Raw genomic sequence first — 274,628 nt, 5'->3', positions numbered from 1 at the left:
TTCTCTTTACTTTTTAGAAAAATCAACATTAAAAATGATCAATTTCACTGTTTCTATGTGCAGCACATTGTAGAGCAGTCAAGACAGGTAATGAGCATGCCTGACTATAAATATAATCCTTTGTAGTTTTAGCCACGCCCTATAACGCGGAATGCTTCACGCAAAAATTTCGTAAAAATTTTGTTTCCAATCCTAGCCTCGATCCCAGGCCGAGTTTTCGCTTTTATAACGGTAGGCAAACCCTTATAAAAGAGAAAACTCGGTCAGGGATCGAGGCCCCTTTCTTTTGTATCTCTGGCCAAAGGGAACTCAGACCACGAAAATAAAATCTGCGAAATCCTTTGTAATGGTCCATCCGCGAAAATTTATACCCTCGAAATATACCCGCTATACGGTATGTGCTAGAGCTGGCAGAGGTCATGAAAGTAAACATACCAGCTGCAGGTGAACTTTGTCCACACACTAGTAGGAGCTGAGCAGCTCCAGTCAAATATCAACCAAGATACACAATCATTTAACTTCTTCATGTTATCTTCATGCATGCATGCACATGCATTCATTGGTTTTGTTGACTTTATTATGATGACAACAGGACTTTGAATTGAAATTTCCACACATCAAAACTGCATGAGTGTACATGCACCCACGTACACAGAAAATGAATACACATACAATACTGTACAGCTGCTAGTTCAGTTACTAACGGTCCCTATCCACATGGAATGCAGGGTATCTAAGCATTGTCTCCAGTTAAGGGTTGTGTTTCTCCATCGTGTTGGTGGCATAGTACAGAACTAAACTGAGCCAAATTCGAATGGTGATGCAAATCCGTACCTCCCAGCAGGGTCTCTGTACACGGGGATCCTCTTGAACCTGCCTCCATCTCTGCACGGAGAAATAAGAGGAAAGTGATCAAAAATCACATAATCTGATACATACATGCATCCGTGTCAATGCACCAAAACAAATTATTGACAACAAGTGGGTTTCAAAACAGCATGAATGTACAGTACTAATTTAGGCTCATTGTCAAGTTACAGATAATTATGTACTTGTAATTTTCTCAGACAAGGCGGGAGGGCACGCTGGGGGGAGAATAGGTTAATGTAGTGTAAGATTGAAGTATGCTATAATTAATCATTGAAACACAATGCACACTGGCTATATTAAAATTCCGGTAAGGGGACATAGTTTCGTTTCTCAGAGGGGGTGGTCTAGTTTCTACACATTCATTTTTGTCTGGCTGCATCCAGAGGCCCCTGAGAGTGGCCAGTGGTGAATCAGGATGACAACTACGTACCTCTAATCTTGGGACGTGTATAAATGACATGGCCTGGAATCGAGGCTATCAGTATAAGTTGCGGCTTTTTATTGAAAGATGGATCTACTGATTTTCGCGGATTGACCTCAAACCTTGTATTTAGTGCCTCTAAAATTTTGAAATCATGGTTTACTTTCAGTATTTAAATCCTCGTATTGAAAGACCTCTCTACTGTAGGGGTGTGGTCATTCAAAATAAAAAATGTAGTGCCTCGAAAATAACCCTCTATAAGGTAACACAGTCCTCCGCGGCATGACCTCGAGAATCCACAACTATTTTAATGATATTGCCATGCAAAATAAAATGCAATAATTGTACGTGCACATAGTCGACAGTTGCATAATGATTACAGGAGGTTGGGTATTTCATAAGCTTGTGGGCTGTGGGATCCCGATAAAATTAATTATGCTCGGAATACTTTTAGCATAATTATTAGTAAAACCAGTAGGTTTTACATAGGATTGGCAGTGGGTTTGCCCGTGTTTAGCAATATTTCAATTATTTTGACTCATGTTCAAACTGTTCTATCTCTGCAGGGAAAGGCCACATCAAGAAACTGGCTGAACAGATAGTTTATTTAGCCTTTTCTCTCTTTGTATCTCTCATTTCATAATCCATAAACATTTTAATGAATGAATATTTTCATTTTAAAAATTGCACTATTTCGACGTTTCACCGCTCTTTGTCTGACTGACTAAGTAAGTAAGTAAGTAAGTAAGTGAGTAAGTAAGTAAGTTTCTTGCCCAGCATTTACTCCAAGTACAGCCATCTCCAGGACATTCTGCACAGGGTTTCCAAACGACTACAACCTGGATTACAAAGCGCTTCTTCAGATTTGCGATTGCTTCCACAAGGCAGATGACCTCTCAGTCTCTATTTCTCTTACCTAGACAATTCCGCCATCTTTAATGACTCAGCAATTGCGTTGTGGCCAATAATAATAGATAGGCGTGGCTAATAAACCGTGTGCCTAAAATCAGTGCAGCAGTGCTTTTCCAGAGCCTGAGGTGTTCCTTTTCTTCACACTGTTCAGCTCTAGCTCCCTTTCTCTGACAGGCATGCTATATGCACTGGCTAGATATCATGCTCTTAAAATGGCTGTCATTTAATAATGATTCGCAAATTCAACATAATTATCAAGCAATAAATTATTACTCATACTATAATTATTAGTCCAGAGATATTCGAGAAGATATCTGATTAGTCCTGTCTTCTCTTCTTGTACTGCCTCTTGACGTTCCACTTATGCATGTCATGATACGTAAACTGTACTGAAAAAGAAAGGGAATCCGACTAGAAAAACATTTGCAATGTGAAAAATTGCTAGGATTGGCCAGGGGAACCACAAAAAAGCGTGGGAACAAGAAATCAGACGAGAGCATAACTCCAATCCGTTACAACGTCATGAACATGTACAATACATAGTATATTAAATAATAGACTGTGTTCCAGATCCACCTATCAGCTTCCATCCACCACATCATTCCATGCAGTCACCAGTACGGTCCGTGCATGTTACTACGCATGGATGGACTGTGTGTACCTGTGCTCTACACTGCATGTATTAGGAACATCAATTCATCACAAATCATCATGATTATGTGCACCACATTCTAAAATGGATGTATAATAAATATATATAGGGATTGGTCATCACTCCACCAGTAAAAATTGCGTGGCATATTGGCTGGGAAAACATGGGAAAACTACCAGTATACATGTGATTGACGTTGTAACGGATTGGAGTTATGCTCTCGTCTGATTTCTTGTTCCCACGCTTTTTTGTGGTTCCCCTGGCCAATCCTAGCAATTTTTCACATTGCAAATGTTTTTCTAGTCGGATTTAATAATAGGTGTCTGGGAATGATAATTATAGGCAACAACGTCCATTTTTCATTACATTTAGTTTTGTATAACGCTGTTCAAAAAATGTCTGAAAGTGAATAAATTATTATAGCAATGTGAAAACATCAATGCACAGAAACACACCGACAGCAAACATTCGTACATACTAGAACCGACCCACTACATTCCCCATGTTCCATTAGCCCGGCAAAAAATGTCCAGATAGTTCTACTACTATACTTTCTACTTTCCTCAACGGGTTGCAAATAATATCACCTCTAAAGATCTTGCTACATCATCTATCATCTATACAATATCTAAACATTAGCTGTTGCTACATCGTCTATACACAATGTTTTGTTCTAAACATGCGTATCATCATTCACTCATATAGGGTCAGTGGAACCTTCGGTATTCTTGCAACCTGTACATAGAAGTGTATAGTGATGTGGAACTTGGTGTAATCACACACAAAACTTACCCAGTGGTACCAGCTCACTCCACCTCCCCTCTGCAACTGATGTTTTTGCTCTCACCTGAACAATATACATTGCATTGCTAAAATACAATGTATATAGTCATACCTGCACCATGGCGTTATCAGTACTGATGAGCCCGGTATCATCTCCAATGGCGTGGAAAAGTTCTTTTCTTCCTTTGGACACCACCAAATCTGAACCAGACCCTTGAGGAATGAACCTGACGTCATAGCCAGTGATCCTCCCATACGACCTTGTGGGCTCGATCCAAACCACAACGGTGCAGAAACCGATCACCAGGGAGGGGGCATTAGACCCTTGAGGGCAAGGTAGAAATATTAATCAATCACAATAATTTTCAATTGTACAACTAACTACACATGCAATAATTATCTAAACAGAATGGTTTCAAAAATGCGAGTCCACTCACTTGTATCCCCAGTCATGGTTACCACATCACAGCTCCTGTTCTGCCCTTCGTCCTCCTGATCACTCACTCCATTCTCAGGGATCACTCGGATGGTGTAGGTGGTGAGTGGCCGCAGACCAGACACTGAGTAGTCCACCAGGGAGTCTTGTTTGACGTACGGCCTGCTGTTGTGTTGAGTGAAGGTCTGGTTGTCCTCAGAGTAGAATATGTTGTAATAGAAGTCGTCTCTCCCAGTGATCTTGGGCCTCTCCCAACGCACAGTGATTGTGTTACCTCGAGTTCTCTCAGTAACTACTTGGAAACTCTTACAGCTAACCGGAGGGGCTATATGAACATTTTAATTGTCAATATGTATTGTACAATTCAAATACTGAACAACACCCGCTTGCACACATACATGCATGCCTTGCAGAGTGCAATTCTTACATGAACATGGAAAGTTTGGTCCTTCTAGTTTTGTCCTGTAGTAGCCGCGAAAACAGGTACACTCCACACTATTTTCAACAATGCTGAAGGTGTTTCTAGGGCAAGACACACACACACTCTCTCCAGTTGACAACTCTTCGTGATAGGTTCCCACTGGGCATATATGCTCTAACAAACAACATAGCACAACAGGACTAAACTTTTGAATGCAAACAGTAATTAATGTATTAAAGCACACACCTCTGCATTCTGGTGGTCTGCTCCAGGTTGCATTTGCCTGACAAGTACTTGTAGCAATCCCAAAGAGTGTATAGTCATCATTACAGCTGTAGGTCACGGTCCCTGTGAATGTTGTGGTTGTTGGTATCCCAGGAGATCCATTGGTAGTAGGCCGAGGAGTCCCACAGTCCACAGCTATGTTGCGTGTACATTATCATGTGATACGATAATGCAATAATAGAACGTACGTGGACATTGAGGAGCAGCACCATCCCACTGACCACTAGGAGTACTACTATCACCAGTACAGGTCCTCTCACTGTCTCCAGTTGTTAACATGTGCCCAAGGTTGCATTGATAAGTAGCTGTTGTTCCATAGTCATATGGTGCAGTAGTACCACTAGAGTAACTAATGGACCCATTAATAACATTAATGAGAGCAGAACATGTGATACCTGCCGACAATACAATTATTATTGGAGTTGCTTGTGTTCCATAGGAGAAAAGGGAACTGGTACGAGGAAGGTAAGATATTGAAGTGTGGGTAGGAACAAGGAGACGAGGACAAATAAGGGCTGTGATAATTAATTGTATATGACCAAACACATGCATGTTCGTGTTTGTATAGTACCTACACACTTTCACTGATAACTTACGGACACAGCTTGGCTCTTGACCACTCCACACTCCAATGGTGTCTATTCCATCATCATCCATACACACTCGTACCTCATTACCCTCAACATAGAATCCAGCCTCACAAGTGTAGGTTGCCTCAGTTCCCAGGTCATGGTCAGGGGTGACATCAGGAGAGTAGGAGATCATGCCATTGGTAATGATCGGTAGAGGAAGACACATAATGGCTGTAGGAATAAGCTCAGGAGTCACGGTACATGTACTACCACTCAGCTAATAATTATGACCTTCACATGTTGGAGATGACCCACTCCACATTCCATCATTCCCACAAGTCTTAGTAGCGTCTTCATTGAGAGTGTAGCCAGTGTTACAGCTGAAGATGGCCACAGTGCCCACTGGTCTGTTGTTAGTGGATCCACCAAGGTAGAAGATCATCCCATTGGTCAGTAAGGGTAAGTCAAAGCAGATACCTGTAGAGAAGAGGGTACACTTAAAAAAATAATGTCCATATTCCATTCCACTTACACTGACACACTGGATCTAACCCACTCCATATTCTATCATTCCCACAAGTCTTAGTAGCGTCTTCATTGAGAGTGTAGCCAGTGTTACAGCTGAAGACGGCCACAGTTCCCACTGGTCTGTTGTTAGTGGATCCACCAAGGTAGGAGATCATCCCATTGGTCAGTAAGGGTAAGTCAGAGCAGATACCTGTAGAGAAGCATGCGGGTACACTCAATAAAAATGTCTACATTCCATTCCACTTACGCTGACACACTGGATTTGACCCACTCCACACTCCATCACTCCCACAAGTCCTGGTGGTGCCTCCATTGAGAGTGTAGCCAGTGTCGCAGGTGTAGATGGCCACAGTATTCAGACCCAGTGTTAAGTGGCTGTATGAGACTATTCCATTGGTCAGAGGTGGGAGAGACGGGCACACAACTGGAAACAGAATCAGATTGTGGATGGAATCCAAGATTAAAGAACCACTCACCCAGGTTGGCACAGAAGATCATCTCTCCTCCAGTAGTTGGTATAGTACAGCAGTAGGAACCAGTTGGACTCAGGGGAGGGGGGTTAACACTCTCTCTACGAACCAGTTTAATGGATTGAACATTTCTCAATGACACAAACGGTCGAGATGCTGAGTTGGATCCTGATCCACCAGGAACATGAGTCCCATTTGGATAGCGCCAATTTCCAATACCTTTTGCCATAATTGTCTCACTGGGTGTACAACAGGCCACAAGGTCAGATGAGAGAGGGACGACCAATCCCAACATCATCTCCAATGCCAGTGATGAGGATCTCAGTGTTGTTAGTGGTGATGCTGGTTGATCCCAGAGACAAGTACACTCCTGTATGCATATATGTACACAGTCATTTAGCAGGTAAGTTAAACATACCCTCTCCACACACTAGTAGGAGCTGAGCAGCTCCAGTTAAAAGGACCAGCCAAGAGACACAGTCACCTTGTAGCTTTTTCATGCTGTCTTCTTGCATGCAGTCATTGGTAATTCTATAGTGTAGAATCTACATGTAGATCTACATATTATTCACTTTAATTAATGACAACAGGAAGTATAAAATGTACATGCACCCACATGCATGTATTATAAGAGTACTCTTGAGCACATAGACACAGAAAGAAAATCATTTAGACTCTGTATCATATCATACAACAAGCTATTGGCATCAATTTTCAAAGCAGTATAAAGCATAGAACTGTACAATACCAATTTAAGCTCTATTGACCAGTACAAAATATAGTCTACATACTTGCAGATCAATTTTTCATGTATAACTAATGGCCTCTCTCTATAGACACAGTCACTACAGCAATGCACTGCTCTTCCCTTTAACTTACAATGTCGATGGTGTGTGTGTAACAAGGCATAGTTGAGGACTCCTCCACATTATCCTTGGGTCAAACCAGGAAAGGTTTACCATGCCAGTGAGCATGTCTCGAGAACCATCTCCTGAGGTGGGGTGGGTGGTTATAATTATGACTTCAAAACAAAGTAGTATACATGATTGCACAATATAGTATACAGGTAGTCTATATGTTATAGTTATATCCCGTTGCTATGTTGTTGCCAAGTGCAATATGAAGCATATTGCACTGCTGAAAAGTCATATTGCACTGCTGAAAAGTCATATTGCACTGACCACAAAACGCCCCTCTGGCATAATTAAATTAAATATTTTATCATGAGAAATAACAAGTATCAAAGTAAGTCCAGCCATGCAGGAATGTTCAGCACTGCTGGAGTTTCTTCTTTACAAGCATGCAGGTTTTTAAATCGTCCCAGGCTCATTTTGTGAAGATTCTGTGTTCCTAGACCTAGTCCTCCACTTTGATGCACGGTCAATTCTGGCTTCACCATATAGCACTAGAAGCGGCTCTTTTTGCAGGGGGCTTGAGCTGTTTTGCAGCAGTGTAGAGGCGAACTTCTTTGGCTTGGTTGTGATGCCGAGGATAGTGGAGGGGGCTGTTCGAGCAGCAGTTACACTGAGTAGTATAGTGGGGTGGGGCTGTTTCTTCGCAGCAGTAAATGGGGTGGGGCTGTTTCTTTCCAGCAGTAGCGAGCGTGGTGGGGCTGTTTTGCAGCACCAGAAGTGGGGTGGGGCTGTTTTGCAGTGGTTTCAGCGTTGGAACTCCAACAATTTTGTGTCAAGCCATTCGTCGGTCATGCCACTTATACGCTGCATATACTGGCGTCTAGGAGGAGAGAGAAGAGATGGAGCTGTGTCTAGAGCTGTCTTTGTCATCTTTTTGTGCAGTTTATATTGTGTTACTAAGACAGTGTTATGTTGCTATGCCCTCGGGATATAAACTAGTTATTACACGTGCACTCGGGATGCATGGAATATATTGCACTCAGCCCTCGGGGCTTACGCCCTCGTGCTTCAGTGCAATATATTCCATACATCCCTTGTGCCCGTGTTATAACTATAACTTATAGACTAATCACAAGGTTTGTATGGAATATACAGTGCATGATGCCCGAGGGCTTTGCCCGAGGTTTGAATGCACTGTATATCCATACAAACCGTGTGATTGGTCAATAACTGTTTTCTTGCATGTTGCTATTGACAGCAATTTTGAATTTATTATTACATGTAGCTATTAGCCATACAAAGAGCAAGTAGAGTAGAGAATGAGTTCTACTAGACTAGGTGTAGGCTACTCAATGGACCTTAAACTTAATGTTGCCCCTGAAGGGTGGTTCTCTGATGAAGAGGGTCCTTTGACAGGTCCTTTGACAAAGAAACAAAAACTTCAACTTGAATCTCGATTTAAAACTGCCACTGAAGAAGACCTAGACAGCTACACAGAAAAACAAGCACCAAAAAATTGAGAGCAATCAAGGAGCAAGCAGCTCTGGAGCAATCTCGAACAATGTGTTTCAAAACTGCAATGTGCATGTGTACCAAGCTCCAGTGAATTATGTACAACTTTCTATACAACCACCACAAACAGTAGTAGCTGTTAATGCAGAGCTAGACTCTCTGCTTGATTTCGTTGCTGAAGACGTGCTTCCTTTTTAATCATTAATTTATGGTATGCACATACTGCTTATTATTTTAACCATTTTCTTTGTTTATTTTCCTTATCACACAATCATGTTAAGTATGTATTTAAACACGTGAAAAACACCCAATCATTCCTATGTAATAGCAGGTTCTGTATCACAGTTATAAACCATTGTATACCTTAGCAACCACATAGCAACGGGCAAGAAATACGTGAGATGCTCCATGGAGCAAAAGCAACATGCAACATTTGCTGGAATTCTATCTGATCACAGCCCTAGGTATTAAGAGGTGCAAAATCATTGTCTCAGGGCAACACAACAAGCAATGCTCACAATAAACACTAAAGCACTCTATATCATATTGAAAGCAAGCACACGCCACTCCCTCTAAGCACACAACTGAATGTCAAAGCTATCTTCTCTCATGAATACCAATGTATCAATTAATATACACACTGTGGTGGGAATGGTTATGCAGTGAGGATACCTCGTCATATTCATATTCACGAAGGACTGGTGATGACATTACCCATGCAAGAACGTGTAAATGAAAATGCAGACCAAAGAATTTTGAACATAAATTTGTAATAGCCAAAAAAAGGCCCATGCATGCAAATACAAGCAAATGAATGTATCATTAAATTAATTGCTAGAGCAGTCAACACAATTTCTATCAGTTTGCAGTTTCATGTTTATATAGTTCACAAGCTTGTGGGCTGTGGGGGGCGACTGTGGGTGGTCGTGTTGTAAGCAACACACTCTGTAAACTCAATATCATTTCCATCAGGCTTAGTCACTTGTGAGGGTTGTGGTGTGGGTGGAGTGGGCAGTAGCGACTCAGTCTTTACAGGAGTCTTGCTCTCGGAGCCAGTTGTATGTGAGGGTGCTCCAATGATGTCATACTCTCCACCGACGGCTTGTTGGAACTTGGACACTTCCTCGTATTCATGACCCATTTCAATCATCTCGTATGGTTGTGTCTCACCAGTACTGACCACACCCTTTAGCGATACTGGTGGTGGTAGGTCATGCCTGGGGGGAGGAATGTAAGATTATTAGTACAACCAGTAGGTTGTACATAGGATTGACAGTGCAGTTGTGTGTGTTTTCAATTATTGCATAAATTTTGACTCGTGTTTAGACTGCTGTATTTCTGCAGGGAAGGGCCACAGCAAGAAACTGAGTTGACAGATAGCTTAGTTAGCCTTTTATCTGTCTAAATGTGTGATATTATACTCTATGAATATTCTATGCATTACTATTGATATTTGAAAAATTGCACTATTTTCATATTTCACTGCGTTTCGTCTGACTGACTAAGTAAGTAAGTAGATCTAAGTAAGTAAGTAAGTAAGTAAGTAACATTCTTGGAAAGCATTTCCTCCTTGTACAGACATGTTCAGAAGATTCTAGATACAGCCTCTAGTCGACTAGAATCCGGACCATGGGCGTTTTTCTCAGAATTGCGTCCGCTTCCAAGAGGCAGATGACCTCTCAGGCTCCACTTCTCTTACCTATGCAATTCCGCCATCTTTAAATGACTGCCACAGCAACGCACATGGCAACTTATGAGGTGGGCGTGGCTGTGACATCGATAAACATAAAACCTCCTAGATCCTTTCTTCAGCTCAGCTCTCCATTCACTCACTTCAGGTATGCTATTTATCCTAGATGCATGCACTGACTGGATCTACCGTAGGCCTTCATGCTTTTGCACTTAGAAGTACATCTACAGTATAAACATGGCTGCCATTATTTTTATCATAGATAAATGACTGAATAAAATACTGAATACTGTTTCTTCCAGTCCTGTCTTCTCTTCTTGAACTTCTCTTGCTTCTTGATGTTCCTCATAGGTATTTCACTTTCATTATTGAAAAAGAAGGCCGGTGAAGGAGGCTAACTCCTCAATTCCCTGAGTGAAGTGCAGCCTGGGATCGAGGCTATTGAGGAGTATAATATACCAACAACCACTTATATATCATCTTAAACAAGATTACAGGACGATGACAAGTTAATCAACGTCACATTAATTTTATCTTATCATTAATGTACTACTGTATGAAAAAAGAAAGGGAATCAAAACTAAAAAACATTTGCAATGTGAACGTTGCTAGGATTGCCAGGAAAAGAAAAGCGCGAAAAAGCGAAGAAACAAGAAATTCGGCGAGTGCATAACTCCAATCCGTTACAACGTCATGAACATGTACAGTCGAGTTGCCTACTGTTGATAAGGAATTTTAAAATCGAAATATAGATTGGATAAACACACAGTTATTGGTCTGTAACGGATTGGAGTTATGCACTCGCCGAATTTCTTGTTTCTTCGCTTTTTCGCGCTTTTCTTTTCCTGGCAATCCTAGCAACGTTCACATTGCAAATGTTTTTTTAGTTTTGATTGTATGTAGAATTCAGAATCTTTTTACAGTAGAGTAACAAAAAATTTAAATTTATTGACTCACTTTGTTCTACTGTGGACGGTCAGCTTTGAATTCTCTCTCCTGCTTTTGAACAACAATACAGCAATCACTATGATGACAACGCCCACCACAACCACAATGACCACTCCCACCACTCCACCGACCACAGCGGCTATGTCACTGCTCCCTGCAGCTGTAGGCTGATTGGTGCACTCTGTGTCTGCAAGGCTTGCTATCTGCACCAGACAAGACTTGTCCACTTCAATCAGTACATTATGAATGGGAATGAATCCATTGGTTTGAATCCAGTCCTGTATGGGAGTGAGGAGCCTGGAATCGGTTAGAGTGGCTCGGAATGTGACAGCTCTGTCCGACCCAGGGAAGCAGCGGAAGAGAGGGGCAGTCATGACCATGCTTGAGAAACCACACCCACAGTAACTCTCCACCTCGGCAGCAAATGTGCTCATCACAGCTTCTATCCTCCCATCCTGGTCCTGTAGAGAGAGAAATAGTACTGTTTGCTTTAGGAAATTCTTAGCACTCACCACCCAGTCAGGACAGTTGTTGATGTTGGTGAGCCTGAGTTGGAACAACACTGAGCGTACAGGAGGGGGGACGACTGGGGAACAAGAACCAGCCTTCAATCAATATTACGCATGGTCACGCGGAGATATATAGGACCAGTAATGTATACTTATAGCTAATATAGTGGAAAATATTCCCTTGCATGATATAGCTTACAGATACAGCTTGGCTCCTGACCACTCCACACTCCAATAGTGTCCATTCCATCATCATCCATACACACTCGTACCTCATTACCCTCAAGATAGAACCCAGCCTCACAAGTGTAGGTTGCCTTAGTTCCCAGGTCATGGTCAGGGGTGACATCAGGAGAGTAGGAGATTGTGCCATTGGTAATGGTCGGTAGAGGAGGACACTCAATGGCTGTATATATGAGAAAACAACTTGTTAATTTGTTTGCTCAACACAGCAGTGGCGAATGCAGGAAAAAGGAAAGGAAGGTTTCAAACTAACAAGCCCCCAGCGCAACATTTTTTGAGGTCACGCCCACTTTCAGTCACACGGTATGCAGTAAGACTAGGGAAAATCCCATTCTTAGCAGGGGAAGTCATGATAGGCTTAATTGCGTAGAGCTATAGCTAGCTGCTACGAACAGTCAACTAGCTAGCCTAGGCTAACATTGACTTTAAATACTCTTTTTGCAGTTGATACAACAGGTGCAATCATTGAATCAAATTACACTAAATAGCTAGCTGGTAGCTGTACTAAAGCCATAATAGCTAGACTGAAAGAGGAGATCCGTGGCACCCTGGGGTCTCCCCCTGGATCCGCCACTGGGCAGTGACACGCTTGTAAATGTACTGCCACCAACCTTCACATGCTGGATCCGATCCACTCCATATCCCTCCACTCCCACAAGTCCTGGTGCTGCCTCCAGTGAGAGTGTATCCAGTGTTACAGGTGAATGTGGCCACAGTGTCCACTGGTCTGTTTTCAATGCTCTTTATATCGTAAGTGATATTTCCATTGGCTAGAACCATCAGATCAGTACAGGCCATTGCAGTTACAGTGGCTGTAGTATAATTATATGTACAATCAGTTAGTACTGAAGATACTGTAGAAAAACTGATTGAAAATAACCAGCTATAGTATTACGGTATATTAATAATTATACCAGAACATGATGCTCTGTCACTGTCCAGCACATATCCTGCCTCACATCCACAGGTGAACGATCCCTCAGTGTTGTTACACACTTGTTGGCAGATGTTGGGTCCAGCACACTCATCAATATCATCACCTGTATAGGCAGACATAGTGCTAATAATTACCCAAAATCAAAATTGGAGAAACCTGAATAAACTTACACCCTCTTCCATCAGCAGCAAGTAGATATCCTGAGTTGCAGTCACAGGTGTATGATCCAGGAGTGTTGGTACAGATATGATTACAGCTATGAGTATTGCCAGAGCATTCATCAATGTCTATACATGTGTGTAGTTGTATAAGATCTCAATTACCTGGAGAAAAACACTCTGCTACTTAAAGAACGTGTGACATGGATATGCCACTAAGTGGACAATGAAAAGCAGTATATCGTTGATAACTACATGAATACACTCATGGTACATTGCCAACCTGCACAGATGGGAGCAGTTCCTGTCCACATCCCCACAGTACTATGTCCATTACCAAAACAAATCCTCAAATCATCTCCTCCTCTCCTCTCCTCTCCAGGAGGGCATGGAACAGTGTATGTTGCTTGTGTTCCAAATAAGTATGGGGAAGTGTTTGGAGAGTAGGATATTGGGCCATAGGGAGAGTAGGCAAGAGGTGGACAGATGATGGCTATAAATAAACAAAGTAAAAACATTACAGATCTTACCCACCAGTTTACCATTGCATGTAACAATTTCTCCACTCCATGTTCTGTCCGACTGACACATTCTCTCACGTTCACCAAAGAGAACATAACCACTATTACAGTTGTGAGTGGCCACAGTTCCTTCCAGTCTTGGAGAAGAGGTTGGGTCATAGATCACCATTCCATTGGTGAGGGTGATGTCATCACAGAGAGCTAGTAAACGATACGTTAGGTTTGGAGAAATGAAATTTATAAGTTTATACCAGAACATGATGATCTGTCACTGTCTAGCAAATATCCTGCCTCACATCCACAGGTGAACGATCCCTCAGTGTTGTTACACACTTGTTGGCAGATGTTGGGTCCAGCACACTCATCAATATCATCACCTGTATAGGCAGACATAGTGCTAATAATTACCCAAAATCAAAATTGGAGAAACCTGAATAAACTTACACCCTCTTCCATCAGCAGCAAGTAGATATCCTGAGTTGCAGTCACAGGTGTATGATCCAGGAGTGTTGGTACAGATATGATTACAGCTATGAGTATTGCCAGAGCATTCATCAATGTCTATACATGTGTGTAGTTGTATAAGATCTCAATTACCTGGAAAAAAACACTCTGCTACTTAAAGAACGTGTGACATATGGATATACCACTAAGTGGACAATGAAAAGCAGTATATCGTTGATAACTACATGAATACACTCATGGTACATTGCCAACCTGCACAGATGGGAGCAGTTCCTGTCCACATCCCCACAATACTATGTCCATTACCAAAACAAATCCTCAAATCATCTCCTCCTCTCCTCTCCTCTCCAGGAGGGCATGGAACAGTGTATGTTGCTTGTGTTCCAAATAAGTATGGGGAAGTGTTTGGAGAGTAGGATATTGGGCCATAGGGAGAGTAGGCAAGAGGTGGACAGATGATGGCTATAAATAAACAAAGTAAAAACATTACAGATCTTACCCACCAGTTTACCATTGCATGTAACAATTTCTCCACTCCATGTTCTGTCCGACTGACACATTCTCTCACGTTCACCAAAGAGAACATAACCACTATTACAGTTGTGAGTGGCCACAGTTCCTTCCAGTCTTGGAGAAGAGGTTGGGTCATAGATCACCATTCCATTGGTGAGGGTGATGTCATCACAGAGAGCTAGTAAACGATACGTTAGGTTTGGAGAAATGAAATTTATAAGTTTATACCAGAACATGATGATCTGTCACTGTCTAGCAAATATCCTGCCTCACATCCACAGGTGAATGATCCCTCAGTATTGACACACACTTGCTGGCAGTTGTTGGGTCCAGTACTACACTCATTAATATCATCACCTGTGTAGGCAGAAATAGTACGCAGAAATAGTGCTAATGTTGTAGTGCAAGAAATATAGGCCCCAGCATAACATTGTGTTTTGTACAATTTTGATTTTCCGAAATTTTGATTGTACATGCAGCAACTAAATGCTGATTATTTAGTAATACAAAAAAATGTGACAATATACCGTATAGCGGGTAATTTTCGGGGGACAAAATATTCGTGGTTCAGCAATATTGAGACATTTCGTGGGTCGCGGTTGGAGCTTGCACTGTAGGCAAGGTCACTTCCATCATGGGTAAAATATTTGTGGTCAGACCTTCAACCACGAAAAACCATGAATATTTTGCCCCACAAAAATTCTCTATACGGTAGTTGCTCGCAGGCATAAATATCATTGCACATAAATTTCTAGCACTACAGTGTTGGTGAACCCTAACCCTAGCATAATATTGATATATAGTCAACTAACATCCTCTTCCATCAGCAGCAAGTTGGTATCCAGAGTTGCAGACACAAGTGTATGATCCAGGAGTGTTGGTGCAGATCTGATCACAGCTATGAGCAGTACCAGAGCATTCATCAATGTCTACACATGCGTATGTGTGTGTAGTGTATAATATCTCAATTGCATGTAGCTTGCAGTATAGACGTCTAGGCACTACATTTAGTACCTGAACAAAGTGCCGCAGTTTCATTCCACTCTACCATTGGACCATCACCAACATCACCAGTGCAGGTCCTTTCACTGTCTCCACTTGTTATCTCATACCCAGTGTCACACTCATACGTAGCTATTGTTCCATAGTCATAAGGTGGAGTAGTGTCACTGGAATAGATAACCGTTCCATTCTCAATGGTAGGGACAGCAGAGCAGGTGATTGCTGTGAGGAAGGGAATGCATGTGGAACAGGTGTAACGATACATGTATGGGAAACTGTAAGTGGGTGTGTAGATGATAGCACTATTGGCAGGCGGGTTGAGGTATTGGCTGGAAACTAACAAGTAAAAAATACACGCTAAGATTATCGTAATAACAAAAATGTGGTTACAAATTTGTTTTAGGGTATATTATTATTGTTGCTTTCATTATGCCTTAAATTAGAAGGCATAAGGTCAGTGTAGTTCAATTATCCACAATATCTTCAGGGCTAGCATAAGGTCGTCTAATAGTCATCAATAAATCACATAAATACACTTTTTTAGATATAACTGAGTCAGCATTTAAATCCTCATTTATCTCTCTTGTATTATATCTCCTATTGGTTATGAGTCGTAATAGCTTAACACTATGATTGCTATACCTGTTATAATTACAAAAAGGGAAGTGCAGTATAATTATAACCAACTACTAGTAGCGCTCAGGGCCACCGTACTATATACACACATGATTATGATATTATTTTTTTGCAGAGGCTATATTAGTATCGCAGGGAAACTCAATGAGTGGGAAATGATCGACCATGATTGTTGCTAAAAAGGATGTCAAAAGTACAAAGTCTAAATTTAATGGCTGCTGGATCAGCCTTGTGCAGCTATATAGCTCTCTTCTCACTCTTGCAGAGTGTAGCCAGGATTGCAGCTGTAGAAAGCTACAGTGTTCACCGGTCTGTTGTCAGGGGATCCATCACCACCATAGGTAACGTCTCCATTTGTGATAGTGAGGTCAGTACAAATCAGTAGTTCTATTTGGGAATCAATACATATTACAAAATCCATTCCACTTACGCTGACACACTGGAGGTGACCCACTCCACATCCCATCACTCCCACAGACCCTGGTGCTGCCTCCATTGAGAGTGTAGCCAAGGTTACAGGTGTAGGTGGCCACGTTAGGGGATCCACCATTGTAGGAGATCATCCCATTGGTCAGTGAGGGTAAGTCAAAGCAGATACCTGTAGAGAAGCATGCAGGTACACTCAACAAAAGAATGTCCACATTCCATTCCACTTACGCTGACACACTGGATCTGACCCACTCCACATTCCATCATTCCCACAAGTCTTAGTAGCGTCTTCATTGAGAGTGTATCCAATGTCACAGCTGAAGATGGCCACAGTGCCCACTGGTCTGATGTTAGTGGATGCAGCATCATTGTAGGAGATCATCCCATTGGTCAGTGGGGGTAAGTCAAAGCAAATACCTGTAGAGAAGAGGGTACACTCAATAAAGAATGTCCACATTCCATTCCACTTACCCTGACACACCGGAGCTGATCCACTCCACCACATTCCATCACTCTCACAAGTCCTAGTGGTGCCTCCGATGAGAGTGTAACCAGTGTCACATGTGTAGGTGGCCACAGTATACAGACCCAGTGTTGAGTCGTTGTATGAGACTATTCCATTGTTCAGGGCAGGGAGAGACGGGCACACAACTGGAAGGGGATTGTGGATGGAATTGAGTGTGAATTTGCCCAACCACTCACCCAGGTTAGCACAGAAGGTAACCGTAACTCTTTCATTAGTTAGTATAATACAACAGTAGGAACCAGTTGGACTCAGGGGAGGGGGGGTAAAATATTCTCTACGAGCCAGTTCAATGGATTGAACATTTCTCAATGTCACAAATGGTTGAGATGCTGAGTTAGATCCTGATGCACCAGGAACACGAGCCCCATTTGGATAGTGCCAAAGTCCAATTCCTCTTGCCATTGTCTCACTGGGTCTACAACAAGCCACTAGGTCAGTGTGACAGATGAGAGAGGGACGACCAATCCCAACATCATCTCCAATGCCAGTGATGAGGATCTCAGTGTTGTTAGTGGTGATGCTGGTTGATCCCAGAGATAAGTACACTCCTGTATGCATATGTACACAGTCATTTAGCAGGTAAGTTAAACATACCCTCTCCACACACTAGTAGGAGCTGAGCAGCTCCAGTCAAAAGGAACAGCCAAGAGACACATTCACCTTGTAACTTCTTCATGCTATCTTCATGCATATTAAACCAGAGATATAGGAGGGAAGACTTCAGAATAATCACTCATGTTATCACTAACGTACTTCCCTTCCTATATCTTTGATTAAACATGCCTCCAAATGAATTGGTGATGACAACAGGAAGTAAATTCATATCAAAAGTGCATGCCACAATAAGTCCCATATGCACCACATAATATTATACACAGAAAGAGTACATGCATACAATTAATACTGTACAGCTGCTAGTTCAGTTACTAACGGCCCCTGTCCACATGGAATGCAGGGTATCTAAGCATTGTCTCTAGTTCATGAATCAGGGTTTTCTCCATCGTGTTGGTGGCATAGTACTTTCAAATTCGAATGGCGATGCTAATCCGTACCCTCCAGCAGGGTCTCTGTACACGGGGATCCTCTTGAACCTGCCTCCATCTCTGTATGGGGAATACCATGACTGATGTAAATATAGTCACCCACATAGAGTCTATAATTACAATGTGATGCATTTCAATGCAAGAACACAATAAGCTATTGGTATCAAATGGTAGGTTTAAAAACATTACAGCATTGTACAGTACCAATTTAGACTATTGACAAGTACAGATGTACTTGTAATGAGCTATAGCCTCAATGACAGACACTACAGCTATAGTTTATATAGTGTGTCAGTGACAATTAAGGCCAACGCTGGGTCGAATCAGGAAGGTCCCGTTGTGAGCGACATGTCTTGAGAACCATCTTTCCTGAGAGTGGGTTGGGTTGGGTTAATACAAAATTGCACTGGCTCGGGTGGGTTAATACAAAATCATTGCAACATCACTCTATGTCATCACTAACTAGTAAGGTACTTCACACACAGTGAACAGATTGACTATTAAATGAAACAAAGGCAACATGCACCATTTGCTAGAGTTCCTAAACTATCACAGCCGAAAGGTGGACAAACATTGTCTTAGGACAACACAACAGGCAATGCTCACAATAAACACTGAAAGCAAGCACACACACACACACACACACACACACATCCCTACAAGTAAACAGCTGTATGTCTACAGTGGTTGGAATAGTAAACCAATGTGGGCACCTGCCCTAAGAAATAGTACATGTATTCAGTGGTAGTATTAAATGGGGTGGAAGTTGAGCTGACAGGGAATACTCAGTATACCTACAATACACACTCCATGCAAAGATCCCTAGGAGGGACACAGTTTCATATTATTACATCTCAATGATCCTATCGGCTAGATTCATACTCGCGAGTTGGATAGTCACAAGGTCAAAGTTAAAATCTGCTTTCAGAGGACATTTTAATTGCATTCCTATCATCTAATCTTTCTTTAAGTACCTCCCCCCTTGTAAACTTCCCTGTGATTGGAGGTAACAAAGAAAGAGTAGATGATCGAAATGCAAGTCCTCTGGAAGCAGATTTAATTGATATACTGATATCTTCCTCTGCCACCAGGTCACACATTTACTTTTTAATTTGTCACCAGAACGGCTTTTCAAATGCTAGATGAAATATATGGCCTGGAATAGAGGTCAGGCTGCTATGAGTTTTAATAACAACCACATTCAACGACATGGCATGATAATCCAGGGTGGAGTCCAAATAGCAAGGATGCGTAAAATTGATGACAATGCCATGCAAAATTAAATGAAATGCATGCAAGCAATACATTAGACAAGATTATACAATATGCAAATAGTCAACAGTAGCATACAGGGGGTTGGGTATTAGTTCATAAGCTGGTGGGATGTGGGGGGCGACTGTGGGTGGTCGTGCACTGCTGTAAGCAACACACTCTGTAAACTCAGTATCATTTCCAGTAAGCTTAGTCGCTTGTGAGGGTTGTGGTGTGGGTGGAGTGGGTGGAGTGGGTGGTGATGGCTCAGTTTTATAACATACTTGCTTTCGGAGCCAGTTGTATGTAAGGGTAGTGTTCCACCAACGGCTCGTTGGAACTTGGACACTTCCTCGTATTCGTGACCCATTTCCATTATCTCATATGATTGTATCTCACCAGTACTGACCACACCCTTTAGCGACACTGGTGGTAGGTCATGTCTGGGGAGGGGAAATGTAGATATAGTTAATTTGTACAAATTCAGAGATACAAAATTAACCCGAGGTGCGCCGCGGCGCCACGGGTTTTATAGTATATAGTCGGTCAGTCAGTCTGTCTGTCGTTGTGTGTATACTCAGATAGCACTGTTTTTACAAGGTAAAGTTGGCTAGCTATGTTTTGATGTTTCGTTTTCATAAAAGCGAGTAAGCTGCATGCGGCCTATGTACATGTATGTACACACGGCTTTGATTCGAGGCTGTAGACTACATCAAATCACAAATTACCGCCGAGGGTTTGCACTTCAATGCTCTAGTAAAATTATTGATTCACCCACTTTGTTGTTCTGTGGACGATAATCTTCTGTCTCCTACTCTTCAACAACAGTACAGCAATCACTATGACAACAACGCCCACCAGAAGGATCAACCCCACCGCTCCTCCCACCACTCCACCAACCACAGTGGCTAGGTCAATGATCGCTGCAGCTACAGGCTGGTTGGTGGTGCACTCTGTATCTGCAAGGCTCGATATCTGCACCTGACAAGACTGTCCACCTTAATCAGTATATTCTGAATGGGAATGAATCCATTGGTTTGTATCCAGTCTTGTATGGGAGTGAGGAGCTTGGAATCGGTTAGAGTGGCTCGGAATGTGACAGTTCTGTCCGACCCAGGGAAGCAGCGGAAGTGGGGAGCAGTCATGACCATGCTTGAGAAACCACACCCACAGTGACTCTCTACCTCGGCAGCAAACGCATTCGTTACAGTTTCTAACCTCCCATCCTGGTCCTGTAGAGAGAGAAGTAATTGTTAGTTTGCTTTAGCTTTAGGACATTCTTGGCACTCACCACCCAGTCAGGACAGTTGTTGATGTTGGTGAGTCTGAGTTGGAACAACATTGGACGTACAGGAGGAGGGGTGACTGGGGAAATGATACAGTTCATGAATATAGGTCTTGCCAATAAACAATCAGAGATCTAGGTGCACAGTACTATACGTATGCCATTACAGTAAACTAACATAGTGGCAAATGTTCTGTAGCAAAACACACACTACAATTGCTAAACTTACGGACACAGCTTGGCTCCTGACCACTCCACACTCCAATGGTGTCCATTCCATCATCACCCATACACACTCGTACCTCATTACCCTCAAGATAGAACCCAGCATCACAAGTGTAGGTTGCATTAGTTCCCAGGTCATAGTCAGGGGTGATATCAGGAGAGTAGGAGATCATAGTACCATTGATAATGGCCGGTAGAGAGGAGGACACTCAATGGCTGTAAGAGATTAATACACTTGAAATATTAATATTGCTCAACACAGAGTGCATGACTGTAAACGTATTGCCTCCAACCTTCACACGTTGGATCCGATCCCCACACTCCATCGCAGCTAAAAACGACCCTACCATTAGCTAACACAATTAGCTAACACAAAACTAACACAAAACTAGGCCCACACACGAATATTTTTATTGATGCATGGGTGTTGGCTTTAAAAAGGTGAATCTAAAGTTTTTACTTCCACATAGTCTAAAAAGGAAGTTTAAACTCAATACTTTCAAGATAGCAAATTACTTTCACACAATCCCAAAAGGAAGTTTTCAAAATAGTGTCTCTGTGCAATGTTTGTATATGGGGGATTGATGATTTTTTGGCATTGAAACGAAAACTGCGAAAATTTATTCTGAGGGCTCTTGAGTCATATGGCAAAAACGTTCACCCGCGAAAATTTCCCACTATACGGCACCACAATTATGTTTCACAGACCTGAGCAAGTTGGTTTTGTGCTCCAACTCCCACTAGCCTCACAAGTTACAGTGGCTGATCCTGACATACGGTATCTATCGTTGCATGTGTAAGACACTGTCCCTCCAAATGTTGTGCTGGTTCGTGTCCCAGGAGATCCATTGAAAATAGTGGGAGGCGGGCCACAGTCCACAACTGTATGCATGCATTTATCACTATATATTATACCATACGCGAAAGGTGATCAATTCGCAACAATAAAATAGCAAAACCTAAATTTGTATACTGGTAAATATATACAATCCTTGGCAGAACGCAATAGTTAGATGGCAAAAGGTAATTTTGTTTTTCACCAGAAAAATAATTATTACTGTATATTATACATATTGTCGCATATGCACATGTATCCATCATGCATGCACTGCATGTACTATAGCTGTACTAGCTCACTCACCCAGGTTAATATTGGCACAGAGGGTCATTTCTCCTCCAGTAGTTGGTATGGTACAGCAGTAGGACCCGGTTGGACTCAGGGGATTGTTAGACTGTCTACGAGCCAGTCTGATGAGTTGTGGAGCATTCCTCACAATGTAGAACTGATGTCCAGCAGCCATTGACCCAGCATTGTTCAGTATCACACTCCCATCAGGATACGTCCCCACTGTCCCAGTCCTCCATTACCATTGTTCTCAGCGTGACTTCTACAGCAGGCGGTGAGGTCAGTCTGACAGATGAGAGAGGGCAGACCACCCACAGCATCCTCTCCAATATCAGTGATGGGGATCTCAGTGTTGTTAGTGGTGATGTTGTTTGATCCATGAGATAAGTACACTTCTGCATGCATCCAATTAACATTTATTACACTATGCATGCTAGAGCTGGCAGAGGTCATGAAAGTAAACATACCAGCTGCAGGTGAACTTTGTCCACACACTAGTAGGAGCTGAGCAGCTCCAGTCAAATACCAACCAAGATATACACAATCACCTAACTTCTTCATGTTATCTTCATGCATGCATGCACATGCATTCATTGGTTTTGTTGACTTTATTATAAATGATGACAACAGGAATTTGAATTGAAATTTCCACACATCAAAACTGCATGAGTGTACATCCACCCACGTACACAGAAAATGAATACACATACAATACTGTACAGCTGCTAGTTCAGTTACTAATGGTCCCTATATCCACATGGAATGCAGGGTATCTAAGCATTGTCTCCAGTTCAGGGTTGTGTTTCTCTATCGTGTTGGTGGCATAGTACAGAACTAAACTGAGCCAAATTCGAATGGTGATGCAAATCCGTACCTCCCAGCAGGGTCTCTGTACACGGGGATCCTCTTGAACCTGCCTTCATCTCTGCACAGGGAAATAAGAGGAAAGTGATCAAAAATCACATAATCTGATACATACATGCATCCGTGTCAATGCACCAAAACAAATACCTCTCTACTGTAGGGGTGTGGTCATTCAAAATAAAAAATGTAGTGCCTCGAAAATAACCCTCTATAAGGTAACACATTCCTCCGCGGCATGACCTCGAGAGAATCCACAACTATTTTAATGATATTGCCATGCAAAATAAAATGCAATAATTATACGTGCACATAATTCTTGGTAATAGGATGACTCAGAAATGAGGCAACTACTTATTCTCCTATTGGTGGAATAGTAGTGGTCTCTGGTCTGGCCCCTCCCACTCTCCAAGGGTCGTTCTATCTCAGATCAGAGGTGGTCTTAGTCTCTGTACACTTTGTCTTCTAGTAGGGTAATGAAACAGCTTCAGTGTTTACCTAGGGGAAAGGTCATCTTAAGAACTATTAAATTGCTACTCTGTTGTAGCCTGGAGTACATGATTTAACGAGAATCCACACCACATATATTAAAAAGATCACAAACTAATGTGCAAATCTATAAGGATAAAATTATGCGTCACAGTTTTACAGTCAATTTGCATACAGGGCCAGGACAGGGCCAGGGGGGTATTTCAGTGCTCATAAACTTGTGGACTGTGGGGGGCGAATGTGGGTGGTCGTGCTGTAGGCAACGCACTCTGTAAACTCAATATCATTTCCGGCAGGCTTAGTTGCTTGTGAGGGTTGTGGTGTGGGTGGAGTGGGTTGTGGAGTGGGTGGTGATAACTCAGTCTTTATAGGAGCCTTGCCCTCGGAGCCAGTTGTCTGTGAGGGTGCTCCAATGATCTCATACTCTCCATCGACGGCTTGTTGGAACTTGGACACTTCCTCGTATTCGTGACCCATTTCCATCATCTCGTATGGTTGTATCTCACCAGTACTGACCACACCCTTTAGCGACACTGGTGTTACTTCATTTCTAGGGGGGGGAGACAATAATTCAGTTAAACTGTAGCAGACATAATGAGCATGATTAATAAACGCACTTTCTGGTTCTGTGGACAGTTAGCTTCTCTCTCCTGCTCTTAAACAACAGTACAGCAATTACTACAACAACAAAACCGACCACAAGGACCACCCCGACCACTCCACCAACCACAGTGGCTATGTCACTGCTCCCTGCAGCTGTAGGCTGATTGGTGCACTCTGTGTCTGCAAGGCTCGATATCTGCACAGGACAAGACTTGTCCACCTCAATCAGTACATTCTGAATGGGAATGAATCCATCGGTTTGTATCCAGTCCTGTATGGGCGTGAGAAGCTTGGAATTGGTTAGAGTGGCTCGGAATGTGACAACTCTTTCCGACCCAGGGAAGCAGCGGAAGAGAGGGGCAGTAATGACCGTGCTTGAGAAACCACACCCACAGTGACTCTCCACCTCGGTAGCAAACGAACTCATCACAGCTTCAATCCTCCCATTCTGGTCCTGCATGTACAGAGAGCAATATTACATTTTCTTCGGGTAACGTTAAAATATATAAGCAGCATTGCACTCACGACCCAGTCAGGACAGTTGTTGATGTTGGTGAGTCTGAGCTGGAACAAAACTGAGTGTACAGGAGGATGGATGACTGGGGAAACAGTGGCAAACAGCTCATGAATAATTTTTCTGGCTGACCATGTTAAGTATTTACGTATGATGACTATAGGGAGATAGTGACAGTACGTACTATAACTAACATACGATAATTATAGTGGTAAATTTTCTCTTGCAAAACACACACAAAACGTACAGACACAACTTGGCTCCTGACCACTCCACAATCCAATGACGTCCATTCCATCATCATCCATACACACTCGTACCTCATTACCCTCAAGATAGAACCCAGCCTCACAAGTGTAGGTTGCTATAGTTCCCAGGTCATAGTCAGAGGTGACATCAGGAGAGTAGGAGATGGTGCCATTGGTAATGGTCGGTAGAGGAGGACACATAATGACTGTATATATATATAGGAGAAAACAACTGTTAATTTGTTTGCTCAACACAGTGACACGATTGTAAACGTATTGCCACCAACCTTTACACGTTGGATCCGATCCACTCCATCTCTCTCCACTCCCACAAGTCCTGGTGGTACCTCCATTGAGAGTGTAGCCAGGGTCACAGGTGTAGGTGGCCACAGTGCTCACTGGTATGTTGTCAATGCTCTTCATAGTGTAAACAATACTTCCATTGACTAGATCCATCAGATCAGTACAGGCCAGTGCAGTTACAGTGGCTGTAATAATTATGTACAATCACTAAAGAGACTGCATGTAGAGAAACGTTAATTAATTAACTGAGAACCACAATAATTATATTCCATAGAGCTTATTAGTCAGCGGCATAAATTATATTGTTTTGTACCTGTATAACACATTTTTATGAATGTGCACACTACACATGTACCTCTGCATTCTGGTGGTCTGCTCCAGGTTGCATTTGCCTGACAAGTACTTGTAGCAATCCCAAAGAGTGCATAGCCATCATTACAGTTGTAGGTCACTGTCCCTGTGAATGTTGAGGTTGTTGGTGTCCTATGAGATCCATTGATAATAGACGGAGGAGTCCCACAGTCCACAGCTGTGTGTGTATATTATCATGTGACACAGTGCGACCAATTGCAATAGTAGAACATACGTGAACATTGAGGAGCAGCACCATTCCACTCTCCCACTGTGCTCCTATCATCACCAGTACAGGTCCTCTCACTGTCTCCACTCGCTATACTATATCCATAGTTGCATTGATACGTAGCTGTTGTTCCATAGTCAGTTGTGCCGCCACGGGAGTAGACAATCATCCCATGTTGAATAGCAGGAAGAGCAGAGCAGGTGATTGCTGTAATTTGTATAAGCATATAATTACAGTACATGGTACCGGATGGGCGGATGGTATTCTCTCACCTATACAAGATGGTGTGGTGCCACTAAATGTTCCCTGTTCAGTCTCACATGTTCTAGTTGAGGTGCCATCAAGACTAAAACCAGTAGAGCATGAGAAGGTGGCCACAGTTCCAAAAACGTAACTGCCATCTTCCACTGGACTAGAGTATGAGACCATCCCATTAGTGGGAGCCATCAACGAGTCAGAGGGACATCGAATGGTGTCGGCTGTTATAAAACAGTTATAAAAATGTTCTGAAGTATGTTTACAATAAACTCACCTGTAAGATTAGCACAAACACTCACTACATCACCACGGCGATTAGGTATTCTACAACAGTAACGTCCCAATGGAGACTGGATATCACCTTGACGATACAGTCTGAGTACTTGATAGTATCTGCTCCAATAGAACCCATCACCAGTGATACTGTTCTGGGTAATACGCTCTCCATTAGGAAACAACCACTCTCCTGAATTTCCTTGTGGATTGTCCATACAGCAGGTTGAGTCAGTGTGACAGGTCAAGGCAGACTCCCGTGTGGTTCCAATTCTGGTCACTAGAATATTACTGTTGTTAGTAGAATACGCTATTCCTTGAAGTGACAGAAAGACAGGTTGACCTGGATTATAATTGAGATGCATACATGGCATAATAATTATATTGATGCAATACATACCTGCACAAACGGGAGCAGTTCCATTCCACACACCCACAGTGCTATGACCATCACCAGTACAATTCCTTAAATAATTTCCTCCTCTTTTCTGTGTATCCTCAGGACAAGATATGGTCGAGTATCGTGCTTGTGTTCCAAAGGGGTAAGGTGGTCCAGAAGAAAAGTGGAGTACTGAGCCATGGGGGTGAGTGAGAGGTGGACATGTGATAGCTGTATAACAAGTGCATGTGGAAATATGAAATTTGATTGTGAGCATTATATTTCAGAAAAAATGTCTTCTCACATTGGCAAGTGATGTCCTCTCCACTCCATGTCATATCAGGTTGACATATTCTTGTTGTCACGCTAGGAGACAGTCCGTACCCCTCATCACAGCTGTGTGTAGCCACAGATCCCTCTAGTTTAATAGTTGGACTATAGCTAATCTCTCCATGGGCGAGGGTGAGATCATTACAGATAGCTGCATGATTGGAAATATACATACAAAGGGAATTGAGATCGCTATTTGTTTTCGTACCTATACAGCTCAGCATTGATCCAGTCCACGCACCACCATTTCCTCTGCGACCGTCCACACAGATCCTAGTGCTCAGACCAGACAGCTGGTAACCAGACACACATGAGTACAAGGCAATGGCTCCCTCTGTTCTCGGTGTGGTATCAGGATTGTAGATGATGTCACCATTTACAATCTCGTTGACGTCTTCGCACATGGCTATGAATGCATTGCACACCTTTATATCTTATAGGCAGTTAACAGCAATTATTCACCTGAGCAAGTTGGTTTTGTGCTCCAACTCCCACTAGCCTCACAAGTCACAGTGGCTAATCCTGACATGTGATATTTATCATTGCACGTGTAAGACACTGTCCCTCCAAATGTTGTCCCAAGTGTTGGTGTCCCAGGAGATCCATTGGTAACAGTCGGAGGAAAGCCACAGTCCAAAACTGCACGTATATCAGTGGCATTTCTAGAGATTGAAGCAGGGGGGTGCTTAAGAGCACAGAAAACATGGGGCCGATGTTACGCCCCCGCATTTATTGCGGCGCGTCTTTTACGTGCATAGCGTGATAATAAGACATAATTTAATATGCATGAGTTAGTCATCTTGTAGGATCTCCATGCACTATTCTCCTGGGGTACACCCTAGCAAACTGGTCAATCACTGCAATGGGGATGTCCTCAGTCTAGCTCTCAGTGGAGCAAGAGTAGTTGGGCGGAGTCCGACCGCCCCTGACGGGAGGTAGGGTTTCAAACCTATGTCAGGATTTGTCTTTGCTGCAATATAGTTGCAGCCCAATCAGATTGCAGCATTTCTACTGTGGTCTGTGTCACGTCCGGTTGCGCAACCTAAAGCAAGGTAAAATTGGTTAACACCCACTTCAGAATAATATTATTCACAGATTATTCATAGCTGCTTATCAGCGTGTTACATAATTCAGCAAGACAAATCCTGACATAGGCTTGAGAAACCCGACCTCCCAACTAGAGCAAGAGGTGACTGGGAGAGTGCAGAGGATCTTGATCAGCTATTATGCATTATATAACAACATTAGAATGGCAATGCTGATTGCGCATGCTCAATTGGGCGTGGCCATGACTTGTAATTGTTGTCAATGAGTACCTCTGGAGCTGCACAGTACCGTAAACGTTCTGAACTAGTAAAAAATAATAGAAACAATGTACAAAAAAATGATTTTATATGGTAGTATATGGGCGTTATATAAAAGAGGGCGCCCTAACCGAGGCTGGTTCTATAATTGGAACGCTTACGGTAATAGCTAGCTAGCTACTGAGTGATAGGATTAGTTTTAAGATTGTCTGGGAGGACAGGGGGTGCTCAAGCCCCCCATTGTACACGCCACTGTACATACAAAATTCATTTAACCATACTTGTACCATGATGTGCTCTGACACTAAGGAATATCCATTGAAACTCTCAGGATACTCCAGGGTACAAATCCCATGCATGTACCCTGCTACTCCAGGGTGTACATGCATGTACCCTATTATAAGATACATTGGCTGTGGTCAGCCTAAAAGTCCTCTCTTTTATAGAACACTACTGTGACACACTTGGATCACATTGTGAAGATAAATTCTTCACTATCCAATCACATTCACTAAAACTACAGACCGCATTGGAACTGGGTTGTCTGAAGTTGTAAATGTGGTTTGTCAAGTGCAAGCACAAGCACACAAAATGTGCACAGTGCATGCACACAGGGATCAAAGAATGTTTACTACTACTCAGATGTAAATGGGTTGAAGAACAGCTTCTAATTGCTTCTAATCAATAGGTGTTCATAGTACAAGCTACCTGTACAATGGATATCTGCTTATTGTACTTCTGAGGGCAGTTGTATGTATTCCCTGGGTGAGAACAATGTACACACCGGTTACAATTTACATACGTTGACAAGTTGGTAGAGGTCCCCAGGTCCTGTCAGCCATACAGGTAGTCGTTGCTGTGGTGACTCCACGATGGATCCAGTATCCACTGTCACAGGTGTATGTCACTGTCCCTTGATACAATGTGCCATGTGTGGGTGCACCAGGAGATGCATTGAGAGTGGTGGGAGGAGAGCCACAGGAAACAGCTATTACATAGCATTTTGCATGGATTTCCCAATGTACATCACTATACCTGAACAGGTAGGTATGGTTCCGTTCCAAATGCCTTCTGAATTCAAACCAGATTTAGTACACATTCTCTTTTTGTCTCCACTTGTTATCTCATACCCAGTGTAACACTCATACGTAGCTGTTGTTCCATAGTCATAAGGTGGAGTTGTGTCGCTAGAGTAAACAATCACCCCATTGGCAATAGTGGAGACATCAGAACAGGTGATTGCTGTGACAATTTTATAAAGTAAACAAAAATAACACTATATAAAATTTAAATACCTGAACAAGTTGTTCTATCACTGCCCAGCACATATCCTGCGTCACATCCACAGGTGAATGATCCCTCAGTGTTGGTACACACTTGCTGGCAGATGTTGGGTCCAGTACACTCATCAATATCATCACCTGTATAGGCAGAAAGTCAATAATGGTGACCCAAATATCTTAGTACATACGAGTAATGATGTCATTCACTAAATTTAAACTTACATCCTCTTCCATCAGCAGTAAGTAGATATCCAGAGTTGCAGTCACAGGTGTATGATCCAGGAGTGTTGGTGCAGATATGATCACAGCCATGAGCAGTACCAGAACATTCACCAATGTCTATACATGCATGTGTGTTTGTAAATGATCAATTACCTATGGAAAAACACTCTGCTACTTGATATGCAACTATGAAGAGCAGTATATTGTACATGAATACACTCATGGTGCATTACCAACCTGCACAGATGGGAGCAGTTCCACTCCACACCCCCACAGCAGTTTGTCCATCTCCCAAGCAAATCCTCACATCATTTCCTCCTCTCCTCTCATGTCCAGGAGGGCATGTGATAGTTTACGTTGCTTGTGTTCCAATTAAGTGTGGGAAAGTATCAGGTGAGTAGGATATTGAGCCATAGGGTGAGTCAACAAGAGGTGGGCATTTGATCGCTATAAGGAAATAAATTAAAAACACTTACGGATCATTAATTTACCGTTGCAAGTAACAATTTCTCCACTCCACGTTCTGTCTGACTGACACATTCTCTCACATTCACCAGAGAGAACATAACTACTATTACATATGTGAGTGGCCGTAGTTCTTTCCAGTCTTGGAGAGGTTGGGTCAAAGGTCACCATTCCATTTGCAAGGGTGATGTCATCACAGAGAGCTAGCAAATGATATGAGGTTTTCTAAATCAGGGCCTTTGGGCTTTTAAATCCCCTAGACCTGCACCTCCAAAACAGTGTCTAACTAAGGTTACTATTAAAAAGGATCGATGCCAAAAGTCCAAGTCTAAGGTAAATCCACAAATTAAATCTATGACTAGAAGCCTCTTACTTGCACTTATTATTTATTATTATTATTATATTAAGACTTTACAGCCTGTAACGTGAATGATATAAAAACAAGTGATTGTTGTAGCAAAGACTATAGCTGACAGACTGTGCCGCATTGAGCGACACAGCTGGATAATTTAATGATTACATGTGAAGCTAGCTATAATTACGTGTGTAGCATCTGTTGCATGGGCACATTAAGTGGTAGGTACATGGGATGTCAGAGACAAAGTTTTGTTTGAAGTGCTCCCAGAAGTAATGGTGGAGTGTATTCTTTGTTGAAGTTAGTGGTGCTCTGATATCCATCAGCATAGTGGGCATCAAGTTCCATAACCTTGTGATACGATTGAGGTAGAAGTGTCTGCTTGCGCTGTAGTGATTGGCTTGTACAGTGAGTTTGTTGTTGCAACTGAAGCGGGTGCGACCAGTAACGAATTTGATGTGATCTCTTATGTTGAAGTTGTCCGAGGGTTCCTTTAGTGACTTTACTAGAAACATTATGTCCTGTATTTCAAACCAGTACATTAGAGGTAGTAGCTTCAAATCGGACAGCCTTGATCTGTATGAGCTTGAGTAATCATTGAGTATGAATTTGGTGGCTCTCCTCTGGATTCTTTCTAGTTTTTGAATGTCTTTGATCAAATTTGGTCTCCAGACTTGGGAGCAGTAGGTGACCTGGGATCTAACTAGGGTTATATATAACGATTTTTTTGTGCTGGTTTCTGATTTCATTGAAATCGTCCGTCAGATGAGGTTAAGAGCTCGGTAGGCCTTAGACGATATGAGGTTATAATGCAGTGACCAGGAGAGGTTGTTGGCTATGCACAAGCCTAGGTCTTTTTCTTTTGTAGCAAAGTTAAGGTGAGAATTGTGGATTGAGTAGAGTGTATTAGGGTTGTCTTCGTGCCAGCTAGGATGAGTTATGCGCAGCACATTACATTTTCCTTCATTGAGTTGCATGTTCCAAGTAGTGCACCAGGATGACAACTGGTTGATGTCTGTTTGTAATTCCAATTGGTCTTCCGTAGAAGTGATGCACTTTACTAGCTTTGTGTCGTCCGCAAATAGAAATGGATTGGCAGATGAGATGCACTCCGGTAGGTCATTGATAAAAATAATAAATAACAGTGGGCCTAGGATGCTTCCTTGCGGAACTCCTGACATAACTGGTAAGTAGTTGGATGGAGTATTAATAACACTTGTGAAGTGTATCCTGTCATGTAGGTACGATTTAAACCACAGCCAAAGAGGGCCTGTGATGCCTGTCTTTCAAAGCTTTAGCAACAGCTCATTGTGTGGGACCGTGTCGAAAGCTTTCTTAAAATCTAGGTAGATGACATCTGTAGGTTTTCGGTTTTCTATGTTGTCAAAAACTTGGGAAAAGAATAGGATTAATTGAGAAAGACATGATCGGTTTCTTAGGAACCCGAATTGTTGGCATGTTATCTTTGGTCTCACGAATGTAATAATTTTCTTGTAGATGATAGTTTCAAAGACTTTGGATATAATTGGGAGAAGAGAGATGGGCCGAAAGTTTTCTACAAGATGGGGGTCGCCCTTCTTTGGGATTGGGCAGATTTTGTGGACCTTCCAGTGGGGTGGGAAAGTATGTGAAGATAGGCTAGAATTGAAAATGTGTATGACTGATCTTGTGAGAGCGGTAGCACAGCATTTGAGGGTTGACGCATTTATATTATCGTGGCCTGGTGACTTTGTTGTGTCTAGTGAGGTGAGGGTTTCGTACACCTCAGACTCTTCTATAGAGATAGAGCTCACTCAGGTATATTAAGGACTGGGACCTTCAATTATTGCTGAATCAGCTAAAACGCAGCCACGCCCACGATTTTTAATATGTTTTGTGTGTAAAAATTTTGTGCAGCTACTTATCTTTTTTAGTTCTAAAAACGGTGTTCTAAACCTTCCTTTTAGCTCTTAATTCTTAGTGTAGTAGGTAGTTCAAAGGCTTAAGCAGACATATCCGCTGGGAGAGAGCATCATGTTCTATTTAGAGTAAGTTATTAGCCTATAAAAATTAAAATGTCACTTATTGTCAGCTGTAAGACTAAGTTTTGTGCAAAATCTCACCTTTGGCCAAAGAAGTAGCTCTCTCCCAGCAGATATGTCTGCTTAAGCCTTTGAACTACCTACTACACTAAGAATTAAGAGCTAAAAGGAAGGTTTAGAACACCGTTTTTAGAACTAAAAAAGATCAGTAGCTGCACAAAATTTTTACACACAAAACATATTAAAAATCGTGGGCGTGGCTGCGTTTTAGCTGATTCAGCAATAATTGAAGGTCCCAGTCCTTAATATACCTGAGCAGTTGATAAGTGGGGGAGGGCATTTTGTCCCATGGAGGAAGTGTATAGTCACTTCTTGTGAATGTCGAGTTAAAGTATTTGTTGAAAATTTCAGCAATCTGTCCAGTCTCTGTGATGATGGAGCCGTTGTGGATTATTGTTCTAGTTTGTGGACTTTTCTTACTTAGGTCGCGCAGATGACGGAATAGTTTACTTGGGTTGAACTTAAAGCACATACAGATCCTTGAGCAGCTGTAGCAGTCTACACACACACATGCAGACACACACACACACACAAACACAAACACACTATACCGTATACCTCACTTGCCCATGCACACCGAGGCATTAACAAGGATCATTAAACATCGCTATAACACCTAAATAACTGCAAACTTACAAAAACACGCTGCCCACTAAGGCCCGCTAAGGCACTAACTCCAACATCTCTATTAGACAATTTTCCCTAAAAAAGCATGGGAACCAGACCCATAAAAACATTTGCAATGTGAAAAATTGCTAGATTGGCCAGAGGAAACACCAAAAAGCATAGAAACAAGAAAGCGGGTGAGAGCATAACCCTAATCCGTTACAACGTCATGAACATGATTGTACCAGCTAGTGGTATCGTACATTATATTAGCATTACAAACCTATATCTTGTAATCGAGATTGTACACACTGTAATCTATCTACCACATCATTACTTCCATATGCATGTCAACACAATGGATGGGCTGTGCATGTATAATTATTATGCCTAACACTCAACACATTCACTTATATATACCTTGCGCAAAACGCAAAATTATGTCCCACAAAATTTCCCCCGAAATGCATGTATTGGTAAAACCTACTGTTTTACCATAAAGTAGAGAGGGATTGGTGATTCACGTGATGCTTTACAATGAAGTCTACGTTAGTGGCTCTGGGACCATCCTTGTATCTCTTTATAACTCCCGCAAAAGCCCGGGGATCTTATTGTGTCCAATGCATACATCTCAGAGCTGCTACCCCCATTACTGAATCACATGCCCCCTGATAGTAGGTATCAATTGGAAACGAAGAAATATAATCTCGATTGTCGTGAAGTAGCTAGAGGTACACAGAGCGCTTTTTCATGCTTGTGTTCCTATAGTACCTTTGATCATAGATTGAAAAGGAAGGGGATTGGAAACGAAAATGTTTGCGTGAAACACTCCGCGTTATAGGGTGTGGCTAAAACTACAAAAGATTATGTTTATAGTCAGCATGCTCATTACCTGTCTTGCTGCCATACAATGTGTTGTACATAGAAATGGTGAAATTGATCACTTTTAATGTTGATTATTCTAAAAAGTAAAGAGAATCTAGCTCTAAAAGGTAGACTAAGCAACGCAGCCACTATCACTAAACAAATAAATGCTATACAAGAAGGAATAGCTCTTACTATGAAGTCGTGGGAGGTCAAGGCCCGTGGTGTCTCTAAAAGTACACTAAAGCAGTTTGAAGGACTATACTGCCAACGTTTATGAACAGTACAGCTTATCCATAGCATGAAACCATCCTATATAGCACTTAGATACATAATAACCAAGTCAAGCAATGTCCTTTGCTGTTTCGGCTTCACAGCAGGGAAAGAGAAAAGTTGACATGGAGTATTTCAAGCTAAACTCAACAAAAAGTAAAAACAGAGTAAAGACAAGGGACTTAGAGCTTGTCAGTGGTGTAAACTTACTTCTCTAGAGTACCTCCCAGCTTCTGAGTGATCGATAGTGAATAGGAGAGCTAGAAACAGTTGAAATACAACCTGAGTACGGTAAAAACTAAAATATTCACGAGCGCGAAATCATAACGCGGAGTGTTTCACCCGTTGACACAGGGTGGCCTGGTCGTTTCCAATCCCTTCCTTTTCAATATATATATATATATATTATATATTATATATTTGATATAGCTAAGGCTGTGTAACTAAATAGTGTCCTGTGTCCCAAATGGCCTCAAGCATGAGATGAAAGTTGATGTTTAGCAGCAGAACTGCTCGTGGACTTCTTACATTGATGCAGAGAGCAAAACAATTCTTCATGTTTAGCCCTCATGTTAAAAAGTAAGCACCGCGGAGATACACGGATGGTACTTCGAGGGTACCTCTGTTTCCAATCCCTCTCTATACTCTATCTGTGGTTTTACATCGGATTGGCAGTGGGTTTGCCTGTGTTAGCAACAATTCACATATTTTGACTCATGTTCAAAGTTTAAACTGTTCTATCTCTGCAGGGAAAGGCCTTCTCAAGAAACTGGCTGAACAGATAGTTATGCCTCGGTGCGCATGCGCAAGCGAGGTATACGGTAGTGTGTTTGTGTGTGTGTGTAGACTGCTATAGCTGCTCAAGGATCAATGAAGTGCAAGCAAGAGTTTCTATAGGCTTCAAGTCATGTTTTCTTGGATTTTAGTTTGTGGATTTGCAAAACAATGCTTCGTTCTCGAGTTATGCCTAGTTTTGCTTACTTGGAATGCATTGCATTGCAGCCTTTTCAGAAGAGCACGTAGCCAAACTTCTTTACCGAGTGTTGCTACTCTACTTAGTAGTTAGCTCTGCACTAGAACGCTAGCTATTGGTAGCTGCAAGAGTGAGAAGAGAGCTGCAATTAAAAGGCTCTGCTGATGCCATTAATTTTAGACTTGAACTTTTGGCATCAATCGTTTTAACAACAACAATAATGGTCTATCATTACCCATTCTTTGAGTTTGCATGCAAAAATTAATGTTCATCATGAGCTGACTGTGTATAAAAGCATTTTAATGAATGAATATTGTCATTTTGAAAATTGCACTGTTCCAACGTTTCATTGCTCTTTGTCTGACTGACTAGTAGATCTAAGTTTCTTGGGGAGCATTTTTTAATTCCAAGTATACAGCCACATCCAGGACATTCTGCACAGAGTTAGGCGTTGCTAAGAAACCGTGCGCCTTTTGAAAATCTGAGTGCAGTGCTTTTCCAGAGGTGGTGTTTTTCTTCACACGTTCAGCTCTAGCTCCCTTTCTCTGACAGATATGCTATATGAACTGGCTAAATAAAGATATCATAGGCATAGCAGGGGCATAGCCAGGATTTTGGAGAAAGGGGTGATATCATAGACGAAAGAGGGCCGAAATGTGCTTGACCGGAAGCCACACCTTTTTATACAGAATAGCTCACAGTTTAGAGACTGAATCGTTTTCCTTGCTATACTAGCTAGCTAACAGCCTAACTGCAGCAAGATCTGGAAGAGAAGGGGTGCTCAGCTGGATAATCAGATACATTTCTCTGCACGTGATTTGTATACTTGACTCAGGCTGGTTGGGGGTGCTTGAGCACCCCTAGCACCCCCCTGGCTATGCCCCTGCATAGGCCTCCATGCTCTTGAAATACTGCACAGAAAATGGCTGTCATTTAATACTGACTCACAAATTTAATCAGTTAGAGCAATATTACTCTGTTTTCTCTTCTTGAGCTTCTGTACTGCTTCTTGTGACGTTCCACTTATACATGTCATGATACGTAAATTTATACTTCTGTACTGAATGGGAAAATCCGACTAGAAAAACATTTGCAATATGTGAAAAATTGCTAAGATTGGCTGGGGGAACCACCAAAAAGCGTGGAAACAAGAACTCAGACGAGAGCATAACTCCAATCCGTTACAACGTCATGAACATGTATATGACTGCCAGATCCATCTACCAGCTTCAATCCACCACATCATTCCATGCATGTCACTACGCATGGATGGACTGTGTATACCTGTGCTCAACACTGCATGTATTAGGAATATCAATTCATCGCAAATCATCATGATTATATACCCGCACATTCCAAAATGGATGTATATATACGGATCGGTCATCATCCCACCAGTAAAATTGCTTGGATTGGCTGGGACAAACATGGAAAACTACCAGCGAAAAAAGTACATGTGAATGACGTTGTAATAGAATCTCGTCTGATTTCTTGTTACCATGCTTTTGGTGGTTCCCCTGGCCAATCCTAGCAATATTTCATATTGCAAATGTTTTTCTAGCCGGATGTATATACATGTAGGAAAGAGAACACCACCTATATATACCAGCAATGAGTTAAGCATGGTATAATAAAAACTACCACCAACAAATTTTACATACATATGAATGACGTTGTAACGGATTGGACTTATGCTCTCGCCCGCTTTCTTGTTTTCTACACTTTTGGTGTTTCCTCTGGCCAATCCTAGCAATTATAATGTTTTTATGGGTCTTGTAAGTATAAGGTTGAGTTTGGATCAGATACAGAAGGGCTATAGCTTGCTTAGCATACCCTTAAAAACACAGAACATTTTTATTTTTATTTTTATGATATTCATAAATGCGTTTTTAGCGGACTTAATTTAGCGTTACTACAAATTCGCTAAAATTCACTAAAATTAGTACCGTTTATAATAGTAACATTAAGGGATATATAAAACTCACCTTGACAAGTTACAGTTGACCCATCCCAGCTCCCTCCACTCATACATATCCTGAACAAGCTCCCTCCAGTGAGAGTGTAGTCAGGATTGCAGCTGTAGAAAGCTAAAGAGAGTTGATAGGTCTGTAGTCAGAGAATCCATCAGTGTAGACAATGTCTCCATTTGTGATGAGAGGAAGGTCAGAACAGGGTGCTATCACAGTATGGAAATTGAAACACGTACACAAACAGTACAAAATCCATTCCACTTACGCTCACAAGATGGAGGTAACCCACTCCACACTCCATCCCTCTCACAAGTCCTGGTAGTGTGACTGTCTACAGAGATAGTATAGCCAGTGTCACAGGTGTAGGTGGCCACAGTGTTCAGACCCAGTATTAAGTTGTTGTATGAGACTATTCCATTGTTCAGGGCAGGAAGAGATGGGCATACAACTGGAAGAGAGATTGTGGAAGGAATCCAGTAGTGAATATTGCTGGCAGAGGTCATGCATAAGTAAAACATACCCTCTCCACACACTAGTAGGAGCTGAGCAGCTCCAGTCAAAAGGACCAGCCAAGAGACACAGCCACCTTGTAACTTCTTCATGCTGTCTTCATGCATGCATATACTCCAAATTAGTTGATTCCAGAATTTAATATAGTGATGACAACAGGAAGTCTGAAATTATCATTACAATAAATTAACTTCCACACATCAAAGTGTACATGCACCCACATATACATATACAGCACAATATTGTACAGCAATGACCCCTGTCCACATGGAATGCAGGGTATCTAAGCATTGTCCTCCAGTTCAGGGTTGTGTTTCTCCATTGTGCTGGTGGCATAATACAAAGCTAAACTGAGCAGAGAGTCAAATTATAATGGTGATGCAAATCCGTACCCCCCAGCAGGGTCTCTGTACACGGGATCCTCTTGAATCTGCCTCCATCTCTGCATGGGAGAATGACCAATGTAAATAAGTTATAGTTACCCAAATATATAATCTAATGCATTTAAGACTTTGTATGCATGTACACAATAAGCTATTGGCGTCAAATGGTTGCTTTGAAAACAGTATGCATGCAGCATTGTACTGTACCAATTTAGGGCTATTGACAAGTATACAGAGAGTTGACTTGTAATGGCCATGTTGCTAGCCTCTATGAAGACAGACATTACAGCTACAGTAACATGTATGAACCACTTTTCCCTATACTTACACAGTCGATGGTGTGTGTGTGTGACAATTAAGGCAGCGCTGGATCGAACCAGGAAGGTCCCATTAATTATCAGTGAGCATGTATCGAGAACCATCTCTCCATAGGAGAGAGTGGGGGAGCTGTACATTCACTTGGAAATCACTCAAGACATTCCATTATCCATACCACAAGTACCACTGAACTATCAAAAGAAACAGCTACCACAGCCTTACTCGAGAGCACAAGCAACACAGTCGAAAGATACCAATGTTTCGAAGTAAGGTCATTTTTTAGCAGCAAATGTCCATATGCTTACTGTTAGGCTTTCAGAAACATTCAACAACTGGCAACAACTACACCATATGCAATGAGTAGTGCTTACACAGTTATCTCAATACAAGCATGTATAGCAACAAGCTGAAGGCATTTGTTGTACAGGGTTTTGTAAAATCCTTGCAACAGGGCTAAACAGACACTGCAATGACTTCCATATATGGAAGTCAACTGCTGACAATAATATTTTGAGTACATGTACATGTATATGCAGCATACAGGGATATATGATTATCCCCCTCTGGCTCCAATTCCTCCCTCCCCCCTAAAATTTGCATTCAGGTACTCAGTCGTACGACTGAGTGTCCATAGCCTGCAGGGTACTGAAAAAACTGTTGACCTTTTTTTAAATGTTCTGGTGACTTTTCAAAATCCCATCTAATTTAAAATCATGTATGACACCACCCTGCATGGTATGTGTATAATTATTTGAATTCAAAGATGTCCAGAGAGCATCAGCTTATATTCATAAGGTTGTGAGAACTGTTGCTCTTTTCAATGATATCGGAACAGTTGATAAACGAAACACCCTCAAAATAGTGGTATTGGCTGATATTGATAAGCTTGAAGACAGAAGGCTTGCCCCTTAGGCCTTATATTGTAACCAAATCTCCTCTGGCAATTTCTTCTGTCAGCTCCTGTCTCATCAACATTTCACGATGATCATTGAAAATTTACATGTCTTGAAGGTATGCTCCTCTCACTTCTTTGCTTTGCAACAAGAACTATCTTCTGTCTGGTTATATTTTGAAGAATACAACTAAAAGCAACTGATAATGATCAGTCAATAACACAGCTATGCCAACAGTTCTGCACACACCAACTTCACAACAATATTTGCCTTGCATTTCCACCTGGTGCACCATCCATCACCTTAATTAAATCTTGTGAATAAGCTGATGCTCTTCTAGGCTCACAGGACATCTTTCAATTCAAATAATTATATACATATACATGTACCTCCATGGACATGTACACTATTATTATTATACAGTTGACTTCCATATATGGAAGTTATTGCTGTGTCTTAAGCCCTGTTGCAAGAATTCTACAAAACCCTGTATATAGGGACAAGGGAAAGTACAAGTTTACCTTGCAACTGAACGCATCTATACATGCAGCGCACATGCAACATGGAGTACATGCACAATTGCTTTCATCAACATAATTCTATACGTGCAATGTCATATATAGCTCACCTTAATTAAAATATAGATTGTTCAATTTCGATCAATCTTTGTTCAGTGTTGGGGGTAGTGTGTGTGTGTATATGTACTAAAGCATTACCGTGAATTGTCAATAAGCGTTATGGCATGCTAAACAGTAACACATACATTGTAGCAGGTAAATGTATTGGATGGGTTATGAATTCAAACCAAAGTGCGTTAATTATTGTACAATATTATACAATAATGATAACATCACTCTATATAATTATGTCATCACTAAGGTGAACAAATTGATGAAACAAAGTCAACACCATCATTTGCTAGAGTTCCTAAACTATCACAGCCCTAGGCTATTGAAAAGTGCACAAACATTGCCTTAGGGCAACACAACAGGCAATGCTCACAATAAACACTGAGCACTCATCAGATTGAAAGCAAGCACACGCACATATACCCACAAGTAAACAGCTGTATATGTCTACAGTGGTTGGAATGGTAAACCAATGTGGGCACCTGCCCTACATGTATTGGTAGTAATGGGGTGGACGTTGGGCTGACAGGGATACTCAGTATAGCCGACTATACACTCAAGAGAGATGTTGGTTGACTCACAATAAGTATGTTTGGGTTCAACTACAGTATAAGCTTGTAGTGTGCTAGCTACATTATTGTGTTTTCTAATACCGTATAGCGGCAAATTTTCACTATTTGACTTTAGAGCCCTCAGCAGAAATTTTCGTGGGTTCTGCGGTTCAATGCCAGGAAACCACACCCACCAATAGCTTTACATGTGAAATACCGTTCTGCGGTTCAATGCCAGGAAACCACACCCACCAATAGCTTTACATGTGAAATACCGGTGCGTGGGAGATTATCCCAGTTTTAATTTTCGCGTTAACTTATACTCTGCCCTCGAAAAACGTGAAATTTTGCACCCACGAAAATTTCCCGCTATACTGTAGTCATAATTATGGTATGAAACTCATTAAAATACACACTTCATGCAAAGATTCCTAGGAGGGACACAGTTTCATATTATTATACGGTCACAATGAGTCTATCGGCTAGATTCATACTCGCAAGTTGGATAGTCACAAGGTCAAAGTTGAAATCTGCTTTCGGAGGACATTTTAATTGCATTCCTATCATCTAATCTTTCTTTAGTACCTCCCCCTTGTAAACTCACTGTGATTGGAGGTAAAAAAGAAAGAGTAGACGATCGAAATGCAATTTTAATGGAAGCAGATTTAATTGACACTGACTATCTTCCTCTGCCACCAGGCCACACATTTACTTTTTAATTTGTCACCAGAACGGCTTTTCAAATGCTAGATGAAATATGGCCTGGAATAGAGGCTGCTATGAGTTTTTAGCGGCTAATAACAACCATATTCAACGACATGGCATGATAATCCACAGTTGTTGGGTGGAGTCCAAATAACAAGGATGCGTAAAATTTATGAGAATTGCCATGCAAAATGAAATGCATGCAAGCAATAACATTAGACAAGATTATACAGTATGCAAAATAGTCAAACAGTAGCATACAGGGGGTTGGGTTAGTTCATAAGCTGGTGGGATGTGGAGGGCAACTGTGGGTGGCCGTGCACTTGCTGTAAGCAATGCACTCTGTAAACTCAGTATCATTTTTAGTAGCCTTAGACGCTTGTGAGGTTTGTGGTGTTGGTGGTGTGGGTAGAGTGGGTGGTGATGGCTCAGTCTTTATAACATACTTGCTTTCGGAGCCACTTGTATGTAAGGGTGGTGTTCCACCAACGGCTCGTTGGAACTTGGACACTTCCTCGTATTCGTGACCCATTTCCATTATCTCGTATGATTGTATCTCACCAGTACTGACCACACCCTTTAGCGACACTGGTGGTAGGTCATGTCTGGGGAGGGGAAATGTAGATATAGTTAATTTGTACAAATTCAAAACAGTAGAGAGATACATAATTAACCAGAGATGCGCCGCGGGCGCCACGAGTTTTATAGTATATAGTCGGTCAGTCAGTCTGTCTGTCGTTCTGTGTAAACTGAGATAGCACTGTTTTTATCCCAACACAACAAGGTAAAGTTGGCTAGCTATTTTTTGATGTTTCGTTTTCGAATAAAAGTGAGTAAGCTGCATGTGGCCTATGTATATATGTATGTTCACGCGGCTTTGATTCGAGGCTGTAGACTACATCAAATCACAAATTAACGCCGAGGGTTTGCACTTCAATGCTCCAGTAAAATTATTGATTCACTCACTTTGTTGTTCTGTGGACGATCATCTTCTGTCTCCTACTCTTCAACAACAGTACAGCAATCACTATGACAACAACGCCCACCAGAAGGATCAACCCCACCGCTCCTCCCACCACTCCACCAACCACAGTGGCTAGGTCAATGATCGCTGCAGCTACAGGTTGGTGGTGCACTCTATATCTGCAAGGCTCGATATCTGCACCTGACAAGACTTGTCCACCTCAATCAGTATATTCTGAATGGGAATGAATCCGTATCCAGGCTTGTATGGGAGTGAGGAGCTTGGAATCGGTTAGAGTGGCTTGGAATGTGACAGCTCTGTCCGACCCAGGGAAGCAGCGGAAGAGAGGGGCAGTCATGACCGTGCTTGAGAAACCACACCCACAATGACTCTCCACCTCGGCAGCAAACGCATTCGTTACAATTTCTAACCTCCCATCCTGGTCCTGTATAGAGAGATAAGTAATTGTTAGTTTGCTTTAGCTTTAGGACATTCTTAGCACTCACCACCCAGTCAGGACAGTTGTTGATGTTGGTAAGTCTGAGTTGGAACAACACTGGACGTACAGGAGGAGGGGCGACTGGGGAAATAATACAGTTCCTAAACTTACGGACACAGCTTGGCTCCTGACCACTCCACACTCCAATGGCGTCCATTCCATCATCATCCATACACACTCGTACCTCATTACCCTCAAGATAGAACCCAGCCTCACAAGTGTAGGTTGCCTCAGTTCCCAGGTCATAGTCAGGGGGGACATCAGGAGAGTAGGAGATTATGCCATTGGTAATGGCCGGTAGAGGAGGACACATAAGAACTATAGGAGAAACAACACTTGTTACTACACAGTGTAAACGTTTTCCACCAACCTTCACACGTTAGATCCGATCCACTCCACAATTCATCACTCCCACAAGTCCTAGTGCTGTCTCCAATGAGAGTGTAGCCAGTGTTACAGGTGTAGGTGGCCACAGTGTTCACTGGTCTGTTATCTTTGGTCTCCATATCATAAGCAATACTTCCATTGACTAGATCCATCAGATCAGGACAGACTAATAAATGTACAGTGCCTGTAATGTGTACAATCAGTTAATAGAAACTGTAAGGGCCGGCTCACAGTCAACCGCTATATATAATCAGTTGCAGCTACTATATTAAATACAAGCCATGCTTATATACCAGGTAAATTTTTGTATTGCATAGCCAGTATATATGTTCGTGGTTTTCGCTGATTAAGCATACCGCGAACATTTATATCCAATATTGCATGCATGCATAATGCTTCATAAATGCTGCTATTCCGCGAAAATTAAATCTGCGAAAACATTTCTAAAGGCATTTCCGCGAAAGTTGATAACCTGGAAATATACCTGCTATACGGTAGTGTATGGTACATGTAATATGCACATATAAACAATGAATGTGCACATATACCTTTGCATTCATGGTGGTCTGCTCCAAGTTGCATTTGCCTGACAAGTACTTGTAGCAATCCCAAAGAGTGCATAGCCATCATTACAGCTGTAGGTCACTGTCCCTGTGAATGTTGTGGTTGTTGGTATCCCAGGAGATCCATTGATAATAGACGGAGGAGTACTACAGTCCACAGCTGTTTGTGTACATTATCATGTAATCCGATAATGCAATAATATAGCATACATGGACATTGAGGAGCAGCACCATCCCACAGACCACTACCACTAGGAGTGCTACCATCACCAGTACAAGTCCTCTCACTGTCTCCACTTGTTAACACATGTCCATAGTTGCATTGATAAGTAGTTGTTGTTCCAAAGTCATATGGTGCAGTAGTACCTCTAAGGTAATTGATGGTCCCATTCATAATATCAGGGAGAGCAGAACATGTGATACCTGCGGACAATACAATTATTATTGGAGTAGATTGCTTGTGTTCCATAGGGGAAAAGTGAACTAGTGCGAGGAGGGTAAGATATTGAAGTGTTGGTACGAACAAGGAGATGAGGACAATTAAGTGATGGCTGTGATAAGTTAATTGCATATGACCAAACAATATACACATATTCGGGTTTGTACAGTACCAGTGACCTACACACTTTCACTGATAACTTACGGACACATCTTGGCACTCCACACTCCAATGGCGTCCATTCCATCATCATCCATACACATTCGTACCTCATTACCCTCAAGATAGAACCCAGCCTCACAAGTGTAGGTTGCCTCAGTTCCCAGGTCATAGTCAGGCATGACATCAGGAGAGTAGGAGATCATGGCATTGGTAATGGCCCATAGAGGAAGACATATAATGGCTGTAGGAATAAGCTGGAGTCACGGTGCATGTACTACCACTTAACTAATAATTATGACCTTCACATGTTGGAGATGACCCACTCCACATTCCACCATTTCCACAAGTCTTAGTAGCGTCTTCATTGAGAGTGTATCCAGTGTTACATCTGAAGATGGCCACAGTGTCCACTGGTCTCTTGTTAGTGGATCCACCAATCATCCCATTGGTCAGTAAGGGTAAGTCAGAGCAGATACCTGTAGAGAAGCATGCAGGTACACTCAATAAAAATGTCCACATTCCATTCCACTTACGCTGACACACTGGAGGTGACCCATTCCACACTCCATCACTCCCACAAGTCCTGGTGGTGACTCCATTGAGAGTGTAGCCAGTGACACAGGTGTAGGTGGCCACAGTGTCCACTGGTCTTGGACTAGCAGTCCCCATATTGTAAGCAGTCATTCCATTGGTCGGATTAGTCAGGTCAGAGCACGTTGTGGGTGGAGCAACAGTCGATCTTGTGTCTATACATAATTATTTGAAATACAAACTGTGTACGAGTTACAGAACTCACCTTGACAAGTTGGAGGTGACCCACTCCAGATCCTTCCACTCACACAGGTCCTGGTGGGTGGTGCTCCCTCCTGTGATAGTGTAGCCAAGATTGCAGCTGTAGGTAGCTCTAGAGCCGATAGGTCTGTTGTCAGGGGATCCATCAGTGTAGACAATGTCTCCATTGGTGAGAGTGAGGTCAGAACAGGCTGCTATCTCAGTATGAAACACAAAAAAACATTCAAACAGCACAAAAGTGAATATTCACTTACGAAGACAAGATGGATCTGACCCACTCCACACTCCATCACTTTCGCAAGTCCTGGTGGTGCCTCCATTGAGAGTGTAGCCGGTGTTGCAGGTGTAGATGGCCACAGTGTTCAGACCCAGTGTTAAGTGGCTGTATGAGACTATTCCATTGTTCAGGGCAGGGAGAGACAGGCACACAACTGGAAACAGAATCAGATTTGTGGATGGAATCCAAGATTACAGAACCACTCACCCAGGTTGGCACAGAAGATCATCTCTCCTCCAGTAGTTGGTATAGTACAACAGTAGGAACCAGTTGGACTCAGGGGAGGGGGGTTAACACTGTCTCTACGTGCCAGTTTAATGGATTGAACATTTCTTAATGACACATACGGACGAGATGCTCCTGATCCACCAGGAACACGAGTCCCATTTGGATAGCGCCAAAGTCCAATACCTTTTGCCATTGTCTCACTGGGTGTACAACAGGCCACAAGGTCAGTGTGACAGATGAGAGAAGGACGACCATCCCGAACATCATCTCCAACATCAGTGATGAGGATCTCAGTGTTGTTAGTGGTGATGTTGGTTGATCCCAGAGACAGGTACACTCTTGTATGCATATCATTATGTACAGTCTATGTTCATTTATAGCAGGTCAGTTAAAACATACCCTCTCCACACACTAGTAGGAGCTGAGCAACTCCAGTGAAAAGGACCAGCCAAGAGACACAGTCACCTTGTAGCTTTTTCATGCTGTCTTCTTGCATGCAGTTATTGGTAATTCTAGTGTAGATCTATTAGAATCTACATGTAGACTACATGTATTCACTTTAATTAATGACAACAGGAAGTATAAAATGTACATGCACCCACATGCATGCATAAGAGGACTCTTGAGCACATAGACACAGAAAGAAAATCATTTAGACTCTGTATCATATCATACAACAAGCTATTGGCATCAATTTTCAAAGCAATATAAGGCATAGAACTGTACAGTACCAATTGAAGCTCTATTGACCAGTACAAGATACATACTTGTAGTCAATCAATTTTTCATATGGCCTCTCTCTATAGACACAGTCACTACAGCAATGCAATTAATGCACTGCTCTTCCCTTTAACTTACAATGTCGGTGGTATGTGTGTATGACAAGGCATGGTTGAGGACTCCTCCACATTATCCTTGGGTCGAACCAGGAAAGGTTTACCATGCCAGTGAGCATGTCTCGAGAATCATCTCCTCCTGAGGTGGGGTGCATGGGTGGTTATAATTATGAAAATATATGATTGGCCAACACAATAATTATAGTATACAGGTAGTCTATATATATATGAGATCTACATGGTATATAGTATCAGCAGATTGACTAGGATGGAGCAATAGCAATATGCACCATTTGCTGGAGTTCTATATCTTATCACAGCCCTGGCTATTGAGAGGTGCAAAATCATTGCCTCAAGGCAACACAACAAGCAATGCTCACAATAAACACTTAGAGCACTCTATAATTATCATATTGAAAGCAAGCACAAACCACTCCTTCTGCTTAAGCACACAACTGATTGTCAAAAAACTATCTTCTCACAAATACCAATGTGTCTAGACACACAGTGGTGGGAATGGCTACTACAATGAGGAAACCTTGTCATATTCATATTCATGAAGGACTGGTGATGACATTACCCATGCAAGAACGTGTAAATGCAAATGCAGACCAAAGATCTTTGAACATAAGTTTGTAATAGCCAAAAAAAAGGCCTATGCATGCAAATACAAGCTGTATCATTAAATTGCTAGAGCAGTCAACACAATTTCTATCAGTTTGCAGTTTCATGTTATAGTTCATAAGCCTGTAGGGTGTGGGGGGCAACTGTGGGTGGTCGTGCACTGCTGTAAGCAATGCACTCTGTAAAGTCAGTATCATTTCTGGCAGGCTTAGTCGCTTGTGAGGGTTGTGGTGTGGGTGGAGTGGGTGGTGATAGCTCGGTCTTTATAAGAGTTTTGCTCTCGGAGCCAGTTGTCTGTGAGGGTGCTCCAATGATCTCATATTCTCCACCGATGGCTCGTTGGAACTTGGACACTTCCTCGTATTCGTGACCCATTTCCATCATCTCGTACGATTGTATCTCACCAGTGTTGACCACACCCTTTAGTGACACTGGTGGTAGATCAGGTCTGAGAGGGAATGGCAGGATAGTAAATTGCAGAATGGCATAACCTTTGTAACACAATAAACTATAAGTATAGAGAAATGAATGATAAAATGTTTGATTGACACACTTCGTTGTTTTGTTGACGGTCAGCTTCTCTCTCCTGCTTTTGAACACCAGTACAGCAATCACTATGACAACAATACCAACCACAATGATGAGGACAATGACCACTCCTACAACTCCTTCCACTACTCCCCCAACCACAGCGGCTATGTCACTGCTCCCTGCAGCTGTAGGCTGGTTGGTGCACTCTGTGTCTGTAAAGCTGGATACCTGCACCGGACAAGACTTGTCCACCTCAATCAGTACATTCTGAATGGGAATGAATCCATTGGTTTGTATCCAGTCCTGTATGGGAGTGAGGAGCCTGGAATCGGTTAGAGTGGCTCGGAATGTGACAGCTTTGTCCGACCCAGGGAAGCAGCGGAAGAGAGGGGCAGTCATGACCATGCTTAAGAAACCACACCCACAGTGACTCTCCACCTCGGTAGCAAACTCACTCATTACAGCTTCTATCCTCCCATCCTGGTCCTGCATAAATTATAAAGAAAAATATTACTGTTGCTTTAGGAAATTCTTAGCACTCACCACCCAGTCAGGACAGTTGTTGATGTTTGTGAGTCTGAGTTGGAACAACACTGAGCGTACAGGAGGGGGAACGGCTGAGAAAATTACAAACAGCTCATGAATCACTTGACTGGAAAGTACTAGATAGCGATAATATTACCATGCGAAACGTAAAGATACTAGATAGCTAGGTAAAAATATTGCGAAACACACAATGCAATTGCTAAACGGCTTAGGCTGATATCTTACAGACACAGCTTGGCTCCTGACCACTCCACACTCCAATGGTGCTTGGCTCCTGACCACTCCACACTCCAATGGTGCCCATTCCATCATTGTCCAAACAGACCCTAAATTCATCTCCTTCAGAAACATCCAGGAAGAACCCAGCGGTACAGCTGTAGGTGGCCACAGCTCCCAGGGCTAAGCTATCCAAATTGTCAGATTCGTAGGATACCATGCCATTTGTAATATCCGGTAAAGAAGGACATTCAATGGCTGTACAAAGTGGATATTAACAGTAAAATAATCACCAATTAAAAATAAAGATATGAATGAAATACAAAAACTTTTTTAGACTACCTTAATGTTACTATTATAGACGGGTAGTAATTTTTCAAATTTTTCTCTGTTTTTAGGGTACAAGTACAGTAGACTCTCGTTAATCCGGTGACCATGCAGCTTGGCCGGAATAGCGAGGTGGCTGTAGCTCAGGAAATAGCCGCGGCTTAAAAACGACCTTACCTCGAATCTAATAACTATTTTTGCGGTTCTTGTCTCGAGGATAATGTAGGATAATGAATCATTTTGTTCTCTATTTAAGTGTAATTCAATTTTATTTGCTAAACCACACCCAAAACGTCATATCCGGCCGTAATACACGTATAAAATTACATTGAAAACCTTGTTTGGCACTGGCCGGTATATAACCGGAATAGCGAGTGGCCGTACTTCAGGGTGAGTTTTGTGCAGTAAACATATAGCTAGCATTCCGTGCCAAGGCAAATGGCCGGTATATCGAGGTGGCCGTACTTCAGGGAGCCGGAATAGCGAGAGTCTACTGTATGAGTTTTAAGGTTGAATGGAAAGTTTGGAGTCAGATACAGATGAAAAAAAGCTAGCTTTCCATTACATTACATTATTGTAAGGGAAAAACATTTTTTTTAAATGAGATTCATAATTTTTTAATTGCGTTTTATTAAACGTACTTAATTTAGCGTTAAATACAAATTCGCTAAAATTAGTACCCGTTTATAATCAATAAGGTAGCTAATGACTTAGCTTACGGGCACATATTGGAGCCAGTCTATCAAAAATTCCAATAGCATCCAGTCCATTATCAACACAAGTTCTCATCTCAGATCCTCCCAGGGAGAGGTCCAGAACAAACCCAGCGTCACAGGCATAAGTGGCCACAATACCCAGACCATAGGCAGGTGTGTTGCCGGGAGCGTAGGTGATAACTCCATTAGTAACGGTCAGTAGAGGAGGACATTCAATAGCTGCATGATCAATTTAGTTCAAGGGGAGGACACTGAATGGCTGTGTGTAGTGAGAATAATGCTTACACTAGCTAGTGCACCAGTGAATGCTTGAATTAGAGTACCAGGCAGTTACTTAGGCTCTGCAAATACATGCTGCATGTTACAGTTGGTTCAAGCGGATGACTTACGGACACAGCTTGGCTCCCGACCACTCCACATTCCATCATCATCCATACACACTCGTACCTCATTACCCTCAAGATAGAACCCAGCCTCACAAGTGATGGTTGCATTAGTTCCCAGGTCATAGTCAGGGGTGACATCAGGAGAGTAGGAGATCATACCATTGGTAATGGTTGGTAGAGGAGGACACACAATGTCTGCAGGAGAAAATGACTTATGCATACCATAGGCAAACGATTTGTATAAGCGGCACTCGTTGTAAGCATAAGTGCAGCTCCAGTCTCTTAAGGCACTCTTCAATTTTAAGATAACGAGAAATAGAAACTCTTACTTGAACTTCATTAATCCTTGAGTAGCTGTAGCAGTCTACAGACACACAGACACAAACACACTACCGTATACCTCACTAGCGCATGCGCACCGAGGAATAATTATTATTTTGTAAGGGCTCCCTGTCAACAGCTAACTATAATTATGTGTACATGTACACATGTAATCAATGCTAAATTTCACACCAGACAGTTGGTAACCAGACACACACGAGTACGCAGCAATGGTTCCCTCCGTTTTCGGTGTGGTATTAGGAGCATAGTCGATGTAACCATTTTCAATTTGATTATCATTGCAGATGGCTATTAACAATCATGTCACCACTAAATTATTATAATTATATTTCACAGACCTGAGCAAGTTGGTCTTGTGCTCCAACTCCCACTAGCCTCACAAGTCACAGTGGCTGATCCCGACATGTAATATCTATTGTTGCATGTGTAAGACACTGTCCCTTCAAATGTTGTGCTGGTTGGTGTCCCAGGAGATCCATTGATAATGGTGGGAGGAAGGCCACAGTCCACAACTGTATGTATATAATTACAATTCTGAAGTTAGAAGAATCCCTGAACCATACTTGTACAAGTTGGTAGAGGTCTCCAGTTTCCGTTATCCTGACAGGTAGCCGTTGCTTTGGTGACTCCATTGGAGACTTTATATCTACTGTCACAGGTGTAGGTCACTGTCCCTTGGTAGGTTGTTCTGGTGGGTGTTCCAGGAGATGCATTGAGAACAGTGGGAGGAGAGCCACAATCCAAAACTATGTGGGTGAGAACAATGTCAATGCAGAAGTTTGGTAGAAATTTCACATACGTTGACAAGTTGGTAGAGGTCCCCAGGTCCTATTAGCCATACAGGTAGCCGTTGCTGTGGTGACTCCTGGAGAGATCCAATATCCAGTGACACAGCTGTAGGTCACTGTCCCTGTGAATGTTGTGGTTGTTGGTATCCCACGAGATCCATTAGTAATAGACAGAGGAGCCCCACAGTCCACAGCTGTGTGTATACAACATTAAGTTATAGTTATATAACACTGGCATGAGGGATATATGCCATGCATCCCGAGTGCACGTGTTATAACTATAGTTTATATTCCGAGGGCATAGCAACATAACACTATCTTAGTAACACTGCACAAAAAGATGACAGAGACAATTAACTCTAGACATGCACAGCTCCATCTCTTTTCTCTTCTAGACGCCAGTATCTGCAGCGTACAAGATTGGCATGACCGACGAATGGCTTGACACAAAATTGTTGGAGTTCCAACGCTGAAACCACTGCAAAACAGCCCCACCTCACTATACTGCTGCAAAGAAACAGTCCCACCCCACTTACTACTGCTGCGAAGAGACAGCCCCACCCCACTACTCAGTGTAACTGCTGCTCGAGCAGCCCTCCACGGTGGTCTATACCCTCGGCCTTACAACCAAGCCAAAGAAGCTCGCCTCTACACTGCTGCAAAACAGCTCAAGCCCCCAGCAAAAAGAGCCGCTTCTATAGTGCTATGGTGAAGCAGAATTGACATGCATCACGAGGTCGAGGACTAGGTCTAGGAACGCAGAATCTTCGAACTTTGAAACCTGCATGGTTGCAAAGAAGAAACTCCAGCAGTGCTGAACATTCCTGCATGGCTGGACTTACTTTGATACTTGTTATTTCTCATGATTATTTAATTTAATTGTCTGTCTAATTAATGCCAGAGAGGCGTTTTGTGGTTAGTACATTTTGACTTTCAGCAGTGCATTATGCTGCATGTTGCACTTAGCAACAACGTAGCAATGGGATATAAAATTATATGAACAAATAATCTAGAACATACGTGGACATTGAGGAGCAGTTCCATTCCACCGACCACTACGACTGCTACCATCACCAGTACAGGTCCTCACTCTGTCTCTTCCACTTGTTAACATATGTCCATAGTTGCATTGATAAGTAGCTGTTGTTCCATAGTCATACGGTGCAGTAGTACCACTAGAGTAATCAATGGTCCAATTTGTAACATTAAGGAGAGCAGCGCACATGATACCTGTGGACAATACACACAAGTGTATCATCTATATGATATACCCAATATTTACGTTGGCAAGTGATGTTCTCTCCACTCCATGTCCTGTCAGGCTGACATGTTTTTGCTCTCATGCTAGGAGACAGTCCGTACCCCTCACCACAGCTGTGTATAGCCACACCTCCCTCTAGTCTGGGAGTAGTAGATGGACTATAGCTGATCACTCCATGGGCGAGGGTGATGCTATCACAGATTGCTGCATGATTGGAAATGTACAATTAAGTAACATAATACGGAATGGATATTGCTACTTAATAAATTATTGTTTTCATACCTATACAACTTGGTATTGATCCAGTCCACGCACCACCCATTCCTCTGTGACTGTCCACACAGATCCTAGTGCTCACACCTGACAGCTGGTAACCAGACATACACGAGTACACAGCAATGGCTCCCTCTGATCTCGGTGTGGTATCATGATTGTAGATGATGTTACCATTTTCAATTTGTTGGTCATTGCAGATGGCTATCAACAAATATAATGTTAAAACATACCACTATGAGTATCAATCATATTTCAGTTACTTCATGCAGAGCCACTCACCTGAGCAAGTTGGTCTTTTGCTCCAACTCCCACTAGCCTCACAAGTCACAGTGGCTGATCCTGATATGAGAAATCTTACGTTACACGTGTAATACACTGTCCCTCCAAATGTTGTGATGGTTGGTGTCTCAGGAGATCCATTGGGAATAGTGAGAGGTTCACCACAGTCCACAACTGTATATGTAGTAGATAAAATTGTGAAGTAACAAATTCCCTGAACCATACTTGTACAAGTTGGTAGAGGTTCCCAATCGCCAGTAGTCTCACAGGTAGCTGTTGCTGTGGTGACTCCATTAGAGACCTCATACCCACTGTCACAGGTGTAGAGGACTGTCACTTGGTAGATTGTTCTGATCGGAGCCACAGGAAAGACATTGATACCAGGGGGAGGAGAGCCACAATCCACAACTGAGTGCAATGTCAATGCAGTATAATATAACAATTTCACATACGTTTACAAGTTGGTAGAGGTCCCCAGGTATTGTCAGCCTTACAGGTGGCAATTGCTGTGGTGACTCCACGAGAGATCCAGTATCCACTGACACAGCTGTAGGTCACTGTCCCTGTGAATGTTGTGGTTGTTGGTGTCCCAGGAGATCCATTGGTAATAGGCGGAGGAGTCCCACAATGCACAGCTGTGTACATTATCATGTGACACAGTGCGACCAATTGCAATAATAGAACATACGTGGACAGTGAGGAGCAGCACCATCCCACTTCCCTCCACTTACACAGACCCTGGTGGTGCTGCCTCCATTGAGAGTGTATCCAGTGCCACAGGTGTAGGTGGCCACAGTGTACACTGGTCTTGAACTAGCAGTCCCCATATCATAGCCGATCGTTCCATTGGTCGGATTAATCAGGTCAGAGCAGGTAATGGGTGGAGCAGTAGTGAGCCCTATGTCTATACACGAAATGCAAACTGTGTACGAGTTACAGAACTCACATTGACAAGTTGGAGGTGACCCACTCCAAATCCCTCCACTCACACAGGTCCTGGTGGTGCTCCCTCCAATGAGAGTGTAGCCAGGATTGCACGTGTAGGTAGCTCCAGAATAGAGAGATCTGTTGTCAGGGAATCCAGCAGTGTAGACAATATCTCCATTGGTGAGAGTGAGGTCAGAACAGATCAGTATCTCTGTATGGAAATCCATGCATACCATGAAAAAAAGAAAATCCATTCCACAAGCTAGTACTTACGCTGACAAACTGGACTTGATCCACTCCAAATTCCATCACTCCTACAAGTCCTGGTAGTGTCTCCATTGAGAGTGTATCCAGTGTCACAGGTGTAGGTGGCCACCGTGTACACTGGTCTTGAACTAGCAGTCCCCATATCATAGCCGATCATTCCATTGGTCGGATTAATCAGGTCAGAGCAGGTGATGGGTGGAGCAGTAGTGAGCCCTATGTCTATACACGAAATGCAAACTGTGTACGAGTTACAGAACTCACATTGACAAGTTGGAGGTGACCCACTCCAGATCCCTCCACTTACACAGGTCCTGGTGGTGCTCCCTCCAATGAGAGTGTAGCCAGGATTGCACGTGTAGGTAGCTCCAGAATAGAGAGATCTGTTGTCAGGGAATCCAGCAGTGTAGAAAACGTCTCCATTAGTGACGAGAGGGAGGTCGGAACAGATCAGTATCTCTGTATGGAAATCCATGCATACCATGAAAAAAAGAAAATCCATTCCACAAGCTAGTACTTACGCTGACAAACTGGACTTGATCCACTCCAAATTCCATCACTCCTACAAGTCCTGGTAGTGTCTCCATTGAGAGTGTATCCAGTGTCACAGGTGTAGGTGGCCACCGTGTACACTGGTCTTGAACTAGCAGTCCCCATATCATAGCCGATCGTTCCATTGGTCGGATTAATCAGGTCAGAGCAGGTGATGGGTGGAGCAGTAGTGAGCCCTATGTCTATATACGAAATGCAAACTGTGTACGAGTTACAAAACTCACATTGACAAGTTGGAGGTGACCCACTCCATCTCCCTCCACTCACACAGGTCCTGGTGGTGCTCCCTCCAATGAGAGTGTAGCCAGGATTGCACGTGTAGGTAGCTCCAGAATAGAGAGATCTGTTGTCAGGGAATCCAGCAGTGTAGAAAACGTCTCCATTAGTGACGAGAGGGAGGTCGGAACAGATCAGTATCTCTGTATGGAAATCCATGCATACCATGAAAAAAAGAAAATCCATTCCACAAGCTAGTACTTACGCTGACAAACTGGACTTGATCCACTCCAAATTCCATCACTCCTACAAGTCCTGGTAGTGTCTCCATTGAGAGTGTATCCAGTGTCACAGGTGTAGGTGGCCACCGTGTACACTGGTCTTGAACTAGCAGTCCCCATATCATAGCCGATCGTTCCATTGGTCGGATTAATCAGGTCAGAGCAGGTGATGGGTGGAGCAGTAGTGAGCCCTATGTCTATACACGAAATGCAAACTGTGTACGAGTTACAAAACTCACATTGACAAGTTGGAGGTGACCCACTCCATCTCCCTCCACTCACACAGGTCCTGGTGGTGCTCCCTCCAATGAGAGTGTAGCCAGGATTGCACGTGTAGGTAGCTCCAGAATAGAGAGATCTGTTGTCAGGGAATCCAGCAGTGTAGAAAACGTCTCCATTAGTGACGAGAGGGAGGTCGGAACAGATCAGTATCTCTGTATGGAAATCCATGCATACCATGAAAAAAAGAAAATCCATTCCACAAGCTAGTACTTACGCTGACAAACTGGACTTGATCCACTCCAAATTCCATCACTCCTACAAGTCCTGGTAGTGTCTCCATTGAGAGTGTATCCAGTGTCACAGGTGTAGGTGGCCACCGTGTACACTGGTCTTGAACTAGCAGTCCCCATATCATAGCCGATCGTTCCATTGGTCGGATTAATCAGGTCAGAGCAGGTGATGGGTGGAGCAGTAGTGAGCCCTATGTCTATACACGAAATGCAAACTGTGTACGAGTTACAGAACTCACATTGACAAGTTGGAGGTGACCCACTCCAGATCCCTCCACTTACACAGGTCCTGGTGGTGCTCCCTCCAATGAGAGTGTAGCCAGGATTGCACGTGTAGGTAGCTCCAGAATAGAGAGATCTGTTGTCAGGGAATCCAGCAGTGTAGAAAACGTATCCATTAGTGACGAGAGGGAGGTCGGAACAGATCAGTATCTCTGTATGGAAATCCATGCATACCATGAAAAAAAGAAAATCCATTCCACAAGCTAGTACTTACGCTGACAAACTGGACTTGATCCACTCCAAATTCCATCACTCCTACAAGTCCTGGTAGTGTCTCCATTGAGAGTGTATCCAGTGTCACAGGTGTAGGTGGCCACCGTGTACACTAGTCTTGAACTAGCAGTCCCCATATCATAGCCGATCGTTCCATTGGTCGGATTAATCAGGTCAGAGCAGGTGATGGGTGGAGCAGTAGTGAGCCCTATGTCTATATACGAAATGCAAACTGTGTACGAGTTACAAAACTCACATTGACAAGTTGGAGGTGACCCACTCCATCTCCCTCCACTCACACAGGTCCTGGTGGTGCTCCCTCCAATGAGAGTGTAGCCAGGATTGCACGTGTAGGTAGCTCCAGAATAGAGAGATCTGTTGTCAGGGAATCCAGCAGTGTAGAAAACGTCTCCATTAGTGACGAGAGGGAGGTCGGAACAGATCAGTATCTCTGTATGGAAATCCATGCATACCATGAAAAAAAGAAAATCCATTCCACAAGCTAGTACTTACGCTGACAAACTGGACTTGATCCACTCCAAATTCCATCACTCCTACAAGTCCTGGTAGTGTCTCCATTGAGAGTGTATCCAGTGTCACAGGTGTAGGTGGCCACCGTGTACACTGGTCTTGAACTAGCAGTCCCCATATCATAGCCGATCGTTCCATTGGTCGGATTAATCAGGTCAGAGCAGGTGATGGGTGGAGCAGTAGTGAGCCCTATGTCTATACACGAAATGCAAACTGTGTACGAATTACAAAACTCACATTGACAAGTTGGAGGTGACCCACTCCATCTCCCTCCACTCACACAGGTCCTGGTGGTGCTCCCTCCAATGAGAGTGTAGCCAGGATTGCACGTGTAGGTAGCTCCAGAATAAAGAGATCTGTTGTCAGGGAATCCAGCAGTGTAGAAAACGTCTCCATTAGTGACGAGAGGGAGGTCGGAACAGATCAGTATCTCTGTATGGAAATTGAAAACATATACAAACAGTACAATATCCATTCCACTTACGCTCACAAAATGGAGCTAACCCACTCCACACTCCATCCCTCTCACAAGTCCTGGTAATGTTTCCTTCGAGAGTGTAGCCTGTGTCACAGGTGTAGATGGCCAGAGTGTCCAGACCCAGTGTTGAGTCGTTGTATGAGACTATTCCATTTTTCAGGGCAGGGAGAGACAGGCACACAACTGGAAAATAGATTATGGATTTATAGTGAATATTGTCGAACCACTCACCCAGGTTAGCACAGAAGGTCATCTCTCCACCAATAGTTGGTATAATACAACAATAGGAACCAGTTGGACTCAGGGGAGGAGGGGTAAAATATTCGCTACGAATCAGTTGAATAGATCGAACATTTCTAAATGACACAAACGGTCGATATGCTGAGTTGGGTCCTGATATACCAGGAACACGAGCCCCATTTGGATAGCGCCAGAGTCCAAATCCTCTTGCCATCATTGTCTCATAGGGTGTACAACATGCCACGAGGTCAGTGTGACAGATGAGAGAGGGACAACCATTTCCAAAATAATCTCCAATATCAGTGATGGGGATCTCAGTGTTGTTAGTGGTGATGTTGGTTGATCCAAGAGATAGGTACACTCCTGCACACAATCACATAACATTTATATACTGAGTGGCTGGAGATGTCACGAAAGACATACCCTCTCCACACACTAGTAAGAGCTGAGCAGCTCCAGTCAAAAAGACCAGCCAAACTACACAATCACCTTGTAACTTCTTCATGCTGTCTTCATGTATGCATAGATCTACTCCAAATTATAATTTACCAATGACTTTAATCAGATGACAACAGGAAGTCTGAAATTGTGATTGCAACTTCCACACATCAAATGTGTACATGCACCCACATATATACATACATACACAGAAAAATAATCCTACACATACACATACAATACTGTACAGCTGCTAGTTCAGTTACTAACGGCCCCTGTCCACATGGAATGCAGGGTATCTAAGCATTGTCTCCAGTTCAGGGTTGTGTTTCTCCATCGTGTTGGTGGCATAGTACAGCACTAAACTGAGCAGAGAGTCAAATTCGAATGGTGATGCAAATCCGTACCCACCAGCAGGGTCTCTGTACATGGGAATCCTCTTGAACCTGCCTCCATCTACACGGGGGGATAAGAGATATGTAAATGCAAAGAGTGATCGAAAATCATCTAATGCATAATTCATTTGGCTTTGCATGTAAACCATATACAATGGACAAAACAAGAAAAGGGCATCAAGTGGTTAAGGAGAATATAGATCTAGCATATATAACTGCATGGGCTCTATATTCTACTGTCGATCCTTGTAATGGAATTAATTCTCATGTGGCTAATGGCCTCTCTATATAGACACAACACGGCAGCTATGAACTACTCTACTTACAATGGTGTGTGTGTGTGAAAAAAAGGCATAGATCTAGCTATAGTTGAGTAGATCTACTCCTCCTTGGGTCAAACCAGGAAGGTCACCAGTGAGCATGTCTCGAGAACCATCTCTGAAGGGAAGGGTGTTCATTATTATAATCATGACTTCAGTGATTGCACTATAGAAGTATAGTTTAAAATGAGATGCATGACACTATAGATCTACATGCTATAGTATCAGCTATCAAACACAGATTGATATTGGAGCAAAGGCAACATGCACCATTTGCTAGAGTTCCTAAACTATCATAGCCCTATAGGCTATTAAGAAGTGACAATCATTGCCTCAGGACAAGACAACAAGCAATACTCACAATAAACACTGAAGCACTCTATATCATATTGAAAGCAAGCACACACCACTCCTTCTAAGCACACAACTGAATGTCAAAACTATCGTCTCATGATACCAATGTGTCGATATACACACAGCGGTGGGAATGGCTACTAGACAATGTGTTCATATTCACGAAGGACTGGTGATGACATTACCCATGCAAGAACGTGTAAATGCAAATATATGCAGACCAAAGACCTTTGAACATAAAAGTTTAATAGCCAAGAAAGGCCCATGCATGCAAATACAAGCAAATAAACGTATCATTAATAATTGCTATAGAGCAGTCAACAGTATTACTATCAGTTTGCAGTTTCATGTTATAGTTCATAAGCCTGTAGGCTGTGGGGGGCGACTGTGGGTGGTCGTGCTGTAAGCAACACACTCTGTAAACTCAATATCATTTCCGGCAGCCTTAGTCACTTGTGAGGGTTGTGGTGTGGGTGGAGTGGGTGGAGTGGGTGGTGATGACTCAGTCTTTATAGCAGCCTTGCTCTCGGAGCCAGTTGTCTGTGAGGGTGCTCTAATGATCTCGTACTCTCCACCGACGGCTTGTTGGAACTTCGACACTTCCTCGTATTCGTGACCCATTTCCATCATCTCGTATGGTTGTATTTCACTAGTATTGACCACACCCTTTAGTGACACTGGTGGTAGGTTAGGTCTGGAGGGAGAGGGAGGTATAGTAAATTGCAAAATCACATAATCTTTGTAATACAACTATTGACTCACTTAGCTGTTTTGTTGACGGTTAGCTTCTCTCTCTTGTTCTTGAACACAAAATAAGCGATCACTATCACAACAATGCCAACTACAATGATAAGAACAATGACAACTCCTCCCACCACTCCACCTACTACAGCGGCTATGTCACTGCTCCCTGCAGCTGTAGGCTGATTGGTGCACTCTGTGTCTGCAAGGCTGGATATCTGCACCGGACAAGACTTGTCCACCTCAATCAGTACATTCTGAATGGGAATGAATCCATTGGTTTGTATCCATCCTGTATGGGAGTGAGGAGCCTGGAATCGGTTAGAAAGGCTCGGAATGTGACAGCTCTGTCCGACCCAGGGAAGCAGCGGAAGAAAGGGGTAGTCATGACCATGCTTGAGAAACCACACCCACAGTGACTCTCCACCTCGGCAGCAAACACACTCATCACAGCTTCTATCCTCCCATCCTGATCCTGTAGAGAGAGAAATAATTATAAATTTACAGATAACGTTAATTGTTAAATATAATAGCAATAGCAGATGAGGGGATCTTATTGCGGATTCACTATCGTCTTATATCTTTGTTTGTAATGTGCTAAGTGCTATGTACATGTGCGGCTGATAACGCGTTTTGATCTAACAATAGTGTAATGTTAGCAGCACTTAGCGGTTTGACATAATTATATGGCATAATTTGTACATAGCTAGATATAAAGAATCTGCGTAGTAAGACGCTCCATCCCCTCATCTGCTCCTGCATGATTGAACTCACCACCCAGTCAGGACAGTTGTTAATGTTGGTGAGTCTGAGTTGGAACAACACTGAGCGTACAGGAGGAGGGACGACTGGGGAAACAAGAAATAGCTCATGAATCACTTGACTGGCATTTTGCAAATTACCTCACTCTATGATCAGGGAGATAGGGACAGTACTAGATAGCTAGCTACATAATTATAGTGGAAATTTCCAAACACACAATGCAGTTGCTTAGGCTGATATCTTACAGACACAGCTTGGCTCCTGACCACTCCACATTCCAATGGTGTCCATTCCATCATCGTCTAAACAGGTCCTAACTTCATCTCCTTCAGACACATCCAGGAAGAACCCAGCGGTACAGCTGTAGGTGGCCACAGTTCTCAGGGCTAAGTTATCCGAATTGTCAGATTCGTAGGATACCATACCATTTGTAATATCCGGTAAAGAAGGACACTCAATGGCTGTACAAAGTAGATGTTAATATAATTACCACACATGTTACAGAAGCGGATAACTTATACTGACACAGCTTGGCTCCTGACCACTCCACACTCCAATGGCGTCCATTCCATCATCATCCATACACACTCGTACCTCATTACCCTCAAGATAGAATCCAGCCTCACAAGTGTAGGTTGCCTCAGTTCCCAGGTCATAGTCAGGGGTGACATCAGGAGAGTAGGAGATGGTGCCATTGGTAATGGTCAGTAGAGGAGGACACATAATGACTGTAGGAGAAAACGACCTGTTAATATTGCTCAACACAGTAGTTTTTTTTTTAGTTTTTTTTATAATAATTCAGCATATAGCATAGGTTTTACACAATTAGCTAGTAGCTAGATGTAAAGTGCATCCTAAACAGAAAATATTTAAACACACTGACAGTAACAATATCTTCTATATTGTGTATAGGATTCTCAACTGGCTCTGACAGGAGTTCTAGCTGACTGCTACTCTAATACTTCACTAAACACTTTCACTTCACTTTGTTAATAATCATCCATGTGGCAGACTGAGTCACCAGACGTGCACAAGATATGTTGTACAAATAGATAGTAAAATGATAGTCAGTGGTGACGTAATTATAATGATATACATAGCTAATCAATAAATTCCATACATATTGTACTTACTAACAAGTTTGTTCCATAAAGTTACAGCGTGTGGGAAGAATGAGTATTGGTACATTGATGGTACCATGATTGTAACGTACTGTGCATACCATAGGCAAACATTATTAGGCGCTATTTGTTGATATAAGCGGCACTCACCGTTATAAGAATAGGTCCAGCTCCAATCTCTTAGGCCATAAATAAAACAGTAACAGGGATTAGAAACAAAATGTGCACGTGAAACACTCCGCGTTAGCTATAGGGTGTGGCTAAAACTATTAGAAGGATTATATTTATTGTCAGCATGCTCATGTACCTGTCTAACTCTTGACTGCCATACATAGAAATTGAACAGTGCAATGTTGATTATGCTAAAGAGTAAAGATAATCTAACTCTAAATGGTCGACTAGGACTATATATAATATTGTACTGAAAACGTTTATGAACAGTACAGCTGATCTATAGCATGAAGCCATTCTACTTAGATATCGTCCTATGCTGTTTTGTTTTGGCTTCACAGCAGGGAAAGAGAAAAAGTGACATAGAGTGGTTCAACAAAAATAGTAAAGAAAACAGACTCAGTGGTGTAAACCTAGAGTACCTGAGTCTCCCAGCCCCTGAGTGATCACTAGTGGATATGGTGGATAGGAGAGCTAGAAAAACAGTTAAAATGCAACCACAGAATAATCAACCACGAAAATATTCGTGATTGCTAAATCACAACGCGGAGTGTTTTAACTGTTTACAGGGAGGTCGGGTAATTTCCAATCCCTATCCTGTTCTAGGCGCTCTTCAATTTAAACGCTTATATCCTTCCTGTGGCTGGCCCGGATTATAGGTGCCGCCGCTTAACAACGCGTGCCTATGGTACTACAACTAGACCACCAACCTTCACACTTTGGAGGTGACCCACTCCACACTCCATCACTCCCACAAGTACTGGTACTGCCTCCAATGAGAGTGTAGCCAGTATTACAGGTGTAGGTGGCCACAGTGTCCACTGGTCTGTTATTAATGGTCTCCATATCGTAAGTGATACCTCCATTGACTAGATCCATCAGATCAGTACAGGCCAGTGCAGTTACATTGGCTGCAATAAGTATGTAATATAGGGGCTCACAGTCAACAACTAAGTTTATGTAGTGTACATCTATTAATCATGCATTAGTGTATAATATTATCATGTAGTACAAACACTGAATGTGCACATGTACCTCTGCATTCTGGTGGTCTGCTCCAGGTTGTATTTGCCTGACAAGTACTTGTAGCAATCCCAAAGAGTGCATAGCCATCATTACAGCTGTAGGTCACTGTTCCTGTGAATGTTGTGGTTGTTGGTATCCCTGCAGGAGATCCATTGGTAATAGACGGAGGGGTCCCACAGTCTACAGCTGTGTGTGTACATTATCATGTGATACGACCAATACAATATACATACGTGGACATTGAGGAGCAGTACTATCCCACTGACCAGTAGGACTGCTACCATCACCAGAAGAGGTCCTCACTCTGTTTCCATTTGTTAACACATGTCCACGGTTGCATTGATACGTAGCTGTTGTTTCATAGTCATATGGTGCAGTAGTACCACTAGGAAAACTGATGGTTCCATTCATAACACTACGGAGAGCAGAGCACCTGATACCTGTGGGCAATACACAAATTAGTGCAGTATCTATGATAAACCTTATAGCGGGTATATTTCAAGGGTATAAACTTTCACGGATTGACCGTTAAAAAGATTTTCGCGGATTAGTAGCCTTTCTGTAGCATGCATGCATGCGATATTAAATTCGTGGTACATGCTTGATCAGCGAAAACCGTGAACATTTATACCCTCGAAATATACCTGCTATACGGTACCCAATGTTTACGTTGGCAAGTGATTTCCTCTCCACTCCACGTCCTGTCGGGCTGACATGTTCTTGTTCTCACGCTAGGAGACAGTCCGTATCCCTCATCACAGTTGTGTGTAGCCACACCTCCCTCCAGTCTGGGAGTAGTAGGTGGACTATAGCTAATCACTCCGTGGTTGGGGGTGAGACTATCACAGATTGCTGCATCATTGGAAATATACATACAATAGCGAATAATGGAGATTGCTACTTTTTTCACCTATACAACTTGGCATTAATCCAGTCCACTCTCCACCCATTCCACTTTTACTGTCAACACAGGTCGTCAATATTACACCAGACAGCTGGTAACCAGATACACATGAGTACAAGGCAATGGTTTCCTCTGTTCTCGGTGTCATATCAGGATGATAGTCGATGTCACCATTCTCAATTTGATGGTCATTGCAGATGGCTATTACAATCATGTAACCACACAAATTATACTGTAATTATGTTTCACAGACCTGAGCAAGTTGGTCTTGTGCTCCAACTCCCACTAGCCTCACAGGTCACAGTGGCTGATCCTGACATATGGTATCTATCGCTATTGCACATGTAAAACATTGTTCCTCCAAATGTTGTCCCAAATGTTGGTGTCCCAGGAGATCCATTGGTAACAGTCGGAGGAAAGCCACAGTCCAAAACTGCACGTATATCAGTGGCATTTCTAGAGATTGAAGCAGGGGGGTGCTCAAGAGCACAGAAAACATGGGGCCGATTTTATGCCCCCGCATTTATTGCGGCGCGTCTTTTACGTGCATAGCGTGATAATAAGAGTATCAAGACATAATTTAATATGCATGAGTCAGTTATCTTGTAGGATCTCCATGCACTATTCTCCTGGGGTACATCCTAGCAAACTGGTCAATCACTGCAATGGGGATGTCCAGTCAGTCTAGTGTTAGTCATTGCTTCATAGATCTCTCAGTGGAGCAAGAGGTGACTGGGAGAGTGCAGAGGATCTTGATCAGCTATTATGCATTACATAACAACATTGGAATGGCAAAGCTGATTGCGCATGCTCAATTGGGCGTGGCCATGACTTGTGTAATTGAGTACCTCTCAGAGGAGGTATGACATGCAGGAGCAATTAGATGTAATTGGCAATTTTTGCTGAGTCAGCAAATACGGTCAGATACAGAAAACTCAGCATTGTAGAGTCCTATGGCTAATAAAAACTACAGGCAGCAATTGTAAGATCGCTTCTATGTAGCTAGCCTGTTAGTTCTCAGGTATAAGGTCACTGCATTGAGCATCAACGTAGCCACACATATTTTGCTGACTTAACAATATTCGTAGCACGTGATTGTTATGTAATAGTAATTGCCCTACATGTCGAGCCAGCAAATATGTGCATTTTGCATGGATTTCCCACAATGTACATCACTATACCTGAACAGGTACTAGAGAAACCTTTTCCTGCAAGGAGTTCTCAGCTTTGCCCTGAAAATGAGTAGGTATTCACCACTGTCCACCCCATCTTGACGGATGGGATGTACCAGAGGTCCCAGGGGGGATCTGACTCGATAAACTCTACAAGCTTCCTTAAGACCCTCGTCAGCCACAATAATAACACAGGGTTTCGTAAAGAAAAAAATTAGCAATCGTGAAAATGTATCTTATGTGGAGCAAAAAAGCCAGGGAAAACCTCAGGAGACATAATCATGTTGTCACTCCCGGGGTTTTGTCTTGAGCGGGAAAGGGTCGTCTGTAGAAATACAGCATTACTAATTTTCATTTTTAGTGTATTCATGTATGGATCTTTACCGTAGACTAAGTTACTCTGACTACTACCAGAGGAGGGCAGAGCCTCTGACTACTTAGTAGTCTACATTCGAATGTGGCCCACGCAGTTGCATGTCTGCTTTATAATGGTGATAGCTCCAGCCCAGGAACATCAGCATGCAGCAGCAGGATGATACATGTATAGATTCCAGCTCATCTATAAAACAAGGCAGCCCTTCTTGATCTGCTCTAACCCCAAAGTTGCATCCAATGATGAGATACTTAGATCATAGCCATATATTGCACTGCATGGAAAAACATTAATGCCCAGGGCCGCCTGCAATAACTAACTTGTTGCCCAATGACGTTAAACTCTTTTGATGGTAAATTTTTTGTAAAAAAAGACATGTGTTTTGAATGGTGAGTTTCAACCACAAAAACCACGAATATTTTGCCCCACGAAAAATTATCCTCTATATACGGTATAACAGAGCACTGGATTGCTTTGATCTGCCCACTCACTGGGCAACAAGAGTGTATTATCTAGATTCGACATTTTATCTGGCATCAGCTCTAGCGCAAGTATATGTATAGGCATTAGCGCTGCCGCATACACCTAGTACATTGTAGTTTAGGGAGTCAGTATAAATGGCAGATGTGCAATCAATTTACAGTACCAAAACCCACATAATAGTCAAGTGGTTAGTGCACAGATGGCAGATCTATAGATGGTATTAATTGATTGTAGCGGATGTTGTCCAGATGTCAGTGGTATGATTTGTTTGATGTTTCAAGCTGTGCGGAAAATAAACATGTCGTTTTTGACAATGGGTGTACTTGTAACCTTGTAGAGAACATTTACTGGTGGTTTACCAATGTGATTGTGGTGCAATAATTAAATATATGTTTTGGTTAGGCTTACTATAAACAAAAGAATACTCACCTTTGTATAAAACAGATTAATCTAAAGACATTTCCTTGTCTCAGCTGCATGCTATTATAACTGATGATGGTGGAAAAAGGACAAAGTATTATTTTTGGTTTGTTTTTGCTTCTATTCTTTGTTGTCGGCTGTCAGATTTATGTTCTCATTGATACCAAGAACGATTTGGCGAGCACCAAAACTAAATTAGACGCCTTGAAAAATCAACGTTTGATAGATGTACAGCAAAATTATGAAATTCATAAGAGAAGCTCTAGACAAGCTGTAAAAAGTAAATTTTATGAAGTCATGTCTAAATGTCTTAATACCTCTGAAAGTGATGAAGAAGAAATTGTATCCGCTTCAATGTTAATGGAAAATGCTGTCAAGCAAGTTGTTGTTGACAAAATACAAATTGGTTTCGAATGCAACTTTTCAAAAGGACAATTCACTGAATGTGAAACTCTTAGTGGACGCACTGGACAAAAAGGAGATCAAGGCAATCGTGGGCAAAGAGGAAAAAAAGGAAACAAAGGTAAAGCTGGAGATGATGGAAACCCTGGACTCAGTGGTCCCCCAGGAATGCCTGGAATTCCAGGCTCCCAAGGAATATCTGGATTGCCTGGATCCCCTGGAACACCAGGAGGTAGTGGTATGCAAGGATTACCTGGAGAAGATGGAGATCCTGGAGTGGACGGACAGACTGGTTTGAAAGGCGAATCTGGACCAAAAGGAGAGAAGGGCTGTTCTGGTGAAGCAGGATTGAATGGAACAATGGGTGACCCTGGCCAAAGAGGAAAGAAAGGAATTAAAGGAGACCTGGGCATTCATGGACCAAAAGGACAGAAAGGAGAATACGGGGCGAGAGGACTCACTGGGTCTGTAGGACAAAAAGGAGAATATGGGTTGACTGGCTCTGCGGGACAGAAAGGACAGAAAGGAGTAAGGGGAATTATGGGATCCCCTGGACAAAAAGGTGATTGATGAATTGTGCGGTCCCATGCATGCATGTTATGATTACGTATAATTATGCAGGAACCGTGCCGACTCAGCGTCCGAGTCCCCGGTGACTGTACAGACACTGTGGACTCCGCGATTCCCGGGCTCCCAACCGGATTTGGTGTCCTATAGATTTATAGTTTGTATAATTATGTAGGATAGCTATTTGATTTGCAGTACACATGTAACAATGGTTAATTAAATCATCTTGTATGATCTGTTTGTACACAACCTCTGCTATAAGAAACCATGTGTGTGAGGAATATATAGGAGTGATTATCGAGTACGTATAGAGTCATGGGGCAAATATTCGTGGTTTTCGTGGTTGAAGCCACTAATATTTTACCCACGAATGAAGCGACCTCGACCTTACCTATCTTTACAGCTGTTTGCATACATGTAGACCTTGCAAAACACTAAATCATTCACTGCATTACCACAAACCACCATACAATGTTGCTATGCAAACAAATAGTATAAATATATGTACATGCATCAGCATGCATGTAGTATTAAAAAGAGCAATGATGGCTTCTAGAACTAGACTATGGAAACTAATAGAACCGGGGAGGATTTGAAGTGGAGAATGGTCTATTAACACCTTGTGCTGAGTCTTGCATGCTGAACGAAAAACTGTTACGCTAAGGAACCTGCAGATGGCTGACTCGCTCACTGCGGTATATCGGTTTGACCAACAAGTTCGAACATATTTCACATTTCTCGTATAAGCAGCAGGCTTAAACTGTGATCTGTCAGTGTTTGAGGTTCTTTTAGTAGCTACATGTATATCATATCTGCTGGTATATGCAAGCTAGTCCCAGCCCGTTCTCCACTTCAGATCCTCACCATAATTTGTATGTGAGTTTCCATACCACCAAGAGTAGATCGTGAGAGCATTTACTTGATACCACCTTATAGCGGGTAATTTTCGAGGGTCTCGCAGATTAGCCATTTTTGTAGCCCTCAAAAAGTACCCATTTAATATACATGTAGAAGTGCTAGAAGCAGGACTACATGTTGTTTGCATAGCAACATTGTTGGTGATTTTGTGGTTTTGTGGTAATGCAGTGAGCTGATTGCATGCAGTGCAAGCAGCAACCACGAAAATAAAAAACCACGAATGGCTAAATATTGCTAAACCACGAATATTTTGACCCCCGAAAATTACCTGCTATACAGCGGTTTTCAGAGTCCTTGCATTTGCACTGTCTAGAGTGGAAGTATCTATCACCTGACCATTACGTAACAAGAGCCGATTTTTCTCCAGAACATCAACCTTGGAAAGAGCTTTGCGTATGGCTTTGCACATCCATAGATCTATGTTTTGCACCAGTGCTGAAGCTATCCTTGAGATTGTAAGCAGTTCCAATAGTTTTGTGATCTACTATTACGATGTATGGAGCTATATATTAAAAGAGAGATTCTACTGTTATGACTAGAGTCAAATGCATGTCTATGTATATATAGCCTCGATCCCAGGCCGAGTTTTCGCTTTTATAACGGTTAGGCGAACAACTAGGCCTGGTACTAGTTGTCTGCGCATGCGTCAATCGTTGGTCAGATTCTGACGAATGGATATTCTCGTTCACTTTCGTGACATTTATATTCGTGTACTATCGTGTACTAGAAGTCAGTTCCCGTTTTATCATTATTGGAATCGATTGGAATGGCTCTTAGCTGAAGCTTCTCTCTTCTCTGAAGCTTAGAAAACATTATTCTGAAGACTGAACAGCAAGGGAAGAGGTATAAAGCTTTGTCAAGCTTGTTAAGGTCAGATATTTTTGTGTGGGCCCTATGCTATCAAGTCTTGTTTATGTTTGGTATTAAAGATCTAGATAGACTATAGTATCATCATTAATATGGTGGATCAAGTGAAGAGTGTGAGCTAGAGAACTTGGTGCTGCCATCATCAGCTCGTCGACAATGACACTATAACCTGTTTAATACAAGAAATTAGATCTACACGTATTTTGAATGTCTACTTCTCTGTACACAGAGCAATGGCTACTATCCAGCTATCCCAACATTGTTCCTTTTGGCTATACTAACAGACGAGACTGGACAGTTTGAGGTAAGGGTTTAACCGTGTTTGGTTTCTTTTAATATTGTCCTATACTTACAGGACTGGAGTATGACCTGCTCGTTTGAGCGTTGCTGGGTAGCTCAGAGGCATCAAGAGAATCTACATTTTCTCAAGCAAAGTTTAACTGAGTTACGAGTTGGGGCCTAGAATCAGAGAAGTCCAGCAGCCTGCTAAATCGTTTTGAAACGTAATTTGAAGGCATTCAATCATCTTGAAGTTGCCCTGGGTCACTGTAATCGTGCTGCAGCACAACTGGCAACTCCCCAGGCCCTTGTGAAGCAGCTCCCTATGTGCATCTTTTGTGTACTCACTCTGTGCATTTTCTGTGTATAAATTTCGATTATTGATTTATTAAATATTTTGCCGACCACAAATACAATGAAAATTTGACGCGTGCGCAGACAACTAGTACCAGGCCTAGTTGTTCGCCTAACCGTTATAAAAGCGAAAACTCGGCCTGGGATCGAGGCTAGTCTATGTAAAAATTTGCTTGACTCAGCAATATTTGTGCTCACGTGATGTTGTCAAGCCTCATATAGACAGGAGCACATAAAGGGAAGGAGCATCTAACCATAGATTGAAAAGGAAGGGGATTGGAAACGAAAATTTTTGCGTGAAACACTCCGCGTTATAGGGCGTGGCTAAAACTACAAAGGGATTATTTTATAGTCAGCATGCTCATTACCTGTCTTGGCTGCCATACAATGTGCTGTACATAGAAATGGTGAAATTGATCACTTTATAATGGTGATAGCTCCAGTCCAGGAACATCAGCATGTAGGATGATACATGTATATTCCAGCTCATCTAACAAGGCAGGCTTTCTAATCTTGGAGACTGCATGCAGTGCTGATATTACATCCTGTGACTCTGAGCCTATTCTTGTTTTCGTTATTAGTTTTTGTTATTATTGTTATTGTAATTGTATATTACTGTCTCAGTGTCTGCTGCATTTCAACTTTACCTGCTTTGAGATTGGCATTACAACACTTGGTCTCTTCCTGTTTAAACTCTTCTCCTCATTTCGTTACTCTAATATTAATCATAGAGCTAGAACTAGAGAGCTAGCTAGCTAGTCGAGTCTGGTCTAATGACCAAATGGATAAGGGAAATCCCCATCTCTGTTCAGGGAGCTTCCCTCAATTTTGCTGCTATTGCTATTTGCGAAGATCCAGTTGAGAAAGAAGAAGCTGCCACTAGCTGGGTTTAGCTAGCTTCTGTTCCTTCTAGAGTTGACTGCATGCAGGTATTGACCTTAGTACATCTGTAGAATAGGTAAAATATGACTGTAAATGACTGTAGATTGCTAAAAATCAATTCTAATATTCTGAGCAAAAGGGGGGTTCCTTTGCTCCCTTGGATCTCCCCCTGGATCCGCCACTGGACCGTAGGTATGGTTCCGTTCCAAATGCCTTCTGAATTCAAACCAGATTTAGTACACATTCTCTTTTTGTCTCATACAGACATACAGCTAACAGGGTGTCATACAGGATTTTGAAGTAGAGGGGGGAAATAAGAAAAGTAACTAGAAAATGTTGCTAAAAAAAGGTTGACTGTTTATTTCAATACCCTGTTAGTATGTAAACTTGCCAGCTATGGACCCCAACTAGTACCTGAATGCAAATTATATAGGGGAGGGGAAATTGGAGCTATATACCCCCTTTCCCCCTGTGTGACACCCTGGCTAATGATTACCCAAATATCTTAGCACATACGAGTAATGATGTCATTAACTAAATAAATAAGCTTACATCCTCTTCTATCATCAGCAAGTTGATATATCAGGTGTATGATCCAGGAGTGTTAATTGGTGCAGATATAATCACAGCCATGAGCAGTACCAGAGCATTCACACATGTATATATGTGTGTATAGTTATGCCTCGGTGTGCATGCACAAGCGAGGTATACAGTAATGTGTTTGTGTATGTGGGTGTGTCTGTGTAGACTGCTACAGCTGCTCAAGGATAAATAAATGTAATAAGGCTTCTAGTCATGTTTTCTTGGAGTTTAATTCGTGGATTTGCAAAATAATGCTTCGTTCTCGAGTTATGCCTAGTTTAGCTTACTTGGAATGCCATTGCAACCTTTTCAGAAGAGTGCGTAGAAAAACTTATCCATGGAGTGTTGCTACTCTACTTAGTAGTTAGCTCTGCACTAGAATGCTAGCTATTGGTAGCTGCAAGAGTGAGAAGAGAGCTGCAAGCAGGGGCGTAACTACAAATTATACGGGAAGGAGGCAACTCCCCGCAAAATACTTAACCAGAAATCACACCCACTAATTATTGTGTATGCGAGCAGGTAAATTGCAGTAACTGCTATTTTTTACCTGCTTTTCTTCTCTTTTTTCATCAACAAGAGTGATAGAATTCATTTTCTGCTCATTCTATAATTATACCTAGTTGGCTAGTTATCCAGAAGTTAGCTAGCCAGTGAGTCACATGACACTTGATATTCAGGAGGCAAGCACCTCCTCTGCCTCATTGCTAGTTACGCCCTGGCAAGGCTTGGTCACCGGCCAGCATTCAGTGCCTTTGGGCTTCTAACTCATAGATACCTCCAAAAACAGTGTCTATAATTAATAGAACTCACCTTGACAAGTTGGAGCTGACCCACTCCAGATCCCTCCACTCACACAGACCCTCGGGCTATCTCCAGCGAGAGTGTAGCCAGGATTGCACGTGTGAGGTAGCTCCAGAAAAGATAGGTCTGTTGTCAGGAGATCCAGCAGTGTAGACAATGTTTCCATTGGTGAGATTGAGATCAAAACAGATTGCTATCTCTGTATGGAAGAGAGATTGTGATGGAATCCAATAGTGAATATTGCTGGCAGAGATCATGCACAAGTAAAACATACCCTCTCCACACACTAGCAGGAGCTGAGCAGCTCCAGTCAAATAGACCAGCCAAGAGACACAGTTACCTTGTAACTTCTTCATGCTGTCTTCATGCATGCATGCTCCAAATTATTAGTGATCATAATTATGATCAGTGACAACAGGAAGTCTGAATTATCAATTTCCACAATCAAAAAATGTACATGCACCCAGCATGCACCCACATTGATCCACATACATGCACCACATACACAGAAAGAGAATCCTACACTATACACATACAATACTGTACAGCTGCTAGTTCAGTTACTAACGGCCCCTGTCCACATGGAATGCAGGGCATTGTCTCTAGTTCAGGGTTGTGTTTCTCCATCGTGTTGGTGGTATAGTACAGAACTAAACTGAGCAGAGAGTCAAATTCGAATGGTGATGCAAATCCGTACCCCCAGCAGGGTCTCTGTACACGGGGATCTTCTTGAACCTGCCTCCATCTCTGCACGGGGGAATACCATGACCGATGTAAATGTGGTCACCCATATATAATTATAAATCTGATGCATTTCTCACTGCAAGACTTTGTATGTGCACAATAAGCTATTGGCGTCAAATGGTAGGCTGAACAGCGTACAGCATTGCATGTACAGTACCAATTTAGACTATTGACAAGTACAGATATGTTTGTAATGAACATGTTGCTAGCCTCTATGAAGACAGACACTACAGCTACAGTAACATGTATGAACCACACTAAGGTATTTCACACACAGTGAACATGCAGATTGACAATTAAATGAACAAAGGCAACGCGCACCATTTGCTAGAGTTCCTAAATTATCACAGCCCTATAGGCTATGTGCACAAACATTGCCTCAGGCACAACACAACAGGCAATGCTCACAATAAACACACTCAGCACTCTATCAGATTGAAAGCAAGCAAGCACACACACACACACATACCCACAAGTAAACAGCTGTATGTCTACAGTGGTTGGAATGGTAAACCAATGTGGGCACCTGCCCTAAGAAATAGTACATGTATTGGTAGTAATGGGGTGGAAGTTGGGCTGACAGGGATATACTCAGTATAGCCGACTATACACTCAAGAGCTAGAGATGTTGGTTGACTCATGATAAGTATGTTTGGGTTAATCTACAGTATAAGCTTGTAGTATGCTAGCTACATTATTGTGTTTTCTAATACCGTTTATATATAGCGGGAAATGTTCGCTATTTGACTTTAGAGCCCTCAGTAAAATTTTTCGTGTGGGAGTTTATCCCAGTTTTAATTTTCGTGTTAACTTACTCTGCCCTCGAAAAATACGAAATGTTGCACCCCACAAAAATGTCTCACTATACTGTAGTCATAATGGTATGAAACTCATTACAATACCCACTCCGTGCAAAGATCCCTAGGAGGGACACAGTTTTATATTATTATACGTTCTCAATGATCCTATCGGCTAGATTCATACTCGCGAGTTGGATAGTCACAAGGTCAAAGTTAAAATCTGCTTTCGGAGGACATTTTAATTGCATTCCTATCATCTAATCTTTCTTTAGTACCTCCCCCTTGTAAACTTCACTGTGATTGGAGGTAATAAAGAAAGAGTAGACGATCGAAATGCAATTTTAAAGTCCTCTGGAAGCAGATTTAATTGACACTTATTACTGACTATCTTCCTCTGCCACCAGACCACACATTTACTTTAATTTGTCACCAGAACGGCTTTTCAAATGCTAGATGAAATATGGCCTGGAATAGAGGCTGCTATGAGTTTTTAGCGGCTAATAACAACCACATTCAACGACATGGTATGATAATCCACAGTTGTTGGGTGGAGTCCAAATAGCAAGGATGCGTAAAATTGATGACAATGCCATACAAAATGAAATGCATGCAAGCAATAACATTAGACAAGATTATACAGTATGCAAATAGTCAACAGTAGCATACAGGGGGTTGGGTATTAGTTCATAAGCTTGTGGGATGTGGGGGGTGACTGTGGGTGGTCGTGCACTGCTGTAAGCAACGCACTCTGTAAACTCAATATCATTTCCGGCAGCCTTAGTCGCTTGTGAGGGTTGTGGAGTGGGTGGAGTGGGTGGTGATGACTCAGTCTTTATAACATACTTGCTTTCGGAGCCAGTTGTATGTAAGGGTGGTGTTCCACCAATGGCTCGTTGGAACTTGGACACTTCCTCGTATTCGTGACCCATTTCCATTACCTTGTATGATTGTATCTCACCAGTACTGACCACACCCTTTAGCGACACTGGTGGTAGGTCATGTCTGGGGAGTAGATATAGTTAATTTGTACAAATTCAGAACAGTAGAGAGATACATAATTAACCAGAGGTGCGCCGCGGCGTCACGGGTTTATAGTATATAGTCGGTCATTCAGTCTGTCTGTCGTTCTGTGTATACTCAGATAGCACTGTTTTTATCCCAACACAACAAGGTAAAGTTGGCTAGCTATTTTTTGATGTTTCGTTTTCGAATAAAAGTGAGTAAGCTGCATGTGGCCTATGTACATGTATGTACACACGGCTTTGATTCGAGGCTGTAGACTACATCAAATCACAAATTAACGTCGAGGGTTTGCACTTCAATGCTCTAGTAAAATTATTGATTCACTTACTTTGTTGTTCTGTGGACGATCATCTTCTGTCTCCTACTCTTCAACAACAGTACAGCAATCACTATGACAACAACACCCACCAGAAGGATCAACCCCACCGCTCCTCCCACCACTCCACCAACCACAGTGGCTAGGTCAATGATCGCTGCAGCTACAGGCTGGTTGGTGGTGCACTCTGTGTCTGCAAGGCTTGATACCTGCACCTGACAAGACTTTTCCACCTCAACCAGTATATTCTGAATGGGAATGAATCCATTGGTTTGTATCCAGTCCTGTATGGGAGTCAGGAGCCTGGAATCGGTTAGAGTGGCTCGGAATGTGACAGCTCTGTCCGACCCAGGGAAGCAGCGGAAGCGGGGGGCAGTAATGACCGTGCTTGAGAAACCACACCCACAGTGACTCTCCACCTCGGCAGCAAACGCATTCGTTACAATTTCTAACCTCCCGTCCTGGTCCTTATATATATAGAGAGAAGTAATTGTTAGTTTGCTTTAGCTTTAGGACATTCTTAGCACTCACCACCCAGTCAGGACAGTTGTTGATGTTGGTGAGTCTGAGTTGGAAAAACACTGAGCGTACAGGAGGAGGGATGGCTGGGGAAACAAGAAATAGCTCATGCATAAATTGTTCTGGTCTTTGCCAATAATTATTACACAATCAGAGATAGCTGACAGTAAGTACTATACGTATAATTATGTATAATATTTTAGTGGACAAATGTTCTGTTGCAAAACATAAAACATACACTACAATATTGATAACTTACGGACACAGCTTGGCTCCTGATCACTCCACACTCCAATGGCGTCCATTCCATCATCGTCCATACACACTCGTACACCATTACCCTTAAGATGGAACCCAGCCTCACAAGTGTAGGTTGCATTAGTTCCCAGGTCATAGTCCGGGGTGACATCAGGAGAGTAGGAGATCATAGTACCATTGATAATGGCCGATAGAGGAGGACACTCAATGGCTGTAAGAGATTAATACTTGAAATATTAATACTGCTCAACACAGAGTGCATGACTGTAAACGTGTTGCCTCCAACCTTCACACGTTGGATCCGATCCACTCCACACTCCATCACTTCCACAAGTCCTGGTAGTGCTGCTTCCATTGAGAGTGTAGCCAGTGTCACAGGTGTAGGTGGCCACAGTGTTCACTGGTCTGTTATCATTGGTCTCCATATCATAAACAATACCTCCATTGACTAGGTCCATCAGATCAGTACAGACCATTGCAGTTACAGCAGCTGTAATAACGAATAGTTCAAGTTTGCACACACAGTGATGAATTGAGTATAATTGATAGGAAATGAATGACTGTGAAACGGATGCTAAAAGTAAAATAACAGCACGCGGTAGACTATAAGTTGGCATGTACTATGTGCAGCATTGCATGATGCAATAACTTGATGCAACGGATATTGCAAGGCAGTGTAACTTTTGCTTTACTGCATGCAGAAACAACTACTATCCTATAAATTAACAGATATTGCTACGCAAGAGTCTAAACTGAGCGACTTCAATGGCCTCCAAGTAAGCAAAACTAAAGCCGAAAGAAGCTTTAGTTTTACAAATTATAATCCAAATGGACATGGCTAGAAGCCTATCAAAACTGTACATGTTAGTTTTCGTCGCATTAGTAAACAGTTGAGCAGTTACAGCTAGAATACACACACACACACACACAGACACACACAGTCAGCTTTACCCTACGGCATAATTATAGTTCTGTAATCCGTTATCACTACCAACGTTTTTGTTTGATCTGTTTTTCCATTTCTTATGATTTGTGAAAGAGTAGTTATTAGTGGACTCTCGTTAATCCGGCCACCCTTGAGAAGTGCAGCTTGGTCGGAATAGTGAGGTGGCCGCATATAAAAAATAGCTGCAGCTAAAAACGACCCTACCATTAGCTAACATGCACCATTAGCTAACACAAAACTAGGAGAAACTCCCATGTACGGATATTTTATTGATGCATGGGTGTTGGCTTTAAAAAGGTGAATCGAAAGTTTTTACTTCCATATAGTCCAAAAAGGAAGTTTGAACTCAATACTTTCAAGATAGCAAATTACTTTCACACAGTCTCAAAAGGAAGTTTTCAAAATAGTGTCTCTGTGCAATGCTTGTATATTATAATATTATTGATATGATTGTATTGATGGTTTTTTGGCATTGATGGTTTTTTGGCATTGAAACGAAAATGGCGAAAATTTATTCTGAGGGCTCTTGAGCCATATGGCAAAAACGTTCACCCGCGAAAATTTCCCACTATACGGCACCACAATTATGTTTCACAGACCTGAGCAAGTTGGTTTTGTGCTCCAACTCCCACTAGCCTCACAAGTTACAGTGGCTGATCCTGACATACGGTATCTATTGTTGCACGTGTAAGACACTGTCCCTTCAAATGTTGTGCTGGTTGGTGTCCCAGGAGATCCATTGGGAATAGTGGGAGGCGGGCCACAGTCTACAACTGCATGCATGCATGTATCATAATTATTATACCATATACGCGAACTTTGCGAGGTGATCAATTCGCAACAATAAAATCGCAAAACCTAAATTTGTGCATGTACTGGTAAATACATACAATCCTTGGCAGAACGCAATAGCTAGATGGCGAAAGGTCATTTGTTTTCAGAAAAATAATTATTGCGGTATATACATAATTATTGTCGCATACGCACATGTATCCATCATGCATGCACTGCATGTACTAGCATGTACTAGCTCACTCACCCAGGTTGGCACAGAGGGTCATTTCTCCTCCAGTAGTTGGTATGGTACAGCAGTAGGACCCAGTTGGACTCAGAGGGTTGTTAGACTGTCTACGAGCCAGTCTGATCAGTTGTGGAGCATTCCTCACAATGTAGAACTGCTCACCAACAGTCGTTGAGCCAGCATTGTTCAGTATCACTCTCCCATCAGGATACGTCCACTGTCCTAAACCTCCGTTACCATTGTTCTCAGCATTACTTCTACAGCAGGTAGCGTAGACAGTGTTACAGATGAGAGAAGGCAGACCACCCACAGCATCCTCTCCAATATCAGTGATGGGGATCTCAGTGTTGTTAGTGGTGATGTTGGTTGATCCCAGAGATAAGTACACTTCTGCATGCATGCAACATTTATACACTATATATGCTGGCAGAGGTCATGAAAGTAAACATACCAGCTGCAGGTAAACTTTGTCCACACACAAGCAAGAGCTGAGCAGCTCCAGTCAAAAATACCAGCCAAAATACACAGCCACAGCCACCTTGTAACTTGTTCATGCTGTCCTCATGCATGCATTCAATTATTGGTTGACTTTATTATATTATGATGACAACAGGAAGTTTAAATTGAAATTTCCACACATCAAAAAAGTGTACATGCACCCACAGAAAAAGAATCCTACACTATACACATACAATACTGTACAGCTGCTAGTTCAGTTACTAACGGCCCCTGTCCACATGGAATGCAGGGTATTTAAGCATTGTCTCCAGTTCAGGGTTGTGTTTCTCCATCGTGTTGGTGGCATAGTACAGAACTAAACTGAGCAGAGAGTCAAATTCGAATGGTGATGCAAATCCGTACCCCCCAGCAGGGTCTCTGTACACAGGGATCCTCTTGAACCTGCCTCCATCTCTGCACAGGGGAGAAAGAGGAAAGTGATCAAAAATCACATAATCTGATACAAGCAACCATGTATACAATGTACAAAAACAAACTATTGGTGTAATAAGTGGGTTTCAGAGCAACATGCATGTACAGTGTACAGTTACCGATTAAGGCTCATTGTCAAGTTACAAATAAATTAATTGTGATTTTCATCTAGCTAATGGCCTCTCTCTCTATATATATATAGAAACCACACTGGCACAGCAATGAACTATGTCTCTCCTTTACTTACACAATGTCGATGGTGTGTGTGTGACAAGGCATGGTTGAGGACTCCTCCACATTACCCTTAGGTCGAACCAGGAAGGTCCCGTTGGATTTACCAGTGAGCATGTCTCGAGAACCATCTCTCCTGAGGGAGGAGAGGGGGGGGGGGTGACTTCAAAATAAGGTACATTATTGTACAAGTAAATGGTACCAACAATCACTCCATGCCACCACTATACGGTATGAAAGGTGCCCAAACATCGCCTCAACAAGCAATGCTCAAAATGAACACATAGCTACAATGTGATATACCGTACAGCACGGAATTTTCGCAGATTTCGTGGGTCACAAAAATTAAGTCCACGAAAAATTAATTGTTAAATTACCTGCTATAACGTGCAAAGATTTAAGGCGTGGCTTCCGGTAAGCAGCCATCCCACAAACATTGTGCAACGAAATGGCTTTTAGAGGCCAATCCACGAAACATAAGTGCCTCGAAAATTTTGCGCTATACGGTAATTTAACACTGGATATGTGGAAGCTAGCAACCACACACCACTAAGTAAAAACACCTGGAACAGCTGAATGTCTTCTCGTACAAGCCAATGGGGTAGGCTAACTAGATTATGGTCTACACAGTGGTTGGATGGTACATACATGTGGGCTACTGTACTTGGAAATACATAGCAAATGTGCACATGCATTGCACATGTATATTTGGGGATCATTACTGACAGGGATACTCAGTATAGCTATAACTGCACCAAGAGATATTGGTTGACTCACGAGATGCTTGGGTTCATCCAGGCTGACTCTAAAAAGTGCGGCAGGTCACGTGACACCTTCAGATCCTTGTAGCTGATCAGCTGTTGAGACTGCAAGGAAGGAGACATACACGTACACAAGGCAGCACTGTACACTCTCTATCAAACTAATGAACAACTATAGACATTCAAGCAATGATTTAAGGCAAGCAGTTTAGGGTATATTCAACCAATGAGGACAGAACACTAATAGAGCACACCGTTGTACACAGCATCATTTAGACTACTACTGGCCATTCATACAGTTATGTGTGTGCTAGTGACTCACATTGAAGTGAGGGTAGTCGACGACCCTGGGTGGTGGTAACTGTGCAACTGTGGCCACCCTCGGTCTCATGGCAGGGGGCTTCTCACTCGGACCAGGGGGGAGGGCACGCTGGGGGGTGGGGGGGGGGGAAGAATACAAGTGTAACTTGTAGCATTCATTGTGTTTATATAGTAATACAAAAATGTGATTAGAATTTACACTCTTAGTCTACAACCTTTTTCACCTCACTTAAAATATCAGTTTAAAAACAAAAAGAAACTACCACTAATTGACCTCAGGTATGTGTACATATAGTAATGGTCAGAGCTGGGCATGCTCACAGTTTCATATTGTAAATGAATGATTGGTTGTGCAAGACCTACATCTATTTTTAGAGCGTTGTACAGTGGTTTTCCATACCTTTGCAGGCTATACTCCAAGAGCACTGCAACCACAATGTAGTGATTACCTGTCTGTGTTATTTTAGTCCACCCACATCACAAAAATCAATTGGGTTAAATACTGGCTATTGCAGACTTTTCACACAGCTCAAGGGGTTACTACTCTACTTTCACAGCACTCCTTCTATATAATGCTTGAGGTCAACAAGCTGCTTTCGGAAATATCCAATTTTGAGCCTAGTAAATACAGGCCCTCCACTCCCTATAGCAAGTTTATACAAGTTTTAGCTCATATCATTTTGCCACAATGAACCAAGCAACAAGTTAGCTGAGCTACCATCAGAGCTACCATCACTTCAGTCAGACAAAATATGAGACACCTGGAACATTTAGTGGCTATTATAATTATTTGGCGAGTGAGCTATTAGAATTTGATTAATTTGACGTCTTAGGCTACTACAGCAATTAGGTCCACTAATTTGGCAGTTTTGAAATTGCCAAATTAAAACCAGTTACAGTTTGCATTTTGCAGGCCATAATAATAGCAAGTAATTTTGTTGGCTTGTTACTAACAGAAGCCAACCAAAATACTATATTTACTACATTGTGGTTGCAGTGCTCTTGCAGTATAGCCTGCAAAGGTAAGGAAAACCACTGTATTGATGTGTTTAGCCTTCTTTAAGTGAATCCTAGGCGTTTAAGTCGACAGCATAATGTGGCAGCACTTTAGATCTACCAGTAATCTGAACTTCTGAAGCAATTGGGTCTGAATTTTAGGTAGTCGGCTTTTCACAAATTATTTCAATTCATCGTGAGATCATCTAGACAGTGCTCCCTTGGGCTGGCTTTATAAGCAGCGACACATCTCCAGTGAATTGAAATCTATCAACAACCCTCGGGCCAAACATGTAGTAGCTTCAGCAACAAACAATCTATCTGCTGCTTCCCGATGGTACAGCAATTGACAAGCTTTTGCCATACCATTCTCCACCTCAGATACAAATGATTATAGGATTTTGTACAGCCAGGTTCCCCCATTATTACTTGCAATCATTCATTTACTGTGAGCATGCCCAGCTCTGACCATTACTATATGTACACATACCTGAGGTCAATTAGTGGTACATTCTTTTTTTGTTTTTAAAATGTACATTTCAAGTGAGGTGAAAAAGGTTGTTATTATGTATGTTAGTTAAGTTCCTAGGAAGGACAAAGTTACATACAAATTCTTCTCATTGCTCCTACCGGTGGGGTAGTGATGGTGGTCTCTGGTCTGGCCCCTCCCACTCTCCGAGGGTCGTCCTCTCTCAGAGGGGGTGGTCTCTTCCCACCACGCTCTCTCAGCTCCTGGGATATCCGCTGGTAGTCGGACCTGGAGGTGAAGTGAAACACACATATTATGTAAAAGTCAAAAAGTGATGGAGCAAAAACAGCACTAGCATTCCGTATTTTCTTGATTAGTGGCCGCTCTTGTATAAAGGCCGCACTCAAATAGTAGCCTCCTTACAGCCCATTTTTAGTGCAATAGAAGACGCTCTCAATTAGTAGTGAACTTTGACCCTATCTGCTGCACGTGGCAACATTGACTGGTATCTATCACTCCGTGGTAAATAGCAGCTTGTTAGTACTTTAGTAAGACTTTCTCATGGCAGAGTTTAGAGTTCAGGTGAAAATAACTGAATTTGCTGGGGTGCCAGTAGGCCTAATAAACACCTCTCTCGAATTGCAGCCTCCTCTGCCAGCAAAATGAAACATTTAGCCTCTGATCGCGTAAATATGGGAAATAATTAGTGAATAGCAATAAAATCAATGTCTTACCTACAAATACCCACCTCCCCTATAAACACGAGAGCCTGTTTCCACTAATCAATAATTTTAAGGCTTCGAGATAACCAGTTGTACACTGTACCCAGTCCCTCCTCCCCCACTCACTCATTGCGATAGGTGTGCAGCATGGCGTAGGTGGCGTAGAGTCCCTCGTCCTCCTCCACTCCACTAGAGTCAGCCTCAATACGCTCAATACGAGCATTGATCTCATCGTTACGCCAACCACGCTGCTGGAGAAACCTACAAGGGGAGGGGATGGGATGAGATACATGACGTATATTCATAGATTGTAACTTATTGAACACATCCAACTAACTCCTACCATGCACCCTGTGAAATTTCGGGTTTCAAGTGGGATTGTCTTGCTTCTTTTCTATATTTCTAGGCCCGCCCCTGAAGGGTGCCCTGGAAAGCTGCCCCCTCATACCTCCCACAGAGTGACACAACCGCCCCCTCATACCCCACACAGAGTGACACACCCACCTGAGTATCGTGCCCTTTTCGGCCTGTGATCTCTTGAGGCTAGGCTTGAGGTTGTTGAGCTCCATGTCCAGATAGTTCTTGGTGAGCTCCGAGCGGCGTAGCCTCTGGTTGAGATCATCGTGACTGTCTCTCTGGATACGGTAACGTCGGCGGAGGAGGTCAAAATTCGCTAATAACCTGTCAAATGTGTGGTACAGAGATAAAGATTAGAGGAGGAGAAGATACAAGTCTATATAATAATTTATTATTAGCCACAAGTATTTAATTATCTCAGAAACATTTTCTGTAGTGAAAGGATAATTTTAAACGCATCATTGAGCTCCCTGAGAGCTACAAAATGAATGTTTTTGTTTTGAAATTGGACACTCTAGACTCAAGTTATGGGCACTCAAAGTAAACAATTGTTTTGCTCCCACAAGCAGCCATGCAGACTCTGACTCACGATGCTTTCTGTGTCTGGCTGCACTGTGCGTGGTGTCTCTCATGCTCCTGTAGCCCATCCTCCATGATCGTGATGATCTCTTTCTGAGCAGCAATGTCGATACGCATGTTGCGGATCTCCTGTGTATGTGTGGGTGGGTGGGAGGGGTGGAGTGAAAAAATACTCGCCATAAGACATGCAATTACATGTATAAAGAAAGTCAGAGATACTGGCTAGCTATTAGTAAAAGCAGGACTCCTGGTAAAAGGAAAAGCATAAATACCGTATACTTACTGCCCAACCAAAGTAAAGGTCAAGCTATCAACGAGGGTAGCCTAATATCAAGGGAAGACTTGCTCATGGAATTAGCAAACCAAGAATGTCACAGAAACAACCTCTCAACCCACACAAGTACTAGTGTGTTTAGTTGAAGCACAAGCGGGTCGCCATGGAAAGGCTTCTGTTGATCTACCAACTCAAGGAAATTGCAACACACGAAAATCGAATTAAGAAAACAACATGCAGTAGCACATGTATCTAAGGTCAACCGTATCTAGTTATAAACTAAACAAAAAAAAAATTATCATAAAATGTACAATTTTCGAGTTCTACAACTAGTAAGGGATCATTATTCGGTACTCCCATAACCATGGTGATGTGTAACTGACCTCATTGGTCGCCTCGAACTGCTGCTTGAGTGAGTTGTACTTTGTACTCATCTCCTTCAACTCTATCTCCAGGTTACGCAATGTCTCCATCATCCTCTCAACCGTCACCTCAGACTAAAGGGGTCAGGGAGGGGGGAGGTATGGGTGAAGTCACTAAATTCTTGTTTGTCGCCTATAAATGCAGCCTAGTACTACTGTCGACAAGCTTTCTACCAAAAACTGAATGCTCCATGTACATTGTAAGAGGCTGAAAATGATCTGAAACAATTGCGACAGATTGTCAGTATTCAACCCACACCCACCCACACACCCACACACACACACACACACAGACCTCTCTCCCGCCGTCTTCCCCTACGCCCCCTACACACACACACACACACACACACACACAGACCTCTCTCCCGCCGTCTTCCCCTACGCCCCCTACACACACACACACACACACACACACAACACTCACCTCTCTCCCACCGTTCTCCCCCACGTCTGGCATCTTCGCCTGTAACCACACGTCCTTAGACACAGCAATCCCCAGAGTAATATCCAACTTTGGACTATACGGGGCGAGCGTGTGCGTGCGATAGTAGTCTATGAGTGCCATGACTGACGGGAACTCTAGGGGCTCGGCGAAACCATAGTGACCGTCACGGTGCATGATTCTGATGAGTCTATTCACGCCGCTCTTGCGTAGTGTGAGAGTGTAGTAGCCAGGTACCCGTGCAGCGTCTCGTACCAGGAAGGCTCCGTCAGGCATGTCCTTCATGATCTCCGTCACCTCCTCTCTGTGGGGGGGGTGGGGTGGGTGGAAGTGTGTGCGTGTGGAAGTAAAAGTGTGCGTGTGTGGGGGTGGAAGTGTGTGTGGGGGGTGGAAGTGTGTGTGTGGGGGGTGGAAGTGTGTGTGTGTGTGTGTGTGTGGGGCTCAATGATACATGCAGCTACTATACTCGATACAGTGTGTGTGTATGTATGTACACGTTGTATGTATGTGAAAGTCTGCCTTAATGATACAGTAATTATATACATGCAAGGCAGTGTTTACACAGTGTTTGTGTATGTGTGTGTGAGGGGATATAATAGTTGTTCTATAACAAACACACACTCAGCATACACACAAACCAGCATGGCATAAAAGTCTAGAGGCTATAACATGGTGGCCAAAACTAAAGGTATACAAACTTGATAAACTTAATAGTGAAGCACAGACTCACTTAGAGATGTCTGGCCAGTACCAGTCCTGTGTCTGCATGGGTGCGGCCTGCACACCCCCCACAGAGGGGGAGGGGGTGGGGTGGTACGAGTTGGGGGCAAACTGATCCGTAGTCACGTACATATCCCTGAAAATGAATAAAGAACTCAGTCAACTGAATATCTACTCAGTCTACTACGTGTATACTACACATGCTGTACATGTAACGATAGAGAGAAATTTGTCTATTCTTTGGTCACCCTATGACAGACAGATTCATGGTAAAAATGGAGGCATACAAATCGACTTATATAGCTACATAATTATAGTGATTCCATTGTTGGACTACTATCAAATAGTGTCTTGTGCCACAATCATTCAGGACACACACTTAATTACCAGTACACTCGCTCAAAATAAAACAAAATTTGGCCTTTGGAAACTAAAAAAATTCTTTTGAGAGAGCAATGGCACTCCACACCCCCCCTCACCCACCCACACCCCCCCCCGCACACACACTCTACACTCACTGTTCCGGATGCACTACTGGGCCAGACAATGACCCTCTAGCGAAGGGTGTGCCGATACTCGTCTTGCGAGGAGTGGCCATGGGGCGACTGGGAGTGGGCGGGGCAGATCCTCCCATAGAGGGGTGTGGTGGAGTCATCGGAGAGTTCCTATTGTGATGACCATAGCCAATCTCATCGTCCACTGTCAGAGCTCGACTTATCACTGTGTGTGTGTGTGGGTGTGTGAGGAGGAGGTGGGGGTTATAATTATCATTAGGAGAACTGGCACATGTACAGAGAGAAAATGATTTTACCAAGAAAACAGAATGACGGCTATTGCATACAGTGTACATTCCATTGTATTAAGAAGCTTGGTATACCGTATTACTAGAATGTTCTACATATGCGAACTTTGTGAGGGTTGAATTGATCAATTTGCAACAATAAAATCGTAAAACCTAAATTAGTACTGGTAAATACACACCTTGCCAGAACACAGTAGTTAGATCGCAAAGGGTCACTTTTTCTACTGATTTGCAAATCACTCACAAAGGTTTTTCACTCGCAAAATATTCTAGTAATACGGTAATTATATACAGAAATCTTGGTTTCTAGTTCATGCCTCTTCCCAAGCATACTTGCAGAGTATCAACCTAAGATACAACATCAATCAGTGTTAATTTCCCGAGCAAGTGTGCCAACTTGGCAGTGTGGTAGCACTCCTCCTCATGACCACAAGATGTAGTGATGATAGTATGCCTAGTAACACACACACCACTACTAGTACAGGTAGTACTAGTACACCAATAATTCTTGCTATATTACATAGGAAAATCAACACTGAAAATGAAGAGCGATCGAGGCCACCCCACATACATAATTACGACATCCTCTATAATACATACAGCCGTGTTAAGAAGCCTAGCATACTATATGCTTCAACCTGTGTTAGCAGACCACCTCTACATTACAGCCACTGCTAGTTGTTAGTCTGCCCAAGGTCACTACAGTACCTACTACACACACACACATGCTGTTATGGTAATCATACTCCAAATGTTTGTAATTCTACACCTAACAATAGTACAGGTCCATGTGTAGTGCAAATACACTGTTTTCTTATCCACAGTAAGTGACAAATATTCGACTGTAAGCTGACCCCCTGATGGATACCACCCACACTAGAGGTCACCCTCACCTGGTCTGTTGGAGGACAGTCGTGGTGGAGTGGGGACGTCCGAGGCTCTACGAGGGGCCACTCGAGGGGGGAGGGGTGGGCAGCTGCTTAGCGACAGGCCGGGATGACGAGGGGGTGGGGCTACAGGTAGGGAAACAATAACAGTCAAACACTACCATAGTTAGAAACAAGAGTAGCTACGAATTATGACTAATAAAAACAGCATGGAAAGAATTGCTATGGATTCAATATTTTTCCTAAAGTCCTTAGAGCTCGAATAGTGAATACATGTATCAAACTTGAGTGTGAGTGTGTGTGTGGGTGGTGAGTGTGTGTGTGTGTGGTGTGAGGAACAATTAGTGAATGGAATTTGTGACAATATGCTAACAATGGCAAGTGTTTGCACATGAATTAAGTAGTTGTTACATACTCAACACCACACAACACACCTCACACACACCAGCTAACACCTCTACACCAGCTAACACCTCACACACACCAGCTAACACCTCACACACACCAGCTAACACCTCACACACACACCACACCTCACACTAACTCTCTACTAGTGCTTCACTTGAGAGATAGGCAAAGCTTTGTAGATACTGAAATGGTCTCAATAAGGACAACAATAAACACACACACTGATAGGGGAGCATACTGATAGAGAGAGCACACTGATAGAGGAGCATACTGATAGAGAGAGCACACTGATAGAGGAGCATACTGATAGAGAGAGCACACTGATAGAGAGAGCACACTGATAGATAGGGCACACTGATAGAGAGAGCATATTGATAGAGGAGCATACTGATAGAGAGAGCACACTGATAGAGGAGCACACTGATAGAGAGAGCACACTGATAGAGAGAGCACACTGACAGAGAGAGCACACTGATAGAGGAGCATACTGATAGAGAGCACACTGATAGTGAGAGCACACTGATAGTGAGAGCACACTGATAGAGAGGTAACTCTGTACAGTACACTACAGGCAATTTGATTGCTTTCCAAGCAGCTGTACATGTATGACACCTACAGTACATTCATGATTACCTAGATAAGACACCAGGTTTCCCAGTCAGGATATAACCCAGCCAGGATATAAAAATGAACTCACCAGGACGAGAAGCTACTCAAGCAGGGTCTAAAGTAATGATATAATAGTTCCTAGTGTGAGTTGTACTTTAATACTCCCTGCCACATTGTGAGATAATTCTAAAACAAGGCATGTTACTATGTATATGCAAGGCAGCAAACAGTGTGAGTCATTGAAAGTAAGGTGGTGTGAAGTTACATCATCACGGTGAGGTGTTTACATCTGTGCTTGTATTCAGTTGCTAAGATCAACACGGTCAATGAGTAACACATCTCCCTAACAAAACACTCAGTAATCAATTTTCCCATTGGGATGATAAAACACACTGAAAAAATACACTTTCAACTTCAAGCCAATTGATAATTATTCACATGTGGACCTGGCAGTTATTGCAAGGAGGACATTATTTATAATACTAATGAAAACACAATGCTTGCACAAATCGGTGATACATGTAACAAGTTAGCTGTCATTGCATTATGTACAGATAATCGCGATAGGAACACACAAACCGCTATCAATAGATTAATCTAATCGTGTACAGGGTTCACGAACTGGTAAGCATTAAAATTGACGGAAGTCACGTATTAAGTACAGAAACAGAGGAGGAGGGGTCACTGTAGTGGGGGTGCAGAGATGGGACCATACAAGCACCACAATGATAGTAGTAACATATATCACACACTGACATAGCTATAGAGGAAGTTACAATGCCTAAAAGGTAATCCACAAAGCAATGAAAGTCCTATAATTATGTGAGTCTAGTGACAGATTGTACCGTATTACAATGTATGGACTGTACACTGTCAATGAGAGAGAAACACAACACCTTTTAATTGCTCGTTAGCGGGCAGAAGCTTCAACCACAAGAATTATAATGGAATGCGACAGAAAGTGACAGCATACACTCAACAAGCGTCTATTATGTACCAAGACAGCACACAACTAAAATTATACTAACAGGTTGTTTACATAGCGACAGCAAAACATGTAGAGCTGAGTGAAATACTAGTGAGCTTCCCACACGTCTACTAAAGACACGATTATCAATATCCATGCATATGCTAGCTGCTCATAACCTCAACATTATAGGTAGCTCACCTGGAGGGCCATGGCCCCGGGGGCTAACGGTGGAGGAGAGATCAGACATTCCAGGACAATATTGAGCAGGGTTTGACCCTTTGCACCTCCAAAGAGCTTCCTCTACAAAATCAGTGGAGCTTTATTGATAGATCCAACACTTCAGAGTAGGCTTTATAGGTTGTTTGAAGCAGCTATAAGCTTAGTTCCTTGCTGCCCTCATTGCCTTGCCTTGTTTTTGATTTCCTACATTAAAATAACACGTGACAGCTTCTTAGTTCTGGATGCTGTCGCTCCACCTACTGCACGTGAAGTAGTAGTCTAGCTTTCTCCCTTTTGAGTTTCTAAAAGTCAAGTCTAAAAGCTGCGCAATGGCGAGCAGGACTCGATCATCGGGGCAAGCAAGCGGCTCTAGTGGTTCCCCAGCACAAAGTAAGCATCTCTAAACAATCTTATAGGAGCTTGTAAACATTCTGTAAACTTACAAGCAAAACTACAAGAAGCGACGAGCCCCGCCCCCAAATTACTGCAGATTTTATCTTTACAGGTAGGAACAGTAGGGAAATGATTGCCCAGTACACCACTGGGAAGAAGTTTAAAGTGAAGGTAAGCACTCGCTACCTCTGTTGTCACTGTCAAAGAAGTGAAGTTATTTTAGTCATCTTTCACTCCCACTGGTTTTGTGTTATATAAAAAAGGTGCTTAACTGTTAATAGCATTCAATGAACTAGAACGTGAACAATTGGTGCTTTGAGAATTCAAAGACATGCTCTTAGTGTACAATGACCCATAGAAGACTACATACTCAAGATATAGATGTGATTGTAAACTCAGTGACCCGCTGTATCGATTGCATTCAATTACTGATTCTAGGAAAAAGACTAAGACTTATTATAAACCGTGACCAACTTAGAAAACACTGCACAGTTATTACTGTGCGTATGACGTTGTTATTTTGAACAGTTGTTAATATTGTACCTACATTTTTGGTTTCAGTGTCTTGGCAACCAGGAGATGTACGAGTTTAGACCAGGTGATCCGGCAGCCAAGGAGATTATCAGGAAACTGAGACAAGACAGCTCTCGACTGAAGAACAAAGTCAAGGCAACCATCACTATACAACTCAGGGAACTAACTGTCTATGATGAGAAAGTTAAGGTTAGTTTTTGAACCATTAATTACCTACATGTAGTATAGCGGGTAATTTTCGTCGGTGAAAATGTTCGTATGAGCCACCAAGTTTAATATTTTGTATTCTAAATATCCATGCATTGTATGACGTAGAACCTATTGTACCGTTAATAATTTCTCCGTTGTCTGTTTTAATTTTCGGATTTAGATCATACGATAAAAACCCACTATATATATACGGTATCATCATTTCTGGTCTACCGGTTGTTTAGGCCTATAGTCATTAGCTTGCAGTGTTGGAGATGATAATAGGTTATTGTGACAGTACTGAGGATGCACATGATTGGCATGTACGGCAGCGTTGTCATGACTATGTATTAGTCGCCTCGCCCATGTACTAGTCATTGCAACTATAATTATCAGCCCCATTATAAGTATTGTAGCCAAAATTGTTGAGCATCATAACACGTACTTATTCTATCTGTAGGCCATATCCCTCTCTGTGCCGATCAGGAAGGTCAAGTTTGTGTGTCATGATCACCAAGACTACTCAGTGTTTGCGATTATCGTACAATTTGAGAGGCCTGACTCAGTAGGATACAAGCTCTACTGCTACCAGGCTGAGCAGAAAGTGGTAGGTCTCACAGATTGTTTCAGTCCACCTCGTAATTATCCCTACATCTATAAACTGAATCAGATTGAATCGTAGGAGATCTAGCTGTACTATAATAATGCGTGTGGAGGAGTTTACTGTACTGCATAGAAGGCTACATGTGTGTGATTTTATAGTTGTACTTTCTGCTTGTTGATTTGCAGTCAGTGAATTTTGTTCGATCGTTGAACGAGGTGTTCCAACTCGTCCATAAGATCATGCAAGCCAAGAGACAGAAAACTCAGGCTGCTCAGGGATCTGCCAGCAGGCAGGACAGCACCTCTAGTCAGCCAGGCCGTAAAGGTATACACTCAACTAGCTATACTATAATGTAGAGAATCCTTCACCTGTCAATTACCCAACTTTTAGTTATTTTGTAGGTGGGCACTTGTGTAATCGAGCAGTATCATGTAGCTGCTGTTTGAAATACCACACTCATTCTCAACTATATCTATTACAGAATCCAAGGATGAGAGTGAGAGTCCTCCACCTGAAGATCCACCCGTCCTCCTTGGTTTTGGGATACCCGCTCCCCCTCCCTCATACAAGGCTGCCATATCACACAAGAATAATGACAAATACCGGGTATGTGATACCATGCAGAGTATATTGAATCACTAAAGCATCCTGCTCGGTATAATACCCCTGCATGTACATTTATAGTTTCTGTGTATAATATTAAATAATGTTCATAACATAATGCTATTATTTTGTCTCTAGAAACCAGAGGGCGTGCAAGCAGCACCAGTGGTTCTTGCACCTCCACCTAAATCTTCACCCACAGCCAGTGGCAGGAGCAGGCCTCAACCCACGGCTCGTCAGCAAACCACACCCTCTCTTCCCAGCCTTGGACCACCCCCTGGCTCTCGTCCAGTGCCTAGACCAAGAGGATCAGTACGACAGGCTAGCCAAGAGCAGATAACTACCTCACCAGCTCAAGCTACTGCACAACCTACTGCACAAGCTTGGCCAACAGCAACCCAGCCAGCTCAGTCGATTCAAGCTACTTCACAACCTACTGCACAAGCTTGGCCAACAGCAACCCAGCCAGCTCAGTCGATTCAAGCTACTGCACAACCTACTGCACAAGCTTGGCCAACAGCAACCCAGCCAGCTCAGTCGATTCAAGCTACTGCACAACCTACTGCACAAGCTTGGCCAACAGCAACCCAGCCAGCTCAGTCGATTCAAGCTACTTCACAACCTACTGCACAAGCTTGGCCAACAGCAACCCAGCCAGCTCAGTCGGTTCAACCTTCTACACAGCCACAGTCACCTGCTAACACTGAGGGAGCAGGAGCAACTGGGGTGGAGTCTGCTCTACCAACACAGGTGGGTAATTTTGTGGTGATTGTATACGCTAAGTTTTATGTATGTATATAGTTAGCACAGATGTGCTTGCTGTGTAAGTACATTCACTGGAATACTTTTACTATTGTTGATGACATTCATACGTCGTGTTCACAAGCTTTTCAATGAATGTCCATCAAAGCATTCCTCCCATTCCTTGTTTGGCACTGTCTCTATCTAAGAGCATTATTATTGATATTTAATTGATACTATTCATTGCTTTGTATAGGGCACGGCAGACGTGTGGGGAGAGTGGAGATCATTGGAAGGAGAATTGCAGAGTTTGGCACAGGTAAATTATCTACATGAATAAATTATCGTACAATACAAAAGAGCTACATTTCCATGTACATACATGTAGTATAATTATGTACAAAGTATAATTATAATTTTCTGTTAGTTGAGGATTTATGCATTTATTTTCTGTAGGAGGTTGGTGTTGATATGAACTCCAATGCTGGAAATTCGTTCGATGGACAAGTGAGCTTTTCACCTGGATTTAACGAAGATCCTTTTGCCGATAATTTCTTCCAAACGTCCTTCGGCTTATCCAACACGACTCCTGTAAACCAAGAAAACTCGGGAAACGTTGATATTTTCGCTTCATTTGCTGAGACCCCACAACCAGCTCAAACTGACCCATTCTCAAGCCCCGTTACAACATCAGCTTCTTCATCGTCTGTGAACAATAGTCAACCATCACAATTGGCAGCATTCGAAGATCCTTTCGGCAGTCCTATTATTACTGGCTCCACCCAAATTGCTCCACCTACTTTTCCAACAGCGGAATCTGACCTGTTTACAGCAAACTCCGCAAGTACTGCAACTGTGACACCATCAACAGAAGACCCGTTCAGTAGTATCACAACGTCCACCGCTAACGCATCAGGAACAACATTTGTGGGCAACAATGACTTTGGATCAAATTTTGCAACCACTGAAACTCCTTTGTCTGCAGTTTTATTCGAGTCAAACTTTTCCGAATCTCCAGTGCCCGCCACCTCTGGTCCACCACCAGAACTACCTCCCCCACCTCTTCCAAGAGAGCAGCCACCCCCGCCTCCCCCAAGAGAGCGGTCACTCCCACCCCCACCTCCCTCAAGACAGCGGCCATCAAGCAGATCCTCTGGTTCCAACGTTTCTGCGTTGTCAATTACAGCGAGTTCATTTGATGCTGCAAGTTTCTCCGAACTTTCAATACCTATGCCCACATCAACTCCGATACTTGAAGCACCCGTACTGTCCCCTCCCTCAAATGTTAAGTCGTCCATCAGTTCAAGTGTAGCCCCATCACAAGTGCAAGCAACCCCAGTGCCATTTGAGTCAGTCTTCTCAGAGCTGCCGAAAGACCCGTACACTTCATCACCTTTGGCTCCCAGCACAGCTCCCACACTGGAATCAGCTACATTGTTTGAAGCAGATTTTTTCCAACCACCAGCGAATGTACCCACTGCTACAGCAGCACCAGCTAAGCCAGGACCGCTGTTGGCAGGCCCCCCTTCAAATCCACGCTCTCGATCTCGTGGCAAAGTTAGCGACTCTGTTACCAATACAACGGTACCACAGCAAAGTTCGTTCCAAAGTCCAAGCAATAGCATAAACTCGGATTTATTCTCTCTACAGACCACAAACAGTGTTTTTCAACCAGAAGCACCAGCTCCTAATGCTACTGCATTTACTGCCACTCAGGCCATTGGGGCACAGCCTCCTAACTTTCCTGTTGATTTGAATTGGGGTGTGAGTGACCTTCAGTCCCCGGCTGCTATTTTTCAAGCAGGACCTGTACAGCCTGAAATGGCTTCTCATTTCCCTGGTAATCAAAGCTTGGGATATATCGATCCAGCTCAACAAAGTTTTCCAGTAGATCCAGGCTGGGGTGGTAACAACTATCAGCAGCAAGCAGCCTTTCCTCCCGCTGTAGCTCCACAGCAACAGCAATCCTTCCCGGCTCAAGGCTACGGACAGGGGGACATGTTTCAACAAGACAATGCACAGGCAATGTATCAACTCCCGGTACAAGAACCACCAGTAATGCGTGCACATCCTCCCCAAATGGACTCTGGAATCTACTCTCCACCGCAAACAAACTCCTTCATGAGCGATCAAGCTGTAGACATGTCGTTGAATCCCTTTGCCGGAGAATTTAGCTCACCCCCATATGCTATTCACTCGAGTACACCCCAAACACCAGGCATGAACGGTTACGCTCAGCACCCAGCCTCTCCCCCCGCCCCACCCCCTAGGGCAGTGATAAATGGACCGGATCCATTTGCAGAGCTACTTCCGTTAGCACTAAGTCCGAGCAAAGACACAAGCAAGAAGATTGAAGAACCACAAGCACCTCCTGTTACCACTAACGAAACTCCTAAGACCACACAGCCAAAACTACAACCCAAAAGACCGTCTCTAAACGATTTGTACAAGGAGAAACATAGTTTCAAAGCGCTTAGTGTGGACACTGCAGAGACAGATTCTATCCACAAAGAACCAGGCGATGATAACTCCAACTCGTCGTCACCGTGGATAGCATTCTAAGTAGTATATCGTTAATAGGTGTCAAGTACCTTAAAGTATTGTTTTTATACGCATTTATATTGCACGTTTTTAGCATTGTTAGCACATTATTGTAATGTAGAATTTATATATACATCATGTAGTCTGTCTTTCATATTTAGAATTTGTAGAATTATGTACAATGTTTCATATTTATCGTATCTATTCTATTTTTATGAGTTCGCTGTTGAAGCGTGATAAATGAGATTCATTTGGTTGGAGTGTGCGAGTGTAGTCCAGCATTCTTCTATAGGGTTGATGGGATGTGGCACTCAGACGTTCTGCAGTAAAGTAATTATATAACTTAGTACCTATACAACAGACTTAGTTACTGACCTCTTCCTTGCAGAAAGTAACTGACATGTCCTTTCCAGTTCTCCCCACTCCCATAAATCTTGCCATTCTGTGATAGTATATACAATAATTATGAAGCTGCAAAAATTGTACCTTTACCTGAATAATCACAGCTCTATTTTTCATGTCCAGTTGCCATGGTGGTACATACCTCTTTGGGAGCAAGGGGTGGTAATTGGAGAACCTTAGTCCTCTCTGCTCGGCCCCCTTACCTTTGTTGGATGCTGTGCTTCTCTGTGACATGGCTCCGCTAAAATGTTGCTAAAAAATGCGTGGGAGGACGAATTGTTATTCTAGCCCCACCCCCCTTTTGCTAATTCTATGCGCATGTGCTGGTAGATGAAGCTCTGCCAATGCCAATGGACATGACTATGCAAGAATCTCAGTAACTCTATAGAGGTAATACTTAACAGTACATGTTTCTATGTTTGGGTGGACAGAAACTATTATATGAACTGCTATGAACTATGAGTGTTTGTATAAAGAAACAAAAATAACAGTAACATGCTCTACAGATGTTGAATACTATATGCTAATCCCTTCCATCAATAGTTAGAGAATTCGTTGTTCAATCCTTCGCTTATTGTAAAGAGATTACTTTTTTAGATGTTGTAATGATGGTTTCTAGAGTTTTAGCTACTTCACCAGCAATAACTCCAACAGTAACAACAGAAGTTGTGGCTATAAGTACTAGTACAATGATGCCAAGTAACTTTACAACAGTGACAACAAGAGCTACTAACTCACCAACAACAACTCCAGCAGTAACAACAGTAGCTACTAACTCACCAACAATAACTCCAGCAGTAACAACAGTAGCTACTAACTCACCAACAATAACTCCAGCAGTAACAACAGTAGCTACTAACTCACCAACAATAACTCCAGCAGTAACAACAGTAGCTACTAACTCACCAACAATAACTCCAGCAGTAACAACAGTAGCTACTAACTCACCAACAATAACTCCAGCAGTAACAACAGTAGCTACTAACTCACCAACGGCAACTCCAGCAGTAACAACAGGAGCTACTAACTCATCAACAACCTTGGTCCTCTCTCCTGGATGCTGCATGTGCTTCTCTGTGACATGGCTCTGTTATGATTAGCTAAAAATGCGTGGGAGAGTAACTCTTTGTTGTAGCCCCACCCCTCTTTTGCAAGGTATATTTATGTGCATGTGCAAAATGCATGCAGCAGCAGCAGCAGTGGTTCCTTGTGGGGTAAGCTCTGCCAATGGACACGACTCTGCAAGAACCTCAGTATCTCTATATGGAAGAGGAGGAGGTAGTATATTATATTTACAATACATATAGATTATATGCAGGTGCATTCTTATACGTTTCAGTGAACAAAAACTATGAGTGTTTATACAAACAACAATAACATATTTCTACAGATGGTGAATGTTATATAATTATACTAATCCTCTAGCTTGCCTATAGAGAATTTGTTGATCAAGCGTTTGACTATTGTAAAGAGAGATGCTTTCGATTAGTTTGTTAGCCGTTGTAATGATGTCTTCTATTAGAGTAATTGCTACTACCGGTAGTGGTGATGGTACAACACTTGGTCCAGAAACTACTACATCACTACCGATGTCAACAGCAGATAATTCTTTGAGTGTCCTGATTGGTGGAGTTCTTGGTGGCATACTTGCTGTTAGCTTACCAATCATTATCATTGGAATAATTGTTGTTATCCTCTTATTGAAGCTGTTATATACTCGCACAACACCGAGCAAAAGGTAGGTTTCTAGTGATTCTTGTATGCATCTAATAAAAAGCTTGTGCATTAATTTTTCTTACACATGCAGGCAGAGGGCGCAGTTGATGTTTGATGAAGTTGAGAAAGAAGGCTCCTCGAAAACCATGAGTGATTCAGAGAGCAGCCCCCCACCACCTGCTACTTGGCGTAAAGTCACCATACGCAAAACAGTTAAGCAAACAGAGGAAATGGAACTGAAAGTTGTGGGAGGAGAGTTTGATCAACAATATAAAGAAAGCACACAAGCAAACATTGATCAGGATAGTTCTAAAGTGCAGGTAGAGATGTCTGAGCAAGTTGAGAACAAGAAGACCGAGACAGCTGAGGGCCAAGCTGCTGGAGACCAGAGTGGAGAAGCCAAGGCTACAAATCAAAATGAGGTCGAGACTCAAAGTGAAGCCAAAGTTGATAGTGGGGAGACAAAAACCGAAGATCAAGTAGAAAAGAAAGCTGACAAACCACTAGAAGTGAAAACTGAAGATCAAACCGATGATCCAAAAGGGGAAGATCAACCAGCTACCAAGAGTGATGCTGAACAAGCAGAACCAGATGCCGAAAAGAAGACAGACGATCAAGCAGTGGCCGTGGATGCAAATGCCGAGCAGCCAAAAGAAGAGCCCAGCAAACCTCTAGAGGAGAAATCAGAAACTGACGAGAAAAAAGATGCCCCAACCGAGAGCTGTGAGTCAGACAAGACAAAGGAGCTGCAACCAGAGAGCACTGAAAAAACTGACAAAGATGCCCCAACCGAGAGCTGTGAGTCAGACAAGACAAAGGAGCCGCAACCAGAGAGCACTGAACAAACTGACAAAGATGCCTCAACCGAGAGCTGTGATTCAGACAAGGCAAAGGAGCCGCAACCAGAGAGCACTGAACAAGCTGACAAAGATACCCCAAAAGAGGAGACTAAAGCTGAAGACAAGACTTCGGAGGTGCCCAAAGATTCTAGTGGAGACGAGGTAAAGAAACCAGAGGAGCCAACTGGTGGTGATAAAGAAAGCGAGAAATCAACTGAGACGACTGGAGAAGTGGAAAAGAAAGAAGAGAAAGCTCAAGTAGAGGAAGTTGCAAGCGAAGTAACAAAAGACAATAAATCAGAAGATAGTAGCAAGTAAGATATGTCTTGAGACAATACATAGCTAGTTAGTAGCAAGAAATCTCTCATATTTATTGGCTCATGTGCCCATGCAGTTGTGTGTTTATGAACAGGCTAGCTTAGTTTATCATTTCTGTTATTCTACCATGTTAGTTTTCCTGATGGCAGATGTTTTCATGTTTACTGAGTATGTCAAAACATCAGCACAGAAGGTAGCACAAGCCAAAGATATGCACAAGCCAGTTACTAATAGCAGAGATGCTAATAGCTAGCTAGCTTAGTTGTTGTAATTGTGTGGGTGTAGTGGGAAAGGAGCCCCTCCCCTCTATGTCGAGCAAGGGGACTCCCAGAACTCAGCCATGTGCATCATGCAGGTGGACCAGAGAAGAGATGTCTTTTGGCTATCTTGGTCTTGCTAGAGCGCTAGCTAGCTTTGGCTCTGCCCTGTATGAATGTGTATATATGCACAAGCCACAGAGACAACTGAAGGTGATATCTGGAGCCTAGCAAGTCCACCATGCCTAGATACCTGGCCTTAGACTATCTCTCCAAGGTGAATGGCTGCATGCTTTGGGCATGGGAGGTTGCAGTTATATTTTCAAGTTCCTTGCTTAATTTTTTAGGCAGTGGGTGATCGCCGGTGCCAACTGGAGGGGATGCTGATCACCACACCTCGTCACATGGAGATAGTGGACTCGTACATTCATCAGGGACAGCTGCCGGCCTCGTCATTGCTATGGCAACCATGGAAAAATAATCGTGAGAGATGGGGTGGTCTTGTCGTAGTCCGAAAATGAGATTAGAAGCGTCTGTTGTTGTGAAAATACCAATGTGCTTTTATTTACTTAGTGATGAATATGAATGCAATGTACTCATTTTCAATATAATAATAATTTTGGTTTGCAAATACAGGTGGTCTTTGTGTATCCATCGATTGGTTGCTTGCTTCCTATGCAGAGCCGCCAGTGGATGTGGTCATCTCGTGCTCCACTGAGACCATGGGTAAGGAGATGGCCATCCTCGTCAACTGCTACTCTCACCACTGTAATGGAGGGGGGGAGCTGGAGATGTTCAATACATCAAGGTATAATTATAGTAACTGATTTTGTAGGCTAACAGTTTCAAAAACAAAACAGTAGCCATTAATTGCAGGGTTTGGAATGATGCTAAGACTCATTAAGTTGAAGTAGAGTTACCAGTGTACAATTACAATCAGTCTTTTCAAGCCATTGCAAAAAATAGTTTGAGTCACTCTTTGTTAGCGTATCATGGAGTAGAGGTGTTTTAGTAGTACATGTCAGGTGGTATGTTGGAACCTACTCTCCTCCTTGTAGTGATTTTGATGATGTTGGCTCTGAGGTGGACCTGTTCTCTCAAGACATAGCCAGGGCCATGGGTGAGCTGGGGACGGGGAAGGACTATCCAGTGGAGACCCTCGGCAACTGGGACCTCATACTGCCTCAAGGTATATGAGGGGGTGGGGTTGGGTGGACACTTAAACTGCTTGAATGTGGTGTACTAGCAATTGAAAATGGAAATTTATAGACTGTTGATATAAAAGCAATTGTACACAATCACAATACCCTGTACAGGGGAAGAGACTTAGTCACCAGTGAGCACATCACTTACTGCCCCTCCCCTGTAGTAGTCTGCACTATACCCATAAGCCCTTGATAATACACTGTACTGGTTTCCACTACAGTTTTGTAGCATGCAAACATTTTTGCTCCATCCACACACTTCTACTAGATACAGCCTAATGTACATACCTGAGAGACACAGCTCACCATTAAACCACCACCCCCCCATAGACTCTATAGGTGTGTGTCTGATTGAGTGTCCAGAGTCCCCCAACACGACTGACACACTCCTCTCACTGCTACCAGGAGTGGAGGATCTAGCCAGAAGACTCAAGCCCAAGCTCTTACAAGACCCATTCCTTGATCAGCAGGGTCAGGCCTACTGTTATGAGAGGCTCACCAGGTGAGGGCTGTTGTGTTGTACACAGAGCACTTAGTTCTCGACCTCGTGTTTATATTTATACTGAATGTGTACAGTTATAAACAAACCCCGTATAGCAGGTTGTTTTCATATGGTGTACGTTGTATAGCATCATCCGAAAATATTCATGCGCAATAGGTTGTATGTTTGAGCTGTACGAGTATTTAGAACACTTGTTAGTTTATACGAAAATTTGCACCAACGAAAATTACCCACTGTAATATTATTAAGGTATCACTACTATTATATTTCTCTACTATTAGGTCTGACTTATCACTAGACCACTTTGAACCTGATGACCTTTCAGTGCACTCTGAACCTGGTGACCCTCCGGTGCACTCTGAACCTGATGACCCTCTAGTGGTAGTATCCCTCTCGTCCATTAGAGAGAGGTTCTCCCCCGAGTCCCTGCCAGAGAGTGTGGACACCACGGACCTTGACCCTCTGTTTGCACTGCCCCTGCCTAACGAGGGGGAGCCCCTCTTGTTACAGGCTAACGAGGTAGAGCTGCCACTCATGGAGGAGCTTGTCGACAATGAAGAGATGAAAGATGACTCTAAAGGTATTGTATTGAAGCCATATGCACACAATGGAAATTATTTTGTTATTTTTATATTTAAAAGTAAGATTGCATTTCTGTATTTATAAACTTCACTGTGTTGCTGCATAGCCACACTCACTGTGTATATGACTAGCTGTGTGCTCATACTTCCGTCCACAGACTTACTGCTGCTCATGGAGGAGATGTCTAAGAAGTCCCTCACTAAACTGCCCAGTGAGGTTGTTCCTGACCTCAGCCCTGTGACTGAGACCAGGAGTAAAGTACTGGACTTCCCCACATTCAACAACCAAGGTGAGGGCTCGTTAGCTGGCATGAGCACATGTGTCCACCTAGCTTGGAGTATGAAGTTTTGTGTAATCTCTCTAATCTCTCTGATTCAGGCACATTATTATTATTGTACGTAGCTACGTATTAGTTTTAAATGGTCCAAACTAACCCTCTTGTTCACTGTCAGATGTGAGCATTGATTCTGATGACTCTGGTATTGGCCACGCCCTCCTGGAGTCCCCCCTCCTCCCCCACAGACCACACACCCTCTCACCACTCATCAACAAGCAGCTGGCACGTCTTGAACCCATGCCCACCTCTCCAGACAGAGAAATGTGAGTATGAAAATTCTACTAATTTTCGTGTGTGGTACAATAATTATACCCACATAAAAGTATCGTGAGTCTTTTAGACCTTTGTACACCCAAATCAGTACACACTTTAGGAGAAGAATGGTTTTGTTCCCACTACATGTGTGTTTTTTTCATTGCGGTTTCCCTCCCACCCCTTTACCCCCCCCCTGTGTTGATGCATGATGCAGTGTGTTCCTGAGCCCGGGTACTGAGCTGAGGCTGAGGAGGGAAGTGTGGGAGAGGGAGACTGTGTTTGACACCATTCTGGCTCACAGAATATCCTGTGAGTTCAGCCACTAACAACAATCTGAGCATTATGTGGTACATGTAATTTAAGTTATACTTCCATCAGTAACTGTAATGTAGCTACCTTGATTACTCAGCCTCTAGATGTGTTCCATGCAACCATTACAACATTTATACTTTAGTCAGTAACCGGTTAATAAAATGTAATGTATATGATTGAATTAATTGCTCAGCCTCTAAGACTAGATGTGTTCCCAGTCCCAGCTATAAGTATTATCAGGAGTACATTAAGATCCTTATTTTAATTCTTAATGTACTCCTGGTATTATGTGTACTATCATCAGCCTCTGAGACTAGATGTGTTCCAACCATTACCAGTCCCAGGTGCAAGTATTATGTGTCAATGTGTACTATGATTGTGCTCACTGCAGGCCCAGACACAGGTGGTGGTGTAGTGGAGCGTGGGTTAGAGGTCAGTGCAGTGTCAGAGCTCATCTCGCTGCTGGAGGTCACAGAGGTCAAGATGAGTGGAGAGTGAGTCACTAGCACTAACACTGAACGTACATATGATTGCAGAGCTCTCTAACTAACTTCCTAGCAACACAACTAATAATAATACCTAGCTTTGAATTGAATGGCTTATCACTTGTAAAGATTTCAACACAATTGCAAGCTTGTACATTTTTAGTCTGACTTGTCCTTAGTCTGGGAGTCTTCTAGTAACTGCTCTGAAAAGTAGTATTGATTCTTCTATACGTATAATTCATCTTGATGCAGTAGTGAGCTTGAGTTGGACTGGGACCCTCTCTTCCAGTCCTACCATCTGATGGAGCTGGCAGAGAAGAGTCTCGTTTCCCGACATCCCCACTCTTCACACTCCCCACACACCCTCACACCTCACACACGCCCTCAAGGGAGAGAGGAGTTCTCGAAACACGTACTCAATGAAGAAGTTGCTATTGAGATACCGTTAAGTCTATCGACTGCACAAGACAGCAGTTGGAGGAACTTGGATGTGCTTGAGAGTGCGTGAGAGATTCAGAACAATTACCGTATTACTAGAATATTTTACAGATGAAAAAGAGCCAAATCAGCAGAAAAATAGACCCTTTGCGATCTAACTATTGCATTATGGCAAGGATTGTATTTATTTACCAGTACTAAGTAATTTTAATGTTGCGAATTGATCAATCCTCGCATATGTTTGATGCTCGCAAAAATTCTAGTAGCACGGTATAATTAATATTTTAATTCTGTTATTTTTGTCTTCCATAGGTCAATCGATGGATTCTCGTGTTATTGAGGAAACCCGATTGTCTCAACCATTGGCAAGTGTCCATCCAAAGGACGCAGCTTGGAACTTGCTGCTACAGTCAGCCTCCACTCGTATGAGGGAACCGTCCAATCAGATCACTCGCAGCAACAACCCACCAGCCAATACTGTTTCTAGAAGAATGTCCGATGATGTCACCAGATCAACGTCCAATGGGATCTCCCGAAAGAGCGTCCCCTCAGTGATGGACAAGTGTGATGGATTGGAAGCATTCTTAATGCTACGCTCCAAAATGACCATGTCCACTGGGGTCAAAAGGTCACTGAACGAAGAGACAGAGGGTGCTCCACATAGAAAGAAAAGTGAGAATAATTACATATAATCTGCACAGCTACATCATGATCCACTGGTACCCTTAGTTACGATTCTACATGCTATTATTAGTACCACCTTCTGTAACAAGTACAAGTATGTGTTTTGTGTTAGCTAGCAAATACTAGTGTGTAAAGTGTGACTTACAAGCTCACAAAACTTATTGTCTTGAGGAGACGATATTTTGTTTTTTTGCACTTTCACTCCACATGTGTACGTACTGTCCCACTTGTTATTTGTCCTGATTGTATCACTGTATTGTCTGTCTGTTGCCACTAGTTGTGGAGGAGCTGGGTGATGACTCTCTGATGGAACTGGAGCTCATCGAGAGAACTGCCACATCAGCATTCCTGGACGTCTGTCTGTCAGGTACAGTATATATATACTGACTACCAGAGCTCATATATTTGGCCGTGCAAGTATTAAAAGTGCTCGATTGCAACTGCTAGTGATTTGTCTGTGTAATTACTCAATGAAATGAATGTAATTATAGTTGGTCAAAAGTAATTGATAGGTACTTGCGTACATCCACAGAAGTCATAGTACATTGTGTATTGCTCTTGAATACAGGGTCTTACCTCTCCACTGTGACAAAGCTGGATGGATTGATGCGTGACCTCCGAGGGGAGCTCACCAGAGGGGGTCTTCGAGTGCCCACCAGTGGGGGGTCTCTAGACTCCCTCAAGTTCCTACTCAAGCAGCAACAGAAAGCTCTTCAGGACAACACCAACCCCTCTAAGACAGGTATACAGGATAAATTTACCCACCAGCCGTCTACCCCACTGAGCTATTGTACGTACATGTATATACAATGTATGCTTGGGCAATATTAAAGCTGTGGTAGTTGCACAATTTTTGCTATTTCTGTATTCCCATCACATGCACGTGTAATTATGTCTTCCTCCATGTGTTCAGACTACTACGTGCGTTCCTGTCAGCTGACTGCCACCCTCTACCTCACGGCCTCGGTGTACAATGCACTCGTCCATTGCAGTCTGGGAGTGGCCCTAGGTGAGGCACATCATGGCAATCTAATGCTAGAAATCAATGCTTGATAACTACTGCTATTTATGCTAGTGGCAGTCATATCGCATATACTTTTTAAATTCGAGGCCTGTACAATCTCCATTTAATCGAGGAAATAATTAAGTTAATTGCTCAAATGTATACGCATAACGTTTTCAGAGCCTTAAAACCTGCTCCAATATATTTCTAGTACATTATGAGCTACAGTGATCATTCCATCATCACCCCTCCTCTGCAGCCAAGGTGACGTCTCTGTGTGACAAGTACCAGCACGTGTTGCGTGATGGTGCTGGGGCAGTCAAGAGGGAACTGTTGGAACTGCCGCTAGTCTGTCAGACCACCCACCCCAAACTATTGGAGTTGGTTAGACTGTTGAGTGGGTGGAGGAGAGAGGGGGGCAGAGGGGAGAAGGTACGTAGGAGACTATAGTAGCAAGCTATGTGTATACAAGGATATACTGTGGGAGCATATTATACTATAGTGGCCAGTATTTTGTAACGATCGAGTACTTTCAATACCGTAAACGTTGAAATTTTCGACGCATCAAAATTTTGCACTTTCTGCACTAGGCCCACAATTCTTAAATTTCGTGCGCATAAATTTTCGTCCGTTATATTAACGTAGGTGTGGCTACCACGTACACGTACACCCACGTATATATTTAATTTCGTGCATTGAGTCCAAGGACGAAAAAAACGAAATTAAACACCCGTCGAAAATTTCAACGTTTACGGTATATAGAAGCTGATTTATACAACTGTGTTGTGGGGCACTTGTGCTTTGTGTGTGTGTTATAGGCTGTGATAGTGGTGGAGACAGAGTTCCCAACTCTCTCAGTGGAGATCCTCGATATACTGCAATCTGTGCCAGGTGAGATTCCGTGCAATATTCAGTCATAGAAACATATCTCTACTTCAATGTGACTGTGCATTCAAAGTGATTGGCTCTGGTAAAATCTCATAATAATAATAATAATGCTTTCATTTGAGCAAAGCTCCTATTATCTCCTTTCTCCACACACACGCACACACCCACACACACACACACACACACACACACACACACACACACACACACACCCACACACACACACACACTCAGATATGAAGGCGTGTGTGTTCTCAATGTTACCAGAATCCTCCCAGCTTTATCAGAGGACAGTGGAGGAAGTATTCCAGACCCACCACTGTCTGGTGGTCCCGGTGGCCAGCTTGTGCGGGGGAGAGAGCTTCCCCTGGGAAAGGGTGCGGCTACTAGTCGAGTATGAGGAACTCACAAGACCTCTGTTTGACACCTCAGCACATCAGAAGGGTGGGTATGGTTGTGGGCATACAATGTAAACGTGTAATTTTTGTGATTGTGGGGCTTTGTTACTCATTCTGAAATGAGATCCTTGGCAAAATCCCATTATTTTCATGAGGTCTTGGAAAGCCATAAAATACTACATACAAATCTACCAGGCATACAACTCTTTTCTCCATAGCACTCTTAGTAATACATTTGATAGTTGCTGCATGCTTTAACTCACTTGGTAAAATACTTTTGACTCAGATTCATTAGCTGTATGTTTCCCCACGGCACATGCAGGTGATCGTGGACCTACGGTAGCGGACAGACTCAACCTGAAGAAGTACGTCACTCTGAGAACAGTGGGAGACCTCTCGTCCAGTCTCCACCTCACAGGTGAACACTCGTTAGTGGCGGAGATTCCAGTGATTAAAGATACATCTGTGTAATGTGTGGGGGGGTTGTTCGTTAGGTAACTCTCAGGACAACCTTTCAATGATTATGTTTAGTTACAAGTTCTTATATATACATGTAGCTCATCATTTTGTGTGGATAGAGTCTTTGAGTTGTTATTTGAGAGCTCAAGTTAGTCATTCTGTTTTCACTTTCAATACTATCACACTGTGGTGTATTTGCAGAGGGTGGATATGAGGAGCTTAGTTCAGTGCAGTACACTCTGATTGCCTCGGAGAGAATTGTGACACACACACAACTACTACAGCTGCTGGAGACAAGGTGTGGACATGTACATGTAATAATCAATTCATTGATGTTGAACAGCTCTTGCAAGTGTATTCATTCTTTATTACATGTTATGTGTTTTAGTTATGTGGCAGTCAACATTCAATGGTTTTGAAAAGCTCTTTAGATTGTATGCTTAGATCACAAATGTCATCAAGACATGATCATTTTATGGCTGTTCAAAGATGCCTTACTAACAATCCCTCCTGCCCCCACACTCAGATATAACACTGTGATAATCGAGCGTGACTATTCCCCGTTGCGTCAACGCCATCGACAGCACTCGTACGCTGACCTCTTGGTTGACCCCTCCACTGGCCTCCTACTGAGACCACTCTCCAGTCTAGCCAGTGAGGCTGGGATGAGGGCCACTATCAACACTCTCACTGCCCTCTCCTTCCAACTCACCACCTGCTGGCTACTCCTCTACACTGAAGACTCTAACAGGTGGACAGGAGCATGAATAACTATCTGTAGCTGAGCTTTGATAATTCCTGGCCTTTTAATTGCGTATTAATAATGTGCTAGAAGCCTGTTACGTACATGTAGGTGTCTTGACTGTTGTTTTATTTATTCAGTGAACAGAAGATTTGTTATATATAACTAACTACAAGTGTTTCATTAACCGTTTCACTTTATAGGCTGTGGTCTCTAATTATGTACTAGTTGTGTTAGAAGGTTACTTGTATATAGGCCAGGTGACTTGGCTGTTGTCTTAGTCTTCCCCCTGCCTATGCAGCTATGCGTACGGAGGAGCCATACCGTCCAACCTGGCTCGTGTGCATGCTTCAGTGGCTCACTATTGCCCCAAGCTAGACGCCTACTCTGTACGCATCATCACGACCCCCTCCACTGACCAGCTGGCTGCCTGGGTCCGTAGGGTGGCCGAGAAGACTCATCTTAACAACACGGTATGTAGTGTACCTACTAATGTACACCTCCTCTTACATATTACAATCAAAACACTAACTAAGTCTGAAGCATAATATACAAAAAAGTCATGTAAAATGTGATTCCTCCGATAAATAAGTCATTTCCATAGGCCCTAAGCTGTCCACATTTCGAGGTTCCATTGTAGCCTTGCATACATGCAGGGATTAACCATAGGATGCCGAACCAGGACCTATATACACGTATAGACTAACTGTGTTGTGTGTGTCTAACCTATTATTTGAGCATAGGAGTGAAATACGTATGCTAGCAGGTTCTTGCTTTTGTTATGCACAATGTCAATAATTAGGCATGCATAATTATTATGTGGGTGTATGTACTGTTGTATGGCCTCATTGAATGCTGACTCAGTGGTTTTGCTAGCATGAGATGTTGTAGGTGGAAGAGTTGTCTCCTGTACCTGTTCATTTTGCTAGCCTTTGCTGTACTGGTGTACCTAGATAGTGAGGTTACCTGGAGACTCGACTCGGCAACTAATCACCGGTCGAATCAACCAATCAAGGATATCATAGGACCATCCCAACCATCTGTACTGGACAAGAGAAAATGGGAACGGTTTGAGAAATTCTCGGTGACAAAACGAAATCCTATATCACTGGAAACCGCTACTACCTTGCAAAATGACTCTAACTATCAGCATATATCCGAGAATGTTGAAATCTGTTTCAAGATGTCAGAACTGACAACGAATGTGTCCTTTCTCACGGCAGCGAAGCACAACGCACTGAAACAGTTTAATGAATATCGAAAGGTTATCCCAAGGCAATCATTACCGAGTCATGTGAGTCACTGTTGGCATGCCGATTATCAGATTTCCCGCGGCCGTGCGAGCGATAAAGTTCAAGGTCATATCGATGGATTGGAATTCAGCGATACATTACCTCAGGAGTGGTATACAGAATCAGCACTTGATATTCTAAAGAGGCAAACATTTTCAACAAGCACTGTGTGTGTACCTAACCTCTACATTATTGGTGTGCCGAAATGTGGGACAACTTTTCTTTGGTGTTTCATAAATAAAGTTTTGCGGTTCAAACTTCGAACTACAGCTGATGCAGATTACGAAAAAGAGCCTCACTTTTGGACACCTTATCAGTATGATCCCTCCCCACCAAATGCAACTAGAATAGCTAGTAGATATTTATTGAACTTTATACGCCGTAAATCTAATTTGATAGAGAAGGATATTTTGATCGATGGCAGTCCCAATATGGTCCTCGAGTGGCCGAGGTTTAGCAAGCAAGAATCTGACTTGACTAACTACTGTCTACTACCAACCACAATGTCAGAATTAATGCCAAACTCGAAATTTATAATCATTCTTAGAAATCCAGTGGACGCTCTGTACTCTGCTTTCTGGTGGTCGCTAAATTTTCTCCCCCCCAAGAATATGTCTATCGCTGTAAGACGCAAATACAAAGCACCTGAAATCTTCCACAAACGAACACTAGACAAGATAGACAAATTCAACTTGTGTATGACTGATGTCAGACATCCTGATGCGTGTGGTTTGTCAGCTGGCAATGGAGTGTCGACGTACTCCGACTGCATGGAAGGAAGAATGTATTTATTGAGCAATTGTGTGTACCACATCACTGTCCACAGGGAACCGTACCAAACTGTGCTGCATAAGACTATCTACTATCCTCATGTTGTGAAATGGTTGTCTGTTCTGCCTAGAGAGAGGCTACTGGTACTGTCCATGGAGAAACTTTTGGAACACCCATTAAAAACGGCCAAAGAAATCGTGAACTTTGTGAAACTTTCACACGATGATTCATCCCCAAAACTTGAACAGAATGTTATCGAGAATATCATGGAATCCTGTACTTCTAATCCACAACTGAATATAGACTACAAACAAAATAAACGTTTGAGAATCAGAGAAGACACAGTGGCAGTGTTGCGTGAATTCTTTAGACCGTTCAATCGCAGATTAGCCGAGTTATTGCTGGACAATCAGTTTGTGTGGTTTTAATGCATTTATTACTCTCTCTTGTAGCCTTGGTGATTTTCCCGAATGAGCCTGTTTTGATAGCTACTTTGAGTACATAACTTGAGCTACATGTAGGATTTAGCGTTTTCGCAATTAAAAGGTACACATTTTGTAGCCCTTTGAATGGCCTACCGTATAGCGGGTGTATTTCGAGAGGGTATAAACTTTTGCGGAAAGACCGTTAGAAAGGTTTTCGCAAAATAATTGTTCGCGGAATAGCAGCCTTTTTGCAGCATGCATGCATCGATAATAAATTCGTGGGTATAAATAGTCGTGGTACAGCCAAAACCACGAATGTTTATACCCTCGAAATATCCATATTTAATGAGAATAGGGTGATTGGCTTCTTAGCAGGCTTCTGTTTACTGTGCACATGTGTTCTGTGTGAAACTTAATATTTTGATATTTACTGCCAATTTTCAACAGGTGCAAGACTCAAGAGAGTGGGTGGACAGGGATTGGATTGATCCTGAAATGACAAAGGTAAGTGAAGAGTAATCTGCTTTATGCATACACCACTACACAGGTGGCTGGCATTAATTTACCACACCTGTATGTGCAGTGCCGCATAAATCACTTATATTCAATAGTGCGTGACATAAACAACTGTCTATTTTGCAGCAAGAGATGGTGCTGATTTCATTTCCCTGTCTCAACTCTTTCAGGTAAGTTTTCCATTAAAAGTTAATTATTCACCCCCTCCCCCAGTGCCCAGTGTCTGTTGAGGGTGGTGTGTCTGGGTGACCTTATCCGAATGTCTCTAGAGCAGCTCCAATATCAGTTCCCATGGTTATCGCACAAGGTTGCCAAAGTGAGCATTACGTAGGAACAACTTCTAACAAGTTCTTACTGTACCAATTAGTTAATTAGTTAGTTAGTGTACTAAGTGTACTAAGTGTACTAAGTGTACTAAGTGTACTAGGTGTGCATATATGCATAGTGATAATTGTGTGTGTTTATGTTTTTGTTTTTACAGATGTTTCACAAAATGTGCAACTCTAACGAGATCGCAGAGATAGTGGAACCTGACTCAGCATTTCTACCCAGTATGGAAGCGGCTACGGATGATGATGACGTAGTACAAGTGAATTCTTCGTATTATCCCCCTCAAACTGAAGTGGAACATTTCGAACGGAACACTCCTCTCTTAAACCATCAAGGTGACAATGACACCAGACAATTTTCTCACGATCTCGCCTTCATGGATTGTGTGGCTAATGATGAGAGGTCACTCCCACCACAGGGCAGCGATACTGTCGTTTTGAACGACTCTTTAGAAGAAGTTGAGATGGCAACTTGTGATAACAACGATAAAATATCTATATTTGGAGTCCCTAACCACGAGAGCTACACTATCAATAGGACATTTTTGAAACAGGACAACTCTTCTCAAAATAGCGAGGTTATTGACCTCACCTCTCCAGATATAAAACTTGAACACGACTCCATGAGACATAATCAATCGATTGTGGAACCTGGATACCATTTTGACTTCTCGTTTAGTGAAGGTGACCATAACACAAGTATACACAGCGAAGAAACTGGTTTGTTCTCAGATTACTTTAAACAAGAAGCACCAAAACCTCCTCATAGCAGGCCACCTGTCACAGCCGCTAACCAATCCTCTGCTGTTCGTTTGCTCTCCTCCAGCCGACAAATGCCCTCACAAAAACAGATAAAGAAATCGGTCTTAAGCAGTATTTTTAAACCATCGACTTACAGAGGTGGCCCCTCAACAAGTAGCTACAACTCTCAGTTAGGTTATGTGTCCAGCTCGATCGTGACGAATAAGGCAAGCAGTCAATTACGTACGCCTGTGAAATCTCTCGATTTGGGGTTTAGAGAACAAAATCGTTCTAAAGTGTTACTGCAATGCAACGATCGTACTATTGGGTCCAATGTAGAGAGACAGGCTGAGACTAGAGCTACCAATCGAATACAAGACGGCACTACCCTGAGCTTGTTTGGGACGGAGCCAAGCAGAAGTTTTGTCAGACATGATTCACTAGTCCCCTCCTCACACACAACCATATCTCCGCAATACAAGAGTGAGTCCCCTGATTGTGCAATACAGTACATTGCACAGCTAGTATGTATGTATGTAGTGCTATTGTTGTTAGGAGAAGATATTTGTTCTTTGTTTTTTGTTCTGGCTGACTATTTTGTAAGCACTTAACTGTGTTTGGGCCTATAGAAATGTAAATATTGTGACGTGGGGAAGATCCTTGTTCCTTGTCCTGACTGTATGTTGTAAGCACTTCACTGCATGTAATATTATTGTGTTAGGGCCTATAGCAATATAAACATTGATGTAAACACTTCCGTATGCTTTGACTAACTCTATAGTATTTAGTACTGCCACTGCTAGACTATTGTTCCTATCACTGTATGTACACAGACACCTCTTTGTTTGACTCCCCTCGAGGAAGTGTGAAGCTGAGCCCTGCTAAGAAGAAGCTGCAGCTCACGTGCCAAAGGGACCCAACTAGAACTGATGGACAGACTAAACTAGTCTTATTCTGAACTTATTATTATCATATTATCATGACTGAACAATTCCATTCATTATGGACTGTTATAGTATTATAAATGCAATTTTTAACATTTCAAACCCATGTTACTATACAATGTTCTCATTCTATATAAAGTATAATATTATAGTAGTCTAGTATGTATTGTCACTATAATTATTATAAAAAGACCCCGATTCATACATAATTGAAGTCCTTAATAAGTAATTCTTCAATGGTAATACAATAAGGCAAAAGTAAATGATATATTGTACAAACACAATTAAGATAATTATACTACAACACAATTTTACTAATTGTACGTGAGAAGATCACAAGGTTCTCATTGTAACCATATATGCAGTTCAATTAATTCACAACTACAGTCGAATTTTCCGAAGGCTCATCGAAAACACAATCATCAGGATTTGAAACAGGACTTACACTTTGCTTCACGTTCGGTGAATTTGATCCTTCCCTTTGCGACTGAGTGGACGACTCCAAAATATGATACAAATGTCCTTGCTCACTGATATAATTTTCTTCTGTACTCACAATAGCAAATGTATAGTCACTCCCTTTCGACTGAGTGGGCTGAACCGGAGTGTAAGTGTGAGAATCATAGCTAAGTTTGCGACTGATCTCGTTTTTGCCTGTGAATTCACTCAATATCTGTTTATAGTCGTTTCCATCGGTTTCCAAATGGTTGTGCTCTTCTTGAGGTGCTGATAGCGATACTAGCACTTTTGAATGTTTCTTTGTTGTAGGAGGAGATGAGTCTATAATGTCATACTTAGGATCATCAAAAACACCATCACTTGTGTCCAGTACGGGGGGCAAATTGGGCATGCTTGAATTTGAAGGTCGTTGGCCACTTCTGCCATGTTCGAATGTGTCTGGTGTAACTGTTTCGTAATAGCCACTCGGGGGAGAGGTCACGGGTGGACGAAGCGCTAGCTGCACTGACATGTCTACATATTGACCAGATCCAGGGGATAACGGCATCATGTGATCATCTCTCGTCATTGTATTGGACGTACTAGAGCTTATGAGGAGGGGGTTAGGTATCCCTAATCTGATCAGACTGCCAGGCACTGCAGCTGGTATCTCTGCGTACAGTGGTTCCAAGTTGGCCTCTGTTTTCTTGTCCAATTGACCATCAATGTCCCTATATAGAATACGAAGGTGCACATGATTCTACATGCATCTGTAATGTCTAACCCTTATAAGCTTAATCGTTCTAAGGCCGTTTTCAGTCAACAAGTCCTGTCCTAATGGCACAGTTAAGTAATCAAGTGCATGACATTTGAGAGCCATGTGTAGTCTACTACAATGGGTGTATTAGATTTGGGCTGCCCTCAGACACAAACATTGTCAACTGTGAGCAGAACTTCTATTATTACAGACATACACTTCCTTGATGTTGTGGCACACACCACACACACATGTTTAATTCCCTAGAATGATGCAGTCTGACCACCAATTATCATTTGTCACTGTTGTCAACAATGTGGCTTGCCAAGACACAAAGAAGCTCAATAATCAGTATTAATTAACTGCAATAGTTCTAGTATAAGCTAACACACTATTGTTGGCCTAATGGCGAGCATTGTTTGCTGGGCGCTTGGCTAGCTTGTTGATTCGATAAATAACAACATGGGATTTGACGAAACAGACAACAGCTGCATGCAAGTGTCCGGGATTCAACCCATTTAAGGAAGCTTTGATACAGCTTCTATAACAATTGTTTGAGAGAGGGGAATTATACTCCATATCGGTGGTACAGGATATATCCATTTCAGTATATTAGGGCATTTCTAGTCTTTATACGAAATGCCACATAGAGCGTCCAGTATACGCACCTCAAACAGTATTTCCCTTTTAGTGTTTCATGGATCATGACTTTTTATGGCACTACTATAATTATTATGATAAAAATGATTATACTACCTGTCAGCAGCCACAACACCTTTGAAGGTGTTCTAAAATTGTAACCTCACTATAATTATTATACCTCAAAACTGTGCACACACACAAACACTCACCTCAGGGCAATGGCAGATTCAGCACTGGTGGGTGAGGTGACACCTGCATGCAAGCAAACCACACAGTAAGGTAAGGGTTTGAGGTATACAATGTCAGCCAAATATAGTCAATAGGGACAACTTATCGCACAATATGCTTCCTGGCAAATGACTATGGAGATATATTGACAAGGGTATTGATACGGTGTTAGCCTGCATGTACCTTTAATTCTTCTCTTCTTGCACTGCAGTGCAGCAATGACAGCTAGGAGAATGAAGACACCCACAAGTAGAAAAGCCAGGACAATGCCAATAGCCAGCCATATAATATCAGTAGGTAGGCTCCCCCCACCCTGGGAAGTTCCGTCACCCCTCTCTATGGTAGTCGCTGTTGAGGCAATGGTCTCCATGTTGGATGTTTCTTGCATAGTAAAGATGTCACTGTCAGTAGCAGGCTGCGTTGTCTGAGCGTTAGAAGGCTTGTCTTCGGTAGTCGTTAATTCTGTAATACTTTTATCTTCAAGAGTAGTCGTCAATTCTGTATTACTTTTATCTTCAACAGTGGTTGTCAACTCTGTAATACTTTTATCTTCAACAGTAGTTGTTTCTGGAGTGCTTTTATCTTCAGTGGATGGTAGTGGGGTTGAGTCTGTTTTAGGAGCGGGGGTCGAAATGGAATCACATTGGAGATCTTGAGCATTCACAATTGAGATATTTTGATTTGAAACGTTAGCACATCGATTTGAGCCCTGCGATAGAAGAGGTATAATTGGCGAGTTGCATGAGTTGATTGCTGAGGTGCTACACTGTTGCTCAATGTGGACCACTTGGCTTGGAGTAGAGTGACCTCTAATACTGCACCAGTAGTAACCAACAGTAGAATTATTCACCTTGGAAATGGTGAAATTATCACGACGAATATTCACATTGTTTTCAACGATTTGATATGTAGTTTGGACGCTATATAGTGAGTTTGGTATACTGATGTAAGTGCTTTGGTTTGTCACACCAATTACAGAAGGGTCAGAAGAAAAGTGCCACTGAATATGCACAAATGAATCTCCTTCAACGTAACAGGTTATATTAACTCCAGACCCGATAATGTTGCAGCTCTGTGTGGTGGGTCCAGGCTCATTTATGTAGCGGAATCTGCAATCACCTGTAGAAAATGTGCAGTGAACAGTTAGTTATTGTACTGACCATCCCAATAGCTACATCTGCATCAGAATAACTGGGAATACCTGCTGCTATAGCCTCACCTTGCATGAGCACTGTCCCATAGAGAGCTTGAATGGTGGCTAGCACCATGAGGAGATGCATGCAAGAGCACTTCATCATCACCATGCAGATGTTAGCAAATAGCTTAGTCAATATCTTTACACTGCTTTACATCCATCTGGCACAGCTAGTGGTCATATTAACATCCTGATAATAATAGGAAATGGGGAAGTTTATTGTGAGATCAGACTTGCAAGCCACTCCCTTTTCTCACCAACAAGTCAACACCAGAGTCAACCTCTGAGTCAACACTGCCAATACTATAGATCTATACTACTGGTTAATGCCGGAGAAACATTAGTATACTAAGCTGTAGTACAGTCTAGTCATGAGAAGTATTAATAGTAAGATATTCTTAACATTTGTTGCAATTAATACATGTGTAAGTTTTGTTCTGATCTTTCAGTACACAAGTTTTGCTAACAACAGGGGTACACTGATGAAGAAGTTTTCCTCTTTTGAACTATTACACCCTCCTAGTAGAACTATTTCTAAAGAATCCGAAAAACACTCAGCACCAGTTTTTACTAGCCCAATTGTGACTGACTTAATCTCTACAGCTTCCGAGTCTCAGTCAAGCAGTGTGCACGTTTCTCAATCTGCCATCCTTAAAGAAGACAGTTCTCCTCACCACAATTTGACAAATCAAGACACGGATCTGGAATATCATAAACTCCCCAATATTGAATCATCTAGACTGATCACAACTCGATGGACCTCACTCATTGGCAGTGGAAAACATGAACACCATTTTTTCTCTGCTTATTTCGATGGAAGATCATTTACACAACTGCCAAGACCAGCTGTGAATGTGATGGGATATGTGAACAAAAATTCATTGGAACAGACATTTTATTGCTTGTTTAGGTACTCGAATGCTTCCAGCACATGTTCCACCAAGCCAGCCGTTCATAGACATGTACCTGAATGTTGGCATGTGGGTCATGAGGCAACACCCTTTCAATACTTGTGTGAGGTGGAAAGTGGAATACCTGTAACAGTGCGATTGAGTACCTCACAGAATTGCCAGTTGGAGATGAGCTCAGCTGAAATCCAAGTTGGGAACAGAGACGTTGAAATGAGGGAGAGAGCTCCTCCTAAAAAGTTTGGAATATGTATTGGAGGCCCGTTGATTCAAGAAGACAAACACTTTTTGGAGGATGTTATTGAATTTGTTGAAATGAGTAAAGTGATGGGAGCTGAACAAATAGTGTTTTATGTGAATGAGACTCAAGTGGATAAAGAAGTGTTAGAATATCTGTGGAAATATTATCCAGAAACTGTTAAGACAATTGGTTGGAGAAAGTTTAAGAAATCGGAACCATTACACTATTACGGACAACATATAATACAGAGCGATTGTTTCTACAGGTTTATGTATGAAGTGGAGTACATAGCTATGATCGATTTGGACGAGATGATTCTACCAATACAGCAAAACAGTTGGACAGACATGATTGACGCTTTCAAGATCCCAAAAAGTGTATCTGAATTCAAGTTTCAAAATAATTTCTTCTTGCCTTCCGAAAACACACGGAAATTACAAAACTGCTCGAACAAACCTGTACCAAAATACTTCACAAGAACACAACGAATCACATGCTTCCCGGGTTATAGTTACAGAACAAAGCTCATGTCTCGACCAAGATTCATCCTTGAGCCTTGTGTGCATAGGAACTGTGCGAAGGTAGCTGGTCACGACAAGACCTATAATGTTCCTCTAGAACAGGGTATGCTAGCCCACTATAGACCAACTATCCTAGAAGATTGTCAACATAAACCAAAGCATTCTGATGAACGAGCCAAAAGATTTGAAAGTCAAGTAGTTAAAGCAATTTGTACATAATAACTGTGTAAACCTGTGTAACATTAGATGGATTGTCAATTATATCAAAATCAATAGTTCTCATAGTGCTGTTGCTATGAAGTAAACCTTTAAAGTGTGTACATAATTATGTAATAGTTGTATACCACCATGGGTGTATTGGATTTGTACTACTACCAGGGCAGAGGCAGTACAATAACAATACACACGCAGATATCCATGTAGCCTCGATTCCAGCTAGCAATTAGTAATCCATTTACAACCCATTTACAACTTGCACTTGATAAACCACATTTACAACTTCAGACAACCCAGTTTAATGGGGTCGGGTAGTTTTAGTGAATCTGATTGGATACTGAAGAATTGATCTTCATAATGTGATCCAAGTGTGTCCCATAAAAGAGAGGCCCCTTTCAGGGTGGAGGGTGGACTTTAGGCTGACCACAAGCCAATGTACTCTAGGGTACATGAATGTACACCCTAGCAGGGTACATGGGATTTGTACTCTGGAGTATCCTGAGAGTTTCAATGGATATTCCTTAGTGTCAGAGCACATCATGGTACAAGCATGCATGCATGTAACAAGTGGAATATTTAATTGACAACAAGAAATGAAAACCGCAAAATAATGAACTCACTATAGGTAAACATTAATGGTGGCTTGGGTTTGACGTAAATTCTTAAGAAGGTCACAAAAGAACGTCCTCTACATTTTGTCCCAAAATATTCTACCTGGCCAAAAACACTTGAGCTATTCCTGATGGGTACGGTTTTGCTTGTCTGCTCTTATATGCAGGCTTACTCGCTTGAGCAAATTTGCAGAAGCACTTGTAAAATGAAAGCATGCTGATGTCTCAGTGGAGGTGTCAATAGCTATTTAAGCAATAGCTTATACACGTACATATCATTATTTTAAAAATGTTCATCATGCATGTATACCTGTAATGATATCGGTATCTATAATTATCATGATGAACATTTGCTTTACTGCATGCAGGCAGAATCGCTCCTAGCCGGCCTTGGATAGTGTGAGTACCAGAGTGCATGAGTACCTGATGATAGTGCGGTCGGGATCGAGACTAGAATCACAGATTCACAGGTAGGGGTTGGTAGATTATGCTCAAGATATTACCTATTATGCTATTCTTTTATCAAGTAAACAGCCTATTATTCTTCAAATCGCCTATTATTCCCACATTATTCCTCCAAAGCACAACATAGGCCCCATGTCGTCACACAAGTAACATCAAACTATAAATAATTGCCATGTGACTCTATCTACTATAATAGAATTTCAAGGAGATACTTAAACCAATGTTTATACTATATATGACTCGTACTGACCTGTATTTCTGTGAAACCTGCCTATTATTCTACCTATTATGCCAGCATAATTCTCACCAAAAAATGTATACCTATTATGCTCAAAATTATGCTAGCATAATTTTCCAACGATGAACCCCTATTCACAGAGAGTGGAAAATATCGACCATGCATGATTGTTGTAATGCCAAAGTCACCAAAGTCCAGTATGCACACACACACGCACACACATACACACAAACACACTGCCGTACCTTGCTTGCGCACCGAGGCATAACAAATACAACGGTTCCATGCATACTCAACTCTCGGAGTGGTACAACATTACGCTCTAGACAAAACTTGAAGGGCTTTGCCACCCAAAATTAGCCCAATACTGATAACATATCTCCTTTCTTCTACCATCATCATGCACTACACCAAAGGGACCCCCAACAGCTTTATAATAGGAAGATGGTGTTTTCATTTCACTATACCTTTCTTACTCAGTCTGGCATTTATGAATTGAGATTAACTTAATTCGAAAAATGTAATGACTTTTGCCGAGTGCCCTATACAGTTTTAGCTATTCTACAACAATACACACACTAGATTACTCGCACTAAACTTCTACTACTGTTTTTCTGTTTCAGATCATGCATAACTAGACTATGCATGTAAAAGTTGTTGGCACAGGCTTTGCTTTACTTTAATATCTTCTTTTATATTCACACTGCAGCATTTTCCACCTACGATCTCTGCATGTGGTGGAATGATAACGTGTTATGTTACAAATTCATAAATTGATGCTTACTCTTGATGGTTGTCATGGAAGCTGAAGGCACCCACAAACACCTTGTTACGGGGAGCTATATAGTTAAAGTGTGATCTATAAACATTGATGAAATCGGTCAACTCGCATTCCTTGTACTGTAGTGACAAGTCTTGCAACACTTAAACCTCCACTCTCTATCTTCTCTACCATTATGATGGACACTCTTCACTCCGGACATCACGTAGTTAGCAGGGCACTGGAAAAGAAGAGGCTCATCAAAATCATTAACATTATCGGTCCAGAAGCACTTAGAGAAATCCTTTGACACAGTTTTTCGGCAATTGAACTGAAATTGTCGATCCCTAGCGCTCGTACTATAGACGCTCCTGATTTCAGAAAGAGCGGTTTTTGATTTACACTCGAAATTCAGTGGCTGGTCAACGTCATTCTGGTACACCTCAGCAGAGAACACCGAGACGAAAAGCAGCAGTCCAACAAAGGCTTGTCTGTACCTAAAATGAATGCAAGAGCATGGGTGCATGGTGTAAACCTGCATTAATTGATGCTCACATTGTCAAAAAATTTTCTTCTCTTCTTGTGATCAGCTCCGCAATGCTCCTTGTTGCTTAATATGAAGTAAGTGACATCTCGTCTTTCTTTTATACAATTAGGACCATATTGACTGAATACAGAAAAGTTCCAAGTATTTCGTCGTATCACTTGTTGAAAGTTCCTGCTATGCAATGATAATATTTCAGACACTTACGTATTATGTCTTCAAATTCAGTGAAAACAGTGCAAAATAGGTCCAAGTATATAGTGTTTTTGTTTAGTGTATCACTTGTTGAAAGTTCCTGCTATATATGCAAATGCAGTGATAATCTTTCAGACATAAGTATAGTGCATATGAAAACAGTGCAGAGTAGTTCCAAGTAGTATTTTGTTTTGCTATGTAACAGAGCTAGTTTGTGAAAGTTCCTGCCGCCATGAAGTTATCATCTTTCTGATATTTGTGAATTGAGACACCAGCTTAGTTTTTATTTCAACAGCCATAACAATTTTCAGGATTTTCTGAAAGCTTAGATCTTTCAATGCTTTCGTATGAATATTGTCGGGGCCATTAATTTGTCCCATTTTTCGGCCTTGGGACCATAATTATTATCATGTGGCTAAACTCTTGAACTTCGATGACACCATTTGAAAGGTGTTTTTCTAAGCTTTCAGAAAATCATATCGAAATTGTTGAAATTGGATTCCACGAAATTTAAGTTATGGCAGCTGCAAAAGTCCCCAGAACCATTGATTAAACAGGGCCCATTTGACGGGTGCCAATTAATTAAATGGGGGGGGGTCAGTTCCAAATATAATCTAGTTAGTGTATGGTCCATGCAAATTAATAGTTATAAATTATTTGTTTCACTATAATTATGTGAAAGTTCCTGCTATCAGTGCTATATATGCTAACCCTAACCCTATAACCCAACCTGCATGCATGCAGTGATCGATCATCTTTCTAACAATGAACTGTCACTATGTACATGTCTTAGAATTTAATATACTATACATACTGCCCATGTCACTATAAAGTTTCATTGAATACAGGCATGCATTGGGATTGGACCTCTTACAAAAATGAAGCCGAGACACGATAATTTATGAAGTGCTCATGTTTGGTTTGGTATCAATTGAGACTAAGGTATAGTTAGCTGGTATAGTATAGACTTCGATCATCGTCATCATGCTGGAAAAATTATAGATATAGCTCTATTCTATTACGACATGCATCAATCTGGCATTGAGGTTTAGTGACAATTATATTTTTCTGATAACACAAGGAAATCAGTTTTGTCTGAGAGTGCCCAACAGTTTCAGCTATACAGTATACACACTTGTCTATACTAAACTAAACTAAATTATCAGTTCACGTGTAAAAGACTACATATAAAAGTTGTTGGCACTGGCTTTGCTTTACTCGTCTTTCTTATATTCACACTGCAGCATCTTCCACCTACGATCTCTGTGTGATGGAATGATAACGTGTGTTCTCATGTTACAACGCATAAAGTGAGATACTTACTCTTGTCCGTTGTCATGGTAGCTGAAGGCACTCACAAACACTTTGTTAGCGGGAGCATTATAGTTAATGAGTCCTCTCCAGTTATTGATCAGTGAATTTGGACAACTCACAACTCTTCGTTTGATGACAAGAAGCCTTGCAACACTTAAACTGCCACAATCTATCCTCTCTGTGATTGTTATGGATACTCTTCACTCCGGACATCATGTAGTCAGTAGGACAAAGAGGAAAGGCTGGTCCCATACCGTATAGCGGGACATTTTTGTGGGGTGCAAAATTTCGCGTTTTTCGAGGGCAGAGCAATTAACGCGAAAATTAAAACTCCCACACACCGGTATTTCACATGCAAAGCTATTGGTGGGTGTGGTTTCCTAGCATTTAAACTCAGAACCCACGAAAATTTCTGTTGAGCAAATAGCGAAAATTTGCACCCGTGAAAATTTCCTGCTATACGGTACCCAGACATAATTACAAAGGAATTGAAAACGTCTATCTCTGTGGTGATTATCCTGACTCGATTCAGAAAGAGCCTTTTTTGATACAATTGACGTGCAGTGGCTGGACGAAGTTATTCTGGTACCCCTCAGCAGAGAACACCGATACGAAAAGCAACATTCCAACAAAGGTTTGCCAGTTCCTACAATTAATGCAAAGGTGGTGAAAATTGCCCATTCGAGTACGGTAATTGACTCACATTGTCCAAGAATTTCTTTTCTTTTTCTTCTTGTGATCAGCTCCGCAATGCTCCTTTGTTGCTTATATGAAGTAAATGATATCTTGTCTTTCTTTTATTAGCAATAGGATCACGATCATGCAGTGTTTTGGTTTAGCTACAGTCTATAGAGAGTAGAATACCAAAATAGGTGAGTAGTTGTACTTCAATGTATCTCAAGATCGGAACATTTCTAAGAAATTGTGCTGATACCATTGTATAGGTGAATGAATAAGCTACAACATTATTCAAAAATATTTCCCCAAAAGTTGTTGTAGTGGGAAATCATTTTAGGTGAAAATGGGGGTGATCGTAAAAAAAAATGTGTGTAACATAAATTATCGGTTCCGGAACTAAAATATTTCTGGACACATTTTTCTTATCAAAAATTAGACAATTTATTCAAGCTAACTCGGTGAAATTTTGGACCTTAGCTGTAAGATTTTCTTTAAATCTCTCCCTAACCGAAACGGCACTAAAAACTAGCAATTTTGAGCACTGCGGTGGATGTGTAGATATTTAAGCAATATCGAACCTTTCAAACTATCTATAGATGTTGTAACAAATTTCCAAACCTTAGCCGGAAACCGTTGGCCTTTTCTCTCCCTAACCGATTACCCACTATAACAATTGGGTACTGTTTTATTAGTCACCACAAACCCACCACCTTATGTTGTCATGGAAACATTTTGGATTATGTTGTTGCTTATTCATTCACTTACGTGACAATGGTATCAGCAGATTTTCTTACCATCATAAGATATTTACATTTAAGTACAACTACTCACTCTTTTGTGGTATTCTACTCTAGACTGAATGCACTGTATGTAACTGTTTGGGAAAGTTCTTGCCGTGAAGTAATTATTATACGTGCATTTTGTGCCATAAAAACTGCCTAATTGTGCCTAACAAGGAACAAATTAGAGATATCTGACATTCCATTACTACTGATCTATGAAATCAAACATTTCTTCATGATTACTGTGTGGACAGACTAGTCTTAGCAATATATACTAGACTATCTATATTCAGTTTCACTACATGTCATTGATTTTAGATCCACTTAGCTTGCTCTCTAATTTCTGGTAGTCACACTCCAGAATCTTCTATGCACATGCACAGACAATTTCTGTAAACAGGAGAGTCACAAGTCATGCGCATTTCATTCACCTTGATCAGATACTAATGTAATTACTCACTCTCTGCCATTGTCATGGTAGATAGAACACCAGCTATAGTAAAGACGGTAGAAGAACGAAAATTCATATGCGTATCCCATTTATTGATGTAAACAGTTAATCGGAAATTCTTGGCTTTGTATAGCCACTATGCATGCATGGGGATTGGGTCTCTTAAAAACGAAGCCAAGAGACATGATAACTTATTAGCTTTGTTTCAGTGGTTTGTCCAGGCTCATTAATGTGACAGCTCTGGGAAAACCAGACTATTGGAGCAGGCTAAAATTTTGGTGATTAATGTACCAAATGATAGAGTAGAGCATCGCCTACACACAATGATATGCATGTTTAGTGTTCACATACCTATAGTTTCATACCAGAGTTATGCGCGTTAGAAACTTGAAGCCGTAAAATGAGTAAAAAACGCCTCTCAAAAATTGCTCAATTAGGAAAAATAAGGTAGAAAAAATAATAGCGAAGTTTGGACGTCGATGGAAAAAATTGGATTTAGAGTATCAGATTTTACTGAGAGGTAGTAGAAGGACTGCAGAATAACATTTTTTTAGATTTTATACTGTAGGTATAAATTTAGCTGTAGCTCAATACTAAATTCTGCTCCAATAGTCTGGTTTTCCCAGAGCCTGTCACAATTTATTATGTATCAATTGAGACCTTTTAATGAGGTATAACTGGAGGTAGATAGACTTCATCCTCACCATGCTGGCAAAATTATAGATCTATAGCTTATACATGTCAATCAGGCATTGAGGTTTATATAATAATAGTGGTGACAAGTCATTTTACGTTCCTGCATGATAACACAAGGAAATCATTTTTGCCTGAGAGTGCCCAACAGCTCCAGCTACTATAATGTTTGTACTACTAACTTTAAGCTATATATTTCTGTTCAGTTCATGTGTAAAAGACCATGCATGCAACATTAAGATGAATCGACACCATGCATGTATAAAAATTGTTGGCACAGGCTCTGCTTTATACTATATTCACATGCACTGCAGCATCTTCCACTGACGGTCTATGTGATGGAATGATACGTGTTCTCAAGTTACAAAACGCATAAATTGATACTTATATACTCTTTTCCATTAATTGTCATGGTAGCTGAAGGCACCCACAAACACCTTGTATATAGCGGGAGCTGTATATAGCTAATGAGTCCTCTCCAGTTATTGATAAAGTTAGACAATTAACTCACAACTTTTTGTTTGATGACTTACAACACTTAAACTGCCACAATCCTCTTTGCCATTGTCATGGACACTCTTCACTCCGGACATCACATGGTTAGTAGGACACTGGAAGAGCAGAGGCTGGTCCCATTGATTCTCATACCCGGTCCAGAGAAATCGTAAGACGTAATGCTTTCAATTGGCAAAGGAATTGAAAAACGTCTATTCCTGTGGGGCCTATTATAGACTCCTGACTCCAGAAAGAGCGGTTTTGAATTGACAATCGACGCTCACTAGCTGTCAGTGGCTGGTCAAAGTTATTCTGGTACCCTCAGCAGAGAACACTGAGACGAAAAGCGGCAGTCCAACAATTGATGCAAGGGGGTGAAAATTGCATTTGAGTAATTTTAACACTCACATTGTCAAAGAAATTTCTACTTTCTTCTTGTGATCAGCTCCGCAATCCTCCTAATTGTTGTTTAGTGTGCATGCAGTGAGTGCATGACATATCGTATGTCTTCTTATACCAATAGAATCGCGCAGCCTGAGCGCTAAAGGTTCGATTAGTGTTTTGGTGTTTAGCTATGTAAAGCTCTAGCCTCGATCCCAGGCCGAGTTTTCGCTTTTATAACGGTTAGGCGAACAACTGGGCCTGGTACTAGTTGTCTGCGCATGCGTCAATCGTTGGTCAGATTCTGACGAATGGATATTCTCGTTCACTTTCGTGACATTTATATTCGTGTACTATCGTGTACTAGAAGTCAGTTCCCGTTTTATCATTATTGGAATCGATTGGAATGGCTCTTAGCTGAAGCTTCTCTCTTCTCTGAAGCTTATTCTGAAGACTGAACAACAAGGGAAGAGGTATAAAGCTTTGTCAAGCTTGTTAAGGTCAGATATTTTTGTGTGGGCCCTATGGCCGGCTATGCTATCAAGTCTTGTTCATGTTTGGCAAGAATGTAGGTAGACTATAGTTTCATCATTAATATGGTGGATCAAGTGAAGAGTGTGAGCTAGAGAACTTGGTGCTGCCATCATTAGCTCGTCGACAATGACACTATAACCGAGAAATTTAATATGTATAGATCTACACGTATTTAAAATGTCTACTTCTCTGTACAGGAGCAATGGCTAATATCCAGCTATCCCAACAGTGCTCCTCTTGGCTATACTAACGGACGAGACTGGACAGTTTGAGGTAAGGGTTTAACCGTCTTTGGTTTCTTTTAATATTGTCCTATACTCACAGACACAGGACTGGAGTATGACCTGCTCATTCGAGCGTTGCTGGGTAGCTCAGAGACATCAAGAGAATCTACATTTTCTCAAGCAATGAGTTACGAGTTGGGGCCTAGAATCAGAGAAGTCCAGCAGCCTGCTAAATCTTTTTGAAACGTAATTTGAAGGCATTCAATCATCCTGAAGTTGCCCTGGGTCACTGTAATTGTGCTGCAGCACAACTGGCAACTCCCCAGGCCTTTGTGAAGCAGCTCCCTATGTGCATCTTTTGTGTACTCACTCTGTGCATTTTCTGTGTACAAATTTTGATTATTGATTTATTAAATATTTTTGCCGACCACAAATATACAATGAAAATTTGACGCATGCGCAGACAACTAGTACCAGGCCCAGTTGTTCGCCTAACCGTTATAAAAGCGAAAACTCGGCCTGGGATCGAGGCTATGTAAAGCTCCTGCACATACAGTAATTATCTCAGTTGTGCCTAACAAGGAGATCTCGCATTCCAGATTATAATACACTTTTCATCAGTAATACTGTGTGTGGACAGACTGAGCAATACTATATAATTTATGCTATCTATATAATTATAATTATAATTATAATTATAGTGCTAAACTTATTGTTGAGTTTCACTACATGTTCATGTTTTTAGATCCACACTTCCTTTAGCTTGCATGCATGCTCTCTCACTTTGGTAGTCACATACTAGAATCTTCCAGCGACGATCTCTGTTAAAAAACAAGTCACATTTCGTGCACCTTGATTCTATAATTTTACTTACTCTCTTTTGTTGCTGTGGTAGCTAACAGCACCAACAAAGACGGAGTGAGAAGAATAGTAATTCATACGCCCATCCCAGTTGTTGATGTAATTGTCAGTCAAATGACACTTCTTGGTTTTGTAGCCACTAGCTATAGCCTTGCAACACCTGAAGCTCCACCGACGATCCTCATGACGATTGCTATGGTAACTCTTCACTCCTGTCATCACATGGTTGACTGGACACCTGAAGTGGAGGGGTTGGTCCCAGTTATTCACGTATCTTGTCCAAATGCAACGGGATAATGAAGAAAGTGCAACTTTCTTGCACATAAAGTGCCAACGGCGATCCTCATGACGATTGCTGTGATAACTTTGAACGCCAACAATAGCCTGTTTGTCGGAGCATTGGACATTTAGATTCCCATCCCAATCATTCTGCCACCGAATTCCAGCTACAGCATAGAATGCTGAGACCAGCACCAGGAAACCAGCACAGACTTTCCAATACCTGCATGTGAATTAAGCCATGACAAAAAACTAAAGCCTCTATATGGGACACTCACATTCTTTTCTCTTTTTCCACAGAGTTAAACTCAGAGATGAGTGTGACAGATAGTTCTGATCTCTGCCCTTTTATAGATACCTCGTCTTTCTTTTATACCGTGCAATAGGATCACATAGTCTGTGCGTTAAAGGTTCAGATTAGTGTTTTGGTTTAGCTATGTAACTGTTTGTGAAAGTTCCTGCTAGGCAGTAATATATATACGTACTTTTGTGCCATGGAAATATGACTGCCTAATTGTACCTAACAAGGAACAAATTAGAGATCTGACATTCCATTTACTTATGTACTAGACTAGTCATGAGATAATAAATAATACGTGTACATGCACTTATATAATATACAGGGTTTTGCAACATTGAGGGTTGAGCGTTACATATAGAAGGAACGCTCAACTGAGCAATACTATATATATCCATTCAGTTTTTCACCACTTAATTGCATGTTTATTGATTTACCACACTTTACATAATTTATTACTTGCTCTCACTTCTTGTAGTCACACTCAAGAACCTTCCACAGACGATCTCATGCAATAGGATCACATTACGTAGTCTGAGGGGGCTAAAGGTTCCGATTAGTGTTTTGATTTAGCTATGTAACTGTTTGTGAAAGTTCCTGCCATGCAGTAAAATTATGTACTTTTGTGCAATGAAAAATTGACTGCCTAACAAGGAACAAATTAGAGATCTGACATTCCATTTACATGTATTGTATTGTATGTACTAGTCGATGAGTACACTTAAAATAATATACAGGATTTTGCAGAATCTCAAAAAATGTTGAGATTGAGCGTTCAACCTTCAACACTATTGTTGATGTTGCAAAGATTTGCAGACCGAGAATACCATATATAGACTATATCCATTCAGTTTTTCACTACTTAATTGTTCATTGATTACTAAATATCCACTTTTTTTGTTACTTGCTCTCACTTCTGGTATAGCCTTCCACAGGCGATCTCATGCAACAGGATCACGTTACGTAATCTGAGCGCAGAAGGTTCCGATTAGTGTTTTGGTTTAGCTATGTAACTGTTTGTGAAAGTTCCTGCCATGCTACTTTGTGGCAATGAAAACTGGAACTGCCTAACAAGGAACAAATTAGAGATATGACATTCCATTACATGTGATCATCTTTCTGACAATGAACTGTCACTGTGTATACACATGTCTTAGAATTGAATATATTAGACCCACAAAAACATTTGCTATGCGAAAAATTGTTAGGATTGCCCAGGGGAAAAGCATAGAAACAAGAAAGCAGATGAGAGCATAACTCCAATCTGTTACAACGTCATTCAATTTTTTCGCTGCTATTGTGGTTTTCCCGGCCAATCCTATACATAGCATAGTTTACTTCCCTATATGGTGTGGGGACACAATCATAATCATTGACCGTGCATTTGTGCAAGGTATGAGTTTAGGCATACACACATCCATGCATGCATGTTGACATGCATGTGGAAGTATGATGATGTGGTTGATGGAGTCTTTACATATCTTAAACAATTCCTTTAAATGACAGTGTCTAATGTCAATTGCATGTGATGCTAATAATATAATGTAACTCATAATATAATGTACCTCAACACTAGCTGTATACTTGCATATGAGAATGATGTTGTAACGGGTTATGCTCTCGTCCGCTTTCTTGTTTTTATGCTTTTTTGGCGCTTTTCCCTTGGCCAATGCTAGCAATTTTTCACATTGCAAATGTTTTTGTGGCTCTTGTTCCCATGAGTCAGATCGTTGAATAGAGATGTTGGAGTTAGTCGTGGGCAGTATGCCTTCGTAAGTTTGCAGTTATTCAGGTGTTATAGTGATGTTTAATAATACTGTGTATGTCGGTTTCATTGAATACATGCATGCATTGGGATTATTGGGTCTCTTACAAAAATGAAGCCGAGACACGATAATTTATGAAGAGCTCATGTTTGGTTTGTCCTATAGCTAGCTGGTAGTAGACTTCATCATCACCATGCTGGCAAATTTATATATAGATCTAGCTCTATTCTATTCCACACCTGTGAACCACCTCAGTCACGTAAATTCCACTAAAAAAGCACAAAAGCCAAAGCAACCAAAGCACCCTCCAGTGATCTTGTAAACACACATCAATCTGGCATTGGTTTAGGACATTTATATTATACTGAAAACACAAGCAGTTTTGTCTGAGAGTGCCCAACAGTTTCAGCTATACAGTATATACACTTAAATTATCTATACTGTTTGTACGAAATTATCTATCTGTTCAGTTCATGTGTAAAAGACTACATATAAAAGTTGTTGGCACAGCTAGGCTTTGCTTTACTTGTCTTTCTTATATTCACACTGCAGCATCTTCCACCTACGATCTCTGCATGTGATGGAATGATAACGTGTATTCTCATGTTACAACGCATAAAGTGATACTTACTCTTGTCCGTTGTCATGGTAGCTGAAGGCACCCACAAACACCTTATTAGCAGGAGCATTATAGTTAATGAGTCCTCTCCAGTTATTGATGAACTTGGACAACTCACAACTCTTCGTTTGATGGCAAGGAGCCTTGCAACACTTAAACTGCCACAATCTATCCTCTTTGCCATTGTTATGGATACTCTTCACTCCGGACATCACATGGTCAGTAGGACACTGGAAGAGGAGAGGCTGGTCCCATTGATTCTCATACCCGGTCCAGAAGCATTTAGAGAAAGCGTAAGACGTAATGCTTTTGCAAAGGAATTGAAAACGTCTATCCTGTAGTGATTATGATAGATGCTCCTGACTCCAGAAAGAGCCTTTTTTGATTGACAATTGACGTGCAGTGGCTGGTCGAAGTTATTCTGGTCCCTCAGCAGAGAACACTGAGACGAAAAGCAACAGTCCAACAAAGGCTTGCCAGTTCCTATACAATTAATGAAAAGGTGTGAAAATTGCGCATGCATTCGAGTAATAATTATATTGACTCACATTGTCAAAGAATTTCTTTTCGTTTTTTCTTCTTGTGATCAGCTCCACAATGCTCCTTGTTGCTTAGTATAATTATGAAGTGAGTGATATCTTTTATACTAATAGGATTACGTAGTCTGCATGAGCGCAAAAGGTTCTGATTAGTGTTTTGGTTTAGCTATGTAACTGTTAGTGAAAGTTCCTGCCGTGAAGTAATTATCATACGTACTTTTGTACCATAAAAACTATGACTGCCTAATTGCATGTGCCTAACAAGGAACAAATTAATATCTGACATTCCATTATGTAGTGTACAATGTGTACATTGATGAGACTTCTTCATTATATATACTGTGTGGACAGACTGAGCAGACTCAATTTTAGGCTATCTATACGTATACTGACTAAACTTATTAGTTTTACTACACATGTTCATTGAATATATAGATCCACACTTTTTCTCTCAGTTCTTCCTCACTTTTTGTAGTCACACTCCAAAATCTTCCAGAGACGATCTCTGCCAAAAAAAAATAGTCACACCTTGATACTATAACTAAATGTGTGTAAATTACTTACTCCTTGCGATTGGAATGGTGACTATAAGCACCAACAAAGACGGAGTGAGAATGGTAGTTCATATACCCATCCCAGTTGTTGATATAGCCAGTCAATCGGCAATTCTTGGTTTTGTAGCCACTAGCACTACAACACTTGAACCTCAATAACTGTCCTCCCACACAGTACTTGGAGCGCATTTACCAGGAACATAATCTGTTATGAACAGTATACCGGTAGTACAGTACAGTGCAGTAGAGTCAGCCTTCATGATACCTTTAGTCAGTAGAGGAAGTATGAAAGACTAGAGTAGAGTAGACTATACTGCTGTAATAATTATATCTACTATTCAAGTGGGTCTGTTCTGAACTCAGGAAAAAAAACTGAGCTAAATTTAGATATTAATTAGTCTCTTTAGTCTTTACTAGGTAAGCCCTCGTCTACGGTATCTCCACGCTTGATTCTGGCTTACTATCTACGATGCTAACAGCTTTTATTTAGAGTTTGCAATGCGTAGGCATGCTGTAGCTTTTTGCTCTGTCAGGCTCCACCCAGCTAGTGATTGCCCACGTTCATTTTCACTCGTCTACCACTCGTCTACCGTCACGCGACTTAGCAAGGCAGGCTCTCCTTTTTCTTAGTCTCTTCCTTCTTTCTTTCTTTGTTCCTCCAATTAGTCCCGTATTTTATCTTATTGAACTACAGTGACAAAGAACAGAAAAAGGAGAGGCTGCGAAGGAGGCTACTTTTTTCACCCATTACTGACACAGTTTTTCGGCAATTGAACTGAAATTGTCGATCCCTAGCGCTCGTACTATAGATGCTCTTGATTCAGTGGCTGCATGGTCAACGTCATTCTGGTACACCTCAGCAGAGAGCACCGAGACGAAAAGCAACAGTCCAACAAAGGCTTGTCTGTACCTAAAATGAATGCAAGAGCATGGGTGCATGGTGTAAACCTGCATTAATTTTGATGCTCACATTGTCAAAGAATTTTCTTCTCTTCTTGTGATCAGCTCCACAATGCTCCTTGTTGCCTAATATGAAGTGAGTGACATCTCGTCTTTCTTTTATACAATTAGGACTATATTAAAGCATAGAAACAAGGATGCGGAAAAAACATAACTCCAATCCGTTACGTACAATGTCATTCAATTTTTTCGCTGGTAGTTTTCCCACGATATTTTGTGGTTTTCCCGGCCAATCCTATAGCAGTATATATATACATCAATACAGACATGCGTTTTGCGTGTGGGACACAATGATCATGCATTAATTTAGCCTCGGTCCCAGGCCGATTTTTTTTTAATAGAACGAAGTTGAAAAATAGGCAACCTAGCGTTAAATTGGAGACGGATCGGCCTGGGATCGAGGCTAGCATTAATTGTGCATTTATGCAAGGTATGCGTTAGGCATATATACAATTATTAGCCTCGATTGAATTGAGAGCGGCCTGGAATCGAGGCTACAATTATATATGCATGCATTCCACTGTATATGCTCCCACATGCAGTATATTTTTTAGTTATTTTTATAATAATTCTGCAAAATGCATGGATACACTAGTAGCATATTATGCTAACCTAATGTGTGCCCTGTATATAGTACTTACAATAGCGTGTACAAATTAAAGATAAAGACTAATAATTATTATACTAATGCATTATGGAAGTATAATGATGTGGTTGATGGAAGTACGTCTATACATCTCTTAATTACAATTCTTTTAAATGACAGTTTAATGTCAATTGATGCTATAATAATATAATGTACCTCAACACTATAGCTGTATACTTGCATATACGAATGACGTTTTGTAACGGATTAGAGTTATACTCTCGTCCGCTTTCTTGTTTCTATACTTTTTGGTGCTTTTCCCTCGGCCAATTAATGCTAGCAATTTTTCACATTGCAAACGTTTTTGTGGCTCTTGTTCCCATGTTTTTTTGAGTCAGATCGTTGAATAGAGTTAGTGAGCAGCATGCCTTCGCAAGTTTGCAGTTATTCAGGTGTTATAGTGATGTTTAATAATACTGTGTATGTCAGTTTCATTGAATACATGCATGCATTGGGATTATTGGGTCTCTTACAAAAATGAAGCCGAGACACGATAATTTATGAAGAGCTCATGTTTGGTTTGTCCTATAGTTAGCTGGTAGTAGACTTTATCATCACCATGCTGGCAAATTTATATAGATCTAGCTCTAAATCTAGCTCTTTCTATTCCACATCGTGAACCACCTCATGTAAATTTCACTAAAAGCACAAAAGCCAAAGCAACCAAAGCACCCTCCAATGATCTTGTAAACACACATCAATCTGGCATTGGTTTAGTGACAATTATGAAAACACATGTAATCAGTTTTGTCCGAGAGTGCCCAACAGTTTCAGCTATACAGTATACACACTTGTCTATACGAAATTATTTGTCTGTTCAGTTCACATGTAAAAGACTACATATTAAAGTTGTTGGCACAGCTAGGCTTTGCTTTACTCATCTTTCTTATATTCACACTGTAGCATCTTCCACCTACGATCTCTGTGTGATGGAATGATAACGTGCATTCTCATGTTACAATGCATAAAGTGATACTTACTCTTGTCCATTGTCATGGTAGCTGAAGGCACCCACAAACACCTTGTTAGCGGAGGCTTTATAGTCGATGAGTCCTAGCTCTGATACATCATGCTCTTTTTCACCCTATTTTGAAAAATTTGCCTTATTACGCATGCGCTTTGAACCTTTGAACGTGCTTTTGCTAACCAAAGAGCATTGTCAAAGTGAGGGATACACTGTAAAAAATGATGTGTGGTTTTGACGCAGAGTGCGTGGCTATTGTGGCAAACGTGTGTTTTTTCTTGCGTTTTTTCCTGATAATTGCCACAATAGTCACACACTTGCGTCAAAACCACACACCATTTTTTACAGTGTAGTAGGGGAGGTACCCAGCTAGCGAGTTTTGCAGCTAGCTAGCTAGGTAATCAAGGTGTACTGTACTGTACTGTTCCCATCCCAAAAGGCGAGCTGAAAGGTCATCAACTACTCGTCTACTGAGTAAGCTGCAGCCGAGGTAAGTGAGAGATGCTGTGCTAGACTAACTGCTGCGTGTGGTTGTTAATGTTGCTTAATAAGTGAATACTGAATACGATACAAAAAACTCGTTCTAATCAACGAAAGGATTGTATACTGTAGATGTTACATGTACATTCATGCACTCTTGGTACATTAAAAGTAATGACAATGACTGCACTGTGAGTCAGAGGAGGTAAGGCTGCTTCCTTGCAACTAGCTGAAAAGTCTGAGATCTGCTCCATGTTGCAGCAGCATGCACAATAGCCTCCTTCACAAGGCCTAGGAAGAGAGGCCTGGGATCGAGGCTACAAAACATTGCACAAGGAGTTGACTCAGGAACAGCAATAGTTTACCTATATGCACTTTAAATTAATATGTAAGTCTAGCTAGCCTAGATCCTTTATACTCTTAGTAGCTAGACCTGCATGGCTGTTGTCTAGCATCTCTTAAGTTAGTGAGTCTACATGCAGATACATATTAGTAACAAGGTTGGTGGCAAAATTGTTGTAACTCAGACTAGCAATACATAGGTAGTTTTTTTAAAATGGGGGGCTTCAGCCCCTTAAAACCACTCCCTGGATCCGCCCCTGCCTGTGAACCACCTCATGTAAATTCCACTAAAAGCACAAAAGCCAAAGCAACCAAAGCACCCTCCAATGATCTTGTAAACACATCAATCTGGCATTGGTTTAGTGACAATTATATTATTATAATACTGAAAACACATGTAAGGAATTATATAATCAGTTTTGTCTGAGAGTGCCCAACAGTTTCAGCTATACAGTTAAACACACTTGTCTATACTGTTTGTACGAAATTATTTATCTGTTTAGTTTATGTGTAAAAGACTATGTGTAAAAGACTACATGTAAAAGTTGTTGGCATGCAGGCTTTGCTTTACTTGTCTTTCTTATATTCACACTGCAGCATCTTCCACCTACGGTCTCTGTGATGGAATGATAATGTGTTCGATTCTCAAGTTACAACGCATAAATTGATACTTACTCTTTTCCGTTGTCATGATAGCTGAAGGCACCCACAAACACCTTGTTAGCAGGAGCTTTATAGTTAATGAGTCCTCTCCAACTATTGATGAATTTAGACAACTCGCAACTCTTCGTTTGATGGCAAGGAGCCTTGCAACACTTAAACCGCCACAATCTATCCTCTCTGTGATTGTTATGAACACTCTTCACTCCGGACATCACGTGGTCAGTAGGACACTGGAAGAGGAGAGGCTGGTCCCATTGATTCTCATACCCGGTCCAGAAGCATTTTGAGAAAGAGTAAGACGTAATGCTTTGGCAAAGGAATTGAAAACGTCTATCCCTGTGGGGAGTACTATAGATGCTCCTGACTCCAGAAAGAGCCTTTTTTGATTGACAATCGACGTGCAGTGGCTGGTCGAAGTTATTCTGGTACCCCTCAGCAGAGAACACCGAGACGAAAAGCAACAGTCCAACAAAGGCTTGCCAGTTCCTACAATTAATGAAAAGGTGTGAAAATTGCGCATTTGAGTAATATTAATTTAGTCACATTGTGAAAGAATTTCTTCTCTTTTTCTTCTTGTGATTAGCTCCGCAATGCTCCTTGTTTCTTAGTATGAAGTGAGTGATATAATATTTCTTTTTTATACCAATAGGATCACGTAGTCTGAGCGCAGAGGGTTCCGATTATTGTTTTGGTTTAGCTATGTAACTGTTAGTGAAGTTCCTGCCGTGAAGTAATTATTATATGTACTTTTTGTACCATGAAAACTTGACTGCCTAATTATACCTAACAAGGAACAAATTAGAGATCTGACATTCCATTACATGCAATGTACAATGTGTATACATGACTGTACTGATCCATTTCTTCATATACGTACTGTACGTGTGGACAGACTGAGCAATATACTATTCGTTTAGACTATTATTTATCTATAATCAGTTTCACTATCATTGATTTTAGATCCACACTCCTTTAGCTTGCTCTCTCATTTCTGGTAGTCACACTCCAGAACCTTCCACAGACGATCTCTGTAAACAAAAGAGTCACAAGTCATACACATTTCATGCATCTTGATTTGACTAGATGCATGCGCGTGATTACTCACTCTCTGCCATTGTCATGGTAGCTAGTAAGACCAGCAAAAACGGAGGAAGAACGGTAATTCATATGTGCATCCCAGTTGTTGATGTGACCGGTCAATCGGCAATTCTTGGTTTGGTAGCCACTAGCATGGCAACACTTGAACCTCCACAGACGATCCTCCCGACCATTGTCATGGAAACTTCCCACTCCCGCCATCACATAATTGGCGTTACACATGAACGAGAGGGGCAGGTCCCAATCATTTACGTTTCCCGTCCAATAGCAAGAAGAGAATGGATAGGACACAACATTCTTACACATGAAAAGTGCCAGCGACGATCCTCTCTGCCATTGTCATGATAACTTTCTACTCCATAAATAGCTTGGTTGTTGTGGCAATCCACGAAAAGGTTGCCACCGAAATCATTCTGGTATCCAGCTACAGCATAGAATGCTGAGACTAGCACCAGGAAACCAGCACAGGCTTGCCAAGACCTGCATGTGAATTAAGCATCAATCTCGAATAAAACTTAAGCCAGTGGGACATGCACTCACATTCCTTCCTCTTTGCTGAAACGTTTCTTTCTTCTTCCACAGGTTTAACTTTGATTGAGTGTGACAGATAGTTCTAATCTCTGCCCTTTTATAAGCATCTGCTGCTAGCTAGCTATAGGTATCATCTTTGTAAGGTTACCTATTGTCGAAGAACAAGAGTGTCTACAAGTTCGACATTTACATTCCTGGGTTTGAAGAGTAACTTCTGTCAGGTGAGCCTAGGAATACCCATACCTACCTGACTCGTACAAGTTTGACATGTAAACTGACTTGTTTCTAATGGACAGTTGGTACGTTACAATGATACCATGCATACACTGAGAAAAATATCAGACCTATGGGTGATTCTGCCACAGTAAAGTCTACTGGCCTGTAAGACTATCAGACCAATCATTTGATGGAGTGTTCATGGGATTTAAGAGTGTTATCTACAATGTGTATTATCTTACTCATGCAAGTCTCATGGATCATGAGACTAGGGGGCTCGCCTCTGAGGTTGCAAGGCGCTCTCCTGAGCCCAAAGTTGTCTTACGGCGTTATTACGCATGCGCTAGTAATTGTACAGTAGCCCCGAAACAAGCCCCGAATCTACACTTTGAACGTGCTTTTGCTAACCAAAGAGCATTATCAAAGAAAGATACGCACTGTCATTTTCACGTGAGGGATAGATAGGGGAGGTACCCAGCTAGCTAGCTAGGTAATTAAGATACGTACTTTATACTGTTCCTGAAAGGCGAGCTGAAAGGTCATCAAACTACTGGTCTACTGAGCAAGCTGCAGCCGAGGTGAGTGAGAGATGAAGGCTCTGTGCTAGACTAACTGCTGCGTGTGGTTGTTAATGTTGCTTAAGTGTTGAATTCAGCTAATACTTTTATCATAGTGGTGGACTTTATGGTCATACTTTCATGTACTCATGAGCAGTATATATTAAGCATATAAAAGCGTATTCAATAAGTACTGCTCACCCTCGTGCAGGTTCAGGTGGTGTAGCTATGGCAACTTATCGGAGGTACAAAGCCTGCTACGATTTCTCGGCCAGAGATGACACAGAGATCTCGATGAGCACAGGCCACACCCTCTTAGTCGGAGTCAAGCCGAGCGGCGATTGGCCAGACTCTGAGAAATTCATGAAAGGGATTAATGAAACTACGGGAGCAGAAGGGGAATTCCCCGGTGGGGCATACGTGGTTTTCTTGGAGGAATTCACCGAACAAGAAGTACTCTACGATGAGCCCCCACCAGCCCCACCACCGCGGAGGGGGCCCTCGGCTGCGAAAATACCGGTGGATACAGAACCAGAAATGAGAACCCTAGGGCCTCCCCGGGCCGCACCACGGAGGAGACCAGGCTCTGTGTATGTGGAGGAGCCAGTGCAATCACCATCACCAGAGCCACCACCGACTCACAACTGGGTGGAGACTACCTGTCAGCTGCCCTTCCCCTGCACGGCCTGTGAGTGTGTGTGTGTGTGGAGGGGGCGGGGAGTGTGTTGTGTGTGTAGAGAGTGTTGTTATAGTAAACATGTCGAAATGTGCATATGTAACTAGTTGTTGAATGTGATAATTATGTGATTGATACGAGAGGTGATAAAGGATGCATCATGTGTGTGTGTGTATGTATGTGTGCGTGTATGTATGTGTGTGTGTATGTGTGTGTGCGTGTGTGTGTGTGTGTGCGTGTATGTGTGTGTGCGTGTGCGTGTGTGTGCGTGTGCATGTGTGGGTGTGTGTGTGTGTGTGTGTGTGCGCGTGTGTGCGTGTGTGTTGACTAGATAAACTTCTAGTGTAATGAGGGTCACCTTATTAGCAAACATGTACTTATCATATGCCTTGGAATTCCAATTTGGAAGTGAGTTTGTTTTCATAGCTAGACTCTGTTATTAGTTGCAGCTGGTCTATGCTAGTGTGTATAGCATCATCATCAGGGAATTGGCCTAGTATACTGTCTACCAATCATCCACCAAAAACAACCTAATTAGCAGGAATTGTTTGTTGAGAGAAAAAAAATTGATTCAACAACAAATTGTTGCGAGTTTCATTGATACAGTATGTGTGTGTGTGTACAGACTTCTCACGATTGTGTCTCAACAGAGAGGTGGAGAGGGTCAATATTGTGAGCATTGTAGGGACAGTACCGAGTGGTCTCTTTAGGAGTTAATAGTGTGAGGACAGTACTGAGTGGTCTCAATAGAGATATATGGTGTGAGTATTTGAGTGAGGTGGTCTCTTTAGGGAAGTCGTTTATTGGTCAATTCACTTGTATACTGTACATGTAGTTGTTGTCACCTTCCCAATCAGGGATTACATCTTGTAGCTTCTACAATTATCTCAAGATGAAAAGAAGTAACTGGAATCGTAGGATGTATATATTTACTTGATTTCAGTTTCAGTGTTGACCTTTACATCGTCTGTTGGTTTGCATTGTCTGTGGTCGTGTTTACACAGATGGCATCCAGCATGGAACCAGGGAGCATCCTTAATACCAGCTACTGTGTACACTGTTACCTTGAACAATGTGCTCATACACACACATACTGAGAGCTTCCTTAATACCAGCTATACTGTTACCTTGAACCATGTGCTCACACACACACACGCACACACACACACACACACACACACACACACACACACACACACACACACACACACACACACACACACACACACACACACACACTGGGAGCTTCCTTAATACCAGCTCACACTATTTCACTTCCCTATTCTCTGCCTAGTAGCATTTGTATATTGATGGATGTACATACCTGTACAGCTCTCTCAGTTACTTCTTTGCATGCTTTTTGGTGGTTATGTTTTGGCCAATTCAAGCTACTTTTAACATTGCGAACCTTTTGTGGTCTAGTTGATCTGTCAGAGTCGCAACTTGTCTCACCCTCCAACTAGCCCCCCTGTACTCCCCCCCAGCTATAGTGTAGGAAGGATCTCTCCATGCAGCCATCACCCTTGTTCATTGTGTTCCTGTGTGTGATTATTATAGAAATACAGACGTTCACATGAGCCTAATTGAAGCTAACCACTGTAACCAACCACTGTATTGTGTGTACAGTACTGAACGTATCACCGTGGTATGTAGTTTATGTAATGTAATGCTGGCAGTAATAATCGTTGTGATGTTGTGACAACTGACACTATCTTGTTTCAGGAAGGCCCTGTATAACGTCGTGTGTGCTTTCATGAAGGTCCTGTATAATATCGTGTGTGCGTGTTCTTCCTCTCTCCAGGTGAGGATGTTATCTGGGGCAGTCTCAACCAAGCCTTCAAGTGTACAGGTACAGCTGTATAAACTATCATTCAATGTGCTAGGTGGCTTATAAGCCTGTATGCACAATATACCGTATTACTAGAATGTTTTGCGAGCATCAAACAATTATGCAAAATTTATTAATTCGCAACAATAAAATCGCAAAACCTAAATTAGTACTATATAGTAAATACACACGATCCTTGCCAGAGCGCGATAGTTAGATCGCAAAAGGCTCGGTTTTTCACCCGCAAATATTCTAGTAATACGGTACACAATGTATAGTACATGTTAAATGTGAACCCTCCTCTCGTACAGTGTGCCTAGCGGTGTGCCACACCCACTGTGTGGATCATGTGATCACCACACAGCAGTGTGTTCCCACGGTAAGAAGCTAACTCTGTAGCATGAGTGTATAAAATTCAATAATAATATTCTCAGTTTGTTACAGCTGTAAATGAATGTGTGTGTGTTTCTACAGAACGACACTTCCCTGTCCCAGCATATTGAGTATGCACACACAGCTGGGGTGAGTTAACTATAAAGCATACACCCACACAAACCTTCAGTTTTACATTGACAGCTATGTGTATAATAGTGTTTGGGTGATGCATTGCTTCAATACAAGGCTGTCAGCTTATAGCTAGTAAATATAGGACTGCATAGTTGGACTGTATTGAATTACATACTCCTTGTGGAGGGGTGGAGGATATTGTATTGTATATAGTTGTTACAGTAGGGTTAGGTATAATGTACTAGCCGTATTACTATACGCTTAAATAAACACACACGCACACACACACACACACACGCACACACACACACGCACACATACACACACACACACACACACACACACACACACACACACCACACACACACACGCACACACACACGCACACGCACACGCACACACGCACACGCGCACACGCACGCACACACACACACACACACACACACCACACACCACACACACACACTCACACACACACCACACACACACACACCTCAGGCCGTCACGGAATGGTCGGAGAACTATGTTCAAAATTGGATGAGCTCTATTCGGCTCAACGACTACATAACCAAGTTCCATGATGCCGGTGTGACTAGGGGAGCTGACCTTGCCCGTGTTGATGACAATATGCTGGAGGAGAGAGTGGGAATTGCTGACGAGGCACATCGGCAGATCATACTAGAGTGTCTGGATGAGCTGTGTACAGGAGTGTCATCAACGGTGAGGCTATCATGTGATCTTCCCTATCCCTCCTTTGTGTAGTCATGTGATCAACAATTATACATAACAATGATTGTACCCAGAAATTTCGAAGTGGTGGCTATTTTCAATCTATAAGTCTTAAATTACATGTTACATGTAGTAAACTAGGCCTAAGAGGTGGTTGTTTTTGTCTAGAGGTGGTTAGTACCAACCACCACCGACCAGTGTGGGCATACATCTGCTACGTTAATTATAACAGAACCAAACTTGCTCATTGGCACTACATTAATTGTGCGTACCTAAGTGTGTGTGTGTGTGTGTGTGTTCATCGTATCATGTGATGCCATATGATGTCATGTGATACCCCCAGATGCCGAGCATAGCCGTATACAGTGATGACACCACGGATGGTCGAAACTTGAACAGACTGAGTGGAATATTCTCCCTCCATCGGTCGCCCTCCATTCAATCCATCCAGTCACTCCTGGGGGGACTCGGGAAGAAACGTACGTCTGTGTGTGTGTGAGGGGAGCTATACATGTTCTCAACAAGTCATAATGTTTTCTATACATGTGTTAAGTAGTCACACCGACTTCTTTACTGTGAACTGTTTGGTTATGTTTTCATCGCTTTATGTAAACATGACCTATAGGAGTCTGATTGTCAGCATGTAATGTGGGTCAGTGTGTTTTTATATAAAGGAACACATGGAAGTACACTTCCTAAGATCATGAAGTTTGTTGTTTTAGAAAGGTCCTTGTGGTTATGTACATGTACATGTACGTGTTGGTACATGTATCTGTGTATAGAGGTCACCTTTGGGGAGACCAACACAGTGGCTGTATTAAACACAATCACAACACTATGGAGACTAACAAGGAAACCTGCACATTCATTATTATAAACGGAATGTGAATTTTACAGTATACTTTACTTTCTGTGCAGGAGGTGATACTCACGTGTGTGGTCACGACTTTCACAAGCACACTTTCTCCACTCCACACTGGTGTGATGTGTGTGGGCGTTTCCTCTGGGGCCTCGTCATGCAGGGCGTCAAGTGTAGAGGTGTGTTTTGTGAGGGTGTAAAGAGTGATGTGTGAGGGGTGTGCGTTGTGTGTATTGTTTGAGGAGTGTGTGTTGTGTGAGGGGTAACGTGTGTACCTCCCTCTAGACTGTGGCATGAAGGTCCACCGGATGTGTATGACAGAGGGCATCTTCTCTTGTGATGAATGGAGGGACAGAAAAGGGGCCATCGTCTCCAGTGAGTCACTGTTACCATAGCAATGAGCCATTGTCAGCTCATGCATCACTTGTTATTAGGCACCATATTAAATTTCTGTTTTCGAGGGTATAAACTTTCAGGGAAAGACCATTAGAAAGGTTTTCGCAGATTTAATATTCACTGAATAGCCTTTTTGCAGTGTGCATGCATGCGATATTAAATTCATGGGTATGAAATCTTTGCAGTGCGTGCTTAATCAGTGAAAACCTCGAAATATACCCGCTATACGGTGTCTTGCTAGCTAGCCATGACCTCTTAGCATTGACTAATAGCCTCATGAATCAGCTTGAATATACTGTATAGATACATTGACAAATTCTCACTGCAGTGTGTACTGTTACCCCTCCCCCCCTCCCCCCCTCCCCCTCTCTCTCCCCCTTCCCCTCCCCCTCCCCCTCTCTCCCCCCCCCTACCCCCTTCCCCTCCCCCTCTCCCTCTCTCCCCCCCCCCTCCCCTCTCTCTCTCTCTCTCTCATTGTAGGACCCTCGTTTGGCCTGGAGCTTTCCTCTGTATTTGAGAGCCATGGTCAGAAGGCACCCGCTGTCGTGCTCAAGTGTATAGAGGCTGTCGAGAGCAGAGGTAAGAGGATAACCAGTCTAGCAACCAATATGGTGGTACCCCTAGCAGGTATCATTTCCCCCCCTACTATGGCTATATTCCAGGCTGGCTGTAATAAAGAGGTGGCCTGCTAACACAGGTCCAAACACATGCTATGCTGACCTAGGCCCATTAACCTGGCTGTACATGACTTATTATTTATGCTTATAGGGTGACCTTTATGACAGGTTTCACCATGGTGTAGAGTATGCATCTGTGAGACTGCTTCTCTATACTATAGTATATAATTGGTTCCTTTGGTAGAGCTTCTAAATGCTATTAGAATCATTGTAATCATGAATCCTTCTCTGTGTGTGTGTGTGTGTAGGGTTGCGTAGTGAAGGCATCTATCGAGTCAGTCCTACCAAGTCAGTACTCATATCTCTCAGGCTGGCATTGGACGAAGGTGAGCCGGCGCATCTACTATATACATTGTAGACAACCTGCTCTATGTAGATTATCGGCATGGTTACATCGTCACAAGTGTCTAGTAGTCCTAGTGATACATGTTACAAAGATTCTGTAGATCTTATAATGTTGTTACTGTACATGTATTGTAGAAATGTCTAAATACGGTTGATTGAGTGTATAATCATTGTAAGTAGTCATGTTGTAACATTGAGAATAATTATGTCACATGTACTCACCTTTGATGCATATTCCCTCAATTGCCCCACCCCCTTCTCCACACAGACCCTTCCCAAGTGGACATACTGGACCTTAACTGGGACCACAATGCCTTTGCCGGAGCACTCAAGCTTTACCTGAGAGAGCTCCCCAATCCTGTCTTCACCTACCAGCTGTACGAGCTCTTTGTCTCCGCAGGAAGTGAGTGTCAACCACACCCCCTTCAAATACTGTACTTTATTGTGAGCGTGGTGGCCTATACTTATTTCCTAGGCTGTAACTTGAGTCTATAGTGTCTAATTACAAAAATAAAGATGCATTCTGAGGCTAATGGGTGTGTATGGCTATCTTATTGCTGTACCGTATTATTGATTTATTCTATTTACATGTACGGCGACACTAAAATAACGAGGTATTAAAACTACAATACATGTACGTACATGTACACAAGAGTATTAATAATTATGGGAAATGTCGTATATTTAGAGTGTCGTCTTAAATCGACTGTAATTGTAATAATTTTATCTACATCATGGTTGATACTTTGCTTCAGGAGGGACCAGTGTTGATAGTGTTCACTCGAAGCTTCTCCCCCTACTGGACCAACTGCCCGCCCCTCATCGCAGCACGCTGGACACGCTACTAGAGCATCTGGTCAGAGTGACATCGCTCGAGAGTCAGAACAAGATGAGCACTCGTAACCTGGCACTACTGTTTGGCCCCGCCCTCCTTAGACCACCCCCTGATGATATACAGTAAGTGGATTAATGAAGCTTGAAGATGTCAATGGTGTTATTAGTGTGATCCTGCTATCTGGCTTTAATAAAGAGGTGACTTGCTTTTAACACACATGTTATGGAGGCTTTGGGGCCCATTAACCTGGCCATATTATAGAGGGTGACCTGCTTTTAACACACATGTTATGGAGGCTTTGGGGCCCATTAACCTGGCTGTATTATAGAGGGTGACCTGCTTATAGGGTGACCACAATAGACATGTTTCACCAACCTGTACCGCGACTTTCTCTACAGCATATAATAATTATAACTCCACCCCCTATAGGAAACTGATTGAAAACAGTGAAATTCACTTCCGTGTTCTAGAGGTCCTCATCCTCAAGGCCACACCCCCAACACCCCCAATACCTTCCCGCCCACCCCCTAGACGCTCAGTACCCAAAAGACCAGAGCCAATGATCCCGCCACGCCCACCTTCTGGTCGGCCCATGTCCTCCATTTTCCCGGGAGGTGGGCGGGAGGAGACGGACACACGTTCAACTAGTGGGCGTGATAGAGTGCTCCCTCCCCTGCCAGTGGAGGAGGCTTCAGAATCAGATATTTATATGTGTGAGTTAATTTACATGTATGCACTGAAATTAATTTCTAGTCATCCTATTTTCTCGATAATTCACTGACCTCTGACCCCTGGCCAAGCGCTAGGACAAGCAGCACTAATAACGTTTTTACATGCATTGCTTATACTGATAGTGAAATTTCAGGAGACACACTGGTTCAAAATGTGTAGTACATTGAGTGTTGTGTGGTTCATTCTTGTTGTGATTACACCAACTACAGTATAAGACTTTCTTGTATAGATGCTTCTCTAGCCTTGTTTAACCTAGTGTTACAATAGAGAGATATCGGCCTGGTAACAATTATGTAATACTTCTCTGATAAGCAGGATTATGTCCGAGTGCCATTTTGTATGTACTGTACATGTAGTGTGATCACAATGTGATGCTGACTCAGTGATGATTTTATTCTGTCTGTTTTGTCCTGCAGTGAATGTACCTAGCAACAGACCCAGCCCGCATGATCGAGGTGTACCCGCTATACCCTCCCAACCACCCTCCTCCCCCACCGCCCACTTCCCCCTCACAGACCAGGGCTGGTACTGGGCTGCCATGAGCAAGTGAGATATTGACATTAATTATTGGACCAACGAAACTAAAATTATGACCATCAAAGCTCTATTTAACGCCACATACTGTACTTCCTATTTGTTTAAGAACCTGGGATTTTGATTGCTGGAATTGAATGCAGAGGCTGCACAAACACATTGATTTTACAATGACTTTAATGTAAAAGGGCGTGCCAGCTCAGCAAATTTTACTGCAGAGGCTATACCGGAAGTAATTAGTGAGCGTTCAAAAAGAAATTCCAGGCTCTAATAAACGAATAGGACTCATTGTGCCATATTTTGTATGGTATCCACAACTTATGTTATTGTGTGAAACTTGCACTGTACATGTAAGTACTATTTTTGTCCCTCCCTCCCCCTCCAGAGAGGAGGTGGCCTCTAAGTTACGTGACACGGACGACGGAGCCTTCCTAGTGAGAGACTCGTCCAGGACCCAGGGAGAGTACACTCTCACCGTGCGGAAGAGCGGCTCAAACAAACTCATACGAATTATATACTCCAAGGGCAAGTATGGGTTCTCTGAGCCCACAGTGTTCTGTTCTGTACCCGAACTGGTGGAGTTTTATCAACGTGAGCCACTCACTAAATACAACCCCAGACTCGATATCACACTCTCCAAGCCGGTGTCAAGGTTCGCTAAGGTGAGGTAATGTGATGTCATACAGTTAGTATGAACGTACAATTGTGTTTGCTCACTACCTTTGTTGATAATGTTTGTGGAAGGGCTTCTAAGTTTCAATCGTATACATTTCCCCTACCCATTAAGTGTACACATGGCCTTACTGATCCCCCTTACATCATTCACACATCCTGACCCACACACACACACACCTCACACCACCGCCCCCTCAGGTCGATGATGACGAGGACGATGAACCAGTTGAAGACAGAGACACCACCACAGAGAGTCTACTCGTGAAACTCCAGGACATCTCTCAGATATTTGACCAGAAGAACGACCAGTACCTGGGAATGGAGGCCTCTTATGAAGAGTGCAAGAAGGTCAGTCAGTGTACATGTCAACTCTTTGAGCAGCCATAACTTTATAACTTTAGTTCTAGTGATTACCGCCCTTCTCAGTGGCAGTGGAATATTCACTGTGCATGTATAGGTTGTGTTGCATGTCAGACTCAACTAGTTGTTGTGTGGATAAACTCAGTGAGATTAGTGTACTGATATACTCGTGCTTGGAATGCAAGTATAACATTTTGTGCATTAAATATTTAAATGCTTACAGGTACACAGTGATATTTCCTATGGACAGTTTCAGCATAAATTGTAATTAGTGCTAATTTTCCTTGAATGACACTATCTTCTAGTTAACCTTTGTTGCCTCCCAGACGGTGGAGACGGCTAAGAACAATGTGGCTGCCAAGAACTTGTGGTTGGATATGATCAAAGAGCAGCAGAAAATTTCAAATGAAGGCCAGCATATTGGGCTGAGCAGGAACGATCAGCAGAGGTGGGTACACACACCCACACACACACACACACACACACACACACACACACACACACTGTCTTTCCATCCCACCCCCTCATCATTTATTATATTGATATTCAAACTTGTCCCCTCCTCCCCCACCATACACCACACACATGTACACAGTATAATGAATAACGCCAAGTTGCTAGCCTCTCGGATAAGGGAGGCCCAAAAGTCTCTCCAACAAGCCGGCAGGAACTTTGCTGAAATTAATATGGCATTTCGGACGATGGACAAAGACATCAACACGATACGTCCAGAGCTGATGAGGCTGCAGTGGGAGAAGGAGCAGTACACTATGTGAGTGGTGGTAGGGTGGGCTGGTGGGTAGGGTGGGGATCTTGTAACGGCCATAACTAGAGTTCTAGTGGTCAGATTGCATTAAGTGTAGGATTTACTGAACACTTTAGGCTATATACTTGTACAAATTTGGGTCAGTTGAACAGCCTAACCTTTAGTTATGGCCTCTCATAGTTCTCTTTGTATCTTTTAACGGTCATAAACTAATGCATGGTCAGATTGCATTAGGTGTAGGGTTTACTGAACAATCTTAAGCTACATGTAGTAAGTGTTGAGGAAATTATTTGGGTTGGTTTATTTATGACTTCTCTCATAGTTCTGTTTGTACCCTCCACACACACACACAGTCAGCTGCACAGTCTGGGTATGAGCAAAGAGTTAATCAACCAACGAGTGAAGGAGAACGCCTTCTCAGAGTCTGAGAGCATATACGGCACTCTCTATGGGACGCTGGACGACCAACCAGAAGCAGAGGAAGAGTGAGTGATAATAGCATCATACACTACATGGCGTACACTATACACTGAAGTGCTAACCCTCGGCTGTTGACAATAGCTGGTTAATTAGCTCTAAATTGTTTGTGGTGATTCCACATAATTATATATTATATTATTAATTATATTATATACAATAGTCACCGTGTGTACTTCCACTCCCAAGTTAACAGGTCATTGGTGTATACATAATATGAAGTACCGTATAGCGGGTATATTTCGAGGGTATAAATATTTGTGGTTTTCGCGGATTAAGCATATACCATGAACATGTATAACCATGAATTTAATATCGCATGCATGCATGCTGCAAAAAGGCTGCTATTCCCGAAAAGAAAACCTTTCTAAAGGCATTTCCGCGAAAATGTATACCCTCCAAATATACCCGCTATATGGTATTGTTGTACATGTACATTGTACAAACCTGCAGTTTTGGTATTCATTTGCAGATCGACTTGTGGAATCCACAGTTTTGATTTGCATTTTTGCAGATCAATTTAGCTGACTATGCATTATCTAATCGATATTTGCCAAGCAGATCGATTTTTATTTTTGAGACAAATGCCATTCCTTGTGTATGTACATTCTTCTGAATCATCATTCAACACATAATAATTATTATTCACCTTGTTTCCTTAGCCCTTGGGATGAGCCCACCGTCCACACTTTTGTCGAGGATCCCAATGCCCCAAGTCTCCCCTCAAGAGACAGTATCCGAAACAACTCCTTCCCCGAAGTCCCGCCCCCAAGGGAGAATGTCCGAAACTCCTCCCTACCCGGAATCCCGCCCAGTCGAAGGGTACCCCTGCCACCACAAGACGATCGACCGCTCTCGCCCCCTCCAAAACCGGCCCCCCGTGCCGCCTTCCCTCACAAAATCCCCAAGCTGCCTCCTGCTAGACCGGAGAGAGAGGACAGACCATCCCCCTCACCAGTGGGGCCCATGCATCAAAGACACAACTCAGTACCAGTGCGTAAATCATAGGATTAGTACACGATTGATAGTAGACTACTTACAAGAATTGTACAATTGTGGGAAGCATGTGATTGTGTATGGGTATACATTTTGAGAGATATAATTATTATTTTGCAGATGGCTCCTGACAATCCTCACTTGAGAAAGGAGACCTGGTATTGTGAAGTGGACAGGTGAGCCTATTATTAAAATATTAGTGTGATGACTATAGGCATAACAGCAGAAAAATGTCGCTCCACAACTTGTTCTACATCGTTTATTATTATTTACCCTCCCCTCCCTTTAGAGTCAAGGCTGGTGAGATGTTGAAGACCAGAAAGAATGGTACCTTTCTTTGTCGACCTGCTGCTAAGCAACGGTTGATGTCACAAGGAGAGCTACATACTCACAGCATTGACATTGTGTAAGTATAAAGCTTTAGCTTACCAATACTCCAGAACCACTTTGTACTTCATGTCCCACAATGCTCACACTATTGACCTTCCTAAAGAGACCACCTCTGTAAAGATTGTGCATGTTGACAATAATTATATAGTCTCTGTGTACACGTCTCACTGTGTGCGTATTATACTCCTCATGCTACAGGTATGATGGCCTCAAGCACTTGAAGGTGGTCACTCTCAACGATAAATTTGGTTTCTCTGTGCCATGCACTTCAAATTCCCTGGAGGAGCTGATCCTTCGCTACAAGGAGCACTCTTTAGAGCAGCATAACCATGGACTCACTACCACCCTAAAATATCCTATAAATTCTCCTTAGCTCTCTTACTAGCTCACAATTGTTTTGGTAGAAATAAATATAGCTTCTATGAAATGGTATCGCTATGCTATTATTTTTTGCTATTATGTTTTATGTTTTCATAGCAGTCCGTTTTTTTTTTAGAGGATAGGAGTTTCAGTTGTTAGTTTTGATTTCCTGTAGTTGAGTTCTTGTTGTATGTTGAAACATTTTTTGCAGTAAATTTTTGTAATTCTGTTGTGTAATGAAGCGGTTTTTCATGCGGTAAAGATCGTTAACAACACATGTGCTATATACATTTGAGTTTGCATGCTATAGCTTTCAGTATTACATTATACATATATAAGTAGCAAATAGCTAGCCTAGAGATGCAATCATTATTTAATATGCTCTTATAGCTACAGGCATAAAGAATATTTTCTTCAAAATTTATTTCTCAGCTGGCTACTGGGAAATGTGTCCCTAATTGGGTTTCTGCAGACTTTGAGTGAGTTCATCACACAATAATTATATATGCATGCATGTAGATTAGAATAGGAAAAGGATTTATATCTCCTGCATGATGATACATTGTTCTCAGTGGCTTGTCCAGACCTCACCATCCCAGCCAATGGAGGAGTGGTGTACAGTGACACCACCATCCCCAGAGCTGAGGGCTCCACAGCTATACCTACTTCTGTGCCATTGGCTACCAGATGACTGGAATGATGATGAGGACCTGTACTGTCACTGGATGGAGCACTGGAGATAATCCTGTCTGTACTGGTGAGGGGTGTGTGTAAAGTGCTGTTGAACTGATGTCAAGTGTGTGTACCCGAACCCATATATATACACAGCTATCTGTCCTGACCTCCCTGCACTGGTCAATGGAGGGATCAGTTACAATCCAACCACCACCCCCAGACTGCAGGGAGCCATGGTTACACACTTCTGTACTGTCGTTGGGTATCAACTGTCCTCATCCACTATCACTAGGACCTGTCAGTCTACCAGAATGTGGAGTGGATCATCCCTCATTTGTAACCGTAAGTCTGAGATATCAGTATTTTGAGAAACTTATCGTATTATAGCTGTCTCCTGTGGCTCCCCTCCCACTATTACCAATGGGATGATGATCAGCTCTACTGGTACAACATTCGGAGAGACGGCCACTTACACCTGCAGCACTGGGTACCAAAGGTCAGGATCAGCCACGATAACTTGTCAGGCTAGTGGGAGCTGGAGTACAGCACCAGTGTGTACAGGTAAGACACAACACGAAGATATCGTATCAGACTATTTCTCACAGCCATCTGTGATGACCTCCCTGCACTGGCCAATGGAATCATCGTCTACAATCCAACCTCCACCCCCAGACTGCAGGGAACCACGGCTACACACTTCTGTACTGTCGCTGGGTACCAACTGTCCTCATCCACTACTACTAGGACCTGTCAGTCTAACAGAACATGGAGTGGATCACCCATCGCTTGTGAACGTAATGTTTCAATATGACCACAATATAACTCATGTTTTGTTGTTTCGGTGTCGTTGATTGTGGTCCCCTCACTAACCCCTCCAATGGAACAGTGGACACATCCTCTGGAACCATCTTCATGATGACTGTTACCTACACCTGTAACCCTGGATACACTTCAAGTAGTACTGACAGTAGAATGTGTGGAGCAATTAACTGCTGAGTGATCAGGAGAAGCTCCATTGTGCAACTACTGTGAGACTAGTTAACACCCATACACATACATGTGCTTTTACCTTCCGTTTTTTCAGTTATTCCTTTGAGCAGTAAATCAATGGATAATATTGCCAACAACTCTGGCTTATCACTGGCAGCCATTGGAGAGGGTTCCTCTGCCCTCACCTGTCATACTGAACTATCCACCTGCTGCAGATGGGTAGACAACAATGGCAGCACTGTTCTCGGAGGGTGGAGAGGACCAAATGGTGGCAGCATTCCTGATTCAAACACAAACGGATTCTACGTGTCGCGAGGTACGAGATTCATTAGTCTGAACCTTGCAGAGGGCTCCAGTGAAGTAGCTGGTACCTACTGTTGTCAAGTGCCCAGGGAGAGTGGGGCAACCACTACACATTGTGTCATGGTTACTGGTGAGTGAGGTTGAAATGTGCTTCTGTTATGAGAAAAATAATTATGATAGTATAGCATCCATTTGCTCTCTATAACCATGCATGTTGTTTTAGCTTCATATCGAATGTGTGTTAGTGTTGTTTTTGCTTACTTGTCAACTTCAACCTACACTACTACTTCAACACACGCACGCACGCACACACACACACACACACACACACATACACACACACACACGCACGCACACACACACACACACACACACACACACACACACACACACACACACACACACACACACACACACACAGCGAGTGCAGGTGTAGTGGTCAATATTGTTGCTGTGGCTTCAGCTGGTTGGGTGGTTGCTGGAGTCTTGGCCATTGCTGTGCTAGTACTGATCGTAATAGTGCTGGTTATGTTGAGGCAACGGAGGTCTGGATCCAAGGACATGAGTGATGAGAGGACAGGCAGCCAACCAACACAGTGAGTGTTAGTACATGTGCATGGTAGCTGTATGTGTATGGCTGTATCAAGAGCTGGGGTTCATTATCAAACTCATTATCAAGCTCAGTAGCTGTGCATTGACATAAGGGACACAATAACTATAACTTTTAGCATAACGACATTATCATAATTATTATGAGGAATGAATGATATTAGATCGATTAGAAAACATACTTTCAAAAAGTAAATTTTGATAAAATCCTCGTTTTACTATTAAAGCAGACATAATTTGCCCAAATTCGCTAAAATTAGTCCCGTTTATAATAGTAACATATTAAGGTACCAGTAGCCTATACATGTATTTCTTTTTCAACCACGTCTCATTAGCAGTTAAATCAGTCCTCCATGGAAGTGTCTAACAGCTCATTTTTGTGTCCACACACACACACACACACACACACACACACACACACACACACACACACACACACACACACACACACACACACACACACACACACACACACACACACACACACACACACACACACACACACACACACACACACACACACACACACACACACACACACACACACACACACACACACACACACACACACACACACACACACACACACACACCAATCACTCTACCCCTGCTGCACAGCAGTATTTATATGTGCATTATTGTCATGTCATAATTATAACGGATTCTATTCTATTTCTTACAGACTACCCCCAGTGGTGATGAGTCATCTCCCCTCCCATGATTACGAGGAGTTGAACAAACTACAGGAAGAGGCTGCCTATGAGGTGGTGGACCAGCCACGCCCCCCTCCTCCTGCTGACTACTAGCTCTCAGCCTGTGCAGCTTATGCACCCACTGACTTCAACACAGAGAACAAGTAGACACTATAACAACACAGACTGTTTGTCAATTGTATGAATCTGTAGTTTACATTGATTCTTTTTGTACATGAATTTTATTATTCATAACTCATGAAGAATGATATGACAGGTAATCCGTATAAGGATCATCAAAAAAGCATGCGCATGCATAACTATGCACTTGTCAATCTAATGCCCCACCCCCCCATACCGGGGATAGGTGGACCAATCACCTGATCTAATACCCCTACCTTTGGGCATGTTATTTGGTCTAATCCCCTGGTAGCCCCTAGTACAACATGGGGGTGATGTGGGGATTAGACCTGTATCACACTCTAGCTATTTCTTCGTGGTTTCTAGCGAGAAGATAAACAGATTATTTGAAGTATCAGAATTACTATATAAATATTGACAGCTATACTCCTATAGCTAGTGAAGTCAAGAAGGCAAAGATTGCTCAGGTGTAAATTTTGCTCCACTGTATTCAGCATGTGTTGGAAGGAAGAGTGTGGCAGACATCATGTGATCTTTAATTGACCTTTGACCCAATGCATGCATCAGGTGATCTGTCTAATTCCCCTAGGTATATAGGGGAGCAACTTCAAGTCTAATCCCCAACTAATCCCCACTTATCCGGTAGGGGGGAGGTGGGGCATTACTTTGACAAGTGCATTATACTGTATAGCATTCATGTTGTTTTTGTAACCTTTTATGGGGAACCTCTATAAGACACACTTGTTCTCCATTGGGATTTTAGTGGCTTATGCTTGGACGATGTACATATACAATAAAAAAATTCGTGTTGGTCTATTATGTAATCAAAAAATTGAATTCGTGGGATAGTACACAGTCTATGCCCCATGCATGTCTCCCCTCAAGAGACGGTATCTGAAACTCCTCCATCCCCGGAGTCCCCCACCCTCCCTATATCCCCGCCCACTCCCAGTCGGAGGGTACCCCCGACACTACAACAAGAGAAACAGTTCTTGTCCCCTCAAATCTCACCCCCTCCAAAACCACCCCCCCGTGGCACCTTCCCTCACAAAATCCCCAAGCTGCCTCCTCGTGCTAGACCGGAGAGAGATGACAGACCACCCCCCTCACCCGTGGGGCCCATGCATCAAAGACACAACTCAGTACCGGTGCATAAGTCATAGGATTAGTACACGATCGATAGTACCATGATTGTACATTAATTGTATATAGAAAGCATGTGATTGTGTATGGGTGTAATTTTTGAGAGATGTGTTTGTTATTTTGCAGCTGTCCCCTATATAGCTGACAATCCTCACTTGAGAAAGGAGACCTGGTATTGTGAAGTGGACAGGTGAGCTTATTAAATATATGCGTGATGTGCATTTAACTTTGTTATTGTTCTGCTCTCTTATATAGAGTCAAGGCTGGTGAGATGTTGAAGACCAAAAAGAATGGTACCTTTCTTTGTCGACCTGCTGCTAAGCAATGGTTGATGTCACAAGGAGAGCTGCATACTCACAGCATTGACATTGTGTAAGTATAAAGCTTTAGCTTACCGATACTCCAGAACCACTTTGTACTTCATGTCCCTACAATGCTCACACTATTGACCTTCCTAAAGAGACCACCTCTGTAAAGATTGTGCATGTTGATGATAATTATATAGTCTCTGTGTACACGTCTCACTGTGTGCGTATTATACTCCTCATGCTACAGGTATGATGGCGTCAAGCACTTGAAGGTGGTCACTCTCAACGATAAATTTGGTTTCTCTGTGCCATGCACTTCAAATTCCCTGGAGGAGCTGATCCTTCGCTACAAGGAGCACTCTTTAGAGCAGCATAACCATGGACTCACTACCACCCTAAAATATCCTATAAATTTTCCTTAGCTCTCTTACTAGCTCACAATTTTTTGGTAGAAATAAATATAGCTTCTATGAAATGGTATCGCTATGCTATTATGTTTTATGTTTTCATAGCAGTCCGTTTTTTTTTAGAGGATGAAACATTTTTTGCATTAAATTTTCGTATTTCTAATGAAGCGGTTTTTCATACGGTAAAGATCGTTAACAACACATGTGCTATTTGACGAGTTTGCATTGCTATCTTCAATTAGCCTTGATTCCAGGCCGCACTGAAGATGGGCCTTGTGAAGGAGGCTATAGCTTTCAGTGAATATATAATACAGCAGGGGCGGATCCAGGGGTGATTTTGAGGGGCTGAAAAGCCCCCCCCTTTTGAAAAAACTACCTATGTATTGCTAGTCTGAGGTTACAACAATTTTGCCACCAACCTTGTTACTTATGCATCTGCATGCATGTAGACTCACTGACTTAAGAGATGCTAGACAATAGCCAAGTCTAGCTACTAAGAGTATAAAGGATGTAGGCTAGCTAGCTGGACATGCATACTATACTAGCTAGCTAGCTAGAACTAATAAAGTGCATAAGGTCAACTATTGCTGTTGCTGAGTCAGCTCCTTGTGCAATGTTTTGTAGCCTCGATCATATCCCAGGCCTCTTTTCCTAGGCCTTGTGAAGGAGGCTATTGTGCATGCTGTTGAGCTGCAACATGGAGCAGATCTCAGACTTTTTCAGCTAGTTGCAAGGAAGCAGCCTTATCTCCTCTCACTCTCAGTGCAGTCTGGGTAGGCATTGTGGTTCTTTCATGTACCAAGAGTGCATGAATGTAGATGTAACATCTACAGTATACATCCTTTTGTTGATTAGAACGAGTTTTTTGTATTAACTTTTTCATATTCAGTATTCACTTATTAATATGACAGTTCAAAGGTAAAAGTGTGTAAAAAGCAAAAAATTTCGCCTTCGGCGAGGCGGGAGGGGGATGCTCCCCCTCCCATACCCACCCTCGTACGGGGCTTTGCCCCTTTCTACTAGCCCCCCCCTTTTATTTTTCCTGGATCCACCCCTGATACATGCAGAGATATTTTGCATGTGCTTATAAATAGCAAATAGCCAGCTTATAGAGTTGCAGAAGAGCTATTAGGCCACTCCAAGTGACACTCTGGTTTCTGGTCCTGAAGTTTTTCTAATTGCATGCGGGGGGGGGGGGGGCGGCTTTTCTCATTATGTCATTATCAATTTCACCTTATGAACTCATTATTTTGCAAATGAATATCATTATCACACTATTTTGTACCACATGGACCATTCTGCGCATGCGTAGTAGAAATAATGAGATAGAAATCCAATAATGAGATAGAAATCCAATAATGAGATAGAAATCCAATAATGAGATAGAAATCCAAGAATAAAATCTGATGCGGGCGGTGGACCAGAAACCAGAGTATCACTTGGAGTGGCCTTAAATAGAGCATAATTATATATATGATTATTGCAACATCTTTATGCCTGTAGCTTAAAAGACTTTTATAGCTATATACAGGCATAACTTGAAGATGTTTCCTTCAAAGTAGCAGCCAGCGGGTCTAACGGTTCCTTGAGTTTCTGCAGACTTTCAGTGAGTTCATACAATCTTTTACAGAATATTTATATGTAGAAGACTTTATATCCTCGATCTGCATGACGATACATTGTTCTCAGTTATATACAGTGGCTTGTCCAGACCTCACCATCTCAGCCAATGGAGGAGTGGTGTACAGTGACACCACCATCTGCAGAGCAGAGGGCTCCACGGCTACCTATATCAGTGGTGTAGGAAGGAATTTCTCAATGGGGGCTCTATAGTGTTTTGAATTGAAAAAAGTGTGCCTATCCGGCTACGGAGTGCAGCTTGATTCTACTTAATAACCTGGAGAGATGGGGGGCTCCAGCCCCTGGAGCCCCTCCTTCCTACGCCACTGTATATACACCTGTCCCACTGACTACCAGACGACTGGACTGACAGAGGACTTGTACTGTTTCTAGATGGAGCGCTGGATATTCCTGTCTGCACTGGTGAGAGGTGCATGATGTGTGTAAAGTGTTGTTGAATTGATGTCAAGTGTGTACCCCCACAGTTATCTGTCCTGACTGAGCTCACCCTCATCAATGGTAGTCTCGAATTCCAGCCTATACGAAGTTGGGGAGGGCGTGGATAGACTACATCAATGGAGCGATCAGCTACAATCCAGTTACCACCCCTACACTGCAGGGAGCCGTGGCTACACACAGCTGTATTGTCACTGGGTACCAATTGTTCTCATCCATTGCCATGGACTAGGACCTGTCAGTCTGACAGAACATGGAGTGGAGAGGACATCACTTGTGAACGTAACAATAATCATGACTGACAATCTTATTCCTCTCATGTATACGTTCCTTTCAGTTGTTAATTGTGGCTCATTGAATATTCCTAACAATGGAGGAATCATGACAACACTTTACAGAAGGGACCTACCAAAGCATGCTACCTACAGCTGTAACCCTGGCTACACACTGAGTGGAGGTCAGACCAGGACTTGTCAGGCTAGTGGAGACTGGAGTGGGTCTTGTAATCGTGAGTACATGGTCTAACCATAGATAGATTGGAGACGGAAGTGGGGGTGCACTTTACCTTTACCTTTACCATCCAGAGGCCTCGAAAACTATCCGCTTTTCGTCCTATTTTTGCCGGGAAACTCGCTCGAAATAAGAAAGCTGTGTTTCCTCGAGACATTATCTCCTTCAGCAATTTATAACACGCCTATTCTGTGAGTCACGTGTACTAGTCAGAGCTATTGACTGACCACACCCAGTAAAAAGAGACATGTACTGTGCTGTACTGTATCAGTATTTATTATTCCCCTAATGCATGACAGGCTGGTCTGCTGAGTCGTATCCAGGAGACATTCAACTGCATCGTGTGTCAGGAGGTGGTCTACCAGCCCGTCACTACCATCTGCAGCCACAACATCTGGAACCACTGACTAGAGATATCACTATACTCAAGATTGAGTTTTAAAAACTACGGTTTTTTTATATACGTGTATCTTGTTTCTAGAGACCGTTTATAACGCATCAATTTCTATTTTCAATTTGCATCCAATAAACAGTATGGTTTTGCTTTTTCAATGAGTATCTTATGACTATCCCACTGCGTCCCTCACTTGTCCCCCCCCCCCCACATACACACATGCACACACTAGATGTGTCTGAGTCGTTCCTTCAAGGTGGATGTGTACAGCTGTGCTCCAACTGTCGTCATGATCTGGGCAAAGACTATGCCATGACAGTCAACAAGTCCCTACAGGCAGTACTATTGGACCTGTTCCGGCCTGGATACAATGGAGGGAGATCACACTACACACACTAACTGGGACCATGCAGAGGAGGTGGGACGTGTGTCATCAGTCACATGGCAATGGAATGTGTGGTATACAATGTTTACGTTAGGCTTTTGACCGTCAAAAGCCTAAGAACAGACCTTTAACCTTTCCTTACATTTCAGTGTAGCTATGGTGCCTGTGGTAGATCTACTGTTGTGCTCTCTAGCAAGCTCACATCACCTTCTAGTAATCTCGAATATTGTAAATTGTTATGGAAGATGGCAACCAACCACAGACAAGGATTTGTGCATGAAAAGTAAAAGATCTTCAAGCAGCCAAAACAGCAGCAATCCCACGGTAATTTTCTCAAAATTTAGCTATCATGTAGCGAAAGGATAGTACTACTTGTGGATTAGCGATCCCAGTGGGATCCCGGCTCAATAGCTTGAAATTCACTATCAAACCTAGTGGTTTTTACTGTAGATAAGCTACTACGGAGAGCAGTCTAGGGTGGTTACTTCAGGTTAAACCTGGATTGTTAATTATTAAAGCGCACATGATGCGTGTCCTACCTCCTCTGAACTGGGACCACTGAATACTGTTATTCTAGAACTGCAATGTAGACTAGATCTAGGCATGTCATGTCATGTGTACACTTCCTTATCATGACTTTTGTTAATTGCTTTCAGTATAGATCTAGTATATCTACTGATGAATCTACTTAGCTAGAGAAATTTACTAGCTACAGCAAGAGTTCATTATAGGATGAATAATGAACTCTTGGCTACAGGAATAATGAGAATGTTCCCCTCAAGGTTATTTCTCTGCTGTCTGCTAGGAAGTGTTTTCCTAGTGTATGGACAGCCTTTGAGTGAGTTGATATGCAGTGCAACTATAGCTTTTACCGTAATACTGCAAACTATATACATAGTGTAATACTATATCTCTTGTGCTAGTCTACTGGTGTTATCTAGATCTACTATAGTATAGATTTGGTACCATGCATGCAGAACATCAATTATATATTGTATAATTATTATTGGCACACAGCTCGACTGGCAGCATCCAATGAGCCCCCTGGCACTGACCACACTGGAGAGATCATCTCGTTCTCTGATGTTGGATCAGGAGTTGGTACTGATCCACGAGCCTGGTATTGCTACACCTATGACACTGGTGGTGTAGTGTGGCAGGGTCCTGGTGGGAGTACATTGCCCATAGTTCAAGGTAGGGATGCAGTTGGGGACGAACTGTTCATCAGTGGTGTTCGTCATACTGCCGTTGCTCTGCATCGTGGTCCCACACACTACAGTCCTGATGGAGAACACTGCTGTGTGAGCACTAACACTAACCCCAATTATAGGAGATGTGTCACCTTCAGTGAGTGCTGACTATAATTATTGTCTATGTCCAATACTAACCCCCACCCCCACAGCTCCCTGCCCCACACAGAGTCCCCTATCTAATGGAAGGATATCATACGATGCAACCACCAACATAGCCACCTACAGCTGTAATACTGGGTACACCACCAGTGGAGCTACTACAATAACTTGTCAGAGTGATGGTACTAGTCTTGGTACCTGGTCTCCACCACCTACAGTTACTTGTGCACGTGAGTACTGTACTGATTATATCGCCATGCACCCTAATAGAAGCGCCAAATACAAAATGTTTTACTGTAATCAAGCGCTACTAAGTTATGGAATTACTTTTTGCTGGCGTTTAGGTAGAAAAGAAACACTGAAATTGCATACAATTCATCTATTACAACCTCGTGAAACAGCTACTATTACTTTACGTTGTATCGCTAAGCACCACTCTAAGCAGCAAACCATTTTTTCTTGTTCTATTTGTGCACCACTGGAAATCATAGTTAATTTGTGTGGCTGCAATTGAAGAAAGACTATACATGTGTATAGTACTGCAAGCTACATTCAGTAATGCAAGCGTACATTATTGCACTTCTACTAGCCTGTAATATCATTTTACTCTCAGTTGTGGATTGTGGCTCCCCACCACCCCCTGGCAACGATGCATCTCCTGGAACACCCACCAGAACAACCTACCAAGGGACAGTGACCTACACCTGTGATAGTGGGTATGAGGTCTCCACTGGAGTCACCACAGCAACGGCTACCTGTATGGCAAATAAGATGTGGGAGCCTGTACCAACTTGTTCACGTATGTGAAGTTGATACTGTCATTGATAATAATACTGCATTGACTGTGTTCTCACCCACTCAGCTGTGAATTGTGGCACCCCACCCTCCATTGGCAATGGCTCTCCTGAAACACCAACCAGCACAACTCTTGGAAGGATGGTGAACTACACCTGTTTCAGTGGGTATGAGGTCTCCATTGGAGTCACCACAGCAATGGCTACCTGTATGGCTAATAAGATGTGGGAGACTGTACCAACTTGTTCACGTAAGTTGTACAGTTGTCCATGTCATCAATTTCATGTCTCTTCACAGCTGTTGACTGTGGTTCTCTGGACGCCCCCTCCAATGGAACAGTGGACACATCCTCTGGAACCACCTTCATGATGACTGCTACCTACACCTGTAGCAATGGATACAACATTGTTGGATCCAATACTCAAACTTGTGAGGCAAACAGAATGTGGACTCCAGAGGCCCCCACCTGTGCACGTGAGTAGCATGAATGACTGTGTACACTGTATCCACTGTGTTCATATTCCACAGCTGTTGACTGTGGTTCCCTCACTGTTCCTAACGGGCAAATCAGTACATCCTCTGGAACCACCTTCATGAACACTGCCACCTACACCTGTGATGATGGATACACTCTCAATGGAGTATCAGATAGAACCTGTCAAGCTAATGGAAGCTGGGACCTAACAGCACCTACCTGTGATTGTGAGTGCTTTAAACAAACGTACTTACACTCACGTGTTTACATATGTATGTTTTATTAGCTGTTGACTGTGGTTCCCTAAATAACATTGCCAATGGACAAGTCAGTACATCCTCTGGAACTACCTTTATGATGACTGCTACCTACACCTGTAACACTGGATACAACATTGTTGGTAGTGAGAGCAGAACTTGTGGAGCAAGTGGAGTGTGGTCAGGAGAAGCTCCACTGTGCAACTGTAAGATGACATACATCCATGCATATCTAGTACATTGCTTTGACTATTTTTCTCCTAATCAATCCAGTGATTTCTTTGAGCAGGGGATTGAGTGTTATTGTCAACAACTCTGCCTTATCACTGGCGACCATTGGAGAGGGTTCCTCTGCCCTCACCTGTCATACTGAGCTCACCACCTGCTGCAGAGGAGTGGACAACAACGGCAATGCTCTTGGAAGGTGGAGAGGACCAAATGGTGACAGCATTCCTGACTCGAACAACACTGATGGTTTCTACGTGTCACGAGATATGAGTTCCATTAGTTTGAACTATGCTGAAGGCTCCAGTGAAGTAACTGGTACCTACTGTTGTCAAGTGCCCAGGGAGAGTGGGGCAACCACTAAACATTGTGTCATGGTTACTGGTGAGTGGAGTTGAAATGTGCTTCTGTCATGAGAATAATAATAATTTATAGCATCTTGCGTTTGCTATCTATAACAATGCATATTATTTTAGCTTCATATCGAAGGTGTGTTAGTATTGTTTTTGCTCAACTTCAACACACACACACAGTGGTAGTGGTCAATGTTGTTGCTGTGGCTGCAGCTGGTTGGGTAGTTGCTGGAGTCTTAGCCATTGCTCTACTGATCGTAATAGTGCTGGTTATGCGGAGGCAACGGAGGTCTGGATCCAAGGACATGAGTGATGAAAGGACAGGCGGTCAACCAATTACAGAGTGAGTGTTAGTGTATGTGAATGGTCTGTGAATTAAGTAGCTATATGTTGGGTTGTGTATGGTTGCAGATCGAGAGCTAGTTTGTTCATTATCAAGCTCAGTAGAGAATTAACCCTGTGCGTTGACATATAAGGGACACAATAACTTTTACCGTTATGACATTATCATATGGGGTAAATCTACCATTAGATTGACTAGAAAACATGTTTTTTTGTTGCCTTCGAAGAACACAGATTTCCAACTACTATTAAAGGACGGTATAAATTTTTGCGTTTTCTGATTTTTCTCTGATTTTGGCGGATTTGCAGCAAATTTATTAGTACAATATTTGTCAAAGATGTAATTTCTGAAAAGTTTAGAGTCAGATATGGATGAAAAAGGAGCATATACTCACAAAAGTGACATTTAAGTAGCCTATATTTTATTTTTCAACCACGTCTCATTAGCAGTTAAAGCAGTCCATGGCGCTCAAACAGCTCACACAAATCGACACGCACACCAATTGCTTTACCCCTGCTGCATAGCAGTAATTATGTACTCATTGTCATGTCATAATTATATTATTAACAAATTATAACGGATTCTATTTCCCTTACAGACTACCCCCAGTGGTGATGAGTCATCTCCCCTCCCATGATTACGAGGGCTTGAACAAACTACAAGAGGAGGCTGCCTATGAGGTGGTGGACCAGCCACGCCCCCCTCCTCCTGCAGACTACCAGCTCTCAGCCTGTGCAGCTTATGCATCCACTGACTTCAATTAACACAGAGAACATTTGTCAAGTAGAGACTATAACAACACAGACTGTCGGTCAATTGTATGATAGTTTAGATTTTGATGTACATGAATTAGAATAGGGGATCATAAAAACACATGTTTTTTCCTAAGGTTTTATGAGGAACCTCTATATATAGGACACACTTGTTCTCTATTGTGGCTCATACTGATGCATGGCTTGACGATGTAAAATAAAAAAAAGTTCACATTAGATTATGTGAACATGTGGGATAGTACCACTATATATACACGTATATCATCAGAAATAACAATCAGCGAGAAAGAAATGTAGATTATATAATTACTATAGGAACAGCCAGTTTCTGTTTGCTTTACCCAATGCAATGCCTAACACACATGCACCCAGAACACAAGCCACACTAATCAGTAACCCAGTTCCTATTACAGCTGCATCATCTTCATCCCTACCAGCCCGTCACTCTACCACATAGACCTGCAGTCACAATACTCGAACCCCAGACTAGAAGGAGCCGTGGCCACACAGAGCTGTGATGGAGGGTATAGAGTGTCTAGTAGTGCAGAGTGTACACTGAACAAGACGCTGATATGAAAACAGATAACATCACCAACCGTCTAACACAAGGCATTGAAACCCATGCAGTGCCTGTGGATTTACTATTCCCTTATTTTGAATCCCTTCATTGTTTGTTTTGATGACTCCCCTAGTCATGTGACCTACCGAGCTGTGCTCACTGGAACAGAGAGTGTATCCACCATACAACTGGCTAGGCTAATGGAACAGTGGGTTGATAATGATCCAGTCGCTGTGGTGCAGAGTGCAGGCCTCAGTGTGACTAACAGTTGTCCAGTTGTCATTACTAACCTCAATAGTCCAGAGTGCCCTGAGGACATCACTAATCGGACAACCTCCTCAAGTGAAGCTGTGAATGTTGGTGCTGTAGCTGGGGGAGTGGTTGCTGGAGTTGTGGTTGTGACTATTGCAGTAGTTATAGTGGGTATGGAGACAGCGGAGGTCTGGGTCAAAGGACATTGACAACAAAACTAGCATCTAATTGCAAACAACAGAATGAGTGCATTGTGTTGAAATAACTGATAGTGGCTACACAGTTTTGTGTATTTGTAATGCACACATGTTTTACATGCCAGATTTAATTTAGTGAATTTCGTTCTATTTCCTGCAGCCTACCCCCAGTGGTGATGAGTCATCTCCCCTCCCATGATTACAAAGAGTTGAGCAAACTACAAGAGGAGGCTGCCTATGAGGTGGTGGACCAGCCACGTCCCCCTCCTCTTGCAGACTACCAGCTCTCAGCCTGTGCAACTTATGCACTCACTGACTTGAACACAGAGAACAAGTAGACACTATAACGACACAAACTGTTTGTCAATTGTATGAAATTCAATCTGTATAACGTAGTAGTTTACATTGATTTTGTATGTACATGAATTATTATTATTCATAACTCATGAAGAATTATAAATAACAGGTATAAGGATCATCTGTGCATCCATATGTTTGGCATTCATGTTGTTTTCGTAACGTTTTATGGGGAACCTCTATATAGGGCACTTATTCTCTATTGGGATTTTAGTGGCTTATGGCTGGACAAAACTAGCATCCAAACAATGTACATGTACGATAAAAAATTCTATTACATGTATGTGATAAAAAAAAATTGCATTTGTGGGATAGTACGCAGTCTATGCCCCATGTCTCCACTCAAGAGACGGTATCCGAAACTCCTCCATCCCCGAGTCCCCCACCCTCCCTTATCCCCGCCCACTCCCAGTCGGAGGGTACCCCCGACACTACAACAAGAGAAGCAGTTCTTGTCCGCTCAGATTTGCCCCCTCTAAAACCGACCCCCATGGCACCTTCCCTCACAAAATCCCCAAGCTCCCTCCTGCTAGACCAGAGAGAGATAACAGACCACCCCCCTCACCCGTGGGGCCCATGCATCAAAGACACAACTCAATACCGGTGCATAAGGCATAGGATTAGTACACGATCGATAGTATCATGATTTGACTACTTACTAGAATTGTACATTAAAATTAATTGTAGAAAGCATGTGATTGTATATTGTATATATTATTGTATTGTGTATGGGTGTAATTTTTGCGAGATGTGTTTGTTATTTTGCAGCTGTCCCCTGACAATGCTCACTATTTGAGAAAAGAGACCTGGTATTGTGAGCCTATTAGTGATGTGCATTTAACTATTTGTTATTGTTCTCTGCTCTCTTATAGAGTCAAGGCTTGCTGAGATGTTGAAGACCAAAAAGAATGGTACCTTTCTTTGTCGACCTGCTGCTAAGCAAAAGTTGATGTCCGCACAAGGAGAGCTACATACTCACAGCATTGACATTGTGTAAGTATAAAGCTTTAGCTTACCGATACTCCAGAACCACTTTGTACTTCATGTCCCACAATGCTCACACTGACCTCTCTCTAAAGAGACCACCTATAGTACCTCTATAGCTGTAAAGATTGTACATATATCATTATTATTATTGTGTTTTTAGTCTCTGTACATGTCTCACTGTGTGCGTATTATACTCTTCATGCTACAGGTATGATGGCCTCAAGCACTTGAAGGTTGTCACTCTCAACGATAAATTTGGTTTCTCTGTGCCATGCCGGCACTTCAAATTCCCTGGAGGAGCTGATCCTTCGCTACAAGGAGCACTCTTTAGAGCAGCATAACCATGGACTCACTACCACCCTAAAATATCCTATAAATTCTCCTTAGCTTTCTTACTAGCTCACAATTTTTTGGTAGAAATAAATATAGCTTCTATGAAATGGTATCGTTATGCTATTATTTTATGCTATTATGTTTTATGTTTTCGTAGCAGTCCGTTTTTTTTTAGAGGATAGGAGTTTCAGTTGTTAGTTTTTTGATTTCCTGTAGTTGAGTTCTTGTTGTATATTGAAACATTTTTTGCATTAAATTTTTATAATTCTGTGTTTATTAATGAAGAGGTTTTTCATGCGGTAAAGATCGTTAACAACACGTGCTATTTGATGAGTTTGCATTGCAATTAGCCTCGATTCCAGGCCGCACTGAAGAGATGGCCTTGTGAAGGAGGCGAGAAGGAGGCTATAGCTTTCAGTATATAATACATGCAGAGTATATATTGCATGTACTTATAAATAGCAAATAGCCAGCTTATAGAGTTGCAGAAGAGCTATTAAATAGAGCATAATTATATATATGATTTATTAAATAGAGAATAATTATATATATGATTAATTATTGCAACATATTTATGCCTGTACCTTAAAAGACTTTTATAGCTATATACAGGCATAACTTGAAGATGTTTCCTTCAAAGTAGCAGCCAGCGGGTCTAACGGTCCCTTGAGTTTCTGCAGACTTTCAGTGAGTTCTTTTACAGAATATTTTTTATGTAGAAGACGTTTATATCCTCGATCTGCATGATGATACATTGTTCTCAGTTACAGTGGCTTGTCCAGACCTCACCATCTCAGCCAATGGAGGAGTGGTGTACAGTGACACCACCATCCCCAGAGCTGAGGGCTCCACGGCTACCTATATCAGTGGCGTAGGAAGGAATTTCTCAATGGGGGCTCTATAGTGTTTTGAATGGAAAAAAGTGTGCCTATCTACGGAGTGCAGCTTGATTCTACTTAATAACCTGGAGAGATGGCTGGAGCCCCTCCTTCCTACGCCACTGTATATGCACCTGTCCCACTGCCTACCAGATGACTGGACTGACAGTGAGGACTTGTACTGCTTCTGGATGGAGCGCTGGAGATTCCTGTCTGCACTGGTGAGGGGTGCATGACTTTGTGTGTAAAGTGTTGTTGAACTGATGTCAAGTGGGTACCCCCACAGTTATCTGTCCTGACTGAGCTCACCCTCATCAACGGTATAGTCTCGAATTCCAGCCTATATGAAGTTGGGGAGGGCGTGGCTAGATACATCAATTGGAGCGATCAGCTATAATCCAGTTACCACCCCTATACTGCAGGGAGCCGTAGCTACACACAGCTGTATTGTCACTGGGTACCAATTGTTCTCATCCATTGCCATGGACTAGGACCTGTCAGTCTGACAGAACATGGAGTGCATGGAGAGGACATCACTTGTAACTGGCGTAACAATAATCATGACTGACAATCTTATTCCTCTCATGTATACGTTCCTTTCAGTTGTTAATTGTGGCTCATTGAATATTCCTACCAATGAATCATGACAACACTTTACAGAAGGGACCACCTACCAAAGCACTGCTACCTACAGCTGTAACCCTGGCTACACACTGCCGGAGTAGGTCAGACCATGATTTGTCAGGCTAGTGGAGACTGGAGTGGGTCTTGTAAACTAATCGTGTGTACATGGTCTAACCATAGATAAAGGAAGAGAGGGATTGGAGATGGAAGTCATAACATCAAGATTGAGTAGCTTTTTATTTTTAATAGCTACGTATCCGTTTGTAACGCATCAATTTATTTGCATGCATCCAATAATGTGCATGGTTTTGCTTTCCTAACTTATGCAAGTGTACACTATCCCACTGCGTCCCTCACTTACTCCCCTCCACACACACACCCACATGCACACACACACACACACACTAGACGTGTCTGAGTCGTTCCTTCAAGGTGGGTGTGTACAACTGCCCCAACTGTCGTCATGACTTGGGCAAGGACTATCATGACAATCATACAGGCAGTACTATTTAGCCTGTTTGATTTCCCTGGATATACAATCAATAATCAATGGAGAAAGATAACACTACACACACTAACTGGGACCACTGAACAGTGTTAGTCTAGATCTGCAATGTAGGCATGTCATGTGCACACTTCCTTATTGTGACGTACTTTGTTACTGCTTTCAGTGATGAATATACTTATAACATTACTTCTTGAGAAATTTACTAGCTCGAGCTAGCTCTATACTAGCCTCGATCCCAGGCCGATCCGTCTCTAATTGAACGCTAGGTAGCCTCCTCGGCCTGGTATTGATTGTATCTGGGCGTGACCGGAAACTGGTAAGTATCAGCTATGTACTGTAAAATCTTCAGTTTATCACAGTTGGCTAAAAATACAGCGATATAATGATATAATGACACTAGAAATTAATACTGTGCACAGCAGTACTGCGTCCATAATAAATGCAGATGTTTAGAAGCGAAGATCTCAAACAAGAGCTTCCAGAAAGACTTAATAAATACTGCGTTGGATATGCCTGCTAAGCCTTCAGGTGGCATAACAAAGATTGTGTGTTCACAGTGCATCAAGAGACAGTAGAATCCTGACGTCACTGGTCAGGATAGCAACCACAAGTGTTGAAAGAGCCATTCCACGTCAGTAGTTTTAGTGCAGGTAGTTCTATAAGATCGGACCCTTGGGAAGGACACGAGTGGCACTGGGGCATCCTCTTTCAATGAGTTCACACCCATCAGCTAGGAGGAGTACGACGGGGGTTGGAGGGGAAGGTTCCATTTTGCTCCTGTATACAAATTAGTATTCATGAACTTAAATTCACCATTCCACTATACATTTTGTAACTCACAGTGATGGTCCACACAAACTAGCCACGATCCCAGGCCGCACTTCCTTGAAGGCCGGTGAAGGAGGCTAACACAACACCAGTGCCAGTGCCGTAATGTCATATCTTGATCCAGATACCAAGGATTGGGCTATAGGCTATAGTGTACAATTTCCAATGATGAAAGGGTATTATTGATTTATATCGCTCACCTTGACAATACATCCCAGGCCCAGCCACTTGTGGACACCCCTGAGCATAGTATACAAGAGATCGATGGCCAGAGTCTGAGGATAGACTCTACCAAGTGTATCTGGCAATCAATGGTCTAATCAAACGCTTGTATTAAATTGTAATTGTGTAGTCAATCAAAGGTAGCCACTGATAGCAGAAACTTGAGAACCTAGGTCTGTTCTTTCACAAGAGTGATGCTCCTTCTTCCTTCGCACAAGACAGCTCCTCACACTCTAGCTAGCTAAGCCTATATCTATGACAAACTAAACTTGCAAAGAATAGACCTATGACACGGAGTTCTTTGTGATTTAACGGTGATTTTACGGAGTAAGTATGCTTACATACACTATTAGTGTTCTATTCACTCCACCTTGCTCAGGTATTCGCTCTTTTTTAGCGAATACCTGAGCAACCACAGCAACCACAGCACACGCCCAGATACACGCCCAGATACAATCAATACCAGGCCGAGGAGGCGACCTAGCGTTCAATTAGAGACGGATCGGCCTGGGATCGAGGCTAGCTCTATACATCCACCCTGGCTACAGGAATAACGAGAATGTTCCCCTCAAGGTTATTTCTCTACTGTCTGTTGGGAAGTGTTTCCCTAGTGTATGGGCAGACGTTGTGTGAGTTTATATATATGTACATGCAGTGCAACCAGTAATATAGCTAGATCTAGTCTATATATACTCATACAAAGTACATGTATATAAATCTTGTGCTACTGGTGTTATCTAGTATAGATTTGGTACCATGCAGAATTATTATTGGCATACAGATCGACTGGCATCACCCACTGAGCCCGATGGCACTGACCACACTGGAGAGATCATCTCGTTCTCTGATGTTGGGTCAGGAGTTGGTACTAATCCACCAGCCTGGTATTGCTACGTTTTAGACCCTGGTGGTGTAGTATGGCAGGGTCCTGGTGGGAGTCAGGTGCCCATAGGCGACCTGAACAATCCCAACACAGTTGCAGTTGATGACGATCTGTTCATCACTGGTGTTTCTGGAGTTGGCGTTGTTCTGCATCGTGGTCCCACACACTTCAGTCCTGATGGAGAACACTGCTGTGTAAGGACTGCCACCGATGAGAGGAGATGTATCACCTTCAGTGAGTGCTGACTATATTGTCTATGTCCAATACTAACCCCCACCCCTACAGCTCCTTGCCCCACACTGAGTCCCCTGTCTAATGGAAGGATCTCATATGATGCAGTCACCAACATGGCCACTTACACCTGTGACACTGGGTACACCATCAGTGGAGCTACTCCGATAACTTGTATGAGTGATGGTACAAGCAACGGTACCTGGTCTCCAGCACCACCTGCAGCCTGTGCACGTGAGTACTGTACTGATTATATCGCCATGCACCATCACAATAGAAGCACCAAATACAAAATGTTTTACTCTAATCAAGCATTAAGTTCGGAATTACTTTTTGCTGGCGTTACTGAAATTGAGGCTATACATACAATTCATCTATTATAACGTCCAGTGTGGATTATAAGAAATCTGACAGGAACTGACTTATGTCAGACCACAACCAAAATGCTCTGTCATTGTAGTTTCTTGTTCTGCCATGACTGTCGCAAGGCCCGACTAATGAGGAAAGTCTAGGGTCTGATGCCCTGAGACATGGATCTACCATGCATTATTATTTATAGCTCATTGACGTTCATTCTGATAAAATTAATTATGACAGTCTAATTATTAATATGCACAAGTGAAAATTTAGTCTTTGAACTATCCTATAAGTATTCAGCCAGTGAAATGGTTGACTCATCTTCATCAGGACTGGTTGTAGAGCTAGATGTGCTTCTTTTGCTCAGATTCACAACAGTCATGGTATAGTGTTTAGTGATCTTTCTCCAGTTCAATGGACTTGCCTCTTCCTATATAAACTTGTCTCTCAGGCTGTTTGACAGCTAAATGCTGAGAAGAGTGACGGTTAGAGGGCATAGCTAGGTAGCTACTTTACAATATAATTAATTTCGCACGTGGCTATTTAGCTTGCTGAATCAGCATCCAATAGCAACTAATTAGCTTGCTGAATCAGCATGCTAGGGCGCATGCGCAACTAGATCTCGTGAGTACTGGCAGGTCATTGTGGCAGCCCAGAGCTAAACTGACCGGTTATTCAGGTTCTTGGGTCGGTAAATAGCCGAATGCCGACCGTTATAATCCACACTGAACGTCATGAAACAGCTACTATTACTTTACTATCGCTAAGCGCCACTCTAAGCAGCAAACCATTTGTGCGCCACTGGAAATCATAATTAATGTGTGTGGCTAGGGAATTAGAAGAGAGACTGTATAGTACTGCAAGCTGCAATGCTACATTATTACACTTCTACTATAGCTGTAATATCATGTTACTCTCAGTTGTGGATTGTGGCTTCCCACCACTCATTGATAATGGGTCTCCTGGAACACCCACCAGAACAACCTACCAAGGGACAGTGACCTACACCTGTGTCAGTGGGTATGAAGTCTCCAATAGAGTCACCACAGCAACGGCTACCTGTATGGCTAATGGGATGTGGGAGACTGTACCAACTTGTTCACGTATGTGAAGTTGATACTGTCACTGATAATAGCTAGCATTGACTGTGTTCTCACCCACTCAGCTGTGAATTGTGGCTCCCCTCCCTCTATTGGCAATGGCTCTCCTGGCACACCAACCAGCACAACTCTTGGAGGGGTGGTGACCTACACCTGTGACACTGGGTATGAGATCTCCAATGGAGCCACCATGGCTACCTGTATGGCTATTAGGATGTGGGAGCCTGTACCAACTTGTTCACGTAAGTCGTACAATTGTCCATGTCATCAATTTCATATATTATCTTCACAGCTGTTGACTGTGGTTCCCTGGACGCCCCCTCCAATGGAGCAGTGGTCACATCCTCTGGAACCACTTTCATGATGAGTGCTACCTACACCTGTATCACTGGATACAACATTGTTGGATCAGACACTCGGACTTGTGGGGCCACTGCACTGTGGACTCCAGATGCCCCCACCTGTGCACGTGAGTAGCATGAATGACTGTGTACACTGTATCCACTGTGTTCATATTCCACAGCTGTTGACTGTGGTTTCCTCACTGTTCCTAACGGGCAAGTTAGTACATCCTCTGGAACCACCTTCATGAATACTGCCACCTTCACTTGTAACTTTGGATACACTCTCAATGGAGTATCAGCTAGAACCTGTCAAGCTAATGGAACCTGGAGCCTAACAGCACCTACCTGTGATCGTGAGTGCTTTAAACAAAACGTACACTACAGCTATAACTTATTTTCTTATGTATGTTTTATTAGCTGTTGTCAGTTCTCAGAGCTGAGTGTAGTGTATGTAAACAAGTTAGCTCTAACTTGTTTACATACAGTCATAATTATGTTTTATTAGCTGTTGACTGTGGTTCCCTAAATAACATTGCCAATGGACTAGTCAGTACATCCTCTGGAACCACCTTCATGATGACTGCTACCTACACTTGTAACACTGGATACTTGCGTGTAATTGGTAGTCAGAGCAGAACTTGTGAAACTAATGGAACAAGTGGAGTGTGGTCTGGAGAAGCTCCAGTGTGCAACTGTAAGACTAGCTTACACACAAACCGTACATGTGCCTTGACTTTCTGTTTTTCTCCAATCACCAGTGATTCCTTTAAGCAGTGTATCGGGTATTTTTATCAACAACTCTGCCATATCACTGGCGACCATTGGATCCTCTGCTTTCACCTGTCACACTGAACTATCTACCTGCTGCAGAGGAGTGGACAACAATGGCAGTAATGCTCTTGGAAGGTGGACAGGACCCGACGGAAACAGCATTCCTGACTCGAACACCAATGGATTCTATGTGTCACGAGGTATGAGCTCCATTAGTCTGAACCTTGCAGAGGGATCCAGTGAAGTAGCTGGTACCTACTGTTGTCAAGTGCCCAGGGAGAGTGGGACAACCACTACACATTGTGTCATGGTTACTGGTGAGTGCATGGGGTTGAAATGTGCTTCTGTCATGATTATGATAGCTATAGCATCTTGCATTTGCTATATAACCATGCATTATAATTATTGTTTTAGCTTCATATCGAATGTGTTAGTGTTATTTTTGCTTTTATATACAACCAACATGTCAACTATATATTACTACGTACCTCACACACACACACACACACACACACACCCCCCACACACACACACAAACACACACACACACACACACACACACACACAGCGAGTGCTGGTATAGTGGTCAATATTGTTGCTGTGGCTGCAGCTGGTTGGGTGGTTGCTGGAGTCTTGGCCATTGCTGTGCTAGTACTGATTGTAATAGTGCTGGTTATGTTGAGGCAACGGAGGTCTGGATCCAAGGACATGAGTAATGAGAAGACAAGCAGCCAACCAACACAGTGAGTGTTAGTGTGCATGGTATGTGAATATTGTCTGTGAATGAAGCAACTGTATAATTATGTATGGTTAGAGCTTAGTTCCTTATCAAGTTCAGTAGAGCATTAACCCTGTGTGTTGACATAAGGGATACAATACTTTTACCGTAATGACCTTTATGGTAAATCTATAAAGTAGATCGATTAGAAAACATGTTTTTTGTTGCCTTCGAAGATCACAGGTTTCAACTACTATTGAAGGTAGAAATTTTAGCGTTTTCAGATTTTTCTCTGCATGATTTGTGGCAGATTTACAGCAAATTCATTAGCACAATATTTGTCAAAAGATGTAATTAAGTAGAGTCAGATATAGATGGAAAAGGGGCTATAAAGCTTGCTTAGCATACTCATAAAAGTAACATTTAAGTCGCATATATATTTGTTTTTCAACCACGTCTCATTAGCAGTTAAATCAGTCTATAGAAGTGTCTAGTTCGTTCAAACAGCTCATTTTTGTGTCCACACACATGCATGACCACACAAAACGACATACACACCAATTCCTTTAGTGATTTTACCCCTGCTGCATAGCAGTAATAATTATGTGCTCATTGTCTATTAACAAATTATAACGGACTATTTCTCTTACAGACAATCCCCAGTGGTGATGAGTCATCTCCCCTCCCATGATTACGAGGAGTTGAGCAAACTACAGGAGGAGGCTGCCTATGAGGTGGTGGACCAGCCATGCCCCCCTCCTCCTGCAGACTACCAGCTCTCAGCCTGTGCAGCTTATGCACCCACTGACTTCATCACAGAGAACAAGTAGAGACTATAAAAAAAACACAGACTGTTTATCAATTGTATTTTACATTGAGATCTTTTATAATAATTATTATATGTACATGAAAATCGATCATATGAAGTAAGAATGAAAGCATCGCGGGTGCTGATGCCTCGGTGGATGTGTCAAACCTATACATAATTATCATGAAGCTACTAGCTATTGCTAATTTTATACACACATGATAAACATTTTTGTATGCATTAAGCAGAATCACAGGGAAACTCAAATAGGGAAATTGGATTGTGGATAAATACTAACGATATTTGCCCATAATTATTTCAATACAACACCAAACACATTTCCTGTTACCATGCAGGAAGTTACTGAATAATTAATCTATTTCTAGCTAGCTACTATTTGCCAGCCTGCATGGTGATGATGAAGTGCTCTTGCATGCATCTCCTCATGGTGCTAGCCACCATTCAAGCTCTCTATGGGACAGTGCTCATGCAAGGTGAGTTGTATAGCAGCAGGTATTCATAGATATTGATATAAAAGTCTCATTCTGATGCATATGCAGCTATTGGGATGGTCAATACTAATTACTGTTCACTGCATATTTTCTACAGGTGATTGCAGATTCCGCTATATAAATGAGCCTGGACCCACCACACAGAGCTGCAACATTATCGGGTCTGGAGTTAATATAACCTGTTACGTTGAAGGAGATTCATTTCTGGATATTCAGTGGCACTATTCTTCTGACCCCTCTCTAGTTGGTGTGACAAACCAAAGCACTTACATCAGTATACCAAACTCACTATATAGCGTCCAAACTACGTATCAAATCATTGAAAACAATATGAATATTTGTCGTGATAATTTCATCATTTCCAAGGTGAATAATTCTACTGTTGGTTATTACTGGTGCAGTATTAGGGGTCACTCTACTCCAAGCCAAGTGGTCTACATTGAGCAACAGTGTAGCACCTCAGAAATAAACTCATGCAACTCACCAATTATACCTATTCTATCGCAGGGCTCAAATCGATGTGCTAACGTTTCAAAAAAAATGTCTCAATTGTGAATGCTCAAGATCTCCAATGTGATTCCATTTCGACCCCAGCTCCTAAAACAGACCCTACCCCACTACCATCCACTGAAGATGGAAAGCACTCCAGAAACAACTACTGTTGAAGATAAAAGTAATACAGAATTGACGACTACCGAAGACAAACCCACTAACGCTCAGTCAACGCAGCCTGCTACTGACAGTGACATCTTTACATGCAAGAAACATCAACATGGAGACCATTGCCTCAACAGCGACTACCATAGAGAGGGGTGACGGAACTCCTCAGGGTGGAGGGAGCCTACCTACTGATATTATATGGCTGGCTATTGGCATTGTCCTGGCTTTTCTGCTTGTGGGTGTCTTCATTCTCCTATAGCTGTCATTGCTGCACTGCAGTGCAAGAAGAGAAGAATTAAAGGTACACACGCTAACACCATATCAACCCTTAAATACTTTCATGCATGCATGGTCATTTGCCAGGATGTGCAATAACCATACCATAATTATATATACTGTGTGTGGTTTGCTTACATGCCAGGTGTCACCTCACCCAGCAGTCTCATGAATGACTTTGATAAATCTGGAAAACCTACTGTTGCCTTGAGGTGAGTGTGTGTGTGTGTGCATGTGCACATGTTTTTTTAGGTAATAGTTGTTAGACTCTCGTATCTGGTCACACTCTTGGGACAGTGTAGCTTGGCCGGAATAGCGAGGTATATGTGTTTCAGAAAATAGCCGCAGCTTAATAACGACCTTACCTCGAATCTAATGACTCATTTTGCTGTTCTTGCATGTAATTCGAGGATAATGAATCATTCTGCTCTCGTAATCCTTACAAATCACACCCGAAACATTGTTCTAGGGCATTAAACACATGTATGTACATACATGCACGTGCCACTTTATTACAAGGAGCTTTACGTCATAATAATAATAGTTCGACATGTATTCATTTGAAAATGTTTGTGCCTGAGGGCAGCCCAAATGAAATACACCCATTCTAGTAGACTATACACATGCATGACTCTCATGATCAATTGTTGCATGCATTTTATTTTAGGCCAAGACTTGTTAACTGTTCTTATGAAATCTGCCGTAAAAAAGGGTAAAACATATATACACATGCAGTATGTAGAATCATGTGCACCTTTGTATTTCTATAGGGACATTGGTACATGGTCAATTCAAACCATGCGTTTATCTATTTAACTGATGATTAGTAATCATACACCTTCTTTTCTACAAGCTAACGCTCCCATTTATATTGGTGATTCCCTTCTATTTCGTGCAGACTACCCCCAGTGGTGATGAGTCATCTCCCCTCCCATGATTACGAGGAGTTGAGCAAACTACAGGAGGAGGCTGCCTATGAGGTGGTGGACCAGACACGCCCCCCTCCTCCTGCAGACTACCAGCTCTCAGCATGTGTGGCTTATGCACCCACTAACTTCAATACAGAGAACAAGTAGACACTATAACAACACAGACTGTTTGTCAATTGTATGAATCTGTAGTTAACATTATGTACATGAATTATTATTATTCATAATTCATAATGAGAATTATATGACAGGCAAGGATAAAAAAAAGCATGCGCATACATACTCTAGCATTCATGTTGTTTTCCTAAGGTTTTATGGGGAACCTCTATATAGGGCACACTCGTTCTCCATTGCATGGGGATTTAGTAGTGATGATGTATTATAGTGAAATAACAATCAGCAAAAATAACTGCTAACACCTATAGATCTACTGAGTTATATAAGAAGAGCCAGTTCATTCTTAGTCACTGTTTGCTTTACCCAATACACAACACACACCCAGAATACAAGCCACACCAATCAGTAACCCAGTTTCTATTGTAATCGCATCGTCTTTATCCTTAGCAGTGAGCGCAAACGTGAGCAGAATCATCACTAGAGGGGAAATAAAGAAGAAACTGGAAAACACCAAAGAAGCTATACCAATTTTGACCACCGAAGAAGAGTTCAAATTTAGTAGGTGAACAATTGTCACGGGGCAACCATCAGTGTAAATATTGGATGAGTTTATCTCTCGCTCAGTTACATTTTTGACAGCACTCAAACAATCAAGCGGTGAAGGTAGTGTTGTAGTGTTGCAACAAGATACAGAGACGGATTTGTTCCAAAATAGACCTTCATAATCTTTGTATCCTCGATAGCCACAGCATTTGAATTTTGCTTGATACTTATCCCAGGTCAATTTAGTAGTCATGTTTAAAATCTGTTTTTGGAATGTGTATCGACTGCTTTCTTCGTAGTTTTCCACAATATTCATATTTGATGCAAACCAAACTGGTCCTGAGACAATGAGAATAATCCCCGCAGTCAATAAAACAACACAAAAACAGGCAAAAGCAGCTCCAGGATGACTTGGCCTTTCTCCAAGAATGCACACTACCGGAATAACAAAAATCATTATCGTACTTACAACTAGTAAGACAGCTACGATGATCGTAAATACACTCACACAACCGATACAAACCACGTCATTGTAACTTCTAGCAATCTCAAAGAACTCTGGAGTTATCTTGCTCCACAATAAGGCAGATCCTACGAGCATTGGAATGCACGACAACACGACCACCGCTAGAACAGTGAAGGCACAGCATCCCCACCAGCAATATCCCACACGGGCACCAGCTGCACAGAATAATGATAAACATGCATGCAGCATGTGAATACAGTAACTGCATGTAAACTATTGCATGTGTACGCAGAAGAGTATACCTTTGAAATCCGCCAACAGTGGTATAGACTGATCTTGTGGTTGCATAATTGTTAGTTTGCTTTTCTATTTTAGCTGTTTAGATCTGTTCTGTGGTATTATACAAATAAATAATTTATTATGGCTGCTGCTCTAAAGTAGGATGTTCCCAGGGACTTTTCTAGCTGGGAGGAGGGAAGTTCCCAGGGACTTCTCGCTAGGTAAGGAAGCTAGTCAGAATTAAAGGAACAAACACATCGTGACATGTACATGTATTACACTTTATGTATCAGCATATACGTAATGTTTATTCTCTGTTGCCAATTATCGTTAGCATTTGCTTACTGTAACAACATGATGACAATTATTAAAGCCAAAATGCACAATAATAATGTCAAAACTATTAGCAGGAGTGCATGAATATTCATAGAAACAAAATAATGACCACATAACATTATTATGATTATTATGTATTGGTCGGTTAATATTCACTTGCTTGAACCGTGGTAGTGCTGACTTCCTGGGGGAATACCCTGACTTGCAGGGGGTGCTCCAACATAAGTTGGTGTGGTGTTTACGGGGAGGGGTACATCAGGGAAGTGGGTGTGGTAGGGACATCGGAGGTCCCATGTCGTTTCCAGAACTCTGTGGGGAGTACATGTGCTGATACTGCTGGGGTGAGTAACCTTGCTGCATTCCGATTGGCTGACCACGAGGTTGCTGCTTGCTGCATTTTCATTGGCTGATGAGGAGGTCGCTGCATTCCCATTGGCTGACCAGGACTCGGATACGGCTCAGGTATTGGGTGAGGGAGTGGCAGTAAGGGTGGTGCTGTGTAGGGTACCCCCTGCTAGGGGTAGGTGTGAGCCTGGGGAGGTGGTGGGTGGCCCTGGTGAGAGGGAGGGGCTCTCCTGTGCCGATGCTTTGGCTGGGGACGTCTTGCCTCAGCTTTCCCTGTAAGAGAAGAGAAAGACAGTATGACTGCATGTAACAGCACATAAACAGTGAGCCAGTACATATAAAATATTGTGGCAATGTGTATGATCACTACGACAACACACCCACCTGGACATTGTGCCTGCCTGTGCCCTTGTAGATTGCAAAAGTGACAGAGGAGGAATTTGGGAGCCTTACAGTCGCCCACCTGAGCCCTACCATCCATCACAGCATCCTACCAAAGCAAGACATCGATAAATAAAACCACATTACAGCACAGCGTATGAGAAATTCACATTGATTGGGTAATTAATACTTTTATCTCTCAAAATTGAAAGACATTTTTTGAAAAGACTCTTAAACTTTCAGCAAGGCAGAGTCCCAGGTAAAATATAGTTCAGTTTTCAGTCTTTACTTGGACAACCTGTAAATGAGAATATCGATGTTATATGAAGGTGAAGGACTTACGGGGGAGAGCTTCATGTCGGTATCAATACCAACACTTTAAATTAGGGAAATCAGGGACAGTCAACTGTAAAGAGATTGCAAGTAAAGTCATATTGTTTACATACTGTTTTGTAGTTCAGGGCAGAGTCCCAGGTAATTATAAATAGCTCAGTTTTCAGTCTTTACTTGGACAACAAAATGAGAATGACAATAATAAAATCGTTGAAATTAGATCCATGGAATTTTGGTTGAAACAGATTATATTGTACTGTAGATACAACATGTCATTTTTAATGCATTATTTCCCACAGGCTGGTCTGCTGAGTTTTATCCAAGATTCAACTGCATCGTGTGTCAGGAGGTGGTCTACCACTACCACCTGCAGCCACAACATCTGTAAGGTGTGGAAGTTTTAATTGATTAGAGATATCATTAATATACTGTGTCCTTGTATAGGGCATCTTAGGTAAGTTAGTTCTCTGACACTATTATTACATATACTCCATGTGGTTATAGTAGACTGGAGAATGGCTACAGTAATATTTATCTGCTGTCTGCTGGGAAGTGTTCTCTTGTGTATGGACAGACTTTAAGTGAGTTGATAATTATATCCAAGGGCAACTAGTCTGTAGTACTGTAAACTAGTCCAGATAGGAAATCATTGTATTAATGGCATATACAGTTCGACTGAGATCCTTCGGTGAGCACATTCACACTGACCACACTGGAGATATCATCTCGTTCTCCGATGTTGGGTCAGGATCTGATTTCGTTGTTCCACCAAGTCCCTGGTTGTGCACCACCTTAGATATTAATAACGTTGAGTGGCAGTTTCCTGATGGGACTGCAGTGGGAAGATATGCAGGGCGTCCAGTTGGGGCCGAACTGGTCACCTTAGAAAGTAGTGGTCTTGGCATTATTCTGTATCGTGGACCCACGCACTTCAGTCCTGATGGAGAACACTGCTGTGTGAGGACTACCACCAATGAAAGGAGATGTGTCACCTTCAGTGAGTGGTTTGAGTGACCATTGGTAGCATCAAGGGCGTATACGCCCTTAATTGGTAGCATGCAGTTGTCAAGCTCACTCATATTAAATTATTGGTTTTCGTTCTTTTTCTTTTAATGTGTTGTGTACCCCTCCCATGGATATGCACAGCTCCCTGCCCCACACTGCCTCCCCTCACTAATGGAAGTATCTCATACAACCCAACCACCAACATGGCCACCTACAGCTGTGTCACTGGGTACACCATCAGTGGAGCTACTCCGATAACTTGTACGAGTGATGGTACTACTAGTGCTGGTACCTGGTCTCCAACACCACCTACAGTCATTTGTACAAGTAAGACTAGAACTAGTATAAGTATAGTTAGTGTGTGTTTACTTTTCCCAACACAGTCGTCACCTGCCCTGTCCTAACCTCCCCTACCAATGGAGCCTTGTCCACCACTAGTCAGGACTACCTCACTGTTGTTATATACAGCTGTGATACTGGCTACATCTTCACTGGTAATAGTGGTAGTGCTAGAACATGTCAAGCTACAGGTCTGTGGTCAGAAGAGGTAGAAACTTGTCCACGTGAGTTAGCAAAATAGTGGTGGTCTATACAGGTGATTGTATGTATTTGGTTTCCCCAGCTGTTGACTGTGGTTCCCTAGGTCATCCCTCCAATGGAACCACCTTTAATCGAGTGGCCACTTACACCTGTACCAGTGGGTACATGATTAGTGGTGCTACCAACACTAGAACCTGTCAGGCTACTGGATCTTGGAGTCCTTCTCAACCCACCTGTGAACGTGAGTATCGGTGATATCACAGTGTGTTGACTTTCTGTTTTTCACACGTGTAGCTGTTGACTGCAATGATCTTCCTGACCCATCCAATGGAGCAGTGAGTACATCCTCTGGAACCACCTTCAGGATGACTGCTACCTACACATGTAACTCTAGATACCTACTTATTGGTGATACTAGTCGAACTTGTCAAGCTACTGGGTGGAGCGACAATGCACCAACCTGTCTATGTGAGTAGCTTTATCATTCATACTTAATTATTATCATTCCTTGTAGTGACTTGTTTTGACCTCGGCAATCAAGCTAATTCAGACATATCGTATAATGGTGGAACTAGTAACCTCAGACCACCTGACACTGTGGCCATCTACACCTGTGTCAATGGTTACAAGATTGATGGTACCGCTAGTGACACCATGATTACTCGGAGCTGTCATACCAATGGACTGTGGAGTGGTACCACACCAAGTTGTGAATGTGAGATTGTCACACAACTCTTTGTATTGTGTACGTCTTTCTCTCTTACACAGTAATTTGCCCAACTTTCCCTAATCCAACAAATGGAGTCATTCAATACAGTGATTCCATTATCCCCCGAGCAACAGCCTCCACCGCTAGCTACAGTTGCACAGCTGGCTATCTATTCAGTGGGACAGCAATGAGGACATGTACTACCAGTGGATGGAGTAATAGCACGACTCCTACTTGTACAGGTCTGTTGTTTGGTTCACTGTTACACCATACATACGTGATAATTATTGTGTATTTCTTTATAGCCACCTGTGATGACCTCACTGTACCAAACAATGGAACCATCAGCTACAATCCAATCTCCTCGCCCAGGTTAGTGGGAGCCGTGTCTACACACAGCTGTGCTGTTACTGGTTACCAACCATCCAATGGACCTGATCGGGTGTGTCAGTCTGACAGAATGTGGAGTGGAGGTGTCATCACTTGTCAAAGTGAGTTGTATACATAAAGCTTTACAGTACGTTATATCAATTGCTCATTTTTAGATTTTTAGTGGTGGTAAGTATGAGTTACTGTACTTGTTACATTTTGACCTCTGAGATCAAAGGAAACAGTGTGCCAATATCTGCCATATCGGCAGCATATGGAACAGTTCACCACCTGTGCCAGTATCCAGATATTGCATGGCATAGCGGTTATACAGTAAAGTAGTGGGATTTGTGCATGTGTCACAATTAATTATGCATTGGTTCATTAGTTATCAGCTGCGGCTCCCTGTCTATAAGTAATGGAGCAGTGGACACATCCTCTGGAGTCACTTTTGGGAATACAGCTACTTACAGCTGTAATGGAGGGCACATCTTAGTTGGGTCAAATACAAGAACATGTGAGGCTAATGGAAACTGGAGTCCAGGCGCTCCAACCTGTTTAGGTGAGTTAGTTCATGTTGATAACAGTTACTACATGCAGCTATGGATCTAGTAGCTTTGTTTATTCTGTCATAGTGAAAGTTAATTGATTGTTTTGGTTACACCTTTCTTCTTCCAGCCATACAAGTGGTGATCAGCCCCAGTGGTATTCCAATGGCTGGTCAGAGTTTCTCCCTCACTTGTTCCCTGACTGGAGGGGCCTCTCTACAACCCACCCTCTCCTACCAGTGGACGAGGGAGGGAGGGTCACTCATGCCCAGCACAGCAACCCTCAACTTTGACAGTCTCTACTTGTCAGACGCTGGTCAGTACAGCTGTCAGGTCATCCTCACCTCCAGTCAGCTTGAGGGGGAACACACTGTAGCTGCTCACTACACCATTGAGTTCATGAGTAAGTGTTTATATATAAAGCATGTGTTGATTCAATTTCAATATAATATCTCATCCCATGCATGGTATTTTGCAATTTAGCATTTTTCTTCAACCACTTCACATGCAGGTATGCATATTCAAATTCGTCTAGAGGGAATAACAAACTGCAGAGTATACACTGAACAAGACGCTGGTATGAAAACAGATGACATCACCAATAGTCTAACACAAGGCATTGAAAGCCAGTGTGCCTGTGGATTTAACTCTTCCCTCGTTTTGAATCCCTTTATTATTTGTTTCGATGACTCCCCTAGTCATGTGACCTACAGAGCTGTGCTCACTGGAACAGAGAGTATATCCACCATACAACTGGCTAGGCTAATGGAACAGTGAATTGAGAATGATCCAATCGTTGTGGTGCAGAGAGCAGGCCTCAGTGTGACTAACAGCTGTCCAGTTGTCATTGCTAACCTCAATAGTCCAGAGTGCCCTGAGGATATCACTAATCGGATGCAGATGGCTACTCCAACTGCAACCTCTTCTACTACCTCACTCACAGAGAGTGTAGTGGTCAGTGTTGGTGCAGTGGCTGGTGGGGTAGTTGCTGGAGTCTTGGCCATTGCTGTGCTAACACTAATTGTAATGTTTGTACTGTTGTTACTGAGACAACGGAGGTCTGGATCCAAGGACATGATTGATGAAAGGACAGGCAGTCAAGCAACAGAGTGAGTATTAGTGTGCATGCATGGTCTGTGAATGAAAAAGTTAGCTGTGTATACATATGGTTTTAGAGAGCTCATGCATGACGTTTATTCTAACTATTATTGCATTGTCAATAGTATATAGCTAATGGACTATTTCCTGCAGACTACCCCCAGTGGTGATGAGTCATCTCCCCTCCCATGATTACGAGGAGTTGAGCGAACTAGAGGATGAGGCTGCTTATGAGGTGATGGACCCCCCTCCTCCTACAGACTACCAGCTCACTGCCTGTGTAGCTTATGCACCGACTGACTTCAACACAGAGAACAAGTAGACATGCACAACCATGCTTTAATCGTGTTTTTTTTTCAATGTTGTGTATACATAATTATAATTATATAGACTGATCAGGATTTTTTGTTTTATTAATTGTAAATGTGGCATCAACAATTAAAGACAACTACGTGCATAGTTCAGGTGAAGTTCAGATCGAATGCTTACATCTAATGATTAGCTTTTGCAAGTGCTGCACAAAAAATCCCAACACACGCCACACCGGCCAGTAATCCAGTTCCAATTGCAGTCGCATCCTCTCTATTCCTAGCAGTGAGACAAAACGTAAGAAGGATCATCACTATAGCGGTGAGGAAGAAGAAACTGCAAAACACTGCAGACGCTATATTAATGTTGCGTACTGTAGAGGAGTCCAAATTTAGTAGGTGAACAATTTTAGCAGGGCAACCATCAGTGTAAATATTGGACGAGTTTGTCTCTCGCTCAGTTACATTTTTGACAGCAATTACACATTCAAACGGTGATGGCAGTGTTGTAGTGTTGCAACAAGATACAGGAACAGAAAAATTCAAAAATAGACCTTCATAATCTTTGTATCCTCGATAGCCACAGCATTTGAATTTTGCTTGATACTTGTCCCAAATCAATTGAATAGTCACGTTGTGCATCTGTTTCTTGAATGTAAGCTTACTACTTTCTTCATAGTTAGTATATTTTTTGCAAACCAAACTGGCTCTGAGACAATGAGAATAAATCCTATAGCCAATAAAAGGACGCAAAAACAGACAAAAGCAGCTCCAGTGTGGCTCGGCTTATCTCCGAATTTGCAGCATATTGGAATAGTAAAAATCAATATCACATCTACAACTAACAAGACAGCTATATAGCGACTGTAAAAACAACTACACAACCGATACAAATCACTTCATCGTAACTTCCAGCAATCTCAAAGTACTCTGGAGTTATCTTGCTCCATAATAAAGCAGATCCTATAAACATTGGAATACCTGATAAGACGACTACTGTTAAAACAGTGAAGACACAGCATCCCCACCAGCAATATGCCACACAGGCACCAGCTGCACGGAATAATGTGTGTATATGCATGCTATATGCAATAACATGCAGCATGGGAATATTAACAATACTGTAAACTAGTGGAGACTGGAGTGGGTCTTGTAATCGTGCATGAGTACATGGTCTAACCATAGATAAAAGAGAGAGGAATTGGAGATGGAAGTGATGCACTTGACTATTTAACACATTAGTTCTACACAGAGGCCTCGAAAACTATTCGCTTTTCATCCTATTTTTGCCGGATAAATCGCTCGAAATAAGAAAGCTGTGTTTCCTCGAGACATCATCTCCTTCAGCAATTTATAACACACATATTCTGTGAGCCAGTGTATAGTCAGAGCTCATGACTGACCACACCCAGTAAAAAGAGACATGTACTGTGCTGTACTGTATCAGTATTCATTAATCATTATTCCCCTCATGCATGACAGGCTGGTCTGCTGAGTCGTATCCAGGAGACATTCAACTGCATCGTGTGTCAGGAGGTGGTCTACCAGCCCGTCACTACCACCTGCAGCCACAACATCTGTAAGGTGGTGAACCACTGACTAGAGATATCACTAGTGTAGTGTGTGGCTTCATAACATCTGATGAATGCAGCTCAAGATTGAGTTTAATAGCTACGTTTTTTTATATACGTGTATCTTGTTTCTAGAGACCGTTTATAACGCATCAATTTCTATTTTCAATTTGCATCCAATAAACTGCATGGTTTTGCTTTCAATGAGTATCTTATGCAAGTGTACACTAATTTAATGCCCTCAATTTGAATGAACATTTTTACCCAGCATCTGTGCAATGACCACCTTTCCTTGCCCCCTTCCCACTAGGTACATCACGACCATGCTGGAGGATGTGGACTATCTCACTGCGTCCCTCACTTGTCCCTCACACTTTCACACATGCACACACACACACTAGACGTGCCTGAGTCATTCCTTCAAGGTGGATGTGTACAGCTGCCCCAACTGTCGTCATGGACCTGGGCAAGGACTATGCCATGACAGTCAACTTCACAAGTTCCTACAGGCAGTACTATTTGACCTGTTCCCTGGATACAATGGAGGGAGATATAACACTACACACACTAACTGGGACCACTGAACAGTGTTATTCTAGAACTGCAATGTAGACTAGGCATGTCATATGCACACTTCCTTATCGTGACTTTTGTTAATTGCTTTCAGTTTACTGATGAATCTACTTAATAAATTAGCTATTCCTTGAGAAATTTACTAGATCTAGCTACAGCTAAGAGTTCATTGGGATGAATAATGAACTCTTGGCTATATAGCTACAGGAATAATGAGAACGTTCCCCTCAAGATGATTCTCTGTTGTCTGCTAGGAAGTGCTTTCCTAGTGTATGGTCAGCAGACTTTGAGTGAGTTGATATGCAGTGCAACTATAGCTTTTACCGTAATTATACTGCAAACTATATATATAAATATAGACTAGATAATAATTATAGTGATTATAATTGGTGTTATCTAGTATAGATTTGGTACCAGAGCATCAATTATTGTATTATTATTGGCATACAGCTCGACTGGCATCACCCAATGAGCCCAATGCCACTGACCACACTGGAGAGATCATCTCGTTCTCTGATGTTGGATCAGGAGTTGGTACTGATCCACGAGCCTGGTATTGCTACACTTACAACACTGGTAGTGTAGTGTGGCAGGGTCCTGGTATGAGTGAATTGCCCATAGATAGCGCCTACAGGGATGCAGTTGGGGATGAACTGTTCATCAGTGGTATTGAATATACTGCCGTTATTCTGCATCGTGGTCCCACACACTTCAGTCCTGATGGAGAACACTGCTGTGTGAGGATTGCTCAAGGCCCTGCACAGAGGCTGTGTGTCACCTTCAGTGAGTGCTGACTATATTGTCTATGTCCAATACTAACCTCCACCCCCCACAGCTCCCTGCCCCACACTGAGCCCCCAGTCTAATGGAAGGATATCATATGATGCAACCAACAACATGGCCACCTACACCTGTAACACTGGGTACACCATCAGTGGAGCTACTCCAATAACTTGTATGAGTGATGGTACTAGTGCTGGTACCTGGTCTCCATCACCACCTACAGCTTGTGCACGTGAGTACTGTACTGATTATATTGCCATGCACTATATATAATAGAAGTGCCAAATAAAAAATACTCTAATCAAGCGTTAAGTTCAAGAATTACTTTTTGCTGGTGTTTAGACTGAAATCAAGGTTATAATTCATCTATTATACCCTCGTGGAACAGCTACTATTACTTTACGTTGTATCGCTAAGCGCCACTCTAATAATTATAAGCGTCAAACCATTTTTTCTTGTTCTATTTGTGCGCCACTGGAAATCATAATTAATTTGTGTGGCTGCAATTAGAAGAAAGACTGTATACACTGCAAGCTGCATTCGAGCAATGCAAGCATACATTATTGCACTTCTTCTAGCTGTAATATCATTTTACTCTCAGTTGTGGATTGTGGCTCCCCACCCACCATCGGCAATGGCTCTCCTGGAACACCCACCTCCACAACCTACCAAGGGACAGTGACCTACACCTGTGACACTGGGTATGAGGTCTCCAATGGAGTCACCATTGTAACAGCTAACTGTATGGCTAGTGGGATGTGGGAGACTGTAGCAACTTGTTCAGGTATGTGAAGTTGATACTGTCACTGACAATAGCTAATTGACTGTGTTCTCACCCACTCAGCTGTGGATTGTGGCTCCCCTCTCTCTATTGGCAATGGCTCTCCTGAAACACCAACCAGCACAACTCTTGAAGGGATGGTGACCTACACCTGTAACCGTGGGTATGAAGTTTCCAATGGAGTCACCACAGCAATGGCTACCTGTATGGCTAGTGGGATGTGGGAGCCTGTACCAACTTGTTCACGTAAGTCATACAATTGTCCATGCATGTCATCAATTCATGTCTCTTGATCAAACATCTCCCCACAGCTGTTGACTGTGGTTCCCTGGACGCCCCCTCCAATGGAACAGTGAAAACATCCTCTGGAACCACCTTCATGATGACTGCTACCTACACCTGTAACACTGGATACAACATTGTTGGATCAGACACTCGAACTTGTAGGGCAGACAGAATATGGACTCCAGAGGTCCCTACCTGTGCACGTGAGTAGCATGAGCGACTGTGTACACTGTATCCACTGTGTTCATATTCCACAGCTGTTGACTGTGGTTCCCTCACTGTTCCTAATGGACAAGTCTGTACATCATCTGGAAACATCTTTGAGAGCATAGCTACCTACATCTGTGATGACGGCTACCATCTCAATAGAGTAACAATTAGAACCTGTCAAGCTAATGGAACCTGGAGCCTAACAGCACCTACCTGTGATCGTGAGTGCTTTAAACAAACGTACACTACAGTCACAAAGCTGAGTGTAGTGTACGTAAACAAGTTGGAGCTAACTTGTTTACATGCGTATGTTTTATTAGCTGTTGACTGCGGTCCCCTAAATGAAACTGCCAATGGAGCAGTGACCACATCCTCTGGAACCACCTTCATGATGACTGCTACCTACACCTGTAACACTGGATACAGCATTGTTGGTAGTGAGAGCAGAACCTGTGGAGCAAGTGGAACAAGTGGAGTGTGGTCAGGAGAAGCTCCAGTGTGCAACTGTAAGATTAACTGATAATCATAATTATTGTGCTTTGACCATTTTCTCAATCCAGTGATTCCTTTGAGCAATGGATCAATGAATGTCATTGCCAACAACTCTGTCTTATCACTGGCGGCCATTGGATCCTCTGCCCTCACCTGTCATACTGAGCTTACCACCTGCTGCAGAGGAGTGGACAACAACGGCAATGCTCTCGGGGGGTGGAGAGGACCAAATGGTGACAGCATTCCTGACTCAAACACCGATGGATTCTACATGTCGCGATGTATGAGCTCCATTAGTCTGAATCTTGCAGAGGGCTCCAGTGAAGTAGCTGGTACCTACTGTTGTCAAGTGCCCAGGGAGAGTGGGGCAACCACTACACATTGTGTCATGGTTACTGGTGAGTGTCGTTGAAATGTACAATTATGATAGTATAGCATCCATTTGCTATCATAATTATGCTTGTTGTTTTAGCCAAGTGTGTTAGTGTTGTTTTTGCTTACTTGTCAACTTCAACATACACTACTTCACACATACACACGCACAGCGAGTGCAGTGGTCAATGTTGTTGCTGTGGCTGTAGCTGGTTGGGTGGTTGCTGGAGTCTTGACCATTGCTGTGCTGGTACTGATTGTGGTTATGTTGAGGCAACGGAGATCTGGATCCAAGGACAAGAGTGATGAGAGGACAGGCAGTCAACCAACACAGTGAGTGTTAGTGTATGTGAATGGTCTGTGAATGATGTAGCTGTGTGTTGGGTTGTGTATGGTTGCAGATCGAGAGCTAGTTTGTTCATTATCAAGCTCAGTAGAGCATTAACCCTGCGCGTTGACATATAAGGGACACAATAACGTTTACCGTTATGGCATTATCATATGGGGAAGGACTGTAAATCTACCATTAGATCGACTAGAAAACATGTTTTTTGTTGCCTTCAAAGAACACAGGTTTCCAACTACTATTAAAGGACGGTATAAATTTTAGCGTTTTCTGATTTTTCTCTGATTTTGGCAGATTTGCAGCAAATTTATTAGTACAATTATTTGTCAAAGATGTAATTTATGGAAAGTAGAGTCAGAATATGGATGAAAAAGGAGCATATACTGACAAAAGTGACATTAATTTTAAGTGGCCTATATTTTATTATTCAACCACGTCTCATTAGCAGTTAAAGCAGTCCATGGCGCTCAAACAGCTCACACAAACCGACACGCACACCAATTGCTTTACCCCTGCTGTATAGCAGTAATTATGTACTCATTGTCATGTCATAATTATATTATTAACAAATTATAACGGATTCTATTTCCCTTACAGACTACCCCCAGTGGTGATGAGTCATCTCCCCTCCCATGATTACGAGGGGTTGAACAAACTACAAGAGGAGGCTGCCTATGAGGTGGTGGACCAGCCACGCCCCCCTCCTCCTGCAGACTACCAGCTCTCAGCCTGTGCAGCTTATGCATCCACTGACTTCAATTAACACAGAAAACATTTGTCAAGTAGAGACTATAACAACACAGACTGTCGGTCAATTGTATGATAGTTTAGATTTTGATGTACATGAATTAGAATATGACCGGCAAGGGGATCATAAAAAACATGTTTCTTCCTAAGGTTTTATGAGGAACTTCTATATATAGGACACACTTGTTCTCCATTGTGGCTCATACTGATGCATGGCTTGACGATGTAAAATAAAAAAAAGTTCACATTAGATTAGATAGTATCACTATATATACACGTATATCATCAGAAATAACAATCAGCGAGAAAGAAGGTAGATTATATAATTACTATAGGAACAGCCAGTTTCTGTTTGCTTTACCCAATGCAATGCCTAACACACATGCACCCAGAACACAAGCCACACCAATCAGTAACCCAGTTCCTATTACAGCTGCATCATCTTCATCCCTACCAGCCCGTCACTCTACCACATAGACCTGCAGTCACAATACTCGAACCCCAGACTAGAAGGAGCCGTGGCCACACAGAGCTGTGATGGAGGGTATAGAGTGTCTAGTAGTGCAGAGTGTACACTGAACAAGACGCTGATATGAAAACAGATGACATCACCAACCGTCTAACACAAGGCATTGAAACCCATGCAGTGTGCCTGTGGATTTAACTATTCCCTTATTTTGAATCCCTTCATTGTTTGTTTTGATGACTCCCCTAGTCATGTGACCTACCGAGCTGTGCTCACTGGAACAGAGAGTGTATCCACCATACAACTGGCTAGGCTAATGGAACAGTGGGTTGATAATGATCCAGTCGCTGTGGTGCAGAGTGCAGGCCTCAGTGTGACTAACAGTTGTCCAGTTGTCATTACTAACCTCAATAGTCCAGAGTGCCCTGAGGACATCACTAATCGGACAACCTCCTCAAGTGAAGCTGTGAATGTTGGTGCTGTAGCTGGGGGAGTGGTTGCTGGAGTTGTGGTTGTGACTATTGCAGTAGTTATAGTGGGTATGGAGACAGCGGAGGTCTGGGTCAAAGGACATTGACAACAAAACTAGCATCTAATTGCAAACAACAGAATGAGTGCATTGTGTTGAAATAACTGATAGTGGCTACACAGTTTTGTGTATTTGTAATGCACACATGTTTTACATGCCAGATTTAATTTAGTGGATTTCGTTCTATTTCCTGCAGCCTACCCCCAGTGGTGATGAGTCATCTCCCCTCCCATGATTACAAAGAGTTGAGCAAACTACAAGAGGAGGCTGCCTATGAGGTGGTGGACCAGCCACGCCCCCCTCCTCTTGCAGACTACCAGCTCTCAGCCTGTGCAACTTATGCACTCACTGACTTGAACACAGAGAACAAGTAGACACTATAACGACACAAACTGTTTGTCAATTGTATGAAATTCAATCTGTATAACGTAGTAGTTTACATTGATTTTGTATGTACATGAATTATTATTATTCATAACTCATGAAGAATTATAAATAACAGGTATAAGGATCATCTGTGCATCCATATGTTTGGCATTCATGTTGTTTTCGTAACGTTTTATGGGGAACCTCTATATAGGGCACTTATTCTCTATTGGGATTTTAGTGGCTTATGGCTGGACAAAACTAGCATCCAAACAATGTACATGTACGATAAAAAATTCTATTACATGTATGTGATAAAAAAAATTGCATTTGTGGGATAGTACGCAGTCTATGCCCCATGCATGTCTCCACTCAAGAGACGGTATCCGAAACTCCTCCATCCCCGAGTCCCCCACCCTCCCTTATCCCCGCCCACTCCCAGTCGGAGGGTACCCCCGACACTACAACAAGAGAAGCAGTTCTTGTCCGCTTAGATTTGCCCCCTCCAAAACCGACCCCCGTGGGCACCTTCCCTCACAAAATCCCCAAGCTGCCTCCTGCTAGACCAGAGAGAGATAACAGACCACCCCCCTCACCCGTGGGGCCCATGCATCAAAGACACAACTCAGTACCGGTGCATAAGGCATAGGATTAGTACACGATCGATAGTATCATGATTTGACTACTTACTAGAATTGTACATTAAAATTAATTGTAGAAAGCTTGTGATTGTGTATGGGTGTAATTTTTGCGAGATGTGTTTGTTATTTTGCAGCTGTCCCCTGACAATGCTCACTATTTGAGAAAAAAGACCTGGTATTGTGAGCCTATTAGTGATGTGCATTTAACTATTTGTTATTGTTCTCTGCTCTCTTATAGAGTCAAGGCTTGCTGAGATGTTGAAGACCAAAAAGAATGGTACCTTTCTTTGTCGACCTGCTGCTAAGCAAAAGTTGATGTCCGCACAAGGAGAGCTACATACTCACAGCATTGACATTGTGTAAGTTATAAAGCTTTAGCTTACCGATACTCCAGAACCACTTTGTACTTCATGTCTCACAATGCTCACACTGACCTCTCTCTAAAGAGACCACCTAGTTAGTACCTCTAGCTGTAAAGATTGTACATATATCATTATTATTATTGTGTTTATAGTCTCTGTACATGTCTCACTGTGTGCGTATTATACTCCTCATGCTACAGGTGTGATGGCCTCAAGCACTAGCTTGAAGGTGGTCACTCTCAACGATAAGTTTGGTTTTTCTGTGCCATGCACTTCAAATTCCCTGGAGGAGCTGATCCTTCGCTACAAGGAGCACTCTTTAGAGCAGCATAACCATGGACTCACTACCACCCTAAAATATCCTATAAATTCTCCTTAGCTCTCTTACTAGCTCACAATTTGTTGGTAGAAATAAATATAGCTTCTATGAAATGGTATCGCTATGCTATTATTTTATGCTATTATGTTTTATGTTTTCATAGCAGTCCGTTTTTTTTAAAGGATAGGAGTTTCAGTTGTTAGTTTTTGATTTCCTGTAGTTGAGTTCTTGTTGTATGTTGAAACATTTTTTGCATTAAATTTTTGTAATTCTGTAATTCTATACATTTGAGTTTGCATGCTATAGCTTTCAGTATTATATTATACATATATAAGTAGCAAATAGCTAGCCTAGAGATGCAACCATTATTTAATATGCTCTATTAGCTCTTATAGCTACAGGCATAAAGAATGTTTCCTTCAAAATTATTTCTCAGCTGGCTACTGGGAAATGTGTCCCTAATTAATTGCATGGGTTTCTGCAGACTTTGAGTGAGTTCATCACACAATAATTATAATTATTTGCATGCATGTAGATTAGAATAGGAAAAGGATTTATATCTCCTGCATGATGATACATTGTTCTCAGTGGCTTGTCCAGACTTCACCATCCCAGCCAATGGAAGAGTGGTGTACAGTCACACCACCATCCCCAGAGCTGAGGGCTCCACAGCTACCTACTTCTGTGCCATTGGCTACCAGATAACTGGAATGATGATGAGGACCTGTACTGTCACTGGATGGAGTACTGGATATAATCCTGTCTGTACTGGTGAGGGGTGTGTGTAAAGTGCTGTTGAACTGATGTCAAGTGTGTGTACCCGGACCCATATATATACGCAGCTATCTGTCCTGACCTCCCTGCACTGGTCAATGGAGGGATCAGTTACAATCCAACCACCACCCCCAGACTGCAGGGAACCATGGCTATACACTTCTGTACTGTCGTTGGGTATCAACTGTCCTCATCCACTATCACTAGGACCTGTCAGTCAACCAGAATGTGGAGTGGATCATCCCTCATTTGTAACCGTAAGTCTGAGATATCAGTATTTTGAGAAACTTATCGTATTATAGCTGTCTCCTGTGGCTCCCCTCCCACTATTACCAATGGGATGATGATCAGCTCTACTGGTACAAAATTCGGAGAGATGGCCACTTACACCTGCAATATTGGGTACCAAAGGTCAGGATCAGCCACGATAAGTTGTCAGGCTAGTGGGAGCTGGAGTGCAGCACCAGTGTTAGCCTCGATCCCAGGCCGATCCGTCTCTAATTGAACGCTAGGTCGCCTACTCGGCCTGGTATTGATTGTATCTGGGCGTGTATCTGGGCATGTGCTGTGGTTGCTGTGGTTGCTCAGGTATTCGCTAAAAAAGAGCGAATACCTGAGCAAGGTGGAGTGAATAGAACACTAATAGTGTATGTAAGCATACTTACTCCGTAAAATCACCGTTAAATCACCAAGAACTCTGTGTGATAGGTCTATTCTTTGCAAGTTTAGTTTGTCATAGATATAGGCTTAGCTAGCTAGAGTGTGAGGAGCTGTCTTGTGCGAAGGAAGAAGGAGCATCACTCTTGTGAAAGAACAGACCTAGGTTCTCAAGTTTCTGCTATCAGTGGCTACCTTTGATTGACTACACAATTTAATACAAGCGCTTGATTAGACCATTGATTGCCAGATACACTTGGTAGAGTCTATCCTCAGACTCTGGCCATCGATCTCTTGTATACTATGCTCAGGGTGTCCACAAGTGGCTGGGCCTGGGATGTATTGTCAAGGTATTGTCAAGGTGAGCGATATAAATCCATAATACCCTTTCATCATTGGAAATTGTACACTATAGCCTATAGCCCAATCCTTGGTATCTGGATCAAGATATGACATTACGGCACTGGCACTGGTGTTGTGTTAGCCTCCTTCACCGGCCTTCAAGGAAGTGCGGCCTGGGATCGTGGCTAGTTTGTGTGGACCATCACTGTGAGTTACAAAATGTATAGTGGAATGGTGAATTTAAGTTCATACTAATTTATATACAGGAGCAAAATGGAACCTTCCCCTCCAACCCCCGTCGTACTCCTCCTAGCTGATGGGTGTGAACTCATTGAAAGAGGATGCCCCAGTGCCACTCGTGTCCTTCCCAAGGGTCCGATCTTATAGAACTACCTGCACTAAAACTACTGACGTGGAATGGCTCTTTCAACACTTGTGGTTGCTATCCTGACCAGTGACGTCAGGATTCTACTGTCTCTTGATGCACTGTGAACACACAATCTTTGTTATGCCACCTGAAGGCTTAGCAGGCATATCCAACGCAGTATTTATTCAGTCTTCCTGGAAGCTCTTGTTTGAGATCTTCGCTTCTAAACATCTGCATTTATTATGGACGCAGTACTGCTGTGCACAGTATTAATTTCTAGTGTCATTATATCGCTGTATTTTTAGCCAACTGTGATAAACTGAAGATTTTACAGTACACATAGCTGATACTTACCAGTTTCCGGTCACGCCCAGATACAATCAATACCAGGCCAAGGAGGCGACCTAGCGTTCAATTAGAGACGGATCGGCCTGGGATCGAGGCTACACCAGTGTGTACAGGTAAGACACAACACTGAAGGTATTGTATCAGGCTATTTCTCACAGCCATCTGTTCTGACCTCCCTGCACTGGCCAATGGAATCATCGTGTACAATCCAACCTCCACCCCCAGACTGCAGGGAACCACGGCTACACACTTCTGTACTGTCACTGGGTACCAACTGTCCTCATCCACTACTACTACTAGGATATGTCAGTCTAACAGAGCACGGAGTTGATCACCCATCGCTTGTGAACGTAATGTTTCAATATGGCCGACAATATAACTCATGTTTTGTTGTTTATGTGTTGTTGATTGTGGTCCCCTCACTAACCCCTCCAATGGAGCAGTGGACATATCCTCTGGAACCACCTTCATGATGACTGTTACCTACACCTGTAACACTGGATACACTCCAAGTAGTACTGACAGTAGAATGTGTGGAGCAACTGCTGAGTGGTCAGGAGAAGCTCCATTGTGCAACTGTAAGACTAGTTAACACCCATACACATACATGTGCTTTTACCTTCCGTTTTTTCAGTTATTCCTTTGAGCAGTAAATCAATGGATAATATTGCCAACAACTCTGGCTTATCACTGGCAGCCATTGGAGAGGGTTCCTCTGCCCTCACCTGTCATACTGAACTATCCACCTGCTGCAGATGGGTAGACAACAATGGCAGCACTGTTCTTGGAGGGTGGAGAGGACCAAATGGTGTCAGCATTCCTGATTCAAACACAAACGGATTCTATGTGTCAAGAGGTGTGAGCTCCATTAGTCTGAACCTGGCAGAGGGATCCAGTGAAGTAGCTGGTACCTACTGTTGTCAAGTGCCCAGGGAGAGTGGGGCAACCACTACACATTGTGTCGTGGTTACTGGTGAGTGGGGTTGAAATGTGCTTCTGTTATGAGAAGAATAATTATAGTATAGCATCCATTTGCTATCTATAACCATGCATGTTGTTTTAGCTTCATATCGAATGTGTGTTAGTGTTGTTTTTGCTTACTTGTCAACTTCAACCTACACTACTACTTCACACATACACACACACACACGCACACACACACACACACACACACACACACACACACACACACACACACACACACACACACACACACACACACACACACACACACACACACACACACACACACACACACACACACACACACACACACACACACACACACACACACACACACACACACACAGCGAGTGCAGGTGTAGTGGTCAATATTGTTGCTGTGGCTTCAGCTGGTTGGGTGGTTGCTGGAGTCTTGGCCATTGCTGTGCTAGTACTGATCGTAATAGTGCTGGTTATGTGGAGGCAACGGAGGTCTGGATCCAAGGACATAAGCGATGAGAGGACAGGCAGCCAACCAACACAGTGAGTGTTAGTACATGTGCATGGTAGCTGTATGTGTATGGTTGTAGATCAAGAGCTGGGGTTCATTATCAAACTCATTATCAAGCTCAGTAGCTGTGCGTTGACATAAGGGACACAATAACTATAACTTTTAGCATAACGACATTATCATAATTATTATGAGGAATGAATGATATTAGATCGATTAGAAAACATACTTTCAAAAAGTAAATTTTGATAAAATCCTCGTTTTACTATTAGAGCAGACATAATTTGCCCAAATTCGCTAAAATTAGTCCCGTTTATAATAGTAACATATTAAGGTACCAGTAGCCTATACATGTATTTCTTTTTCAACCACGTCTCATTAGCAGTTAAATCAGTCCTCCATGGAAGTGTCTAACAGCTCATTTTTGTGTCCACACACATACATGAACACACAAACGACACACACACCAATCACTCTACCCCTGCTGCACAGCAGTATTTATATGTGCATTATTGTCATGTCATAATTATAACGGATTCTATTCTATTTCTTACAGACTACCCCCAGTGGTGATGAGTCATCTCCCCTCCCATGATTACGAGGAGTTGAACAAACTACAGGAAGAGGCTGCCTATGAGGTGGTGGACCAGCCACGCCCCCCTCCTCTTGCTGACTACCAGCTCTCAGCCTGTGCAGCTTATGCACCCACTGACTTCAATACAGAGAATAAGTAGACACTATAACAACACAGACTGTTTGTCAATTGTATGAATCTGTAGTTTACATTGATTCTTTTTGTACATGAATTTTATTATTCATAACTCGTAAAGAATGATATGACAGGTAGTCCGTATAAGGATCATTAAAAAAGCATGCGCATGCATATAATTATGCACTTGTCAATCTAATGCCCTACCCCCCCCCCATACCGGGGATAGGTGGGGATTAGACCAATCACCTGATCTAATACCCCTACCTTTGAGCATGTTATTTGGTCTAATCCCCTGGTAGCCCCTAGTACAGCATGGGGGTGATGTGGGGATTAGACCTGTATCACACTATAGCTATTTCTTCGTGGTTTCTAGCGAGAAGATAAACAGATTATTTGAAGTATCAGAATTACTATATAAATATTGACAGCTATACTCCTATAGCTAGTGAAGTCAAGAAGGCAGAGATTGCTCAGGTGTAAATTTTGCTCCACTGTATTCAGCATGTGTTGGAAGGAAGAGTGTGGCAGACATCATGTGATCTTTAATTGACCTTTGACCCAATGCATGCATCAGGTGATCTGTCTAATTCCCCTAGGTAGGGGAGCAACTTCAAGTCTAATCCCCAACTAATCCCCACTTATCCCCGGTAGGGGGGAGGTGGGGCATTACTTTGACAAGCGCATTTTATACTGTATAGCATTCATGTTGTTTTCGTAACCTTTTATGGGGAACCTCTATAAGACACACTTGTTCTCCATTGGGATTTTAGTGGCTTATGCTTGGACGATGTACATGTACAATAAAAAAATTCGTGTTGGTCTATTATGTGATCAAAAAAATTGGATTTATGGGATAGTACGCAGTCTATGCCCATGCATGTCTCCCCTCAAGAGACGGTATCTGAAACTCCTCCATCCCCGGAGTCCCCCACCCTCCCTATATCCCCGCCCACTCCCAGTCGGAGGGTACCCCCGACACTACAACAAGAGAAACAGTTCTTGTCCCCTCAAATCTCACCCCCTCCAAAACCACCCCCCCCCCCGTGGCACCTTCCCTCACAAAATCCCCAAGCTGCCTCCTCGTGCTAGACCGGAGAGAGATGACAGACCACCCCCCTCACCCGTGGGGCCCATGCATCAAAGACACAACTCAGTACCGGTGCATAAGTCATAGGATTAGTACACGATCGATAGTACCATGATTGTACATTAAATTAATTGTAGAAAGCATGTGATTGTGTATGGGTGTAATTTTTGAGAGATGTGTTTGTTATTTTGCAGCTGTCCCCCGACAATCCTCACTTGAGAAAGGAGACCTGGTATTGTGAAGTGGACAGGTGAGCTTATTAAATATATGTGTGATGTGCATTTAACTTTGTTATTGTTCTGCTCTCTTATATAGAGTCAAGGCTGGTGAGATGTTGAAGACCAAAAAGAATGGTACCTTTCTTTGTTGACCTGCTGCCAAGCAACGGTTGATGTCACAAGGAGAGCTGCATACTCACAGCATTGACATTGTGTAAGTTTAAAGCTTTAGCTTACCGATACTCCAGAACCACTTTGTACTTCATGTCCCTACAATGCTCACACTATTGACCTTCCTAAAGAGACCACCTCTGTAAAGATTGTGCATGTTGACAATAATTATATAGTCTCTGTACATGTCTCACTGTGTGCGTATTATACTCCTCACACTACAGGTATGATGGCCTCAAGCACTTGAAGGTGGTCACTCTCAATGATAAATTTGGTTTCTCTGTGCCATGCACTTCAAATTCCCTGGAGGAGCTGATCCTTCGCTACAAGGAGCACTCTTTAGAGCAGCATAACCATGGACTCACTACCACCCTAAAATATCCTATAAATTCTCCTTAGCTCTCTTACTAGCTCACAATTTTTTGGTAGAAATAAATATATATAGCTTCTATGAAATGGTATCGCTATGCTATTATTTTATGCTATTATGTTTTATGTTTTCGTAGCAGTCCGTTTTTTTAGAGGATAGGAGTTTCATTTGATAGTTTTAATTTCCTGTAGTTGAGTTCTTGTTGTATGTTGAAACATTTTTGCATTAAATTTTTGTAATTTTGTGTTTATTAATGAAGCGGTTTTTCATGCGGTAAAGATCGTTAACAACACATGTGCTATTTTACGAGTTTGCATTGCAATTAGCCTCGATTCCAGGCCGCACTGAAGATGGGCCTTGTGAAGGGGAGGCTATAGCTTTCAGTGAATATATGCAGATATATTTTGCATGTGCTTATAAATAGCAAATAGCCAGCTTATAGAGTTGCAGAAGAGCTACTAAATAGAGCATAATTAGCTATATATGATTATTGCAACATCTTTATGCCTGTAGCTTAAAAGACTTTTATAGCTATAAAAATTATACAGGTATAACTTGAAGATGTTTCCTTCAAAGTAGCAGCCAGCAAGTACGTCTGTCAGTCACTTGAGTTTCTGCAGACTTTCAGTGAGTTCATACAATCTTTTACAGAATATTTTTTATGTAGAAGACGTTTATATCCTCGATCTGCATGATGATACATTGTTCTCAGTTACAGTGGCTTGTCCAGACCTCACCATCTCAGCCAATGGAGGAGTGGTGTACAGTGACACCACCATCCCCAGAGCTGAGGGGTCTATGGCTACCTATATCAGTGGCGTAGGAAGGAATTTCTCAATGGGGGCTCTATATAGTGTTTTGAATGGGGAAAAGTGTGCCTATCTACGGAGTGCAGCTTGATTCTACCTAATAACCTGGAGAGATGGGGGGCTCCAGCCCCTGGAGCCCCTCCTTCCTACGCCACTGTATATACACCAGTCAACTGGACTGATAGTGAGGACTTGTGCTGCTTCTGGATGGAGCGCTGAAGATTCCTGTCTGCACTGGTGAGGGGTGCATGACTTTGTGTGTAAAGTGTTGTTGAACTGATGTCAAGTGAGTACCCCCACAGTTATCTGTCCTGACTGAGCTCACCCTCATCAATGGTAGTCTCGAATTCCAGCCTATACAAAGTTGGGGAGGGCGTGGCTAGACTACATCAATGGAGCGATCAGCTACAATCCAGTTACCACCCCTATACTGCAGGGAGCCGTAGCTACACACAGCTGTATTGTCACTGGGTACCAATTGTTCTCATCCATTACCATGGACTATAGGACCTGTCAGTCTGACAGACATGGAGTGGAGAGGACATCACTTGTAAACGTAACAATAATCATGACTGACAATCTTATTCCTCTCATGTATATGTTCCTTTCAGTTGTTAATTGTGGCTCATTGAATATTCCTAACAATGGAGGAATCATGACAACAGAAGGGACTACCTACCAAAGCACTGCTATACCTACAGCTGTAACCCTGGCTACACACTGAGTAGAGATCAGACCAGGATTTGTCAGGCTAGTGGAGACTGGAGTGGGTCTTGTAATCGTGAGTACATGGTTTAACCATAGATAAAAGAGAGAGGGATTGGAGACGGAAGTGGTGCACTGGACCATTTAACATTAGTTCTACACAGAGGCCTCGAAAACTATCTGCTTTTCGTCCTATTTTTGCCGGGTAACTCGCTTGAAATAAGAAAGCTGTGTTTCCTTGAGACATAATCTCCTTCAGCAATTTATAACACGCCCAGTCTGTGAGCCAGTGTATAGTCAGAGCTAATGACTGACCACACACAGTAAAAAGAGACATGTACTGTGCTGTACTGTATCAGTATTCATTATTCCCCTTATGCATGACAGGCTGGTCTGCTGAGTCGTATCCAGGAGACATTCAACTGCATCGTGTGTCAGGAGGTGGTCTACCACCCCGTCACTACCACCTGCAGCCACAACATCTGTAAGGTGGGGAACCAGATATCACTAGTGTAGTATGTGGCTTCATAACAATAGCTATATTTTTATATACGTGTATCTTGTTTTTAGAGACCGTTTATAACACATCAATTTCATTTTGCATCCAATAAACTGCATGGTTTTGCTTTCAATGAATGTCTTATGCAAGTATACACTATCCCACTGCGTCCCTCACTTGTCCCCCTCACACACATGCACACACACATGCACACACACGCACGCACGCACACACACACACACACACACACACACACACACACACACACACACACACACACACACACACACTACTATCTATTTAATGCCTGTTGCTAATTCTAAGAACCAAAAATTTGAGGTTAATGTTTGTTTTGTGCTAGAACCCACATTGCCCCAACCCCACTATCAACTACATGTACCACAAAACCTGGCCCAGACAATACAGTGTTGTACTTTATACCTATAATTATAAGCCCCCCTCAGAAGTTTTCTTTTAAAAGCCAACTTGAAATATCACAGCAACCAATCAAGTCCAAGTTAGAAGATAAGGCCACTCCAAGTGATACTCTGGTTTCTGGTCCACCGCCCGCATCAGATTTTATTCTTGGATTTCTATCTCATTATTGGATTTCTATCCCATTATTTCTACTACGCATGCGCATAATGGTCCATGCGGTACAAAAATAGTGTGATAATGATATTCATTTGCAAAATAATGAGATTCATAAGGTGAAACTGATAATGACATAATGAGAAAAGCCGCCCGCCCGCATGCAATTAGAAAAACTTCAGGACCAGAAACCAGAGTGTCACTTGGAGTGGCCTAAGTCTTATAATTCATGTCAGCTTGATTTACAGCTTTGGCCCCAATGTGAATAGATGTACAATAACTATTGAGTGTTATATAGCACTGTAGTTGTGTATAATATGTGACTGAATGCAACAGATGAATGGGGAGAGTTGGTGCACCGTTAAAGACTCTTTAACCCATCATTTTCGGCTCTCCGGGCTGAGCATCTGTTTGCTTTTCTGTTTCTGTCTGTTCTCTGCCTTGTGGTGTTTGCCTAAAGTTCTGTTAACCTACCTTAATTGTGCATACTTAAGCACAGATTCCAAATTTAGTAGATCAGCATGGCCACCCCCAGTAACATAATGTGGATATGAACATTTACATTAATTTTAGATAGCTAATTATGACATAATCTATACTATACTTCTAACCATTGGTGTGTTTAATAATTTAAAGAAACGAAGGTGTTGGCAGCATTTTTCTTAGCCTCTAAAGAAAGACACAGAAAGTAAAATCCTTATCAATTACTACATTTACATAATTACCCAAACCCCCCTCCCCCTGACCTCCCCTGAGAGTATTAAAAACCAATTAAAAAACACAATTCAAGTAAAAAGACTAGATTACAAGAACTGAAGGTAAACTACATAGTAAATTACATATTATTATAATTATGCCTCGGTGCGCATGCGCAAGCGAGGTATATACGGTAGTGTGTTTGTGTGTCTGTGTGTGTGTGTGTGTGTGTGTGTGTAGACCGCTACAGCTGCTCAAGGATGAATCAAGTGCAAGTAAGAGTTTCTATAGGCTTCTAGTCATGTTTACTTGGATTTTAATTCGTGGATTTGCAAAATAATGCTTCGTTCTCGAGTTATGCCTAGTTTTGCTTACTTGGAATGCCATTGCAGCCTTTTCAGAAGAGCACGTAGCCAAACTTGTTTACCGAGTGTTACTACTCTACTTAGTAGTTAGCTCTGTACTAGAACGCTAGCTATTGGTAGCTGCAAGAGTGAGGATGAGAGCTGCAAGGCTCTGCTGATGGCAGCCATTAATTTTAGAATTGAACTTTTGGCATCGATCGTTTTTAACAACAATCATGGTCGATCATTACCCATTCTTTGAGTTTGCATGCAGCAAAATAATTATTGCAAAAATGTTCATCAGCTATTAGTAGCTTTATGTTATGTAGCTTTGGCATCTCCACGAGGCATCAGCACCTGCGGTGCTTTCATTATTAGAAGCATGAATACAAATAATTATAACTTATAGTAGTTATTCCTGCAGCCATTCATGTCTCATAAGCAATTTAATATGTAAGTGCATTATGGAAATAAGAGAGGTGGCACCCTCTTCTCTGGTCAGATAAGGCAGTTCCTCACAATTTTTTTTGTTGTTTCAACCCCTCCAACACACACACACACACACACACACACACACACACACGTGTGTGAGGCGTTCCTTCAAGGTGGATGTGTACAGCTGTGCTCCAACTGTCGGCATGATCTGGGCAAGTCCCTACAGGCAGTACTATTGGACCTGTTCCCTGGATACAATGGAGGGAGATCACACTACACACACTAACTGGGACCAGAGGAGGTGGGACGTGTGTCATCAGTCACATGGCAATGGAATGTGTGGTATACAATGTTTACGTTAGGCTCTTGACCGTTAAGAGCCTAAGATCAGACCTTTAACCTTTCCTTACATTTCAGTGTAGCTATGGTGCCTGTGGTAGATCTACTGTTGTGCTTTCTAGCAAGCTCACATCACCTTCTAGTAATCTCAAATATTGTAAACTGTGATGGAAGATGGCAACCAACCTGAAGTAACCACCCTAGACTGCTCTCCGTAGTAGCTTTATATCTACAGTAAAAACCACTAGGTTTGATAGTGAATTTCAAGCTATTGAGCCGGGATCCCACTGGGATTGCTAATCCACAAGTTAGTACTATCCTTTCGCTACATGATAGCTAGATCTTGAGAAAATTACCGTGGGATTGCTGCTGTTTTGATTGCTTGAAGATCTTTACTTTCATGCACAAATCCTTGTCTGTGGTTAAACCTGGATTGTTAATTATTGAAGCGCACGTGATGCGTGTCCTACCTCCTCTGAACTGGGACCACTGAATTAGACTGGCGGCGACAGCCCCTCGCGTGCGTAGCGCGAGGGACTGGCAAACTGCCTATCAGTCACTCGTCTCAGGTGCAATGAGCATTGCAACCTATCAGATTGCTCAACGTCATATTAGCCCTGTAATTGTAACCGCACTTAGGCCACACCAAATTGATCTTATGTTTCACGGACTTTTAATCTCCAAAAACAGACCAGGGTGGCAGGCAAAAAAAGAAAAAATTTGATGAATATCATTATAAAACCACAAACAGAGTCATAACACACCACAAAAAGTCACTTTAGCAAAACATTAAAACATTTTGCTAGATCACATGGCTATTCTGACCTCTGACCTGACCACTAATTGGTTATTTTTTTGGACATTCTGCAAAAATATGACCTGGAAAATCCGTGAAACATAAGATTAATTTGGTGTGGCCTTACACTTCAGGGGATTCAGTACATTCCATAGTAGCTAAATCTCATAGCAAAATTTAACCACATTATCTATAATGATATTCATGTTTGGTAGTGTCATATGATCTATACACCTCCGCTGAGACGAGTGACTTATAGGCTACGCGCTCAGCTGCCAGTCTACCACTGAATACTGTTATTCTAGAACTGCAATGTAGACTAGATCTAGGCATGTCATGTGCACACTTCCTTATCATGACTTTTGTTAATTGCTTTCAGTATAGATCTAATACATGTACTATATCTACTGATGAATCTACTTAGCTAGAGAAATTTACTAGCTATACAGCAAGAGTTCATTAGGATGAATAATGAACTCTTGGCTACAAGAATAAAGAGAATGTTCCCCTCAAGATTATTGCTCTGCTGTCTGCTGGGAAGTGTTTCTCTTGTGTATGGACAGACTTTGAGTGAGTTGATATGCAGTGCAACTATAGCTTTTACCGTAATACTGCAAACTATATAGACATAGTCTATATAAATCTTGTGCTAGTCTACTGGTGTTATCTAGATCTACTATAGTATATAGATTTGGTACCAGGGCATCAATTAGTGTATATTATTGGCATACAGTTCGACTGGCAGCACCCAATGAGCCCCCTGGTACTGACCACACTGGAAAGATCATCTCGTTCTCTGATGTTGGATCAGGACTTGGTACTGATCCACAAGCCTGGTATTGCTACACCAACCCTGGTGGTACAGCGTGGCAAGGTCCTGGTGGGAGTACATTGGACATAGCTTACAGAGATGCAGTTGGGGATGAACTGTTCATCAGTGGTGTTAGTAACGTTGGCGTTGTTCTGCATCGTGGTCCCACACACTACAGTCCTGATGGAGAACACTGCTGTGTGAGGCTTGCCACCAATGAGAGGAGATGTGTCACCTTCAGTGAGTGCTGACAATATTATTGTCTATATGTCCAATACTAACCCCCCCACCCCCCCACAGCTCCCTGCCCCACACTGAGTCCCCTCTCTAATGGAATGATCTCATACAATGCAACCACCAACATGGCCACCTACACCTGTGACACTGCTGGTTACGCACCAACCATCACCATGGCCAGTGGATCAGTTCTGCAGATAACTTGTATGAGTGATGGTACTAGTGCTGGTACCTGGTCTCCATCACCACCTACAGCTTGTGCACGTGAGTACTGTACCATCTTTTGATTGTACCACCGTGCACCATAATAGAAGCGTCAAATACACAAAAACTCTAATCAAGCGTTAAGTTCTGGAATTACTTTTTGCTGGCGTTTAGGTAATTAGAAAAGAAACACTGAAATCGAGGCTATTATTATACATACAATTAATCTATTATAGCCCTGTGGAACAGCTACTATTACCTTACGTTGTATCGCTAAGCACCACTCTAATAACTATAAGTGGCAAACTATTTTTTCTTTCTATTTGTGCGCCACTGGAAATCATAAGTGTGGCTGCAATTAGAAGAAAGACTGTATAGTACTGCAAGCTGCATTCGAGCAATGCAAGCATACATTATTGCACTTCTTCTAGCTGTAATAATTATCATTTTACTCTCAGTTGTGGATTGTGGCTCCCCACCTCCCCCTGGCAACAATGCATCTCCTGTTGGAACACTCACCAGAACAACCTACCAAGGGACAGTGACCTACACCTGTGACAGTGGGTACGAGGTCTCCACTGGAGTCACCATAGTAACGGCTACTTGTATGGCTAATGGGATGTGGGAGACTGTAACAAATTGTTCACGTATGTGAAGTTGATACTGTCACTAATTATAATACTGCATTGACTGTTCTCACCCACTCAGCTGTGAATTGTGGTCCCCCACCCTCCATTGGCAATGGATCTCCTGAAACACCAACCAGCACAACTCTTGGAGGGATGGTGACCTACACTTGCGTCAGTGGGTATGAGGTCTCCACCACAGCAATGGCTACCTGTATGGCTAGTGGGATGTGGGAGACTGTACCAACTTGTTCCCGTAAGTCGTACAATTGTCCATGTCATCAATTTCATGTCTCCCCACAGCTGTTGACTGTGGTTCCCTGGACGCCCTCTCCAATGGAGCAGTGGACACATCCTCTGGAACCACCTTCATGATGACTGCTACCTACACCTGTAACACTGGATACAACATTGTTGGAGAGGCCACTCGAACTTGTAGGGCTGATACAATATGGACTCCAGAGGCCCCCACCTGTGCACGTGAGTAGTATATGAATAGCAGTGTGCACTGTATCCACTGTGTTCATAATCACAGCTGTTGACTGTGGTCCCCTCACTGTTCCTAACGGGCAAGTTAGTACATCCTCTGGAACCACCTTCATGAACACTGCCACCTACACATGTGATCATGGCTACAATCTCATTGGAGTATCAGATAGAACCTGTCAAGCTAATGGAGCCTGGAGCCTAACAGCACCTACCTGTGATCGTGAGTGCTTTAAACAAGCGTACACTACAGTCACAGAGCTGAGTGTAGTGTACGTAAACAAGTTAGCTCTAACTTGTTTACACGTATGTTTTATTAGCTGTTGACTGTGGTCCCCTAAATAACATTGCCAATGGACTGGTCAGTACATCCTCTGGAACCACCTTCATGATGACTGCTATCTACACCTGTATCACTGGATACAACATTGTTGGTAGTGAGAGCAGAACCTGTGGAGCAAGTGGAGCAAGTGGAGTGTGGTCAGGAGAACCTCCAGTGTGCAACTGTATAAGATTAACTGATAATCATAATTATTGTGCTTTGACCATTTTCTCTCAATCCAGTGATTCCTTTGAGCAGTGGATCAATGAATGTCATTGCCAACAACTCTGTCTTATCACTGGCGGCCATTGGATCCTCTGCCCTCACCTGTCACACTGAGCTCACCACCTGCTGCAGAAGAGTGGACAACAACGGCAATGCTCTCGGGGAGTGGAGAGGACCAAATGGTGACAGCATTCCTGACTCAAACACCGACGGATTCTATGTGTCACGAGATATGAGCTCCATTAGTCTGAATCTTGCTGAGGGATCCAGTGAAGTAGCTGGTACCTACTGTTGTCAAGTGCCCAGGGAGAGTGGGGCAACCACTACACATTGTGTCATGGTGACTGGTGAGTGGGGTTGAAAACTGTGCTTCATGAGATGAATAATCGCAGCTTATAATTTATAGTATCTTGCATTTGCTATCTTTAAACAATGCTATTATTGTTTTAGCTTCATATCGAAAGTGTTGTTTTTGCTTAAAACCAAATACTAGTTGTCAACTTCAACCCACACACACACACAGTCAGTGCAGGTGTAGTGGTCAATATTGTTGCTGTGGCTGCAGCTGGTTGGGTGGTTGCTGGAGTCTTGACCATTGCTGTGCTAGTACTGATTGTGGTTATGTTGAGGCAACGGAGGTCTGGATCCAAGGACATGAGTGATGTGAAGACAAGCAGCCAACCAACAGAGTGAGTGTTAGTGTGCATGTGCATTCATGGTCTGTGAATTGAGTTAGCTGTATACAGGGGCGGATCCAACCAAACATTATAGAGGGGCTATAAAACAAAAGCGCGCGCAAAATGTTTGACCACGCCCCCTTAATTGAAATTGACATCATAGTAAACGTGCACAAAGTATACTTACAAATCTACTGTCTACTACAGCTAGGTGCCTTGTCATGTACACATAATGGTATGTGCAGGGGCGTAGCCAGACTTTTGAGACAGGGGTTTCCTTAGAAACATCAGCGGCGCGCTAGCGCCGCGAAATTTTTGACCACGCCCACTTCCGGTGCCACACCCTCTTGATTGGGGCACACCTACTGCTCATTGACTTTTTTTACATGTTTGTGAGAAGCTAGCTAGTAGCTATAGACATACTAAAAGGCAGGTGTTAATTAATTGTGTATTGCTAGTATAGCTGAGCACAATTAAATGTCATTTACCTGAGAGGTTTCATGTGGCTGAGATTGTTCTAAACTTATACTTCCTGAATAAAGTTGTGCTTAGAGCTGAGTCTGAGAATACTGGGATTGATACTAGAACTTAAGTCTTGGTCTTCTTTATTTGAGGTAGCTAGCTAGCTGAGACTAGCTGAGACAAAGCCAAAGTGAAACGCTTCATGGTGCCATCTCTAGCTCTGATGATTGATTTGCAGCCACGTGCATGAAAAGATGGGCAGGGCTGCTTGATTTCAATTATAGGAGAGCCCTGCCCAATTTTCAGCAGCTCCTGGGGGGGTTTCTGGGCAACCAGGAAACAATGGTAGCTACGCCCCTGATGTGTGGAATGAACATTTTACTACTTAGTGTGTCCTGGACTTGTACTTAAGTCAGCAGATACACATTGCTCATTTAGCCACAAGCATAGGTTGAGCTAGTTTTTGTGAGTGTTTGGGGGGTTGCAACCCACCCCCTAGATCCAGGCCTGGTATATATATATGGCTATAGAGCTGGGTGTTCATTATCAAGCTCAGTTAACCCTAGCTGTGCGTTGACATAAGGGACACGATATCTTTTATCGTAATGATAATTATTATATGGGGAATGATTGTAAATCTACCATTAGATCAACTATTTTTTGTTGCCTTCGAAGAACACAGGTTTCGCGTTTTCTGATTTTTCTCTGATTTTGGCGGATTTGCAGCAAATTTATTAGCACAATATTAATTTGTCAAAGATGTAATTTATAGTCAGATATAGATGAAAAAGGAGCATATAGCTACTCACAAAAGTAACACTTATAAGTACCTATATTTTATTTTTCAACCACGTCTCAGTAGCATGCAGTTAAAGCAGTCCATGACGCTCAAGCAGGTCATTTTTGTGTCCACACACACACACACATACACACACACACACACACACACACACACACACAAAACGACACACACACACACCAATTGCTTTTCATGTCATAAATTCAAACTATATATATAACGGATTCCATTCTATTTCCCTTACAGACTACCCCCAGTGGTAATGAGTCATCTCCCTTCCCATGATTACGAGGAGTTAAGCAAACTTCAGGAGGAGGCTGCCTATGAGGTGGTGGACCAGCCACACCCCCCTCCTCCTACAGACTACCAGCTCTCAGCCTGTGCAGCTTATGCACCCACTGACTTCAACACAGAGAACAAGTAGACACAAAGCAACACAGATTGTTTGTCAATTGTATTTTACATTGTATACTTTTAGATATTTTATGCACATGAATAGAATTAAAGCACCACGGGTGCTGATGGCATCAGTGATGCCTCGGTAGATGTGTCAAACCTATACATATCATAAGCTACTAACTATGCTAAATATATATCATGATGGACATTTTTGCACCAATGCATGCAAGGCTGCAGAACACAGGGGAAACTCAAAGAGTGGGAAATGATTGACTATGATTGTTGTTAAAAAGGATTGTGTTATTCAATTCAATACTAACGATCTTTGCCCATAATTATCTCAACACACAAAACAACAATTAGCCATTTCCTGTTACCACACAGGAAATAATTATGATAAAAGTAGAAAGAGGTAGATATTGAGCAAGCTATCTGCATACTAACATCTGCATGGTGATGATGAAGTACTCTTGCATGCATCTCCTCATGGTGCTAGCCACCATTCAAGCTCTCTATGGGACAGTGCTCATGCAAGGTGAGACTATAGCAGCAGGTATTCCCAGATATTGATAGTCATTCTGATGCATATGCAGCTATTGGGATGGTCAATACTAATTACTGTTCACTGCACATTATAATGCACAATTCTACAGGTGATTGCAGATTCCGCTACATAAATGAGCCTGGACCCACTACCACACAGAGCTGCAACATTATCGGGGCTGGAGTTAATATAACCTGTTACGTTGAAGGAGATTCATTTCTGGATATTCAGTGGCACTATTCTTCAGACCCTTCTGTAGTTGGTGTGACAAACCAAAGCACTTACATCAGTATACCAAACTCACTATATAGCGTCCAAACTACGTATCAAATCCTTGAAAACAATGTGAATATTCGTCGTGATAATTTCACCATTTCCAAGGTGAATAATTCTACTGTTGGTTACTACTGGTGCAGTATTAGAGGTCACTCTATTCCAAGCCAAGTGGTCCACATTGAGCAATAGTGTAGCACCTCAGCAATCAAGTCATGCAACTCGCCAATTATACCTCTTCTATCGCAGGGCTCAAATCGATGTGCTAACGTTTCATGTCAAAATGTCTCAATTGTGAATGCTCAAGATCTCCAATGTGATTCCATTTCGACCCCCGCTCCTAAAATTGACCCTACCCCACTACCATCCACTGAAGATGAAAGCACTCCAGAAACAACTACTGATGAAGATAAAAGTAATACAGAATTGACGACTACCGAAGACAAACCCACTAACGCTTAGTCAACGCAGCCTGCCTACTGACAGTGACATCTTTACTATGCAAGAAACATCCAACATGAAGACCATTGCCTCAACAGCGACTACCATAGAGAGGGGTGACGGAACTCCCCAGGGTGGAGGGAGCCTACCTACTGATATTATATGGCTTGCTATTGGCATTGTCTTGGCTTTTCTACTTGTGGGTGTCTTCATTCTCCTAGCTGTCATTGCTGCACTGCAGTGCAAGAGGAGAATTAAAGATATACACACTAACACCGTATCAACCCTTAAATACTTTCATGCGTGCATGGTCATTTGCCAGGACCATAATTATATATACTGTGTGTGGTTTGCTTACATGCCAGGTGTCACCTCACCCAGCAGTCTCATGAATGACTTTGATAAATCTGGAAAATCTACTGTTGCCTTGAGGTGAGTGCCTGTGTGTGTGTCTGTCTGCATGTGTGCGCATGTTTTTTTTAGGAAATAGTTGTTAGACTCTCGTATCTGGTCACTCTTGGGACAGTGCAGCTTGGCCATGCAGAATAGAGAGGTGGCTGTGTTTCAGAAAATAGCCGCAGCTTAATAACGACCTTACCTCGAATCTAATGACTCATTTTGCTGTTCTTGCATGTAATTCGAGGATGATGGAATCATTCTGCTCTCTATTTATGTAATCCTTCCAAATCACACCCAAAACGTCTGTTCTAGGGCATTAAACACCGCATACATGCATGTGCCACTTTATTATAAGGAGCTTTACGTCATAATAATAATAGTTCGACATGTATTCATTTGAAAATGTTTGTGCCTGAGGGCAGCCCAAATGAAATACACCCATTCTAGTAGACTATACACATGCATGACTCTCATGCATGATCAATTGTTGCATGCGTTTTATTTTAGGCCAAGACTTGTTAACTGTTCTTATGAAATCTGCCGTAAAAAAGGGTTAAACATATATACATGCAGTATGTAGAATCATGTGCACCTTTGTATTTCTATAGGGACATTGGTACATGGTCAATTCAAACAGTGCGTTTATTTGATGATTAGTAATCATACACCTTTTCTACAAGCTAACGCTCCCATTTATATTGGTGAATCCCTTCTATTTCGTGCAGACTACCCCCAGTGGTTATGAGTCATCTCCCCTCTCATGATTTTGAAGAGTTGAGCGAACTACAGGATAAGCCTGCCTATGAGGTAGTGGACCAGACACGCCCCCCTCCTCCTGCAGACTACCAGCTCTCAGCCAGTGCAGCTTACGAGGTGGTGGACCAGACACGTACCCCTCCTCCTGCAGAGCTCTCAGTCTGTATGGCTTACGAGGTGGTGGACCAGACACGCCCCCCTCCTCCTGCAAACTACTAGCTCACAGCCTGTGTGGCTTATGCACCCACTATAACTTCAACACAGAGAACAAGTAGACACTATAACAACACAGACTGTTTGTCAATTGTATGAATCTGTAGTTAACATTATGTATACATGAATTATTATTATTCATAATTCATAATGAGAATTATATATGACAGGCAAGGATAAAAAAAAGCATGTGCATACATATACTCTAGCATTCATGTTGTTTTCCTAAGGTTTTATGGGGAACCTCTATAGGGCACACTCGTTCTCCATTGCATGGGGATTTAGTAGTGATGATGTATTATAGTGAAATAACAATCAGCAAAAATAACTGCTAACACGTATAGATCTACTGAGTTATATAAGAAGAACCAATTCATTCTTAGTCACTGCCTCCTTTACCCAATACATAACACACACTCAAAATACAAGCCACACCAATCAGTAACCCAGTTCCTATTGTAATCGCATCATCTTCATCCTTAGCAGTGAGCGCAAACGTGAGCAGAATCATCACTAGAGGGGCAATAAAGAAGAAACCGGAAAACACCGAAGAAGCTATACCAATTTTGACCACCGAAGAAGAGTTCAAATTTAGTAGGTGAACAATTGTCGCGGGGCAACCATCAGTGTAAATATTGGATGAGTTTATCTCTCGCTCAGTTACATTTTTGACAGCACTCAAACAATCAAGCGGTGAAGGTAGTGTTGTAGTGTTGCAACAAGATACAGAGACGGATTTGTTCCAAAATAGACTTTGTATCCTCGATAGCCACAGCATTTGAATTTTGCTTGATACTTGTCCCAGGTCAATTTAGTAGTCATGTTTAAAATCTGTTTCTGGAATGTGTATCGACTGCTTTCTTTGTAGTTTTCCACAATATTCATATTTGATGCAAACCAAACTGGTCCTGAGACAGTGAGAATAATCCCCGCAGTCAATAAAACAACACAAAAACAGGCAAAAGCGGCTCCAGGATGACTTGGCCTTTCTCCAAGAATGCACACTACCGGAATAACAAAAATCATTATCGTACTTACAACTAGTAAGACAGCTACGATGATCGTAAATACACTCACACAACCGATACAAACCACGTCATTGTAACTTCTAGCAATCTCAAAGAACTCTGGAGTTATTTTGCTCCACAATAAGGCAGATCCTACGAGCATTGGAATGCATGACAACACGACCACCGCTAGAACAGTGAAGGCACAGCATCCCCACCAGCAAAATCCCACACGGGCACCAGCTGCACGGAATAATGATAAACATGCATGCAGCATGTGAATACAGTAACTGCATGTAAACTATTACATGTATACATGCAGATACATTTTGCAGACGAGTGTACCTTTTAAATCCACCAACAGTGGTATAGACTGATCTTGTAGTTGCATAATTGTTAGTTTGCTTTTCTATAATTAATATTTTAGCTGTTTAGATCTGTTCTGTGGTATTATACAAATAAATAATTTATTATGGCTGCTGCTCTAAAGTAGGATGTTCCCAGGGACTTTTCTAGCTGGGAGGAGGGAAGTTCCCAGGGACTTCTCGCTAGGTAAGGAAGCCAGTCAGAATTAAAGGAACAAACACATCGTGACATGTACATGTATTACACTTTATGTATCAGACGTAATGTTTATTCTCTGTTGCCAATTATGGTTAGCATTTGCTTACTGTAACAACATGATGACAATTATTAAAGTCAAAATGCACAATAATTATAATATATAAAATAATGTCAAAACTAATAGCAGGAGTGCATGAATATTCATAGAAACAAAATAATGACCACATAACATTATTATGTATTGGTCAGTTAATATTCACTTGCTTGAACCGTGGTAGTGCTGACTTCCTGGGGGAATACCCTGACTTGCAGGGGGTGCTCCAACATAAGTTGGTGTGGTGTTTACGGGTGAGGGGTACATCAGGGAAGTGGGCGTGGCAGGGACATCGGAGGTCCCATGTAGTTTCCAGAACTCCGTGGGGAGTACATGTGCTGATACTGCTGGGGTGGGTAACCTTGCTGCATTCCGATTGGCTGACCACGAGGTTGCTGCATTCCCATTGGCTGACGAGGTTTCTGCATTCTCATTGGCTGATGAGGAGGTCACTGCATTCCCATTGGCTAACCAGGACTCGGATATGGCTCAGGTATTGGGTGAGGGAGTGGCAGTAAGGGTGGTGCTGTGTAGGGTACCCCCTGCTAGGGTAGGTGTAAGCCTGGGGAGGTGGTGGGTGGCCCTGGTGAGAGGGAGGGGCTCTCCTGTGCCGATGCTTTGGCTGGGGACGTCTTGCCTCAGCTTTCCCTGTAAGAGGAGAGAAAGACAGTATGACTGCATGTAACAGCTACACAAACAGTGAGCCAGTACATATAAAATATTGTGGCAATGTGTATGATCACTACGACAACACACCCACCTGGACATTGTGCCTGCCTGTGCCCTTGTAGATTGCAAAAGTGACAGAGGAGGAATTTGGGAGCCTTACAGTCGCCCACCAGAGCCCTATACCATCCATCACAACATCCTACCAAAGCAAGACATCCATAAATAAAAACACATTACAAGCACAGCGTATGAGAAATTCACATTGATTGTTGGTAATTAACTTTTATCTCTCAAAATTGAAAGAAAAGTCTCTTACACTTTCAGCAAGGCAGAGTCCCAGGTAAAATATAGTTCAGTTTTCAGTCTTTACTTGGACGACCTGTAAATGAGAATGTCGATGTTGTATGAAGGTGAAGGACTTACGGGGGAGAGCTTCGTGTCGATATCGATACCAACACTTTAAATTAGGGAAATCAGGGACAGTCAACTGTAATAAAGAGATTGCAAGTAAAGTCATATTGTTTACATACTGTTTTGTAGTTCAAGGCAGAGTCCCAGGTAATTATAAATAGTTCAGTTTTCAGTCTTTACTTGGACAACAAAATGAGAATGACAATAATAAAATCGTTGAAATTAGATCCATGGAATTTTGGTTGAAACAGATTGTATTGTACTGTAGATACAACATGTAAATTTTAATGTATTATTTCCCACAGGCTGGTCTGCTGAGTTTTATCCAGGATTCAACTGCATCATGTGTCAGGAGATGGTCTACCACTACCACCTGCAGCCACAACATCTGTAAGGTGTGAAAGTATTAATTGATTAGAGATATCACTAATGTACTGTGTCCTTGTATAGGGCATCTTATGTAAGTTAGTTCTCTGCATATACTCCATGTGGTTATAGTAGACTGGAGAATGGCTACAGTAATATTTATCTGCTGTCTGCTGGGAAGTGTTCTCTTGTGTATGGACAGACTTTGAGTGAGTTGATAATTATATACAAGGGCAACTAATCTGTAAACTGTAAACTAGTCCAGATAGGAAATCATTGTATTAATGGCATATACAGTTCGACTGAGATCATTCGGTGAGCACATTCACACTGACCACACTGGAGATATCATCTCGTTCTCCGATATTGGGTCAGGATCTGATTTCGTTGTTCCACCAACTCCCTGGTTGTGCACCACCTCAGATATTAATAACGTTGAGTGGCAGTTTCCTGATGGGACTGCAGTGGGAAGACGTGCAGGGCGTCCGGTTGGGGCCGAACTGGTCACCTTAGAAGGTAGTGGTCTTGGCATTATTCTGTTTCGTGGACCCACACACTTCAGTCCTGATGGAGAACACTGCTGTGTGAGGACTACCACCAATGAAAGGAGATGTGTCACCTTCAGTGAGTGGTTTGAGTGAATTGTAGCCATTGGTAGCATCAAGGGCGTATACGCCCTTAATTGGTAGCATGCAGTTGTCAAGCTCACTCATATTAAATTATTGGTTTTCGTTCTTTTTCTTTTAATGTGTTGTGTACCCCTCCCATGGATATGCACAGCTCCCTGCCCCACACTGCCTCCCCTCACTAATGGAAGTATCTCATACAACCCAACCACCAACATGGCCACCTACAGCTGTGTCACTGGGTACACCATCAGTGGAGCTACTCCGATAACTTGTACGAGTGATGGTACTAGTGCTGGTACCTGGTCTCCAACACCACCTACAGTCATTTGTACAAGTAAGACTAGAACTAGTATAAGTATAGTTAGTGTGTGTTTACTTTTCCCAACACAGTCGTCACCTGCCCTGTCCTAACCTCCCCTACCAATGGAGCCTTGTCCACCACTAGTCGGGACTACCTCACTGTTGCTACATACAGCTGTGATACTGGCTACGTCCTCACTGGTAATAGTGGTAGTGCTAGAACATGTCAAGCTACTGGTCTGTGGTCAGGAGAGATAGAAACTTGTCCACGTGAGTTAGCAAAATAATGGTGGTCTATACAGGTGATTGTATGTGTTTGGTTTCCCCAGCTGTTGACTGTGGTTCCCTAGGCCATCCCTCCAATGGAGCAGTGAGCACATCCTCTGGAACCACCTTTAGTCAAGTGGCCACTTACACCTGTATCAATGGGTACATGATTAGTGGTACTATCTTTAGAACCTGTCAGGCTACTGGATCTTGGAGTCCTTCTCAACCCACCTGTGAACGTGAGTATCGGTGATATCACAGTGTGTTGACTTTCTGTTTTTCACACGTGTAGCTGTTGACTGCAATGATCTCCCTGACCCATCCAATGGAGCAGTGAGTACATCCTCTGGAACCACCTTCATGATGACTGCTACCTACACATGTAACTCTAGATACCTACTCATTGGTGATACTAGTCGGACTTGTCAAGCTAATGGAGTGTGGAGCGGCAGTACACCAACCTGTCTATGTGAGTAGCTTTATCATTCATACTTAATTATTATCATTCCTTGTAGTGACTTGTTTTGACCTCGGCAATCAAGCTAATTCAGACATATCGTACAATGGTGGAACTAGTAACCTCAGACCACCTGACACTGTGGCCACCTACACCTGTGTCAATGGTTACAGGATTGATGGTACCGCTAGTGACACCATAATTACTCGGAGCTGTCATACCAATGGACTGTGGAGTGGTACCACACCAAGTTGTGAATGTGAGATTGTCACAACTCTTTGTATTGTGTACGTCTTTCTCTCTTATACACAGTAATTTGCCCAACTCTCCCTAATCCAACAAATGGAGTCATTCAATACAGTGACTCCATTATCCCCCGAGTAACAACCTCCACGGCTAGCTACAGTTGCACAGCTGGCTACCTATTCAGTGGGACAGCAGTGAGGACATGTACTACCAGTGGATGGAGTAATAGCACGACTCCTACTTGTACAGGTCTGTTGTTTGGTTCACTGTTACACCATACATACGTGATAATTATTGTGTATTTCTTTACAGCCACCTGTGATGACCTCACTGTACTAAACAATGGAACCATCAGCTACAATCCAATCTCCTCACCCAGGTTAGTGGGAGCCGTGTCTACACACAGCTGTGCTGTTACTGGTTACCAACCATCCAATGGACCTGATCGGGTGTGTCAGTCTGACAGAATGTGGAGTGGAGGTGTCATCACTTGTCAAAGTGAGTTGTATACATAAAGCTTTACAGTACGTTATATCAATTGCTTATTTTTAGATTTTTAGTGGTGGTAAGTATGAGTTACTGTACTTGTTACATTTTGACCTCTGAGATCAAAGGAAACAGTGTGCCAATATCTGCCATATCGGCAGCATATGAAACAGTTCACCAACTGTGCCAGTATCCAGATATTGCATGGCATAGCGGTTATACAGTAAAGTAGTGGGATTTGTGCATGTGTCACAATTAATTATGCATTGGTTCATTAGTTATCAGCTGCGGCTCCCTGTCTATAAGTAATGGAGCAGTGGACACATCCTCTGGAGTCACTTTTGGGAATACAGCTACTTACAGCTGTGATGGAGGGCACATCTTAGTTGGGTCAAATACAAGAACATGTGAGGCTAATGGAAACTGGAGTCCAGGCGCTCCAACCTGTTTAGGTGAGTTAGTTCATGTTGATAACAGTTACTACATGCAGCTATGGATCTAGTAGCTTTGTTTATTCTGTCATAGTGAAAGTTAATTGATTGTTTTGGTTACACCTTTCTTCTTCCAGCCATACAAGTGGTGATCAGCCCCAGTGGTATTCCAATGGCTGGTCAGAGTTTCTCCCTCACTTGTTCCCTGACTGGAGGGGCCTCTCTACAACCCACCCTCTCCTACCAGTGGACGAGGGAGGGAGGGTCACTCATGCCCAGCACAGCAACCCTCAACTTTGACAGTCTCTACTTGTCAGACGCTGGTCAGTACAGCTGTCAGGTCATCCTCACCTCCAGTCAGCTTGAGGGGGAACACACTGTAGCTGCTCACTACACCATTGAGTTCATGAGTAAGTGTTTATATATAAAGCATGTGTTGATTCAATTTCAATATAATATCTCATCCCATGCATGGTATTTTGCAATTTAGCATTTTTCTTCAACCACTTCACATGCAGGTATGCATATTCAAATTCGTCTAGAGGGAATAACAAACTGCAGAGTATACACTGAACAAGACGCTGGTATGAAAACAGATGACATCACCAATAGTCTAACACAAGGCATTGAAAGCCAGTGTGCCTGTGGATTTAACTCTTCCCTCGTTTTGAATCCCTTTATTATTTGTTTCGATGACTCCCCTAGTCATGTGACCTACAGAGCTGTGCTCACTGGATCAGAGAGTGTATCTACCATACAACTGGCTAGGCTAATGGAACAATGGATTGAGAATCATCCAATCGTTGTGGTGCAGAGAGCAGGCCTCAGTGTGACTAACAGTTGTCCGGTTGTCATTGCTAACCTCAATAGTCCAGAGTGCCCTGAGGATATCACTAATCGGACACAGGTGGCTACTCCAACTTCAACCTCTTCTACTACCTCACTCACAGAGAGTGTAGTGGCCAATGTTGGTGCAGTGGCTGGTGGGGTGGTTGCTGGAGTCTTGGCCATTGCTGTGCTAACACTGATTGTAATGTTTGTACTGTTGTTACTGAGACAACGGAGGTCTGGATCCAAGGACATGAGTGATGAAAGGACAGGCAGTCAAGCAACAGAGTGAGTATTAGTGTGCATGCATGCATCTGGTCTGTAAATGAAGAAGTTATATTAGCTGTGTATACATATGGTTTTAGAGGGCTCATGACGTTTATTCTAACTATTATTGCATTGTCAATTGTATATAGCTACTGGACTATTTCCTGCAGACTACCCCCAGTGGTGATGAGTCATCTCCCCTCCCATGATTACGAGGAGTTGAGCGAACTGGAGGAGGAGGCTGCTTATGAGGTGATGGACCCTCCTGCAGACTACCAGCTCACTGCCTGTGTAGCTTATGCACCCACTGACTTCAACACAGAGAACAAGTAGACATGCACAACATGCATGCATATGCATGCTTTAATTGTATTTTTTTTTTTCAGTGTTGTGTATACATATAGACTGATCTGGATTTCTTGTTTTATTAATTGTAAATGTGGCATAAACAAAATATAATTAAAGACAACACTACGTGCATAGTTCAGAATAATTGTGAAGTTCAGATCGAATGCTTACATGCATCTAATGATTAGCTTTTGCAAGTGCTGCACAAAAAATCCCAACACACGCCACACCGGCCAGTAATCCAGTTCCAATTGCAGTCGCATCCTCTTTATTCCTAGCAGTGAGACAAAACGTAAGAAGGATCATCACTATAGCGGCGAGGAAGAAGAAACCAGAAAACACTGCAGAGGCTATATTAATGTTGCGTACTGTAGAGGAATCCAAATTTAGTAGGTGAACAATTTTAGCAGGGCAACCATCAGTGTAAATATTGGACAAGTTTATCTCTCGCTCAGTTACATTTTTGACAGCAATTACACATTCGAATGGTGAAGGTAGTGTTGTAGTGTTGCAACAAGATACAGGAACAGAAAAATTCAAAAATAGACCTTCATAATCTTTGTATCCTCGATACCCACAGCATTTGAATTTTGCTTGATACTTGTCCCAAATCAATTGAATAGTCACGTTGTGCATCTGTTTCTTGAATGTAAGCTTACTACTTTCTTCATAGTTAGTAACAATATTCATATTTTTTGCAAACCAAACTGGCTCTGAGACAATGAGAATAAATCCTATAGCCAATAAAAGGACGCAAAAACAGACAAAAGCAGCTCCAGTGTGGCTCGGCTTATCTCCAAATTTGCAGCATATTGGAATAGTAAAAATCAATATCACATCTACAACTAGCAAGACAGATATAGCAAGTGTAAAAACAACTACACAACCGATACAAATCACTTCATCGTAACTTCCAGCAATCTCAAAGTACTCTGGAGTTATCTTGCTCCATAATAAAGCAGATCCTATAAACATTGGAATGCCTGATAAGACGACTACTGTTAAAACAGTGAAGACACAGCATCCCCACCAGCAATATGCCACACGGGCACCAGCTGCACGGAATAATATGATTGTGTATATGCATGCAATTAGATCTATATGCAATAACATGCAGCAGGAATATTAACAATATACTGTAAACGATAATAATTATATGGTATACATATATTTGCAGACGGGTACCTTTGACTTCGGTCAACAGTGGTACAGACTGATCTTCTGGTTGCATAATGGTTAGTTTGCCTATTCTGGTCTGTTCTGTTTTTGCATTGCAATTATGGTATAATATAGAGTATACAAATCAATATTATTATGGCTGCATCTCTAAAGTAGGGGAGTCCCCAGGGACTTCTCTAGCTGGGAGGAGGGGAGTTCCCAGGGACTTCTCACTGTGTTGGGAAGTTAAGCCAAAATTAAAGACTGAAACACGTACGTACCTTACATACCTTACGTACATGTTTGTATGCCCATGCGTATATAATTATCATTACACCTCTTATCATCATACATGTATATTATACGTATATACGTCTCTGTTGCCAATTAATTATCGTTAGCATTAATTTTGCTTTATTGTCAAAGGTATACAACTTACTTACTTACAGTCTTTCAGCTGTAATTATCACGATGACAATGAACAAAATGCACAATATAAAATAATGTCATAACAGGAGTGCAAAATAATAATGACCACATAACATTATTATTATTCTACGTATTGTGTTTGTCAGTTAATGTTCACTTGCTTGAGCCGTGGTAGTGCTGACTTCCTGGGGGAATACCCTGACTTGCAGGGGGTGCTCCAACATAAGTGGGTGTGGTGTTTATGGGGGAGGGGTACATCGGGGAAGTGGGCGTGGCAGAGTGAGGTAGGGAAACCGGAGGTCCCATGTAGTTTCCAGGGGAGTACATGTGCTGATACTGCTGGGGTGCGTAGCCTTGCTGCATTCCGATTGGCTGACCACGAGGTCGTTGCATTATTCTGACCGGCTGACCACGAGGTTGCTGCATTCCCATTGGCTGACGAGGTTGCTGCATTCTCATTGGCTGATGAGGGGGTCGCTGCATTCCCATTGGCTGACCAGGACTCGGATACGGCCCAGGTATTGGGTGAGGGTGTGGCAGTAAGGGTCGTGCCGTGTAGGGTACCCCCTGCTGGGGGTAGGTGTGAGCCTGGGGAGGTAGTGGGTGGTGGCCCTGGTGAGGGGGAGGAGGTCTCCTGTGCCGATTCCTTGGCTGGGGACGTCTTACCTCAGCTTTCACTGTAAGAGGAGACAAAGACGTAACAGCATGTAACAGCTACACAAACAGTTAGTACATGTACATTAATTATAGGCATTGTACTATGACAACCGCCCACCTGGACACTGTGACTGTCTGTGCCCTCGTAGATTGCAAAAGTGACAGAGGAGGAATTTGGGAGCCTTACAGTCGCCCACCAGTCGCCCACCATCCATCACAGCATCCTACCAAATCAAGACATCGATAAATAAAAACACATTACGAGCACATGCAGTGTATCAGAAATTCACACAGTTATGCATTGATTGTTGGTAGCAAGAGAGTGTACAAACATGTTACATGACAAACGTTCGATATTGGAAGGTTGGACAGTCGAGCTTGCACAATTAAGTACGTACACATATATACCGTGTAGCAGGAGAAGTATAATTATATATACTTACAATATCTTGCCACTGGGAGTTCTTCGAGTGGAACATCAGACCATCTTGAAACCGCTCCAGAATATACGACCTCACTACAACAAGAGGAGGTAGGTTAGTACAGTAGCGTAAGCGATCTCCATTAAAGAGGCAAATTTGTGTGCTGAATTGAGACTGAGGATTGCAAATAGCCACAGCATCAAACAGTCTGAGCACATCACTGGTACTGCACTAGCCACAAGAGGTGTGGCTAACTTACTTTTTCCAGAGACGTTGGATCCCAAGTTGTGGTCCAGGTTGAAAGGATCTGGGAAGTGGAACAGTGAAGGTTATGGTACTACAAGGTTGACATTATGCAGGCATTGTAGGGAATTAAGGGATTACTGCAATGAAGAAGCTATTCTTTCTGCTAATACAATATTGTAGGATGTGTTTGCACCTGTATTAAATTAGACAGTTTCACTGACCTTCAATACAGAGGGGTTTTCCAATCCACCACTTGTCAAACTTGGACAGTGGCTCCTTTTGCTTAATGGTCACAACATATTCATTCCACTTGAAAGTCAACATGTGCCTAAAGACAAATTTATACATTTTATTATGCATCTTATCTTATTAGCAGTTAACACGACACAATCCTTACCTTAGAAATCCCAGCCACAACTCCCCCACACTCTGAGTGTTCTTCTTCCACCCACTCCACACCTCTCCCTGCATGAGGGGCAGGGGAAGACAAAGATTTAACATCTCTAATATTCTAGACCGTACGTGTGTGTGTGTGTGTGTGTGTGTGTGTGTGTGTGTGTGTGTGTGTGTTGTGTGTGTGTGTGTGTGTGTGTGTGTGTGTGTGTGTGTGTGTGTGTATGTGTTGTGTGTGTGTGTGTGTGTGTGTGTGTGTGTGAACGTACGAGTTCTGTGGGGTTGTCAAAGTGGTAGTAGTAACAGTCCCAGCCGTTGATAATAGGTCCCTCGGTCCTCACAGTGGGGTGGAGCTAATGACAGGGGGGAGGGGCAGAGTATACAGTACTCATTGCAAATTACCAGCAGAGGCTAAATAAATTTCGTATGAAGCGTCCCACTACTATACGTACTGTACATGGTGAAAATATAGAGATTGCAGTAGCTACCACAGTGTGTGTGTGTGTGTGGGGGGGGGGGGTACCTGCTGCAGTATCGGCACAACTGGAGGGTCAATGTTCTGCAGGTAGTGGAGCATGAGGATAATGTAGGCGTACGAGGAGAGACTGCCTGACGACGCATCACCGATGTCACACACCTGTATGGGGAAATCCCTGATTATCACATGACCATGCACGCAGCTACATAATATACACAGTGACTGCATGTTAATGAGCGTAGACCTTATGTATTAAGTACGTGCTCCATCTAGCTTTTTAGTTTTGGGGCATACACAAATATACCTGTATGTAATTTGTATAACGCCATCCATCCCTCGTACCTAGTTACTCAATACCCCAGCTCAGCGACCTACCCACCCCTCACCTTAGCAAACTTCTTGACAGTGTAACCCAGTACCCGGACCCGATCGTCGATGGTTGAGTAGGCCTTGAGCATGGCAGTGTTCCTCATGGCCAGTCGGTTCTCCATGCTGATGTCACACTCCAAGTTCCTATAGAGAGGGGAGGGGGGTTAAGAATGGTGACATTGTGACAACATCCAAAGGGGGCCGGGGGGTACAGTTGTGTGCAATTTTACCTACAGCATTAGTTGAGCCTATATAGATAAAGCTATAACACAGATCGAAATTAGCAATCAAAAATTGTAATCTGAAGGCAATACAATACAATACTGTGTGCTATATACTGTATATATAGCTCTGAAAACAGGCCTGATTCTGACCACTTATATATTATATAGCGGAGGCCACGCTTTTTTGGGGGCCCGAAATAAAACTAAAAGATGCATTTGGTAGCTAGTGCTACAATGATTATGGTGTGTTTAGATCAGTGATTTATATATTAATAATGAAAGCACCGCAGGTGCTGATGCCTCGGTGGAGGTGCCAAACTACATAACATAAAACTACTAATAGCTAGCTTTTATACACACATTGATTATAATTATCATGATGAACATCTTTAATTTTACTGCAATCAACCAAATAGTGGGTAATGATCAACCATGATTGTTGTTAAAAACGATCGATGCCAAAAGTTCAAGTCTAAAATTAATGGCTGTAAGTCAGCAGAGCCTTGCAGCTCTCTGCTCAGTCTTGCAGCTACCAATAGCTAGCGTTCTAGTGCAGAGCTAACTACTAAGTAGAGTAGTAACACTCGGTGAACAAGTTTTGCTACGGACTCTTCTGAAAAGGCTGCAATGGCATTCCAGGTAAGCAAAACTAGGCATAACTCGAGAACGAAGCATTATTTTGCAAATCCACGAATAAAAATCCAAGTAAACATGACTAGAAGCCTATAGAAACTCTTACTTGCACTTGATTCATCCTTGAGCAGCTGTAGCAGTCTACACACAGACACACAAACACACTACCGTATACCTCGCTTGCGCATGCACACCGAGGCATAATAATTATAGCACAATGAACACTGCAGTTTAATTACAGCTTACCACTGTGGCAGAAAGAACTTGACAATGGGCACTCTAGCGCTAGTGATGGACACCACCTGCTCGTATTCTGTACATCGTTACCATAGTAATAGCGGACACGTGCATACAACTGTAGTAGACCCACCCCCAAACTTCCTCAGCTCCCTCCCCACTTTGGCAATCACATCCTTGTGCTGTGTCTTCTCAGCCTAACAATGTGTGAGTGTGAGTGTGAGTGTGTGTGTGTGTGTGTGTGTGTGAGTGTGTGTGAGTGTGAGTGTAAGTGTGTGTGTGTGTGCGTGTGTGTGTGTGTGTGTGAGTGTGAGTGTAAGTGTGTGTGAGTGTGAGTGTAAGTGTGTGTGAGTGTGAGTGTAAGTGTGTGTGCGTGTGTGTGTGTGTGTGTGTGTGTGAGTGTGAGTGTGTGTGTGTGTGTGTGTGTGTGTGTGTGTGTGTGTGTGTGTATATGAGTGTGAGTGTAAGTGTGTGTGAGTGTGAGTGTAAGTGTGTGCGTGTGTGCGTGTAAGTGTGTGTGTGCGTGCACGAGAATTACAAGGCTAAAAGAAAGGGGTGGCTGGCTTCCTTTACAGTATGTATGTATGTGTGGAGACAATTGTACAGACAGCCAACACAAACAGAACTACTGTATACACAGGACTGCACACTGCAACTAGCTAGTAGAAAGTAGCCAATATTCAATATTGCCATAATTATTACCCCAAAAATACATACATACATAGGACTGGATTGCAACTGCACAGTATAGTATATACCATTAAAAATATGCAGTGCACAATCTACAGTTTAGAACTACAGAATTGGGATTTGATGAGCAGGAACTCTATTTATCTGCCTAACTGGGTACCTGTGCCTCTGTTGGCTGGTTCCCGGGAAGGATGAGGCACATGTCCACGTCACTTGTGTACAGGCCAAACCCATTGGCCGACGAGCCAAACAACTTAAGGTGAGCGTCTGCACACATTGAGAACAGGTGTATTTAGGTAACCATGGATACAGAGCTCTAGTTGCCAGGTTACCTGGGTAGATGTTGTGTATGTCACTGACAATGAAGTCGCACACTTTTTTCCGTTCTTTCTTATCCCTCTGACTGGGGGCAACGTCCTCTGTTTGGGGTATGTCAAACCATGATGGCTTTATGGGGGGTCATGGCTTTGTGGGGGTCATACTTAAACTTAGGGGGGGGTAGGTCATGGACTTAACTACAATGTAATTCAGATAGTCAATAATCTTAATGGCAATGTTAATGCTAATTTTAAAAGAGGACAATAATTATGATGAAGTACTGTAAAGTTACGTACCAAGGGGACTAATAAATTATTACAAGGCAAACATCATAAGGGGCTCGAGTGTACACTACTAGTCATGGCAGTACACTACACATAGCTACATGTATCCCACTCACTCATGTAGCTCTTGAAGGTATCCCTGAGTGCATTGAGGCTACTAGTCTTGGGAGGGGGGGTGGACAGTGAAGAGATGTTAGGTAGCATCTCATTGGGGCAATTCTAGAGACGAGATATCAATACACGCTGTATGTTGTGTAGTGTGTGTGCTTGCCTCGTATGTACGTGTGTGTGTGTGTGTGTGGGTGTTGTGTGTGTGTGTGTGTGTAGAGTGTGTGTGTGTGTGGGTGTGTATGTGTGTAGAGTGTGTGCTTACCTCATGTGTACGTGTGTGTGTGTGTACGTGTGTGTGTGTGTGTGTGTGTGTGTGTGTGCTTGCCTCGTATGTGTGTTTAGCTGAGTTCCTACACACTGAGCACACCTTCTGGTAGGGCTGTGGAAACACATAACATACACACATCCGATGGTTTAAAGGCGTTGATTATATATATAGAGCTCGAAGTGAGCGTTCAGTAAACCACAGTGACCCTCTAAACTTATGGCCATTCAATTTAATAATACTTGGTACGCATTGAGTATACTAGTCTACTACAATAGAATCAGCTAGTACCAGTAATACACAGTTGGACTGTGAGAGACGAAACTTTAGAGTTGCCTCGATACCAACGCCCTTATTTGGAGCGGCATCAACTGAAACGCTGACATCCTCCATAGCACAAGCCAAACTGGCGACTTCATCTTTCTGTACTGGGGTCGTAGTTCCTTTCGGTGGAGTGGGCGGTTCTGCTGAGTCAGCACTAGTAAGAGGTGTGACCACAGCTAATGGACAGATAGCAGACACCACACCACTGTCATCCTCTTGAACACCTGCAGTGTATGACAATGACTCGTACAAATGATAATTATTTGTACACATGCACGTACTGTGCAATTTAAGCAAATGTAAAGAGGGTACATTTTTCTTGAAAATTCAGCAGAAAATTCTTTTTACAAGTTACCTGTGGGGGTGTGAGGGGGTGGGCTTATGCTAGGTCCCTTGTCTGGCAGCTGGCTGTAGAAGTAGACAGTCGTCTGCTTGAGACAAGTGATATAGTAGTCATAGATCCTGTCATAGTAGACACATCGAGCCAGGTTACTCTTGGATATCATCGGGTCTGTGAGGGGGATCACATGATCTTGGTACTGAGTCACATGACAACGTACCCTCTACGGCTAAACGATGTATCCCCCACTGTCGGGATTCTCTCAGCAGGGGGCCTTTCTGTCGAATACTCACAGCCAATTTGGGAATGTCAAAATCATGAGTATAAAATCTGTACGGCGGCAAAAAACAATCATTATTATTAGCTAATGGTTACCGGGAACTATAGCTTATACTGTATAGCGGGTAAATTTTCAGGGGGGGGGGGGGGGGGGGGGCCAAAACATTCGTGGTTGAGCAATATTTAGTCACTTAATTCGTGGATAATATTTTCGTGGTTGCTGCTTGCACTGCAGGTAAAGGTAGGTAAGGTCGCTTCATTTGTGGTCAGAGCTCCAACCACAAAGACCACAAATACTTTGCCTCATGAAAATTACCAGCTATACGGTAGTAAACACACCCCTAATAATAATTATTCTCTCACCGGAGCAGCTGTATCCATAGTTCCCCCACGCTCTGCTTGTTCTGAGGGTGCCACTCTTGCCCCAGTGTGGTGAACAGAGAGAGGTCATCCTCTGTCAGTAAAGCCACACCCTCTTCCTCACTCTCCTTTGACCTAGGGGGGACCATCTGGAGTGTGAGGGGTACGTGTTATGGTGAAGGATTTTTTTCTTTTCGTGTGATTGGCAAAAAAGCAATTCTTACTTCGTGTAGGACTGGTAGAACTGGCGGTGTAGTCTGTTGTAGGAAATGTATCACCATGACGATAAACATGTGACCAGGATAGTATCCATACTCTTGAGCATCCAGTTTGCAAATCTGTCAGAGACAAAATTCAAATATTTATGAGTTTGCAGTCAACAAGACTCATATCCTATACGTACCTCCTCTGTGTGTCTATACGGCACACACACTAGTTTAATAGCCCATTTATAGTGTTTGGTGTGCTTAGATCAGCATTACTTTTGCCCACAACAGAGCTATCAATACATCACAACCACAGCTGATTATATCTATAGGTACTCAACAGAAATTGTAATTTAAAAAAAATCTACTCTCTATGGTTGTCGAACTGTTAGTGTTCCCTAGCCATGTACAAGTAATGACCACACTGACCTTGACCCAGTGCATGAATACCACACCCAGTTTGAACACCCTCTCGTCCATTCCACCATAGCACTTCAGCAGCGGGGCCAACACCATCGGCTGTGTGTGTGTGTGTGTGTGCATGTGTGTGTGTGTGTGTGTGTGTGTGTGCGTGCGTGTGTGCGTGTGTGTGTATATATAATAATACAGTATACAAGTTATGGCACCCACATTTCCAGCCATAGGTCTGATCTCACACAATAAGCCACTGCACACAGAGAGAGAGAGGGGATGAACAAAAATAATAAGTAAAGTCTTCATTTTGCTACCTTTTCTTGTGCTTGAATAGTATCCGTGGTATCTTGTTGAAGGCATAATAGTCAGGGTTGACATCAGTGTATAGAGCAGCTACAGACAGTAAGAGAATATGAACAGTATGAACTCAATAGCAGAGGCAATCTCTTCAGCAGACATTATTACCACTGTCTCTATCTAGCGAAACCACACCAAGGAAATGGAGGAATTGCACACAATAAAATTAATAAAATAGATAGGTACTTTCGGACATAGTAGTGATACACGTTCACAAACCGTTGCTTTTCAGTATCTCCACAACTCCGTTCATCACCACGGGAATGGCCTTCTGCAGGGGTCAGCAATAGTACGAGTATAGGGGATGTGGTTTCACAGGCGTACCTGTGAGTCCACGGCAGTTGGTATGTCCAGGTTGATGTTGACATTGCTGTTGATCACAGCAAATTCACTGGCAGTAGAACCATGCATTTGAACACTAACATCTGTGTGTGTGTGTGGGTGGGGTGTGTGTGTGTGTGTGTACGTGTGTGGGGGGGGGCAAGTCAATTAGTGATTGATAATAGGCTGAGATGCTATATGCACTATATTCTAATAATGCCAATACATTAGAGGTGTAGTTGACAGGCTTGATGGGACTTTTCGTTTCTAACCACATTAGTATATTTACAGGAATTACCATACTTCACTTGTACACACTCACCAGGGAACTTGTCATGCACGAGGCCCTGGAGCACCTCCACCACGTCTCTACGCACTGTCAGCTGACCACAGGCAGCAGCCGAGTGAGACTGATAGGTGCCCTCAATGAAGCTGGTGAGGGCCTCGAGGTTAGTGACCGTCAGTGTGGGTGGCTGGGACAGTGCTTGGTCCAGATTATACTCCTGCCACATTTCAATGGAAAACACAAGTTTAGAGCCAAGAATGATGCTTTCAACCACAAACAAAAACTGTGTAATTCTTTGCCACAACAAATTGCATAAACCTGCTACAGAATAAAACTTCAATTTAGAAAATTGGATCATTCATAATTAAAGGGTTGTAAGTGAATACCTTGATACGTAGCTTGTGGTGATTGCCAGAGAGATGCTGTTCCACTCCCTTGATGTCAGACATTCCAGCGGGACAGACCACACACACCGTCAGGTAGCCATTCTTACGGGCTGGGATCTAGGAGGAAATAATAGCACAAGCTACAGATCAACATTAACAGGTAGATTAATCAATCAATGCAGTGATTAGCTATTGGACGGTGCAGGGGGTGCCAATATTGAAAAAGGTACATACGCAAGTAGTGGTGAAGCCAATAACATTTTGGAGAAATGACTCTGATAAGCCAGCATTGTGAATATACGTACAACTTCCAAGAAACAATTATTATTATTCAGAGCCACAGGAGAACCATATTCATTGAATGTAGTCTGTCTACTCAAAACTCTCCATTCTACGAACCAGCTATTATACTTGCAGATTCTGCCTGGAAAATGTCTTGCAGTTGCAATGCAGTTACATGTTAGAATTTTACCTTGAGAGCTTTGATCTCTTTCTTTGTGTACTTGGTGAATGGATAGATGTAATGTTTCTCATACACGGTTAGATCAGGGGGTGGGGGGTCCTCCGCCATGATGGACTTGTCTGCTTCTATCCTTTATACCTTCAGGGGAACAAACTTTTAATTTGTGGCTTTATAGTGTGTGTATAGGTAGTAGCTGGCTAGCTCACATGCAAGTAGGAAAATTGACGTTGCAAGCTTTATAATTATATGCCTAAGTCTAGTAGTGTAATATGTAAACTGCCATTGACTTGTTTTAACTTACAGAGCTTTATGAGGTGTAAAAAGCAACTCTCTCCCAGCTAGCTAGCTGCTCTCAGTTCTTCTTCTGGGTGGCCATGTGATTAGGTAATGATCGTAAATGCTAAAATTTAATATTGGAAATTATTAGGGGAAAGGTCGTCGTTAGAACAAACTGTTTCAGCTGATTTAGGGGTAAAGGTCGTCTTTGTTTGGCTGATGCAGCACTGAAAAACATCAATGACACTAACAGTCTCATGCTTCTAGCACCCCTTTAAATATTGTAGTTTGCTCTGTGCCTGCAAGAATTGCCTGTCACTCATACAGTACTGTTCTGTGTCTATCCAATATGTAGAGGTTATAAAGAATAAAAAGACGAATCGTTCCGTTATATGTCACAATAATTAGCTAATTATCGCAAAGAATAAAAAGACGAATCGTTCCGTCATTAATAAAAGGTCGCAATAATTAGCTAATTATTGTGTCCTCTGCACTGAACCTGAAGCTCTGCACTGCTGGCACTGACAATAGACATTTCCGCATTCTGGCAGGAAATAGCTATACTACTGTACTATACTACAACTAGAATGATAGTTTAAAATACACATGTAGATCTACTATTTAACCTCCTTTCTTGAAGATGCAAAACCTGAAGGTGGTCATAGTTGGAGATGGTGCAGTGGGTAAATCATGTTTTCTCATACAATGGAGAACCGATTCCTTCCACAGTGCATTCATTAATCCTGGATTCGATAACCTCGTCAACAATATTGTGGTGGACGGAACACCAGTCTCTGTGTCGCTACAGGATACACGTACGTATTTGTATATGCATGATTGTTGTTTGCATTTGTATATAATTATACAGTGCATCCAGCCTAGTAGAGAGTAGATTACACAAATGTGTGAGTAGTTGTACTTAAATGTTGATATCTTTTGATTGGAACCTTGTACTGATACTGATTGTGTAGGTGAATGAATAAGCTACAACATATCCCAAAAAAGTTCCATGAAAACATGAGGTGGTGGGTTGGGGGGATTAATAGAACAACAGCAAATTGTGTATAGTGGGTAAATGTACGGTGGCCCTGAGCGCTACTCTAGTTGGTAGTTCGTACTCGATAGTTTAAACGCGTAGTTGGTAGTTCGCAGTTGCTACTTGATAGTTCAAATGCGTAGTTGGTAGTTCGCAGTTGCTACTTGATAGTTCAAACACGTAGTTGGCAGTTGGGAGTTGGTAGTTGGCAGTTGGCAGTTGGCAGTTGGGAGTTGGGAGTTGGTATAGTTGGGAGTTGGGAGTTGGTAGTTGGGAGTTGGTAGTTGGGAGTTGATAGTTGGGAGTTGGCAGTTAGGAGTTGGGAGTTGGCAGTTCGTAACCTTTAAACTTTGCAACAATAATTAGCCTGCTTGTTATGATACTGGCACCGATATCTAGATGGCCTAAGACGTCAATATTAATCTTATATGTAGGTAGGGAGATCATTTCAAGTCTAATCCTCTACCTATATTCCCAGATCCCAGCAGGGAGGGGGGAATTATAGAAACAGGTTTTGCATGGCACTTTTAGATTCTATTGAGGCTATTTAAAGTTATGGTTAACAGATTAGAGGCAGTGCAAAGATCTACATGTATATACAACATTTGCTAACTGCAAAGTTTAAAGGTCACGAACTACCAACTGCCAACTCCCAACTGCCAACTACCAACTACCAACTGCCAACTGCCAACTACCAACTGCCAACTGCCAACTGCCAACTGCCAACTGCCAACTGCCAACTACCAACTGCCAACTACCAACTACCAACTGCCAACTGCCAACTGCCAACTACCAACTGCCAACTGCCAACTACCAACTGCCAACTGCCAACTACCAACTGCCAACTACCAACTGGAGTAGCACTCAGGGCCACCGTATAAATCAGTTGGAGTAATAACAAACATTTAAGTACTACTACTCACATATTCGTGGTAATCTACTCTCTATAGGCTGCATGGTAGCCTCGACTCCAGCCCCTTGAATAGTGGGCCTGGTATTTACTGTTGGCGCGTGGGTGGACAATTAATTTATTATTTACCGTATTTATCTCATTGAACGTTAAAACAGTATTTTATCTTATTGTGATAAAGAACAGAAAAAAGAAAAAGAAGAGGCTACCTCTCTGTATATACTGTAGACAGAGACAGCTAAGTAAAACATCAGCTCTGCACTGCAAAAAATTTTGTTTGAAACTACATTGCATAATCGTTTTAACATTATTCTTAAACAGTTGAATCAACTTAATATTTAGTAAAATAAAAAGACAACGTTAAAATAATCAGTATATGTGGTTTTAACTTAAAATATTGTAGAATCACACAATGTCTTTTATTTCTACAATAATTTACATAGAATCTATTATTGATATCTTAAATCAAACTAACAAACTCATTTTGATTAAATTATATTTGAAACTCTATCATGCAGCATGTTAGAATACAATATATAAATTTAGATTTAACAATAATAATATTAATTTTGTTCTAACACAGGCACACATATAATTATATACAATCAATATTTTTAACAATCCATTTATAATAGCATGAGTGATGTGAAATTATATATACAGTCATGAATATTGTAAGCAAGTTTGCATAGAACCATAGATATAGAGGACCTAGAGAAACTAAATGAAATTGTGGGCGTGGCTATGCTAAGTCTAAGATTGCGCATGCTCAGTAGATCTAGATCTGTGAAACCATGTGCTCCAAAAAAAGAGAAGACTCCCTTACTATAATTATGCTGGACATTTGCTGCTATAAATCTGACTGTGATGATACTTCTGTGAGAGGTGAGGGACAGACATGAAGTGTTCTCAACAGTATAATTATAAAACTTTAATAGGTATGACTGTGACTCGACTACACCAAGTGGATGATGATACTTCTAGTTCTGTAAGAGGTGAGGGACAGACATGAAATGTTCTCAACAGTATAATTATAAGGCTTTAATAGGTATGACTGTGACTACACCAAGTGGATGATGATACTTCTGTGAGAGGTGAGGGACAAGCATAAAGTGTCTAGTTTTCTGGTGAACACTGTCACTGTCAATATACATCTAAGCATATACTTTTTCCTACAGAAATTCCTTAAACTGGCAAGCTTGACATGCGAGAACAAACGAAACAAACAGACGAATGGATAGAAGTGGCGTCATTGTTGGATATCCTCTCGGTGATTGATAATACACGGTAATAATTAATATCAATAACAATGATGTATTTACTATTATAGGTGGACTCTGCATGGTCAAGAGTGATCGGTCTGCTATACTTGTGAGTCCAGTATGTTACACCAAGGAGAATTACTATTATTAATTTAAAACTGTCCTTCTAATTTAACATTGTATACCATTGTCTCACTCAGTTGTCACGAACGTTTCCTATCACTATTTTTGTATTAACATGTTATTTATTGAATTGAATAATAATTGTTATACCGATTTATTTGTAAATCGTTGTTTTAGGAATTTATTTAGCTATAATGAGTCTTATTTATTATAATAAGTATTTTCTTAATGGTTGTTTTAATGTATGGCTTAAGTAGATTTGACAATAAAACACAATAGTTTTAACCTAGCAATAATAATGTTAAAACTACATTTATACATTAATACTTATAAGTATTTTTAAATAGTTGTTATAATTATTACATAAAAGTTGAATTGACGCTTTTTGTACTTCGTTAAAGCTACATTAATAAATGTCACCTCAGTTTCAATTGTTTTGACCATTAAAAAAATTGTTAAATTGATTAATTTTTTTTGTAGTGTGTAGATTTATTCATTAACTTGAGGCTTGGATCGGATACACACTCAGGCGACAAGTTAATCTCATAAGAAATTAGTTAAACCTGTGGGTAAAAAATAAATGTGGATAAGTACAGTGGCTGTGACGTAACATAATGTGAGGACTACTTATTGATTTACACAATAGATTTACCATTGAAAGCACTATCCATTAATACACACTCAAGCAACAAGTCCGGATACACACTCAAGCAACAAGTCCCTCGGATCGGATACACACAAGTCCCTCGGATTGTAAACACATTCAGGCCACACAGTTCTCGGATCAGATACCACGTACTTACTCTGTGACCAATTTTCGGCAAATGTCACAACAATACTTCCTTCCGGCCAGAGAGAATGGCACTGAACGTCGAACAGACACACTAACACTTTGAAGATGGCTTCACTCAGAGAAACAAGAGGAGAAATCACCATCACAACACTTCTTTCATCACAACACTTCTTTCAGAGAGAGGTGCACTGGTCCTGTCAAGCTTCACATCAATCAAGAAAGGGAGTGTCTGGAAAGCAGATGGACTTGCTCTGGGACTTGCCGCCATAGCCGGTCGGTACGGTACCCACATAAACACCAGCGTACAGACACTTCAACGCCTCCAGCTGCTTGTCTTTCAAGACTAGACCTGGTTTTCCAACACAGGATAACGCGTACGCGAGAGCAGAAGAGAAGGTAGCAGCCATTACACAACTTGGACTAGATTTCTTTTTTCAATGACATCATTATAAATGAAACGGATATCAATGTTTTACAACTAAATGCGGAATAAGAATACTGATAAATATACTACAATTTACGATTACCAAGATTCTTGGTAATTCTGGCGCATGCGTAAACAGTGTATACCAGGCCGCCTTTCTCAGCGGCCTGGAATCGAGGCTAGCTGCATGGATGCACTGTATTTTTTATGGCATTGAATATTTGAAGATCTTTCAATCATTGTTTGTAGCCATAATTATTTCATGTGTGGTTATGACATCAATATGAACCAATAATGAATACAGCCGGCCAAGAAGACTACGATAGGCTCCGCTCACTTTGTTACCCCGATACTGACATTATCCTCATTGCATTTTGTATCAAAGAGGAGGTCTCATTTGAAAACATCAAACATAAGTGGATACTTGAAGTTCATCATTTTTGTCCAAACACACCCGTGCTGCTACTTGGGCTCAAGTGTGATCTCAGAGGTCAAGCGGTCAATAAGCGTGGCTACACTGAGGTCTCCCGCAAAGATGCTCTGCAACTGGCAAAAGATATTGGTAAAATTTATTACTTATACGGTAAATAAAAGAGTGCTTTTTAAGGAATCCAATAGGGAGGGTATGAGTGTATCTGTAACCATGTGCCCTCCCCCTCTTCCCCTCAGGAGCGGTGGGCTACTATGAGACAAGTGCCCTAACAGGAGCTGGTGTGAGCGAGGCAATGGACACTTGTGTGAGGGTGGGGCTAACAAGGGCAGGCACTTCCCATAGTGTGGAGAGGAGACGTAGATTCATACTACCTTGGAAACGGTGGGTGAAATTTAGGAGCATTGACATACATTGTCTATTGTGGTCACCTTATAAGCAAGCCACCCTCTATAATACAGCCAGGTTAATGGGCCCCAAAGTTTCTCCTATAGCATGTGTTTTGGGACCCGTGTTTGCAACCCACAGCCACCGTGAACCACAAATATTTTATCTCCCAAAAATTACCCGCTATACAGTATATATACTAATACTTTTTGAGCGAAAGCATAACATGGCGAGAGGCATTAGCACAGCGCAGCTTGCAACACTCGTAATAAAAGTAAATGTCACAAAATAGAGAAGTTTGCCAGGTGTGCACAAAACTTCACTTCCTACCACTGTACTAGTTATAATTTAACTTTATGTACAGGCGCTCCCAATCATCCGACCAACCATTTTTCACGAATGCCTGTGGACCTTACATCCCCCCGCCACCTCAACCACCGGCCAATAAAAAAGCACCCGAGATTGAAGTCCCATCTTCAACGTTTGCCGTTGAGTGGTCAAAAGCGATAAACAACCCATCTTATTCGGACATGGTCTTGAGACTGGAGGGCAAGACGTATCATGCCCATCGCTATGTGCTGGCATCTGCTTCAGATCTGTTTAGACAGCTACTAAGAGTGACTCAGAAGGTTAAGGTGAGGTTTATAGTTTTGGTAAATGTGCATGGTGTTAGCATCGATTCCAGGCCTCTACGTATATGGATGGTGTGATACCTTGTATAAATTACAATATTAGTGGTCACCATTGGGCAGACCAACAGTGGCTGTAATAAAGAGGTGGGTTGCTAAAGTCTACGTTTGACCTTCATAAAGTTGTCATAACTTTGTCATACTTTACTGAAATTCACATACCATTGGATTCCTTGTTAAAAAGCACTTCTATATATCTGTATGCTGTAGAGCTGGTAAGCTCCAACCAGCTAAAAGTTAGCATTTCAAGTTCCATGTAAAAGTCCCAGGTATACTTATCCACCACATGCATAAAGCATAAATGAAGCCATAATTGACCACATAACTTTTGGGGTCAAACTCAACGCAAATAGACTTTTAACACACACACATATCATGCATGCTATGGAGACTTTGAGGCCCTTTAAACTCCATGGCTGTATTTTATAGGGATAATGGGAACGCAATTACTTTTCCCACTTCTGCAAACTATCTTTGTGCAATAAAATGCACTGTAACAGTAGTACCCCTCCTCTAGGTTGACATCCTGTGTGATGGGTGGGGCAAGGCACGACTAAGGAAGGTTACCATGGAGACAGTTAAGTCGGGGCAGCTTGAGGGAATGCTTCACATTGAAGACAGGTAAGAACAGTGTACTCACTTTGTGAAATACACTGAAATGTTATTACGAATCTTGCTAACAAAATTTCTAAGCCATTGTGTCCACATTATTTAAATTACGTATGCTACCGTAGAAACTGGATTATATTCGATAATGCCAGTGGCTGATCCAGGAAAAATGAAAAGGGGGTTCAAAACTACGAGCGCGCAGCGTGAAATTTTTGGGATTACGCCTACTTCCGGTCACACGTGACTAGGGAAAATCCCATACTCAGCCAGGGGAAGTCCCATAATAGACTTGCGTAGACCTAGCTAGCTAGCTAGCTATGCTGCCACGAAGTCAACTAGCTAGCCTATAGGCTAACCTGAACACTCTTTTGGCAGTGCATCAAAACAACAGGTACAATCATTGAATCAAATTATAATAGCTACAAAACTGATAAATAGCTAGCTGGTAGCTGTAGACTGTGTAGTAAAGCCACAATAGCTAGACTGAAAGGGGGGATCCGTGGCACCTGGGATCTCCCCCTGGATCCGCCACTGAATGCAGTCATTTTGAGCCCCACCCAGTAACCGGATGTCTCTGTGATGAGAGCTGACTCGCATGTGCAAGCTGGCTAGAAAGCGAGCAAGCAAGGCAAGCAGGGAACCCTAACTGGATCTATATCATACTAGTTCATTTTACAGTTCATAAATAAAAACGACCAGGAACTTGAATAAAAGGATCATCCATGTCTCTTATTAGTCTCATGAATCAGCCGCACCTCTGGTGTCCGACACCAGAGAGGTGCGGCTGATTCATGAGACTAGTCTCTCATTCTCTCAGCATGATCAGACAAGGTAACAGCATGCCCAGAGAGTCCTTCCAGATGGATATCACCAGCTATAGCTATACCATGCACTGTACAAGCTAACTAGCTCATGATAAACCATAGATTGAAGAGTTAGAGGGATAGGAAACGGAGTGGTGCACGTGATGATTTTACATTGAATCTGCAGTGGAGCCTCGAAAATTATCCGCGTTACGAGGCTATTAAGCACATTTTTGCCGGGTAACTCCCAAAGCTGTGTTTCCTCGAGACATCATCTCTTTCAGCAACTTATAACACGCCTAGTCCATGAGCCACGTGTAGTACTTGCTAATGACTGACCACACCCAGTAAAAAGAGACTTTCCAATAAAGTTATATGTTCCCAAGGCTGTTTTAGAGCTATTGGAACATATAACGTGTAAGCGTGCTGGTTATGACTACTACAATAGGTATAGACCTTGAAATATAAGTGAGTTGCACGGACTAAGCACAGTTACTTGTAGTTTATTATGCACTGAGTGTAGAAATAGATATTGTTGTGATGGCCTCAATTAAACCGCAGCGTAGCGCGGATGTTACTCGAGATACCAACCGTTTCCTATCCCTCTAACTCTTCAATCTATGGATAAACAAAATTAGCTGTATCAATTCTAAAATTTCACTAACAACCTTCACCTAATTGGAAAAGTGTTTCAATTCGAGTATAATTATATATAAAAAGCCTGCAGTTGAGCATGTGCTTAAAATAAAAATACGTTTATAGTTGAGTAAGCGCTAATAATCCAGTTTCTACGGTACCTTATAATATTATCGATATTCATTTTTAGTTGTGATGTTGTTACATGTTGATCTTGGTATAGGCCACACTTGTAAAATCTGATTCTGTTCGCTATAGAACTTGCTTGGACGGTAGGCAGCTAACAGAGGTGACCTTTGACCCCTCTGTGGTGACAGAGCTGGCGCTATCTCGTGCCCTAACATTCCTCTACACTGGAGTGGTGGAACTCAACAAAGAGAGCGAAGGTATCGACGAAACAATCAAGATTTCTCAGCTGCTAAATTTGCCTGAGTTAGGGCTGGAATGTGAGAATGCTCGTAAAGGGGAGGAGTTTCTGAATCAAAAAATTGGAACGTGGTTGAATGATAGAAATACCAGCGTCGCAAAACAACTATTTCTCAACAAGGTACGCGTGTTTTTGTGGAAGTGATCTACATGTAGTTGTACATGTGTATACCAGAGGAGGTTGGCCACGCGTCATCAATCATGTGACGTCTCTGCTCACGTTACCATAGATACCGAGCAACTGTAAAAAAGTTATGGCTACTCTTACTTTGCTAAGCTTATAACACCTGGCTAGTTGTATCTGTTGTGTCTGGTTGGATCACGATTAGCTAAAACTATAGGGTAGAGTACAGTTTAGCGGTGCTGTGTGTAGTTTGCACTGTATACGTACTGGCTGGCAAGAATCTAGTAAAAACTTGCCAGAATAGAGGGGATCGCTGGGGATCAGGTTGGTTAATGAAAGCTTTATATTCAAAGTAGCTAGAGAGGTAATGTTGCCTTCAATCTCCAATGACCGTGCAACACCAGCTAGAAGTTTACATAGAAAATCCTTGTCAGTTTCTGTGCCAGCTTAGCAAAAAAGTGGTGCACCTGATCGTCCAACCTCATCTGTGTGTATACTTGTGCATCATAAAATTGATTTAAGCGCCTGTATCTGATCATATTCATCTTTTGTAGCGTTTCCTCGATAGAAGCAAAGACTTGTACATGTTTTTATCACCACACACCCACACACCCACACACACATACACACCCACACACACACACACACACACACACAGGGACTGTTCTCTGACGTGTGTTTCCTAGTGGAGGGTGTGGTTGTCCCCGCCCATCGACTAGTATTGACCACACGATGTGAGGTCATGTCAGCCATGTTGTCCGGAGCCTTCCAAGAGAGCACAGCTAACCAAGTATAACGAATCACGATAAGGCCTTACCTTTTTGCTGAAATTTACTGTACAATGTACAATGTGTAATCCCTAAATTCAATGCACATACAGGTTGATTTCAACTCCCAAATAGAATCACAATTCCATTTTTCTACTTAATATTCTCAAGCTATTAAGTCACAGACATACGTTACTAAACCTTAATTTCGAATTGCAACAGATTAATTTACCACACAGTAACCTTTAACCTCCCCCCTACCCAGATATCCATCCCTGATATCCCATTGGACACGTTTGTGAGTTTCCTAGAGTACCTGTACACTGACCACCCCCTCATTGAGGAGGGGAACTCTATGGGAATATTGGAGCTGGCCAACAGGTGAAGTGAAATTGTTGAGTGGAGTTGCCATGGTTTTAGTAGTTATAGATACAATAGATGGTCTACTGTGTATACCTTAAGGTGACATATTTTCACAGGTACATTTGTTTGCGTTTTCACTGTTTAGCTCATTTTGCTGGTATTAAATTCTGCTCAAGTTGTGAAATTAATGTTATTCATAACGTTTCTATATACTCGCAAGTCGCATGTGGTTTTAATGAGATTCATCGCATTTTCCAATTATCTGCTAGTACAAATATTTTGCGATTTTACTCTCATTCGCAAAAATAGCAGAAATGAATACTCGCGAAAATATGTCACTTTAATGGCTTTATTGCATGTACTGAATGGACCAAAGCTGGTTCCTGAAAGCATATAAAACTCTGTTGCATTTAAGCAAACCAATCCTGTCTTACGTACGTCTAAGATTAATACTCAACACCGTGGAGTGCATTTCTAGACATCCAACCCGAGCAAAAGCTTGATCCCCACATGATGTGTATCACTTGCTTTGTTGACCCCTCTCCCTCCCTCTCGCTCATAACAGGTCTACTGTATATACATGTAGGACAGGATGTCTTTTAACCTACAATGTCAGTAGCTGGTTTCCTGAAACTATAAATCAAGCTCTTATGTTGTGTGTTGCATTTAAAACCAATCCTCCGTTTATATAAGATACACAATTAAAATATGAAGACATAAATCGATTTTCCACATAATGTGTTTCACTTACATTGCTGACCCCTCTGACTCACAACAGGTACGTGATGAGTCGGCTGATGTCACTCTGTGAACTATACATCTCCAAGCATGTGGAGAGGGCCACTAAAGATTCCATTGCAAAGTCTGACGTCGACGTTATAGGTGAGGTCATTCATTCATTGAGTTACCAGCCCAAGCAACTGACACTAATGGCTGTACATACACATACGTGCATATTGACTAATCAGTCTTGTTGCAAGCATCAATTATAATAGCACATTCTGTATAATCAACACTTTGTTTATCATGTGAAATATTTATGTTGACAGAAATGTGCCTAGCTGCTCTAAAATTAATATATTGCCCGCACACACACACACACACACACACACAGGACTCCTCCTCTCCTCACAGCTGCACAACGCGTCTCAACTCAGCAGTTGGTGCCTTCACTTCATCTCAAGCAATTTCGATGTTTTTAAGGGAAGCAAACAATTCCTGCAATTGGGCGAAGACAACCTCTCTTATGTGGAGGAGCATCGATGGCCACCACTGTTTTACGAGACCGCTATGAACGAGTATAAGACCAAGTACCTCGATACTGAGGGGGAGGAGTCAGGTAGGTGTGGTTTAGTTCAGGGGTGGGCTGATGAAGAGGCAGTACTTTGTTTGTATAATAATTATTATGTATTGGAGTGCAGTAATTATAAAAATTAGTAAGTTTTCTCAAGCTCCCGAAAAGTTGTTTGACCTGTGCCACCTCGAACCTCGAAGTTGATTTGGTAAAGAGTGTTAACTAAATATATATATATATATATACAACCACTGTTGGTCTGCCCAAGGGTTACCACTATAGACAGGTGTCACTGTACTATACCATATACCCCCCACCATGCATTACAACCACCCCCCGTACAGGTGACCCCTCCAGGACATCGGACAATGGAGCAGCAATCAAGAGCCACAAGAGACGAGGACTCTCCCGACTGTTCAAATAGACTGAACCTGTCACTCTGTTTGTGTTAGCATTTTGTGTTTCATTGATTTTTATTCCATGCACATTTTTATTACAATCTGCAAGACGTCCATAAACGTTTTTCTCTATAAGCATGCATGCTCACTCATGCATATGTATATATACAATCACAAGTACACCTTGTCGGTAAACTTGTATGAGTAATCACAATGGCTATAGACTTGATGCTTGAAAAAGTGCTGATAATAAGCAGAATTTACAGTTTGTTTCATTAATGATCTTTACTCTAATAAATTTGATGATCTTTACCAATGTGCACAGTTTGTGTGTGGGCATGTCAATGCCAAAACAATGAAACCACCTCTAGCTCTGCCTTTGCTCTCCGGGCTGTTCTTCGCTTCTGCTGTACTGTAACGTACTGGCTAAACTCGAGGTATCTATCTAATATATATATACTAGCTATATATATTTACTAATGTATAATATGAGTGTCCTTTTTCATGAGTTTCAGATTGTCTTAAAAACTTTGCAAATTCCTATCAACCACTAAATATTTACAAATAGAGTCTCTTTGGTTGGAGCACTTAAAAACTTCTTTCTCGAAGATGCAACGTGTGAAGGTGGTCATAGTTGGAGATTATGAAGTGGGTAAATCACGTTTTCTCGTACAATGGTGCTCCAATGACTTTCCTGGCAGCGCTGTTTATGCGGTTGTGGTGGATGGAAAACCAGTCGAAGTGGTGCTATGGGATACACGTACGTATCTAACAAACCCGAAACTGTATGATTGTGGTTTACGGTATTACTCGGTAAAATAATTATAATAGCCATTAATATTTCAAATGAGACTGTATTTTCCCGTCCTTTGCCCTCTTCCTAGCTGCTGTGATCGATATGTAGGAGCAATTGAGAGCAATTGATAACAATCACAATTATTGTCGAGTCAGCAAATATGTGAAGCTACATGCTCATGTGTCTGAGAACTAACAGCATATAGAAGTGATCCTGCTACCTGTTGTTTTTCTTGTATCTGAACATATTTGCTGACTCAGCAAAATTGCCAATTGCATCTAATCCTACATGTCGTACCTCCCCTCTGGCAGTGCATGTTGAATTGTTGTTCTTGAAATTCATCACAATGATGTCACAAAGTTATGATCGTAATGCATGGATAAGTGCATATTTTTTTACAGCAGACAGGAAAGTACGGTACTGTCTCATTTGGAGTGGCCTATGTAACTGACTCTTGACCCTTGAAAAAGTATAATACATTTTCTGGCCTGGTTATGCATAATTATTCCCTATAATGCAGCCGGCCACGAAGACTACGCTAGGCTCCGCCCATTGCAGTACCCCGATACTGATGTTTTCCTCGTTGCATTTTGTGTCAAAGACCCCAGTTCATTGACCAACATCAAAGAGAAGTGGTTACCTGAAATTCATCATTATTGTCCCAACAAACCCGTGCTGCTACTAGGGCTCAAGTATGACCTCAGAGGTCAAGAGGTCAATGGTGGCTACACTGAGGTCCGCCACGAAGATGCTCTGCAACTGGCAAAAGATATTGGTGAAGAATTTACTGGCATATTATACATTTTCTACATGTACTGACACTCTGACAGTGAAGTGTCTGTCTAGCGAGTATAGCTGTAATAATTATAGAGAGGTGATCTTTTAGATAGATTATCGCACCTAAAAGTGTCTACGGTAATAAAATTGATCACTTTTAATTAAAGGAATCCAAGGGGATGTGAGTGTATCTGATACCGTATAGCGGGTAATTTTGTTGGTGCAAATTGTTTTATGAACTGCCCAATTCAATATTTCGTATTTGAATATTTGTACAGCTCTGGATAGTTATATTTTCGTATGATGCTCTACAACGATAATAATATGAAATGTCCACCATACGAAAAGAACCCGCTGTACGATAACTGTATGCCCCTCCCCCTCAGGAGCGGTGGGTTACTATGAGGCAAGTACTGTAACAGGATTTGGTGTGATGGAGGCAATGGATGCTTGTTTGAGGGCGGGGATAAAACGTAGATTTGTACTGCCATGGAAACGGTAGGTGAAAAATAAGTATTGATTTACATTGTCTATTAATTGTAGTCACCAGGAGTATGTACTATATAATATAATTATAACCCAAAGAACCGTATGGTTATTGTTTTTCGAGAACGTAAAAAATACCCTCATTTCATGTGGCTTTACAACCACACTCAAACAGTGCGGTTATAGTTACATATGTAATTGCGCAAGCATACACGCACGTGGTAGAATTTCTGATTGTATATACCTGCCTAATAAGTGTTGAGGTTGATCTTCCCATAATTTTGTGATAAATCCGACTAGAAAAACATTTACAATGTGAAAATTGCTAGGATTGGCCGGGGGAAACATAAAAAAACGTGGAAACAAGATATGGCCACTCGTCAGAACAGTTGGCCAGGGGACGCCCAGCTATACATGCATTTTAATTTCTAGATAGGTTTCAAATCTGGTTTGCTATAAGACTAATTAATGTCACCTTGTAACTCTCCTTGCAGATACTCCCAATTTTACACGAATGTCGGTGGATCTTACATCCCCCCGCCCCCTCAACCACCGGCCAATAAAAAAACAGTGGAGATAAAAGTCCCGTCTTCAACTTTTTCCGCTGATTGGGCAAAAACGATAGACAACCCGTCTCATTCGGACGTAGTCTTGAGACTGGAGGGCAAGACGTATCATGCCCATCGCTATGTGCTGGCATCTGCTTCAGATCTGTTTAGACAGCTGCTCGGGGTGACTCAGAAAGTTAAGGTGAGGCTTATAGTAAATCTCGGCGAATGCTATGGTTGCATGGTGTTAGCGTTGATTGTTGATTCCAGGCCTCTATATGTATCGATGGTGTATACCTGAATCATTGTAATAGTGGTCACCTGCATATGGGCAGACCGACAACAGTGGCTCTAATAAAGAGGTGTGATGCTAGCATAGGTCCAAACACATGCTATGGAGACTTTGAGGCACTTTAACCATGGCTGTGTTTTATAGGGATAATGCCTACACTTTATTAATTGTCCCACTTCTGCAAACTAACTTTGTGTAATAAAAATTTTCTGTGAGAGTGTTATAATTTGGTCAAGTGCCCCTCTCCCAGGTTGACAACCTGTATGATGGGTGTGGCAAGGCACGACTAATGAACGTTACCATGGAGATGGTCAACTCGGGGCAGCTTGAGGGAATGCTACACATTGACGACAGGTAAGAACAGTGTACACACTTCGTCTGAAAATGTTATTAAGCCATTGTGTCCACATTATGTCTGAAATATGTACGCTACCTTATAATTATTGATGCTCATTATGCCTGCGCATGCGCAAGCGAGGTATACGGTAGTGTGTTTGTGTGTCTGTGTGTGTGTGTAGACTGCTACAGCTGTTTAAGGATGAATCAAGTGCAAGTAAGAGTTTCTATAGGCTCTAGTCATGTTTACTTGGATTTTAATTCGTGGATTTGCAAAATAATGCTTCGTTCTCTAGTTTTGCTTACTTGGAATGCAATTTGCAGCCTTTTCAGAAGAGCACGTAGCAAAACTTGTTTACCGAGTGTTACTACTCTACTTAGTAGTTAGCTCTGCACTAGAACGCTAGCTATTGGTAGCTGTTAGAGTGAGGAAGAGAGCTGCAAGGCTCTGCTGATGGCAGCCATTAATTTTAGTTGAACTTTTGGCATCGATCGTTTTAACAACAATCATGGTCGATCATTACCCACTCTTTGAGTTTGCATGCAGCAAAATAATTATTGCAAAAATGTTCATCAGTATAAAAGCTATTAGTAGCTTTATGCTATGTGTTGCTTTGGCATCTCCATGCACCGAGGTAGCAGCACCCGCGGTGCTTTCATCTTTAGTTGTGAAGCATGGTAACATGTACATTGTAGGCTACACTTGTAATTCATTTCTGTTCGCTATAGACCTTGCTCAGACGGTAGGCAGGTGACAGAGGTGACCTTTGACCCCTCTCTGGTGACGGAGCTGGCGCTATCTCGTACCCTAACGTTCCTCTACACTGGAGTGGTGGAACTCAACAAAGAGAGCGACGGTATCGACGAAACAATCAAGATTTCTCAGCTGCTAAATTTGCCTGAGTTAGGGCTCTTGTGTGAGAATGCTCGTAAAGGGGAGGAGTTTCTGAATCAGAAAATTGGAATGTGGTTGAACGATAGAAATGTCAGCGTCGCAAAACAACTATTTCTCAACAAGGTACGCGTGTTTTTGTGGAAGTGATTTGAGGTTAGTTAATTGCACATGTAAGTGTGTGCATATCATAATTGATTTTTAAGTGCCTGTATTTGGTTATCTTTTGTAGCATTTCCTCAAGCAAAGACACACACACACACACACACACACAGGGACTGTTCTCTGACGTGTGTTTCCTGGTGGAGGGTGTGGTTGTCCCTGCCCATCGACTAGTACTGACCACACGATGTGAGGTCATGTCAGCCATGTTGTCTGGAGCCTTCCAAGAGAGCACAGCTAACCAAGTATGTCACCGGTCATAGATATAACGAATCACAATTTAAGTATACTTTTTTTACCGACACTACTTTGTACATATGTAATCCTTATTATAGCTGAATTCAGCACGCACAAATTAATTGATTTCAACTCCCTAATAGCGTGCGTTGTGATGCAACTGTTTTCTGTTCCTAATATCACTATTAAGTCACAGACATATTATGTTACGTTACTACTACTACTGCTATTGAATTGCAACCGATTACCACACAGTGACCTTTAACCTCCCCCCTACCCAGATATCCATCCCTGATATCCCATTGGACACGTTTGTGTGTTTCCTAGAGTACCTGTACACTGACCACGCCCCCATTGAGGAGGGGAACTCTATGGAAATATTGAAGCTGGCTGACAGGTGAAGGGAACATTTTTGAGTGGAGTTGTCATGGTTTTAGTAGACTTCTACTGTGCACGTGCATATAATTATAGCCACTGTTAGTGTACAGGATGTCTGTTAATAGTTAGTGGCTTTATTGCATGTATATACTGCATGGACCAAAGATGGTTTCCTGAAAGCGTATAAAGCTCTGTTACATTTAAGCAATTCTTTAATGATTATAATACTCAATGTCATGAATGCATTTTTCTAGACATCCCAACCCCTCATACATGTATATAGAGCAAATAAAGACATTAATTGTATTTTCAGAGTTCAATTCTTCACGTGATGTGTTTCACTTGCATTGCTGACTCCTCCCTCACAACAGGTACGTGATGAGTCGGCTGATGTCACTCTGTGAACTGTACATCTCCAAGCATGTGGAGAGGGCCACTAAACATTCCATTGCAAAGGCTGACGTTGACGTTATAGGTGAGGTCATTCATTCATTGAGTTACCAGCCCAAGCAACTGACACTAATGGCTGTACATATACATGTACACATATACGTGCATATTGACTAGTAATCAGTGATTTTGTTGCAAAAATATTATATTATAGCACGTTCTGTATACTCAATGCTTTGTTTATAGCATGTGAAATTTTATATTGTGAAATATTTATGTTGACAGAAATTTGCTTGCTCCAAAATTAATATACTACCTACTCGCCCACTCCCCCCCACACACACACACATACCCACACACAGGACTCCTGCTCTTCTCACAGCTGCACAACGCGTCTCAACTCAGCAGTTGGTGCCTCCACTTCATCTCAAGCAATTTCGATGTTTTTAAGGGAAACGAACAATTCCTGCAATTGGGCGAAGACAACCTCTCTTATGTGAAGGAGCATCGATGGCCATGTTACGAGGCCGCTATGAACGAGTATAAGACCAAGTACCTCAATACTGAGGGGGAGGAGTCAGGTGGGTGTGGTTTAGTTCAGGGGGGTGGGCTGATGAATAGGCAGTACTTTATAATAATATGTTAGTTAAGTTTTCTCAAGCTCACGCGGCCGTTACAAGTTATTTGGACCTGTGTTGTAGGGCCACCTATTATACAACCACTGCCACTATAGACACAGGTGTCACTGTACTATACCATATACCCCCCACCATGCATTACAACCACCCCCCCTCGTACAGGTGACCCCTCCAGGACATCGGACAATGGAGCAGCTGTCAAGAGCCACAAGAGACGAGGACTCTCCCGACTGTTCAAATAGACTGAACCTGTCACTCTGTTTGTGTTAGCATTTTGTGTTTCATTGATTTTTATTCCATGCACATTTTTATTACAATCTGCAAGACGTCCATAAACGTTTTTTTACGATCTCAAGACGTCCATAAACGTTTTTCTCCAATTTATAATATAATTGATATGCATGCATGCTCACTTGCTATATTGATCACCAACTTTTGTTGTTGATTATAATAGCTTGAAAAAAGTGTTGAATAAATAAGCTGAATTAATTTACAGATTGTTTCGTTAATGACCTTTACTCTTTAAAATATCCTTTGTTTAGTTAATGATCTTTACCAATGATCGACTAGTAATTCACATTTCAATTTCATCATTATTTTAGTATTAAGGTTTACATGCATGCACGCAAAGGGTACAAAACATACACAAAACATTGATAATAATTATAAACATTGATAATTATAGAGCCTCATAAAAATGTTGTGTACAATTACAATCAACATTATGGCATAGCTACTATAGTAACGATCTGCTTCTACTATAAGTAATGTCTGTTCATACTAATTAATAAAACATGCAAAATTATTTTGCTATTGTATATATACAGTACATGATGTAGATTCTGAATGAGTTTGGCTTGCATGACTAACGTTCCTTACATTCTTCAGATAATTCCATCACACTATGATTGGCAAACCCTGCATGACATAATTATGCATGAGTAGAGTAAGATAGGAGCATAATAATGAACCTTTAAAATGCATCAATGGTTCAAAACCTTAGTTAGATATACGAAGACAACCTTTATTGATTATGTAGAATTAATATATGGGGTCAAAACACCATGCATGTGTATCATTTTTACATGTAGCTTTGGCCAGTACTAGAAGAAATGCGAATATAACTATACAATGAGGCCATGCATGGTGGAGGGTGCCTATATATATACAAGTTACACCAAGCTCAATTGTTATGTTACAAACATCTTCTAAGTTGTGCAAACACACACCTGACTCTCTTTCCATGGTCGAGTTGAATATATTAGACTCCAGTTTCAACGAACTATCCAAAGATGGAGAGGTAACATTGGTGTTGACACTGCTGAGAGTGGCACACTGAAGTGCAGAATAATGTACATAGCTAATTATATACACTGGCATGTAATTACGATCGGATTTGTTAGTGATATACCTTGGTGCTTTTAAAATGAAATTGATATCGATGCTTTGCCAACTTTTCCTTCAACCAGTTGGAGTACGCATCCCTCACTGGCACAGAGAGAGGCACAAAAAGTATGAAAATGGCCACTCCTTGGAATGAAACGAAGATCGTGAAGATGTACGACACTGGTAGTAGAGCAGGGACCTCGAACACCAGAACACCTGCGTGTGTTGATAATGGCATCAAAATCTCACATATTATATTATTCTCACCAGTTATCCATGTCAGTCCCATGACAGTGACCAGTGACACAGAGGTCTTCAACCAAGAACTGCATGTATATATCAGAAACACTTCAAGCACAGTGCAAATAATTATGTGTCTATACAAGAGTTCATTAATGAACTCCTGGTCAGTATCATATACATAGCCACATACCTCACTTCCTGTGTCTTCCCTTGCCTTTTTTGGTGTCTCCGCATGATAACTATTGCCATGATAAAGAAGCCGACATTCACCAAGAGAATCACCACCACTGGCACAATGAACGTCAGAATAAAGTTAGTGATGGGGTTCAACCAGCAGCTGCAAACACAAGTACAGGTATAATTATAATTATAGTGTGAAATTGGTGAGAAAATCATATAACTTGACTCTGCATGGGGTCGCTCAAGGCAGACACAGCCGGAAAACATAGGAATGACATGCACTTAACTGGTATATTACCAACGCTCCTTTAGAGGACACTCCATCATGAATATCAACATAAAGATTGGTGTATGCATGTACAACCGTATACGTACGCACACATGCATACTTGGGTCTCGATAAGAGAGCGACTAAACTCACACTATGGTAGTTGTATTGCTGTTGACCAGCTGATAGCCATAGCTATCCTCCAGGCCAGATAGAGCAAAGCCCAATGGAATACAGAGGGCCATGTACAGTACAGGGGCACCTATAGGGAGAGGATGAACAATGTCAGTTGAATTTACACATACCATAGCTGACAATAGTGAAGCTGAAAATGTATTTCCGTTCATGTTCTTTTACGAAGACTTTGACAAGGACCAGATACAAGACCACCCCCTCCATGAGCATCCACATGAAGGACACCAGGAACAAGTAGTGCATGAGAACTGCTGCTGTCCGACAACCAGGATCCACCACACCTCCTCCTCCGTGAGGGGTCACCCCAATCACAAACATCAGTTGTGCCAGAATTAGACTCACACATAGGTTGATGTGGATGTAGTTGCGCATGTTCCACAAGGTCCTATATAATTATTGTCAATTGAAACACTCCACAGTATAATTAACTCACCTAAGAATGACCAAGGCCATAATAGTGGCCAACATGGCAATCACAGATAGAGACACTCCAATGTAGCCAATGATTGAGAGAGACAGTGCCACACCAGAGGGTAGGTTGAGTGGCCGTGCACTGAGGAGAATGGCAAAGTTGGTGAGATGTGTGCACTCACACACCGTCTGTGTGGAGTTGGAGAGTTTGTCATTTCTCACACATCCTTCAGTGTTCCATCGTCCATTGGCCAGAGGATTTTCACTACTGCATATGTGGAAACCATAAATTATATGCACCTCTATAGACTACAATACCTGGCAGTTATAAATTCCCAGAATACACAAGTTGCTTCATTGGTATCATGTTTTTCAATAACAGCCTGTATAATCGACAAATCAATACAAGTGTTAGATAAGATCGACTACCATGCAAGCCTTACTTGTGCATATTTGCTGTGTTTCAGTGTGACAATGACTGGCTGACTGAGCTGAATGTTAGTTGTGTCACAAATCTTGTCCCCACACTGCAGACTGGTGGAGACCACTGGAGATGCTAACACAGTGTCCCTCTCTCCCAGCAGAGTCCCGGGCAGCAGTCCACTCATGTTCCTGTAGTAGACTGAGGCCACAGTTGTTCCAGTTGTTCCATTAGCTACCATCCTCACTAACTCAGTGGGCACTTGAATAGAGATGTTACGCGCATTAATACTAGTGAAGTATCTATCTTTATTGTCCACTTGTGTCTCAAACACAAATAATTCTGGGGAAATTAATGACGAAAAACAAATTACAATGTTTTATCGGCGTCCATGTAATTAGAAGCCCTCAGGTACATGTATATATAGTACCCTTGCTACGCTCGGAATACTATAAGCAGTACCTTAATTGGGCTTCTAGACACCTCCAAAACAGTAGTGGGAAATTCCTAGCTCAATCAGTAATAATTGTGGAATGAAAACTAAGACATCTTTGTCTTCAATGAGCTGTGTAATTAGAGCATAGTGCACCAATACCATAATTATTATTAAGGAATGTGGGCCCAAAGATTGGCTTTTGTGCCAAAGTAAACAGTAAACCAGAGCAAGTACCGTACCTATGTTTTGTGTATTGATGTTCGTGTCTGGAGGTAGTACGTTGAGGGCCAGACTCCCGACAGTAGCTAACAGAGTACTGCCAGCGATAGTGTTGGACTGTGTGTGTGTACACATGAGAAAGTGATTGAAATCAAAGTACCGTAGCGAGTATATTTCGAGGTTATATATGTTTGTGGTTTTTGCTGATTAAGCATAATACCGCAAACATTTATACCCACGAATTTAATATTGCATGCATGCTGCAAAAAGGCTGCTATTCCGCAAAAATAACCTTTCTAAAGGCATTTTTGCGGCTCCCTCTATACGGTATCTTCGCTTTTACAAACCTGTTCATTGATGAATGTTCTATTAATTAGTGTGTCGACGATATCCACCACAACCTAAATAAATCATAATCACATTAGAGTGGGAGATCCAATATAACGTAATCTTTTACCCTGGCAAATTATTGAGGACTACTAACATCCATAGCTCTGATGACTATCCTGCTCAGAAGATATGCGATGGCTGTCTCGACAACTTGAGCACTTTCTATCACCATCCTCAGAGACATAGCAGCTTGTGCAGGAGGCTGCATGTGTGTATATGAATATACAATGCATGAGAAAGAGGCTGGATGCATGCATGTAATGTATATACAACGCTGATTGCATGAGAAAGAGGCTGGATGCATGCATGTAATGTATATACAACGCTGGTTGCATGAGAAAGAGGCTGGATGCATGCATGTAATGTATATACAACGCTGGTTGCATGAGAAAGAGGCTGGATGCATGCATGTAATGTATATACAATGCTAATTGCATGAGAAAGAGGCTGGATGCATGCATGTAATGTATATACAACGATGGTTGCATGAGAAAGAGGCTGCATCAGTGTATACAATACATGAGAAAGAGAGGCTGTGTGTGTACATAACTATATAGACAAGTGCATGATCTTACGTATACACGCATGCAAGTGAGGAGGATGTGTGTATACAATGAGTAGGAGGATGTGTGTATACAATGAGTAGGAGGATGTGTGTATACAATGAGTATGAGGATGTGTGTACACAATGAGTAGGAGGATGTGTGTACACAATGAGTAGGAGGATGTGTGTATACAATGAGTATGAGGATGTGTGTACACAATGAGTAGGAGGATGTGTGTATACAATGAGTAGGAGGATGTGTGTATACAATGAGTATGAGGATGTGTGTACACAATGAGTAGGAGGATGTGTGTACACAATGAGTAGGAGGATGTGTGTACACAATGAGTAGGAGGATGTGTGTATACAATGAGTAGGAGGATGTGTGTATGCAATGAGTAGGAGGATGTGTGTATACGATGAGTAGGAGGATGTGTGTATACAATGAGTAGGAGGATGTGTGTATACATACAAGCAACCTACACTTAAAATGAACGTGTGTGGGAGGGGAAAGTTGGCACTCACCTGTGTGTCAATCGCCATTAATTCCTTATCGTTGTTTACCTGAAGAAACGCACCACAAAATGTTTATGAATATGAAATTATATAGACTCTCACCAATTTTGATAAATTTGAGAATGCACTTGCTAGATTTGCCATAGCTATGGTAACCTGTTCAGTGGTAGCCTGCTCCATGGTAGCCATGGTAGGCTGTTCAGTGGTAGCCTGCTCCGTCGTAACCATGGTAGGCTGTTCAGTGGTAGCCGGCTCCGTGGTAGCCATGGTAACCTGCTCAGTGGTAGCCATGATAGGCTGTTCAGTGGTAGCCTGCTCCGTGGTAACCATGGTAACCTGCTCAGTGGTAGCCTGCTCCGTGGTAGCCATGGTAGGCTGTTCAGTTGTAGCCTGCTCCGTGGTAGCCATGATAGGCTGTTCAGTGGTAGCCTGCTCCGTGGTAACCATGGTAGGTTGTTCAGTGGTAGCCTGCTCCGTGGTAGCCATGGTAGGCTGTTCAGTGGTAGCCTGCTCCGTGGTAGCCATGGTAGGCTGTTCAGTGGTAGCCTGCTCCGTGGCAACCATGGTAGGTTGTTCAGTGGTAGCGTGCTCAGTGGTAGCCATGGTAGGCTGTTCAGTGGTAGCCTGCTCAGTGGTAGCCATGGTAGGCTGTTCAGTGGTAGCGTGCTCCGTGGTAGCCATGGTAGGCTGTTCAGTGGTAGCCTGCTCCGTGATAGCCATGGTAGGCTGTTCAGTGAAAGTGGGAGTTTTCGAGTTATATTCACTGGTGTCTAGTGGGATGGTGGTGGCAATTCTACTTGCTGTTATTACTCTGTTCTTAATTTTACAATCTTCTGTTTCACACAATGCTCCAAAAATTATTGCTCCATTAGTTGAAATGGCAATGATACCGTTAAATGGGCGAACACAATCAATAGTCGACGATGTTGGGACTTCACTATTGCGCAGGGTAAAATTGGTGCTATTTAGCAGAATACTATTCTGAAATACATTGTTCAGCGTCACAACATCCCTCAAATAGCTTTCCTCACTGAGGTACATTGCACCAGTTTGAAGCCACCTTATTCGAATACCATTCCTCAGGACAGCTGCACCACAAACTGTTAAATTGAAAAAAATTTCCTCTGGTTCACTTCGTAAGTGGTAGGGGACATCGTAGCCTCTGATTTTGACTGTACTCCCATTTATGGCACCAATATTGATATTGAGTCGATCTGGTATTCTATCAATAGTGTTTGCAACATACATTAATGGTATCCATTGGCCATTATTCTCCCAGCCGCCAACTGAAATCTCAACACCCTCATCAAAGCCTCTGGGAGAACAATCAATCGGTTTGACATTCAGCTCAAATGATATCTCCCTGTGAGAACGAACAGTTACTATATATTGCACAACTCTCAGGCAACAACATTTAGACACTTACATTCTTGGCTCTTCATTTGAGCAATTAGTTGGAGGCTGTCCTTTGTCATCAACTAACACAGAATTCAATGGACACTCCGATAGTATTTCTGAGCCACTCAGGCCCACGGGAGGAAAGACCACTCCTCTCGGTACACTGGCACTGCCACCACAGAACGGTACAGGGTAGTCACTCTCGATATCACTATCCATCGGCGGACTACTAGATGCACAACAGTCCTGACTATGGGTATAATTTATAGTAAACACTTATACACCATGATAATCAAGCCATGTGATCTACTTACCAAGAAACATTGACACTGCTTCCATTAGTTGATGTAAAACTCAGTTCGTCCACTCCCCAGCAGTTACAGGAACCACCACCATGTTCTGGCTGAACGATCCGCAGCTGTATCGTGTCATTTGGCAGAAGATTTCCAGGTGTAATAATATCTATCTGGGATTTCGTGAAGCCAACTGTATGATTGTGGAACATAATACATATAGGTATAGATCTAGCTGTTGTATATATTATAGGCAAACCTGTAGCATTCAAGCTAATACTCTGAAGGAGCGTCCATGGGCTAGGTTGTGTCTCTATCAAACGATACTCCACCAGCACAAACACTCCATTATGAGTGAGTCCTTTGCCACAGTTTTCAGATGAGTTGGTGGTCAGAGTGAGTATTGCTGGTTCTATTGGAGTAGCTGACAATGCTACCAAAACCACTAACACTGACACTGCATGTGCCTGCATTGCTGCTATTACAGCACCAACTATGTAGACTAAACAAAATTAATGTGACTAGATAACTCCATGATACCGGTTATAATTATAATAAATTAGGGCAACAGGAAGTTAGAAGTTGTCTATAAGTGAAAAATTAGTACAGTATAATTATATTGTGTGGCCATGGTTTTGACCGTATTTACTAGTCTCACGGAAGCCAGACCCAAAAATAGGGATGGCATGAAACATCTGGCTTGTGAGAGAAAAAGATTGCTCATGCACCTTTCCATCATTTTCCTTGTACATGTATTCCCTGAAACAATTACAATTGACACATTTTACTACTGCTTCTAATTATAAGTATAACGTTTGTTCAGAATAATTATGTAAAATGTAAAACATAGACAATTATTTTGCTATTGATAATAATATTATAAATTATATTATTAATATATTTTCATGAGTAAATTGGTTTGCATGTGACTAACGTTCCTTGCATTCTTCAGATAGTTGGGGCGAGCTCTGATACTCGTCCCATTTAGTAGTAGCAAGTACTGCAGAGAAGCTCAGCGACTGGAAATCCTTCAGTCTGTCTCTAACACATGTAAAAAGCGGTGTGGCCAGTACCGCTTAGGGGTATAAATAAGGTACTGATTTTTAGGGCAGCATAGAAGTACTGCTTTTTAGGACATAAGAGTACACCGAATTTACATTTTGTTTCACTAACGACCTTTACTCTTTGAAATAATCTTTTGTTTAGTTAATGATCTTTACCAATGTAGTACTACATTTCAATTTCCGACTATAAAATTATGATAAAAGTTTACACGCAGAAGGGCACAAAACATTAACTAGATACTAATAAGAGTAACTCTTCAACAGTGTTTTTTTCAACAGCTAGATAATAATTAATAAAAGCTAAATTCTATTTTCAAACAATGTTCAACAGTCTATCGGTTTAGAGTCCACACAAGTTCCAACGGTCATCCCCGGTCCAGTGCTGGTGAGAGCGATGAACTCGATCGTTGTCTTGGAGATAGGCCAAGCTCACAAGCGGTTCTAAATTTCTGTTATCCACTCCACTTCTACGAAGAGTTTGGGAGATGCTTTGAGTGTGTCTGTTAATCTCAGATATGGCTAGGCTCACTTGAGCATTGCTCACTTTCTTTTTTCGAAGCTTGACTTCTTTTGCAATCAATTCCATTCCTCGAAGAATCACTCGACCGTGTGCTACATAAGCAGCTGTATTAGATTCCACGTCTTGTGCAAGCTCTCGCATTCGAGTGGCGTTTCCTGAGCAGCTGTACACTTCGTCTGCAATCTCCCAAGCAATGCATATCATGATGAGGTCTTGTCTTGACAGACTGAGGCCGTTTGGCAGGAAGCAAGATACTTGAGAACCGGGGCTTTCAGTAGACTCCTCGGGAGTGCTCTTTAGAAGCTTGATCTTGACGCGTAGAGGTATTCCATACAGAGTGGCTAGGAAAACTTGAGCATAGTTGCTGGCCAGTGGCACTTCAGTAGCTCCAGGGTGGAGGTTGGGGTCGTCCAAGCTCATGTCGACATAATTTCCACCAGCTCCATCAATCATGAGAAATTTGCTCGAGCGAAGTATGGTCATACGACGGACATCAACGGTACCGTAGTTGTACTTGAAGGTGCCAGTCGATTGAATGTTGACTGTACGCGCAATCACCACCGGGGAAAGAGTTGGAACTTCTTTTTCGAGTTTTTTCAAATGTTTTTTCTCCCATTTGAGATACGGCCTTGGAGTAACGCAGCATGAGCCAGGTCGGAATAAATGCTTGCCACCGTATGTTCCCTCTTCAACTTCAATTGCACCTTCTACAGTACTAAGATGTCTTTGTACAGCTTGGTCCCCTCGATCGTAGTTGCTTTCTCCCTGTCTGCCCCTCGCAACTGTTTCAGGCATGAAAAACACAGCACTAGAGTGCATCTCTTTCAAAGGGTTGTCGCGATAGTCCTGTCCGTGGAAATGCCGCACAATATCGATCCCATAGAGGAGATTCAGGTTGCAGTGAGGGTAGAGCATCAAACTGCCAGTGTAGCGGCCCTCCCATGTGGTCTGGTGTCGTGTGTTGGTACGAGAATCGATAGACAAGCCGCTGTATCGAGTGGTGTCCCAGAAGTCCACAGTGACTCCAAGAATCTCCAGTACACGCTGCCAGAAAACAAATTCTTTCCGAGTGATGGATTCACTGGTGATCATGAGGACGTCAGCAGGTGGGTCTTTGGGGAGGTAGAACGGAGTGACACGGATCTTTTCAAAATTGTACTCAATGAGCTTGTCGCGGAGATAAAGGTCAGCCTGCCAGTAACACCGATCAAACAGCTCTGCTCGACTTTCCATTTGAACTGTGACTTGTACGTTTACTGTCGCTCCAGGTGGAATATCGTGGACTTGAATGTACATGCTGTCTTTGGCAATAGGATCGTAGGTGATGGTGTAAGGGACAACATTGATGCCCACATTTGCAGATCCAACTGGGATAATTCTCGCATCCAAGTGAATTTGAAGCACAACTTTTCCTCCAGAGCCAGGGACATCTCCGTACGGCATGGTGGAAATATTCTGGACTCCTATATCAAGTACGGACACTTCTCCTCGACCGAGATTCTCAGAACACTTGAGGTAGGCAAGCTTTACCGGATACTGAACGACAAGTTTTTGATGGAGAAACGACTTTTCGAATGGTCTACCAAGTAGTTCGGCTCGTGGATGGAACTGAGCAGAAGAAACAAACGGTCCGCAAACATTCGGAGGTGGCTGGTCAAAGATCCTACCATGGTAGGTAATCGGCACAGTGAAGCTTTGTCCTGGAAACAGCTGTTCCGTAGGGAGCTCAAATCGGGTGGGTTCGAATTGAATGGTTTTTGTTGAAGGCATGAAAACATCAACGTTAGTTGGTAAAGGAAGGCCGCCACTGTTCACCACTACAACACCAGAGACAAGAATCCGTTCGTTCGGCTCAAAGATTCCGTCATCAATTGCAGAGATAACTCGAATATCGGTAACTTCAGCGTCGTATCGAGTAGCTGCTTGATGCATCACTCCACCTTCAGGAGAACCGACCACCCAAAGTATAGCACCATTGTTTGTAGGTTGCCCATCAATTGCTCTCTCTCCATTTGGCCCATTTGGTCCAGGAAATCCAGCTCTACCACCGTGGCCACTATGACCTGAACTTCCGCTTGAGTAATGATGTCTATGGCCATTAGAATCCGTATAACTTCCACCACTGCCCCCGGACCCACCAGAACCGCCATGACCGCCACTACCACCTATTCCACCCTGACCACCGGTGCCTCCATCACCACCTGTTCCAGGGGTTCCTTCCATGCAGTCAGCTTCGACAAGCATCAGGAGTCTCGGGTCAGTCGATTGTAGAACGCACACACCACCAAACTGAGCGTGGCCACCGTCACCACCTCGAGCAGCAGATCCACCAGGTCCGCCCACCCCACCCGGCCCTCCGTCACCACCAGGACCACCATTACCACCACGACCAGTAGAGGAGCTATGACCGTGATGTCCATGTGCACCACTTCCACCAGGACCACCAAAACCTCCGACACCACCATCTCCACCACGACCACCGTGTCCACCATTACCACCTCGGCAGTTGACAAACAACACTTCTTCAACTCGAGTTCCACCCAATTCAGCGACAAACGATGATGTACCGGAAACGTTCAGTTGATTCGGATCACCCCAAATGTTCAGTATAACATCACTAGCCTCAGTTCCATCTTGGCCCCTCAGTCCAGGTGTGCCTGGGCCTCCCGGTCCGCCAGGTCCCCCGGGGCCTCCGTTAGCGCCTGAAAATACTCCGGGTATTCCGTGAGCTCCAGGATGACCAGTAGCTCCTGTTAGGCCGTGTGCTCCGTGCTGACCATGAACACCACAAGCATAGAGGATGTGCCCGTGTGGTTTTGAGAGAGCTCTCTGAGCAGTGGCTTTGATGACGGAATGGTCCGAGCATACTCCGGGAGGAATCAACGCTTCACGTCTTTTGTCCCCATAACTTGTCTGTTGTTTAGTAACAACTGGAATCGGATCCAAGGGTGGTCGAGGGTCTTCAAAGAAGGTCATTTTGTTGATATGGTCGAGAAAGAAGTAGATCTTTTGAACAGGATCCCAGAGTGCTTGCTGTGCAGGTGCGAGACCAATTTCAGCTCCATAGCCGATGCTGACAGGGTAGAACACAGGTGGGCCGTGTGGGGGTCGAAAGGTATCGTGCCACGGTCTTCGATAGGACTTTGGCAATGGTGCATTCGGATCGTACATTGGGATAGCAGTGCCTGGATAGATAACTTGTACGGCCGTTTCGCCTAAAACAATTCCACCGTCTGTTGGGAAATAGAATCCGAGTGGAAGCTGCTGAAGAGTTTCATTGTAGGAAGGTGGGGCATCTGCTGGCCTGATAACTCCCCCTTCACCCTCGGTTTTCTTATGATTCTGGAAGAGCTGCTGCCGTTGATAGACTTCGTCTTCAGAGGGATGGATAACGTCAAAGAGGCCGTGGGTGGCTTCGATTGCAACTGCCCTACTTATTTCGTCTTCTTTTGTAAACATTCCCGGGCCTTTGGCTCCAAGAGAAGCCATAAATCGTCTCATTTGTACAATGTTCTCTGCACGATAGCGGCTTAACTCTTCTTGGGTCTCGGTGTTGACCAATCGAAATGTTAGAAACTCTTTGTTATTTGGATCGTCGCTAACCGTTTCTACTTGGAGATTCGGAGTTGCCGTTTGGAAATTGTGTAGAACAGAGCGGCGTTTGCCATGCTTCACAAGTTGGTGATTCATCGGTCCTGTACATAAAGAGCGTAAACTATGTCAATCAGTGGCATCAATCAGCGGTTGTAATAGTAAGGAATTTAAGTTGAAACCTCAATTATCATTATGGGGAACCCTACCAGGAAGTTATTTTAAGCCCTAACCTCATGAATCACTAAAAGTATAACACGAGATATCTCATGGTTTGTGAGAACTGAAAGTAGTAGTAGCAGTCACACAATACAAAACACAAACTGTCAAGTGTAAAAGATTGGTAGACATGCAACTATTGGGTAGCCTCTACACAGGCTCTCCTTTTTCTGTTCTTTATCACAATCGTTCAATAAGATAAAATACTGTATTAATCGTTCAATGAGATAAAATACGGTATTAATTGGAGGAATAAAGAAAGAAATAGACGTAAAGTTAGGAAAAAGGAGAGCCTGTATCGGGAAGTCGCGTGAGGGTAGAAGGGTGGTAGAAGGGTGAAAATGAGCGTGGGCATGCTGAGCTAGATGTTGGACTGCCCACGCAGAGATCTATGACTAATAAAACTTTGCCTGCAGCAAGCTGGACATGGACTTGGAACTGGAAGTTTGCAAGCACTAGAGCTAGCTATACCTTAGGCTTAGCTAGATGATCTACTAGTCTAGATTGTGTGTTCAGATTCTATCCTATTCTATCAGACTACTATCACCTTTTCTTGTGTCTTTCTACATGCTATAGTCTATACAGGTTAGATCAAGAATAGCTTAGTCATCATTATCATATAGCAGGTAGCTACTGCCACCAGAGCTGGCCACGCTGGTTCTCTGATCTGACTTGCAGCACAGCTTGGTGGTTGTCTCAGTACAGTCTTATTAAAACTCTGAATGCGTGGGAGAATACCTTACGTCACGATTGTGGGCTACATATCGTCCACGTTCATAAAAATCCTTGTGGATCACGCGATTTCCCAAACCAGGCCTTACTTTTTCTTAACTGTACGCCCATTTCTTTCTTTGCTGCCTCACTATGTCTTCTATGATTTGGATGAACAATGACAACAGCAAGAAAAAGTAAGGCCTGGGAACGAGGCTAACTATTGGGTGGTCTCACAATCATAATATTATTGCATTTTTAATGGTAACTATGAATATCAGCGATAAATTTAATAGTCCCTTGTGCGGATATACAACAATGGCATCTAATAATCAACATTCTGATGTACTAAATGGTAGACACAATTAACAAATAGAACAACTATGAATGCGTGAACATCATTATAAATGGCAAGTCACCATAAATTTGTTCTCAGTTGAATCAGAATTAGGTTGAATCAGAATTATTAATCAGCTATATTATCAAGCTATTGCATGTCTGGGTATGGTGCAGCGCTTATCTTATCAGTATACCTGGTACTACATCCAGCCATTCTTTTTTCCACCGTCTAAGGATCTTGGACCTCCTCCTGAGGTAGCCTTGACAAGGCTGAATGAATCCTTCTTTGAGGCTGGGCTCTCTCTCCCTCATTGCTTGCTGCACTGGTGCGTCTGGGGGAGGTCCTCCATCGTGAGCAGGGACTGCTGGAGTGGCCATGAGCAAGCTGCATGGGTAGAGTGGCAGCCGGTATTTATAGTTAAAAGCTATACTCACCAGCTTCCATCTACGTTCCTATTAAAATGCACAAAGCTTGCATATAATAGTGCTGTAGCGATTGCTGCTACATTCACATCATTATATTTTCAAGTATCACTAGGAGCTACTGTTCACATTTAACTACTACAACCAGCAATGTAGCTAGCTTGTATACGTATACTATATAATAATTATACTAAAATTAATGTGAAGCTATACTTCATACTATGTACTACCCAACACAATGTATGTAGCATGCAGTAACTAACTACTCACTGTCTAGCTTGTATTTCGTTCAGTAGCTAGCTGTGCTTGCGCTTAATCCTGAAAGGTACACTGTACGTAGCTGCATGTACGTAGTGTCGAGTATTATTCTCTTGAGATGCTGAGGAGGAGTGACACACCCTCAATGAATTTGCTGAGATACACCCACAAATTGATCAGATACGCATGCGCTTCAACTATAATAATTGATTGACAGCAGAACGCCCTAACTATGCCTAAACCAAGGCTTGGGAACGAGGCTATAACTCAAGCTCACCGCACATGTAGCCTCCTTCGCAGCCTCTCCTTTTTCTGTTCTTTGTCACACGGTCAATAAGATAAAATACGGTAAGAATTGGAGGAACAAAGAAAGAAAGAACGAACCGTCTAAGAAAAAGGAGAGCCTGCCTCGCTAAGTCGCGTGACGGTTACTTCATAGGCCCTCCAAATGAGACTGTAGTTTCCCGTCCAACTCGCGCTTCCTGCTTTAGCTACCGCATTAATAGTCATTATGGCCATTATTTCTCTAATTATCCAATGAAATATCTAATTATGGCTTATAACCAACCAATGCCGAGGGCGCAGCCCGAGGCTGAGGTTGGTTATAAACCATAATTACTAGGCAACCAGTCAACAACTGATTTATTTACTGCAAAAACAGCAAAACAGTCATTTGAACATCAATGGAGACAGTCAAACTTGCTCTCACAGCCACTTGTGCCTCAGAATATGCAGTTAGACTTGAACAGTTACAGCTGTCAAGTATGAGAGCTAGCTAGCTAGCTACTTCTCCAAACAGCTAGGTTCTACTGGAAGCTAGCTATAAACTTTGACCAGACCCGCCCACCACCAATATTCAGCAGCTGCCGTTTTCAATTTGTATTGCACAAGTCTACCAACACTGCACTGCTCTACGTACGTACGTACCTCTGATCTGAGCCACAGCTTACTAGAAACACAGAGCAAGGATTGAACTGCAGTGTTTCAAGCCTCATGAACATGTAATAAGTAGCTTAGACTGATAGCTAGCTCAGGTCAATATGACAATAGCACAAAACATAGTCTACAAACCTTTTTGCGTGCTGTATTACTATTTTACTGTGTACAAATTGTCAAGATGATTCAAAAGTTGAATAGTGCTTGTAGGAAGTAAAAATATGAGCCATATTCCATACTTCCCTGGGGGAAGTAAAATATGGCTCATATTCACTGGAAATCACCTATAGGATACGGAGTGAATCAGTAAATAAGTGTGTATATTTAGATCCCATTTGAGTGTATTTAGCAGGGAACTATGAGCTATAGTACCGGTACTATAGATTGCTCTGGGCTACAAACTACAACATTGTACATTGTATTGTGATTTACAAGAAGATACACATGTAATAACATAATTATTGTAGCTAGATGCTTTGTCTAGTAATATAATAACAGAACTAGAATGAAAGAGAGAAGCTCTAGTTTCTTTTTTTGGTTTTGTTCGAAAGTAGTAGGAGACGCTCGTTTTTTGGGCAGTGTGCTGTGCTTTTTTGCTGCAAGGCTGCATGGGGGAGGAGCTGGATGTATGGAAGTGCTGGGATTCTAGTTTTGGCTTCTTCCTAAACTTCCTTTCGCTTTGTCAAGAGTAGTATAGGAGCCGCTCATTTGCTGGGCTTGTTTGCTGCAAATTATAGCTTATAGGTGTCTTCCCTTTCGCTTTGTGAGAGTAGTACGAGCCGCTCGTTTCTTGGGAAGTGTGCTGGGCTTGTTTGCAGCTAGTTGTTTGCCTAACCGTTATAAAAGCGAAAACTCGGCCTGGAATCGAGGCTCGGCTTGTTTGCTGCAAAACTGGGGGAGGAGCTGGATGTTTCCGTTTTGTGGGTGGAGCTAGGACTATAATTTTGTCCATCAAACTGAGGTGGAGGAACAGGGTTGACTTGAGTAGAGACCACAGATTTAGTAGAGACACAGAGATGCCAACTCAGATATTAGTTTTCAAAAGAATAATGATGCAGTTGCTAGGTTGGCTGTTTATATAGGTTGACTGTTGCTAAGCTAGTGCATTTCTAGTAGCCAATAGGTTTTGGGATCTAAATCAGTTAGAACATGTGCATTCGGTATCTCTATGGTTATAGTGTCCCTCATCCCTCGGGCTAAAGCCCTCGAGCTTTGGGACACTATACACATAGATACACAGCCAAAAATCCACAGGGCGTGTCAGGTCCGTTACATGTCCGTTACAGGACGTTTACCACATCCTGATACGGGACCGTTGGGTAGACACTACTAAACAGGCCGCTCACATACAGCCTGTAAACAGCCCGTACAAACGGACTGTATTCAGCCTGTATTATACTGTTCTCATGCACAATTTAATAAGCTAGTATATCATGCTTCAAAAGGTCACAATTCAAAGACAAAGAAGACAAGAACAAGATATATATATATATTAATTTCTGTTCAGCTACATTATGTCTCTCATTATCATGTCCGTGTCTTCACATCCCCACGGTGGCACTGCAGATAAAAACAACCAGTTGAACCGTACGTTAACGCCACATAAGTATACTAACTTACTGTATTTACTTGTTTTTGTGCACAAAGATAGACTCTGAGGAGAAGAGGCTGGGAATTATACAAAAAAATACACCACTGCTTATATACCGGCGTACTATTTGAAGGGCCGTTCTTCATCTCCGAGATAGCTCGCCAGCTGTACACTAATAATACTTATTCACATAGATTAAACTAAGTTGCTTACCAGGCAATTGTTGTATTCTCTTTATCATTCGTCTAAAAACTTCAATCTATGAGGCATATAATGCATCACCAAACACATACAAAATAATGGCACTTACCTAACACATCCAGACTCCAACTCGGCATGTCAATAAAGAAATCTATTAAATAACATGTGTAACGAGTGCTAAAGATGAAAACAATAAACAAACCTTGAGTTTTGCAACATCTGAAGAAGAGTTAGAAGATTAAAAGAAGAACACACCACTGTGAATAATCTTACCGGCGTACTATGAAGTCAGTCAACAGCTTACAGTGTGCTGTACACATTACAAGGGCTCTTTTTCATCTCGAAGATATCTCGCAACTGTACACCAATACGCTATTCACACAGATTACATAGTTGCTGAATTTTCTTACCAGGAAACTGTTGCTTTATCTTTAATTCATTCTTCTGACAACATCTAGTGTCTACAGAAAGCAATAACGTATCACAAAACACAATAGAACAGTGGCACTTACGTAATTAGTCCAGACTTCAACTCGGCAGCATTATCTAAAGTCAATTTGATTGCGTGTTTAATATGTGAATGCTGGTGAAAGAGAATAACAAACCTGGGAGCATTCTTCAACACCTCTTTATCAATAGTGAAAAAACTTCAGATGGGAGCCTACGATGAGGAGGATTATTTCAAAAAGGAAGCAAAACGAAACGTTTACCTTGTAAAATTGGCCAGTGTTCCAGCTTCAAAAGTCCATAACAACGTGCAAACCTGAATTTATAAACGTACAGTAGAGGTGAAATTTACAGACCTTTGCTGCCAACTACACTAGAGGTCAAATTCACTACAGATTTGAAATAGCTGTGGAACTAGAGGAACACAAACTGCATGCTATGAGAAAGTTCAATAAAAATAATATAACTGTTTAATATAATAACATGCTGCTACAGCTTCACCTTTTTCTGTTCACAGGTAGACTAATAGTGTATAGTCCTCTTCAAGTTGTCTTTTTGGACCAGCAGCTCCTCTTGTGACAAGCAGCAGGATTTTTTCTCAGAGCTCTGTCTGTCTCATTCTCTTTTTGTAGTCAGGTGACGTCATCCTGCCCCAAGCTAGCGCATGCGCATAAGCTACAGCTGCAACAGCCTGTATACAGGACGTGGATGCTACGCCCTGATACAGGCCCGTATCCACGGGCTGTAAACAGGACGTGGGCTAACGTCCTGTTTACAGCCTGTGAGAACGGCCTGTATACAGGCCGTGGGTGGGCTACATCCTGTATACAGGCCGTTCACGGCCCCGTAACGGCCCGTTTTCAACTAACGGCCTGAAACGGACCCGTGGATTTTTGGCTGTGTACCTCATGCCCATGTTCTAACCATAACATAGTAACATTTTTGTGGGTGATTAATTAAATTCATTGATGCCGCAACAGATTTATAATGAGTTCATAGTAATGAATAATGATAATACTGCTCACACCCGCATATAATTTACTAGGTCTCTGACGGGAAACTACAGTCTCATTTGGAGTGGCCATATGTAAGTCTGGAGATAATTATCATAGACAATGGCTTTAATACCTAGCATAGTGAAGTCTGAAGACTAAAGGTCTATCTTTGAGCCTATCCTCAAGCCTCAAATTGAGGTTTGAGTTATTATTGAGCAGTAGTCTAGTCTAGAAACAGTGTAAAATGACAATGTTGCAAGGTTGTGATCTCATGAGTACTGACAGAGTGACTAAACTATACTAATTTGTGTGCATGAGACAGTTTTCACAGGGGAACGAGCACCAATGTCGAATTTTCCCTTAGTTTAATACATGTACCGTATATCTTCTAATTTATCGGACAGTAAAAAATAATTATTTTGGAAATTGTCCGGGTATAATAGGAACAGATTTTTATAGAGCATGCAAAGTGTCCGGAATAATTAGAACAAGCAAGCAGCTGCATGCGAGCTAGCTAAGTTTAATAGAACAGTGTGCGACTGAATAGTTGCACTAGCTATCTAAAACTAGCTACTCAAAGCTATCTAACTGCAGCACTCTAAGTCTTACTTGCCGTCTGTGAATGTAAACTCTACTTTTCAAAGTATTGTCCGGATATTTAGAACAAATGTAATATTAAAGTACTGGAGTGTCCGTTGTATTAGAACAACGAAAATTGCCCAAAAGAGTGTCCGGGTAATTAGAAGTGTCCGATAAATTAGAAGATATATACGGTAATAGATTGAAGATCGATAGGGTCCTGTCAATTCCATAGTCGTGTAATCCTATTGTAGTAGTATTAGAGGTTCTGCTCCTTTTGGAAATTTTCTGGCAGTAGAACCAGCTCTATAGTGGATATGGAAATAATACCTGCAGATAAGCACTCAGGTCTACATTGTCTGCTGTAATTTAAAACACTCGACTGGGTCGAATTTGAGGTCTTGAGAGTGGGAGCACATTGAGTTTGATAAGGCGAGTCTTGTAGTCTGTAGTTGTAGTTGTAGTTCTGCTGTAGTTCTACTGTAATTATCCGAGGATAAAATTGGTTGCCCTTGCCCTTCTAGTTTGGATAGTGTGATTGTTCCAGGGCAATCTTATTATTATTATTATTATGACTTGGACTAAAACATTCCTTCTGATGACATGAAGGGATCTGTAAATGTTGGCATGTCAGAAGTATTGCTGTGAGTTGTCCAGGATCTGGGATAAGTTCCTTCTTTGCCCAGGTCCTTTCGACAAGTGCTATTATCAGATACAGTAGTACTCTTAGCCTTTCATGCTTCATCTTGTAGAGCTAACTTCTACATACTGTGTTCTGTAGCTTCACACACTCTTTGCCTCTAGTTCCTGGTAAATACGCTCTAAGTACTGTGTCACAGTGTGTGGGAGGACAGATATTGCGGTTTACTCTTGCCCACGCTCAATTAAATTTGGCTACGTCAGTAGCAGATCACAAGACTTAGCGGGGCAGGCCTTCCTTTTTCTTAGTGGCTTCCTTTTTTCTTTCTTTGCTCCCTCCAATTATTCCCGTATGGTGTTAATATTGTGACAAACAACAGAAACAAAATTATAACTGAAAAAAAGGAAGGCCTGCGAAGGAGGCTACCGCACATGTGCAAGTACACAGTATAGGCGTCTCAGTATAGGCGTCTCATTAATTATCCGCCCTCATTATATTTATGTCCATAATTATTATGCCTCGAGGCGTAGCCGCACGAGGGATACGGTAAAGCTGACTGTCTGTGTGTGTGTACTGTCTGACTGCTCAACGGTTGCAATGCGACGAAAGCTAACAGCTTCTATAGGCTTCTAGCCACGTTCTCTTGGATTTTGATTCGTGGATTAGCAAACTAAAGCTTCTTTCTCGAGTTATGGCTAGTTTGACTCACATTGAAGGTCTCTTCAGAATCTTTCATAGCATCATCTGTCCGCACAAACTTTCTATTCAACATATGAGTTAGCCTTGCACTAAAGCGCTAGCTTTTTGTTAGCTACAATACTCAGAAAATATCTGTTAAAACAGCTAGCTAGCAGTATATAGCCATTTGTGAAAATTGATCTCTTTGAGTGAGGCCATAGATAGTAGAGGGGAGGGATTGGAAACATCTCAGGTGACCAATGTATTGCCCTAGAGAATTCTGACACCATGCGTGTTGCATTCCGCAAGTATTGATTGCGATTGATTGCGAGACAGCTGCAAAGACAAAAGAGAAGAAACTGAAGAAAACTCCAGTAAGCACTGGCAGAGCTAGTATGTATGTACATTATCCATAGTAAATGTATGGTTTACATCATTTACCTAATTTATTTGATCATCAGAGGTCCATGTACAGTTGAGCCTCGGTTATCCGAATCCCGGTTATCCGAATCCTCGATTATCCGAATGCTAGAGCATAGTGCAATCTGAGCATGCGCAGTAGGAAATTGCCCACGTGGCTGGCAAAAAGCCAGCTTTTGATTATCCGAATATTTCACTTACCCGAATGGGCCCGGGGACAAAGGTGTTCGGATAACCGAGGCTCAACTGTAGCACTATTTTACATCTATTTAGCTGGGAATTTGAAGGTATGAAACTTTGTGGGGGGATATCCTGAGCTAGGAAGTAGCCATGGTTGCTTGAGAGTGATCACAGTGTAGAGGAAGCATTGAAATATGCCTTAGGCATAGCTAAGTTGAGAATTAGGCTGTTTATTTTTTAATATTAACATAAAAGTGTGAAAAGAAGAATTCGTAAGTACATTTGTTTGCGGGGGAGTTGCTGGTTAACAATACATTGTACATCACTATTGTTCAGGTCTACATATTGCCTAAGGATCCCGATGTGCCTTGAGAAAAGTTTTTCCTTGCTAACCTGTATAGTTTTGGAAATATGCTAATTCAAACTTACCCGTAAATTGCTTTCCCAGGGTACTCAGAACATCTGAGGATCTGCCAAGACCCTTTGGAAAAGTTTGGCATACCAATGACAGAGGGAAGGGACACTGTTATTCATTACGATTGGTCGTGCAAAAGCTGTGTAGTGACCAGATGACGGAAATACACCACTACCTAAACGTCGTCAGACTTACAAAAATTATGTTTTATGTTTGTAAACATCATCATTTCTCCATGCATCCTTTGTGATTGTGTATATCATAATGTTAAGAAATATAAGTATGTAGTCTATAATTATGGTCATGAGCTGCGCCTAATACTATACTTTTTTTTGTGGGTGCGCATGTCTTGTTCTTTGAAGGTTTGTTAAGGTCTTTATAATAGGATGTGTAATTCTTCAATGCAACCGAGAAAAGTCTCATTCTGATGTACAGCAACCAAAGAAACTAGTTCAGATCTATGTATGTAGTAGCTAGTAGCTACTGTGGGCCAGAGACAGCTAGCTGTTCACTCTCTTTTGGCCCCAATTAATTAACTTCCTGTCTATTTCCTGTCTATTTCCGGTGCGACACGCATGGGCCGCGTGAAATCCCTGTGTTTCCAATCCCTTCCCTCTGCCCTTCCCTCTAGTATGGTGAGGCTAAACACAGGAATACTCCAAAGTACTTTGACCTTTGGAGTAATAGCCTCGTTTTTAGGCCGCCGTTGAAATGGGAATGATTCAGTTCAGACCCCGCTGACTTGACTGGTGAGGAAGTGATGAGTGAGTGAGTAGGTTCAGATTGACTGTGTTCCTCATCAGGCAGCAGCACTAGTATCATATCTGTGTGTCAACTCCGAATCCAATCTAGAGGGATGCAATGATTTGCATTGGTTTGCAGTTGTGACTACACGTACCTATAGACGTATCAGTATATAAACTATTTGTGTGCTATCGCAATTGCTGATGCTGCATGCACTTATAATGTGTCATTTGAATCATGTTCATATAAACTGGTGGCACTGCATGCATGGCTATAATGATTTCATGTGAAACAGCTTTGCACAAAAGAAATTGAGCAGGCTTTTGATGATATAAAAATTGGGTGAATAAGTGATAGATTTACTCCAATATTGGAGCAGCTGATATAGAGTGATTAGAGTGGTAAACAGAGCAAAACTCAGGAGCCTGTAGATGACATTTAGAGCATGGGCAAACCAAAGGAAAGGAACATAACTTAAGTTTTCTAGAAAATCTTACGCTAAAAAGTCCATATACATGTACTGGCAAGGATCATGAGCACTAGCTCTATTGTATAGATACCAAAGTTCGTCATGACACTCAATTAATGAACATCCATTTCAAAATCAATCAGCCACCATTCTAATTCACACCAGAACTTGTAGCCACCAGTTCATTCTTCATTCCACCAGCACTTGTAGACTCTAGCCACTATTCTTCATACCAGCCACCATTAACTTGTAAGACTCCGCTATATAGAAGGAGGAGGAGGGGGAGTAGGAGTGAAGCTATAAGACAGAGCCAGCCGAAGAAACATTGAGACTGCTTCCATTAATTAGTTGATGTAAAACTCAGTTTGTCCACTCCCCAGCAGTTACAGGAACCACCACCATGTTCTGGCTGAATGTTCCGCAGCTGTATCGTGTCATTTGGCAGAAGATTTCCAGGTGTAATAATGTCTATCTGGGATTTCGTTAAGCCAACTGTATGATTGTGGAACGTAATACATATAAGTATAGATCTATATATATATAGCTGTTGTAATTATAATTATAGGCAAACCTGTATAGCATTCAAGCTAATACTCTGAAGGAGCGTCCATGGGCTAGGTTGTGTCTCTATCAAACGATACTCCACCAGCACAAACACTCCATTATGAGTGAGTCCTTTGCCACAGTTTTCAGGGGAGTTGGTGGTCAGAGTGAGCATTGCTGGTTCTATTGGAGTAGCTGACAATGCTACCAAAACCACCAACACTGACACTGTATGTGCCTGCATTACTGCTATTACAGCACCATGCATGCAACTATGTAGACTAAACAAAATTAATGTGACTAGATAACTCCATGATACGGTTTATAATAAATTAGGGCAACAGGAAGTTAGAAGTTGCAAGTCTATAAGTGAAAAAGTAGTACAGTATTGTGTGGCCATGGTTTTGACCGTATTTACTAGTCTCACGGAAACCAGACCCAAAAATAGGTATGGGATGAAACGTCTGGCTTGTGAGAGAAAAAGAATGCTCATCATTTTCCATGTTTGTATTCCCTGAAACGATTACAATTGCTACTGCTTCTATGTAATGGTTAGATAATAGGCATGAGGTATCTATGTGTTATAGTGTCCCAAAGCTCGAGGGCATAGCCCGAGGGATGAGGGACACTATAACCATAGATACCGAATGCACATTATCTAACCCATTTAGATCCCAAAACCTATTGGCTACTAGAAATGCACTAGCTTAGCAACAGTCATTAACCTATATAAACAGTCAACCTATAGCAACTGCATCATTTCTTTTGAAAATTAATATCTGAAAAGTTGGCATCTCTCTGCATGTGGCTCTACTAAATCTGTGTCTATTCAAGTAAACTCACAGTTTAAATGGACAATATATAGTCTTAGCTTAACCCACAAAACGGCAGCTCCTTGATGCTTTTGCAGCAAACAAGCAACTACTATGGCATGGTCTATGGCATACTTTTGGTATGCCATAGACTCGTATTACTCGAACAAAGTGAAAGGAAGAAACTCAAGCTAGAATTTGCAGCAAACAAGCCCAGCAAATGAGCATCTCCTATATATACTACTCTCAAACAAAGCGAAAGGAAGAAGCTAGAATCCCAGCACCAGCACTTCCCTACATCCAGCTCCTCCCCCATGCGGCCTTGCAGTAAATACACTGCCCAAGAAAAGAGCGGCTCCTACTCTCGAACAAAGCAAATGGAAGAAAACTCAAGCTAGAATTTGCAGCAAACGAGCGGCTTCTATATTACTCTCGAACAAAGCGAAAGGAAGAAGCCAAAGCTATAGAATCCTCCCCCATGCAGCCTTGCAGTAAACAATGAAAGCACCGCAGGTGCTGATGCCTCGGTGGAGGTGCCAAACTACATAACATAAAACTACTAATAGCTAGCTTTTATACACACATTGATTATAATTGTCATGATGAACATCTTTAATTTTGCTGCATGCAATCAACCGAATAGTGGGTAATGATCAACCATGATTGTTAAAAATGATTGATGCCAAAAGTTCAAGTCTAAAATTATGGCTGCAAGTCAGCAGAGCCTTGCAGCTCTCTGCAGGGGCGGATCCAGGAAAAATGAAAGGGGGGGGCTAGTAGAAAGGGGCGAAGCCCCGTACGAGGGTGGCAGAGCGGGGTGGGTATGGGAGGGGGAGCATGGCGAGGCGAACTTTTTTGCTTTTTACAATTTGCTCACACTTTTACCTTTGAACTGTCATATTAATAAGTGAATACTGAATATGAAAAAGTTAATACAAAAAACTCGTTCTGATCAACAAAAGGATGTATATACTGTAGATGTTACATCTACATTCATGCACTCTTGGTACATGAAAGAATCACAATGCCTACCCAGACTGCACTGAGAGTGAGAGGAGATAAGGCTGCTTCCTTGCAACTAGCTGAAAAAGTCTGAGATCTGCTCCATGTTGCAGCTCAACAGCTAGCCTAGCCTCGATCCCAGGCCGAGTTTTCGCTTTTATAACGGTTAGGCGAACAACTGGGCCTGGTACTAGTTGTCTGCGCATGCGTCAAATTTTCATTGTATATTTGTGGTCGGCAAAAATATTTAATAAATCAATAATAGAAATTTGTACACAGAAAATGCACAGGGTGAGTACACAAAAGATGCACATAGGGAGCTGCTTCACAAAGGCCTGGGGAGTTGCCAGTTGTGCTGCAGCACAATTACAGTGACCCAGGGCAACTTCAGGATGATTGAATGCCTTCAAATTACGTTTCAAAAAGATTTAGCAGGCTGCTGGACTTCTCTGATTCTAGGCCCCAACTCGTAACTCATTGCTTGAGAAAACGTAGATTCTCTTGATGTCTCTGAGCTACCCAGCAACGCTCGAATGAGCAGGTCATACTCCAGTCCTGTGTCTGTGAGTATAGGACAATATTAAAAGAAACCAAAGACGGTTAAACCCTTACCTCAAACTGTCCAGTCTCGTCCGTTAGTATAGCCAAGAGGAGCACTGTTGGGATAGCTGGATATTAGCCATTGCTCCTGTACAGAGAAGTAGACATTTTAAATACGTGTAGATCTATACATATTAAATTTCTCGGTTATAGTGTCATTGTCGACGAGCTGATGATGGCAGCACCAAGTTCTCTAGCTCACACTCTTCATTTGATCCACCATATCCATATTAATGATGAAACTATAGTCTACCTACATTCTTGCCAAACATGAACAAGACTTGATAGCACAGCCGGCCATAGGGCCCACACAAAAATATCTGACCTTAACAAGCTTGACAAAGCTTTATACCTCTTCCCTTGTTGTTCAGTCTTCAGAATAAGCTTCAGAGAAGAGAGAAGCTTCAGCTAAGAGCCATTCCAATCGATTCCAATAATGATAAAACGGGAACTGACTTCTAGTACACGATAGTACACGAATATAAATGTCACGAAAGTGAACGAGAATATCCATTCGTCAGAATCTGACGAACGACTGACGCATGCGCAGACAACTAGTACCAGGCCCAGTTGTTCGCCTAACCATTATAAAAGCGAAAACTCGGCCTGGGATCGAGGCTACTCAACAGCATGCACAATAGCCTCGATCCCAGGCCGAGTTTTCGCTTTTATAATGGTTAGGCAAACAACTATTTGCTTGCCTAACCGTTATAAAAGCGAAAACTCGGCCTGGGATCGAGGCTACATGCACAATTAGTCTCGAGGCCAGACTCCTCCCGGGGAGAGACTGGCAAACAGAGTCACTTTTCTTGGTTTTCAGACAGTCAAAAGTGGGCGTGTCGGAAATGGGCGTGGTGACGATGCTAAAACTGGCTGGCTATTATCTCTACTCCTATACAGATTTAGTGAGGTTTGAAAGATTCTCTGTACTTGAAATAACATTTTTAGTTGATGTATACAGGAATTTAAGTTAGCCATTGCCTACTGGCATAGTTTTAAAAATGACAAAGGTCAAGTACTATCAACCTCCTCTGTGAAGTGGAATCATGTGACAGTTTAATTGCATTCTTGCTAATCTGATTGGAGATGTCAAATTTTGACATCTGAACCAAGAAAAGTGACTCTAAATGCCAGACCCTCTCCCTGGCACATGTCAGATCACGTGCAAGGGAGTGGTCTGGGGCCAGACTAATGCACAATAGCCTCCTTCACAAGGCCTAGGGCCTGGGATATGATCGAGGCTACAAAACATTGCACAAGGAGCTGACTCAGCAACAGCAATAGTTGACCTACGCACTTTATTAGTTCTAGCTAGCTAGCTAGCTACTAGCTAGTACAGTATAGTATGCATGTCCAGCTAGCTAGCCTACATCCTTTATACTCTTAGTAGCTAGACTTGGCTATTGTCTAGCATCTCTTAAGTCAGTGAGTCTACATGCAGATGCATAAGTAACAAGGTTGGTGGCAAAATTGTTGTAACCTCAGACTAGCAATACATGGGTAGTTTTTTCAAAAGGGGGGGCTTCAGCCCCTCAAAATCACCCCTGGATCCGCCCCTGAGTAATAATTATAATGTTTCATTTTGTACCTAGCCATGCCTCAAGACAAATTTTAGGGCTATTCATACATTTACTTACCTAGTATCCTCTCATTTGCTTCTTTTCAAAAGCTTCTCTTGACCTCAAAACAGTAAAATCACACTTCAAGGTGTCTATTGGTTGCCACGCGCATGGTCCCAGAGGCCTTACGTTGCAAGCATAAGCGCACGTGATCCCGTTTCCAATCCCCTTCCTCTACTATCTATGGGCAAACCCACTGCCAATCCTATGTAAAACCTACTGATCATGCATATACATAGCCTCGATCCCAGGCCGAGTTTTCGCTTTTATAACGGTTAGGCGAACAACTAGGCCTGGTACTAGTTGTCTGCGCATGCGTCAGTCGTTCGTCAGATTCTGACGAATGGATATTCTCGTTCACTTTCGTGTCATTTATATTCGTGTACTATCGTGTACTAGAAGTCAGTTCCCGTTTTATCATTATTGGAATCGATTGGAATGGCTCTTAGTAATAGCTGAAGCTTCTCTCTTCTCTGAAGCTTAGAAAACATTATTCTGAAGACTGAACAACAAGGGAAGAGGTATAAAAGCTTTGTCAAGCTTGTTAAGGTCAGATGTTTTTGTGTGGGCCCTATGCTATCAAGTCTTGTTCATGTTTGGTAAGATATATCTAGCTAGGTAGACTATAGTATCATCATTAATATGGTGGATCAAGTGAAGAGTGTGAGCTAGACAACTTGGTGCTGCCATCATCAGCTCGTTGACAATGACACTATAACCTGTTTAATACGATATGTATAGATCTACACGTATTTAGAATGTCCACTTCTCTGTACAGGAGCAATGGCTACTATCCAGCTATCCCAACATAGTTCCTCTTGGCTATACTAACGGACGAGACTGGACAGTTTGAGGTAAGGGTTTAACCGTGTTTGGTTTCTTTTAATATTGTCCTATACTTACAGGACTGGAGTATGACCTGCTCGTTCGAGCGTTGCTGGGTAGCTCAGAGGCATCAAGAGAATCTACGTTTTCTCAAGCAAAGTTTAACTGAGTTACGAGTTGGGGCCTATAGAATCAGAGAAGTCCAGCAGCCTGCTAAATCGTTTTGAAACGTAATTTGAAGGCATTCAATCATCTTGAAGTTGCCCTGGGTCACTGTAATCGTGCTGCAGCACAACTGGCAACTCCACAGGCCCTAGTGAAGCAGCTCCCTATGTGCATCTTTTGTGCTCACTCTGTGCATTTTCTGTGTACAAATTTCGATTATAAATATTTTTGCCGACCACAAATACAATGAAAATTTGACGCATGCGCAGACAACTAGTACCAGGCCTAGTTGTTCGCCTAACCGTTATAAAAGCGAAAACTCGGCCTGGGATCGAGGCTAGCATGTACTTTATATATCATGCATACTATAATTGTGCATACAAATTAATAGTAAATCTGCATGGTGCATGCATGTGTGTGATCACGTGACTACAATATACATGTACACAGACCGGGCATGCCCCAGGACATCGGACAATGGAGCAGCAGTCAAGAGCCACAAGAGACGAGGATTCTCCCGACTATTCATGAAACTGTCACTAAGTTTGTGTTAGCACTTTGTGTTTCTATTCCATGCACATTTTATTATTATTTTTAGATGTCCACTGATAAATGTTTATATAATTAATTAGGCCACTGTAACTTGTTTCAGATGAGAATACTAGCTCGACCCCGATGAGGGAGGGAGGTCTTCATTACCCATTTGATGACGTCATATCCTGTTTTTTAACTGACAAAAATACACGAAAGGTAGTCTCATGAA

The 274,628-nt window shown here is 42.3% G+C and overlaps 29 protein-coding genes and 10 long non-coding RNA genes across 53 annotated transcripts; 19 read left to right on the top strand and 20 right to left on the bottom strand.

The window, feature by feature from the left end:
- Positions 1-9,507: 9,507 nt before the first annotated feature.
- On the bottom strand, positions 9,508-18,014 carry LOC135335070 (sushi, von Willebrand factor type A, EGF and pentraxin domain-containing protein 1-like). The gene is made up of 21 exons (XM_064530474.1): positions 17,888-18,014; positions 17,470-17,841; positions 17,239-17,418; positions 16,996-17,184; positions 16,769-16,936; positions 15,715-15,924; positions 15,513-15,629; positions 14,929-15,057; positions 14,699-14,878; positions 14,440-14,649; positions 14,167-14,283; positions 13,974-14,099; positions 13,744-13,923; positions 13,485-13,694; positions 13,214-13,330; positions 13,021-13,146; positions 12,718-12,918; positions 12,063-12,269; positions 11,867-11,940; positions 11,364-11,815; positions 9,508-9,933 (listed from the first exon to the last, which is right to left on the bottom strand). Exons 1-21 carry the CDS (start codon positions 17,982-17,984, stop codon positions 9,603-9,605), a joined length of 3,993 nt encoding a protein of 1,330 aa, XP_064386544.1. The 5' UTR covers positions 17,985-18,014; the 3' UTR covers positions 9,508-9,602.
- Positions 18,015-23,637: 5,623 nt separating this feature from the next.
- On the bottom strand, positions 23,638-24,501 carry LOC135335176 (uncharacterized; the record flags this gene model as incomplete). The annotated part of the gene is made up of 2 exons (XM_064530593.1): positions 23,638-24,123; positions 24,191-24,501. Coding segments are annotated over 2 exons (651 nt in total), but the record flags the coding sequence as incomplete, so codon positions are not given.
- A 22,682-nt stretch (positions 24,502-47,183) lies between these two features.
- On the bottom strand, positions 47,184-56,087 carry LOC135335175 (sushi, von Willebrand factor type A, EGF and pentraxin domain-containing protein 1-like). The gene is made up of 23 exons (XM_064530592.1): positions 55,877-56,087; positions 55,622-55,834; positions 55,110-55,559; positions 54,598-55,047; positions 54,341-54,535; positions 54,086-54,298; positions 53,832-54,023; positions 53,574-53,789; positions 53,338-53,520; positions 53,111-53,293; positions 52,886-53,059; positions 52,613-52,807; positions 52,352-52,534; positions 52,090-52,299; positions 51,081-51,263; positions 50,845-51,027; positions 50,620-50,793; positions 49,943-50,134; positions 49,557-49,772; positions 48,520-48,768; positions 48,292-48,365; positions 47,771-48,234; positions 47,184-47,665 (listed from the first exon to the last, which is right to left on the bottom strand). Exons 1-23 carry the CDS (start codon positions 56,085-56,087, stop codon positions 47,326-47,328), a joined length of 5,343 nt encoding a protein of 1,780 aa, XP_064386662.1. The 3' UTR covers positions 47,184-47,325.
- Positions 56,088-56,122: 35 nt separating this feature from the next.
- On the bottom strand, positions 56,123-59,515 carry LOC135335174 (sushi, von Willebrand factor type A, EGF and pentraxin domain-containing protein 1-like). Its single transcript, XM_064530591.1, has 9 exons — positions 59,304-59,515; positions 58,627-58,652; positions 58,090-58,275; positions 57,373-57,744; positions 57,148-57,324; positions 56,901-57,095; positions 56,646-56,858; positions 56,389-56,583; positions 56,123-56,346 (listed from the first exon to the last, which is right to left on the bottom strand). The coding sequence occupies exons 1-9, from the start codon at positions 59,513-59,515 to the stop codon at positions 56,123-56,125; spliced, it is 1,800 nt and encodes a 599-aa protein (XP_064386661.1).
- On the bottom strand, positions 59,157-65,456 carry LOC135335050 (sushi, von Willebrand factor type A, EGF and pentraxin domain-containing protein 1-like). The gene is made up of 12 exons (XM_064530443.1): positions 64,795-65,456; positions 63,867-64,046; positions 63,620-63,814; positions 63,379-63,561; positions 62,943-63,149; positions 62,719-62,895; positions 62,394-62,594; positions 60,913-61,119; positions 60,637-60,852; positions 60,404-60,477; positions 59,651-60,104; positions 59,157-59,582 (listed from the first exon to the last, which is right to left on the bottom strand). The coding sequence occupies exons 2-11, from the start codon at positions 63,964-63,966 to the stop codon at positions 59,877-59,879; spliced, it is 1,788 nt and encodes a 595-aa protein (XP_064386513.1). The 5' UTR covers positions 63,967-64,046; positions 64,795-65,456; the 3' UTR covers positions 59,157-59,582; positions 59,651-59,876.
- Positions 65,457-66,084: 628 nt separating this feature from the next.
- Positions 66,085-67,303, top strand: LOC135335053 (collagen alpha-2(IX) chain-like). Its single transcript, XM_064530446.1, has 2 exons — positions 66,085-67,025; positions 67,085-67,303. The coding sequence occupies exons 1-2, from the start codon at positions 66,134-66,136 to the stop codon at positions 67,117-67,119; spliced, it is 927 nt and encodes a 308-aa protein (XP_064386516.1). The 5' UTR covers positions 66,085-66,133; the 3' UTR covers positions 67,120-67,303.
- Positions 67,304-73,829: 6,526 nt separating this feature from the next.
- LOC135335047 (sushi, von Willebrand factor type A, EGF and pentraxin domain-containing protein 1-like) lies at positions 73,830-77,957 on the bottom strand. 2 transcript variants are annotated; one of them, XM_064530439.1, is made up of 8 exons: positions 77,792-77,957; positions 77,359-77,730; positions 76,919-77,092; positions 75,660-75,863; positions 75,375-75,584; positions 75,128-75,201; positions 74,609-75,063; positions 73,830-74,259 (listed from the first exon to the last, which is right to left on the bottom strand). In XM_064530439.1, exons 1-8 carry the CDS (start codon positions 77,907-77,909, stop codon positions 73,890-73,892), a joined length of 1,977 nt encoding a protein of 658 aa, XP_064386509.1. In that variant the 5' UTR covers positions 77,910-77,957; the 3' UTR covers positions 73,830-73,889. The 2 variants fall into 2 exon arrangements, with proteins under 2 accessions (XP_064386509.1, XP_064386510.1); XM_064530440.1 differs by lacking the exon at positions 76,919-77,092.
- Positions 77,958-77,967: 10 nt separating this feature from the next.
- Positions 77,968-88,696, bottom strand: LOC135335046 (phosphatidylinositol 3-kinase regulatory subunit gamma-like). The gene is made up of 14 exons (XM_064530438.1): positions 88,439-88,696; positions 86,260-86,379; positions 85,083-85,284; positions 84,575-84,700; positions 83,827-84,148; positions 83,364-83,477; positions 82,717-82,835; positions 82,275-82,451; positions 81,897-82,031; positions 81,210-81,336; positions 79,585-79,692; positions 79,279-79,367; positions 78,518-78,637; positions 77,968-78,252 (listed from the first exon to the last, which is right to left on the bottom strand). The coding sequence occupies exons 1-14, from the start codon at positions 88,485-88,487 to the stop codon at positions 78,060-78,062; spliced, it is 2,001 nt and encodes a 666-aa protein (XP_064386508.1). The 5' UTR covers positions 88,488-88,696; the 3' UTR covers positions 77,968-78,059.
- On the top strand, positions 88,697-94,324 carry LOC135335045 (mucin-2-like). Its single transcript, XM_064530437.1, has 9 exons — positions 88,697-88,849; positions 88,965-89,023; positions 89,414-89,575; positions 90,036-90,182; positions 90,365-90,503; positions 90,661-90,785; positions 90,921-91,532; positions 91,780-91,842; positions 91,980-94,324. Exons 1-9 carry the CDS (start codon positions 88,789-88,791, stop codon positions 94,083-94,085), a joined length of 3,474 nt encoding a protein of 1,157 aa, XP_064386507.1. The 5' UTR covers positions 88,697-88,788; the 3' UTR covers positions 94,086-94,324.
- Positions 94,325-95,898: 1,574 nt separating this feature from the next.
- Positions 95,899-97,507, top strand: LOC135335052 (neurofilament medium polypeptide-like). Its single transcript, XM_064530445.1, has 2 exons — positions 95,899-96,204; positions 96,274-97,507. The coding sequence occupies exons 1-2, from the start codon at positions 95,942-95,944 to the stop codon at positions 97,337-97,339; spliced, it is 1,329 nt and encodes a 442-aa protein (XP_064386515.1). The 5' UTR covers positions 95,899-95,941; the 3' UTR covers positions 97,340-97,507.
- Positions 97,508-97,649: 142 nt separating this feature from the next.
- LOC135335044 (protein shortage in chiasmata 1 ortholog-like) lies at positions 97,650-111,006 on the top strand. Its single transcript, XM_064530436.1, has 27 exons — positions 97,650-97,873; positions 97,944-98,079; positions 98,278-98,404; positions 98,655-98,785; positions 99,132-99,303; positions 99,585-99,883; positions 100,043-100,174; positions 100,338-100,485; positions 100,692-100,786; positions 101,181-101,283; positions 101,527-101,774; positions 102,025-102,384; positions 102,674-102,763; positions 102,965-103,138; positions 103,310-103,405; positions 103,659-103,831; positions 104,218-104,290; positions 104,522-104,731; positions 105,008-105,103; positions 105,346-105,442; positions 105,671-105,895; positions 106,188-106,359; positions 108,822-108,878; positions 109,017-109,060; positions 109,104-109,206; positions 109,372-110,443; positions 110,794-111,006. The coding sequence occupies exons 1-27, from the start codon at positions 97,838-97,840 to the stop codon at positions 110,916-110,918; spliced, it is 4,794 nt and encodes a 1,597-aa protein (XP_064386506.1). The 5' UTR covers positions 97,650-97,837; the 3' UTR covers positions 110,919-111,006.
- A 107-nt stretch (positions 111,007-111,113) lies between these two features.
- On the bottom strand, positions 111,114-114,349 carry LOC135335048 (uncharacterized). The gene is made up of 4 exons (XM_064530442.1): positions 114,189-114,349; positions 113,153-114,088; positions 112,951-112,993; positions 111,114-112,073 (listed from the first exon to the last, which is right to left on the bottom strand). Exons 1-4 carry the CDS (start codon positions 114,271-114,273, stop codon positions 111,275-111,277), a joined length of 1,863 nt encoding a protein of 620 aa, XP_064386512.1. The 5' UTR covers positions 114,274-114,349; the 3' UTR covers positions 111,114-111,274.
- A 51-nt stretch (positions 114,350-114,400) lies between these two features.
- On the top strand, positions 114,401-116,136 carry LOC135335051 (uncharacterized). The gene has a single exon (XM_064530444.1). It carries the CDS (start codon positions 114,536-114,538, stop codon positions 116,051-116,053), a length of 1,518 nt encoding a protein of 505 aa, XP_064386514.1. The 5' UTR covers positions 114,401-114,535; the 3' UTR covers positions 116,054-116,136.
- A 3,602-nt stretch (positions 116,137-119,738) lies between these two features.
- On the top strand, positions 119,739-124,862 carry LOC135335042 (uncharacterized). Its single transcript, XR_010394429.1, has 3 exons — positions 119,739-119,805; positions 120,108-124,464; positions 124,516-124,862. It is a non-coding gene; the product is annotated as an uncharacterized LOC135335042 (long non-coding RNA).
- LOC135335043 (uncharacterized) lies at positions 119,971-123,854 on the bottom strand. Its single transcript, XR_010394430.1, has 4 exons — positions 123,685-123,854; positions 120,881-123,610; positions 120,187-120,823; positions 119,971-120,126 (listed from the first exon to the last, which is right to left on the bottom strand). It is a non-coding gene; the product is annotated as an uncharacterized LOC135335043 (long non-coding RNA).
- Positions 124,863-127,942: 3,080 nt separating the features above from the next.
- LOC135335041 (uncharacterized) lies at positions 127,943-129,955 on the bottom strand. 2 transcript variants are annotated; one of them, XR_010394428.1, is made up of 5 exons: positions 129,597-129,949; positions 129,342-129,536; positions 128,787-129,282; positions 128,251-128,721; positions 127,950-128,190 (listed from the first exon to the last, which is right to left on the bottom strand). It is a non-coding gene; the product is annotated as an uncharacterized LOC135335041 (long non-coding RNA). The 2 variants fall into 2 exon arrangements; XR_010394427.1 differs by having other exon boundaries at positions 127,943-128,190; positions 129,342-129,955.
- Positions 129,956-131,841: 1,886 nt separating this feature from the next.
- Positions 131,842-135,183, bottom strand: LOC135335038 (uncharacterized). Of its 2 annotated transcripts, none has more exons than XR_010394424.1 (5): positions 135,025-135,183; positions 134,492-134,964; positions 133,930-134,414; positions 133,399-133,872; positions 131,842-131,859 (listed from the first exon to the last, which is right to left on the bottom strand). It is a non-coding gene; the product is annotated as an uncharacterized LOC135335038 (long non-coding RNA). The 2 variants fall into 2 exon arrangements; XR_010394423.1 differs by lacking the exon at positions 131,842-131,859 and adding an exon at positions 133,116-133,339.
- A 449-nt stretch (positions 135,184-135,632) lies between these two features.
- On the top strand, positions 135,633-148,209 carry LOC135335030 (uncharacterized). The gene is made up of 24 exons (XM_064530424.1): positions 135,633-135,809; positions 136,000-136,476; positions 138,266-138,313; positions 138,604-138,671; positions 138,767-138,814; positions 139,298-139,519; positions 139,872-140,007; positions 140,447-140,566; positions 140,673-140,762; positions 141,264-141,362; positions 141,709-141,786; positions 142,074-142,208; positions 142,561-142,762; positions 143,070-143,353; positions 143,789-143,918; positions 144,292-144,568; positions 144,780-144,929; positions 145,268-145,389; positions 145,537-145,713; positions 146,061-146,192; positions 146,847-147,177; positions 147,301-147,356; positions 147,470-147,586; positions 147,769-148,209. Exons 2-24 carry the CDS (start codon positions 136,017-136,019, stop codon positions 147,941-147,943), a joined length of 3,657 nt encoding a protein of 1,218 aa, XP_064386494.1. The 5' UTR covers positions 135,633-135,809; positions 136,000-136,016; the 3' UTR covers positions 147,944-148,209.
- A 62-nt stretch (positions 148,210-148,271) lies between these two features.
- Positions 148,272-151,461, top strand: LOC135335037 (sushi, von Willebrand factor type A, EGF and pentraxin domain-containing protein 1-like). The gene is made up of 8 exons (XM_064530434.1): positions 148,272-148,409; positions 148,503-148,687; positions 148,759-148,947; positions 148,993-149,166; positions 149,211-149,633; positions 149,690-150,028; positions 150,320-150,494; positions 151,190-151,461. The coding sequence occupies exons 2-5, from the start codon at positions 148,618-148,620 to the stop codon at positions 149,414-149,416; spliced, it is 639 nt and encodes a 212-aa protein (XP_064386504.1). The 5' UTR covers positions 148,272-148,409; positions 148,503-148,617; the 3' UTR covers positions 149,417-149,633; positions 149,690-150,028; positions 150,320-150,494; positions 151,190-151,461.
- Positions 151,462-152,206: 745 nt separating this feature from the next.
- LOC135335173 (phosphatidylinositol 3-kinase regulatory subunit beta-like) lies at positions 152,207-153,312 on the top strand. Its single transcript, XM_064530590.1, has 5 exons — positions 152,207-152,482; positions 152,553-152,559; positions 152,610-152,673; positions 152,739-152,855; positions 153,039-153,312. Exons 1-5 carry the CDS (start codon positions 152,207-152,209, stop codon positions 153,211-153,213), a joined length of 639 nt encoding a protein of 212 aa, XP_064386660.1. The 3' UTR covers positions 153,214-153,312.
- A 1,313-nt stretch (positions 153,313-154,625) lies between these two features.
- Positions 154,626-161,251, top strand: LOC135335033 (sushi, von Willebrand factor type A, EGF and pentraxin domain-containing protein 1-like). Its single transcript, XM_064530428.1, has 17 exons — positions 154,626-154,804; positions 154,888-155,241; positions 155,304-155,556; positions 155,612-155,782; positions 155,859-155,975; positions 156,084-156,637; positions 156,713-157,401; positions 157,581-157,910; positions 157,966-158,145; positions 158,529-158,714; positions 158,778-158,960; positions 159,008-159,184; positions 159,239-159,412; positions 159,472-159,648; positions 159,716-160,051; positions 160,201-160,363; positions 160,962-161,251. Exons 7-17 carry the CDS (start codon positions 157,296-157,298, stop codon positions 161,125-161,127), a joined length of 2,178 nt encoding a protein of 725 aa, XP_064386498.1. The 5' UTR covers positions 154,626-154,804; positions 154,888-155,241; positions 155,304-155,556; positions 155,612-155,782; positions 155,859-155,975; positions 156,084-156,637; positions 156,713-157,295; the 3' UTR covers positions 161,128-161,251.
- Positions 161,252-164,798: 3,547 nt separating this feature from the next.
- LOC135335040 (uncharacterized) lies at positions 164,799-199,202 on the top strand. Its single transcript, XR_010394426.1, has 4 exons — positions 164,799-164,920; positions 198,301-198,554; positions 198,610-198,908; positions 199,091-199,202. It is a non-coding gene; the product is annotated as an uncharacterized LOC135335040 (long non-coding RNA).
- LOC135335039 (uncharacterized) lies at positions 166,164-167,241 on the bottom strand. The gene is made up of 3 exons (XR_010394425.1): positions 166,860-167,241; positions 166,672-166,805; positions 166,164-166,608 (listed from the first exon to the last, which is right to left on the bottom strand). It is a non-coding gene; the product is annotated as an uncharacterized LOC135335039 (long non-coding RNA).
- On the top strand, positions 167,361-172,197 carry LOC135335034 (CUB and sushi domain-containing protein 3-like). Its single transcript, XM_064530429.1, has 11 exons — positions 167,361-167,510; positions 167,663-167,998; positions 168,050-168,229; positions 169,273-169,455; positions 169,518-169,694; positions 169,745-169,921; positions 169,976-170,149; positions 170,302-170,490; positions 170,555-170,884; positions 171,136-171,310; positions 171,938-172,197. Exons 1-11 carry the CDS (start codon positions 167,441-167,443, stop codon positions 172,113-172,115), a joined length of 2,169 nt encoding a protein of 722 aa, XP_064386499.1. The 5' UTR covers positions 167,361-167,440; the 3' UTR covers positions 172,116-172,197.
- LOC135335036 (uncharacterized) lies at positions 174,717-176,021 on the bottom strand. The gene is made up of 2 exons (XM_064530433.1): positions 175,899-176,021; positions 174,717-175,811 (listed from the first exon to the last, which is right to left on the bottom strand). The coding sequence occupies exons 1-2, from the start codon at positions 175,942-175,944 to the stop codon at positions 174,931-174,933; spliced, it is 927 nt and encodes a 308-aa protein (XP_064386503.1). The 5' UTR covers positions 175,945-176,021; the 3' UTR covers positions 174,717-174,930.
- On the top strand, positions 177,695-181,963 carry LOC135335035 (CUB and sushi domain-containing protein 1-like). 2 transcript variants are annotated; one of them, XM_064530432.1, is made up of 13 exons: positions 177,695-177,851; positions 177,941-178,267; positions 178,417-178,602; positions 178,659-178,838; positions 178,898-179,056; positions 179,110-179,283; positions 179,330-179,530; positions 179,584-179,766; positions 179,830-180,015; positions 180,282-180,455; positions 180,572-180,844; positions 180,953-181,550; positions 181,693-181,963. In XM_064530432.1, exons 3-12 carry the CDS (start codon positions 178,479-178,481, stop codon positions 181,216-181,218), a joined length of 1,920 nt encoding a protein of 639 aa, XP_064386502.1. In that variant the 5' UTR covers positions 177,695-177,851; positions 177,941-178,267; positions 178,417-178,478; the 3' UTR covers positions 181,219-181,550; positions 181,693-181,963. The 2 variants fall into 2 exon arrangements, with proteins under 2 accessions (XP_064386502.1, XP_064386500.1); XM_064530430.1 differs by having other exon boundaries at positions 177,941-178,602.
- On the top strand, positions 184,105-195,457 carry LOC135335031 (sushi, von Willebrand factor type A, EGF and pentraxin domain-containing protein 1-like). 2 transcript variants are annotated; one of them, XM_064530425.1, is made up of 11 exons: positions 184,105-184,281; positions 184,442-184,774; positions 184,827-185,006; positions 185,376-185,558; positions 185,619-185,801; positions 185,867-186,043; positions 186,098-186,271; positions 186,371-186,556; positions 186,611-186,940; positions 194,489-194,663; positions 195,188-195,457. In XM_064530425.1, exons 1-11 carry the CDS (start codon positions 184,173-184,175, stop codon positions 195,363-195,365), a joined length of 2,208 nt encoding a protein of 735 aa, XP_064386495.1. In that variant the 5' UTR covers positions 184,105-184,172; the 3' UTR covers positions 195,366-195,457. The 2 variants fall into 2 exon arrangements, with proteins under 2 accessions (XP_064386495.1, XP_064386496.1); XM_064530426.1 differs by lacking the exons at positions 194,489-194,663; positions 195,188-195,457 and adding exons at positions 187,088-187,247; positions 187,858-188,235.
- A 1,475-nt stretch (positions 199,203-200,677) lies between the features above and the next one.
- Positions 200,678-207,798, top strand: LOC135335032 (sushi, von Willebrand factor type A, EGF and pentraxin domain-containing protein 1-like). The gene is made up of 11 exons (XM_064530427.1): positions 200,678-202,973; positions 203,137-203,454; positions 203,515-203,715; positions 204,114-204,302; positions 204,364-204,537; positions 204,585-204,761; positions 204,817-204,990; positions 205,088-205,273; positions 205,332-205,661; positions 205,838-206,003; positions 207,499-207,798. Exons 1-11 carry the CDS (start codon positions 202,868-202,870, stop codon positions 207,674-207,676), a joined length of 2,199 nt encoding a protein of 732 aa, XP_064386497.1. The 5' UTR covers positions 200,678-202,867; the 3' UTR covers positions 207,677-207,798.
- A 4,628-nt stretch (positions 207,799-212,426) lies between these two features.
- On the top strand, positions 212,427-217,747 carry LOC135334758 (uncharacterized). Its single transcript, XM_064530039.1, has 15 exons — positions 212,427-212,492; positions 213,328-213,417; positions 213,473-213,482; positions 213,686-214,012; positions 214,169-214,351; positions 214,408-214,587; positions 214,647-214,823; positions 214,877-215,053; positions 215,100-215,300; positions 215,354-215,536; positions 215,600-215,785; positions 216,052-216,225; positions 216,342-216,614; positions 216,723-217,320; positions 217,470-217,747. The coding sequence occupies exons 1-15, from the start codon at positions 212,427-212,429 to the stop codon at positions 217,630-217,632; spliced, it is 2,988 nt and encodes a 995-aa protein (XP_064386109.1). The 3' UTR covers positions 217,633-217,747.
- On the bottom strand, positions 217,711-218,983 carry LOC135335029 (uncharacterized). Its single transcript, XM_064530422.1, has 2 exons — positions 218,833-218,983; positions 217,711-218,702 (listed from the first exon to the last, which is right to left on the bottom strand). Exons 1-2 carry the CDS (start codon positions 218,876-218,878, stop codon positions 217,825-217,827), a joined length of 924 nt encoding a protein of 307 aa, XP_064386492.1. The 5' UTR covers positions 218,879-218,983; the 3' UTR covers positions 217,711-217,824.
- Positions 218,984-219,287: 304 nt separating this feature from the next.
- On the bottom strand, positions 219,288-228,717 carry LOC135335028 (terminal uridylyltransferase 7-like). Its single transcript, XM_064530421.1, has 29 exons — positions 228,599-228,717; positions 228,307-228,435; positions 227,835-227,951; positions 227,485-227,665; positions 227,166-227,266; positions 227,061-227,112; positions 226,799-226,877; positions 226,701-226,737; positions 226,500-226,589; positions 226,089-226,202; positions 225,868-226,013; positions 225,446-225,555; positions 225,241-225,396; positions 224,853-225,109; positions 224,622-224,675; positions 224,302-224,404; positions 223,916-224,002; positions 223,744-223,850; positions 223,027-223,090; positions 222,903-222,969; positions 221,817-221,943; positions 221,476-221,589; positions 221,222-221,305; positions 220,957-221,024; positions 220,781-220,887; positions 220,573-220,620; positions 220,335-220,408; positions 220,010-220,115; positions 219,288-219,911 (listed from the first exon to the last, which is right to left on the bottom strand). Exons 2-29 carry the CDS (start codon positions 228,403-228,405, stop codon positions 219,388-219,390), a joined length of 3,273 nt encoding a protein of 1,090 aa, XP_064386491.1. The 5' UTR covers positions 228,406-228,435; positions 228,599-228,717; the 3' UTR covers positions 219,288-219,387.
- Positions 228,718-229,116: 399 nt separating this feature from the next.
- LOC135335023 (rho-related protein racA-like) lies at positions 229,117-240,167 on the top strand. Its single transcript, XM_064530419.1, has 11 exons — positions 229,117-229,388; positions 233,426-233,683; positions 233,791-233,935; positions 234,303-234,573; positions 235,145-235,248; positions 236,934-237,222; positions 237,884-238,015; positions 238,258-238,373; positions 239,134-239,237; positions 239,470-239,694; positions 239,994-240,167. The coding sequence occupies exons 1-11, from the start codon at positions 229,214-229,216 to the stop codon at positions 240,071-240,073; spliced, it is 1,899 nt and encodes a 632-aa protein (XP_064386489.1). The 5' UTR covers positions 229,117-229,213; the 3' UTR covers positions 240,074-240,167.
- On the top strand, positions 230,840-232,057 carry LOC135335025 (uncharacterized). Of its 3 annotated transcripts, none has more exons than XR_010394421.1 (5): positions 230,840-231,404; positions 231,458-231,514; positions 231,568-231,613; positions 231,698-231,806; positions 231,850-232,057. It is a non-coding gene; the product is annotated as an uncharacterized LOC135335025 (long non-coding RNA). The 3 variants fall into 3 exon arrangements; XR_010394420.1 differs by having other exon boundaries at positions 230,853-231,404; positions 231,698-231,789; XR_010394419.1 differs by having other exon boundaries at positions 230,881-231,404; positions 231,698-232,057.
- Positions 232,123-233,426, bottom strand: LOC135335027 (uncharacterized). Its single transcript, XR_010394422.1, has 2 exons — positions 232,557-233,426; positions 232,123-232,467 (listed from the first exon to the last, which is right to left on the bottom strand). It is a non-coding gene; the product is annotated as an uncharacterized LOC135335027 (long non-coding RNA).
- A 177-nt stretch (positions 240,168-240,344) lies between the features above and the next one.
- On the top strand, positions 240,345-246,441 carry LOC135335024 (rho-related protein racA-like). 2 transcript variants are annotated; one of them, XR_010394418.1, is made up of 13 exons: positions 240,345-240,484; positions 240,616-240,807; positions 241,364-241,618; positions 242,007-242,118; positions 242,601-242,856; positions 243,197-243,300; positions 244,012-244,300; positions 244,450-244,581; positions 244,855-244,970; positions 245,323-245,426; positions 245,704-245,922; positions 246,142-246,289; positions 246,324-246,433. XR_010394418.1 is itself a non-coding variant. In XM_064530420.1 (12 exons), exons 2-12 carry the CDS (start codon positions 240,657-240,659, stop codon positions 246,219-246,221), a joined length of 1,818 nt encoding a protein of 605 aa, XP_064386490.1. In that variant the 5' UTR covers positions 240,345-240,484; positions 240,616-240,656; the 3' UTR covers positions 246,222-246,441. The 2 variants fall into 2 exon arrangements, 1 of the variants encoding a protein (XP_064386490.1); XM_064530420.1 differs by having other exon boundaries at positions 246,142-246,441.
- A 188-nt stretch (positions 246,442-246,629) lies between these two features.
- LOC135335486 (latrophilin-like protein LAT-2) lies at positions 246,630-253,384 on the bottom strand. 4 transcript variants are annotated; one of them, XM_064531002.1, is made up of 12 exons: positions 250,086-250,195; positions 249,759-249,855; positions 249,106-249,425; positions 248,981-249,045; positions 248,685-248,930; positions 248,362-248,636; positions 248,210-248,318; positions 247,799-247,945; positions 247,633-247,691; positions 247,391-247,581; positions 247,209-247,314; positions 246,630-246,897 (listed from the first exon to the last, which is right to left on the bottom strand). In XM_064531002.1, exons 3-12 carry the CDS (start codon positions 249,322-249,324, stop codon positions 246,845-246,847), a joined length of 1,470 nt encoding a protein of 489 aa, XP_064387072.1. In that variant the 5' UTR covers positions 249,325-249,425; positions 249,759-249,855; positions 250,086-250,195; the 3' UTR covers positions 246,630-246,844. The 4 variants fall into 4 exon arrangements, 2 of the variants coding, with proteins under 2 accessions (XP_064387072.1, XP_064387073.1); XM_064531003.1 differs by having other exon boundaries at positions 249,106-249,344; XR_010394516.1 differs by lacking the exons at positions 246,630-246,897; positions 247,209-247,314; positions 247,391-247,581; ... (4 more) ...; positions 248,685-248,930; positions 248,981-249,045 and adding exons at positions 250,196-250,330; positions 251,198-251,236; positions 251,291-252,551; ... (1 more) ...; positions 252,901-253,072; positions 253,139-253,384 and having other exon boundaries at positions 249,384-249,425; positions 250,086-250,139.
- Positions 253,385-254,120: 736 nt separating this feature from the next.
- LOC135335293 (uncharacterized) lies at positions 254,121-260,159 on the bottom strand. Its single transcript, XM_064530744.1, has 3 exons — positions 260,017-260,159; positions 259,518-259,708; positions 254,121-258,158 (listed from the first exon to the last, which is right to left on the bottom strand). The coding sequence occupies exons 2-3, from the start codon at positions 259,699-259,701 to the stop codon at positions 254,284-254,286; spliced, it is 4,059 nt and encodes a 1,352-aa protein (XP_064386814.1). The 5' UTR covers positions 259,702-259,708; positions 260,017-260,159; the 3' UTR covers positions 254,121-254,283.
- A 2,222-nt stretch (positions 260,160-262,381) lies between these two features.
- Positions 262,382-264,080, bottom strand: LOC135334439 (uncharacterized). Of its 4 annotated transcripts, XR_010394286.1 has the most exons (12): positions 263,681-264,080; positions 263,443-263,495; positions 263,338-263,393; positions 263,245-263,278; positions 263,143-263,193; positions 263,006-263,089; positions 262,935-262,951; positions 262,842-262,883; positions 262,745-262,790; positions 262,648-262,696; positions 262,561-262,594; positions 262,382-262,500 (listed from the first exon to the last, which is right to left on the bottom strand). It is a non-coding gene; the product is annotated as an uncharacterized LOC135334439 (long non-coding RNA). The 4 variants fall into 4 exon arrangements; XR_010394285.1 differs by having other exon boundaries at positions 262,935-263,089; XR_010394288.1 differs by having other exon boundaries at positions 262,561-262,703; positions 262,935-263,089.
- A 6,822-nt stretch (positions 264,081-270,902) lies between these two features.
- LOC135335311 (uncharacterized) lies at positions 270,903-271,878 on the bottom strand. The gene is made up of 2 exons (XR_010394480.1): positions 271,269-271,878; positions 270,903-271,217 (listed from the first exon to the last, which is right to left on the bottom strand). It is a non-coding gene; the product is annotated as an uncharacterized LOC135335311 (long non-coding RNA).
- Between the last annotated feature and the right edge of the window lie 2,750 nt (positions 271,879-274,628).

This window comes from Halichondria panicea, chromosome 4 (genome assembly GCF_963675165.1).
Source record: "Halichondria panicea chromosome 4, odHalPani1.1, whole genome shotgun sequence".
In the NCBI taxonomy this organism is placed as follows: domain Eukaryota; kingdom Metazoa; phylum Porifera; class Demospongiae; order Suberitida; family Halichondriidae; genus Halichondria; species Halichondria panicea.
This window is presented reverse-complemented; position numbering and strand designations above follow the sequence as displayed.

Bases quoted from the DNA above. Each gene is read 5' to 3' on its own strand.
- LOC135335070 (XM_064530474.1), bottom strand. From the start codon at position 17,984: ATGCATGAAGATAGCATGAAGAAGTTACAAGGTGAATGTGTCTCTTGG. The intron at 14,100-14,166 runs GTAAGTTTATTC...CTGCCTATACAG, and splicing joins TGCTGCTGATGGAAGAGGGT to GTGATGATATTGATGAGTGT. The intron at 11,941-12,062 runs GTAAGCTATATC...CTTGTTCCCCAG, and splicing joins TCAGGAGCCAAGCTGTATCT to TCGTCCCCCCTCCTGTACGC.
- LOC135335175 (XM_064530592.1), bottom strand. From the start codon at position 56,087: ATGGATTTCCATACAGAGATACTGATCTGTTCCGACCTCCCTCTCGTC. The intron at 53,294-53,337 runs GTATGTGAAATT...CATTGCACTCAG, and splicing joins ACCTCTACCAACTTGTAAAC to TTGTGGATTGTGGCTCTCCT. The intron at 50,794-50,844 runs GTATGGTTCAGG...ATATACATACAG, and splicing joins ACCTCTACCAACTTGTACAA to TTGTGGACTGTGGCCTTCCT.
- LOC135335174 (XM_064530591.1), bottom strand. From the start codon at position 59,515: ATGGAAATGGGTCACGAATACGAGGAAGTGTCGAAGTTCCAACAAGCC. The intron at 58,276-58,626 runs GTGACCTTCCTG...CCCCCCGTGTAG, and splicing joins TTCTCGAGACATGCTCACTG to ATGGAGGCAGGTTCAAGAGG. The intron at 57,745-58,089 runs GTTAGTAACTGA...GATTGTGTGCAG, and splicing joins ATTCCATGTGGACAGGGGCC to GAGTGTACCTATCTCTTGGA.
- LOC135335050 (XM_064530443.1), bottom strand. From the start codon at position 63,966: ATGTTTTACATGTGCAATAGCGATAGATACCATATGTCAGGATCAGCC. The intron at 63,150-63,378 runs GTAAACATTGGG...TATTGCCCACAG, and splicing joins AGAGGAAATCACTTGCCAAC to GTATCAGGTGCTCTGCTCTC. The intron at 62,896-62,942 runs GTATGTATATTG...GTACACACACAG, and splicing joins TACTGCTCCTCAATGTCCAC to CTGTAGACTGTGGGACCCCT.
- LOC135335053 (XM_064530446.1), top strand. From the start codon at position 66,134: ATGATGGTGGAAAAAGGACAAAGTATTATTTTTGGTTTGTTTTTGCTT. The intron at 67,026-67,084 runs GTGATTGATGAA...ATAATTATGCAG, and splicing joins GGGATCCCCTGGACAAAAAG to GAACCGTGCCGACTCAGCGT.
- LOC135335047 (XM_064530439.1), bottom strand. From the start codon at position 77,909: ATGCATGAGGACAGCATGAACAAGTTACAAGGTGGCTGTGGCTGTGTA. The intron at 75,585-75,659 runs GTTGGAGGCAAC...AATCTCTTACAG, and splicing joins ATCGGATCCAACGTGTGAAG to CCATTGAGTGTCCTCCTCTA. The intron at 74,260-74,608 runs GTAAGTGAATCA...TCTACTCCCCAG, and splicing joins ATCGTCCACAGAACAACAAA to ACATGACCTACCACCAGTGT.
- LOC135335046 (XM_064530438.1), bottom strand. From the start codon at position 88,487: ATGTCTGATCTCTCCTCCACCGTTAGCCCCCGGGGCCATGGCCCTCCA. The intron at 82,836-83,363 runs GTCAGTTACACA...ACACATACACAG, and splicing joins AGTTCGAGGCGACCAATGAG to GAGATCCGCAACATGCGTAT. The intron at 79,693-81,209 runs GTAGGAGCAATG...CCCACCCCCCAG, and splicing joins CCACCATCACTACCCCACCG to CGTGCCCTCCCCCCTGGTCC.
- LOC135335045 (XM_064530437.1), top strand. From the start codon at position 88,789: ATGGCGAGCAGGACTCGATCATCGGGGCAAGCAAGCGGCTCTAGTGGT. The intron at 89,576-90,035 runs GTTAGTTTTTGA...TTCTATCTGTAG, and splicing joins TCTATGATGAGAAAGTTAAG to GCCATATCCCTCTCTGTGCC. The intron at 90,183-90,364 runs GTAGGTCTCACA...GTTGATTTGCAG, and splicing joins ACCAGGCTGAGCAGAAAGTG to TCAGTGAATTTTGTTCGATC.
- LOC135335052 (XM_064530445.1), top strand. From the start codon at position 95,942: ATGCTTTCGATTAGTTTGTTAGCCGTTGTAATGATGTCTTCTATTAGA. The intron at 96,205-96,273 runs GTAGGTTTCTAG...TTACACATGCAG, and splicing joins CGCACAACACCGAGCAAAAG to GCAGAGGGCGCAGTTGATGT.
- LOC135335044 (XM_064530436.1), top strand. From the start codon at position 97,838: ATGCCTAGATACCTGGCCTTAGACTATCTCTCCAAG. The intron at 104,291-104,521 runs GTGAGATTCCGT...ACACACACTCAG, and splicing joins TATACTGCAATCTGTGCCAG to ATATGAAGGCGTGTGTGTTC. The intron at 108,879-109,016 runs GTAAGTGAAGAG...TCTATTTTGCAG, and splicing joins TTGATCCTGAAATGACAAAG to CAAGAGATGGTGCTGATTTC.
- LOC135335048 (XM_064530442.1), bottom strand. From the start codon at position 114,273: ATGGTGATGATGAAGTGCTCTTGCATGCATCTCCTCATGGTGCTAGCC. The intron at 112,994-113,152 runs GTACATGCAGGC...GCTTGCATGCAG, and splicing joins CAAGAAGAGAAGAATTAAAG to GTGTCACCTCACCCACCAGT. The intron at 112,074-112,950 runs GTGAGTGTTTGT...TATTCTATATAG, and splicing joins GAATCTGCCATTGCCCTGAG to GGACATTGATGGTCAATTGG.
- LOC135335051 (XM_064530444.1), top strand. From the start codon at position 114,536: ATGAGAAGTATTAATAGTAAGATATTCTTAACATTTGTTGCAATTAAT.
- LOC135335030 (XM_064530424.1), top strand. From the start codon at position 136,017: ATGGCAACTTATCGGAGGTACAAAGCCTGCTACGATTTCTCGGCCAGA. The intron at 139,520-139,871 runs GTGAGGCTATCA...TGATACCCCCAG, and splicing joins GTACAGGAGTGTCATCAACG to ATGCCGAGCATAGCCGTATA. The intron at 142,763-143,069 runs GTAAGTGGATTA...CACCCCCTATAG, and splicing joins CCACCCCCTGATGATATACA to GAAACTGATTGAAAACAGTG.
- LOC135335037 (XM_064530434.1), top strand. From the start codon at position 148,618: ATGACTGGAATGATGATGAGGACCTGTACTGTCACTGGATGGAGCACT. The intron at 148,948-148,992 runs GTAAGTCTGAGA...ATCGTATTATAG, and splicing joins ATCATCCCTCATTTGTAACC to CTGTCTCCTGTGGCTCCCCT. The intron at 149,167-149,210 runs GTAAGACACAAC...TATTTCTCACAG, and splicing joins TACAGCACCAGTGTGTACAG to CCATCTGTGATGACCTCCCT.
- LOC135335173 (XM_064530590.1), top strand. From the start codon at position 152,207: ATGCATGTCTCCCCTCAAGAGACGGTATCTGAAACTCCTCCATCCCCG. The intron at 152,674-152,738 runs GTGAGCTTATTA...TCTCTTATATAG, and splicing joins TGGTATTGTGAAGTGGACAG to AGTCAAGGCTGGTGAGATGT. The intron at 152,856-153,038 runs GTAAGTATAAAG...CTCATGCTACAG, and splicing joins ACTCACAGCATTGACATTGT to GTATGATGGCGTCAAGCACT.
- LOC135335033 (XM_064530428.1), top strand. From the start codon at position 157,296: ATGAATAATGAACTCTTGGCTACAGGAATAATGAGAATGTTCCCCTCA. The intron at 157,402-157,580 runs GTGAGTTGATAT...ATTGGCACACAG, and splicing joins AGTGTATGGACAGCCTTTGA to CTCGACTGGCAGCATCCAAT. The intron at 159,649-159,715 runs GTAAGATGACAT...TAATCAATCCAG, and splicing joins AGAAGCTCCACTGTGCAACT to TGATTTCTTTGAGCAGGGGA.
- LOC135335034 (XM_064530429.1), top strand. From the start codon at position 167,441: ATGTTCCCCTCAAGGTTATTTCTCTACTGTCTGTTGGGAAGTGTTTCC. The intron at 167,511-167,662 runs GTGAGTTTATAT...ATTGGCATACAG, and splicing joins AGTGTATGGGCAGACGTTGT to ATCGACTGGCATCACCCACT. The intron at 170,885-171,135 runs GTGAGTGCATGG...ACACACACACAG, and splicing joins ACATTGTGTCATGGTTACTG to CGAGTGCTGGTATAGTGGTC.
- LOC135335036 (XM_064530433.1), bottom strand. From the start codon at position 175,944: ATGCAACCACAAGATCAGTCTATACCACTGTTGGCGGATTTCAAAG. The intron at 175,812-175,898 runs GTATACTCTTCT...TATTCTGTGCAG, and splicing joins ACTGTTGGCGGATTTCAAAG to CTGGTGCCCGTGTGGGATAT.
- LOC135335035 (XM_064530430.1), top strand. From the start codon at position 178,383: ATGTGTTGTGTACCCCTCCCATGGATATGCACAGCTCCCTGCCCCACA. The intron at 180,016-180,281 runs GTGAGTTGTATA...TTGGTTCATTAG, and splicing joins AGGTGTCATCACTTGTCAAA to TTATCAGCTGCGGCTCCCTG. The intron at 180,456-180,571 runs GTGAGTTAGTTC...TTCTTCTTCCAG, and splicing joins AGGCGCTCCAACCTGTTTAG to CCATACAAGTGGTGATCAGC.
- LOC135335031 (XM_064530425.1), top strand. From the start codon at position 184,173: ATGAACTCTTGGCTATATAGCTACAGGAATAATGAGAACGTTCCCCTC. The intron at 185,802-185,866 runs GTAAGTCATACA...ATCTCCCCACAG, and splicing joins GCCTGTACCAACTTGTTCAC to CTGTTGACTGTGGTTCCCTG. The intron at 186,044-186,097 runs GTGAGTAGCATG...CATATTCCACAG, and splicing joins AGAGGTCCCTACCTGTGCAC to CTGTTGACTGTGGTTCCCTC.
- LOC135335032 (XM_064530427.1), top strand. From the start codon at position 202,868: ATGAATAATGAACTCTTGGCTACAAGAATAAAGAGAATGTTCCCCTCA. The intron at 203,716-204,113 runs GTGAGTACTGTA...TTTTACTCTCAG, and splicing joins ACCACCTACAGCTTGTGCAC to TTGTGGATTGTGGCTCCCCA. The intron at 204,303-204,363 runs GTATGTGAAGTT...TCACCCACTCAG, and splicing joins GACTGTAACAAATTGTTCAC to CTGTGAATTGTGGTCCCCCA.
- LOC135334758 (XM_064530039.1), top strand. From the start codon at position 212,427: ATGGCTCAGGTATTGGGTGAGGGAGTGGCAGTAAGGGTGGTGCTGTGT. The intron at 214,824-214,876 runs GTGAGTATCGGT...TCACACGTGTAG, and splicing joins TTCTCAACCCACCTGTGAAC to CTGTTGACTGCAATGATCTC. The intron at 215,537-215,599 runs GTCTGTTGTTTG...ATTTCTTTACAG, and splicing joins CACGACTCCTACTTGTACAG to CCACCTGTGATGACCTCACT.
- LOC135335029 (XM_064530422.1), bottom strand. From the start codon at position 218,878: ATGCAACCAGAAGATCAGTCTGTACCACTGTTGACCGAAGTCAAAG. The intron at 218,703-218,832 runs GTACCCGTCTGC...TATTCCGTGCAG, and splicing joins ACTGTTGACCGAAGTCAAAG to CTGGTGCCCGTGTGGCATAT.
- LOC135335028 (XM_064530421.1), bottom strand. From the start codon at position 228,405: ATGGCGGAGGACCCCCCACCCCCTGATCTAACCGTGTATGAGAAACAT. The intron at 227,952-228,306 runs GTAAAATTCTAA...ATTTCCTCCTAG, and splicing joins AAGAGATCAAAGCTCTCAAG to ATCCCAGCCCGTAAGAATGG. The intron at 226,878-227,060 runs GTTTGTGAACGT...TACTGTCTGTAG, and splicing joins GGAGATACTGAAAAGCAACG to CTGCTCTATACACTGATGTC.
- LOC135335023 (XM_064530419.1), top strand. From the start codon at position 229,214: ATGCAAAACCTGAAGGTGGTCATAGTTGGAGATGGTGCAGTGGGTAAA. The intron at 229,389-233,425 runs GTACGTATTTGT...TAATGAATACAG, and splicing joins TGTGTCGCTACAGGATACAC to CCGGCCAAGAAGACTACGAT. The intron at 239,238-239,469 runs GTGAGGTCATTC...ACACACACACAG, and splicing joins GTCTGACGTCGACGTTATAG to GACTCCTCCTCTCCTCACAG.
- LOC135335024 (XM_064530420.1), top strand. From the start codon at position 240,657: ATGCAACGTGTGAAGGTGGTCATAGTTGGAGATTATGAAGTGGGTAAA. The intron at 242,857-243,196 runs GTGAGGCTTATA...CCCCTCTCCCAG, and splicing joins GGGTGACTCAGAAAGTTAAG to GTTGACAACCTGTATGATGG. The intron at 244,582-244,854 runs GTATGTCACCGG...CCCCCTACCCAG, and splicing joins AAGAGAGCACAGCTAACCAA to ATATCCATCCCTGATATCCC.
- LOC135335486 (XM_064531002.1), bottom strand. From the start codon at position 249,324: ATGGTAGCTAATGGAACAACTGGAACAACTGTGGCCTCAGTCTACTAC. The intron at 248,931-248,980 runs GTATTGTAGTCT...CCACATATGCAG, and splicing joins TGGGAATTTATAACTGCCAG to TAGTGAAAATCCTCTGGCCA. The intron at 246,898-247,208 runs GTGTGTGTTTGC...TATGTCATGCAG, and splicing joins GACCATGGAAAGAGAGTCAG to GGTTTGCCAATCATAGTGTG.
- LOC135335293 (XM_064530744.1), bottom strand. From the start codon at position 259,701: ATGGCCACTCCAGCAGTCCCTGCTCACGATGGAGGACCTCCCCCAGAC. The intron at 258,159-259,517 runs GTATACTGATAA...CTTTATGTACAG, and splicing joins ATGGCTGGATGTAGTACCAG to GACCGATGAATCACCAACTT.